This window comes from Lagenorhynchus albirostris, chromosome 2 (genome assembly GCF_949774975.1).
Source record: "Lagenorhynchus albirostris chromosome 2, mLagAlb1.1, whole genome shotgun sequence".
In the NCBI taxonomy this organism is placed as follows: domain Eukaryota; kingdom Metazoa; phylum Chordata; class Mammalia; order Artiodactyla; family Delphinidae; genus Lagenorhynchus; species Lagenorhynchus albirostris.
This window is the reverse complement of record NC_083096.1, coordinates 81,572,281-81,860,638: the sequence shown is the minus strand read 5'-3', so window position 1 is coordinate 81,860,638 and position 288,358 is coordinate 81,572,281. Positions and strand designations below refer to the sequence as shown.

Here is a 288,358-nt window from a genome sequence, read left to right as displayed (position 1 = left end):
GTTATATCACTGGATAAACACTTGTGAATATCACATTCCAAAGACATAGTCTTACTAAAACGCTGAGATTTACTTAGATGATTGTGGAACTCTCTCTGTCCCCCATACCTTACCACCACATCAGCAGGGCTCTAGGACAAAACAGTGGGTTACAGGTGAAAGAGCGGCAAAACGTACACTCCTGCTGGGAGTACTTAGAGAAGCTCAAAATGAAGAGGGGAGACAAGTACAAGGACACTAGAGGAATCTGAAGCCTATGACACCTACATCTACAGAAAACATTAAACACCCCAACTGCTAGACAGGTTACCATAAATCCTCACACTGAAGGCCTATTTACCTTAGTTCTTATTACCCAAAACAACCTGGCTAGCTTTCAATAAACATTTTACAAAGCCAGAATGCAAGAACAGTCTGATGAGACAAAGCAATCATCAGAATCAGACTTAGATATGACACAGATGTTGGAATTATCAAACAGGAAATTTAAAAATATGTTAAGGGCTCTAATGGAAAAAATAGGCAACATGCAATAACAGATGGGTAATGTTCAGCAGAGAGATGGAAACTCTAAGCAACGACATAGATGGAAATAAATAGACCATGCAAATAGTAAGCATGAGTAGGCTGGAGTCAATATCAGCTAAAAATAGACATCAAGATAAAAAGTATTGTCAGAAACATTTTATAATGATAAAAGGGTGAATTCAAGCACACAGTACTCATAAATGTGTACACAGCTAATGATAGGATTCCAAAATACATGAAAAAAATCCACAGAGTTGAAGGGAAAAGTAGACAATTTCAAAATCATAGTTAACAATATTAACACCCCCCTTTTAACAATTTATAGATTAATAGACAAATAATTAATAAAGATATAGATGATCTAAACATTACTGATCATCTTGACCTAATTGATATTTATAAAAAACAAAAACAAACAGAAAAAACCTACTCCCAACAACTGCAAAGAATATATCCTATTTAATGCACATAGTATATTCACCAAGACAGATCTTGGGCTGTGATCTAAAATGAGTTTAAATAAAAGGATTTAAATAATATAGAATATATTCTCTGGTCACAATAGTATTTAATTAGAAAGCAATTAACAATAAGATATCTAGTGAAATACCAAATAGTTGGAAATAAACAACACATTTCTAAGTAGTCTATGGGTCAAGAACGGAATCACAAGGAAAACAGAAAATAGTTCAAACTGAATAATGGAAAATATATCAAAATTTGCAGGATGTAGTTAAAACAGTGCTTAATGGGTAACTTATCTTTAAATGTTTTATTGAAAAAGAAGAAAAGTATAAATCAATGATCTAAGCTTCCATTCAGTGACCAATGATCAAGCTTCCCACTTTTTTTCTAAAAAAAGTAAAGTTAAACAAAATAAGAAAGTGGAGTAAAGAGCAGAAATCAACAGAATAGAAAACAAGTAACATGAAAATTGACAAAGACAAAATTTGATTTAACATGATCAGTAAGATTGAAACTCCCTAGCTAGACTATCAAGAAAAAAAAATTGAGAACAAACCAAACTTACCAATACGAGGACTAAAAGAGAGACTATCACTACAAATTCTATCCACATTGAGAATATAATAAGAGAATATGATCAACAACTTGTTCAAATATAATAATTTAGATAAAATGGACAGATTCCTTGAAAAATATCAACATACCAAGACTGACACAAGAAGTAGAAAATTAGAATAGCATTTTATCTATTAAAGAAAGTAAATTATCAAAAACCTTCCCACAAAGAAAACTCCAGGCCCAATTATTTCATTGGTAAATTCTACATTTAAGGAATAAATAACACCAATCTTACAAAAACTCTTTCAGAATATAGAAGAAGAAACACTCCAACTTGTTTTATAAAGCCAGCATAACCCTAATACCAAAAGTTGACAATGTTTTTACACAGTTATAAACTGCTCTAAGGAGTATAGATGTAAAAGTACTACAGTAATAGCAAATTAAATTTGGCAATATAAAAAATGATATTTACCATGAATTACCAAGTGGTATTATCCCAGAAGTGCAAGGTTTGAAAATCAATTAGTGTAATTCATATTAACAGAATTAAAAAGATATTATTTTTCAAAGGATGCAGAAAAAGCACTTGAAATAATTCAGTATCCATTCATGATTTGAAAAGCAAAACAAAAACACCTCAGCAAACTATAAACAGAAGTTAAATTCCTTACGGTAATGAAGAGTATCTTCTAAAACCTACAGCTGACATCATACTTAATGGTGAACTATGAACACTTTAACCCTAAGATTGAGAAAAAAATTTAGGACACTCAATCTCACAACTTCTATTCAACATGATACTGGAAATCCCAGCTATTGCAATAAGGTGGAAAAAAGAAAAAGAAAAAAAAAAGAAGAAAGGCATAAATATCAGAAATGAAAAAGTACAAATACTTCCATTTACAGATGACATGCTTGTTTACATAGAAAATCCTAAAGAATTTACAAAACAACTACAAGAATAAATAAGTAAATTAAGCAAGATTACAAGATATAAGATTAATTTACAAAAACCAACTGTATTTTTATATAACAGTAATAAACAATATAATGTAATAAAAATTCCATTTATAATAGCATCAAAAAATACTAAGAAATAAATTTAAAAAAAATACTAAGAAATAAATTTAACAAAAGATATATAAGATCTTTACATAGAAAACTAAGAAAACTGCTGAGAGAAATTAAAAGAAGATCTAAATAAATGGAGAGATAAATCATGTAAATAAATTGTCCATTATCCTTTAATTGATATATATATCCAATGCAATCACAATCAAAATTTGCAAAAATTTGATAAGCTGATTTTAAAATTCATATGAGAAAGCAAAGAAGCTATCCAAAATACTCTTGCCAAAGAAAAACAAGGTTAAAGGATATATGCTACCTACCTTCAAGATATGTTGTTGAAGTGATGTCAGCAAAATGACAGGTATAGCAATTTCTAGTGCTTATCCTTCCCCAGAAACATCAATTTTCCTGAGGTCCCAGGCTCCCACAAACCCAAGCTCCCAGCCCACCCTGTGCCCTGTGCAGTTCCTGGGACTGAGCTTCCTCAGTGGTGAAAAACTGAAAGCTTTTCCTATAAGATCAGAAACAAGGGAATGATGGTCACTCTTGCAACTTCTATTTAATATCCAGGAAGTCCTAGCCAGAGAGCAGTTAGGCAGGTAAAAGGAATGAAAGACATCCAAATTGAAAATAAATAAATAAAATTATCTCTACAGGCAACATGATCTTATACCTAGAGAATACTAAAGATTACACACACACACTCACTCACACACACACACACACACACACACACACACACCTGTTAGAAGTAATAAATTCAGTTGCAGGATACAAAATCCATACAGAAATCAGTCGTATTTCTACACACTAACATAAACTATCAGAAAAGGAAATAAGAAAACAATCTTATGTATGATAGCATCAAAAAGGATAAAATACTTAGGAATAAACCTAACCAAGGAGATAAAAGACTTCTGCACTGAATACTAAAAAACAAATACAAATACTAAATACAAAAAACAAAAGGGCATGGAACCTTTTGGAGGTGACAAATATGACTATTACTTTGATTGTGGTGATGGTTTGTCATTTGTATGCATATTTCCGAATTCACCAAATGGTATGCATTAAATAAGTGCAATTTCTTGTCTATCAATTATAGCTCAATGAAGATGTTTTTAAATTAATAAATAACAATATTTAGAAACTTTGATGATAAAAAGTACTTTGGAAAAAAATAAAACAAAGAAGAGGCATGTGGAATTCTTGACAGTGGAGAGAGGGATACTATTTTAAATAGGACGGTTAGGTACAGTGTCACTGAGAAATTCACACTGAGTTAAATTTTGTAGCTCCTTCTTCTGGCTTTCATAACATCTTGCTTTCTCTCCCTTATCATGGTTTCCCTAATGTCTTTCAAATTGTCCTCTCTTAGTTTCCTTTGCAAGATCCTATTCTTTTCTTTACCTTAAAAGTTAGTATTCCTCTAATTCTGCCTTTAGCTCTTTTCTTTTTTCATTCTGTATGCTCTCCCTGAATAATATCCTACATTTGTACCATTTCAAATATATATGTGTATTTCCTAAACAAGTCCACTTCCATGATCTCCTGGTCCATTATCCACTGAACTATTGGACATTTCCATTTCTGTGACTTACAGACTCTTCAAACTAAAAATAAAGGAAAATAATTTCAACAGTTTTCCATCTAAGGCTTCCCCTACTCTGTATTGACCTTCTCACAATTGCCAAATACCTAGAAATCATTCTCAATTGTCCTCTGCTTCATTTCCAAAAATGAAACTGGAGGCAGGGAGACTAGCTAACAGATTTACAACAGCACGGGTAAGAGATGATAAGAACCTGACATGGAACAGCTGTGGCGGGGATGAAGAGAAAGGGACAGATTTGAAAAATATTCTCAAGGTAGAATTGACAGGATTTGGGACAAATTGGCTTTGAGAGAATTTGGGCTTAAGAGTCTTGATGAGTAGAGAATTGAGCACAGAAGAGGACGAGCAGACTGGAAGAAGATGATAAAATTATTTTGGATGAACTATTCTTGAGATGACTGTCAGAGAAATAGCCAGGTAAAAAAGTCATGTATTGATAGTTTGCTAGGCGCCTTACTTTCGCTAAGCTCATAAATAGATTCTGAGACAAGAATTCAAAGGCAAGTAGTGTATTTTGGAAGTGGTCCTGGAAAACACCAATAGGTTAGGGGGAAAGAGAGGTAGAGAATAGAAGGAAGCCTATAAAATATGCTTTGTCCACCAGGTACAACCACTGTAGGTGAGGAAATTTAAAGTTTAACACCACTGGTAAAACTCTAGAAGTTGGTGTAAAACATACCTTAGAGTTATCACAACCTAGGGTTTAGAAGCTGGGGTTGTTATCCATTAAGTCTCCACAAGTATTCTTTGAGAACTCTTTCTGGAGTCATTAACTCTTCCAGATCTTCTTGCGTGCCACAAGCATAGGATGAACATTCTCTTGCAGTCAGAAAGTTTGCTGGAATTAGCCTTCAGCATATAGAAGATAAATGCCAAAGGGATATGAGTGAGGCAGTGATGGCATCTGCTATACTAAATATAACATGAACCTGGAGTTCAGGGAAAGCTCTGGCTTAGGGAAATAGATTTGGAAATCTTTAGCGTAGAGTTGGCCAAATTTATACCTCCAGAACCATGAATATACTGGGCTGGTCAAATAACATCTCCAAATGTCAACTGAGGAGAGAGAAAAGAAGATACGAGCCAGTTAAATCAGAGGTCTGGAGGCAAAAGCAATGTCTCTTGGAAAACTGTCTTTATGGGACAGGATCTAAAGATGATATGAAGTCTGCTTTGGAGGTAGGCAACGAGCAAAAAAGGACAGAGAATGGAAATTGCTAGAAACTAGAGGAAAAAGGGAAATCTCATTGGTGAGGCTGAGGTGTTCTGGAAGAGCTGTTTACCCTCATAACAGAGAATGTACACTGCTTGGGGCAAAGTACTGGATTCATCCATGTACTTTGGGTGGAGCTCTAAGAAAGAGAAATATACAATAGAGCTTGTATCATCAGAAATTCTAATAGGAATCCTCACAGCAGAAGAATTCCATCAGAAGGGATGATGTATGAGAGCAAGCATAAACCAATGATCTAATTGATCCCAATATATGAGAATTTATCCTCTAGTGATGGTAGTTGAGGGGAGAGATAACGTTACCTATGGTTCATTCGGCAACTGGGGAATTTACAGACACTTTGAGACATTGTGGCTTCTGTTTACTGCATATCTCATGGTTTCAGCTGATTTTTTGTTTTCCTTCAAATCAGTCTCTTTCTACAACACCATTCAATGTTTCCTGGTAGGCTATACCCATAGGGTGCATTTTTTCAGGTTTTGGAGTAGGAGCTTGAGCCAAAATACAAGACCTCAAAACATATTTGAGCCAGCCCTAAATATAGTCCAGATCCCAGATTCCATAGCTATCTTTGATGAAAATGTCTCATTAGCAAGCATTTGATCTACCTACAACTGGACCTGGGAAGCCAATGGAAAGAAAAGTGTTTAATCTTGGGTTTTGCTATGGAGTTCTCCAAGAAATCCCCGATACCACTTCACATATCCAAGTATTTCACACAAAGTTAGACATTGTCCCAACCCCAAAACAAGCTCCTGGTAATTTCAAATACTACATAAGTCCCAGAAATGTGCAAATAAGGTATATTTAAAAAGGCAGCCACTAACTATGTTAGTGAGAGTTATATGGTCAGGAAGGAAATTGATCTTTATCCCATTTAAGTTTTAAATGTCTTAAAGCTACAGTCTTTGCAACTTTTACTCCTTCCATCCAGTTCTTTAAAAAAAAAAAAAAGTCTTTCTAAGATTGGTGTCAATTGGAAAGTATTTGTATGTTCTGGCTGTTAAGATGGAAAGTGTGAATTTACAGAAACTCTAATATGTAGAGAGATGGTGGTAAGTTTAGTAGAGTGGTGGAGGGGCAGTAGATGAAAGTGGGGTGCCTATGGGACAGAGCCAAGAAAATGAGACTCACAGACTGAGAGTCAATTATGCTCACATTTCACAGTCTCCCCAACTGTGTGCCAAAGGCAACGTGTTAGATGCTGGGTGAAGTCTTAGCCAGGAAAAGAGAGCCTAGTAATGTGTTGCTGTGTTGAATAATGAAGCTGGTAAGCATTTGGCCTTTACTTAGTTTTCCTGGCATATTCAGATAACACTCTACTAAGCCTAAACATAGCTCTAGGGTTAAATAATATTGTGTTGATTTTCCCCAATCACTTTGTAGGGAGGATATCGATAGAAGAAGGCAACTAAAAATATAAACTTCTTGCCCCAGATCCCATCCTCACTCTCCCAAAATGTGAGCTATTAACCTGGGAGGAGTGAGATGAAGAAATGAAGTCAGCCTTTTGGTCTTGTCCTTAGATTGAAGTCTGGGGACAAAATTCGTAAACAAGTATTTAGTGAACTGCATTTTAAAGCTTTCTTTTCTTCCTTGTCTTGCGTTTTTTAGAAATACTATTATATCTCCTTAAGAGTTGGGAAAGAGAAGCAGTTAATTAGAGCTACAGGGAACTACTTGAGGTCAAAGCCAGCTGGCTCAAACTGACCTGTTTGTAACTGGAAAGTTAGTTTGGCTCCTTTGTGTTTTTGGTACTTTTATAGACATTATTTTGTTTTTCATTCAGCGTGATTTCATAAGCTCCAGAAAGTCAGCACTGCTGGAAGACGTTGTGTGCCTATTTACTGCTTCTACTTTTCTAGAAGTGAGCTATTCCTCCCCATGTTGGCCGCTCAACTCCAGCCACAGGCTTGAATCCACATCTCCATTGTTACCCCACACCAGCTCCAGAGACACCTGCTCACCCATTCTGTGAGCTCACCTCTGCGTTCTCACACTGAGATCTTGCCCTGAGCTTTGCCAAGTCTAGATTAATCAGAGCTGCTTTGGGGAGCTACTTCACTGGGGTCACTGCTTTTCTAAAAATCAAAGTCCATAATGAAATATGATGAGAGGTTAAGAAATAATATCCTAGAGTCCCAAAACACATACCAGTGCACTTATGAAGCCCCTTTTCAACAATCATGGGATGAAGCCAAGGCAGGAGCTGTTGGAGAGAGCAGGCTGAGAACAAATGTTGGCAGTTTTATTTAAAGCCACAAAACTATCTAAAGCAGCAACAGCTAGTTTGATCAGTGAGTATATCCCACAAAGCTACTACTCTTTTTACCCTGGTTTTAATATTAAATAATTGTATGCTCATTCTCACTCAGTCTAGCTGTAATACTACCCAATCACAATTATGATATTGATCTAAGAAGCGTTTTAGCGCGTCTGAGTAGTGGAAACATAAGAAGACAATAAGAATCCCTATAGCTTGCTGTAGGGTTACTCCTTTAATATAAAACTAACAACAAAAAAGGGGCTATCTGCAAAATAATCCATATATGGATGATTGAGGACCTTTTTAAGAAACCCATATTACGTATTACAATTGAAGTAACCAGTGTTAACCTCAGGAGAGGATCTGTGTTATCATATTTACACTGTGGTCTCCATCAGTTGTATTCTATCTCTGTCGTGAAAAATAAAGGTGCTAACATCCAGGCGTTGGTCAGCAGGGATGTTAGTAAAAGGGGGCTAGTGAGTAAGGTTTTATTCTGTGTATATGCAGCTTTGTCCAGAAAAGAAATGGCCTGGCCAATGGACCCAAATATCCATTCTCTTTGGTAGTCTTCCTATATATAGTGCATAGGGTGATGGTTCCAGCCATTAAGATCTTCCAAAGAGCTCACTTTTTAAAAAATTTTTTCATATCTTTATTGGAGTATAATTGCTTTACAATGGTGTGTTAGTTTCTGCTTTATAACAAAGTGAATCAGTTATACATATACATATGTCCCCATATCTCTTCCCTCTGCGTCTCCCTCCCTCCCACCCTCCCTATCCCACCCCTCTAGGTGTTCACAAAGCACAGAGCTGATCTCCCTGTGCTATGCGGCTGCTTCCCACTAGCTATCTATTTTACGTTTGGTAGTGTATATACGTCCATGCCACTCTCTCACTTTGTCCCAGCTTACCCTTCCCCCTCCCCGTATCCTCAAGTCCATTCTCTAGTAGGTCTGCGAAAGAGCTCACTTTTTAAATTCCATGCTTACCTAGCATCTCTTCTTGCAGGGAGGCAGGGAGAGATATGAGGTAGGCACTGAGGGGTTTCACTGTGGAGAGAATTGTTGGAAATCCTGAAAACGAGAAAAAGCCACAAGTCATATACTCAAGATCAAGCAGAGAAGCAAGGTTTATAAGCCAGAGAAGGGAGTCTAAACTAGTTTCTAAAAAATAATGGGCGGGCCACAAATAGAGACCATGTCCAATTACAGACCCAAAGACATGGAGCCCTGGGTAAGTAAGGTGTGGGGAAAAAAATGGAGCAAGTAAGTAGGAGGAAGGACATGGGAAAATAGTACTTCTGAGGCATATGGTGTTGTCTGAGCTGGCTTTTAAATATCTTTGTAGCTGGATGTGAGGGAGATACGCAGGAATGTAATCATGAAGAGCTAAGAGTGCCTAAATAAAGAAGTTTTAATTTTATTCTAAAAAGCATATGAAGAGCCACTGAAGGGTTTTAATCTCTGAAGGGGCATTATCAGATGAGTAGAATGTCAACCAGCAGAAACAAACAAAAAACACTAAACAAAAATAAAAGCTATATATCTGAATAAATACATTAAAAAGTTATTGTTATTAATTTAGTCACAAACCAAATGCAAGCAAGTAACCAATAGAAAGACACATACTCTCTAATTACTCAGCTGTGTTTTTAACTTAATTAAGGTGGAATGTAATGAGCCATCAACTGACCAGACCACCTCTGACTGTTTTGATATGAGAACAGTTCCATCTTCGAGCAGAATTTGTTGGCAAATCTGATATCAGAACTCTATCATTCATGACATATCTACTTTTTATTCTTCTCTTTTGGTCAAACCATTTATTGGATAATGAGGCCAAATCTCTTCCCTCATTGCCCTTGTTCCAATAGAATATTATGGTTCATGGTCTGTCCCTTATAATCCAGGGGGAAAAACAATGAAGAAAAATAATTCATCCAGATTGTTTCTTAAAGTTTACCATATGGAAGAGGCTTTGTCTTCATGGTGGGATTTGATGCCTAAATCCTGCCATTTCTCTTCACCTCCCAGCTTCTGGCTAATAGACTTGCACAAGGCTCAGATTACCTAGTAACTGCCAGCTCTTTCCTTACTGCTCCATGAGATGGGCAGTTGAAAACACAATGGAACCTGTTTCTAGCTTTGGAGGGATAGTAGCACCACTTACTTATAACCTGACCCAACAAATGCCAATGTCTGAACAATCAGATTTGCTATTCCTCTCCTGGTGGGGAGATCCAGTCCAGGGAGGTGGAAAGGAAGCAGAAGTCCTCATCCCTATCCTTCCCTCTGCGGGCATGGGCAATAGAGTCCTCCTTCTCTGTGAAAACGTGAAGAGGCGGAAAAACAGCTCTCCTTTCCCAACAGTGATCAACTTCAGTAAGTCACGATTTTACTTTAGCAGAGAAATAATAACTGGCAAAACTAAATACTTGTCTAGGAATATTGAGTTATGTCTATGCAGGGAGTTGTAAAATATCTAATGAACCCTGGACTATTTACAATGAACTTAAAAAAAATAACAGGAAAGACGGGATAAACTCAATTAGATTTTTAAGTGCCATGAAAATATTTTAAGTCTCTGTTCCATTCACACGTTTTCATAAATCATCAGAAAATATACTTTCTGATGAAATATTTATTTTGGAAAATGAGAAATTTGGGAAAATAATTTACAACCATTTTATCTTTTTACGATGTGGACATACTACTTTAGATTTTACTGAGTAAAAATTAGACGATCCTTGCGTATAAAAGGATAAAGAGCATATGCATGCACACATTATTATCTAAATAATTCAGGCCCCAAACTACCTTTTACATTAAAATATTTAGATAATTTAATAATCATGATTATAATTATTGAAGTTTTCCAGTTGACCTTATAAAAATGGTCCTACTGATAAATGACTTTCTCCTTGGGCAAGATTATTCATGAGTTGCCACTGAAACAACTATATCCCACCTTATAACTTACAGCACATGTTTATAAAGCTGACTAGAAAGGGGAACTCAGTCTATGGTACTAAAACAACATTTTCCTCTGCTTGAGGAAAGTTGTCCCATTAAAGGAATCAAACTGGACTGAACAAGGATCAGACCTTAGACTCATTAACACCACTTTTTTTTTTTTTTCCCAGTATGCGGGCCTCTCACTGTTGTGGCCTCTCCTGTTGCAGAGCACAGGCTCCGGTCGCGCAGGCTCAGCGGCCATGGCTCACGGGCCCAGCTGCTCCGCAGCATGCGGGATCCTCCCGGACCGGGGCACGAACCCGTGTCCCCTGCAGCAGCAGGCGGACTCTCAACCACTGCGCCACCGGGGAAGCCCCCAACACCACATTTTAACATAGTAAAATAACTGGTCTTTTAATACATATCTAAGAATTGTACCTATTTGAGAGAATTCATAAGAGAACTTTGTCAGTGATGGGACAATTTGTCCTATGTTCTACTTAATGCCTACATGGTCATGGTAAATGGAATAGATCAAATGTTCTGGTCTCATCCTGTTCAATGTACTCAAATTGATTTGGCCATAACTTAAACATGATTATTTCATGATGATAAAATCCAGTCTCATTATTTAAAACTAATGTCCATATACTGTCAACTCCCAAACATACATCTCCAGCCTCGACCTCTCTCCTGAACTCCAAACTCACGTATACAAGGACCTACTCAATATCTCTTCTTAAATGACTAATAGACATTAAAACTCAATATGTCTTCTCCCCAAACTTGTTCTACCTTTAGCCATACCCAAACTGTTGATAGAATATTACCCTCCCACTGTCTGGGACCAAATTAAGAAGTTACCTTTGTCTATTTTTTTCTTTTACATTCTACTTTGAACCAATAAAGTCCTGTTGGTTCCACCTTCATAATACATCCAGGATCTGGCCATTTCTCATCACTACCATTGCTTCCTGAGTCTAAGGTACCATAATCTGTTGCCTGAATTACTTCAGTAGCCTTTTACTTGGTCTTCCTTCGGGTCATATTTTTCCTCAACTCTGCATTAGCTCCCGATTTAATGCAGAATAAAAGCCAAAGTCCTTAAAATAGCTTGAAAGGCTTTAGACTCTCTGGCTCCTTGTTACTGTTTTGGGATACTCTCAAACTACCCTTCCTTTCATTTGTTCCACTCTAACCACTTTGGCAGCATTGCTGTTCCTCTAACACATCCAGTCATATTCCTACCTAAGGGCTTTTCCCTGGGTGGTCCCTGTGCCTGGAATAATTTTCCCTTCGATATCCTGCTTAGCCAACTCTCTCAGCTCCTTCAGGATTTTGTTCAAGTGTTACCTTTTCATGATCCTATTAAAAAGTGCAAGCCACCTCTAGCACTTGTCCCCTTTATCTGTTCTACCTTTTCTTTTCTTTTTTGATAGTCCTTATCACCTTATAAAATGTTATACCATTAGTTTGTCTGTATATATTCATTATCTGTCCCTTTCCACTTGACTGTAAGTTCCAGAAGATCAGGGATCTTTGGGTCACTGATGTGTCCCAAGCACCAAGAACAGTTCCTGGAACACAGTAAGCACTCAATAAATATTTACCAAATCAACTGCAAGGTCTGGCATTGATTATAAATATATCATTTTGTTTAATTGGAAGGTAAACTATTTCACTATTTTCCACTGAATAAAATAACTAAAATAACATCACCTTTATTTTTGGTACCTGACAAATCTCTCAATTCCCCTCAGCACTGTGTGCATTTTCACAAACTCATCATCAAAATAAAGGAAAGTTGGTGGGCAAGAAGAAAGTCTTTTTTCCTCATTCTAAGCCTCCATGAAGCATTCTGTGCATATACCTATTATTGTACTTTACAGACCAAGTTATACTTTTTGTTTGTGTATCATTCTCACTAATGTGACAGCTCCTCAAGGGGAGAGCCTATTTTCTTTACCTTTTTTATCTCCACTACCTGGCACATTATATAATAGCAATAATCAATAAAAGCTTGCTAAATAATGGATGAATTAATAAAGGGTTAAGTGGAGTCATGGTGAGAAGGAGAAAAGAGCATAACATTTGAAGTTTGAGTTCCAGTTCTACTAATGATATAAACTTGGCCAAATACATATAGATCATGCCAGGTCCTTGCTCAGGAGGAAGTACTCTAATTTGGATTTGACACCAAAAGCAAAGACAACAAAAACAAATTAAACAAGGGGACTACATCAAACTAAAAAGCTTCTGCACAGAAAACAAAAATCGGCAAAATTCAAAGAAAACCTACAGAATTGGAGAAAATATTTGCAAACCACATACCTGATAAGGCGTTAATGTCCAAAATATATAAGGAACTCATACAACTCAACAGCAAAAAATCCCCCCAAAATTCAATTTAAAAATAGGCAAAGGACCTGAATAGACATTTTTCCAAAGAAGACATACAAATGTAAACATGTACATGAAAAGGTGATTAACATCACTAATGATCGAGAAATGAAAATCAAAACCACATTGAAGTACATGTCTCTTTTTGAATTATGGTTTTCTCAGGGTATATGCCCAGTAGTGGGATTGCTGGGTCGTATGGTAATTCTATTTTTCGTTTTTTAAGGAACCTCCATACTGTTCTCCACAGTGGCTGTATCAGTTTACATTCCCACCAACAGTGCAAGAGGGTTCCCTTTTCTCCACACCCTCTCCAGCATTTATTGTTGGTAGATTTTTTGATGATGCCCATTCTGACCAGTGTGAGGTAATACCTCATTGTAGTTTTGATTTGCATTTCTCTAATGATTAGTGATGTTGAGCATCCTTTCATGTGTTTGTTGGCAGTCTGTATATCTTCTTTGGAGAAATGTCTATTTAGGTCTTCTGCCTATTTTTGGATTGGGTTGTTTGTTTTTGTGATATTGAGCTGCATGAGCTGCTTGTATATTTTGGAGATGAATCCTTTGTCAGTTGCTTCATTTGCAAATATTTTCTCCCATTCTGAGGGTTGTCTTTTTGTCTTGTTTATGGTTTCCTTTGCTGTGCAAAAGCTTTTAAGTTTCATTAGGTGCCATTTGTTTATTTTTGTTTTTATTTCCATTTCTCTAGGAGGTGGGTCAAAAAGGATCTTGCTGTGACTTATGTCTTAGAATGTTCTGCCTATGTTTTCCTCTAAGAGTTTTATAGTGTCTGGCCTCACATTTAGGTCTTTAATCCATTTTGAGCTTATTTTTGTATATGGTGTTAGGAAGTGTTCTAATTTCATTCTTTTACATATAGCCGTCCAGTTTTCCCAGCATCACTTATTGAAGAGGCTGTCTTTTCTCCATTGTCCGTTCTTGCCTCCTTTGTCAAAGATAAGGTGATCATACATGTGTGGGTTTATCTCTGGGCTTTCTATCCTGTTCCATTGATCTATATTTCTGTTTTTGTGCCAGTACCATATTGTCTTGATTACTGTAGAAGTGGATGGACCTAGACTCTGTCATACAGAGTGAAGTGGGTCAGAAAGAGAAAAACAAATATTGAATGCTATCACATATATATATGGAATCTAAAAAAAAAAATGTTCTGATGAACATAGGGGCAGGACAGGAATAAAGACACAGACATAGAGAATGGACTTGAGGACAGGGGAGGGGGAAGTATAAGATGGGATGAGGTGAGAGAGTTGCTTTGACATATATACACCACCAAATGTAAAATAGATAGCTAGTGGGAAGCAGCTGCATAGCATAGGGAGATTAGCTCAGTGCTTTGTGACCACTTAGAGGGGTGGGGTAGGGAGGGTGAGAGGGAGATGCAAGAGGGAGGGAATATGGGAACATAAGTATTCGTATAGCTGATTCACTTTGTTATACAGCAGAAACTAACACAACATTGTAAAGCAATTAACTATATTACAATAAAGATGTTTTTTAAAAAAACACATTGAGATATCACCTCACACCTGTTGGGATGTCCATTATCAAAAAGACAGGAGATAAACACTGGCAAGAATGTGCAGAAAAGGGAACCCTTGTACACTGTTGGTGGGAATGTAAGTTGTAAATTCCTATACTATGTTATAAATGAATATTTATTACACATGTAATATAAATTTCCATACTATGGAAAACAATATGGTGTTTCCTCAAGAAATTAAAAATAGAACTACCATATGATCCAGCAATCCCACTTCTGGGTATATATCCAAAGAAAACAAAGTCGTTATCTTGAATAGATATTTGTACTCCCCTTTCACTGCAACATTATTCACAATAACCAAGTTACAGAAACAACCTAAGTGTTCATCAATGGATGAATGGATAATGAAAGTGTGACATTATTATTATATATTATTCAGCCTTTTAAAAAGAAGGAAATCCTGTCATTTGTGACAGCATAGATGAACCTGGAGGGCATTATGCTAAATAAAATAAGCTGGACAGACAAAGACAAATACTGCCTGGTATCACTTATATGTGGAATCTAAGAAAGGCCAAACTCAGAAACAGAGAGTAGAAAGTGGTTGCCAGGGCTGGGGAGTAGGGGAAACAGAGAGAGGTTAGTAAAAGGGTGCAAAGTTTCAGTTATAAGATTAGTAAGGTCTTTGGGTCTAATGTCTAACATGATGACTATAGTCAATAGCCCAATTGTATAATTCAACATTTGTAAATGTTCTCACCAAGAAAAGAAAAGAGGTAAATATGTGAGGTGATGGAATTTAATTAACTCAATTGTGGGAATCTTTTCATAATGTATACATATATCAAATCATCACATTATACATCTAATATCTTATATTTTTATTTGTCAATTATATCTCAATAAAGCTGAACAAAAATCTGTTTAAGCCAAAAAGAAAAATTATAACACTGATCTATGTTTACTGACATGGAATAGTGTCTATGATGTGCATCATATAATCAAGTTCCAGAACAAATTAAAACTATTCTGTATACAGACTTTCCACATTTTTATAAAACTTTATATATATAATTCTTTCACATATTTTTGTGTTTGAAATTTTTCACAAAAATATACTATTTTGCAATTTAAAAATCTTTTTTTTTTTTTTTGCGGTACACGGGCCTCTCACTGCTGTGGCCTCTCCCGTTGCGGAGCACAGGCTCCAGATGCACAGGCTCAGCGGCCATGGCTCACAGGCCCAGCCGCTCTGCAGCATGTGGGATCTTCCCGGACCGGGTCACGAACCCGTGTCCCCTGCATCGGCAGGTGGACTCTCAACCACTGCGCCACCAGGGAAGCCCCATTGTTTTTTTAATGAAAGGAATATAACTTCTATATTTATGAGAATATATACAAATAAGATAAGCTAGATTTTCATAAATGCTTTATATGTTACCAACTAGTTTATAATCTGTGACATCAGAGATATAACTTCTACTATTTCTGTATCATATACTTATATTTCATTGTACATGGTAAATACGGTCAAAAGTGCTGTTGAGGAAAAAATAATCCAATATTCTGGTGGCAAATTGGAGATGGATGGAGTTAACTCTGGTATGTTTTGTTACCCTTTCACATGGACATAAAAGAATGAAAGATTATATACAGTGGATAATCTGGAGAATTCTGGATATGGACACACAACAAAATGTAGTCAAATTATCAGATGGAATAGAGAGAATTCTTGGGATAGGATAATCAGAAATTATTAAATTTGGTTAAAATCATTTTTCAAACCAGAGTCTTGTGAGAAATGAGCATAGATGAAATTAAAATTAGTTGATGGAGAACTTTAAACAACTGAGGAATAGGGGTCCCTTCAGGGCTGTGGGGCTGTCAAAGATTCTAGTATGAAAAACATAACTCTTATGATCACCAGAGGTTAAGAGTAAACATACATTTGGTATATAAACATCTCATATTACTCAATATAAAAAAAAAAACCCCAAACTACTCAATAAAAAAAATTGGGCAGAAGACCTAAATAGACATTTTTCCAAAGAAAATACAAAGATGGCCAACAGGCACATGAAAAGATGCTCAACATCACTAATTAGAGAAATGCAAATCAAAACAACGATGAGAAATCACTTCACACCTGTCAGAATGGCTATATCAAAAAGTCTACAAATGACAACTGTTAGAGAGAGTGTGGAAAAAAGGGAACCCTTCTACACTGTTGGTGGGAATGCAAACTGTTGAAGCCACTATGGAAAACAGTATGAAGCTTCATCAAAAAAACTGAAAATAGAATTTCCATATGATCCAGAAATTCCACGTCTGGGAATATATCTGGAAAAAACAAAAACACTGATCTGAAAAGATACATGCCTCCCAATGTTCACAGCAGCATTATTTACAGTAGCCAAGATATAGAAGCAACCCAAATGCCCATCAACTGAAGAATGGATAAAGTATATGTGGTATATATATACAATGGAATACTACTCAGTCATAAAAAGAATGAAATTCTGCCACTGGCAGCAACATGAGTGTACCTAGAGAATATTATGTTTAGTGAAATAAGTCAGACATAGAAAGACAAATACTGTATGATATCACTTACATGTAGAATTTAAAAAATAATACAAATGAATATATATGCAAAACAGAAACAGACTCACAGATATAGAAAGCAAACTAGTGGTTACCAAAGGGGAGAGGGAAGGGGGAGGGGCAAATTAGGGGTATGAGGTTAACAGATGTAAACTACTCTGTATAAAATAGATAAGCCATGGCCAGAGACTTGCTGACAAGATGGCAGAGTAGAAGGACGTGAGCTCACCCCTTCTTACAAAAATACCAAAATCACGACTAACTGTTGAACAACCATCAACAACAGCAACAATAACAACAAATGCTGGAACCTACTAAAAAAGATACCCTATATCCAAAGACAAAGAAGCCACAAGATGGTAGGAGGGGCACAATCGTGACAAAATCAAATCCCATACCTATCAGGCAGATGACCCACAAACTGGAAGATAATGATACCACAGAAGTTCTCCCACAGGAGTGAAAGTCCTGAGCTCCACATCAGGCTATCTAGCCAGGAGTTTGGACAAAAGGAGGAGGAGGCCCCAGAGAATATGACTTTGAAGGCCAGTGGGGTCTGACCACAGGAATTCCACAGGACTAGGGGAAACACACTCTACTCTTGGAGGGCACACACAAGGTCTAGTGCATACCAGGACCCAGGGTAAAAAGCAGTGAACTCATAACAGACTGGGCCAGACCTACCTGCTAGTATTGGAGGGTCTCCTATGGAGGTGGGAGACAGCTGTGGCTCAATGCAGGGACAAAGACATTGGAAGTGGCAGTTCTGGTGAGTACTCATTGGCATAAGCCTTCCTGGAGGCTGCCATTTCCTCCCCTGCCTACCCCCAACTAACAGCTTGTAGGCTCCTGTGCTGGGATGCTTCAGACCAAACAAACAACAGGGCAAGAACACAGCCCCACCCATCAGCAGAAGGCTGCTTAAAGTCTTCCTGAGCATGGCCCTGCCCACCAGAGGGACAAGAGCTAGCTCCATCCACCAGCAGGCAGGAACCAGTCCCTCCTAACCGGAAGCCTGCACAAGCCCCTTGGACAGCCTCATGCACCAGAGGGTAAACAGCAGAAGCCAGAAGAACTACAGTCCTGCAGCCTGAAGAAAGGAGACCGTAATCACAGAAAGACAAAATGAGTCAGCAGAGGAATATGTCCCAGATGAGGGAACAATATAAAACCCCAGAAGAACAACTAAGTGAAGTTGAGATAGGCAATCTACTGCAAAAAGAATTCAGAGTAATGATAGTGAAGATGATCCAAGATCTCGAAAAAAGAATGGAGGCACAGATCAAGTAGCTACAAGAAATATTTAACAAAGACCTAGAACTAAAGAACAAAAAAACAGATGAACAATACAATAACTGAAAAGAAAAATACACTAGAGGGAATCAATAGCAGAGTAACTGGGACAGAAGAAGAGAGTGAGCTGGAAGACAAAATGGTGGAAATCACTGCCATGGAACAGAATAAAGAATAAAGAAATGAAAAGAAAGAAAGACAGTCTAAGAGACCTCTGGGACAACATTAAACACACCAACGTTTATATTATAGGGGTCCCAGAAGAAGAAAGAGAGAAAAAACATGAGAAAATATTTGAAGAGATAATAGCTGAAAAATTCCCTAACATGGGAAAGGAAACAGAAACCCAAGTCCAGGAAGTGCAGAGAGTCCCATACAGGATAAACCCAAGGAGGAACACCCCAAGACACATAGTAATCAAACTGACAAAAATTAAAGACAAAGCAAAAATGCTAAAAGCAACAAAGGAAAAGCAACAAATAACATACAAGGGGACTCCCATAAGGTTATCAGCTAATTTCTCAGTAGCAACTCTGGAGGCCAGAAGGAAGTGGCATATGTTTAAAGTAATGAAAGGGAAGAACCTACAACCAAGAATACTCTACCCAGCAAAGCTCTCATTCAGATTTGAAGGAGAAATCAAAAGCTTTATACATTAGCAAAGGCTAAGAGAATTTATCACCACCATGCCAGCTTTGCAACAAATGCTAAAGGAACTTCTCTAAGTGGAAAAGAAAAGGCCACTACTAGAAACAAGAAAATTATGAATGAAAAGCTCACTGGTAAAGGCAAACATACAGTAAAGGTAGGAAACCATCTGCACAAAAATATGATATCAAAACCAGAAACTGAAAAGAGGAGAGCACAAAGAAAGGATATTGGAAATACATTTGAAATTAAAAGAACAGCAACTTAAAACAATCTTGTTTATATATAGACTGCTATATCAAAACCTCATGGTAACTGCAAACTGAAAATCTACAATAGATACACACATGCACACACACAAAAGAAAAAGGAATCCAAACACAACACTAAAGTTAGTAATCAATCACAAGAGAAGAGAATGAAAGAGGAAAGGAAGAAAAAGGACTTACAAAAAAAATCCAAAAGAATTAAGAATATGGTAATGGGAACATACATATCGATGATTACCTTAAATGTAAATGGATTAAACGCTGCAACCAAAAGACAGGCTGACAGAATGGATACAAAAACAAGACCCATATATATGCTGTCTACAAGAGACCCACTTTAGATCTAGGAACACATACGGACTGAAAGTGAGGAAATGGAAAAATGTATTCTATGCAAATGGAAATCAAAAGAAAGCTGGAATAGCAATACTCGTATCAAACAAAATAGACTTCAAAATAAAGACAGTTACAAGAGACAAGGCCACTACATAATGATCAAGTGATCAATTCAATAAGAAGACATAACAACTGTAAATATATATGCACCCAACATAGGAGCACCCCAATACATAAGGCAAATACTAACACCCGGAAAAGGAGAAATCAACGGTAACACAATAATAGTAGGGGAGTTTAAGACACCACTTTGATCAATGGACAGATTATCCAGAAAGAAGATCAATGAGGAAACACAGGCCTTAAATGACACATTAGACCAAATGTATTTAATTGATATTTATAGAGCATTCCATCGAAAAGTAGCAAAATACACATTCTTCTCAATTGCACATGGAACATTCTCCAGGATTGATCACATGCTGGGCCACAAAGTGAGTCCTGGTAAATTTAAGAAAATTGAAATCATATCAAGCATCTTTTCCAACCACAACACTATGGGATTAGAAATCAACTACAAGGAAAAAACTGTAAAAAACACACACACACACAAACACATGGAGGCTAAACAATATGCAACTAAACAGCCAAAGGATCACTGAAGAAATCAAAGAGGAAATCAGAAAATACCCAGAGACAAGTGAAAATGAAAGCATGGCAATCCAAAACCTATGGGATGCAGCAAAAGCAGTTCTAAGAGGGAAGTTTATAGCAATACAATCTTACCTCATGAAACAAGAGAAATCACAAATAAACAACCTAACCTTACACCTAAAGCAACTGGAGAAAGAAGAACAAACAAAACCCAGAGTTAGAAGAAGGAAAGAAATCATAAAGATCAGAGCAGAAATAAATGAAATAGAGATGAAGAAAACAATAGAAAAGATCAATGAAACTAAAAGCTCGTTCTTTGAAAAGATAAACAAAATTGATAAACCTTTAGCCAGATTCATCAAGAAGAAAAGGGAGTGGACTAAATTCAATAAAATTAGAAATGAAAAAGAAGTTACAACAGACACCACAGAAATATAAAAGATCATAAGAGAGTACTATATGCCAATAAAATGGACAACATGGAAGAAACAGACAAATTCTTAGAAGGGTACAATCTCCCAAGACTGAACCAGGAAGAAATAGAAAATATGAACACACCAATCACAAGTACTGAAATTGAAAGTGTGATTAAAAGATTCCCAAGAAACAAAGGTCCAGGACCTGATGCCTTCATGGGAAAATTCTTTCAAACATTTAGAGGAGAGTTAACATGTATCCTTCTGAAACTATTCAAAAAAATTGAAGAGGAAGGAATACTCCCAAACTCACTCTATGAGGCCACCATCACCCTGATACCAAAGCCAGAGAAAGATACCACACACACACACACACACACACACACACACACACAAAATTATAGGCCCGTATCACTGATAAACATGGACGCAAAAATCCTCAACAAAATACTAGCCATCGGAATCCAACAATACATTAAAAGGATCATATACCATGATCAAGTGGGATTTATCCCAGGGATGCAAGGATTCTTCAATATATGCAAAATAATCAATGTGTACACCATATTAGCAAATTAAATAATAAAAACCATATCATCATGTCAATAGATGCAGAAAAAGCTTTTGACAAAATTCAAAACCCATTAATGATTAAAAAAACTCTCCAGAAATGGGCAGAGGGAACATACCTCAATATAATAAAGGCCATATATGACAAATCTACTCATTGGTGAAAAGCTAAAAGCATTTCCTTTAAGGTCAGGAACAAGACAAGGATGTCTACTATCACCACTGTTTTTTTGTTTGTTTGTTTGTTTTCCTTTTTTTTTTTTTTGCGGTACGTGGGCCTCTCACTTTTGTGGCCTCTCCTGTTGCGGAGCACAGGGTCCGGACGCACAGGCTCAGTGGCCATGGATCACGGGCCCAGCCACTCCGTGGCATGTGGGATCTTCCCAGACCGGGGCACGAACCCGTGTCCCCTGCATCGGCAGGTGGACTCTCAACCACTGTGCCACCAGGGAAGCCCCTATCACCACTTTTATTCAACAGAGTTTTGGAAGTCCTAGTGATGGCAATCAGAGAAGAAAAAGAAATAAAAGGAGTCCAAATTGGAAAAGAAGAAAAATTGTCACTGTTTGCAGATGACATGATACTATATACATAGAGAATCCTAAAGATGCCACCAGAAAACTACCAGAGCTAATCAATGAATTTGGTAAAGTTGCAGGATACAAAATTAATACACAGAAATCTCTTGCAATTACATACACTAACAACAAAAGATCAGAAAGAGAAATTAAGGAAACATTCGCATTTACCATTCATTCAAAAAGATTAAAATACCCCTAGGTATTTTAATACCTATCAAGGAAGCAAAAGAGCTGTACTCTGAAAACTACAAGATGCTGATGAAACAAACTGAAGATGACACAAACAGATGGAAAGATATACCACGTTCCTGGATTGGAAGAATCAATATTGTCAAAATTACTATGCTACCCAAGGCAGTCTACAAATTCAATGCAATCCCTATCAAATTGCCACTGGCATTTTTCACAGAACTAGAACGAAAAAATTTAATTTGTATGGAGACACAAAAGACCACAAATAGCCAAAGTAATCTTGAGAAAGAAAAACAGACCTGGAAGAATCAGGGTCCTTGAATTCAGACTATACAATACAAAGCTACAGTCATCCAAACAATATGGTACTGGCACAAAGGAAGGCTTATAGATCAGTGGAACAGAATACAAAGCCCAGAAATAAACCCACGCACTTATGGTCAATCATTCTACAATAAAGGAGGCAAGAATATACAATGGAGAAAAGACAGTCTCTTCAATAAGTGGTGCTGGGAGAACAGGACAGCTGCATGTGAAAGAATGAAATTAGAACATTCTCTAACACTGTACACAAAAATAAACTCTAAATGGATCAAAGACCTAAATTTAAGGCCAGACTCCATAAAACTCTGAGACGAAAACATAGGCAGAACAGTCTTTGACATAAATCACATCAAAATCTTTTTGGATCCACCTCCTAGAGTAATGAAAATAAAAAACAAAAATAAACAATTGGGGCCTAGTTAAACTTAAAGGTTTTGCATAGCAAAGGAAACCATAAACAAAACAGAAAGACAACCCTCAGAATGGGAGAAAATATTTGCAAACGAAGCAATCAACAAAGGATTAACCTCCAAAATATACAAACAGCTCATACAGCTCAATGTCAAAAAAAAAAAAAAACCCAATCAAAACATGGGTGGAAGATCTAAATAGATATTTCTCCAAAGAAGACATACAGATGCTTAAAAAGCGCATGAAAAGATGCTCAACAGCACTAATTATTAGAGAAATGCAAATCAAAACTACAGTGAGGTATCACCTCACACTGGTCAGAATGGCTATCATCAAAGAAAAATCTGAAAACAATAAATGCTGGAGAGGGTGTGGAGAAAAGGAAACCCTCCTACACTGTTGGTGGGAAGGTAAACTGGTACAGCCACTATGGAGAACAGTATGGAGGTTCCTTAAAAAACTAAAAATAGAGCTACCATATGACTCAGCAATCCCACTCTTGGGCATATATCCAGAGAAAACCATAGTTCAAAAAGATACATGCACCCCAATGATTATTGCAGCACTATTTACAATAGCCAGGACATGGAAGCAACCTAAATATCCATCAACAGAGGAATGGATAAGAAGATGTGGTATATATTGGGCTGGCTAAAAAGTTCATTCGGATTTTTCCATAAGATGTAACCAAAACCCAAATAAACATGTTGGCTAACACAATATATACAATGGAATACTACACAGCTATAAAAAAGAATGAAATAATGCCATTTCTAGCAACATGGTTGGACCTAGAGATTGTCACACTGAGTGAAGTAAGTCAGACAGAGAAAGACAAATATCATATGATATCACTTATATGTGGCATCTAAAGAAAGGTTACAGGACTTCCCTGGTGGCACAGTGGTCAAGAATCCGCCTGCCAAAGCAGGGGACATGGGTTCGATCCCTGGTTCAGGAAGATCCCACATACCACGGACCAACTAAGCCTGTATGCCACAGCTACTGAGCCTGCACTCTAGAGCCCGTGAGCCACAACTACTGAAGGCTGTGTGCCTAGAGCCCATGCTCTGCAACAAGAGAAGCCACAGCAGAAGCCTGTGCACCGCAATGAAGAGTAGCCCTCACTCTCTGCAACTAGTGAAAGTCCGCATGCAACAACGAAGACTCAACGCAGCCAAAGATATATAAATAAATAAATTTTTAAAAAGATTATAAATGAACATATCTACAAAACAGAAGTAGAGTTACAGATGTAGAAAATAAACATGGTTACCAGGGTCTAAGGGGGAGAGGGATAACTAGAAGATTGGGACTGACATATACACACTACTATATATAGAATAAATAACTAATAAGGACCTACTGTATAGCACAGGGAACTCTACTCAATACTCTGTAATGGCCTATATGGGAAAAGAATCTAAAAATGAGTGGGTATATGTATATGTATAACTGATTCACTTTGCTGTACACCTGAAACTAACACAACATTCTAAATTGACTCTACTCCAATAAAATTTTTTTAAATAATAGGAGAAAAAAGACAGTCCCTTAAATAAGTGGTGCTGGGAAAACTGGACAGCTACATGTTAAAAAAATGAAATTAGAACATTTTTTGACACCATACAAAAAAATAAACTCAAAATGGATTAAACAACTAAATGTACAACTGGATGCTGTAAAACTCTTAGAGGAAAACACAGGCAGAACACTTTTTGACATAAATTGTAGCAAGATCTTTTTTGGATCTACCTCCTAGAGTAATGGAAATAAAACCAAAAATAAACAAATTGGATGAAATTAAACTTAAAAGCTTTTCCACAACAAAGGAAACCATAAATAAAACAAAAAGACAACTCACAGAATGGGAGAAAATATTTGCAAATGATGCGACTGCCAAAGGGTTAGTCTCCAAAATTTACAAACAGATCATGCGGCTCAATATCAAAAAACCAAACAACCCAATCCAAAAATGGGCAGAAGACCTAAACAGACATTTCTTCAAATAAGACATACAGATGGCCAAGAGGCACATGGAAAGATGCTCAACATCACTAATCATTAGAGAAATGCAAATCAAAACTACAATGAGATACCACCTCACACCGGTCAGAATGGCCATCATCAGAAAATCTACAAACAATAAATGCTGGAGAGGGTGTGGAGAAAAGGGAACCCTCTTGCACTGTTGGTGGGAATGTAAATTGGTACAGCCACTCTAGAGAACACTACGGATGTTCCTTAAAAAACTAAAAATAGAATTACCATATGATCAAGCAATCCCACTCCTAGGCATATATCCAGAGAAAAACATGGTTTGAAAGGATGCATGCACCCCAGTGTTCATTTCAGCACTGTATACAATAGCCAAGCCATGGAAGCAACCTAAATGTCCATCGACAGATGAATGGATAAAGAAGATGTGGTACATATATACAATGGAATATTACTCAGCCGTTAAAAAGAATGAAATAATGCCATTTGCAGCAACATGGATGGACCTGGAGATTATCATACTAAGTGAAGTCAGTCAGAAAGAGAAAGACAAATATCATATGATATTGCTTATATGCAGAATCTAAAAAAAATGATACAAATGAACTTAGTTAACAAAACAGAAACAGACTCACAGACTTAGAGAAGGAACTTATGGTTACCAGTGGGGAAGGTTGCGGGGGAGGGATAGATTAGGAGTTTGGGATTGACATGTACACACTACACTATATTTAAAATAGATAACCAACAAGGACCTAATGTATGGCACAGGGAACTCTGCTCAATATTCTGTAATATCCTAAATGGGAAAAGAATTTGAAAAAGAATAGATACATGTACATGTATAACTGAATCACTTTGCTGCAAACCTGAAACACAATATTTTTAATCAACTATGCTCCAACATAAAATTAAAATTTAAAAAAATAGATAAGTAACAAGGCTGTGTTATATAGCACAAATAATTATAGCCATTATCTTCTAATAACTTTTAGTGGAGTGTAATTTGTAAAAATACTGAATGACTATGCTGTACACCTGAAAATAATATTGTAAATCAATTATGCTTCAATTTTTAAAAAGTTAATACCCATTTGGGAATTGGCAGAACATCCCTAAGGCTCCAGTTTACATGAAACCTTTATGGGGGACCTAAACCTCTAAAGAAAGGTTGAATTGATGAATTGAAGACCAATGTGGCTTTAGAAAACTGAACCTAGCAGTACCACACACAGTCTATCACCCTAAATCCTAACCTAGATACTGCTATCTGTGGACTAACAAGGTTACTTACAAAATAAAACAATTTTTAAGAGATAACCCACAGGACCATTCATAGTCTCTAAGCTACTGAGCATGTTTTCTAAAGTTCTGATTTGCAAAGCTCTAGAAGAAAAAAGTTTCTTCCAGAAATTTCTGGCTGCAGATCTTCCAACCTTCAAAGGCAAGACACAATGAGAGTAGCAGTAAGGGAGTAAGTACAGGGATTATTTTTTTAATCACAAGAATAATGGACTGGGAGTTATAGGTATGCAGTTCCCTAACAAATCCTCAGTTGAGCTATATGTACCAATGGCTTGTTAGAACAAAACATTGTCATGTCCCAGGAGGAGCATGAAGCTAAACTCAGAGTCCAGAATTTTGCCAGGGAGACTACATTAACACTGAAACTAGAAATAGGTGACAGAAATAATGGAAAGAAAATGGACAAAAAAAAAAAAACAAAACCTAAGAGCATGAACTTGAGATGGAAATGGTATACAAATTATAAATTAAAAAAAAAGAGTATTAAGAAGTCAGAAATAGAGAAGGTAGGAAAGAACAGGGAGCTAAGAAGAAATCACAAAACTAAGCAAAGAAATATTACTTTGGTGTAAATATATCAGCAGTTATGAACTTACAAGTTATTTTACTGCAGAATGGATAAAACAGAAGATAGCCAGTTCTTACACTGATATGAATGTCACTTACTGAGGATCACCTCTGCCTTAAGTAGTAAATTAGACATAGGAAGAATAACAACAGCAAAAATTAGAAGATAGCTTCTACTTTGGCTATTTAACAATTTATGCAAATAAGAAATATAGCAAATATCAGAGACAATCATGGATGCCTAAGAACACAAAGGCTTCATAATTCTTACATAATTAGCTACAAATGAGCCCCAGTAAATATAAGTAGGGAAGTACTGAGGTACAATATAGATGTATGTATGTGCATGAATAAATGAAAAGATACATGTAAACAATATATTTGTCATGTAAAGCAGATCACCTTGAGAAGAGTAATGACCTGCATTAAAAGAGCCAGCCTAGGATGATTCCACATGGAACAAAATAGGGAATAAATACTCTGATTTGATTCTCTTTCCTCTCCCAGATCTGGGGTTCCCCACTGTCTAGTGGCAACTGGAAACCTGTGGGCAAGGAAGCCTGTGCAAGTAAACTCCAGGCTCCTGGGACACAGAGCAAAGGGGAGAAAGGTGGAAAGGGGATCAGGAGGTGTAAACAAGATAGCTAGCACACTAACTTTAATGGAAATACTTCAAAAGTTTCTTAAGGATAATATTTGCTGTCATTTGGAGTACTTTTTAAAATCAGGTTAAGAATGTTGCCTTCTAATCCTAGTTATCATCATAAATAAGCTGAATTTTTGAATCCTTTTTTCCTGCATATATTGAGATAATTATATGATTTCCTCCTTTAATCTGTTGATCTAAATTGGTATGTTTTCTAATGCGGAACCATCTTTGCATTTCCTAGATACTATGTGATATCAATGTATTATTTGTATATAAAGTGATTTATTTTGATGAAATTTTCTCTAGAAGTTTTGAATATCCATGTTTATGTCACAATGTGCTATAATTTTATTTTCTTGAGCTTTTCTTGACTATATTTTCTTTTAATTCTTAATTTTATTTACTGAAACCAGTTATATAGATAAAAATTATAAATTTCCTAAAGACTTGGTAAAATGTGCTTATAAAGTCTCTGAATATAATGCTTTATTTCAGGAAGAGTGTTTTTTTTTTTTTTTTTTTTTTTAGCGGTACACGGGACTCTCACTGTTGTGGCCTCTCCTGTTGCGGAGCACAGGCTCCGGACGCGCAGGCTCAGCGGCCATGGCTCACAGGTCCAGCCGCTCCGTGGCATGTGGGATCTTCCCGGACCGGGGCACGAACCCACGTCCCCTGCATTGGCATGTGGACTCTCAACCACTGCGCCACCAGGGAAGCCCAGGAAGAGTATTTTTATTAATTAAAACTAATTCAATTTTTCTTTAATGATTCTCCATCATTAAGGTTTTATTCTTAGTGAATTAATTTTGTTAAATTATATTTTATATAAATTGGTTTTATCTACATTTTCAAAATTATTGGCATATAGTGTTTGTAACATTATATATTTTTAAAATTGTTAGTATTACCTACTTCTTGGATGGTCATGTTACCATACTCATTCTTAATATTGCTTTTTGGTTTTGTTTGGCTGCACTGCGTGGCTTCTGGGAGTTTAGGTCCCCAACCAGGAGTTGAACCCAGGCCCTTGGCAGTGATAGCACCAAGTCTTAACCCCTGGACTGCCAGGGAATTCCCTTAATATTGTTTTTATCCTCTGAGGCTTGTGTTTTCTGTTTGTTCAAAGTATCAGCTTTTATTTTTCTGGATCACCTCTACTGTCTTTTTGTTGTCTGTCACTTTGCTATTTTCCTTTTATCCTTATCATCTCCTCCTTTGTTTTAATTCTATAATTCTTTTTCTTACCTTCATTAGTTAAGTAGTTTATTAACTTTCAGTGTTTTATTTTTTGTTTGTTTTCTAGTATGTGCTTTTCGGGCTATAAATTCCCTACCCAAATACTATTTTAAATGCATCCCACATGTTCTGGTAAGTAATGCTTTCATTGTCACTTAGCTTCCAAATATTTTTTAATTCACTATGATTTCCTACTCTTAATGTATGAATTATTTAGATGTGTGATTCTTTTAAGTTTCCCTTGTGATTTTTTAAACACACCGTTTTTGGGTATCTTTTTATTATTTATTTCTAATTTTATTGCATACTCATCAAAGAATATGTGAAACTGCAAGAAACTTCCTTTCTAGATCAGTTTGTAGAAAAGTTTTATAAATCATTAATGTAACTTTGAAAGAAATGTGTAATCACTATTCATTTGGTATGGAAGTTACATATATTCAGCTTGTAAGTTGTGTTGTTAACAGTTGATTAATCAGAAGCATATGATAATTTCCCTCTATTAATGTTACAATTTCTGTGATTTAATCAGTTCTCACTTTATGTATGTTTATGGTTTTTTAGATGCACATGTGCTCATAATAATTAATTTTAGTTGGTGGATGTTTCATTTTGTCATTGTGTAATATCCCCCTTTATCCCTGTTAGTGATTTTTGTCTCAAGTTCCTTTTCTTCTCAATTTAATATAACTACTAATGATCAGCCTTATTTTGGAAGAGAATAAATATGGAATGATTTTATCTTTTCCAGTTCCCTCATTATCTGTCTTTTAGTGACAGATAGGGCAGAACGCATAGCTTTCTAGTCAAGTTCAGCCATTAAAAATTCATTCCAGGGCTTCCCTGGTAGCGCAGTGGTTGAGAATCTGCCTGCCAATAGAGGGGACATGGGTTCAAACTCTGGTCTGGGAAGATCCCACATGTCATGGAGCAACTAGACCCATGAGCCACAACTACTGAGCCTGTGCATCTGGAGCCTGTGCTCTGCAACAACAGAGGCCATGACAGTGAGAGGCCCACACACCACGATGAAGAGTGGCCCCCACTCGCTGCTACTAGAGAAAGCCCTCACACAGAAATGAAGACCCAACACACCCCAAAATAAATAAATACATAAATAAATTAAAAGCCATGCTCATAAAATCTTTCTTAAAAAAAAATAAAAAATTCAGTCCAGTCTAGTCCAAAACTCCAGTCTCATATATAACTTAAATCTCATCTCATCCCTATCCCTTAGTTGCATACCACCTTCCCATTCTAGGTTCCTCATCCACAAGTCCAACAGTTTCTTCATTTAACCAACTTCTCATCCAAATCAGTGCTGAAATTTGTTTTAAATTAAAAAATTGAAATAAATTTAAAAATACCATATCTTTACACAGAAAGATATAACAGAATGGAATAGAGGGAAAATAAGAAAAGTTTATTAAAATTACTATCAATTCTGACTCTCAAACAACTCTGCCTTAGAATATCTAGTGCTAGGAATCCCAGAGGGAGAAGAAAGAAAGAAAGGGAAAAAGCAATATTCAAAGAAATAACAGCTGAGATTTTTTTGTTTTTAATTTATGACAGGCACTAAATCATAGATAAAGGAAGCTTAAAGAACACCAAGGAGGAGAAATACCAAGAAATCTATAACTTGGCATGTCACATTCAAGTAGCAGAAAATCAAAGACAAAGAAAACAAAAATCTTAAAAGAAACCAGAGAAAGAAAACACCTTACTTACAGAAGAATAAAAATAACAATTATATAAACATCACTTCTGAAAACATGCAAGCAAGAAAAGAGTGGAGTGAAATAGGTAAAGTGTTGAAAGAAAAAAAGAGCTGTCAAACTAGAATTTGGTATCTAGTGAAGTTGTCCTTCAGTACTGAAAGAGAAATAAAGACTTCCTCAGACAAACAAAAATTGAAGGAATTTATCACCAGCAGAATATTGTAAGAAATGTTCAAAGTTCTTCAGAGAGAAAGAACTATATGACATTCCAAAAAAGGCAAAACTATGAAGATGCTAAAAGGCCAGGTGTTTTTTGTTGTTTGTTTGTTTTGGGGTTTTTTGCCAAGGGTGCAGGTGGAGGGAGTAGGAGTGGATAGGTGGAGCACAGAGGACTTTTAGGGCAGTGAAACTATTCTGTATGATACCATAATGGTGGTAACATGACATTGTACATTTGTCAAAATGCATAGAACTATACAACACAAAGAGTGTACCCTAATGTAAACTATGGACTTTAGTCAATAATAATGTATCAATATTGGCTCATCAATTGTAGCAAATGTACCAAACCAACACATGATGTTAATAATAGGTGAAACTGTGTGCAGGGACAAGAGAGGATATAGGAACTCTGTACTTCCTGCTTAATTTTTCTATAAACGGAAAGCTCCTCTTTAAAAAAAAATTTATTAATTAAAAAAATTAACTTAAAAATGTTAAACTAAATATATATAATTATATTGTGTATTTCTCTATCTCTAGATAGATAGAGAAATATATTCTTAAGGCATGTTAGGGATAGGAGTAGAGTATTAATTATCTGGATAATATACTTAGTGTCCCACTTCAGCTTCTACCAGAAACCAATAAATTGTTAAGAAGATTTTTGAAGATGGTAGTTATTTTTCTTACTACATCTTAGCTTCATCACCTGGGTGAAGTCAGGATGTGCTGGGAACTTTACTGTGGGTCACTGGGTTCCCATACAGATGATGCAATGGAAAAACAGCACACAAGCAAGGGAAATGGTTTGACTTTGTTATTGCAAAGAGAATTTTTGGTTGACCATATAATATGCTGGAAATTAGATCTTTGTACCTCAGGATCTCATAGCTTTCCTTCTGCCATCTGATCTTCCTCTGTCAGCATGTTAGAATACCTTTGTATATAGAATACCTATAAGACTTTTTTTTTTTTTTTTTTTTTTACAGCATTCACATACGAATCCCTGTGTTTGGGAGTCCCTTGCTGTGCTGATGTGATTCAGGAGAGCAAATGCAGAACACATGATTGAACTGAAGGGCTGAGCCTCAGCAAAACCATTAGGTGCTTTTACTTTTCTGTTTCCTCACTTTGCCTCATCCTTCCACATTCTTCACGGTATTTGCATGCGTGGTCTTTGTTTTCAGAGCAATAAGAAGGTGATAAAGTGTTTTAATTGGAATGGGTGTTAGAGAGAGATCATATTTACGTTTCAATAAATCATTGTGGTGAAAAACAGGTCAGAAGGAGGCAAAACTGGATGTGGATTTACCTGTTAGATGGCACGTCTAACCTAGATGAGAGATGGTTCTTCCCTTCTAAGGATATCTGCATGTTAACAGTTGATAATCCTTTCACTCAAAGGAAGAAAGTAAAATTTCCGATATTCTTAAATTATGTAGAAAGAAGGACATTTAGAGTAGTCTCAGGGCCCCTCAAATTACTCTAATTATATCTAAATATGAATATATTTCTTGAACTTTTTAAAAAAATAATGCAGTCAAGCTTAATGTTTCTTGCTCAATTCCCCAGTGGTATTTGGGCTATAAGGCCACATTTCATACCCTGATTGCTGTAACAAATACCGACCTAATGGAGTCATTGGAAGATTTGATTTCAGCCTCAGTAAAGTTACAGGATTTCTCTATTTTCAAATAATCTTTAGATTTTGTTGGCAAATGGATGACTAAATACTGCTGGATATTATACAAAATGTATGGTTTAGTCAGTGAGTGCAATAAGGCTAAGTTACTCATGCACTGAAGTATATATTTAAATAGCTATTGAGCCCCTAACACCATGCTTGGCACTGTGGGAAATAAAAAAATTCATAAGACATGTTATGTACCCTTGAAGGAACATACAGAAGCAGTAAGACATGTATACAAATAAACATAAAACAAAGGAGAATAGACCTGTTATTAAAAGTTATCTATGAAGCTATGACAATTCAGAGGAGGAAGAGATCTAAGAAAAACTTTTAAGAAGGGGATTGCATTTGAATAACACCTTACAGAGTAGGTGAATGGAAGCAGAGGACATTCTACTTGGGGGCACAGCATGAGCAAACCGGTATTCATAGAATGGTGAGCTCTCCAATTAGGATGGAGCGTAGGGTACCTAAAAAAGGTAGGGTTTGAGACTGAAATGGAGTGTAGAGCCAGTGAACAGTCATGAGTGTCAGGTTAAGGATCCCAAGCTCATGTTTTATTAGTTTTGGAAAAGCTAAAGGAGGTTTTAAAATGAGAAACAGAGAGAAGAGAGGTATATGGAATTATAGAAATTTTTTTTTCTAAGACAATGTTTCTCAAAAATGCCCATGGTTGTACCTCACCTCCAGAGACCCTGAATTTTTTGGTCTGATCATCTGTATTTTTTAGAAATTCCCTGGTGATTCTAATGTGCTAGCCAGTGTTGGAAAAAAACCACTACATTAGAATGTATCTGCTAAGCTCATAATGACCCCCTCCAGGATCTCCTATGTAATTTGCAGGTCCCAGTGCAAAATGCAAATGCAAGGCTGGTCCTTGTTCAAAAACTATTAAGGCTTTCAAGACTGTAACAGTATTAAACCAAGGGTGGGGTCTCAATGAGCTTGAGACCCTGTGTGACTGCGCAAGTCACACTGCCCTGAAGCTAGCCCTGCCTCCCTCCTTGTTTTTCTGTGAAATAGCATCGCCCTAACCTGGGTGAGGGCTTTCAGGAGCCGTGTTTGAATTTTTTTACTCCATTCCCCCAGCCATAGCTGACTGGTGCAGCCCAAGCTATGTAGTATAATCTATTCCACAATACAATGCACTAATTGAGACTGAGGGAGGGTAGATAACTTGCCCAAGATCATACAGTTACACAGCCGCAGATCTGAGATATAAACCTGGACAGCTTGACTCTGAACCAGAAGTCTGCTGCCCAATATGCTTTGGGTCAGATAACTGTGTGTTCTCAAAGTTTATGACAAAACTGATCTAAGACTCAGTTCCTTCCAACCAATATAGTAAATGAGATTCTATTTTATTTGTAATTGTTTTAATGTGTGGTAGCTATAAAACACTTTCTTAAATGACTAAGTAACAGTTTGGTTGGTATTTAGCAACTCCCCTTCAATAATTTTTTTAAAAGAAAAAAAAAAAAAAACCAGCTTCAGGATAGTGCACGTGTAACTTAGTTGTATTTTGTTTCAAACAGCAGTTCTTTTCTTCCATTCCCACTGCCATCTTTTTAATCTAGGAATTTATTACTCATACCAAGACTATCTTAATAGCCTACCTCTAAATTCTCACTGTTCCACATTGCCCTAGCTCCTTCTCCTTAAAATACTGCTATAATTATCATGCATAACCCCCTCCCCGACCCCGCTTAAAATCCCACATACTGGTCTTCACTAGCAGGACCCCTGGATTCACCCCATCTATTGCTTCAACGAAGCTACAATTTCTCCATCAGTTTAGTTCCTAACTGAGGCAGGAAATTTACCAGCATCCCCCACGCCCACTTCTCAGTCTAGTGAGCTTTAATAGTCACCCCCTCTGATCCAAAGACCTGTCACAACTTGCAGCCTCTTCACTGAACCTGTGCTCGCAATGATGACCCAGGGGCGGGTGTGTCACATGAGTATTTTCCCTCACCCTGTGCTCTCCCCTAGCCCACATTCCTGCCCCCTTTGCTCAGGGTATAAGATAAGGACCCTGCCTTGGACATTCTTAGCTCCATCTATTTCTCTCTCTAAGTGACATATAGAGTTGAAATTCTTTCCTCTGTTAAATGCAAGCAAGATACTGTATTTGAGGGGATAACTGAGACAAAAAAGATGTGGTCCCTGCCTTCAAGACTTAAATTAATGGACAAGTTAGATTACGAATAAATAACTATAATCTAAGGCATAGTTAAATGCATACTATAGTAAAAGGATAAGCAAAGTTTAGGGAATTCAAAGGAGAAAAGCTCTTAATTCTGGCTTTGAGGGCTGGAAAAAACTAAGCAAAGGAATGGTATTTGAGCTTACTGTTGGAGGATAAGCAAGAGTTTGATGGATATAAGCCATATTATTCTCATGTTACAAAGATGAATAACCATGTCAGTAAAAATTACACTACAATTATAAATTAATAGTCAAAATTAATACCAGTCGGATTTAACAAATCTTACATTGGAAAATTTATAAATAATTTAACAGTTAGTTTAATAAAATTAAACAACTTTAGAGTCATGATCCATGCCAATTTAGCCACATTTGTGTTTAAAATCTTATGTTTTAATTTGGATCACTAGAGTGAATTTAGTATATTAATTAGCATACTTACTGAATTATACATTTCTAGTGAAATGGCATCAGTGTTGTAATTCTCTATTTATTTGTGTGTCTCCCACTTGACTGGGAATCCCTTGAAGGCACGGACTTTGTTTAATTATCAGGTATCCCTAGCACTTGACACATGGTAAGCATGCCTTAAATATTTATGAAGGGAATGAATGAATAAATGAATGAATTGTTACCTATGTGCCTTACAGCCAGAAAACTTTAATTCCAACAATCAGTAATTTCACAGATCAATCTAAAGAATAAAATACCACTCCGGTATCACCCCTTTCTTAATCAGAATTCAAGTACAGGTTTCCCAGTATCCAAAAGTAGAGCATTCCTAGGAAACTTTTTGTAAGCCAAATTGGCATAAAGCAAAGAAGCAATTACCTTAGGACACATCTTGCTAACAGATGAACAAAATAAATCAAGATAAAGCACAGATGCTCACAGATACAGTTCAAAGCTATAGCAGCTTGATGCCTGAGATGCTGAGTGTAGTTCTCTGGGCAGGAGCTTGGCAGTGCCACTCTCACTGCAAAATTCCTCTTTGGATTTCTTTCAGTTAGCCAAGACAGGTACTAATATAGGTCTTTCGTAATGTAATGTACGTATGTACATTACAATGTAATGTAATTACATTACCTTAGGTAATGATCACTAAAATGATCATTTACAAATGAAGAAAGTTAAATGAGGTCATAAACTGCTCAAGTTCACGTGGTTATGAACTGTAGAGGTAAGTTTTGAACATTAAATTATCTTAATATACTTACTGGAGTAGAACATACACTAATATTTCTGAAACATGAAGCATATCAAATTACAAATTAACCAGAAATACCCTGCTCACCAGAAACCATATTCTCAAGCAATAAAACAGTACATATTTTTTTCTGCCTGATATGTGAACCCCCTTTCTGTTTGAGGAATTTTCTAGCATATGAGTTTTGGTGGCAGTCAGAACTGCCTCTCACTTATGGAGGCTGAAAAGGCCAGATACCTGATTTCCCAGCCTCTCCTTTAGCATGGATATAGGCACTTGACCTGTATTTGGTGACCAGAAGCCTCTGTCCCAGAGTTTAGATCTGGGCGCTGATGCCACAGAGAAGCAGAGACAATGGACACCTTATAAGCAGTTCTTTGCGGCTGCCTGACATCCCTCATTCCTGTCTATTCGCTGACTCTAGTTCTCTAGCTTTCTGGGGATTTCAGTAGGTTTGCAATGTATTATTTTTCTACTTATTCAGCTGGAATGTGTTTGTTTGCTTGCATTGATGCACTTAAATGACAGATACAATGATGTCCCTCATTAATAGCTAGATGATACAGGCCCGGTTTTATCTGTCAGGAAATGTTGGGCTTTTTTCACACCAGATAGGGCTACAGTCAATTTAGAACACTGGAATTGTGGAATGAAAAAGTTTAGGGAACAATGTAGTAGATTAATTTATTCATTTATTTTTTTCATGTTCACAATATTTTGTATGTCCTTGACATTCCCCAGTAAAAACTTGCCAGTGCTCTATGCTCTGACCTGAAAATTATGCTCTCTGCTTCTCACATTTTTGTCACTTGCTAGTCTTCCATGCCAGCCCAGAGTACAGGATATTCAACATAGCTTAGTTGTTCCCAAGTGTGGGTGCACATTGCAATCCCCTGTGGGATTTTTTTAAAACGTGGAGTTCCAGGTCCTACCCCGTATCTGTTAAATTACAGTGTCCAGAAGTGGGACCAGTGCAGGTACACACACTCCTCTGATGACCCCACAGCATACCTGTGGTTAAGAACCCCTGGCTTTTTCACTAATTCTACTTGTATGTTTAACATGCTTCATTTACAGGAATCCCACTATGGTGGTCTCAATACAAATAATAAAATCTAAGGAGAAATTACTGAGTTTAATTTTACCTATCAACACCACCTTTTTCTTCTTGATTTCTTTAGGAAACTGTCTCAAATATTAATGCATTGAATCATGTAGTCTTCCTAATATTCATAGACTCTACCAAGGTTTCTCATCTATAGGATACTAAAAAACTAGATTTTCTGCAGAGATTTTGAGTAATCACGGCAATTAAAGAAATTAGAGGTTTTTTTTAAGTCAAAGTGATTAAAAGTCCTATTATATTATCATCGCCAAAGAGTAAAAATGAAAGCAGGAGGATGATATCATCAGCACTGTGTGAGGTCAGGAAATTAATCATGACTTTCACAGTTCTGTACATCATCAAGTAAACAGATTGTCCAAGACTTCAACACCTTCTACTTTCTAAATTTAAAAAATCTAGTGGGTTCTCAATGTTTTCTCATACATGCATTTAAAGAATCTTCACATTCCTTCTTTGGATTTCATCCCAGGATTCGATCAGCTTGAAGTGTATTCACTCATCCAAGACAAGGCAACTTTGTCTGTCCTGTGAGTGAACTTCATAAAGTCAAGTCTGATAGATGCCACTGCATTTCATACTAGGATTCAAACTGTCTCTCCTCAGTTTTACTTTTTTTTTCAGGTTTCATACCATCCTAAGTCTGTATTAAATCTCTCAGGGAAAGAAAGTTTCATTATAAAAGATGGAGCTGATGGTCTGGTGTTCATTTTTATGGCTTCCTCCTAAGTGTGAAGTACTCTAATCCCATGTGTCAAGTGCAGTAAAAGATAATGTGATAAATATCTTCATCTTTCTGACCCTGGTTGGACTGTGGTGTATTAAACAATTGATAAGATTTATTTTGAATGGCATATATTTTTGGTAGAATAAAAATCTATCACTTTATTTTGTAAGGTTGAGTGTAATACGAAGAGAGGAAGGATTAAGGGGGCTTCTGTGCATAGATTTCCAAGAAGATAAGAATACTTTAATTATACTCAATACATGGTATTCTACTCAAACCTTATTTAGAGCAACAGCTAAAACTGAGAGACCTACATTCAAAGAGGCTGACTGCAGCAGCAAATGAGGAGAAAGAGGGTAGAATCTGGAAAACAATATTTGAGAAAAACTCAAAAAGAAAACAGTAGAATGTGGTATCCTCTAGGAGAGGATTTTGAGAAATAAAGAATGAGAGGATAGGAGTCAAGGGAAATTTTGGAGGGAGGCGTGAACGAGTCTTGAGCTTGTTTACAAGCTAAATGGAAGAATTTGGTAGGAAGAAAGGCATTGAAGATGCAAGAGGAACAAAGGCAGGGTTCCAGAGGTAGTGAGTATGGAGGATCAAAGCACAGCAAATCGGGTGACCACCACCTCTCCAGCGCTCAACAGTGATCTCATCTCCTGCTGCACAGAGGACACCGGGGGGCCCCTCCCAAACACACTGAGAAATATAGCTTTGTCTGCCCTTCTCCCTTCCTCCTTCCTTTCCATCTGTGTAGAAGATGTGTCTTTTCTCATTAAGAAGCTCAGTCTCTATATATGGTAAATAAAACTGTGATTGACGTTTGCCACATATATAATTATACAACTTAAAGAACACAAAAAGTCCATTGTAAAGCAATTATACTCCAATAAAAATGTTAAAAAAAATTTAGGAAAGTACTCCCCCCCCAAAAAAAAGAACACGAAAAGTATGAAGTGATCTACAGTGTGTTTAAATCTATGCAATAAGCATAGATTTTATTACTGTACTAATTGAACAATTATAACATTGTAGATTTAAAATGGATCACTCTTTCATTCACATGAAATTGGAACAGTCACTAATATAAACATTGATAAGATCCTTTATTTAGGACATCATGACCAAATGCTAAACAATTGGTCTGGATTAACCATATAATCCATCTGTTCGGCTAATTATTCAAATAATCTAAGACACATTCCTTTTGCTATTACATCATATGGATACAGTCTTTAGCTTTATCGAACATAAAAAAAATGATATTGCCAAAATTCAACTGAAAGCATGAAAACAATGAGAAGAAAGAACTGTCTCATCTGTAATATTAAACACACTTTCACCGATGCCCTGAATACTTAGTAGTTAAACATTAGCTTTATGCTACTTTTGGCAAAAAAAAGTGTTACACTAAGCTTTTAGAGATAGAATTTTCCATTACCACTGCCAAAATGATGAGAATGACTACAATATAACTATCACTTAACAATCCATAATCACTTCTTCACGTATTCTGCAAATGCTTCTTTCATGCCCACTATCTGACATACACTGTGCTCAGGAGTAGGAGATACAAAATAGATAAAATACCAATTCTGCCTTTGAGGAACTTGCAATCTCATAGGAGAGACATGTTCATAATTAGTTATTTCATAAACATAGTATGTAATGCCATGAGAGAATTATGGTATAAAAAGGCTACAAATAAGTATTGAAGCTTATATCCTTTGATCAAAAATTTTACCTCTGGAAATCCATCTAAAGAGAATAATCTGAAAAATAAAAATAAAATTCAGTGCAACAGACAATCATCATATTGTAATTTACAGTGACAAGAAATATTTAGAACAATTACCAAAAATATCCATACGCATACTTGTCAGGACAGGCTAAGGTATGCCATCGTAACAAATAACCCTAAAATTTCAGTGGCTTAACAAAACAAATGGCACAATCCAATGTGAGTTAAAGGCCTCTCCTTGTCAGCTTTTCCCCAAGCAGTGACTCAGGAATCCAGACCCTTTCTATCATGAATGAACAGATGTGATTTTTGGAATGTGTGGCTTTCCAGGGAAGATAAGAGAAGGCTGAAGGATCGTGCAGGGATTCCTTAAGGATAAGGCCTAGCATAGGCTTGCATCACTTTGCCCACACTCCATTGGCTGTAACTCAGTCACATAAGCCCTCACCTAACTGTAATCTTTTGCTTGCCAGGAAGACAAAATGCAATCTTATCATATGCCAGGAAGACAAAACGGTATAGGAACACGCCGTCTCATCTCTAACGAAGAGTTAATAAATGGGGCAATAGATGCATACTTTTATCAAGAGCTTATAAAAATACAAAAAAATGTTTTTGTTACAAAGTTTAATAAAAATTTAGTATGCAGAGATTTATCATGATTGAAAAAATGGGAATATAGAAAGGACTGGCAGGAAATATACTAAAAAATTAATAGTAATGTGGATGAAAGAATGAAAATAAAATGTTTTCTATTTGAATTTCTTCACTTTCTATAAAATATGTATTATGATGGAAAAAGTTAAAGTGACTTTTTGAATTTCTTTAGGGTTGTATGATAGCAATTACCATACTATTAGGGATAACTGGAAGTCAGGTACTCTGCGGGGGTGGCAAAGAAGGGAAAAGGGAATGAGATGGGTAGCAAACTAGGAGTCAGTAGCTTTTGGAGGTAAAAGCAATATACCATGGGCATTTCAGCCTAGGAACTGCATGTGAACGTTGTACATCATTCATGTAAGGGGCCTGGGGCCCTGAGAGACACTAAAACCTGGCATTTGTGCAAGAGCGGAGGGCAGGGTGCAGTGTGGCCCTGGTGTGAGGTCCTCATAGATGAAGCTAGAAGTACATAACCCACTGTGTGAGGGAAATGTAGAGATCATTTTATTCTGTGAAGGTTGTATTGAGTAGAAGAATGGAATGTTTCTGGAAAGATGTCCAAGTCATACTATACCTCAGGAGCCACAGCAAACAGCAATGTGTACATCTGGACATTGGATTTCAGGTTTACTACACTGTGAGTTATTTGTGTCCTGTGTACCCATTAGATGAAGCATGTGTAATTTAAGTCCTGCACAGAGAACTATGGTGTCGGATGTATTCACAGGCTAAAATTATCATAAACCAGCAATGATACTGATGCAGACTTTGGGCAAATGGATGTAGAAAATTCCTTCACTGACATTTAACTACATTGAAGGTCACTGTGAATTTTTCATCCACCTATTATTCTTCTAATTTATTCCTCAGGAGTTAAACAATCTACTATTTGTTTTGTTAGGTTTAATTTCTCAGTACCAGTTGGTAGGTAGAGTGAGGCTTACACTCTTAGCTTCTCTGCTAAACTTCAACCAGGCCCAGGTCTTAGCCTCTTGCTGTCTTCCTCAGGGCCTGACACAGTGTCTAGCACCTAGTTTCTTTTTAAAATAATTATCTGTTGAATAAATGATTCCTTACAGCTCACATTCACATTTGTCACGTGTTTAACTATGTATTCTAAATCTACTTTTTACTTTGAAACAAACTTACTGAATATCCCCTCAGATGTCATTTTCCCAAAGCAAACTGCTCTGAATCTTTGCAGTACTTCTTCAAATAATGGGTCAGCTTGTGTAACTGCCCCGCAGAAGCTTGTGGTGTGCCATCTAGTGACCAATGCCACCAATATATGAACTGTACTTAGGATATTTGTTATTGCATAAATATATGCATTAAAGTTTTATTAATATTTGAGCGGAAAAGAACTTTTCCAAGTAATTATGTGCATATTAATATTACTGATGTATGACACTCAAATAGAGGAAGGCTGAAAAGAAATGCTGGCTGATGTTGACCTACTATTAAGCATTCCTACACAGTGTACAAAATGACTAACCACTATCGTGGTCGTTGTTATCACCAATGGTTATCCACCATGCACCTACAGTGTGCAAGGTACCATGAAGAATACAAAAAAGTCATTGATATGGTACCTTCTCTCCAGGCATGATGTGCACACATAGGTAGTTCGTGGCAAGTGACAAATATTTGATGTACACTACTACAAACAAGTGATAAATGGGTTATAAGAGTGGAAAAGGCAAAAAGTGAAATGAATGTCTTAGAAAACGGGAAAACAGAAGCAGTACTCATAAAGAAGTAAGATAAGGAACCTTGGAGCCATGCTAAGACATTCAGACTTTATCGTGTATCCTGTTAAGTTAAAAGAACCCCTGAAGAGCTTTAAGGAAGAGAGTAACATGATTTAAATGGCTTTTGAGCAGGCATGTAATATAGTTAGACGATAAGCACAAGTCCTCTCTTATAAGAGGAAATAGGATACAGATTAGAATTATTTAATGCTACCAACACAACAACTTGCAAAGTATAGTCTATCCAGAGGATAACTGTTATTTATTATTATATAGATGATCATGAAATAATATTGGAAATGTCATATCCTTAATTTTTTAAAATATTACAAAGACCTATTGCCCTTGCTAGATGAGCAGAGTAAAGTATGGGCTTGGTTTTCATACACTTGTGTGTGTGTGTCCGGGATGGGTCTTCTCTGTTTTCTTTCTGGGATGGGAACTCTCAGAGATCCAGGGGAGAGTTTAAGATGTTTACTGGATCTCAATCCTAATGGTGAGGCCGAAAGGTCCTGCCCGATGATTTATGGGTTCAGGTGGGGCGACCTTCACACTAGCAACAGAACTTTGGTTGCTAGATAAACACAGTCAGAGGGATCCTGCTTGGGTGATTTGCAAAAGTGAAGGATGGCAAAGGCATTTATGATTCTCCTTTCACCAAACAGGACACGTCAAAATGACTTGGCAAGATGGAGAAAAAGTATTAGATTCAAATGACAATTACCTGACACCAGCTGAGTTTCCTCTGGAAGGGTTATTACGAGACTACAAATAGCCAGCATGTCTATGACCTCATGTTTGATAATTTATTAAGAAAAGTGGGAAAAAGATGTCATCTCCTGGGTGAGCATTCAGAAGTGAAGGTTTCACCTCCTCCTAACTTATGTTACCATTCCTTTCTTTTAGCTTGTCTATAACATTGATTACACTGGGAAACACACCTGAGATTTATTTCTAATAGTTATCTTATAACACTTTATTTAATATGGGAATATTTGTTTTAAAAAAATTGTATCTGCCTAAATTCAATCATATCCACACAAAAGATAGTCAAGAGGTTTGATTGTTCTGAATCCTTAATAAGAAATTTTTCTTTTATATTTTGTCCGGGTTCATAAAAACATTGTTTCAGACTCAAAACATTGTTTCAGACTTTAAAGTCTAAATTTAAATGAATATTTAGGTTCCATTCAATGTGATCCAAAACAACTAGGAAATATTAATTGTGATAGAAATAAAAGAGGAAGCAAAAGGAATGAAGGCAGCAAAGGAGACATTTCAACAAATCTTCTGAAAGTGACAAAACAGTTGTATGTGTGTATCAAGTAGACCAAACTTCTTGCCAATTAGCATCAAGGTGTTTTCTTCTCTCTAGCTGCCTTTCAGTTCCTCTAATGTACCCTCTTCTCTAGCCCTAGGGTCTCTGCACTTGCTGTTCCCTGGCCCGGAAACCTTCCTCTCTAGCCCCTACTGCTCTCTGGATATTCTGAACACTCCCTTCAGAGCTCAGCTCCAGCATCACCTCCTTAGGACAGCCTCCCTAATTACCAACAAACTCTGTCCTCACCAGATTAAATGCCCCCTGCTATGCATGCTTCCAACACCCCAAGATTCTTCTTGATTATACTAAAGAAATAACTGTAAGTAGTTAATCTCTCACTCCTCCTGCACAGTGTGAGCTCCAAAGAAGTAGACTTTTGTCTTTCTCAGCTATGTCTTCAGGGAGGAAAAGTCAACTGAAATCTAGCACATTTCCAACCTTCCTGTGGAAGCAACACCCCAGACGCTGCCCAGAAGAGCGCCCCTCCCGCCACCCCTGCAAGACGGTGCAGTCTGCCCAGCCACCCGGCCCCAGCCACTCTAGCTCCACACACCTGGGCTCCGCCTTTCCCTACCCAGGGGTGGGTCACTTCGCAAGTCAGCAGCATGCAGAGGCTGCTACTGCCAGAGTTTTGTGACAGGTATTTTGAAGTCCTTGGATGCTTTCTGCACCTGCTTCAAGGATTTCAAGGGCAGTCTCCCGCATCACCTAAGAAGCAGCCCAACTTATAATGATCCTGGTGGCTTACCTAATAAGGATGTAGACAGCTAGACTGTTTTGAAAAAACAGCTTTTTGAATGAAGAGATTAAGGTCACAACTCGATTTTAAGAACACACTCATTCTAAAAAGTATTTGGAGCCGTGGGTAGTGATGGACAGGTAAGTACAAATACAGATTGCAATGAGTGTTGAGAGAAAGACAGATTATTACTAACTTTTTAGATACTTTATATGAGCCACTAAATGCTGTTATTTACATTGGCTGCTATGGAAATGTAGACAGAATCAAATCCAATAAATGTTGACACAAAAGAATTAAGGACTTTTCACAGCATTCCGTGACTGCAAGTAAAACACTCATTACCTAAGGCTCATGATGACTGTGCACATTTTTCTGCATATCATGCTTATGATGATTCTTTGGAAATAGCCAATAGGGACTCTGTCTGTAGGAGGAGAAATCATTTTTTAAGCAACTGCATTTGGTCATGGAGGCTGTTTTTGTTACTCCTGAAATAGGTCATTCCTTGGTATGAGGTTGGATAAGCAATACTGTACATGTAATCCAGAGGTGTTGTGATGACTATTTTAATTGGACATTCAGTGGTTCTATTTCAGTAATATACCCATGGCCAACGCTGTACAAGAACAGGAAGGTAACAAGTTGGTGGGAAAAGCAGAGGAGTGTGACTGTGGCTCAGCAAAAGCAAGTGAAAAGGATGCTTGCCGTCAGATTGTAAGAAAGCCAGATGCACTGGACTTTAGGACTTTTCCGTGAGAAGTGCAGTTTTTTCCCTGCTAAATACATTTTCAGAAGAGAGAAAAATGAATATGATCTGGAGGAGCTTTGTACAGGGATCTCAGAAGAGTACCCAATAGATGTCTATGTACAAGATGGAACCCTTGTATAATGATTCCCATTGCTAACATGGTATTTGCGATTCTTACCTTCAGTAGTACAGAAACATTTCTGATCAAGAAGCAAAGAGTGGACCAATTAAGGGTTACTATGATAAAGAAGACAGGTTTTTCACCTGGGGTATTTCAGGCATTGATTACAAAAAGGTGTTCATTGAGTGACATGTTATGGCAGTGAATACAATGTGTCAGTGCTAAAGGCTTTTCTATTATGACAGAGAACATTTCCCTAATTCAGACTGGAATGAAAAGCAAGGATGCCACATGCTGGGGAACAGGCTACCATTTAGCAATGATGCCATCAGGCTTGCATGATATTGGAGGAGTAAAAGACCACACCTCATGTGGCAAGAATGTAATATGTATTAATAGGACCTGTCAGAGTATATCAATACTTGATGTGACTGTCTTCAGGAAAAGCACAACCAACAGGGATGTGCAAAAAAAGAAATATCGGCACTGTAATGGCCCTTTCTGTGAATATCCTAGAAATGGAGGAAGCTTTAACATCAATGGCCTGGGAGCCCCACGATCTCTTTTCTCATCAGGGCGGCCACTGTGGTCACCTTTCACAAAATAACTTCTAAAAGACATGGATAAAAAGACACATGTCACATGTGTGGGATACAACTACAAAGCAAAATTTTCTGGTTTTGTTTTTTCGATTTAGCTGTAGAATCTCAATATCTAACGATCACACTTAACTGACAAACATAAAAAATAGATAATATATATATACACACACGCGTATATACCTTAAACAGAAGTTTAGACTTGCTTACAAGTTTCTTTAATGTATTTTTGCAAACGTCAGGGAAAATTAGAACCATTAATTGACTAGGAGTTAATATCATTTTCATAGACTCGGCTTCTTTAGATCAAACAATAAAATGCCGTATTAGAGCCAAGCGGAATTTGTTTTCTTTCTAATGTTGACAATGAGGAGATTTTGTCCTGTAACTCACCTAGTCATAAAAGTATGAAATAATGGATGCTAGATGATTTATGATAGCCATCTGACCAATTGCATTAAAATTACTTGTGGAGCTTCTCTAAAATATATAAATAAACACTGACAACGCCCTCAGGAAGAAACATACCCATCCATATTTTAATTTCCTGAGATAATCCTAACAAACACTGTCTGTGGTATGCAACCATCATAAAATTTCTAAATTCTACCTTTTTAATACTAGTTTGGCATATAGACAGTGAATCTCCCAATCATATTATTAGTTTTAAAGGAAAATAATAGGTGAACTTGAGTTAACATCTAACCGTGGCCATGCTAACACTGCCATCTGATCAGTTTTCACTATTTATGAGCTTTGTACTCATATAAACCTCCAATTATTTCATCGTCCTCAGCCAATCAGCCTCTTACAAAGTTTTCAGTTATCCATTAGAAACTGACTCAGAAAGTACATCAACAACATCTTGATAGAGAGACTTTGTCAAATGCATTTATCTCCTCAAATTTTGGCCAGGTAATTTTAGAAAAAGAAGCTCTGAAGGAAAGACAGCACATTACTTACCCTCCCTGAGCCTCCCTTTCTTTATCTGCAGGGTTACAGAAAGGATAAGCAATACCGTATTGTTGTTACTGGCACTAAGCATCCACTCAACAGTTGATAATTAAAATAATAGCTATTGGATGTTTCTCCAAAGAAGTCCTACAGATGGCCAACAAGTACATGAAAAAGTGCTCAACATCATTAATCATCAGGGAAATGTAGATCAAAGCCACAGTGAGATATCACCTCAGACACATTCTCGAACACATAAGAGATAACAGATGCTGGCAAGGATGTGGAGAAAAGAGAATCCTGGGACACTGTTGGCGAGACTGTAAACTGTTACAGCCACCATGAAAAACAGTGTGGAGGTTCCTCAAAAAATTAGAAGTATAACTACCACATAATCCAGTAATCCTACTTTTGGGTGTATCCAAAGGAAACGAAAACAGGATCTCAAAGAGATATGTGCACTCTTATGTTCATGCAACATTACGCACAATAACCAAGACATGGTAACATGAATAAAGAGGATGTGGTATATGTATATATAATGGAATACTATTCAGCCATTAAAAAGTAGGAAATGGTGCCATGTGACAACATGGATGGACCCTGAGGGCCATCCCTCATTTATTTACTTGAAATAAGACAGAGAAAGACAAATACTGTATGATCTCACTTTTTTGTGGAAACTGAAAGTGCTGAACTCATAAAAACAAAGAGTAGAGTGTTGATTGCCAAAGGCTAAGAGTTGGGAGAAAAGAGGAGATGTTTGTCAAATGGTACAAACTTTCCGTTATAACGTGATAAGTTCTGGGGATCTAAAGTACAGCATGGCAACTATAGTTAACAATACAGTATTGTATACTCAAAAGTTGCTATGAGAGTGGAGCTTTAATTTTCCCACCATAACAACAACAAAATAGTAATTACGTAAGGTAAAGGATGTGTTAATTAACCTTATTGTGGTAAACATTTCAAAATATATACATATTTCGAATCATCACATTGTACACCTTAAACTTACACAATATATGTCAATTAAATCTCAATAAAGCTGGAAAAAATTAAAAAGAATAAACTGAAAATCTATGATAATTATAGAAATTGGATCGGTAATATGGTAGATTGTGTTATTTGTTCAAAATACTTGCTGCACACGAACGGACCTAGAGATCATCATACTAAGTGAAGTAAGTCAGACAGAGAAAGACAAATATCATATGATATCACTTATATGTGGAATCTAAAAAATGATACAAATGAACTTATTTAACAGACTCACAGACATAGAAAACAACTTTTGGTTACCAAAGGGTAAGGGGGGGAGGGATAAATTAGGAATTTGCGATTGACATATACATATTACTATATATAAAACAGATAAACAATAAGGATCTACTGTATAGTACATGGAACTATATTCAATATTTTGTAATAACCTATATGGGAAAAGAATCTGAAAAAGAATATATATATGTATATATACACACACACACACACACATATATATATATATATATATATAACTGAATCACTTTGCTGTACACCTGAAACTAACACAACATTGTAAATCAACTATACTTCAATTAAAAAAAAAAAAGAAAAAAAAAAAAGGGGCTTCCCTGGTGACACAGTGGTTGAGAGTCCACCCGCCGATGCAGGGGACACGGGTTCGTGCCCTGGTCCGGGAAGATCCCACATGCCTTGGAGCGGCTGGGCCCGTGAGCCATGGCCACTGAGCCTGCGCATCCGGAGCCTGTGCTCTGCAACGCGAGAGGCCACAACAGTGAGAGGCCCACGTACCGCAATAAATTAAAAAATAAATAAATAAATAAATAAAAGAAAACAACTTGCTGCGTCTCTTTACCAACCTGCCTTGGGAGGGGGAGCATTTTCCCACACCACTGACCGCATGCTTTGCAAAATGACTTGTCTAGCCAATGAATATGAGCAGAAGAAACATACGCTATGTCTGAGAAGAAGCTTTCTTTCAGCTTTCCTTGTTTTCACTTTTTTTCACCCTTGATTTGTCTCATTTAAGTGGGTCCAGTGTTCATAACTGAATAAAACTCTGATTTCCTGTCCAAATATCTCTAATGAAATCCTCTTAGAGCACTTTAACATGTCTCAAATATAAATTTCTTTTCCTTAGAACACTCTAGTTTTCCTATCTCACCAGCAGCCATTGTCATAACCACTGTAATCATCATTAGATGGGTATTACCACGGTGAAAAATATCTATGTATCAAAGAGAGTCACTGACTTTCAGGCAAATGCTGAAATATTTCTCTCCTTCCCTTCCATCCTCCCCACTGATGTTACCAGCTCAAATCACTATTACTCTGCTTCTCCTCTTACAATAGTTAATTCCCCAGCAATTCACAATATAGCTTTCTTCTCGTCATTTGGGCAGCTGTGTGCCACACCCTGCCATTAATTTTTATGAGTCGTGGATGTTGGTTTTCCATTTGCTCTTACACATGGTTTTCTAATGCTGACGCTAGTTTTCTCATGCTGGTTAGTTTATTTTCCCTCTTTGTTAGAAGCAGGTTAAAAATCATTTAAGGGGAAAATAATTGAAGACTATAATTTCAGTTTGAGCCAAGTACAAGTAAAAAGAAAAGCAAGAAATCAAAGGAACACACTCCATTTTCTCCTTGAAAATTTACGTCCCATATCAAAGTCAGAACTCAAAACACTAGGATTCTGCCCATCTCTAATGAAGGAGGAAAAGTCTCCCAATGAAGCCGGAACAGAGCCAGAATGCATCTATGGTCTTGAGCAGAGAGAAACTTATGCTAGCAAGCATCTGTTGGTGCCAGGCATCTGTTATTACTGTAAAAAGGCAAGTGAAGGCTGCTGCCAAGGCCTCCGCAAGCCAGAGACCAGGCCTTCCTGGAGTCCATGAAGAACACTGTTATAAGGTCTCTGGAAATGTCCTTATGGCAGCTGTCACACCACGAACGCACAGACTGATTAAACAGCTTCTGCCGTGATTAACTTTCTGGTCAACATTTTACCTGGTCAGAGATGGAAAAACTGTATTTTTAACAATCTTACACTTTTGGTCTGGAACAGAATGGAAAATAGAATCCCTAAAACAGTTTAAAGCTGATTTCCTGGAATAGCCTTCTGCTGCAGAGAAGCTATGAAACTTGTTTTTTTCTATCACCTTCATGAAGATTTCCTTCATAGCTTTATTCTTAAGCACTTGCCTTTCCATTGCTATGAGCCAACTGGAAATACCCAGCATGCAAACACTGGCTCTATTCAGACCCCATCAGCGAAACATCTAAAACTGAAACTGTCTCACTGACTAAGGGAAGACTTGATAATTGGTATCCATAGACTTGTAAAAGTATACAAGGGTACTTAGCCATATTTAACTCACAAACTCAAACTCCAAAGTTTAGAGGAAGAAGAAGGCTTAATATCTCCTAGTCCCCTCAATTTACAAATTAGTCAAAGCTATAGTGGATATCTGTTGTGTTTGCCTGCCCTGTATTCTTTTCCGGGTTCTTCTGTAGACAGACTCCACTTTTCTAGGGATTGAACCATGGCATTCTCACCTTCACTCTGCCCTCATTGACGGATGGCTACGTTAAACAAACTAAACCAATCAAGTGCTTTCCCAGTGGAATCTAAATTGGGAGCCAAGTGCCCTCCAGGACAGTGTCCCAGAGCGACAGGTTATCAGTTCCTGCCTCAAAGATCCCTGGAGCCACTTCCCCAGGCTGGCTGCTCACTTTTTCCTTCGATTCTATGAAATCTCAACTATCTTTCCAAGAAATTCACCCTGCCTCTCCCCTAACTTTTTACAGGGACCCTGTCAAAGGTGGGGAAGAAAACTCTCAGTTGTTCACCTCTGACCACGCTGTATGCTGCACAAAGCTGGTTTCATAAGCAGGCAGAGCAGATGGCCAGCTATGAAGTGTAAATGACACCTTGGACAGGCAAAAGTTATGCTTTAACTAAGTAACCTTACCTGAAACAACACCAGTTTCAAATTAAGGTTCTCTTAAAATGAGCCTTTTGCCTTATTCATCATTCAATGACAAACTGATGGCTGACTCCAATATTCGACAAAAATAGGCTTTGCTAGGTAGAAACATGAGTGGGAAATGGGAAGAGAAGGACAGAATGGAGGGCGGACTTTATAGTGGACGGTCTGGGACAACCAGAGGTATCATGAGAAGACTTGGTGGAAGGAGGAGCCTCACCCCGTGTCCCCATGGCCCGGCAGTTACCGCCGCTTTGCGTTGAGGATCTCATCAGATCTTGCTGAGATGCTTGCAGCCCCTCCTCATGGGGCCTCCTGTCACTAGTCCCACCACCTCTCCTCCTCAAACCCACCTTCCTCACAGAAGCCCATGATCTAGTGTGAATATAAGTTTGGTCACCACTCACCTGCTTTATCAATGATTCACTGCCTCAGCTGCAGGGTAAAACCTAAATTCCTCAGCATGGCTTGGACGGCCTTTCATGATCCTACTTTTCAACTGTTTCTTGTAGCTACCCTGTGTTCACTCACATTCCACTTATCTTTTCCCACACCTGTTCCACTTGCCCTGCCTTCAAGCCTTTGTACATGCTTTTCCTCCATCAGGAATACCCTTCCCTTATATTCCACTGGACTCACACTCTTCCCAATATAAACTCGGGTGTCACCTTTACCAGAAGACTTCCGGGACCCCTTAGCTAGAATTAGGTATCTTTTTTCTGCTCTTCTAAACTATCCTGGAATTCACATTTCAACTAAAATATATGTGAGAGGCTTTAACTGTCTATTTATAGCTCTAGATTTAGAGTATCTACAGGGTTTAGGACCGTATCATTTATCTCCGCATCCTTGGCACCCAGAACACAGTGGACTCTCAATAAATGTTATTAAATGAAATTCAGTGTTCAAAACTGAATTTAATTTCCCTTTTTTGTAAAAAAAAAAAAAAGCACTCTTCACCATTATTCTTTGTAAATAATATTATCCATTCCATCAACCATGCTGAAAATTTTTATCATATTTAACTCTTCCCTTTCCCTCTCTACCTTTAAGCATTCTGCATGCTCAGTGGGCCAAACACCCTAACCAAAGAATCACAAATATTTATACCCCATAAGGAGAGACTATTCTCTTCTTCAGCGTTTCACACAAGGTTACCAGAGACCGCGAATCTGCATTACCCCAGCAATGCCCTTGTCATTAGAGCTTTCTGACTTGAACTTTGGTTTATTAAAAATAGTAGTAAGTTATTATGGTGTCCATTTGCTGAGGGAACGACATCCTCTGGGTTTAGTGATAAAAGCTTTAAATGGCACCACATATCTCAAAGACAGGAACATCCACTGCAAGAAAATTATCACCTCAGCCCAGGAGGAAGGGACAAGGCCTAAACTGGAGCTGGTGGGGATTCATGTGGGGGAAGGCAGGAGCAGCTGGTAGACATTCTACCTTGAGCACATAGTATTCGGAGTTTAAGATTAGCATGTCAGAGACCTTCCTTAAAACCACAAGCTCCTCTCAGTCTTTTCAACAGCTGAGGCTTCCAGCTGAGAGACAGAATACTTGCCTATCTTAGAATATTTCCCTGCTTGGTGATTGATATGCTCTCCACTTCTGTTGGGGTGTGGGGAAAAATCACTCGTATACATTGACAGAAGAAACGTGAATTGCTACAGTCTTTCTTGGACAGCAATCTGGCAATTTCTTTTAAAATTAGAAATACACATACACTTTGACCCAGCCATCCAATGCCTAGGAATCTCTCCCACAGAAATAAAGGAACGAGTATGTAGAAAAATAAAAGGGCCCATGTTCAGTGAGCGCATACCCGCACAATGTAGCAGCCAGCATCTGTTCTGATTGGTCTGTACCTGTGCCATACCGGTTGTTAAATATTTTTAATGCCACCTCTGAATATATAAATAAAATTTTACAGAACTGAGATTTTTTAAAATTATGAGCACTTTTTTCCGTACAAACTGTGTGTGCGCACATGCACCTTGCTTCCTTTCACCCCCCTCTGCATCCTCATCTCTCCAGGAAATCAAGGTTCTTTAGGTTTTTTTTTTTTTTTTTTTTTTTTGCTCATAACACACATCCTTATGCACATAACATTTGGGGAGGCTCATCGTATATAAAAAAGGGGACCGTATTGTAGACACTCTGCTACATCTTGCTCTGCTCTGTACATTTAGAAATCTCTCCAGTTAAACTAGAAACTCTAACTCATTGTTTTTAATTTTCACATAGTATTTATGGTCTAGATGTGTCACAGTATATTCAACCATTTTCAGACTGATAAGCGTTTTTTCTGTTTCTGTTTTGCCCTCTAGCACAAAGATTGCTGCAATATACATCCTTGTTACCAACCTAATAGAGGAGAATTTTCTACTACTGAGGCAGAACATAAGTTCATATTTTGATGAGCCCTTTGAATTTGCATTTCTCTGAATTGCTTTTTCCCATTTTCATTGTGCCTTGGTCATTTTAGTGTCGATGTGAAAGAACAGTGTGTATTTAAATATTGTTTCTCACTTTCTTATTTTCCTTTTATCTTGCATATGGTATCTTACTATAAAGACATTCTTAATTATTATGTAATATAAAATTAACTTTTCCTTTTATGGTTTTTAGGTTTTCCATCTTGGATTAAACGTTCTCACGTCAAACTTACATATTACATACACTCTCCACGATTTTCTTCTAAGAGTTTTGAATTAACTTTGATAATTACATTTGTATGAGTAAACAAGATTTGACTTTATTTTTCTTCTAAATGAGTAAGGAGAGAGATGGAAGGAGGAGGGGAGGGAGAAAGAGAAAAACTATTTCTAGGCTTCCTCTTTAGTTGCACTAATCATTTTTTTAGCTATTCTTATGCAATTATCTTTCCAGAATATCCCTTTTGTTCATTATTTTGGAGAACTTGACATTTGTATGTGTTAAATTTTTTCACCCAAGAATATGGTATGTCATTCCGTTTTTTTTTTTTAAATCAGGGGTCAGCAAACTATAGCCCATTGGCCAAATCTAACCATGCCCATTCATTTACATATTGTCTACAGCCGCTTTCGTGCTATGACTGCAGTTGAGCAGTCAGTCACAGAGTTGAATAGTTGCTGTGGAGACCATACATGCCACAAAGCTCAAAATATTATTTGGACCTTTACAGAAAAATTTTACAAATACCTGCTTTAAATCATAATTTATGTTCTTGAGTGAAAAGTTATTGTTTTACTCATCAGTAACTTTCTTGTTAAATTTATTTCTAGGTACTTTCTAATCTTGGTTATGATGGAGTTGTTACAATAGCATATTTTCCCCAACTCTATTTCTGACTGATTATTGTTATTATGTATAAAATTAGAATAACATATATTATGTTTTTATGGCCAGGTTCTGTCCTAAGCACTTTTTACATATCACAACTCATTTCATCCTCACAACAGGGCTCACTTTCAGATACAACCAACAGCCTTTCGTAGACTTCACCAGTTCCTCTCCATGGTCCTTTGTTAGACTTCCCTCCGATTCTCCATTTTCCCTCTCTTAGACTGTAACCCTCCAACTTCTCCCACAATTTTATAAGATCTTATTTCATGTCACTCAGTTGAAATGTTTTCCCAATCAAATCCTACCTGCTACACATTTGCTCTTCTGTGTTCTTCTTTCTTTGCCATCTTCATTCTTTTCCAGTTTTTTAAGTTAAATGCTTAGCACATTAGTTTCCAACCATTTTTACTCTTGGCTGCAGCACACAGCGTGTGGTATCTTAGTTCCTGAATAGGGACTGAACCCATGCCTCCTGCAGTGGAAGCACGGAGTCCTAACAACTGGACTGCCAGGGAATTCCCTCCAACCCTTTTTGTTTCCTAATAAATATTTTAAAGCTACACATTTCCCTATAAGCATTACTTTAGCTATGTCCCACAAATTTTGACATACAGTCTTTTTTTTTTTTTGCGGTACACGGGCCTCTCACTGTTGTGGCCTCTCCCATTGCAGAGCACAGGCTCCGGACGCACAGGCTCAGCGAGCATGTGGGATCTTCCCGGACCGGGGCACGAACCCGTGTCCCCTGCATCGGCAGGGGGACTCTCAACCACTGCACCACCAGGGAAGCCCGACATACAGTCTTTTAATTTTTCTTTAGTTCTAAATATTTTTCAGTTTCCTTTATGACTTTATTTTTAACCCAAGGGTTATATATTAATAGTGTAAGAACATAATCTGTATGACACTGATTACCATTTATATCTCTTTAGTATCTACTGGTTTGTTCCTGTTCTCATTTCTTCTTGTACCAATTTTGGCATTTTAATTTTTTCCAGAAATATCTTCATTTTATCCAGTTTATCAAATTTATTAGCATAATATTATTAGTATGACATAATAGTTAAGAACAGTTGCACAGCTGAGTGAACTGGACAAGTTACTTAGCTTTTGTGCACTTTAGTTTCTTCAGTTGCAAAATAATGAGGGATATATTTCATAGGTTATTCTGAGGATTCAAATTACTTAGAACTGCACTTCGCACATTCTAAGCACTTAACTGTTAGTTATGCTCATTTTATCATCATTACTAGTTCTTTGGTATATATTGAGGCTTCCTTTGTACATGGTCAAGTTTTGTAAATATCCTATGAGTGCACAAAAATGTGTATTCGGTGTTGCTGAGAGTTCTACATATAACTAACAGGTTGAGCATGTTAATTACATTGTTCAGGGCTTCTATTTCTTGGCTACTTTTTCCTAACTCATTCCACGAGGACTGTGTTAAAAGTCTAAAACTGCAACAGTTGATTCATCTATTTCTTCCCACAATGTTGCATTGTATTTTGAGGTTATATTGTAAGATAGGAATATTCGTAACTATTATATCTTCTTGTTTCATTATTCCTTTTATTGAAACCTGATTCTTCCTTCACCTTTGTAATTCTTTTTTTTTTTTTTTTGCTGACTTCTATTTCATCACATATTAGGATGGCTAACACCCCATCTTCTTTTGTTAACACTTCTGTTTTTTCTTACTCTATCTTTTTGGTTTTTCAATTTCTATATCCTTTTGTCATAATTTCTATCTTTTAGACACTGAATGATGTTTTTAGAAATTTTCAATCCAAATTAAGAGTCTCTGTCTTTTACTTGTTGCATTTAGCCCAATAAATATATTACATTCATTGCAATTAGTACTCTATTAATACCATCTCCTTTTATATTCTATTTCCCAGACTTTTGTTTTCTTTATTCCCTTCATTGCTTTCTAATGAAGAGAACAAAAATTTTTCCAATCGTCTAAACTTGATTATATTCCATTTTTATTTTTACAGAGATTGTCCTAAACCCCAGCCTCAAACATAATGTTTTTCAAGTTTTCACACTCTCTACCTTCCTCTCAATGAGACAATAACTCTAGCATGCTCTCACATTTCCCAGGTTTTTCCCACCCCTCTCCCATATGGTCAATATTATTTAGAATTTCAATTCTGAGTCACATTACAAACATCCAGGCTTGGGCCTAAAGATAATGGGCATGGCTCTTCCATGCTTCATTCCCCCTTGATACCTGCAGGAAACAATTGTATCCCAGCTGAGACTAAGTAATGATAGTGCCCTAGGAGATAGCAGAGCAACATGATGAAAGGAAATAAGGTCCCTGGTATAAATAGTATGTATAATATATATGTGTGTATATGTAATATGTGTATAATATCTAGATACATATTATGTAGGATGTATATAATAAACAGAATCAGCAGTTCCCAAAGTATGATCTTCTAAACCCTGAGGGTTCCTAAGAGATTTTCAAGGAGGCCACAGGTAAAAACTATTTTCCTAATAATACATTATTTGCATTTTTCATTGTGTTGGCATTTGTACTAATGTGCAAAAGAAAAGGTGGGTAAAATTGTTTAGCACAAGTCAAGGCAGAACACTTAACTGTACTGGTAGTCATATTCTTCACTGACACACACTTGCAATAAAGCAAAATGCTTGATTCATTTAAAATATACTGATAAATAATGAGAGAAATCAAAGATAACACAAACAAATGGAAAGATATACCATGTTTTTGTATTAGAATAATCAATATTGTCAAAATGGTGCTGAGTAAACTGGGCAGCCACATATAAAAAAATTAAATTAGAACATTCTCTAACACTATACAAAAAAATAAACTCTAAATGGATTAAAGACCTAAATGTAAGATTGGATACTATAAAACTATTAGAGGAAAATATAGGCAGAACACTCTTTGACATAAATCACAGCAAGATCTTTTTGGATCCACCTCCTAGAGTAATAAAAAGACCTATGTAAGGCCAGAAACTATCAAACTCTTAGAGGAAAACATAGAACAATCTATGACATAAATCACAGCAAGATCCTTTTTGACCCACCTCCTAGAGAAATGGAAATAAAAACAAAAATAAACAAATGGGACCTAATGAAACTTCAAAGCTTTTGCACAGCAAAGGAAACCATAAAGAAGACCAAAAGACAACCCTCAGAATGGGAGAAAATATTTGCAAATGAAGCAACTGACAAAGGATTAATCTCCAAAATTTATAAGCAGCTCATGCAGCTCAATAACAAAAAAACAAACAACCCAATCCAAAAATGGGCAGAAGACCTAAATAGACATTTCTCCAAAGAAGATATACAGACTGCCAACAAACACATGAAAGAATGCTCAACATCACTAATCATTAGAGAAATGCAAATCAAACTACAATGAGATATCATCTCACACCAGTCAGAATGGCCATCATCAAAAAATCTAGAAACAATAAATGCTGGAGAGGGTGTGGAGAAAACGGAACAGTCTTGCACTGCTGGTGGGAATGTGAATTGGTACAGCCACTATGGAGAACAGTATGGAGGTTCCTTAGAAAACTACAAATAGAACTACCATATGACCCAGCAATCCCACTACTGGGCATATACCCTGAGAAAACCATAATTCAAAAAGAGTCATGTACCAAAATGTTCATTGCAGCTCTATTTACAATAGCCCGGAGATGGAAACAACCTAAGTGTCCATCGGATGAATGGATAAAGAAGATGTGGTACATATATACAATGGAATATTACTCAGCCATAAAAAGAAATGAAATTGAGCTATTTGTAGTGAGGTGGATGGACCTAGAGTCTGTCATACAGAGTGAAGTAAGTCAGAAAGAGAAAGACAAATACTGTATGCTAACACATATATATGGAATTTAAGGAAAAAAATGTCATGAAAAACCTAGGGGTAAGACAGGAATAAAGACACAGACCTACTAGAGAATGGACTTGAGGATATGGGGAGGGGGAAGGGTAAGCTGTGACAAAGTGAGAGAGTGGCATGGACATATATACACTACCAAATGTAAAATAGATAGCTAGTGGGAAGCAGCCACATAGAACAGGGAGATCAGCTTGGTGCTTTGTGACCACCTAGAGGGATGGGATAGGGAGGGTGGGAGGGAGGGAGACACAAGAGGGAAGAGGTATGGGAACATATGTATATGTATAACTGATTCACTTTGTTATAAAGCAGAAACTAACACACCATTGTAAACCAATTATATTCCAATAAAGATGTTAAAAAAAATGAAAAACAAAAGTAAACAAATGGGGCCTAGTTAAACTTAAAAGCTTTTGCTTAGCAAAGGAAACCATAAACAAAATTAAAAGACACCCACAGAATGGGAGAAAATATTTGCAAAAATATAAAGCAACTGACAAGGGATTAATCTCCAAAATATACACACAGCACATACAGCTCAATATCCAAAACAAAACAAAACAAAACAAAAAACACCCAATCAAATAATGGGCAGAAGATCTAAATAGAGATTTCTCCAAAGTAGACATACAGATGGCCAAAAAGCACATGAAATATGCTCAACATTACTAATTATTAGAGAAATGCGAATCAAAACTACAATGAGGTATCACCTCACACCGGTCAGAATGGCCATCAACAAAAAGTCTACGAACAGTAAATGCTAGAGAGGGTGCAGAGAAAAAGGAACCCTCCTACACTGTTGGTGGGAATGTAAACTGGTACAGTCACTATGAAGAACAATATGGAGGTTCCTTAAAACACTAAAAATAGAGCTACCATACGATCCAGCAATCCCACTTCTAGGTACATATCCAGAGAAAACCGTACTTCAAAAAGATACATGCACCACAATGTTCATTGCAGCACTATTTACAATAGCCAAGACATAGAAGCAACCTAAATGTCCATCAACAGAGGAATGGATAAAGAAGATGTGGTACATATAAACAATGGAATATTAGCCATAAAAAAGAATGAAATAATGCCATATACAGCAACATGGATGGACCTAGAGTTTATGATGCTAAGTGCAGTAAATCAGATAGAGAAAGAAAAATATATGATATTGCTTTTATGTGGAATCTAAAAAAATGATACAAATGAACTTATTTACAAAACAGAAATAGACTCACAGACTTTGAAAACAAGATTATGGTTACCAAAGAGGAAAGGTGTGTGTGGGGGAGGGATAAATTAGGAGTTTGGGATTAGCATATACACACTACTATATATAAATTAGATAATCAACAAGGAACTACTGTATAGCACTGGGAACGCTACTCAATATTCTGTAATAACATATATGGGAAAAGAATCTGAAAAAGAATTCGTATATGTATATGTAAAACTGAATCAGTTTGCTGTACACCTGAAACTAATACAACATTATAAATCAACTATACTCTAATATAAAATAAAAATGAAAAAATATCCTCATAAAATTATTTTTTTGCTGCTTTATCAAAAATTAACCCTCGAGTACATCATTTTTAATATTCTGTGTAATGAAACGCAAAATGTTCAAAAAACACTTCTGCTATGTATTAAGGTGAGATGATTGTCTCAAGGAAAACCACTTGTGTGGTTGGGTTTAGAATGAAACTAGTATATATGGAGAGATATATAGATAGATATAGATAGATATATTCCACTGGAGATATATACAGTAAGTCCCCTACATAACAAATGAGATCCACTCCTAGAGTGCATTTGTAAGTCCAACAAAGTTAGCCTAGGTGCTAACACAATCAGCTATATAGTACAGTACTGTAATAGGTTTATAATACTTTTCACATGCCTCTCTCCACTCTCTCCACTATTTTCACTTTTGTTTCCATTGTTATCACTTGGTACTTCTTAGCAGTACCAGCTACCTAACCACTGCTTTTATGCTTGCTTCCAGACATCCCGGGTTTGAAAAAGAGATACTGTACTACTGTACTCTATACAGAACTTTACAGTAAAGTACACAAAAGCACAACCACCTGTAGAGGATGCAAGCACATGACAATGTACACCAGACACATGAACTAACTTATGTGATTGGACATGCAACCACACGTTCACATCTTTGAAAGTTTGCAACTTTAAGGCTCATATGTAGGGGACTTACTGTATGTATGTATTATATATATATATATCATATATACATACATATATATGATATATATATATATATATATACAGGAAAATAATTGACAGTATTTCTTTCTTTTTAAAGATAAAAAGTAGAATTTTGGAAAAACCTTGAGATTGATCCCTTCCTAATACTTAAAGAATTTTCTGATGAAATTGGTGATAAATCAATCTAGTTTTCTGATAATGTAAAACTATCTTGACATTTGGAAGATATGCAAACTCAATGAAACAATATTTTCCACATTACCAGTGCATGATGTTATAAAACCATACATGGGTAAAAGATCTCTTCAAAGTGCACAAGAAATAATGGATTTTAGTGTAACTGAGTATAAAAGTTTCATTGATATACTTTCAGATTTCACACTGCAACTAACATGTAAGAGCACACCACTTGTCAAGTTTTGGTGTAGTATTAAAAAATATCCACAATTATCTGAAAAGGCCATTAAAACATTCTTCCCTTCCCAACTACATATGAATGCTGTATGTATGAGGCTGGCTTTCTCTCACATACTTCAACTAAAAGTAACATATTATGGATTGAATGCAGAAGCAGAATATAAGAATACATTTTTCCTCTACCAAGACAGACACTGAAAAATTTGGAAAATGCAAGACATTGTCACTCTTTGCTATAATTTTGGTTTTGAAAATATAGTTGCCATAAAAATATAATTTTGTTACATGTAATAATTTACTATTGTTATTTTAAATAAATTAATGAATATTTTAGTTATTAGTTTTAATTATTAATATGGTACATATAGATATGTTATAACACACATGTTCTAATATATACCTATGTGTACACACATATGACCAGTATATTATAAGCCACGTACACAGAAGCTATTTGGGAACCACAATAATATTTTAAACTGTAAAGGAATCCTGAGACCAAAAAGATTAAGAATCACTATATATGCAGATATATATTCTCAAATCATTGGATGCAACACTATATACATATTAAATTGATATTTGTGTGTGTGTGTATAATAATGTAATTTGAGTCTTCTATGTCCTTAGTAATTTTTGACAACTGTTTCATCAGTTCTGAAATAAGATAACAGTATCTCCCACTACAAGTTTACTTTTTCAACTTTTTAAATAATAATTTGCTTTGTATATTTAGCTTCTGTACATTTTGGTGCACATAGATTTTTTTTTTTTGCTAGACATGTTCCTAAACTGCACCTCTTATCATTATGTATGTCTCTTCTTATCCTGTTTACACCTTATAACCTATCTCATCTGATATTAATAGTGTGACTTGTGTTTTCTTTTTATTTGCATGTACCTGTTATCTTTTATTTTCAAATTTGCTTTATCACTTTGTTTCTCACTTGTAAATAACTTGTAATTGGGTTTTGTTTCTTAACCTAAAGAGATCATCTCTATCTTTTAATAAAGGGATTCAGTCTGTTTCTACTTAGTATAAGAGCTAATATGCTGACTTTATGTAAGCTATTTTACTTTGTGATATTATCTTGATCAGCTGTTTTAAAGAGAATAAACACACAAGATATTCATTAAGAATAAGCTTGAGAGAAACATCTTATAGCAGTTAGGTCAAGTAAAATAATTTACCAATATTCAATTAAAAATGTGTTCTTTTGTTTTTGTGTTTATTTTTGCAGATATCATCTGTGGGAGATAATGTCTCCCAGTATGCCTTGATCTCAGAACCCTACCTGAGATGACAATATTGACAAATCATTGATCTGTGGGGTGTTAGAGACAATATTTCAATTAATCCTTACAAGCTTATGGGATAGATACTACGTTATCCTCTTTAAAACATAAGAAAACTGAAGCTCAATGAAGTGACTTGTCCATAGTCATATAATCTATAGGTTTGATTAGGAATTAAATTTCTAGTTCTAATGTTGGAGATAGATGATAAAAAAGAAAAAAAGCCTTTTCCTAGAGATCCAGACTGAGAGAATGGGGAGGATTAAATGCAAATAAGCCTTCTCACCACCACCCAGCCTCCTTGGTTACATGGAAGAAGGATGGGGAGGATGCCCAGTGGAAAATGGGTGTCAAGGGCTACAGGGACTCACACCTCCAGGTAGCTTTGGTATGTGCTGATAGAGGAGAAAGGTGGGTAAATTCTACCAACAGCCCACTAATTCTTAAAGAAACTGGGTCTGCACTTTTCCAGGCAAGAGAGAAAAACCACCACCGTCAGTTGGTCTGAACAGGTGCCACAGCAGAGAGAAAGGCTGAGTAATTTTCATTACTCAATATTCCATAATTATCTTTCAACCCAGTCTACAAAGTGCCACGTTCTAACAACTGTTCATGTCCTGGCTCTTTCCCAGCCTGTCCTTTTCCACATGTATCACTCATTCCCTCTTTGGGTCCACCATGAGAGACAGAGCCTGTGGTGTGCTGTTAACAAACAGCAATCTGGCTGGTTCATGGTATCTCCTTTGCTTTTCTACCCGACTGTAGTTCTTTTTCAATTTAAGCTACACAGCCATGCTGTAATTGAAACAGTATTCACAAAAGAATTAAAAAGTAACCCTAGATCCACAGAACTTATAATCACATACTGAGTCTACCTAAGAGATCATCAAATCCTACCACTTCATATTCTAGATGAATCCTGAGGCCCAGAGAAGAGAAGCTGGGGCAGATCCTGTTGATGCCCCACTGGAGGGATTTCATTTTGCTCACAGTTAACAGTCTGCCCTTGGGACTTTAGGGAATCACTCTTGGGCCCTAGACCCCTCACCTTTACAGAGAGTCTGAGGAGACTGACTGTTTAGGTTCCCACCACCCAGCCTCCCATCGCAGCCCAGGACACCCAAGAACTACCCAGTGTAAGAGTACAAAATCAGGGGCTCTGCCTCCAGGCAAACTCTTAGGGGAGATTTAACTCCCTAAATTCCTGGGGTTCAGGCTGAGGCAGAGGCTTCCCCTGAAATTGCATCCTCACTTGGCTTCTGCCCTTTTCCTATTCTGCTCCTCCAACTTCTTCCTGGACTTATCCAAGGAGTACTCTAGGAATAGGTCCCTTGTGTCTGAATACATGTCTAGGAGTCTGCTTCTGGGGAACAACATCTTGGACAGGAGGAGATTTACCCTGGTTATACCTCCACTCAGAGGCAGAAGCAGGATAAAAGTGGATGCTTCTTTCTCCTAGTTTGGTACATTTTTCATCTCTCTACAGGGATTCCCCATAATTCAGCTGCAAGAAGTAATGCTCAGGTTACCCAGTCACAGAATCCTATCTACCCAGACCTCCTTACTTTGATCTCTTGCAGAGTTTCTTCGACTGAAGTGAGTTAGTGTTCTGCCATTGGCCTCTCTGAGGGACACAGTAAAGAATCTTGTAACACCATTGTGTTTATGGTAGCCAGGTGACCACAAACAACGTCCACTACGCAGCCAGTATCCCCTTTGTGAAAACTTACAAGAGAAATTTTTATTAGACCTCAGTACCAGGAAACGCTTTGCTTCTCTTAAAAACTCCGTGGTCTATTTATTATATTGTCAAAAAGAATCTTGTACTTCATATTTTCTCCTTTTATTTTGGTCATTAGGAAGTTCAGAGACAAATTTGCAGTTCATATTCACTAACCGTGCTGGGCTTTATGGCCTGTCTGTTCCTGACTTTTTCTCTCCCCTCACTTAGCATTCTGCACTGTTTGTCTCTGCTTAAAATATTCATTTTTTTCATATGTTGATATATAGTTTTTCAGCTCTCCCAAAACCAAAGTGAAACAGTGTTAAAGAAATGAATAAGATGTCAACAGTCCATTCTGTAACTAGAACACAGAGTACTTTTACTGAAGGAAAACTGTTCTGCAAATACTAGTTTAAAAGTATCACATACTGTTTCTTCCTCCTATTAAAGTAAGTTTTTCACTGATTATTTTAAAATAATTTATGGTAATAACTATGTTTTTTCAAAAAGTATCTCCACAAGATTACTGTGTGTGATATGACAACACAAATATTGAGACTTTCTGTGTTTAAATCATTGCAATAATTTTCCCATGGTTTATTTTTTAAGATTGTTTCCTGCATCATTAATACAGTAAACATTTCCAACTTCTGTTACATTTACTGCAATTTGTACTCATTAAGCAGAAATTTCTAGTAATATTGGCCATAACAAGTAAAAAGGACTTTCTGTAATATTGGCCATAACAAGAAAAAAGGACTTACACTGTGAACCGCCAAGTGATTGGCACTTTCTTTAGAGAAGCATAACTAATCACAAGTCACTGGCCAGGGGCCTCCTTTCAAAGGTGAAAAGCATTTATGACCATTAAAGATATTTCCTTGACTAATACTTACCTCATACTAAGAGGTACTCCAGATGATAATACACACTAATTTGGCACCTACTATACACAACATACTGTTCTAAGCACTTTACATATATTAACTCATCTAATTTTCACAATGACCCTTTGAGATAATATACTATTATTACATCCATTTTACACATGAGGAAGCTGAGTCCCAAATAGGTTTAATAACTTGCCTCATATTTTTCCTTTTATATGGGAAGAGGGGGAAGTGGCAAGAAGTAATGACACAGAAAGCTTAAATTGGTTTTGATTGTAAAAAAATATTTTAAAGAGATTGGAATCGCCAACATGGAATTCATGATTTCTGGTTCACAAATCCAAATTTAGTACCTCTGTTTATACCCTTATGAGGTGAGCAGTACCTCTATATGTCTTCTGTGTATTTCCTGATAGATCTCACAGGAAGAAGACAGTGGCCAAAGGCAGCTTTCAGAGTTTCTAAGTCCCTTGGCCAAATATTTGCTGAATAAATTAAATTTACGAAGAGTTTACAGAAATCAGGAACCAAAGATGGTGGCCTATGATCACCGATAGTAAGCACCATAATAATAGGAGTGGATCATTCAGTCAAACAATATCATTCGCAAAACACTTTACTTATCTACTTATCCACCCATTTACCTATGATCCTGTGTTGGGAAATGTACAAAGTAAGTAAACAAACAGTCATAGTTCTTATCTTTTGGGGAGTTTACAAAATGAAAAATGCATGAACATCGGTATTACACACGAAAATTAACCAAAAAAATGAACGCAAAGAGGAAATAATTAATATGTATTATGTTTCTGTTATGCCTGCACTTTGCTTCCAGTAGAATGAAGGAGTCATTTCCCTACTCCACATTCAGATGGAAACCAGGTGGGTCATTGACATACTCTGTCAGCTCTAACACTTTGCTGCATCTCTTTAAAGTGCCCTCACTCAGGAACAGTGTCCAGCAACAGTAGCTTGTTGCCCTTTTGAATCTCACAGGTCACAATAATGAAAACATCTGGGTCTCCTCACTCTTCTCTACACTCTTGGAGGCTGACGCCATGAGGTCATATAAGCTGCTTGTCTACGGCTGACAGAGTCTCCTAGTGGAGTGTAAAGCAGGAATTCTTTGGAAGAAAAAAAATGAAAAAAAGATCAGTCCAGGCAATGAACAAAGTTAAAAGATGAAAGAGTTAAAGACAGGGTTAACATGATGAAGGGGTATTGAATAGATTTACCTAAAATTAGCTAAGAGAAAGGACGGGAGAATAGGAGATTCCAAAAAAATCAGAGGCAATCTAACATGACACCTTGAAAGAGAGCATAAAGTATTAGAGTTTGATTCACAGCATAATGGCAAGTCACCAGGGCTGGGACAATGCCCCACAAATAGTAGTCATGCAATAAATATCTGCTGTTGCGAAGACAAGTTTGGTGACGATGATGATTTTAAAGAAAAGAAAGGGGGGTGGTGTACTCTGGAGTCAGAGTAGCAGCTTCGGCAGTGTGTTTGTTGCTTTTCAATATGTTTGGGGTCCATTAAGGAAATTAACATTGAACACAGAGCTTTTTTTAAGAACCACACATTGTTCTTTAAAAATGCAAAGGGGAAATGGCTCAGGAATGGTTAGAATTTAAGTTGGACGAATAGGAGAGCTGTAAAGGTGACAATTGTGCACATATCACAGCTCAGCTTAGACATCAGATCTCTGAAGACAGCTCCTCCTGCTTTCACATTCAAGTAACTCCTGCCACACCCTCTAGCTCCCGGCATCTACTATGAAGCCTAATTCTCCTCTTCATGTTCATATGTACAGTCAGTAGCATCTAACCTCCTTCACCACGCTCATCTGGATTTCACCAGTGTAAAGTGACTGATCATTTCCTAGTGAATAAACCTCTGGATGTTTTCAGGGGATGGAGACAATGTAAATACATTTAAAAGGCTTTTTGCATACAGCACTGTTAAAAATGGAGGGAAAGGATTTGTGCAGGGAAGATAAAAATCAAGGCACTGGGTCTTTATCTGGCTGCTATGACATACAAGAAAACTTGGAACTTAAAATAATAAATAACAAAAATAATAATAATCTTATCACACCTGTGTAGTTATAACTTCAGCATCTGCAGATACTTGGGGAAATGGCAATAAGGCAGATAGCACATTCACTATCAGAAAGAAGGTGCTCTCCTGCCTCGGAGTTGTAGATTACAAAAAAAAAACACAAGAGGGCTGTTTAAATGTTAACTAGACCACTGACACAGAAGCTTCATGTATTAAAGAGGTTTATGTGGGTGCCAGGAATGGGGCTAGTTAAAGAAGAGGAGGAAAATTCAGGCTAAGGAGAAGGTCATTAGCTTGTAACACATTCAAAGAATACGGAGAGCTGTGAACCATCAGGAGAAATAACTAGCAAATGATAGGATAATTGCAAACAGATGTATCCAAAACTACTGGCAGGATTTGGACTTGTGGATTTTATCAGATGGTAATTTATCCTGGAGCAAATGTCAATCAATGAACTATCCCATTCCAAAACCAGGATTTATTTCCATGGTTTGCCAAAATATCATAGGAGAACAATTATTATTGAGACAGTAACCATTCTCTCAAATAAATGGAATATTCAGGGAATGAGTCATTCTCTTTAAAAGATACCAACTGGTAAACTGAAAATTGCTCAGAAAACCCTTGTAACTCTCATCTATATTTTGGGAAATGATTTCCTGCGATTTTCCATAGAGCACGGCGAAAATAATGGAGTTTTCCTGCTGTTGGGAAATGTGATGTCTCACTGTTTCGCACTGCCCAGGACTCCAGGTGGAAGGTATAAACAACTGGGCTGCCTGTGTTCTGGTCTCCAGTCATCCTTTGAGGGCCCCAGCATTACCCAAGCCCAGGGGACACCATTCATGCTGAAAACTGGGCTCTAAAATGCCAGTCACATCATGAATGGGATCCCCTGGAAAGACAGTACTGTCTGGGGATGTTACTGTTACTATTTTAAACAAATGCCCGATGTTTATTTCTTTCTTTTGTCATTTGCTTTTATCTCCAAAAGCAGAGAGCTGAGGACAGGCAAAAAAGGGATGGGTATGATGAATCCAGTTGTTCGGAAGCAGTGGTCCTTAACTAAGGGATATTTTGCTCCCCCAGGGGACATTTGGAAATGTCTGGAGATATTTTTGGATGTCATAACTGAGGGGGTTGGGGTGCTACTGGAATCTAGGAGGTAGAGGCGAGGGATTATGCTAAACATACTACAATGCCCAACACAAACCCCTACACAAAGAATCATGCAACCCAAAATGTCAACAGTAATGAAATTGAGAAATGCCAGTCTATAATTTTAGTATTCATTTCTGGTTTACTGTTTACTTTAAGAGGTTATCAAATGGTATGTTTATTTCACATATGAAGAGCTAACTAAAAGAAAAGGATTATTCTGGGAATTGGGTGAAAGGTAAGAGTTGAAGGGTAGGAAAGAACTATTTTTCTCCAACGTTGGAGCACATACTATATTCTGAGAGCTGTGCCTGGTACATCGCTTGTTATCACATTCTCTAATTCAAATAACTTTATGAGACAAATGTTTTTCCTGCACTTTATGAGCAGACTTTTCTCAAATAATTAAGATACACTTGAGGAATGGAAGCAACTTAAGTGTCCATTGACAGATGAATGGATAAAGAAGTTGTGGCGCATATATGCAACGAATATTATTCAACCATAAAAAGAAACGAAATTGAGTTATTTGTAATGAGGTGGATGGACATAGAGTCTGTCATACAGAGTGAAGTAAGTCAGAAAGAGAAAAAAAAATACCGTATGCTAACACATATATATGGAATCTAAAAAAAAGGTTCTGAAGAACCTAGGGGCAGGACAGGAATAAAGACACAGACATAGAGAATGGACTTGAGGACACGGGGAGGGGGAAGGGTAAGCTGGGACGAAGTGAGAGAGTGGCATGGACATATATACACTACCAAATGTAAAATAGATAGCTAGTGGGAAGCAGCTGCATAGCACAGGGAGATCAGCTGGGTGCTTTGTGGCCACCTAGAGGGGTGGGGTAGGGAGGGTGGGAGGGACACGCAAGAGGGAGGAGATATGGGGATATATGTATACGTATAGCTGATTCACTTTGTTATACAGCAGAAATTAACAGAACAATGTAAAGCAATTATACTCCAATAAAGGTGTTAAAAAAATAGATACACTTGAGGAACTTGTAAGCAGCTCTATAGAGAAAATGAATTCAAGAGGTGAGACTACATATAAGTAATAACATAGAGTGCTTGTTTTTCTCTGACTTACTTCACTCTCTTTCATGTGGAATGTAAAAAATAAAACAAACGAATGTATACAACAAAACAGAAGCCGACTCACAGTTATAGAAAACAATCTAGTGGTTACCAGCGGGGAGAGAGAAGGGAGCGTGGCAAGATAAGGGTATGGGATTAAGAGAGACAAACTACTATGTTGTTGGGCTGTACCCTGCAGGCCTACAAGCCCTGTACTTGCCCATCCTCCAGACGGAAGAAAGACCCAGGGTCAGTGACAGAGACGTCGAGGGTTTAATGGATTGAGGGGGAGCTTACATGTCTGAAGCAAGGTCCTGGAGCGACACCCCAGCATGAGTGGCAGACAGTGGGCCGGTCATGGCAGCAGCCTTCGCTCCCAGGGTGAGGGGGAGGGTACTAGTTATAGGAAGAATTGATGTCAGGTGGGCTCACCGGTTACCAGGGAAACCAGCAGATGAGCACACCCCTCACTGCCCCTTCGATAAGCTAGCCTGGTGGAGATGTTCTGATCTAAAGAAAAGAACAATCACTAGCTGGTTCCTGGGCCAGTACGTAGGAAGGTCAGTCATGTAGGTAGGGTGTAAGTGAAGCAGGCACTGGTCGAGCTGGGGAAGTACAGAGAGCAAGAGAACAGCCATCTTTGGTGGCCTGATCATACATATATATATAAAATAAATAAGCCACAAGGAAATATAACCATTATTTTGTAATAACTTGAAACGGAGTATAATCTATAAAAATGTTGAATCACTATGTTGTACACCTGAAACTAATATAATATTGTAAATACTTCAATAAAAAAAGAGGTGGGCTTCCCTGGTGGCGCAGTGGTTGAGAGTCCGCCAGCCGATGCAGGGGACGCGGGTTCGTGCTCTGGTCCGGGAGGATCCCACATGCTGCGGAGTGGCTGGGCCCGTGAGCCATGGCCGCTGGGCCTGCGCGTCCGGAGCCTGTGCTCCGCAACGGTTGAGGCCACAACAGTGAGAGGCCCGCATACCGCAAAAAGAAAACAAAAACAAAACATTGTAATAAAAAAAAAAGAGGTGAAGCTAGAGGAGTTATTTAGGTCACTGACAAAATAGTAAAAACTATCCACTCAGTTAGAATCAAAAAGCACCTAAGACATAAGCTATCACCTGTAGCCTTCAGTCTGGGGGAGTTGGCTCTTTTGCCAAGTGGGAGAAAGTACTTTTAATTGCTCAATCACAAGAACACCTGGCTCCTCAGAGTGTAGGATGCCTCTAAGCTAGTTGCACACACGTTCTGAGTCCTGTCTTGATTTCTGACTTGTGGTCTGAACCTGTGGTCTCAAGAAGACTGTTAGAGGGGAATGAAAACCATATTTGTTAATCTGCATGACATTAGCTCTGACCACTCTGCAATGGGACAGACACTGTCAGTGCCAGGCATCTGCAAACCCACAAACACCAGGATGCCGGGATGTTTTTCTGGCTAACTAAGGTGCTCTAAAGTTTTCAAATTTATATCTGTAACGTGCCTATCCTTACTGCTCATACAACTCCAACTGATCACTCAAGAGATCTAGATGAAGATGGACCTGCATACACATTTCAGCAAGGCTTCCTCACTGAAGGTCTGCTGCAAACCAGGAATTCTCTGGCTTCCGTCTTTCTATGTGGCTCTTCACCCTCATACATCATGTAGCTAGCCTACATTTCCTTTGTCTTTTTTCTTTTTCCAAATTGTAATCAATTTTTGGACAGAGCACAATAGTCCTGAAGCTTATCTTCGAGACCCACCAATATTTCATCGTGTGAGAACACTTTTGATTTGGGAGATGCAGACGCAATTTATTTAAAAACTAAAGAAGCTATCACTGGCACATCAATGAATGCATTGCCAACAGGTGGGAAAAAAACCCAAAAAAACAACTCTAGGGTTCTTGGACTTTAAAATGAAAGCTTTTTTTTTTCTTTTCAACAGCCTGCTAAATAAAAACTGTGAAAGGGAAATTAGGTGGTTTAAGCAGTTGCAAGTTTCTTTTAAATTGCATCCACGGGAAAAAAAAGTAAATGAGTAGTGAATACAGTTAATTATACCTCTGAACAAAATAGGTATGCCGACAGAAGTGTAATTTGAAGGATTCCAGAAATACACACACACCTAAAATACAAATCTCCCCCTTCTAATCTGTTAGAGTGTTTTGAATGTCATAATTAGAGGGATTTTTAAAGTAAGTATTGTCATATATAGAATACCTATTAAAATGTAAATGCCCCTGGTAAATGAATGAATTAAATGATTTCTATAATTAATAAGACTGGGGACAGGTTGTAATGCAAAGGGATGACATTGAGGAAATGAGATGTTTGGATAAGTATGAGTGAGACTGGAAGGCCGAGGTACAGCTGAAGGAAATAATGCTGGTACTGGGTAGTGTGGTTGCAAGAGGGGAGAGTATAAAGGGCCTGGGTAAATAGAAAAAAAAGGTGGAGGAATCAAGAAAGAGAAATGAGTAAAAACAGCGAGGTGAAAACACCTAATTCACAATTTTCCACAGTCTGGAAAAGTATTATTCTGCAGAGCTTTCCCCCTCTGGCATTGAGCCTCTGAGAGTTTCTAAAAAAAAAGAGCACTTTTCCTCAAACTCCTCTTAATACTCTGCTTAAACCCAGCTTAGCACAGTGCCTTTCATGTAGTAAGCGCTCAATAAATATTTGATTGATTGATCTCTCAATCTCACTCTCCTGTCAGCTTAGGTGTCCTGCAACTAGCACCACATCTCAAGAAGCTCTAAAAACTAAGGAGGAAAATGCTCATGTTGAATGTGGAAGGAGACAGACATATTCCCACAGTTAATGGCATGCCACCACACAACTGGGTGCATACAGTGGGACAGCACACCAGAACTGGCATTTATATAGCTTATTAAGATAGATGAAAAGCAAATGCAATCTTACTTCTCCTAGGAATAAATATCAAAAGAATTTCCCAGCATATGTTACTCCAGTTAGAATAACACGTTTGTTTGTTTGTTTGTTTGTTTTTGCGGTACGCGGGCCTCTCATTGTTGTGGCCTCTCCCGCTGCGGAGCACAGGCTCCGGACGCGCAGGCTCAGCGGCCATGTCTCATGGGCCCAGCCGCTCCGCGGCATGTGGGATATTCCCGAACCGGGGCACGAACCCGTGTCCCCTGCATCGGCAGGCGGACTCTCAACCACTGCGCCACCAGGGAAGCCCAGAATAACATGTTTAGTAATCCTACGTCACAGATGTAAGATACCAGCTATTACAAAATTACAGTATTCAAATGCATTCTGAGTGAACACAGTCAATGAACAACAAAGCTTGGACTCTTGAAATTATCCACCCAATCCATATCCTAGTCTCAGTGAAATGCACCAAGAGTCACTAAATCCTAGCTGGTCACATATGGAATGCTCTGAAAGGAATATTCATATGCTATAGCATTGTGCTATTTGGGAAGTTTCATACATTTTTCTCTAATGGTACAAATGAAACTGTAAGCTCCTGTTAGTGAATAAAACCAGATTGCTCTGGGCACAGAGCCACACCAATCCAGGCCTAATGTGTCAACCCGAACTGAGCTTTGTAGGTAGCCTCCAAAGAGCAAGAAAGTTATGCCAAAGAGAGGAGATGCCTACGGCTATTCTACTTAGGCAAATCAGTCTAGCTCCCGAGTTGAAAGGACAGTAAGGGGTCTAGGCCAGAAGAATAGAGATCAGTTAGGGACAGTATTGCAATAAACCAGGCAAGATATGAAAATGGCTTAAACTAAAATTGTAGCAGTGGAAGTCATAGTAAATGGTAAGAATTCTGGATAGAGTCTACTGGTAGAGCTGAGAGAATCTGCTAGTGAACTGAAAGTGTGGTGAAAGAGAGAGAACAACGATGACAGTGTTTTCGTCCTGACTAATTGGATGAATAGAGGTTTTATTTATTGCATGGAAATGCAAGGTTCAAGAAGAAAACAAGCTGAACTCGTTTTAGTTGAAAAGGCTGTTAGACATCTAAGTGGAGATGCCAAGCAGACAAATGGATTTACAGCTCTGGATTTAAGACAGGGTTAGACTGGAGATACAAATTTGGGAGTCATCAGCATATAGATTGTGTTTAGAACTATGAGGAGAGATGAGATCATTAGGAGATGAATATTGGTAGAAAAGAGAAAAGGTCCAAGGCCTGACTCTGGGACACTTCAGATGCAAATCCTGGACATACTGATGGCATTTGCCAGAGGATGGTTATAGGAGGCATTCTGGGACCATTGACCCATAAAGAACCAAGTGATCATTATTATCAGACATGACTATTTTCATATGTAGAAAATCAGGTATGTTAAAAAACTCTTATACCCTCTAAATAAACATTATATTTTTTATAGTGTATGCATGGGAAAATTGAATAAAGAATCAAATAATCTGTAAATAGTTACTAGATATTATTAATTTGTCTAAATTTAGTCAATCCACAATCCTCACAACTCCAAGTATTTTTTTTTTTATTTTACTTCTTCTTTTAAAAGAGAATTTGGGGACTGAATTGCCTTAATTCTCCACTTCATTGTGCTTGATATAAATCTAGAGCCTCCATTGCCAAAATCAAAGGGTTGATCTGTTCATTATTTGGTTAATCTGAGTTGCTCAAGTCAAGAAAACTTTTAACTGGGACACCCAATTTTGCCTTCAAGGTTAAGCATATACTATTTACCTATGTTTATAAATTCCTAGAAATCATATATCCACTTTACATGATTTAAGAATTTAGGTATTCAGAATGTACAGCTTTGGACACATAGAAAAGCATTAGTCTTTTTGAGATAACTTTGACTGGATGGATGGATGAAGAAAGAAAGGAAGAAGTAAACATACATTACACAATTCACCCCTAATGATAAATATACATAAAGATCAATGACACTGAGGTAGTTTCTAGGACCTTATCTTAATGAAAAGAACTGAACTTTCTGGTGTACACACCTAGCTGTGGCTCATCTACACAAATATACTTGTTAGTAAGTCCATAAAACTCATGTCAGATAAATATTCAGAAAGCAGCCCTTTGATTATACCAATACTTTGATCAAAAACCCCACTGAGGGCCTCCTATGGGGACACAGCCTGAGGAGCAGGGGCAGGAACTTTAGACTAGGGAGGTGTAAAAGCCATGTGGCTGACAGGGTCTTGGTTATGCGGACGGGTGTCAGGTCTGTACCTCTGAGGAGGGAGAGCCGAGTTCAGGACATTGGTCTACCACAGACATGCCGGCTCCACATAACATCAAATGGTGAAAGCTCTCCCAGAGATCTCCATCTCAACACTAAGACCCAGCTCGACTAAATGACCAGCAAGCTACAGTGCTGGACACCCTATGTCAAACAACTAGCAAGACAGGAACATAACCCCACCCATTAGCAGAGAGATTGCTTAAATTCATAATAAGGTCACAGACAGCCCAAAACACACCACTGAATGTGCTCCTGCCCACCAGAAAGAAAAGATCCAGCCTCATCCACTAGAACACAGGTGGCAGTCCCCTCCACCAGGAAGCCTACACAACCCACTGAACTAACCTTAGCCACTGGGGGAAGACACCAAAAACAATGGGAACTATGAACCTGCAGCCTGCAAAAAGGAGACCCCAAACACAGTAGGTTAAACAAAATGAGAAGACAGAGAAACACACAGCAGATGAAGGAGCAAGGTAAAAATCCACCACAACAAACAAATGAAGAGGAAATAGTTAGTCTACATGAAAAAGAATTCAGAGTAATGATAGTAAAGATGATCCAAAATCTTGGAAATAGAGTGCAGGAAACACAAGAAAACTTTAACAAGGACCTAGAAGAACTAAAGAGCAAACAAACAATGAGGATAAAACAATAAATGAAATTAAAAATTCTCTAGAAAGAATCAAGAGCAGAATAACTGAGGCAGAAGAATGGATAAGTGACCTGGAAGATAAAATAGTGGAAATAACTACCACAGAGCAGAAAAAAGAAAAAAGAATTGAGGAAAGTCTCAGAGACCTCTGGGACAACATTAAATGCACCAACATTTGAATTATAGAGGTCCCAGAAGAAGAAGAGAAAAAGAAAGGGACTGAGAAAATATCTGAAGAGATTATAGTTGAAAACTTCCCTAATATGGGAAAGGAAATAGTTAATCAAGTCCAGGAAGCACAGAGAGTCCCATACAGAATAAACCCAAGGAGAAACACACTAAGACATATATTAATCAAACTATCAAAAATTAAATACAAACAAAAAATATTAAAATCAGCAATGGAAAAACAACAAATAACATACAAGGGTATCCCCATAAGGTTAACAGGTGATCTTTCAGTGGAAACTCTGCAAGTCAGAAGGAAGTGGCAGGACATATTTAAAGTGATGAATGGGAAACACCTACAACCAAGATTACTCAACCCAACAAGGATCTCATTCAGATTCAATGGAGAAATCTAAACCTTTACAGAGAAGCAAAAGCTAAGAGAATTCAGCACCACCAAACCAGCTTTACAACAAATGCTAAAGGAACTTTCCTAGGCAGGAAACACAAGAGAAGGAAAAGACCTTCAATAATGAACCCAAAACAATTAAGAAAATGGTAATAGGAACATACATATCGATAATTACCTTAAATGTAAATGGAATAAACACTCCCACCAAAAGACATAGACTGACTGAATGGATGTTAAAACAAGATGTGTATATATGCTGTCTATAAGAGACCCAATTCAGACTTAGGGATACATACAGACTGAAAGTGAGGGGATAAAAAAAGATATTTCATGCAGATGTAAACCAAAATATAGCTGGAGTAGCAATTCTCATATCAGACAAAATAGACTTTAAAATAAAGACTATTACAAGAGACAAGAAGGATACTACATAATGAACAAGGGATCAATCCAAGAAGAAGATATAACAATGGTAAATATTTATGCCCCCAACATAGGAGCACCTCAATACATAAGGCAAATACTAACAGCCATAAAGGGGAAATCGACAGTAACACAATCATAGTAGGAGACTTTAACACCCACTTTCACCAATGGACAGATCATCCAAAATGAAAATAAATAAGGAAACACAAGGTTTAAATGATACATTCAACAAGATGGACTTAATTGATATTTACAGGACATTCCATCCAGAAACAACAGAATACACTGTCTTCTCAAGTGCTCATGGAACATTCTCCAGTATAGATCATATCTTGGGTCACAAATCAAGCCTTGGTAAATTTAAGAAAATTGAAATCATATCAAGTATCTTTTCCGACCACAATGCTATGAGACTAGATATCAATTACAGAAAAAAATCTGTAAAAATTACAAACACATGGAGGCTAAACAGTACACTACTTAATAACCAAGAGATCACTGAAGAAATAAAAGAGGAAATAAAAAAATACTTAGAAACAAATGACAACAAACACACGATGACCCCAAACCTATGGGATGCAGCAAAAGCAGTTCTAAGAGGGAAGTTTATAGCAATACAATCCTACTTCAAGAAACAAGAAACATCTCAAATAAACAACCTAACCTTACTCCTAAAGCAATTAGAGAAAGAAAAACAGAAAACCCCACAAATTTAGCAGAAGGAAAGAAATCATAAATATCAGATCAGAAATAAATGAAAAAGAAGTGAAGGAAATGATAGCAGAGATCAATAAAACTAAAAGCTGGTTCTTTGAGAAGAAAAATAAAATTGATAAGCCATTAGCCAAACTCATCAAGAAAAAGAGGGATAAGATTCAAATCAATAGGATTAGAAATGAAAAAGGAGAAGTAACAAATGACACTGCAGAAATACAAAGGATCATGAGAGTTAAAAGCAACTCTATGCCAATAAAATGGACAACCTGGAAGAAATGGACAAATTCTTAGAAAAGCACAACCTTCTGAGACTGAACCAGGAAGAGATAGAAAATATAAACAAGCGAATCACAAGCACTGAATTTGAGACTGTGATTAAAAATCTTCCAACAAACAAAAGCCCAGGACCAGATGGCTTCACAGGTGAACTCTATCAAACATTTAGAGAAGAACCAACACCTATGCTTCTCAAACTCTTCCAAAATATAGCAGAGGGAGGAACACTCCCAAACTCATTCTACAAGGCCACCATCACCCTGATACCAAAACCAGACAAAGATGTCACAAAGAAAGAGAACTACAGGCCAATATCACTGATGAACATAGATGTGAAAATCCTCAACAGAATACTAGCAAACAGAATCTAACAGCACATTAAAAGGATCATACACCATGATCAAGTGGAGTTTATCCCAGGAATGCAAGGATTCTTCAGTATATATGCAAATCAATCAATGTGATACACCATATTAACAAATTGAAGGATAAAAACCATATGATCATCTCAATAGATGCAGAAAAACTTTCCACAAAATTCAACACCGATTTATGATAAAAACCCTCCAAAAAGTAGGCATGGAGGGAAGTTACCTCAACATAATAAAGGCCATATATGACAAACCCACAGCCAACATTGTTCTCAATGGTGAAAAACTGAAACCATTTCCTCTAAGATCAGGAGAAAGACAAGGTTGCCCACTCTCACCACTGTTATTCAACATAGTTTTGGAAGTTTTAGCTAGAGCAATCAGAGAAGAAAAAGAAACAAAAGCAATTTAAATCAGAAAAGCAGATGTAAATCTGTCACTGCAGATGGCATGCATGATACTATACATAGAGAATCCTAAAGACTCTACCAGAAAACTTCTAAATCTAATCAATGAATTTGGTAAAGTAGCAGGATACAAAATTAATGCACAGAAATCTCTTGCATTCCTATACACTAATGATGAAAAATCTGAAAGAGAAATTAAGGAAACACTCCCATTCACCACTGCAACAAAAGGAAAAAAATACCTAGGAATAAACCTACCTAAGGAGACAAAAGACCTGTACGAAGTAAACTATAAGACACTGATGAAATAAATTAAAGATGATACAAATAGATGGAGAGATATACCATGTTCTTGGATTGGAAGAATCAACATTGTGAAAATGACTGTACTACCCAAAGCAATCTACAGATTCAATGCAATCCCTATCAAACTACCAATGGCATTTTTCACAGAACTAGAGCAAAAAATTTCACAAATTTTATGGAAACACAAAAGACCCCGAATAGCCAAAGCAATCTTGAGAAAGAAAAATGGAGCTGGAGGAATCAGGTTCTGGACTTCAGACGATACTACAAAGCTATAGTAATCAAGACAGTATGGTACTGACACAAAAAGAGAAATATAGATCAATGGAACAGGATAGAAAGCCCAGAGATAAACCCACGCACATATGGTCACCTTATTTTTGATAAAGGAGGTAAGAATATACAGTGGAGAAATGACAGCCTCTTCAGTAAATGGTGCTGGGAAAACTGGACAACTACATGTAAAAGAATGAAATTAGAACAGTCCATAACACCATACACAAAAATAAACTGCAAATGGATTAAAGACCTAAATATAAGGCCAGACACTATAAAACTCCTAGAGGAAAACATAGACAGAACACTCTATGACATAAATCACAGCAAGATCCTTTTTGACCCACCTCCTAGAGCAATTGAAATAAAATCAAAAATAAACAAATGGGACCTAATGAACCTTAAAAGCTTTTGCACAGCAAACGAAACCATAAACAAGATGAAAGGACAACCTTCAGAATGGGAGAAAATATTTGCAAATGAAGCAATTGGCAAAGGACTAATCTCAAAAATTTACAAGCAGCTCATGCAGCTCAAAATCAAAAATAACAAAAATCCCAATCCGAAAATGGGCAGAAGACCCAAACAGACATTTCTCCAAAGAAGATATACAGATTGCCAACAAATATATGAAAGGATGCTCAACAGCACTAATCATTATAGAAATGCAAATCAAAACTACAGTGAGGTATCTCCTCACAGCTGTCTGAATGGTCATCATCAAAAAGTCTACAAACAATAAATGCTGGAGAGGGTGTGGAGAAAAGGGAACCCTCTTGCACTGTTGGTGGGAATGTAAATTGATACAGCCACTATGGAGAATAATATGGAGGTTCCTTAAAAAACTAAAAATAGAACTACCATATGACCTAGTAATCCTACTACTGGGCATATACCCTGAGAAAACCATAGTTCAAAAAGAGTCATGTACCACAATGTTCATTGCAGCTCTATTTAAAATAACCAGGACATGGAAGCAGCCTAAGTGTCCATGAAGAGATGAATGGATAAAGAAGATATGGCACATATATATGATGAATATTACTCAGCTATAAAAGGAAACAAAATTGATTTATTTGTAGTGAGGTGGTTGGACCTAGAGTCTGTCACACAGAGTGAAGTAAGTCAGAAAGAGAAAAACAAATACTGTATGCTAACATATATATATGGAATTTAAAGACCAAAAAAAATGGTTATGAGGACCTAGGGGCAGAACAGGAATAAAGATGCAGATGTAAAGAATGGACTTGAGGACACAAGGAGGGGGAAGTGTAATGTGGGATGAAGTGAGAGAGTGGCATGTACTTATATACACTACCAAATATAAAATAGATAGCTAGTGGTAAGCAGCACATAGCACAGAGAGATCAGCTCAGTGCTTTGTGATCACCTTGACGGGTGGGGTAGGGAGGATGGGAGGGAGTCGCAAGAGGGAGGAGATATGAGGATACATGTATATGTATAACTGATTCACAATGCTATAAAGAAGAAACTAATACACCATTGTAAAGCAATTATACTCCAATAAGATGTTAAAAAAAAAAACCATTGGGAATAACATCAATAAGATGGTGAGATAGGAAGCCCTGAACTCTCCTTTTCCCCCATATTTGTTGACACAAAAATTCAATGACAAAACATGTATTAATTTTCCTTGTGAGAAAGCCAAAAGCTAGTTAAGAGGCTCATGCATCCCAGACAAGTGTGAAACCAGCCACATCAAAACTGGTAAGAACATGGGAGACACCCTCTTGTCATAATCCCCACGCCCACTACAGTACCATATGATCACGACGAAAAACCCATATCCCAACTTTTCCAAAGATTTGGGCTGCACATCTAACATCTCAACTTTTCCAGATGATGCCCAAGGGACTGGCTTCTAACTTGCCCATTTCAGAGAACAAATGGGACCCTCCATATGCTAAACCCTTGGGGGCTGCAGAGAACAAAGATGACAGTTTGAACTAGTGAGCAGACACTTGTCAGAGGAGGAGTCCTGTCTCAGTACAGAGCAAGCAGGTAGGGGAGAAAAACCCAGCTCCCAGCTTCTCCCTGGGGAAGGAATGAACTGTACCTCATATCAAACAACAAGGCTTCTGTGTTGGAGTGCTTATGGGATCTAACATATTCTAGATACCTGGGAGCCTCTGAGAAAAAAGAAGTTGCTTTGAACTAGAACACAAGAGTCCTCCAAAGCCCCTTGCCCCTCTGACCCAATGTGGGGTGATTATCATATCCATGAGAGGAATAATCTGGAGGCCATTAAAAATAAAGATGGCAGTTTAGACGAGCATGAAAATTTGAGACACCCACAGAAGCTGTGGCCAGGTTGGTTTGTGAAGGTCTTCTATACACAGCCAATGTGTAAAAACTGGGAGAGGTGGCAGTTTTTCTAATTCATAAATAACAACACAGAATCAAGGAAATTGAAGTAAGTGGGAAACACAATGCCAACAAAGGAACAAGATAAGTCTCCAGGAACTGACCCTAGTGAAACAGAAATATATGAATTACTTAAAAAAATTTTCAAAACAACCATCATAAAAATACTGAATGAACTCAGAAGAACAATGCATGAGCAAAGTGAAAATTTCAAGAGAAAGAAACATTAAAAAGTACCAAACAAAAATCATGGAGCTGAAGAATAAAATAAGTGAACTGAAAAATTCAATAGAGGAGTTCAGCAGCAGACTAGAGCACAGAAAGAAAGATTCAATGATCTTAAAGACAGGTCATTTGAAATTATCTTCCCAGACAGCCAAAATAATGAAAAAAGCTTAAGGGATTGATGGTTCACCATCAAGCAGACCAGTATACGTATTAGCAAAGCCTCAGGAGAAGAGAGAGCAAAAAGATAAGAAACCTTACTCAAAGAAATAATCGCTAAAATCTCACCAAATCTGGGGAAGGAAATGCACTTCCAGTCCCAGGAAACCCAAAATATCCCAAATAAAATGAACTCAAAGAAATCACAGAGATACATAATAATCAAATTGCCAAGAGTTAAAGACAAAACGTGAATTATGACAGGCAAGAGAAAAACAATTTGTCATGAAAAGGGAAGTCATATAACACTATTATTTGATATTTCAGCAGAAACCCTGCATGCCCGAAAGGAATGAGATAATATATTTAAATTGATGAAACAAAAGAAAAAAACTGCCAACCTGGAATATTATACCTGGCAAAACTGTCCTTAAAAATGAAGGCGAGATGAAGACTTTCTCAAGCAGAAGGAGTTTGAGAATGGAGTTCATCACTACTAGAACTGCCTCATAAGAAATGCTTAAAGGGAGTTCTTTAATTTGACAAGAAAGGGCAATAAAGGGAAACACAGTAGCATTAGAAAGTACAGTTGACCCTTGAACAATGTGGGGGTTAGAGGCACTAACCCCCTATGCAGTCAAAATACACACATAACTTTATAGTCAATCCTCCATATCTGTGGTTCAGCACCTGCAGATTCAACCAAATGTGGAGTGCAGTACTGTAGTATCTATTGAACAAAATCCACATATAAGAGGACCCACGCACTTCAGACTGATACAGGGTTGTACAGGGTTTACTGTATAAAACTTGTTGGTAAAGGTAAATACATAGACAAATATGGAATATTGTATTAGTATAATTGTGGTAGGCAAATCACTTTTAATTCTAGTGTAAAAGTTAAAAGAAAGAAGTACAAATATAACTATAACAAAAAATATGTTAATGGATACACAGAATAATACATACATATGAAATACAAAATAGATGTAAATTGTAAAGTCAATAACAAAGTTTGGGGGACATTAGTAAAGTATATAATTTTTGTATGTGATTGACATTCAGTTGATATCAGCTTCAAATAGACTGTTATAACTATAAGATATTTTATGTAAGCTCTGTGGAAACCACAAGGAAAATACCTCTAAACACACACACAAAAGAGAAAGGAATCAAAGCATACAAATCCAAAAAAATCAAAAAAAAAATGTAAATAAAGACAGCAAGATAGGAAAAGAAGGACAAAAGAAATACAAGATGAATAGAAAACAATTAATAAAATGATAATTGTATACCCTTCCTTATCAATAATTACTTTAAATGGAAATGGATTAAACTCCTCAATCAAAAGATGTAGAGTGGTTGAATGAATTTACAAAAACAAGATCCACCTACAGGATATTCATTTTAATTATATCTGAAAGACATAGATAAGGACATGCATAGGCTGAAAGTGAAGGGATGGGAAAAGATAGTCCATGCAAATGGTAACCAAAAGAGAGTAAAGGTGGCTATATTTATATCAGACAAAATAGACAAAGTCAAAAATTGTCACTAGAGACCAAAAAGGACACTATATAATAATAATAAAATGTTCAACTCCTTAAGATATAAAAATTGTAAGTATATATGTACCCAACATCAGAGCACCTAAGATATATAAAGCAAACATTGACAGGACTGAAGGGAGAAATAGTCAACAATACAATAATGGTAGGAGACTTCAATACTCCACTTTCAGTAATGGATAGAACAACTAGACAGAAAATCAACAAAGAAACAGCAGACTTAAACCACACTGTAGACTAAATGAACCTAATAGACATATGCAGAACATTTCACCCAAAAGTAGCAGAAATCACATTTTTCTCAAGTGCACATAGAAGATTCTCCAGGATAGATGATATGTACAAAATAAGTTATAACAAATATAGGAAGATTAAAATTATACCAAGTAACTTCTGACAACATGGATTGAAACTAGAAATCGACAAGTGTTGATGAGTATTTGGAGAAACGGAAACCCTTGTACACTGTTGGTGGGAATATATAATGGTGTGGTCACTAATGAAAACAGTATGGATGTTTCTCAAAAAATTAAAAATAGAACTACCATAAGATCTAGTAATCCCACTCTTGGTTTATATCCAAAGAATTTAAATCAAGATTGCAGAATGATAACTGCACTTCCAGTTCACTGCAACACTATTCACAGTGGTCAAGATGTGGAGACAACCCAAATGTCTATTGATGGATGAAGGGATACGTGAAAATGGATGAATGGATATGATGAAAGAAAACATGATACATACATATGATGTAATATTATTCAGCCTTTAAAAAGAAGGAAATCCTGCAGTATGTGTCAAAATGGACAATGTTCAATCACAAAAGGACAAATACTGCAAGATTCCATACATACAGTGTATCTAAAAGTAATCAAACAGAAGCTGAGAGTAGAATGATGGTTTTCAGGGGCTGAGGAAAGGGAAAAATGGGAAGCTGCTAATTAATGAGTATGAAGTTTTAGATATTCAAGATGAATAAGTTCTAGAAATCTGTACAACATCATGCCTATGGTTAACAGTGAGGCATTGTACATCTAAAAATTTATTGAGAGTAGATCTCATGTTACATGTTGTTATCACAATAAAATAAAAATTAATAATTAAAAAAATCCATTGACCTCTTCCTACTTCCTACTTTGACTTAAGCTCAAATGTTTTGACCTAGTGTTCAAGACTCTCTGAAGTCCACTGATATCCTTCTTCATCTTATTTGGCTCCCACTATTCCCCTGGATGACTGCTCTCCTGATGTCATTTTCTACTCATTGACTCTGTCTCACCTTGAGCTTTCCTGTATCTTGGCCTTTATTCACACCATTCTATGGTCTACTGCAATGACCTTCCTATTTATCTCCATCTATATACATTCAGCATTCCTCAAGGCCAAATATAGCCCTTTTTATCCACAAAATCTATTCTAAGCATCACAAATGGAACAACATTTCCTTATCTGAATGCTGGAAGTGCAGTAACTATGCTCGTTTCAAAACTTTTGTCACTCTCTACTTTGATCTATGTGTATTTCCTCTATTAGACACTAACCTCCTTGAAAATAAAATCCAAACCTACTTCATATTTGTATCATCTTAAGTGATAAAAAATAGTTCTTGAACATAATGGGTACTGAAAAAGAAATTTGTTTAGTGAAGAAAGCCATCCTGCAGAACCAAACATAAGGAATACATTGAACAGAACAATTACTAATAGAAAATAATTTGTGCTTGGCAAACATAGATATGTAAGCCATGTTTGTGAGCAATAAATTTTTTCCTCAGAAACTTCTTCAACCATCTTCAGTCCAAAAATATCAGGTCATCTGTGCAGCCTATTTAGCAGTTGTGATAGCCCCAAACAGTGAACAAACTATTTTAGATTCCATGTTTGCTTTCCTATAGACAAGAATCTACATGTTATAAACAAAGCAGCTCAAATTCACACTGTTGCACCCTCCTTTCAGCACCCATAACCACCACTTCATTACTACTGAGGGCTGCCTCAAACATAGCTTTGGATCACGAAAATTATTAGCCAAGTAAACAGTCAATTTTGATGTAAGGAATTATTGACCATTGTGCATTTCAACAATGTACTCAACCATCACACAAAGCCTTGGTGTAAAATATTAATAGCCACTGGTTCCACTCTTTTTCCTTCTCTCCTCCTCCACCTTTTCCCTGCCTTGCCCTAGCACGTTTTCCTGCCAAGAAGGCTTGCAGAAGGATTTCCTCTCTTCTGTTGTATTTGTTATTTTCCATCTTCTCATTCAGAACAAAGGCTTGCTATGGTCTTGTTTTAAATTTCATGTTGGACCATGGTGGTCACTGGTTGAAGAGGAACAAAGCGAAATCCAGTCTGGAAAATGATAATGTTGCTTTCTAACTAATCATCACTACGTATTCTGCCTGTCTTGGCTCCAGAAAATTCTCCAGTTATTTCCTTTTGGCAGCACCACTTTTGTGCACTTAATAAATCTGGACTTATGAGGGCATAGAGTAGCCTTCCCAACATTTTTTTTAATGTTATGGACATTGCTGTTTCCCCTAGAGAGAGCTAAGTAAAACACCTCCTGCTCTTTGTCATGCAAACTGGCTCTGCTGTCAGTTTCAGGTTTTGCTGCTGTTGGTGCTGCTTCAGGACAGGCAGAGTAAGGGTTCCTCTACCCAAAACGATTCAACAGGGTTCAAGGGAGTCCTGAGGCCCAAAATTCTTTCCCCTCCTAGAAGCCAATCAGCTTCACCCTTTGGATGTACTGGGTGATTGAAATTCCCCTATTATTATTTATCACCATAGACCATTTAACCCAAATGTCACTTTCTCCATGAAGCCTCTCATAATTTCCTTCACTCATTTCAGCCTCCCGCTTCAGATGTAATAAATCAACCCCTCATCTTGATTCTACAATTAAAACTGACCATATTCTATTGTACAATTAGTTATGTTTCTGTCTCCCCTGCTGAACAGAGAAAGTCTCAAAGGTTAGAGCCATATCTTATTTATCTTTGTTTCCCCAGCATCTGTCACATAGCAGAGGATCAATTAACGTTCCATGAATGAATATAGTGCCTGAGATTCTATCATACATCACTCCTTCGGATTCCTTTTCTACAAAGCTTCTTCTTAAGTGCATATCCTCTTGGGTAGAATGTCATGGTGTAATACTAATTCAGTAATTATTATTGGTAAACTATTAAACACTCCTCTTGACAGGGACCAGGATCAGATGAAAATATTGGGGGCTGGGGAGTGTGCCAGAGGATGATTTAAAAGACAGAGAGAAAAGGCCCACAGAGGGAGGCATCAAAGGTTATCTACTCGACGATTTCAGTTTTTAGGCCAAACCTATCCCTCAGCTCAAGGCTAATTTACTACAGAGAATTATGCATTCAAAATGTTTGCCCATAGAGGATGTAGGAGTTGACTGTCACAATTAATCTAGAGATGCATTTGTATCTGCAATATAATAGGGTACATGGAACCTTGCCTAGAGCCAATACGCCTTTAGGCTGGAACTCAATAATGATGCGCCCATAAAAAATGTTCCAGCTATTACCAAACACTCTGGCAAGCTGAGGGGCTCTTTTCATAGTCATCCCTCTGGGCTTCTCCAGTGACTCAGTGTGTCCCAGATACACCCCAGCTCATTAAGCTGCTGGGTTATACGGGCAGACATTAATTACTCAGAATTAAGTGCCTGCGTGTAAATGGTTATTTTGGATAATTCAGAGGGTTATTCTAAAGAAGTACCATTAACTTCCTAGCAATTTGGACTTGTGTTCAAAAAGCTTTACTCAGGAAGGCCATTCACTCTAGTTGGATGACAATTTAGTAAAAAGACATCACACTTGACTAAACTGGTTTGCTTTCCAGTCTCCTTCCTGGCTCTCCTCTCTGTAGGATCCTTGGCATCCAAGAAGATTGTGTCTCCAAAGATTCATTTACTTACATATATCAGCGCCCCTGAAAAAAATGTCTCAATAAATATCTGAATCACTCTCCCATTGGCTGCTGCGCTACTGGCACAACTTTTCTGAGCAGCCATGTTACGGTGCTTACAACAGAGGGATCGCTTAAAAAGCAAGATAAGGGTGAAACTCTGTCCATACACCCCCTCATCACCACAGCTACTGCTTTTGATACCAGCAGGCTTTTCAGGACCAAGGAGGTTCAGGTGTTTGAGCATAATGTTTCTAAATCACCAAATTCATTATTTTAATGTTTTGCCCAAAAGGTACAGTTTTTTTTTTTATTAATATCTGCATCAGATTTAAATTCTCCGGTTAGGGGACTTCCCCCCTGGTGGTCCAGTGGGCAAGACACCGAGCTCCCAATGCAAGTGGTCCGGGTTAGATCCCTGGTCATAACCCGCGTGTCACAACTAAAGATTCTGCATGCCGCAACCAAAAAAAAAAAAAAAAAAAGATCCCGCACACTACAATGAAGAGCCTGCATTCTGCAACTAAGACCCAAGGCAGGCAAAATAATTAATTATTTAATTAATTAAATAAATAAAATTAAAATTAAAAAATAAGTTCTCCTGTTAGGTGGTTCCCCCCCCCAACCCCTTTCCAAGATACTGACATTAAGATTAGTATCTGAGAATTAAACTGTAAAATCCACATATAATAAAGATCTAAAAAATCGCCTTGATGTGATGATAGCTTCCAAGACTAGGAGACTCTACTGTAAACCTAATAGTGGCTATATGCACCACATCATTACAATATTAGAGTTCTTGTCTTGGGAGTTCCCTGGTGATCTAGTGGTTAGGATTCGGCACTTTCACTGTCGTGGCCCGGGTTCAATCACTGGTGGGGGGAACTGAGATCCTGCAAGCCTTACGGTGTGGCCAAAAAAAAATAGTTCTTGTCTTCCTCCCTTACTTTACCTTTGACATTTTACTTTTTGTACCTCAGTTTCTGCCTCTTTAAGATGACAATAATACTATCTATCTCATAGGATTGTTTGGAGTATCAGAGAAAAGATGCACTTAACATAATGTCTGGTTCATAATAAACACTCAATAAATGTTAGGAATTATTGCCATTAACATCCACAGATAACATATGTTTAAACACCAACATGTGCCTTGTACTATGAATGAAAAGGGCATATAATCATGAACTTTCAGAATAACAGAGATAAAGAAAGGAGTCTAGTAGAGAGGGGAAATTCAGACAATGTACAAAGAATTGGAAACCAGAATGATGTCAGACTTTCTCAACAACAACCATCGAAGCTATAAAAGGATGGAAAAATGCCTTAAAAATTCTGAAAGAAAAAAGTGATTTTCAACTTGGAATTCTGTGTAGAAACAATCTAATTATCTAGGGTGATGGAAGAATGATACATTACCATCAGTATCCTCAGAGAGAAAAGATAATGCATTTGTAAAACAAAAACAGGATGCCATGAAAAGGGATGAACGTGAAAAAGGAGAAAGAAAGAGAGAGAGAAGGAACTCTTGAAAAAATTTTAAGAAGGTTAATATAATAACTCAAAAATAAGGGCTAGAAGATACAGTCAAGAAACTGTCTCAAAAAAATAGGGGAAATAACAAGTTAAAATAAAAGACAAGAAGATAAAATAAAAATAACCAAGGCAGAAAAAACTTTCAACTAATAGTAACTCCAAAGAAACAGAAGATAAAAAAGGAGGGGAATAAAATTATCAAGCAAAAATTATGCTTCCCAGAACTGAAAGACATGAGCTTCCAGATTAGAACATTCTATCCTGTGCTTTATTATGGGTGAAAAAAAAAATACTATGAATGAAGAAAGCATATAATCAGAAAAATTCAGAAGCATTGCAAGAGAAGAAACCCAAATGACATACAATTGGAAATCAGAATGACTTCAGATAACCTAATAGCAAATGTTGGAGACAGAGGAAAACAGAATAATGGAATAATGCCTTAAACATTCAGATGCACAACCGATCTATCTAGTATAAGAATAGAATAAACACATTTTCAGAACTATGGGTCAAAATCTTTACTTCTTTCACACCTTTTTAGATATACCTACTAAGGATTCGATCCAGCAAATGAATGTATGCTCCAGTAAAACGAAAATGGAATGAGATTTGGGATCCAGGAGATAGGAATTCTATTCTAATTTAACAACAAAGAAAAGTCCTATTTTGATAGTGGAGGAAACTCCAGGAAGATAGCAGTGAAGCAGGCCCGGTATTAAAGGTAAGTGGGATCAAAATGATAGATGACTTTGGGAGACTGGTATCTAAGGGGAAATGAAATTGACAGCTTATATGATTGTTTGAGCTTTTGTAACTAAAGTTAAAAGGCAGCTTACAGATCTATTGAAATATTTGGGAAAAATTAGTGATAGACACATAGAAAACCAAACAAATGAAAACTAAAACAACCTACATTTAGATCATGATTTCTAAATACCATTCCCCAATACAAGGAACCAAAACCCTTGGAGAAATGGCTGATTCTAGGGCCAAGAAAATAAATACAAGATAAGACTAGAACATCTTGTAGTGCCAGAAAGTGGGGAAGTACTCAAAAAACATAAGGATGGAAGCATATCAAAAGGATGCAGGAGTCAATCTGGAAGAGCTCCCAACAGCCAAATCTAGAAAAATTTGAGCAACAAAATAAATAACCTAATATAGGATGATAATCCAAAGTATAAAATAGAAATTCATGAACTCATACTGATACAAAGAAATGATTGAATAAATAAATGAGAGAAAAGAGACAAATCTCCTTTACAGAAGATTACCCAAATAACTTAAATAGATATATCCCTCCCTTCCAGGAGATGAAGCTTAGTTATACCTCTCCATGAGTGTGAGCCAGACTTTGTGATTCACATCCAAAAAGTAGAATATGGTGGGGGGGGGGACGGTGAAGGGGTGGTGATGGCGACAAAAACTTTACACTGGAAAATACTGGTAAACACTATCTTGGCCAGGTGGTTGAGGTTAGCACCACCAGTGATAATTCATGTTGATAGCACGTATCCACTGATATGATGATGAAAAGGACACTTCATCACTGTGTCTGTTCTTCCCAAAACTTTGTAACCCCCATGTAATTATTAGAAACATCAAACGAACCCATGTTGAGTGGCATTTTACAACACACTTGACCAGTACTCCTCAAAACTTTAACATGAAAAGCAAGGAAAAACTAAGAAACTGTAACAGACTAGATGAAACTAAGGAGATGTGGCACTAAATGCAATATGGCACCCCGGATGCAATTCTGGAACCAAAAAAAGACACAAGTGAAAAAATGAGTGAAATCCTAATAAAGTTTAGTTTACTTAATAGCAGTGTACCAACGTTGGTTTCTTTGTTCTGACGGTGTACCATGATAACGTAAGACACTATTTCATTATGAAAGGTATATAGAAATGCTCTTTACCATCTTTGCAATTTTTCTGGAAATCAAAAATTATTCCAAAATTAAAAGTTTATTTTTTAAAAAGTACCCGTTAACTCTAGGAAAGCAAACAGTTATACAAAAAGAAAATATTTTCCAGTATACTACCTGGCTCTGCAGTAAATAATACTTGTGTTGTCATGATAAAACAATTCCAAACACTGAATTAACCAAAAAATTGTAAGACATCACTATTATGGAAGAATTGAAGGAAAGAAAGTAGAGGAGGTGTGTGAAAGAGACGTCAATCCCATTTACCATAGGGAGTGGTAATGTATAATAATAAACTATGAAATAGTAGTGTAAGTATATTATTTTTAATTATGGAGGTAAATACCAGTAAAAATAGTTGAAAGAACTGAAAGTATTTAAAGACTGAAGAGTGGGAAAAGGATGGCCTTTTTTTTGGTATATAGTGTTTTTTTTTTCTTTTTTTTAATTGAAGTATAGTTAATTTACAATGTTGTATTAGTTTCAAGTGTACAGCAAAGGGATTCTCGTATATATTCTTTTAGAATCTTTTCCATTATAGGTTATTACACTGTGAAAGATAGAGTGCTCCTGTGTCCAATTACATCCCTATTTTATGCCTAGTGTTATCCTCCCACAGAGGCCCACAGATTTGTTTTTAGCCAACGTAGTGTGTGTATGAGTTATGAGGGGAGCTCCCTCTGTGTGCTGGTCACTAAACATACGTCACATCGTTTAAATTCACAAGAAAACTGCAAGGCAAATATTATTTCCACTTTACCAATTATGAAACTCATGTTTAGAGATTAAATGTTTTGCTTACTGTCACACACATAGTAAATGGCAAACATGACCTGGACCCAGCTCTGTCTGGCACTAAAGCTGTTACTTTATCACCTTCCCCACCCTCATTCCTGTAAGCTTCAAGGAAAGAACAAGTAAAGGATCAGAATGGTGAGGAGCTAGTCTCGAGAGGCTTCTTGGAGAACTCAAACATGAAATAACCAGAAGGAAACAGCAGGGTACTCATAATCCACCAAAACAAAATGCTTGAAAGCCCAAAGGTGGAAAAGAGCAAGACACACAAGAAATCATATGGTGACTGGCTAAGCCGCAGAATAAGAGTGAAAAGGCAATGGTTAATGATTCAAAAGCTTCCTAGTAACAAGCTGTGATGGCTTCATTCACGTTTAAACCATCACTCTTTCAGCATTGTGGTTAAGAATGAGACGGAAGTTCAACTACCTAGTTCAAATCCCAGCTCTGTGACCTTAGGAAAAATACTGAACCTACATGTGCCTTGGTTTCTTCATTTGTTAAATGAGGAAAGTAACTGTACATTCCTCATAGCACTGTAATGAGAATTAAATGAGATAATTCATTAAAATGCATAAAACCATGCCTGCCAGATAAAGGCCTCAATACATGCCAGCTCTCATTGGTTCTTAGTTGAATAGTTGTACAACAAAGTTGGTGCACTCCCCCAGCTTGGGTCAGTGTTCGAACATTTGTAGTGTTGCTAACCGGTTGGAAACAAGAGATGCTGACATTGTATTTTCATGGAGTCAGGCTTTTATTACTTAGCTGTCCCACAGCAAACCCTAGTTGGTCCCACAGAGCCAATCTTCCTCTTTAGCAAACTGAATGAGAACAATAGGCCATCATTGTACTGCCCCACATCGAAACACCAACTCTGCTACATTGCTTTGATTAATTTTTCATTCTTTTGTTTGGTCAAAACATTTTATTGCCATTTACCATGAGTGAGGAACTCAGCTAAGTCCTGTGACAGATATAAAGATGGAAGGTTTTGTCTCCATTACCTCTTGCTAGGGCTCTGGCAACAGCGCCATGACTTATCTCCGTGCCTCCTGTGTCTTACCTGTCTAATTCAATTCATACAGAGCTCCAGATAACTCTTTTTAAAGTGTAAAATTTGGATCACGTCATTTTCAGCTCAAATATTTTTTGTAAATGTCTTCTTTCCCAAATGAAATTCAAACTTACAAACTTGTCATTTACGGTCTTCCAGCACCTAACCTGAATCCAAAGTTCTTCTCTCTCTTTATAGTTTTACTACATAGTTCATACCATCCCTGAATTGCACTGCCTCCAAGGTCCCCACACTCCATCTGAAATCCCTCCAGCCATTCCCACCTCATGAAATACTATGTATCCTTAAAAATTAGCTCAAAAAACACTTTTCCCTCTAACCTACATTCATCTCATCTATCTATACTACCAACAGATATATATTGAGCATTTGCTGTGTTCCATGTACCACACAAACCTGCAACCTCATGACCTCATGACCACATGTACCATGTACAAAAGGTTCTTTTGTACCTTTCCTAAATGCAAAGGATACACAAATGTATGAGGTAAAGCTCCTGCCCTTAAGACGCTCACAGTCTAGTGAGGAGAGACAAAAGATAATCAAGTAAGAGTGATTTGGATAGAAATATTTACATAGTGAAATGAACCACAGAGAAATTGTCAATGTGACCTGGTGGGTTCAGGAGTAATTTCAGAGAAGATTTGGCACTTGGACTAAGTGTTGAATAAGCAAATATTTACTAGGCAAGCAAGGTGGTAAATGGTATGCAAGGTGGTGAGGACAGCATGAGTCGGAGAACAGGGCATGTACCCATATGGCAGCCTCAGAGACTGTGAGTGGATGGGTTTGGCATGGAGAGTGAGGAATAAGCAGGAGAGAAGGCAAGTTGGTCTTATGTGCAATACTAAGGACACAAGACGTTTTTCTGGGGGACATGAGAGCCATTAAAAAGCTTTCAACAAGGAGGTGTTATAATGAGATTCTGATTTTAAAACATATGCCATTCTCAGGCAGCAGGATAAAGGATAAATTAGAGAGGGGATGATGATGGAGGAAGGGAGACCTCATAGAATTCCATTCCAATTTTCCAGTGAGAGATAAGAAAGGTTGGATTAAAGCAGTGGCAGTAGGTACACAGTGCAGTGACTAAATTGAGAACTGGTGAAGGAAGGAGAATTGAGAGGGTTTGGTCAGAGCCTGGATATAAAAGAATAATGAAAGTGAGAAGTGGAGGATGACTCCCAAAACCACCCTCTCTTAGAGCCCTGTCTTCTAAGTGGAGAGGGTGGCATTTGCTACACAAGAAAAAATATAGAAAAAAAACGAGTAACAGGTGTGTATTAGTGATGAAGAAAATTTCACATATTGAGGTATGGGGAAGTCATTCTAGCTTATATATAATTTAACTTGAACTAAACTTGCCAACTAAAAGAGCCTGTTTTGTGGCCTATTAAACAAGCTTTGTACATCCGCTTTAACCCTTAAAGAAAAGACTGCATTTAAAAATCAAAATGGAGTAACTGTGGTTCAGGCATCCAAAATGGAGCTGGTTGGCCACTGTGGATGTGGTTGCAGACACATTCCTATATTACTGAGAACTTGAACTTTCTGAACTGTGTCAGACTCAAGGACACTACCAGCCATTCTCAAAACAACATCTGCTGGCAGCTGCCAGCTGCAACCTTATGACTTCAAGGTCTCCCCTTGTAACTGTGCAACAATTTAGAACCCCAACTAATCCCTGCTTAAGAAGAACCTGTAATTCTTGACAAACAACTTATGCAATTTTGAGAGTTTTGCCTTTATAAGCCTACATCGTTTTGTAGTCTGGTGGAACAAAATTCAAGTGCTTCTTTTTTTTACATCTTTATTGGAGTATAATTGCTTTATAATACTGTGTTAGCTTCCACTGTGTAACAAAGTGAATCAGCTATATGTATACATATATCGCCATATCCCCTCCCTCCCAAACTCCCTATCCCACCCTCTAGGTGGTCACAAAGCACAAAGCTGACCTCCCTGTGCTATGCACCTGCTTCCCACTAGCTATCTATTTTACATTTGGTAGTGTATATATGTCCATGCCTCTCTCTCACCTCGTCCCAGCTTACCCTGCTCCCTCCCCATGTCCTCAAGTCCATCCTCTACATCTGCATCTTTATTCCTGTCCTGTCGCAAGGTTCATCAGAACTTTTTTTTTTTAGATTCCATATATATGTGTTAGCATACGGTATTTCTTTTCTGACTTACTTCACTCTGTATGACAGTCTCTAGGTTCATCCACCTCACTACAAATAACTCAATTTCGATTCTTTTTATGGCTGAGTAATATTCCATTGTATGTATGTGCCACATCTTCTTTATCCATTCATCTGTCAATGAACACTTAGAATGCTTCCATAACCTGGCTATTGTAAATAGTGCTGCAATGAACATTGTGGTACATGTCTCTTTTGGAATTATGGTTTTCTCTGGGTATATGCCCAGTAGTGGGAGTGCTGGATCATATGGTAGTTCTATTTTTAGGTTTTGAGGAATCTCCATACTGTTCTCCATAGTGGCTCTATCAATCTACATTCCCACAAACAGTGCAAGAGGGTTCCCTTTTCTCCACACCCTCTCCAGCATTTATTGTTTCTAGATTTTTTGATGATGGCCATTCTGAGTGGTGTGAGGTGATACCTCATTGTAGTTTTGATTTGCATTTCTCTAATGATTAGTGATGCTGAGCAGCCTTTCATGTGTTTGTTGGCAATCTGTATATCTTCTTTAGGGAAATGTCTATTTATCTTCAGCTCAGTTTTGGATTGGGTTGTTTGTTTTTTTTGATATTGAGCTGCATGAGCTGATTGTATATTTTGGAGATTAATCCTTTGTCAGTTGCTTCGTTTGCAAATATTTTCTCCCATTCTGACGTTGTCTTTTCATCTTGTTTATGGTTTCCTTTGCTGTGCAAAAGCTTTTAAGTTTCATTAGGTCCCATTGGTTTATTTTTGTTTTTATTTCCATGTCTCTAGGAGGTGGATAAAAAGGATCTTGCTGTGATTTATGTCATGGACTGTTCTGCCTAGGTTTTCCTCTAAGAGTTTTAGAGTGTCCGGCCTTATATTTAGGTCTTTAATCCATTTTGAGTTTATTTTTGTGTATGTTGTTAGGAAGTGTTCTAATTTCATTCTTTTACATGTAGCTGTCCAGTATTCCCAGCACCACTTATTGAAGAGGCTGTCTTTTCTCCTTTGTACATTCTTGCCTCCTTTATCAAAGATAAGGTGACCATATGTGTGTGAGTTTATCTCTGGGCTTTCTATCCTGTTCCATGGATCTGTATTTTTGTTTTTGTGTCAGTACCATACTGTCTTGATTACTGCAGCTTTATAGTATAGTCTGAAGTCAGGGAGCCTGATACCTCCAGCTCCGTTTTTCTTTCTCAAGATTGCTTTGGCTGTTTGGGGTCTTTTGTGTTTCTACACAAATTGTGAAATTTTTTGTTCTAGTTTTGTGAAAAATGTCATTGGTAGTTTGATAGGGATTGCATTGAATCTGTAGAATGATTTGGGTAGTAGAGTCATTTTCACAATGTTGATTCTTCCAATCCAAGAACATGGTATATCTCTCCATCTGTTTGTATCATCTTTAATTTCTTTTATCATTGTCTTATAGTTTTCTGCACACAGGTCTTTTGTCTCCTTAGGTAAGTTGATTCCTAGGTATTTTATTCTTTTTGTTGCAATGGTAAATGGGAATGTTTCCTTAATTTCTCTTTCAGATTTTTCATCATTAGTGTATAGGAATGCAAGAGATTTCTCTGCATTAATTTTGTATCCTGCAACTTTACCAAATTCATTGATTACCTCTAGTAGTTTTCTGGTAGCATCTTTAGGATTCTCTATGTAGAGTATCATTTTATCTGCAAACAGTGACAATTTTACTTTTTCTTTCCTGACTTGGATTCCATTTATTTTTTTTTCTGCTCTGATTGCTGTGGCTAAAACTTCCAAAACTTGAATAATAGTGATGAGAGTGGGCACCCTTGTCTTGCTCCTCATCTTAGTGGAAATGGTTTCAGTTTTTCACCATTGAGAACAATGTCGGCTGTGGGTTTGATACATGGCCTTTATTATGTTGAGGTAGGTTCCCTCTATGGCTACTTTCTGGAGAGTTTTTATCATAAATTGGTGTTGAATTTTGTCAAAAGCTTTTTCTGCATCTATTGAGATGATCATATGGTTTTTATCCTTCAATTTGTTAATATGGTGTATCACATTGATTGATTTGCATATATTGAAGAATCCTTGCATTCCTGGGATAAGCCCCACTTGATCATGGTGTATGATCCTTTTGATGTGCTGTTGGATTCTGTTCACTAGTATTTTGTTGAGGATTTTCACATCAATGTTCATCAGTGATATTGGCCTTTAATTTTCTTTTTTTCTGACATCTTTGTCTGGTTTCAGTATCAGGGTGATGGTGGCCTCATAGAATGAGTTTGTGAGTGTTCCTCCTTCTGGTATACTTTGGAAGAGTTTGAGAAGGATAGGTGTTAGCTCTTCTCTAAATGTCTGATAGAATTTGCTTGTGAAGCCATCTGGCCCTGGGCTTTTGTTTGTTGGAAGATTTTTAATCACAGTCTCAATTTCAGTGCTTGTGATTGGTCTGTTTATATTTTCTCTTTCTTCCTGATTCAGTCTTAGAAGGTTGTGCTTTTCTAAGAATTCCCCCTTTTCTTCCAGGTTGTCCATTTTATTGACATATAGTAGTAATCTCTCATGATCCTTTGTATTTCTGCAGTGTCAGTTGTTACTTCTCTTTTTTCATTTCTAATTCTGTTGATTTGAGTCTTCTCCATTTTTTGCTTGATGAGTCTGGCTAATGATTTGTCAATTTTGTTTACCTTCTCAAAGAACAAGCTTTTAGTTTTATTGATCTTTGCTATTGTTTCCTTCATTTCTTTTTCACTTATTTCTGATCTGATCTTTATGATTTCTTTCTTTCTGCTAACTTGTGGGGTTTTTTTGGTTCTTCTTTCTCTAATTGCTTTAGGTGTAAGGTTAGGTTGTTTATTCTTGTTTCTTGAGGCAGGATTGTACTGCTATAAACTTCCCTCTTAGAACTGCTTTTGCTGCATCCCATAGGTTTTGGGTCATCGTGTTTTCATTTTCATTTGTTTCTAGGTATTTTTTGATTTCCTCTTTGATTTCTTCAGTGACCTCTTGGTTATTAAATAGTGTATTGTTTAGCTTCCATGTGTTTGTATTTTTTCAGATTTTTTCCTGTAATTGATATCTAGTCTTATAACATTGTGGTCAGAAAAGATACTTGATACGACTTCAAATTTCTTAAATTTACCAAGGCTTGATTTGTGACCCAAGATATGATCTATCCTGGAGAATGTTCCATGAGCACTTGAGAAGAAAGTGTATTCTGTTGTTTTTGGATGGAAAATCCTATAAATATCCATTAAGTCCATCTTGTTTAATGTATCATTTAAAGCTTGTGTTTCCTTATTTATTTTCATTTTGGATGATCTGTCCATTGGTGAAAGTGGGGAGTTAAAGTCCCCTTCTATTATTATGTTACTGTCGATTTCCCCTTTATGGCTGTTAGCATTTGCCTTATGTATTGAGGTGCTCCTATGTTCAATGCATAAATATTTACAATTGTTATATCTTCTTCTTGGATTGGCCTTTGATCATTATAAGTGTCTTTCTTTGTCTCTTGTAACAGTCTTTATGTTAAGGGCTATTTTGTCTGATATGAGACTTGCTACTCTAGCTTTCTTTTGATTTGTGTTTGCATGGAATATCTTTTTCCATCCTCTCATTTTCAGTCTGTATGTATCCCTAGGTCTGAATTGGGTCTCTGGTAGACAGCATATATATATGGGTCTTGTTTTCATATCCATTCAGCCAGCCTATGTCTTTTGGTTGGAGTATTTAAGCCATTTACATTTAAGGTAATTATCAATATGCATATTCCTGTTACCATTTTCTTAATTGTTTTGGGTTTGTTTTTATAGGTCTTTTTCTTCTCTTGTTTTTCCTGCCTAGAGAAGTTCCTTTAGCACTTGCTGTAAGGCTGGTTTTGTGGTGCTGAGTGCCCTTAGTTTTGCTTCTCTGTAAAGGTTTAGATTTCTCTGTCGAATCTGAATGAGACCCTTGCTGTGTATGGTAATCTTGGTTGTAGGTTTTTCCCTTTCATCACTTTAAATATGTCCTGCCACTCTCTTCTGGCTTGCAGAGTTTCTGCTGAAAGATCAGAAGTTAACCTCATGGAGATTCCCTTGTATGTTATTTGTTGTTTTCCCCTTGCTGCTTTTCATATTTTTTCTTTGTATTTAATTTTTGATAGTTTGATTAATATGTCTCTTTGTGTGTTTCTCCTTTGACTTATCCTGTATGGGACTGTCTGTGCTTCCTGGACTTGATTGACTATTTCCTTTCCCATGTTAGGGAAGTTTTCAACTATAATCTCTTCAAATATTTTCTCAGATCCTTTCTTTTTCTCTTCTTGTCCTGGGATGCCTATAATTTGAATGTTGTTGTGTTTAATGTTGTCCCAGATGTCTCTGAGACTGTCCTCAATTCTTTTCATTCTTTTTTCTTTTTTCTGCTCCACAGTAGTTATTTCCACTATTTTGTCTTCCAGATCACTTATCCATTATTCTGCCTTAGTTATTCTGCTATTGATTCCTTCTAGAGAATTTTTAATTTCATTTATTGTTTTTTTCTCATTGTTTTTTTGCTCTTTAGTTCTTCATTGTTTTTTTGCTCTTTAGTTCTTCTAGGTCCTTATTAAACATTTCTTGTATTTTCTCTATTCTATTTCCAAGATTTTGGATCACCTTTACTATCATTACTCTGAATTCTTTTTCAGGGAGACTCCCTATTTCCTCTTCATTTGTTTGTTCTGGTGGGTTTTTACCTTGCTCCTTCAACTGCTGGATATTTCTCTGTCTTCTCATTTTGTTTAACTTACTGTGTTTGGGGTCTCCTTTTCACAGGCTGCAGGTTCGTAGTTCCCATTGTTTTTGGTTTCTGCTCCCAGTTGTTGAGTTTGGTTCAGTGGCTCGTGTAGGCTTCCTGGTAGAGGGGACTGGTGCTTGTGTTCTGGTGGGTGGTGGGTGCAGCTGGATCTTTTCTTTCTGTTGGGCAGGGCCATGTCCAGTGTTGTGTTTCGGGGGGTCTGTGAACTTAATAGGATTTTAGGCAGCCTGTCTTCTAATGGGTGGGGTTGTATTCCTGTCTTGCTAGTTGTTTGGTATGGGGCATCCTGCATTGGAGCTTGCTGACCATTGTGTGGAGCTGGGTCTTAGCATTGAGATGGAGATCTCTGGGAGAGCTCTCACCAATTGATATTACATGGGGCCGGGAGGTCTCTTGTGGTCCAATGTCCTGAACCTGTCTCTCCCACCTTGGAGGCACAGACCTGACACCAGACCGGAGCCCAAGACGCTGTCAGCCACATGGCTCAGAAGAAAAGGGAGAAAAAAAGAAAGGAAAAGAAGTAATAATAATAAAAAAGTAAAAAATAAATTATTAAAGTAAAAAAAACAATAAAGAAGAGAACAACCACACCAATAAACAAATCCACCAATGCTAACAAGTGCCAAAAACTAAACTAAGATAAACATAAAAACCAGAAACAAATTAGTCACAGACAGCAAACCCCAAGTGTGCAGTTGCTCTCAAAGCCACTGCCTCAAATTTGGGAACATTCATTGTCTATTCAGGTATTCCACAGATGCAGGGTACATCAAGTTGATTGTGGGGATTTAATCTGCTTCTCCTGAGGCTGCATGGAGAAATTTCCCTTTCTCTTCTTTGTTCACACAGCTCCTGGGGTTCAACTTTGCTATTGGCCCCGCCTCTGCGTGTAGGTCACACTCAGGCATCTGTTCCCCACCCAGACAGCAGGGAGTTAAAGCAGCGGCTGATTAGGGGGCTCTTGCTCATTCACGCCAGGGAGAGGGAGGAGTACGGTAGTCATAATTGGAACGTGGGGTCATCCTGTGGTGGCAGAGGCTGGTGTGACGTTGCAGCAGCCTGGGGCATGCTCTGTGTTCTCCTGGGAAAGTTGTCCCTGGGTCACAGGACCCTGGCAGTGGTGGGCATCACAGGCTCCCGGGGAGGATGTGTGGGTAGTGACCTGTGCTCGCACACAGGATTCTTGGTGGCTGCAGCTGCAGTGTTAGCGTTTCATGTCCATCTCTGGGGTCTGGGATGACAGCCACAGCTCATGCCCTTCTCTGGAGCTTGCTTAGGTGGTGCTCTGCCTTCTCTGGGCACATGAAGCAGGCATCCCCTCTCCTCACGTAGCCTGAAACAATGCTCTCTTGCCTCTTTAGCAGCTCCAGAGATTTTCCTGGACTCCCTCCTGGCTAGCTGTGGCACACTAGCCCCCTTAGGCTGTCTTCACACAGCCAACCCCAGTCCTCTCCCTGGGGTCTGATCTCTGAAGCCCAAGACTCAGCTCCCAGCCCCCACCCACACTGGTGGGTGAGCAGACAAGCCTCTCGGGCTGGTGAGAGCTGGTCAGCACCTATCCTCTGTGTGGGAATCTCCCTGCTTTGCCCTCTGCACCCCTGTTACTGAGCTCTCCTACGTGGCTCTGAAGCTTCCACACCACCCACCCCCCGTCTCCACCAGTGAAGTGTCTTCCTAGTGTGTGGAAACTTTTCCTCCTTCACAGCTCCCTCTCAAAGGTGCAGGTTCCATCCCTATTCTTTTGTCTCTGTTTTTTCTGTTTTCTTTTGCCCTACCCAGGTACGTGGGGATTTTCTTGCCTTTTGGGAAGTCTGAGGTCTTCTGCCAGTGTTCAGTAGGTGTTCTGTAAGAGTTGTTCCACATGTAGATGTATTTTTGATGTATTTGTGGGGAGGAAGGTGATCTCCACCTCTTACTCTTCTGCCATATTGAAGGTCCCCCCCCCAAGTGCCTCTTGAATCTGTGTTTCCTGGGCTAAGTCCTCAGTTTTTGGCTCAAATAAAACTCTTTTCTATTCCTATTATAGATTGTTTATTATTTCCATTGACATTAGTGATAAATTTTTGTAATTAAGAGGAACAATTTCAGTGACTTCTTTAATCCAGAGCATCTGCTTCAAGACAATTTCTGCAGTCAGTTACACAGGAGAGGGTAAGGGGTTCAAACCTCTAAAAAGTTACTCTCCAAATATCCTGTTATTTGGATAACACATCCAAGAGAGAAATTTGGAGCACATTCAAGAGAGAAATTCCTGTATATGTGTATACTAAGATACAGGTCCAAAGCAACGTTGTGCATTATAACAAAAAGGGAAAAAATAGCTGTAAATAGCAAAATGGATAAATTGTGGCACCTTCATAAAAATGGAACACTATATACTAGTGGAAATAAATTACCCACAACATTAACATGGAGGAATCTCAAAAGCAAAATATGCATACCTTAATGGAGGAGACTGTGCCCTATTCATTTTGGATTTCTTATGTTATCTCACTAATGATTTCAACTCCAAACAAAATGGATCTGAAAATTCTGAATTAGAAGAACATCATAAAGTTTGCTATTTTCATTGTTCATTGTTCAAATGCACTGAGTAGTTAAAGACTCTTTTATTCAGTTGTAGATACCACAAGTGCCTATGCAAATGAATTTGAGACAAAGCTAAACACCAACTATTGTTTGAGCACCTATTATGTGTCAAAAATTTTCACTAACTGCAAACATAGCATCAGAGCACAACATCCCTCTAAGATAGATTTAATGGCACATAAGGTTTAAAATAAGAACTTGTCCAAGATCCAATAACAAGTAATTAATGATAGAATCTGAATCCAAACCTATTCAGGCACGAAGGCCTGTGCTCTTTTGATAGCCCACCCCATTTCTGAAGCACCAAAATCAGTGCAACAAGGAAGAGAATTCAAAGGTCCCTGCTGAACAGCATCGCAATGTAAATCAGGTGTAGGTCAGAAAACACGAGTGTTTTGATCACAGTACATTTAGGCAGAAGCAGGGTAATCACTGGTTGAGGTGTTAGATAAATACAGCTGAAAAGTAGTATCTTTTGCTGGAAAGCATTATTTGCAGCACATTAAGTAGAGGAAATATTAGTACCCAGAATATTCGAAGAACTAAAAGAAAAAGACGATTGACCCATTACAAAATGGGTAGAAGAACATGAACCAGAATTTCACAGACTAGAAAACACAAATGGCCCTTAAACATATGACAATACTCAACCTCATTAATCATCAGAAAAAGGTACAGATTAAAACACCTCAGTGATATCTAATTTTATACCCACTAGATTAACAAAAATTTGAATAATTCAAATCACAAAGAGGCAGCTAGGATGTAAAGCAATTCTCATTCATTAACACCGGGAGTATAATTTGGTGCAACAACTTTGAAAAAGTTTGACATTACCTAGTGAATCTAAACCTGCCTATACTTTGTGACTAGAAATTTGATGACATAATATGAACTTCTATAATATGAACACATCCAAGAGATAAATTCTTGTATATGTGTATACTAAGATACATGTCCAAAGCAACATTGTGCATAAAAACAAAAAAAAAATAGCTGTAAATAACAAAATGGATAAATAAATTGTGGCAGCTTCATAAAAATGGAGCACTATATACTAGTGGAAATAAATTACCCACAGCATTAACATGGATGAATCTCAAAAGCAAAAGTTTTGGAGTAAGAGAAGTCACAAATACACAGAGTATGACACAGTTCATATACAGTTTGGAAACAGGCAAAACTATAGAATCTGTCTCTTAGAGATCCATATATAGGTGATAATGTTATGTAAAAAGCAAGAAAATATTAACACAAAGTTCATAATAGTGGCTCTTTCTGGAGTGTGATCAGGGATGGCTAAAGGGGATTTTTGAATCACTGATAATGTTCTAGTGTTCAAATTGAGTGGTGAATGAAAGATGTTTGCTTTATCATTATTCTTTAAATGGTACATATATATCATAGACTTTTATATTATAACTTATTCACAGTGAAAACTTTTAAGTAATAATAAGCTTAAACAAAAGATGTGACAACTGCACATTTTCACAAAGAAAATGTACTCTTTACTAGCATGTGGTCCAGCATAAGCAGCCTTCAGGAAGCAGGCTCTCCCACAGGTGCCAGCAGGAAAGGGAGAAAGCTTTCATGGCAATTGTCCATAGTGATTAGGACCCAGTGAAGAGAGGGCTGCTTCCCAGGGCTGAAATCTCTCCATACCTGTCTGCTGGAACCCCAAATCTAGGCAGCAAGCAAGGAGCCAAAGTTTAGTACTTCAGTGACCAGTGATCAGAATCCGTGATGTGATCATGGGAGAAAATAAGCCAAAGTACTGTCCTAGAGCATCTAAGTGGAATGGCCAAAATCTGTGTCCTCCTGTTTTGCCCATCGTCTTTTCCCAACTTGTTTTTAAACCACTCAAGGGCCAAGTCTGTCATCTCCTTTCTTCTGTTCTTTTTAACTTTCCTTTCACACCCCAGGCAGTTTTCGAGTAAAGATATACTGTGTCTGTCCATCAGTGGGCTAGATTACTTGAGAAATACATAAGGTCACTCCTCAAAAAGTATGGTCAACCTTGGTACATATTCACTCCCCAGCCAGCAGCCTTGATCAACCCCCCAAATGCTGTTTTGCAAGGCATTTTGTAAAGTTCTTTTGACAAGTCTTACACACATGCAAATGTATAAAACCAGCCTCTTGACAAGAGTCACACCTCCAATTTTACTGAAACAGGATTGTTCATTTTGATCAGCACTGGGTTCACTGGCATTACACAGTAACAGTGCTTCCCAGAGAAGAATGTTTTGTTCCATTAATGTTAATTGAAGATTGTGCTTCAGTCTTCAAAATCAATTCCAAGATAGGTACATTTTCTAAAGCCCATGAACAACTGTAGGATAGTAAAAAGAGGCCCAGCATTGGAGTCAGAAGTTCTCAGGTTGAATTCAGGTCTGCCTCTTCCCAGCTGTGCTACTACCTTGAACAGGTCTCAGTTTCTGTAGATCTTACTTTCCCAAATGATTGATCTTAAAGAGTTGGCTAACTCTCTGAAATGGCTGCTGGGAGGACCAAGTAGGAATTATATGAAATTACTCTGTAAACTGTTAAATACTGTGTAAATGTTAAGAGTCTTAATTCTAAGCCTAGAAAGCATAAAGAAAGCATTAAAAAGTTTTTTAATAAGAGATCAGGCTTCGAGGTTAGAGATCTTTATATCCCCTTTCCAGACCTACTAGCTGACTTCAGACAAGTAACGTAAACTCTCTAAACTTTGGTTTCCTTAGCTGTAATGTTGGATTAGTAATAGTACGTACCTCTTTGTGCCACAGTAAAGGATTAAACAAGATAATGTATGTAAATACTTAGACCTTAGACCTATTCCTGGAAATAGTGAGTGCAAAATAAATGTGTGTTGCTGTTATGTGCAATGAAGGTCCTTTTTTTGGTTTCATCCACACAAATTAGGCATTCTCTTTTCCTAAGATCATGAGTTTACTCATGAAATCACTAAAAAATGCATTCTTCTTAGAATTGAAAAACCAATGGCCATGAACACATATACATCGCCATATCCAAACATCAGTTGTTCAACAAACAGCTACCATTTCTGAGCCTCTATATCAGCTGCCAGGCTCTGTGCTAGACATTTGACAAACATTAGCTAATTTAGTCTTCACAACAAACCTACCAGGGGGTTATTATTGCCAAGTTTTAGAAAAGAAAGCTAGCCTCAGGGAGGTTACAGAATTTGCCTGCAATCACATAGCAAGTCAGAGATAAAGTCCAAATTTCAACTTAAGTATCTTGTTCGACTGCTAGTCCCATAATAGTCTTTTCTTTTTCTTTCTTGTCTTCTATCTTCCATCCTTTCTTTCTTTTCTTTCATTATTCAAAGTTTTAGTATAACAATTAACTAATCAAATGCAAATCATTTATAGTTTCTACTGATTAATGCAAGCAAAATCAGCTTGTCCTGAATCTTTTGTGCTGTTAACTATATGTGAACCACTGAACAAAATACAGATTGAGGGTGGGGCAGTGGGAGGTACAAACTACTGGGTGTAAGACAGGCTACAAGGATGTATTGTACAACACAGGGAATATAGCCAATATTTTGTGGTAACTGTAAATGGAGTGTAACCTTTAAAAAATATATAAAACTTTATGATTGTTAGAAGATTTTTTTTAAAAAAAAGATTGAGTAGGTACAAACAAATGCTGTGCTGCCCTGACTGCTCATCCCTTGGGGACTTTTTTCCTGTTGTGATAGATATTTATTAACAAGGTGTCTGTGTGGGGGCAAAGAGTTGCCTTTACCGTGCTGTAAATTTTCATCAGATTAGTGTTAGCTAAGTCACTCCCAACTCCATGCATTGGGAAACAGAACTCTCAGAATTTACAATCATTCCCCATTCAAGTATTAATCAAATATTGACTGAACACCACTCTTGAGCAAGGGGTTGTACTAAGTACTAAAGATAAAAGTATATCATACTAAGTGAAGTAAGCCAGACAGAGAAAGACAAATATCATATGATACTGTTTATATGTGGAACCTAAAACTAATGATAAAAATGAACTTATATATAAAACAGAAATAGGCTCACAGACATAGAAAACAAACTTACGGTTACCAAAGGGGAAAGGGGAGGAGCAGGGATAAATTAGGAGTTTGGGATTAACATATACACACTACCATATTTAAAGTAGATAACAAACAAGGACCTACTGTATAGTACAGGGAACTATACTCCATATTTTGTAATAACCTATAAGGGAAAAGAATCTGAAAAAAAATAGATATATATGTATGTATAACTGAATCACTTTGCTGCACACCTGAAACTAACACGACATTGTAAATCAACTATAGTTCAACAAAATTAAATAAACTGATGATTAAAAGTTGAAAAAAAGATAAAAGTAAAGCAGTCCCTTTTTTTGGCAAGATGGCAGAGTAGGACCTGACTTCTCACATTGCACATTCTCTTGATTAGGATTTAGACTTTCCGCTGATTGAGTTGCTTTTAACGAGGAAGACATACAATAAAACATAAGTGTTATGAGGGAAATTGGATCTTTTTAGTGAAGGTTGCATGGTAAGCTCTTCTATGGACATTTACAAAAACTTTTATTCTGATGAAATCTTTACAATTTAATAGAAAAAAAATACCACAGTTATTGCACAACTGAAATAGTGTCAAGCAGAAATGGAACCAATTATGAAGATGTTTGATGGTCAAAAAATTACACAATAAATGCAGTCAACTAGAGATGGCTGGATGCTGTTTGACCACATTGGTGATGAACAGTGTTTTAAGAAGGAACATTTAGACAGGATCTCAAGTATGTAAAATTACAACATGAATATGGCAATCACTAGCAGCAGGATATCTTTACTTTTTTAAGAGTTTGTTTCAGTAATGAATAGAAATACTTTGGGCTCACTCTGAGGAAAATGGCCACTGAAATCCTAATGCAGCCATGGAAGGACTTACATGATGAAAAGAGACCACTGGTAAAAATCCTCTCATCCATCCACTCTTCTCTCATTAGCAGTGAACATGGCTCATTCACTGGTCTCTTCTTCTCTTCAGTCAGCCCAAAGGCAGTTAACAACATTATTAATCTCTTCTTTTACCAGCAACAGTATCTTAAAACAATTCAAACCATGTGTGCACATATTCTTCACAGTCAAGATGTTGGAAAATGCAGGCAGGTGATAAAAGACCTAGTTAACGTTATTGAATGAGATTGTCTCACATGTAAAGACTCTATTTCAGTTTGTTGAATGAGTTTGATGGGGCCAGAGAGAAGTGAGTAGTTGCTTATGAAGGACTTCTTCTTGATGGCTGCTCTTGAGGATTTCTTTGAAAATGCTTCTCCCTTCACATTTGAGATCTTTTGTTGCATCCATCAGCATATCAGCATTAAATGTGCTGGCAGAGAAACTGAACATGACCCCAGAAGAAGCTGAAAGGTGTATTCTGAATTTATTAGAAATGCAAGACTGATTCTAAAATAGACCCTGTAGTAATAGGCAGTCTCACTTCAGCCGCAAGTAATAGGCAGTCTCACTTCAGCCGCAACAAAGTCTCTCATTTACAAACAACATACTGGACATAAATATGGAGAAAAGGCTTAATCAGCATGATAGGCAAGATGTTCTCAGTTGGGCACCTCAGGACTCTGGCTCTGCAATGTACTGAATGTGTCCTGCAAAATTCACTTGTTGAAACACTAATTACACTGTGATGGTATTTGGGGGTGGGGCCTTTGGGGGTATTTGGGTGGAGCCCTCATGAGCCGGATTAGTGTCCTTATAAAAAGAAGCCAGAGAGTTCACTCTTTCCATCATGTAAGGATACAAAAGAAGTTGAATGTCTGTAACCTCATCAGAACCCGACCATACAGGCACCATGATCTTGGACTTCCAGCCTCTAGAATGGTGACAAATAAATTTCTGTTGTTTATAAACCCCTCAGTGTATGATGCTTTGTTATAACAGCCCAAGCTGACCAAAACAGGACCCTACTGAAGAATTATGAAAGAAATATTTAGAAATTCAATATCATAAGCCCATTATAAAAAGTGTGATATACATTTTAGAAGTAATTAAAATAGAAATACCTAATAGGTAAGATAAAACACATAAATAAATAACTATAATGCAAAATAGAAATTTAAAAATGACACAAAAGATGAGAGAGTTAGGTTCTATAGGATGTCAGAAGACGAGAAATTTCTTAAAACTAGAGAAATCAATGTGAGATTTATGAAAGAAAGAATATTTGGATGGTAGGATTTGATATATGGAGAAGGAAGGAAAGAGAAAAAAGAAAGCAAAGGTACAGAGAAGATGGCTTTTCTAGAGAAAACTAGCTCTTTGACTAGATCAGAAGGCACATAAGGAACATTAGCAGAGCATCAGTGCAAGAAGTTAAGCAGAACTAAATCACGCAGGACCTGGATGCTGGTCACAACGTGGCCGGAAGCACACCTCCTCCAGCTCCCGTTTTAGTCTTCCTGTTTCCGACAGGACTCTTTCCAGGGAGTTCCCATTTATGGCTCCCCACTCAATGCCATGGCCTTATTTAAATCAGACCTGACACCCAACACCTCTCTCCTTTCTTCCCCAAGACATTTCCCTTCCAGCCTTGACAGGATGCACGGCCACAGAGCAGACTGAGCATCAAGCTCCCACTTTTGCAGACCTTCCTGAGAGACGTGTGGTGTGGCAGTTTGCCAGGCCCTGATCACTTAGCCCGGGGAGCCCGCCGTAGGGGAGTTAATCTGACGTGCAGAATGAGCCTCGAGGCCCCCTCTCCAAAGGCACTGCTAGGGCATCAGTTCTAAATTGTACCTGACATTTAATTCCAGCTTTGGGCACTTTCGTGTGAAACTTGACTTTAGCGAGACATTGATCAGCCCGCAGTTCTTCATGAGCTGTGACACAATCAATTTTCTCCAGTGGATTGGACGATCATTAGCTGCCTCACAGAAAGGCCTGGGTCATGCACAGCTTTCTGCAGGCCTCGGAACTGCACGCCGGGAGGAAATGATGAAAAATTGCTGTTGGCAAGTGACTGCCCCCTTCCCTGCAGAGCATAAGCAACAAGTGTCTATGAAGAGAGACCCACCTTCAGTCTCCACACCTCAGAAATCTGGGTCTTTGAGAGGCTTAAGGAAATCAGTTGATTTAGGAACTGGAGACAAAGTTGGATGAGAGTCTGCTTGCTTGAGGTGTCCTTTACAGCCATGCCTTATTGTCCCAAACATCCTTGACTCACTGTCCCCATCTTTACTTAACTAGAATTGTCTGGACAAGAAACAAAAAATAAGGCTCGTAATTAGCGTGGGTCCGTATACTTATTGTGAGGTTTCAGTCAGTGGATCAACAAGCACTTATTGGGTTCTTGGAAGCACTGTGAAGGCAAAAGAGATTTTCAAGCCACCAACTCCCATCCTTATATGCAGAACTGCCCTGTAGCAAGACAATATGGGATGACTCCCTGTATTAGATGATTCATAAGATACAGAAAGCTTTGCTTCTCCAAAATCATGAACCACGTTATCAGAAACCATGTCAACATTTGCTCCCACCTCTGTGACCAGTGGTCAGCTAGTACCTTCCCTCATGGTCAGTGTTCCTTTAAAAGAAGTTGAATAAATGGATGCATAATTCAGGTGCCATATTCCTGATATTGGAGTATTTCCTGCTGTGAAAGTGTCACTAGAAGTGTTTCTAGAAAGTGCCCATAAAAAAGCACAAATACTAGCTTATTTGCACACTTGTATAAGTTAGCACAGCATAGCATGTATTCAGTAAGTATTTCCTGAGTGACTGAATCTTGTTTATTCAGTCATTTTGGAAAGTGAAGTAAGACAGGCAAATTTTAAGGTGAAGGAGCAGTCTTAGAGCACTGCTGCATCTGTGTCTCTGGAGACACAGGTACGAGCTGCAGGAAGCTGAGATTCCTGGCCGAAGCATCTCAGGGAGTATATGTACCATCCTCTTTGCCTGGTCAATTGGGAGCTTTATAATCACACAGGTAGCCCCTGCCCACTGCCCACAACTTGAAAGACTGTTAATTAGAATGTTCCCTGAGGACATCTCCTGTTCTTTCAGTCCTTTGAAGGAAGAAGATCTGAAAGAAATGGGCTTTGAATTACCTCCTCAAGGAAAGCTGGCACCATCTAAGGCAGAATCAAGACAGGCCAGGCTCAGCCCTGCCAGGCACTCCGGATTCAAGAAGGTCTGGAACATACCGGGCATTTAGTAGATAGTCAATAAAGTTTGCTGAGGGAATTAACTTCATTTCATTAGGTATTTAAAAATATATTTTATTACTTGTAGAGCAGATGTTCTCATATTATAGATCACAAAGCAGCATGTCAGAGGGGGAAAGAGCCTTAATTTTAGATTTAAAAGACACAGATTCCAATCCTGACTCTGCCCACCTTATCCTTAATGTCTCTGGCCTCAGTTTCCTCAGCTATAAAGTGGGTATGCCTTTCTTGCAGAGTTTTTATAGGGATTAAATAAGGAAACAAATATGAAATCTCTGTGGAAAACTAATTTAGTGGATAAATGAAATGTAAGCATTCATTACTGTGTAAATAATATAGTGTAACAGTACAAATAATTTGTATTTGAAGTTTAAATGGTATTGTTGTCACATTATTTTACATAGACTGATGAAAAACCCTAATTAGCCTAATAAGCATATCGCTTAAAGACAAGAGGAACAGTAGTAATTTGGACAGGATTCTGATCCCAGCTGACCTATTCTCAGTATGAGTGATCCATCCAGCCACGCATTCAGAGAAAGTGAAAAAACCATCTTCTTAAGGTCATTACTTCTGTACACACTGTTCTTGGAACTGAAGTCCCATCAGAGATGCTTGATTAATAATTAACCTTCTTACTTTTATTAATTTTCACCTCACTGATGTTTGCAATAATCCTTTAATAGGAGCTTCTCTGTGCTAAGGTCATGGATTAGAGGTTTAGTTGCCACCAAGAGCTATCAATGTCATTAGTAAGCCCTGCCCTTCTGAGTTCCTGCATGGTAGGTGTCTTTTGAATGTCCCTATCAAATACTTTGAGTGCCCCTATTAATTCTGCAAACATCAAATGGAAGTATTTTTCTTAAGACATATGCTCTGAAGCTTGCAAAGGAAGTCAGGGTGTGTTGCCTAAGTAGGCCTTTTTCCCTCCTTCAAGATTTGTTCAGTAGAAACACAAATGTTGTTCACTTAGCAACCACCCCTTCCCTTGACCCAAGAAATGAGGAACAGAGGTGATTCTGGAAAAAGAAAGAGAATGAGTTCCAACTCAGCTTTTACTGCTACTCAGAAAGATTCTAGATTCTAAGGACAGACCTAAATCCTGACCCCCCAAACAGCAGAATAGATCCTTCCCAAACTGTCACCAAAGTCAGGTCACAAAAACAATAGCTGTCACTTGGGTCCCTCACCCCCACCTCCCAGCTTCTACATGCCATCTTGGGTGATCATCAGCCACATTTTAGCCTAGACTCCAAGGTCTCCAGCACATTCTCCTGGACATTCTGTCACATCACTCCCAAGTGCATCTGTTCAGGATCACTAATGTCTCACTTTAATTCAAATCACTTTATCCCTCCTTTACTCTGAATAAAAATAAGGAAGGAGGTGGGAGGGGGTGGAGGGAGAGAGGGTGAGATTATAGAGAAAAGCAGATGTTATGTTAGGGTGTGACCGGCTCAAAAAAGGAGTAGGAAGGAAGAGGGAAGAATTAGTAATGAACTCCAGCAAGCCGATTTGCTGAATCAGTAGCCAAGGTCAGGAGTAACTCTTGGTTTTACAGAAAGTATAAAGCAAAGATGTAAATCCACCTTTTAGGACACTATTCTACTCTCTCATCCCCTGTATTAGTATTTTATTACCGTGTAAATATTACTCTAAAACTAAGAGGCTCAAAAATAACATTTGTTTTTTCACAGTTTCTTTGGATGAGAAATGTAGGCACAGCTTAGATGGGTACATCTGGCTCAAATTCTTTTATGAGGTTGCAGTTATAGGCCAGGGCTGTGGTCTCATCTGAAGGTCTGGCTGGGAGGGATCCACTTCCAAACTCACTCACAAGGTTGCTGGCAGGACATGATCTCTCACACCAGGGATACTTCTAGGTCCAGTGGCTGTGCAGACTAGGATATCAGCAAATAATACTGAACCTGTCCAACTACCCTCAAGAAGACCTGGCCTATGGTTTGGGGAGTTTGTTGTAATTGAAACAGAAAAACAATGACTAGTCCAATTATTCAGGCTTCTCTCCAATCCCAATCTGCTTTTTATATGATCTTTATATTGAGGTCTCTCCACAGGAATGCCCCATAATATGCCAGCTGGCTTTTCCCAGGGTGAGTAATCTGAAAGATGGCAAAAGAGTATTCCCAAAATAGAGGCCACAGTCTTTTTGTAACTTAATATTAGAAGGTTACAAAAGGCTATAAAAGAAGGATGTAACTTACAAGTTATATCCCAACACTTTTGCCATATTCTATTCAGTAGAAGTACATCAATTAGTCCAGGTCACATTGAAGAAGAGAGAATTACAGAAGAGCCTGAATACTAGGGATGATTAAGATCATCTTGGAGGCTGCTCCACATCCCCGATCTAAATTCATTTTAATTTAAAGGTTTTGATTTTTGCATGAATTTACAGAATGTGTTTCTTAAAGTTTTATAGATCCATTAGAGGTAAGATATAAGAAAGACTACCTCATGATGATTTAGCCAAAACCATCTGGACTGAAAGCAATATTGATGAATTAGAGTGGTTCAACAACAATTTGGTCAAAATACATCCCAGTTACTGGAGAAAAAGAAATATAAAAGCAAATAAAAGTAGAACCTTCCCAAATCCTGAAAGGCAGATGAAAATTCCTGATGATTCATAAGGAATTGCAAAAAACCTTTTCATTATATACCAAAATAAACCATATCTTGGAACTAAAGACAGGTCATTCATATTCCAACACATTATCATATTGGTCAGGTTACTTCATAAGAAATTCCATTTGACAAAATTGCTATCAGCTAAATCACCCTATCCCATTAGAAAAAAAAAGAAATGTAGCTCACTTTGGAGCAAGTTTGTTGTCAGCATTTTATATCAAGATTTCCAGTGTAGGTGACTACCACTGGGAGGCTGAGAGATGGTGCTAAGTAACAAATTATGCCAAAACCTAGGGTTTAAAACAATGAAAATAATTTATCATAGCTTACGGTTCCTGTGGGTTAAGAATCCATAAAGGGCCCAGCTAGCAGTTCTTACTTAGGGTCTCTCATGCAGCTGCAGTCAGATGGCAGCTGGGGTTTCAGTCATCTGAGGGCTTGACTGAGGCTGGAGCCACTTCCTAAGTGTCTTAATCACATGGTTGCCAGGTAGGTTTTAGTTGTTAGTGGGGACCTCAGTTTCTCTCCACATGATCATATCCATGAGCTGCTTGAATGCATCACAGTATAATAGCTAGGGTCCCCCAAGGTGAGAGATATAAGACACCAAGGTGGAACCTGCAATTCCTTTTATGACCTAGCTTCAGGAGTCACGTATTTTCACTTTTACCATATTCTATTGGTCGCCCAGAGCCAGCTCTGATTCAAGGTGGGAGGGCAGTACACATCCTAGGAGATGTGGATCATTAAGGAACTCCTTGGAGGCCAACTATCATATAAACAAAGAAGATAGGCCACACCCAGCCATTTTTCTCCAGATCCTTCTCTCTAGGACCGTTTGTATCTTTACAGAGATAAACAGTGGCCCCTTCTTGGCTTCCATGGAGCCTAAGTCAGGGTGAGTTCAAGCCTTTTGACTGCATCCAAATGGAAACTGAAGTACAGTTATGGGAAGAGTCAGCCTTAAACATAAGAGCTGCCTGGAATATCAGGAACATCAGGGAGGGTTCTTATCTAGTGAAATACTAATCTCACTGCTTGGTGAATAGGGTTAAATGCCTCTAGAAACAGGCAAAATGCTGTTACACATTTAGAGGAAAATCTAAAAGTACATACACCCCAGAGAGAAGTAACATGCTGGTCTAAATTTGCATCAAGGTGTGAATGACTGGTGACAGATCTTTTCCTGAGAAGAAACATTCACAGAGGTTGGACAACAAATAGAAAATGGAAAGACTCTACAAAAATATATGGCAGGGGCTTCCCTGATGGTGCAGTGGTTGAGAATCTGTCTGCTAATGCAGGGGACATGGGTTCGAGCCCTGGTCTGGGAGGATCCCACATGCCGCGGAGCAACTACGTCCATGAGCCACAACTACTAAGCCTGCACGTCTGGAGCCTGTGCTCCACACCAAGAGAGGCCGCGATAGTAAGAGGCCCGCGCACCGCGATGAAGAGTGGCCCACGCTTGCCACAACTAGAGAAAGTCCTCGCACAGAAACGAAGACCCAACGCAGCAAAAATAAATAAATTAATTAATAAACTCCTACCCCCAACATCTAAAAAAAAAATTAAATAAATAAAATAAATAAATAAATATATGGGAGAGGCTTCCAGGGAAGTGAAAGTCAAATCACTGACATCACCATTTTTCCAGGACCTACACTTATCCTGCAGCAATTCAAAGAGCGAATTACAGAAAGTAAGATATAGTAGCCAAAGAATAGTAATGGGTACTAAAATAGAGTGCAGTTAGGAACTAGTAATTGAAAGAAATGTAATTTTTTAGGAACTATAATTTATTTTTGCCTTTTGATAAATGGTCTTTCCATGCATGCTACTCTGCTGTGTTAGACATTTAATGGCTCTTATATAAGGTGTTAGCATTAGGGGCAGGACAGAGATAGAGGAGATGGCATGGAGTTCTTGGAGAGGCAATCATAAAACCACACTTGGACCAGAAATAAATTAGTGCTGTCACACTTCTGCTAGTCCTTCACACCACCTGGAATTGTCTCAAACGGGCAGAGAAAAGTATACCAACATTGGCCTATATTCCCGCAAATAACTAAGAGTTGGCTGCTATAAAGAGTATTTTTAGGTCAAATCCCACGACAATGAGCTTCAAAGAGTGTGGAGGGCTGTTCAAATGCTTCCAAGGTTCTGCAATTTGGTTGTACCAAATATTGCTCAAGATCACTCCCAAATACCTGAAAACCATTCCAAGGAAATAGACTCTATTTGAATTAACTATGACTCAAGATATATAGCTCACAGACTATAATTTTCAAAAATGTGGATATTGTAATACCTAACTCCTTTGCCATGTCTTCCTTTTTCCTGCCAGAACCAACTATGATACCACATTCTCTCTTTCTGCTAGAAAAAAAAAATATTTCCATCTCTTTTTTCCTTGTTAGCCATGGCCACAAGATATTATTTTTCTCATTACCAGTGAGTGCTCTCATGAACCAACTTGCCCACATATTACACCATGCAAGTAAAGGTTTCATATTTTGGCTTTAGAAGAAAATGCACTGGAACGATTAGAAATTTTTCAGAAAGAAAGAAAAGAAAGAAAGGAAGGAAGGAAGGAAGAAAGAAAGAAAGGAAGGAAGGAAGGAAGGAAGGAAGGAAGGAAGGAAGGAAGGAAGGAAGGAAGGAAGGGAGAAAGGGAGAATGAGAGAGGGAGAGGGAGGGAAAGAAAAGAAAAGTTCCTAATTGGAGTACTAGCCTAGATAAGAGTGCTTTCCTCTCAGTGGAGTCCTTCACAAAAGAGACACTATTTGTGAAATATTTGTCTCTCGCAAGAAATCATAGAATGCAGAACTCAATGAGTGAACAAAAGAATTTAAAATGATGTCCCTTTGCCTTCTTCCTTCAACTAGACTTTAAAGGACTGTCATGTGTCTTGTTCACTATTCTGTCTTGGTAAGTAATGAAGTGCCTAAGATATGGTAAATAATAAATATTTCTGAAATGAATAAATGTGGATAAATAATAAATCAGTCAATGGGTCAATGAAATGTGTTATGACTCTTCTTCTTAACTATGATCTGCTATCCCACAAATTCCATGGAAAACCTATTTTTCCAAACCCTAGAATCTAGCTCTATGCTCAAGATTTATCTGGATTCCCAGCACTCTTTCCCCCATCCTCACAAGCTGGTCCTGGTTTCCAGATACCAGGACATCTCCTTTCTCCCTTCTCAACCTCCTTCTAGTCCTTACTGTCCCCACAGATAAGTTGGACACTCTTCTATCTCCAAGTTCAGAGCAAAATTAAAACATTTTCAAGAGAAACCAGCACCCAGGAAAAATACCTACTTGCCTTGCTATGTCCCCACTCAAACCCTAATTTCAATCATTCTTGCATTCATGTAGTAGTTCATTCATTCTTGTCACAAATATTATATGTCAATTATACCTCAACTTTAAAAATATAAATAAACAAACGTATAAAATTGAAACATTGTGTGACTTCTCAGCACTCTTAGCTATACTGATTCAAAGATACATCCAGGAGTTACCATTCAGTAATCAAAATCTGGCAAAAAAGAATTTATTCCTAGTGGTGAAGTACCAAGTTACTCCTAGTGCTGAATTCCATTTCACTGATGATGATTATAGGGAAACCACCATTACTGAGTCTCTACTATGTGCCAGGCACTGTACTGGACACTTTCCATATGTCATAAAAAATCATTACTATGGATCATGGACAATGTCCTTGGATACTGTTTTATTACATTGGGTCTGTGTGTCCAAGAGATTCCTCCAGCTCCCCACACTTCCAGGGTCCCCTGGCTGCTGTGAAGCCAATAAATGAGTCACAGCTAATAGAAGCAACTGTAACTACACAGTCACAGAACTTGCTTGTGTTTTCAGAATTCTGATCCCACCAGAGTAAACATTGGTTTGGGATATTATTCTATGTTTTGAGATTAGACCTGCATTACTCCTAGGCCTGACAAGAAATCTGACTTCAAGTTAATCACAGGGGATGACTTGAGTATCTGAGAATGAACATTATGGGATAAGTCTTTGACTTTAGTAAACTTTGACCAAAGAATTATATCCATATCTCTTTTTCTTTTCTCACTAGAGCCTCTGTCTTCCTCTTCTCCCTTATCCTCAGGCCCATCTCCCCATCTCTGAATGTGAATGGTTGTTTTCATGCCTCTTGTGTTTGGGAACATTCAACAGAGCTCACCATCCAAAATGCTTCTAGGTTTGAAGACCTCCTTCTGAGCATCAGGAAAGTCGAGGTGCTTTGCCAGGTGTGTAAATTCTCAGTGTGTGCCAAGCTAATGTGCCAAATCACTTGGTGAAAGAATGTAAGATTTTCCAGTGTCCAGATGAGCCAATGAAATATGTTTTAAATTCCTGAAATATAAATTGACTACATTGTGTGAAAAGATTCTCTGTTATAACTGAAACCTGGCAGAAGGGGGAGCAACCTTAGGGGACTTTCTCCTCTCTGACTTGAAACCCCTGGGGAAATAAGGTTTCACCTTTAAGCAAGTCTGGTTGCCAGTGAATTCAGTGTGACTGGACTTCACATTTTAGATTCCATGAAATTTCCTTTAAAAATAAAACTCTTGAAACTTGACCTTTTATAGTCATAAAATTCCACACTATTTAACACATTTACCAGCACCTGAAATGATGAGTGAACATCTTGATTCAGTTTAGGATAATAAGCATCTGATAAAACAGGACCCTTAGGGGCATCTCTGAGGTTTTATAATTAGCTTGAGCTGTCACCAGTACATTATCTTTGTTATCCTCCTGATTAATTATGATTCTTACAGCCAAACCCACTGTGGGTAAAATGGTGAAAATGAAAGTATTCCTTTTGAATAGATGAACAGAACCAAAAACGACACATAAAGTCTGAACACTAAATGTAAGAGCCAGAGATGGTTTATCTTTCAATTGGAGCCCCTCTAAATTGGTACTGTTTCACAAAATCTTCTATTCCCTACCAGCCTCCCTTCCAAAAGCATAAATAAATAAATATTAATTAATTAATTAAAGTTGTATCAGAAGATTGTGTCATTATAGATGTCTATTTATACTAAATAAAATCATAAGTTCCCCATTATTTCAGAGTTTCAAAATATTTTTGTCTTGTTTTTATCCCAACCAAGCCCTGATATATAAATACTTACAAAATCATAAGGCATGCCTATTGTAGGGGATTAAAGAACTGAGAAAAATTTTTCCAGATAATTCATTGTAGAATATTATCATCAACAGTAGGTTCCATCTCCTAAACTCCTCTTTTACTAAAGATAATATTATATTTAGATGACGATGGTGACCCACACAACCCCAATCACATTCTGCTCTTTGTGCCTGGGCAGATCACAAATGCTAAGGACTTCCTTCCTTCTTTTCTTCATATGCGTATAAAACCCTACAAGAAAATTCATCCAAATATTCATAACAATTAACTAGGGATAGTGATATAAAGAGTTATTTGTTTTTAATATTTTCAAGTTTTTTGACTAGAATAATGGATCACGTTTCAAATAAGGGGGGCAGGTAGAAAAAATACAAAAAGGAGACAGATCAAAAAGAGCATGAAATGTAAAGGAAATTTCTAAGCCCCAGGGCTCCCACTTAATTGGGTTTTCTCTATCTAGATGAGACTCAGTTCCCTAGAGTTTGTCTACAATGCTTCATCGTCACACATGATGAAGGATTCCAAAGTCTTCATATTCAGAACCCTGAACTCTTCCCCCACACCTTTCATTAGTCAGCCCCTTCTAAGTACTGACTGCATGGAATCTACCTCTGAATTGCTCTGGACCCACATACTTTCTCAATGACAGTAAATGTAAGTAGCTAAAATCCCCTCTTCTCCATCCTCTACCAATGTATGCCATAAGGCCCTGAATACAAGATCTTGATCATTTGCATTTATTCAACTCCTACTGATTAGGTAATACTAGTTTAGAAGGCTCGGCAGATTCCAGTCTGGCAACAACATATTTCAACTCTGCCTCTTGAAACCATAGAGGAAATAGGATACAGAATTCTTCATTCCGTGTCTTCAAGTGCTAGGAAGCAGGGTTCAACAGCTGCCACATTCCGCCTCTAATGTAGACACATGTAGTGGAAGGTAAAATGATTCTAACAATGAGAATTTATACTTGAGCATGGTGAGAATTTTAAAGTGCTTTAAGATCTTCCAGGATGGAAATACACAGCTATTAATAGCCTCTAATTAAAAGAGATAGGCTTTGTTGGATTTGAAGCTTGAACATTCTTCTTAATGGCCATACCTACTAGCTAAATGAGGTGGAGAGAAGGAAAGTGACAGAAACAGATTCAGCAAAGCGTTGGATTGCAAAAAGACCTGTTCGGTTGACTAAAGTTTTTGTTTTTTAATCAACTTGTTTTGATAGTGACTAGACATATCTATTCTGGAAGAAAATGGAAATGTACTTTTTCTGAGGTTGACTGAAGATCCCTTAGGACTTGATGAGGTGATGTGGGGGCCACAGCTGTAAATAATAGGGGACCAATCAGTAAATAATATTTATTAAGAGAACACTTGGGAGTAAAATTATCTTCCCTTTGTTTGTATTCATGTTGGGCACCATGGAATGAATAAAACTAGGTGAGATAGCCTCTCCATAATGCCTTCCATCTTTTGACTGACACACCCAATATGATTTTTAAAATACCTCAGAACACTAACAGATCTTAGAAGTTACTATGGGACATTAATCAATAAGCCTATGAAACTAAAACCAACTTCTAAATTTAAATGTCCTAATAGGTGCTTCTTGGTCAGGCTCAAGAATTCTGACCATTAGCCTGTGGACTATAATAGGATTGTTGACCTGATGGCTATCCTGTATTGTGAGGAAAATCCCCCAAAAATATATAGTGCTGTGTTTTGTGGAGCTGAAAAATAATGCTTAGGTTTTATTAAACATCAGAAGTAAATCTCTAATTCATAATAGTAGCATCAAATATTATATTATAAAAAATGTAAACGTTACCTAAGATCAACCCTCAGTCTACCTGGAGGCCTTTCAAACAAAACTACAAGAATCATGGATCTAAGGGAAGGCATACAGAATGAAAAACCTAGAAAAAGATATCTATGCAGGACCTCACCTCGTTTGTGACCTCACATGAGTCATCTCACCTCAATCAGATTGTCGCTACATGAACACTAAGGTCTATATATTTATACACTAAGCATGAGTATTCTACCTGTAATGGGTGATTCAGAAAAAATAAATGGCCCTTTGGCCTGAAGTTACACATTTTGATTATGTAGACATCCATTGCCACATTTGAAGGGAATAACAAAATTCAACCCCCGACAGGGCATAAAAGTAGCTCTTTTATGATTGTTCAGGGTTGGAATAAATATCGACCTCTTATTTAAAAATAAATTTATCACAAAATTAAACCCCGCAGTTTCTGTCTTTTAAAAAATCTCTTCCTGATGGTTCCAATTTTAAGTAAATATTTATTAGATCATAAAGCGTGTCAACAGAAATAACTACTCTTTCCCAATAAGGAAGCTGAGGAAAGAAGAAGACCTCTCTGGAAACTAAAATTTACAGAGGCATCCACTTCTGAAAATATTATCTGAGCTCTAGAATTTTATACATAGAATTTATCCCACATATTTTTTCACTTAAAAGCCATGTCTCCATGGTAAAAAGAGAGAAGCCAGCAGTAAGAGCAATTAGGATTAATTACAATTTCAGGAGGACTTCTGGTCTACACTGAGAGATTGGCCATCAGCCTTGCTCAGTTTCCTGCACAAATCACATCGACTCCACTAGATGGATGCAAACCCCATTTAGGTGGAAAATCATTAACAGCAAGCTCCCAGCAAAACACTAACTGGATACCATTTTATTTCTGATGCCACAGCCAGGGGGACATCTGAAGGGAGTATACAAAAAGAAAAGAGTTCCTAATTATTAACACAGAATATTCTAGACAACACTTGGCCAGGCAGATATGTATACAACCTTCCCACTCCTACAGAAAATAACATTTGAATTAACAAAACATATTTCAACCATACTAGTATTACTGCAATAAATATCTTTTATTTTGATGAGATAGATTCCCAGAGTTGGCATTGCTAGGTAAAGGAGTTTATGTATCTTGATTTTAATTTCCAATAAAGTTATAATGCTTCCAACCAAAAAAAAACCTACGATTTTTCAAGCATCTCTTTCACCAAATCTTACTAGAGCTCTTTTAAAGTTTTGCCTATCTGATGGTCTAAATTTAATCTCATTATTATTTAAATTTGTATTTCTCTACTGGTGAATTTTAGCATCATTTCATCGGCTTGTTGCCATTTGGATTTACTCTTAATTATTAGAATTTTAATTGTGAAAAGTGGAAGCATACAAAAAGTAAAAAAAAAGAAAACTGTTACATAGTAATGTAATCAATGTACCCCCTCTCCAGATTTAATACATTAACATTTTGCCTGATTTGATTCAGATTTTTTTAATGAATAAAATTTGCAAATATGGTTGATGAATTTCCTCCCCCTACTACATCTCATTCCTTTCCCTTCCTTCTAGGAAGTGACCAATAACCTAGAGCTGGTATGCATTCTTCTCAGTAATTTTATACTGCTACCTATATTGATTTGAATTTGTATTTTTAATTGCTCCACTGGTCTGGATGTTAGACCTTCTATTACTATTCTTTCATTAGGTACCTTCAAATTTTAACATGTATATTTGACAAAACAAAGTCTAAAGCTAATCAATATCTCTGTCCTCCAGAAAAATGCAGGACGCTGAGTTCCTTAACCACGATACCTACCTCCCATATTCTGTGATTTTTAAAAATCTACATGTTTACTAATTCCTTGGCATTCTGTTCCTTCTTACACTTTTCCCTCCTTCTGAGTCCCTTCTTCCTGCAAAAGTCTTTCAGTGAAATATGTGAATGGTCAATACTCTTTTTTTTTTTTTTGCGGTAAGTGGGCCTCTCACTGTTGTGGCCTCTCCCGTTGCGGAGCACAGGCTCCAGACGTACAGGCTCAGCGGCCATGGCTCACGGGCCTAGCCGCTCCACGGCATGTGGGATCTTCCTGGACCGGGGCATGAACCTGTGTCCCCTGCATCGGCAGGCGGACTCTCAACCACTGTGCCACCAGGGAAGCCCTCAATACTCACTCTTGAATAAGAATTTAGAATTCTAGGCCAATGGGATTTCTGATTTTTTTTCCTTAGCTCTTTAAGGGTTTTAGTCTATTGACTTCTTTAACTAAATTTTCATTTATTTATCTATCTATCTATCTATTTATTTATCTGTGGCTGCTTTGGGTCTTTGCTGCTGCATGTGGGCTTTCTCTAGTTGCAGCGAGATGGGGCTACTCTGCATTGTGGTGCATGGGCTTCTCATTGTGGTGGTTTCTCTTTGTTGCACAGCATGGGCTCTAGCAGCTCAGGCTTCAGTAGTTGTGGCACGTGGGCTCAGTAGTTGTGGTGCACGGGCTTTGTTGCTACGTGGCACATGGGATCTTCCCGGACCAGGGCTCGAACCTGTGTCCCCTGCATTGGCAGGCGGATTCTTAACCACTGTGCCACCAAGGAAGTCCTATCTAATTTTTCTTTTAGGCAGCTTCCTTGGTCTGTGGTTACATTTAACTGTTTTTTTTTAACTCTTCGTAATACAGTTTGTTTCACTATCAATACAAAGTATGAATATATTTTTCTTAATTTTGCTCAAGTACATCTTTAAACAGATGTTCAGAATTTTTATTCTAAAAAATTATTAGCTATTATTTACCTTTTAATATTAACTGTCCTTTAGTCTCTCCATTTTCCTTCTTTGGAACTTCTACTAGATATTACATTATCCTTTTAATCCTAACCTCCATATTTCTTACTCTCTTATTCATATTTTCTATCCTTTTATATATCTATGCTACATTCTGGGCAATGTCCTCATCTCTACTCTTCCAGGGGTTTGCATTTCAGCCATTCCCTTTCATGGGTCTACAGCTATGTCTCCTAATGCCTTAAGCATATTAAAACTTCAGCTTCTAGTTTCTTGGGCCTATATCTGAGTCCAATATCCCTCTGTACTTCCAGTAAAGCCATTCATGTCAATATCTACAAGGCGGATATACTTGGATGGTGACAAGCCTCAAAATCATGTCCAGTGGAGGGTTTATTTGTCTGGAAGATATCTTTATTTTATCCTCACTCTTGAACCAATAACCCTTTTACTAGTTAAAAAATTCTAGGCTTACATTTTTCCTCCTCAGAAGCTTGAGGAGTTTGGCACGGAGAAAAGACTAAATGTGGATAATATAGATTCTTTTTAAATATCTGAAGATTTCTCCTGTGGAAGAATTATTAAACTTTCCATGTCACCTTGTGATATAGAACTAGGGCTATGATATGTCTGCTAAAAGGAAAAGACTTCTGGTTGACATAGGGAAGAATCTTCCAACATTCAGACTGCCAAAGATGGTGTGGACACTCTCCAGAGATACTAAGATCCCCATCACTGGAGAGGCCTTCATGTATAAAGAGGACAACGAAAGCAGACAAACATTTGGCAAGAATGTTGTAGAAGGGATTCAAGTATCATATGATAGTTGAAATGATTGGGCTTTTAGGTTTCTTCCAGAACTGAGAACCTCTAATTCCTTTTCATGAACTAGATACAGTTCCATAGCATTTGCTCCATATATAACAAGAGTGGTTCAATATTTATTAATTAGGTGAATATTTCTGTATTATTCAGATCCCCAAATCTCAGTGCCTTAGAACAACAAACATTTCTTTCTTTGTTCACATTACACAAGGGTTGCAGTTTGGCTGTGGTTCTGGCCAGACTATGCTGAAAACAGCTTAATTCAGGCAGCTCCATGTGTCTTCACATTCTGAGACCCAGGCTGAAGGATTAGCCACTAACTGGAGCTATTCTCAGAATGGAGGGCAGAAACTCAAAAGGGGTGGCAAGAGCAGAGCCAAACCATACAAGTACATTTAAACCTTTGCTTGGATGTGTCTTGCGTCATCTGCTTATATTCCATTGGCCAAAGCAAGTCATATGGCCAAACCCATATGGGAGAGGGAAATAAACACCTCCTACAAGAAATCTTAACAAGGACAGGAAAGAGCCAGTGGTGTGTTGGAGCCACCTTATACTAGCTTGCAACAGACAATATTTTAATTTCAGGAATTTGGCCAACTGATTGTTAAATCATCAGTATTTTGAAATCGACCATGATGGAAATATTTACACCATGGAAATTGGAAAATGCTACAAATCAGACTTCTCTCTGCCCTAAGAGCCAATTGTTAAACACTTACCAGCACACCAATAGAAGGAACCAAGAGGTGTAAACAAATAAAACTATCATTGTTTCCTTAGCAACCAGGGCCTCTAGGAGCCAGACCGTAGCAATGGATGAATTACATCTAAAAATCCTTCAAGGTGTGTCTGTTCTCTGTACCAGGAGGTCATAGTACTGGCTTTCTTAGCTCACAGGAAAGAATCAGTGACATTTAGAACCTCTTGAATCACCTTCTGGCACAGCAAGCTGAAGCAAAACCAAGAAGGTAAAAATCCATACACCTGACCCTGTCTTTAATGAGCTCAGTTTAGGGTCTTCTGTTTCCTTGGCAACATACCTGACACTAAAACTACTTCCAGTTCCCACTTCTCTCAGCTGCTTTGAGTGTTTCCAGTAAAATACTTCCATGCCATTCCACTCTTTTGGCACGCTCTATTTTTGTCACCCCACGTGAGCTCTTGGGATGGTTTCCATGCTGGGCCCCCCACTTTAGCACATAGTCCCTCCCTTAAACTGGGCTCTAATTGAGTCCAACATTTTCTTTCCTGCAGTGTGGGCTGGACAGTGCTAAGTGCTGTCACTTAAGGAACCCCAGGAGCAAAAGCTGGGCCTCCCCCACCCCACCCTGTCATCTGTCCACCTCCCACACTCACCAGTTGACCTATACTGTCAAGATTTCCTAAGCCAGTGTGTGAAGTCAGGGTATTTGTGGATTCCTCCTGGAGACTGTCCCATCCTAAGGATGATGAAAGGATTAAGGAGAAACCAACTTGAAAGGATACCAATAGGTTTTGGCAGAACTGCCTCCGGAAAACACCTAGGCTATGTTTCTGCCCCAAATCCATGGCCATTCGCCCCCACTGTCCTTCCTCTATTGCTCCCAATTTCCTTCTCTCGGCCTCCACCCCGCCCCCTCCCTCATCCCAGAGGGCTGGTTCCAATTGCAAGGCCATTCCTGCAACAATCTCTGGCAACTGGAGTGAAAGGTGCCGACAAAGAGGCCCTCTCCACAGCTCCCTTTTCACAAGAAGCATGTATCCAATTAAAGGATTTTAATTAAAATGCTTTCTGTAGCATCCTGTTTCTACTCACTGTTGTAAATTAAACTTGACATGCTCTGATTTAACAGGTGGGTGAGATTATTCTGAAAGCTGCCAGATGAGAGGAAATAGAAGCTACGCTGAAGGAAGCTGTGTGCCTCGGAGCATGAGCATGTGCGTGAGTGTGTGTTTGTGTGTGTGTGTGCTTGTGTGCAAGTGCACAATTATGTGCGCATGTGTCTGTCTTTAAATTGTTATTAAATTGTTCAATTTTAAATGGAAAAGTCGTGATACAACAAGGGGACACCAAAAGAAAGCAGAACCTCAATCGAAAAACTGGAATCTCATGCAACATCCTGAAAATCTCAGTCAGCACTACCCATTTGCACACTTCTCATGGATGACATTCTTTTCTAAGCATCAGCTTAGAAAGATCTATAGCCTCCATTTGTTGTTTTCTATAACGATGCTTTAATCCACACTACTCTATGCAAGGGGATAAGAAGGGAGGGAGTTTCAGAAGGGAGGGAGTTTCAGCCCTAACATGACAGGTATCAGCCATGACAAGTTTCGTCTCCACGGTGCTTTATAGTCAGTCCTCAAATTAAGGCTCTATGGAGTTCTTATGGATTGTTCACCATACCTTTGGATGTCAATTGGCCACTTCAAGGGTCCCCTTTGTTCCAGCCAAAGTAGTTTGCTCATTAACCTATACGTGAATGCTGTTGCCCATGTCATTCTCCCTGCCTGGACCACTTCTCTCCAAAGCCCCCTCTTCCTTCCAGATTCCGCTCCTATCTCCACTTCCCCGTGACACTCTTCTTGACCACTCTAGCCATGCTTTCTGCTTTAAATACCTATCATATTCATTCATTTACTCAACAGGACCAAGCAATGTTGTAGGTACTGAAGGTACAGCAGTGAACAATAAGAAAATAAACAAATATAAAATTTGTTCAGTGGTGGATACATGCTAGGAAGAGATACGAAGCATATTAAAGTAGACAGTGTTTTTGGTGTTTTTTTCTAACTCTGTTGTCATTATTTCAAGTTTTATATGTTTGTATCCCATTTCTCCAATTGGGTTGGAATTTCCTTGAGGATGGGAATTATGTTTAATACTTAGGCATAATATTCAAAATATTTACCAGCTAGTACAGCAGAGACACTCATCAGTGAGAGCGGACCTCAGCCATCCTAGCGTGGCGCTGCTGGACAGCAGCCCTGCTAAACTTCATGTATTCTCCAGGTTACATTATTGCTCAATATATTTTGATCCACATATTGATTTCATAATAATATTTGGTTTCTCATATTATCTAAATGGTACTCCAGTGGCCTGAAAGAGTAAATGCATTTCAGTCAAAGAGTCTAACTTATTTTTAAAGAATATGAAGGTTAGGCATTCCTCAAGCAGGGCCAGGCAGTTACCGTTAAGAAGGCTGGGTGAATTTCCTTGTCAATCTTGACAACTCATCAGATCTGCTGCTCACTTAGGAAAGATTTTTCAGGAAAAAATAAGTCTTCCAAAGTCTTATATCTGGAAAAGTCCTAAAATTGCAGCTCTACCATCTGAGCTCCTGAGGGAAAAGCGTTTATTGTATATTAGAAAGATCATGGACCTTGGATTTAAACAGATCTGGGTTCACATCCTGGCTTCACCTGATGTTTGTCACAGATACTCAGCCTGGTTAATTACTTTTTCTGAGGCTTGGTAACCTTAGTTGTAAAATGGAAAGCATAACACCAACCTTGTAGTGTTGTGGAAAACTAAATGAAATGAAGTGATAAAAGTGCATAGTACCAATCTGATACAAAATTGGTGCTTTGTGAATAATAGCTATTGTCATTATCTATTGCTATATAAAATGGTACAATCACACATGTGGTCAGATAGTAAATTGTACATATAGATTCACCTTTACATGTCAGTGGATACCTGTGTATGTCTTGTTCTCCAAAATGTTCAGCGTTCCACTTTTACTTTTCTTCCACCACCCCACATTCAGAAAAGAGCAGAGGTACCTATACCTCAAAAATACAGCATCCCCCAATACTGTAAGCTCTATGAGAACATGCAACTCAACTTGCCTCTCTTCTATATCTTTACTTCTTCCCATCTTATTTCTATGTTATTCCTGGTATAAGGCTCCACCTGCAAGACGAAACACAATTTGGAGCTGAAGAATGGGAGAAGAGTAATTGACATGATGAAGGAACTGTGGGGCAGGTGACTGGATGAGTTGTTAAGACTTTGAGCGAGGCTGAAAGGGAACAAAGTGGGGTCTACTGAATCATGTCTGTCCTGGTGAACACACTCTTTCTTAGAAGACAACTGCCTCAGCTGGAAAGAGGCAAACCTAGAGGGAATAAATAAATATGTCATTTTCCATGATAGATTCTATGATTATGGAACTTATTACTCCCAAGAAGGGATGCAAGCTGAAACTATAAGTGGCTGCAAAAATGAGTGAGAAAAACCCGTGGAAGACCCACCTATCTTGGAGTATATTTAAGGAAGTGGGAACATTTAAGGTGTAGGGGCAACAATCAACAAGGCTTTACTAAAACCAGGACTTGTGCTAAGTGCAGATGGAGAAGCAAAGACGTAAAGACAAGGTCCCAGGCCTGAAGGATATTACAAAACAGGAGAAGTGAGATATGCCCACAGATGGTGACAGGGCAAGTTAGAATCTGATCAGCAGCAATGAAATGTTATGGAAAATAAAAGGAGAGGGTGCCGTGGCTTCTAATTTGAAGACTTCAAGGAACAGATAGCATTTGAGATGCACAGTGAAGAAGGGGTGGAATCTGGGCAGTAGAAATTAGTTAGAGACAAGGCCATGGAAGGGGATATAGGCCCTGGTGGAGGGGAAAGATTGAAGTGAGATTGATACTCAGTGTAATGGGGCCCAGCCTCTTTTCTACTGCTAGGTGCATTCCTCCTCACCCACCCCACTTGGTAGGGACAGAGGAGGGGCACTTGGGGAAAAGTTAAGGCAAAGATAAGAAAAGCTAAATGACAACGAGGTTATATATCTATCAAGTAATAGGGGAAGTGTGGTTAAAGAAGATGACATCTAGAACTTCCACCAGCTCCAGAAGTGCCTTAATTTATTTTATATCTAACTCTTGCATAAAAGGAGTTAACCCCTTGCCCAACCCACCAGCCCCCAACACACTCACACAACGAACTCCCATTTCTGAAGGGCTTATTACATGGTCCCACAAACAGGAAGAAACTAAGTAACTAGTAGACTGGAGAAGTATAGACAACATTGTAAAGCACATGGGACAGGATCAGGGGCTAAATGAGGACTGAACATTAAACAGATAAATACACAAATAAACATACACTTACAATTCATGATACACACTCTATAGAAACAGATCGCAGTGCAGTGAGAGAGGGTGACTGATGGATGATGTAAGAACGGCTGGTAAGGGTTTCCAGCCCTCTTCATGGGAGAGCTCTAAATTTACCCCAAATGCCACATTTAGCTTCACAACCAATTTCCCAACACCATCTTTCAACTTGTTTTCATCCCCTTACCATTTAAACACCACCTTCACATGTATCACCTCTTGAAAGCATATATAGAAGATTATATGGAATATACAGAAGAATATTTTAGAAAACTATTGATGTAAATCCTGAAACCAAGTTTTAAAGCATAGATGTTCATGCACTAAGCGTTCACTCTTTAAGTCCCTATGGTGAAATTTATTTATGGGTCAAAACATTTCCCCCCAAAGCACCCAAGGAGATGAACTTTCCCAAGAACTCTCCCAAGATGCCCCATGTCTTTCATTCCAGGAAGAAGCCTGCTTATGAAAGAGTCCATGTCTGACCCATTAGCAAAAGATAAATTTGTTTAGGGCTTATGTATGACATCCTGTCAGTTCTTTTGACATTAAGAAGGGTATAAAATCTGCTTGTGATTCTTCATGAGGGGACTGAGTTATTACCCATAAATTTCTTGTAACTACTGGCAGCAAAGAATAGAAATCTAGGCTCAGAATACCAGGATTAAGTAGTCGAGCTCAGGCCTAGTGAGAAACGTTTACCCATCTGCTGTGAAAGAATCAGCAGTCAAAATACACAAAGGACTGTGGGAATGCCCTGAAGTTAAAACAGAAAAGGTTGGACCACACTTTTCATATAGATACACACCAAGAAACTATTTTTTTCCTTGGTAGAATAGAGAAAAGAGGGTCCCCTCAGGATAATTTATTCAGTTTTCAACTTTCCTTTACCCAAGCAGGTCCACCAACAGTGTGGTTTGTCTAAGTATAGTTTTAACAACTGGTGTTTTTCAGATTTAGAATGTCAACCTACTCTTACTCTGGGATACCTGCTGATAGCATCTCAGGAACACAGAAGAGAATAGTAATCCTTCCTTCTGATGGCCCTCTCGCTACTATACAGGAAGGGTGACTAACTGTCCCAGCCCTGGGACTGCCCCAGTTTTAGCATGGAAAATCCCACATTTGAGGAAAGCCCTCTGTCCCAAATAAGCCAGAGCTGGCCATCCTATCACAGCACACCAAATCCAGTCCTGACCCACCACTGAGCAGGTGCACCAGGACGGGGGAGTGGTATGGAAATGGTAAATGAAACAACATACTAAGCTGACTTTGCTCCATCACCATTTTTTAGGGGCTCAGGTCCTAACTGAAGAAAAGCTTTAGTCCATTTTTCGTTTGGGACTAGAAGGTATACAAATTACAAAACGGGAACAATATTCAAAACCTTTCCTTTACTCTGGAAAGGAATGTTTTAGGATGCTCCTGACAAGAAAATATAAAATGAAGGCCTCATTCTTCACTTTAGTTGTTGTCAATGGAAAACAACTAGCCCTTGTGGTGAAATACTGGGGCTATTGAAAATGTCTTTGGGATAGCCTGAATTTCTGTTTCATGAGTAGCAGCAAGTAAAAACACAATTCCTCGACTATACATTGAATTTGAATACATGGAAAGACAAAGAATAATCTGAAATAAATACAGAAATCAAAGTTACCAGTTCTTATTGAGCTTCTATCTTATAATCAAAGAGAATGGTTTGAAAACTAGGAAGAACAGAGCATGTGCCATTAAGAATGAAATTTATTCTCAGAAGGAGACAAGGTGATGAAAGAGAACTCATGTCTCTCATTCACAAATATTGCTCCATGGATTGGCTACATCAAAATCACTTGAAAACTTGTGACACAGATTTCAGTCCCCAATTCTAACAGACACTGCTTTAGGTCTGGATGGAAAAGGGAGTCTTATTTAAATAAGCTCTCTAGGTGATTCTGATAAGCGGTTAGTGCTGGAACATTGACTTAGACAATGAAAATAGTTTTTAATGGTTTAAAATGGCTTAAGTTGGCAAATTCACATGGATTATTCGCTAAGTGTATCTATCATCAAGAGGCAATGGAACTTGATGGTTATGAGCCTGGGTTCTCTTAAGATATAACAGATCCTAACAGTCTAAGATGTAATCCTGACTCTGAACTTGTTGGCTACACGAACTTAGAAAAGTAAATAGATTCTTCTGTTCCTCAATTTCCCCATCTAAAACTGGAGGTAACATTAATAACTTCCCAGAGTTATTGTCATGTTTAAATAAGTAAATAAGTAAATGCATGAGCTTAGAAAAGCTCATGCCACATAGTAAGTCCCCAATACTTGGGCATAGTTCTTATTAATGCTGAAAGAGCTGGCAGGTGAGAGCTCAGAATCAGCATCAGGGAGTCTCTATGCATTCACAGTAGAAGAAAAGTGGCAGAAACTAAAGATAACTATAACAACTAATCTTCAAAAAGAGCAAAACAATGCTTTCCAGAAACTCAAATGATTTCTAAAATTCTAGAGCTGAGGAAAAAAAACATATCACTAGAAGCCAGTGTAGGTTCATTCACAATACATCATGCATAGACTTCAAACATTTCAGTTGTCATTAACAGCTGTTCTTTTATTTGTATTTCAGTAAGCCTTTCCTAATGTCTTTATGGGCATGATGAGTTGGAGCTCAGGTATGAAGTGTCTAGCATTGAACATATTCAGAACAGAGCTCTTAATCCCCCCCTTTACCATCTAACCTAATTCCACTCCAGTCTGCCCCATCTCAGAGATGATAACCACCATCTATGCAGAAACCTGGCAATCATCTTGATCTCTCATCCCCACACAGACATGCATGCAATTCATCAAATAAGTCCCATATATCCTACCTCTAAAAAGTACCTTGAATCTATCCACCTGTCTTTATCATCACTGCTACCATCATGGTGCTTCTCACCATCCTCTCTCATCTAGAAGCTCACGACAGCCCCCTAACTGGCCTCCTTATTTCCGCTCCTGATCCCTAAAGGGCAATTCTCCATGCAGCAGCCAGAGTGGGCTTTAAAATGTACATTTCATGTCACTCCCCTGCTTAAAACTCTTCAATCCTTTCCCGTTGCACTTAGAACACTAAGTCTAAATTCCTTGCCATGATCTATGAGGCTCTGCATAACCTGCCCCCATCCCATCCTCATCCCCAAGTACTTCTCCAACAGAGTCTCCAGCCACTCACCCTTCATCATACACACTGGCCTTCTTTCAGCTCCTCAGCCTGTAAAGCTCACCCCAGAGTTTCTGGGCTTGATGGTCCCTCAATCAGATGCTCTCCCCCAGCTTTTCACATGGCTGGTCTCACCTCATTTATTGGGTCTCCGTTTAAACGTCTCTTCACAGAGAAGTCTTCTCTGACCATATTTACTATATCCAAAATGTGACCCTCCATTATTGTATATAGCTACACTCTAAGCATTAGCCTTGTACTGCCTACTGTAACTTATAATTACATTTATGTAGCTTATTTGCTTGATTATCTTCCCCAAAAGACAGCAAGCAGCGTGGGAGCAGAGACCACGTCTGTTTCACTCAGCATACATCCCAGCACTGTATTTGACTTAGATGCTCATATATATTTGATAAATAAATCCCTTAATGAAAGAGGTAAATTCATAGCTAAGTAAACAGCCATGTCCAAAGACTTGAGTAATGTTTTTATTTTTATTTATTTATTGGCCACACCACACAGCTTGTGGGATCTTAGTTCCCGACCAGGGATCAAACCCAGGCCCACAGCCGTGAAAAGCGCCGAGTCTTAACCACTGGACCATCAGGGAATTCCCTTTATTTTTTAATAATGTAATGTATGTGGAGGGCTTACTATATATCCTCATAGCACAATTTCAAGAAGTGTTAAGGGGAAGCAGCTAATGAGATGTCCCTGAAATCTTGCCATAGTTGCCTTTTACTCATCCACAGGTCAAGCTGTGAACATTATTTAATTTGACTCTTCTCTGTACTCTGACCTTGCACAATGCTTTGCCAGATCCACCAATGGAGTTAACTAAATTGGCCACCAGTGAAATGTACTGAAGTGAATAAAACAGCCATGGAGCCGGACAAGTTAATGCAGCCGATATTTAATGATTGGTGTTAGGAGTGGGTGAGGCTGAAGTGGGTAGTTCAGCTGAATAAAATTCACATCTGCTAGGGATCCATTACTTTGTCTCTAAGTTACTCCTCCCAACAAAATCTACATAAGAGTTGCTGGCAAGAAGCCAGATGGACTGATGAGAGTTCCACACCCACTCCTTCCTTCCCAGGCCCTGGTCTCTGGCCGAGGTGCTAATGAGCAGTAAAAAGGCCAGAAAGTGAGGGGAGGAGGAGGAGAGAGAGCCTGAATTATCCACGACCTGTATAATCAGTCCCTGAAGATTTGACTTAACTAGATTTTCAGAATCCCCTTTCCACCCAAGAGCATGTGAGAAATTCAGAGGAGATGGTAAAGTACCAGGCGTTGAGCTACTGCCTTGTTAAGAGTGTGCAAACATTGACACAACTTCCATAAAATGTGCTTTGTGGGGAACCCAGGATGGATACTGAGTACTTGTCAATGGGAGCTCTCTAGCTGTGGAATGTTTTATGGCTCATTCAGTCACAAAAACTAGTATGACATATTGGGGTTTCTGGCTAAGGTTTCTGGAAACTATTTCCCTTCACCACTCCCATGGCTTAATTCTATGGTCTTCCTCTTCAGAGGAGTAGTCTGGCAATGTACAACACACAGTGTGGTAAAATAAGGTCTCCCTGAAAGGGACAAAAGCATTAGTTTGTAGAATTTGCAGATAACCTCGGTGTAAATATAGGATTTCAAACTACCAATGTGGTGTCACTGAAGGCAGAGTTGGAAAGAGGTGGGCAGAATCCACAGTCGTAAACTGACATGAGCTGGCTTCATCATACCACTGATACACACATGGATTTTAGGAGTCACACAGAGTAAGCTGCAATGCCAGTTCTGCCTTTTACTGCCTATATGACCTTGGGCAAGTTACTTAACCTCTCTGAGTCTCATATCCTTCATCTTTCAAACAGGGATAATGCAAATAAAACAGTTAAAAATATAGATCTACAGAAAACAGGGTCAATCATAAGATAGGACTCATTAAATAGTAGAAGATGGAGGTATTACTGATGAGAATTTACTTCAGTTAAAAGAGCCATAATTATTGTAGTGAAACAGTGAATAACAGTGTTAGAACAAGTGAACAGCTCTTGTATTAGAAATACTCACATAACAAACTCCAACAAACTTAACTGTTTGGGCACAAGGGCCATTAGACTCCAAGGATCTTTCTTGAGAAGGAATTGAAGAAAGAAAGAAAATAATAACTCTCTACTAGAGATATAGCATGAATTTTTACAGCAAGAATTTTTCATGTTTTAAATGTATAGTTATTTTTAATTTTTAAGAAAATCTATAGAGAGAAAATTCCAGAAGCTATACTTTCAGAGTAGGAGAAATAAGCATTGAACTTTAAGATTCTCTGTAAGTTGAAAATGATAGACAACTGATTTACTGTGATTCTCTAGTATAGATCCAGATAAAATTCCTAGGAAAATCTTATTGAAAATTGTGACCTTGGACAGTGGGATACAACAAACAGGTAGTTTCAGTGGAATCCCTAGAGTGAATTTTTACAGATGAACTAGGGGGAATACACTCCAATGGAAACTGTAAAAAATAAAAATTAAAGAGTAATGATCACAAAACAAATTGAAAACAAAATTCAGTTTGAAAATTACTTAAGGTAGAAAAAGTATCAAGATAGTGCTGAGTGAAATATATTAACCTTCATAAAATCACAATTGACAGATATCCAGGCTTATATAACAATAACTCATGAAGTTTAGAAAATGATTGTAGAGTTTGTGAGGATGTCCTACAAAAGAAAGGAATCAGGTTGGTGAATTTCAGTGACAGAGCAATATGATGAGTTAACGGTTTACATTTCACAGTTTCATCAGGCCAGGGATATATGAACAGACATTTCACAGCCACTATGGAAGACAGTATGGAGGCTCCTCAAAAAAACTAAAAATAGAGTTGCCATATGATCCTGCAAACCCACTCCTGGGCATTTTTCAGAGAAAACTATAATTCGAAAAGATACATGCACCCCAATGTTCATGACAGCACTATTTACAATAGCCAAGACACAGAAGCCACCTAAATGTCCATCAACAGATGAATGGATAAAAAGATGTGGTACATATATACAATGGAATATTACTCAGTCATAAAGAAGAATGAAATTATGCCATTTGCAGCAATATGGATGGACCTAGAGATTATCATACTAAATGAAGTAAGTCAGAAAGACAAATACCATAAGATATCACTTATATATGGAATCTAAAGTAAGACACAAATGAACTTAGCTACAAAACAGAAACAGACTCACATACATAGAGAACAGACTTGTAGTTGCCAAGGGTGAGGGGGGTTTGGGAGGAATGGATTGGGAGTTTGGGATTAGCAGATGCAAACTGTTATACATAGGTTGGATAAATAACAAGGTCCTATTGTAGAGCACAGGGAGCTATATTCAATATCCTGTGGTAAACGAGAATGGAAAAGAATGTGTATATATGTATAACTGTATATATGTATATATACAGTTATATGTGTATATGTGTATATATGTATAATGGAAAAGAATGTGTATATATGTATAACTGTTTTTTTGTTTTTTTGATAATTGCAGTTACTTTACTGTACAGTAGAAAGTAACACACTGTAAATCAACTATACTTCAATAAAATAAATTCAAACAAACAAACAAACCAGACATTTCACAGTGGGGAAATCAGTTCATCTACTTACTTGTTTATGAATCACTGAAGGCTGACCTGAGGCCACAAGTCAACTTTGTGTATGTTGTGGTGCTACATGCACTCTCAAGGGTATCCTGGCATGAGTCTGAATGCCACTATTACCTAACTCCTTCATAAAATCCTGAGTTGCAGCAGCTCCCTCTGGATCAGGGCTGGAGGCAATACAACCACTATGGTGATTAGGCATTCTTTGGTTCACATCTTGGAAACAATGACATCATTTCCCAAGACGCAGTTAGCTGTGTAGTCCCCAACGCCTTGACCAGAAACCTGGACAGGAGGCCATAGCAGGGGAATCTCTTTGGACCTGGCTTAGTAAAGTACGTCAAGCTGGAGTTCAGGGACAAGGGAGGCTGCAAGGAGCAGTGGAAACCCAGACTCAACCTGATCCAGGGTGTTGAAATATACCTACATGTATATGATGGGGGCTACTTTTAGAAAAGCCAAGAAATGCAAATCTAAATTGATTTAAAAGATAAACCAGTATCCAATTATCCCTGACACAAATGGAATCTTTCTCTATAAAACTATTCAGAATGGGATTATTTTATTTAGCCCATCCTTTGCTACTGTTAAAAACATGCTTGATTCACAAAAACTAGATGTATCCACCTTTCACTGAACATAGCTTTCGCATAAAATATCGTGTAGCTGTATTTAAATGAATGTAAATAAATGAAATTTGAATTTGTTTAATATTCTGTTTGGATAATATTTTGATCTAGGGGCTCAACACTTTTTACGAAAATGAGGGTCAATTCTAGTTCAAACTGTACAATGAAAAGTGTTTATATTTCTTCAGTGTGCATATGTGTGTGTTGCGGAATTTTTTTATGAAAGTGTATTTTTTAATAGACTTTTAAAAATTAGTCTTATTGAGATATAATTCACATACCATACAATCTACCCAATTAAAGTATACAATTCAATGGTTTTTAGTGTATTCACATATCTATATAGCCATCCAATTAAAAAAAAATTTTCATCACCTCAAAAAAAAAACCTTCTATACCCTTAGCTATCATCTCCTTATCCTCCCCCAACTACCCATCACTCAGCCCTAAGCAACCACAAATCTATTTTCTCTATAGACTTCCATTCCCTGGAAATGTAATCATAAAATATGTGGTCTTTTTTTTTAACATCTTTATTGGAGTATAATTGCTTTACAATATTGTGTTAGTTTCTGCTGTATAACAAACTAAATCAGCTATATGTATACATATATCCCCATATCCCTTCCCTTTTGTGCCTCCCTCCCACCCTCTCTAACCCACCTCTCTAGGTGGTCACAAAGCACTGAGCTGAACTCCCTGTGGTATGCAGCTGCTTCCCACTAGCTATCTATTTTACATTTGGTAGTGTATATATGTTAATGCTACTCTCTCACTTCTTCCCAGCTTATCCTTCCCCCTCCCTGTATTCTCTAGTCCATTCTCTACATCTGTGTCTTTATTCCTGTCCTGCCCCTAGGTTCTTCAGAACCTTTTTTTTAGATTCCATATATATGTGTTAGCATACGGTATTTGTTTGTCTCTTTCTGACTTACTTCACTCTGTATGACAGAATCTAGGTCTATGCACCTCACTACAAATAACCCAATTTTGTTTCTTTTTATTGCTGAGTAATATTCCATTGTATGTATGTGCCACATCTTTATCCATTCATCTGTCAATGAACACTTAGGTTGCTTCCATGTCCCAGCTATTGTAAATAGTGCTGCAATAAACACTGTGGTACATGTCTCTTTCTGAATTAAGGTTTTCTCAGGGTATATATCCAGTAGTGGGATTGCTGGGTCATATAGTAGTTCTATTTTTAGTTTTTAAGGAACATCCATACTGTTCTCCATAGTGGCTGTATCAATTTATATTCGGACCAACAGTGCAAGAGGGTTCCGTTTTCTCCACACCCTCTCCAGCACTTGTTTGTAGATTTTTTGATGATGGGCATTCTGACAGGTGTGAGGTGATACCTCATTGTAGTTTTGATTTGCATTTCTCTAATAATTAGTGATGTTGATCATCCTTGCATGTGTTTGTTGGCAATCTGTATATCTTCTTTGGAGAAATCTCTATTTAGGTCTTCTGCCCATTTTTGGATTGGATTGTTTGTTTTTTTATTTTTTAATTTATTTTATTTTATTTTTTTGCAGTACGCAGGCCTCTCACTGTTGTGGCCTCTCCCGTTGTGGAGCACAGGCTCTGAATGTGCAAGCTCAGAGGCCATGGCTCACAGGCCCAGCTGCTCCATGGCATGTGGGGTCTTCCTGGACCGGGGCACAAACCCATGTCCCTGTATTGGCAGGCGGACTCTCAACCACTGCACCACCAGGGAAGCCCGGGTTGTTTGTTTTTTTGATATTGAGCTGCATGACTTGCTTGTACATTTTGGAGATTAATCCTTTGTCAGTTGCTTCATTTGCAAATATTTCCTCCCATCCTGAGGAATTTTTTTTGTCTTGTTCATGGTTTTCTTTGCTGTGCAAAAGTTTTGAAGTTTCATTAGGCCCCATTTGTTTATTTTTGTTTTTAGTTCTATTTCTCTAGGAGGTAGGTCAAAAAGGATCTTGTGTCATAGAGTGTTCTGCCTAGGTTTTCACCTAAGAGTTTTAGAGTGTCTGGCCTTACATTTAGGTCTTTAATCCATTTTGAGTTTATTTTTGTGTATGGTGTTAGGGAGTGTTCTAATTTCACTCTTTTACAAGTAGTTGTCCAGTTTACCCAGCACCACTTATTGAAGAGGTTGCCTTTTCTCCATTGTATATTCTTGCCTCCTTTATCAAAGATAAGGTGACCATGTGGGCGTGAGTTTACCTCTGGGCTTTCTATCCTGTTGCATTGATCTATATTTCAGTTTTTGTGCCAGTACCATACTGTCTTGATTACTGTAGCTTTGTAGTATAGTCTGAAGTCAGGGAGCTCGATTCCTCCAGCTCCATTTTTCTTTCTCAAGATTGCTTTGGCTCTTTGGGGTCTTTTGTGTTTCCATACAAATTGTGAAATTTTTTGTTCTAGTTCTGTGAAAAATGCTAGTGGTAGTTTAATAGGGATTGCATTGAATAGGTAGATTGCTTTGGGTAGTATAGTCATTATGACAATGTTGATTCTTCCAATCTAAGAACATGGTGTATCTCTCCATCTGTTTGTGTCGTCTTTAATTTCTTTCATCAGTGTCTTACAGTTTTCTGCATACAGGGCTTTTATCTCCTTAGGTAAATTTATTCCTAAGTATTTTATTCTTTTTGTTGCAATGGTAAATGGGAGTGTTTCCTTAATTTCTCTTTCAGACTTTTCATCGTTAGTGTATAGGAATGCAAGCGATTTCTGCACATTAAATTTGTATTCTGCTACTTTACCAAATTCATTGATTAGCTCTAGTAGTTTTCTGGTAGAGTCTTTAGGATTCTCTATGCATAGTATCATGTCATCTGCAAACAGTGACAGTTTTACTTCTTTTTTTCCCACTTGGATTCCTTTTATATTTTTTTCTTCTCTGATTGCCATGGCTAAAATTTCCAAAACTATGTTGACTAACAGTGGTGAGAGTGGCATCCTTGTCTTGTTCCTGATCTTAGAGGAAATGCTTTCAGTTTTTCACCATTGAGGATGACGTTGGCTGTGGATTTATCATATATGGCCTTTATTATGTTGAGGTAGGTTCCCTCTATGACTACTTTCTGGACAGTTTTTATCATATATCAGTGTTGAATTTTATTGAAAGCATTTTACTGCATCTATTGAGATTATCATATGGCTTTTATCCTTCATTTTGTTAATATGGTGTATCACATTGATTGATTTGTGTATATTGAAAATCCTTGCATTCCTGGGATAAACACCACTTGATCATGGTGTATGATTCTTTTATTGTGCTGTTGGATTCTGTTTGCTAGTATTTTGTTGAGGATTTTTGCATCTATGTTCATCAGTGATATTGGCCTGAACTTTTCTTTCTTTGTGACATCTTTGTCTGGTTTTGGTATCAGGGTGATGGTGGCCTCATAGAATGAGTTTGTGAGTGTTCCTCCCTCTGCTATACTTTGGAAGAGTTTGAGAAGGATAGGTGTTAGCTCTTCTCTAAATGTTTGATAGAATTCGCCTGTGAAACCATCTGGTCCTGAGCTTTTGTTTGTTGGAAGATTTTTAATCACAGTTTCAATTTCAGTGCTTGAGATTGGTCTGTTTATATTTTCTATTTCTTCCTGGTTCAGCCTCGGAAGGTTGTGCTTTTGTAAGAATTTGTCCATTTCTTCCAGGTGGTCCTTTTTATTGGTATATAGTTGCTTGTAGTAATCTCTCATGATCCTTTGTATTTCTGCAGTGTCAGTTATTACTTCTCCTTTTTCACTTCTAATTCTATTGATTTGAGTTCTCTCCCTTTTTTTCTTGATGAGTCTGGCTAATGGTTTTTCAATTTTGTATATGTTCTCAAAGAACCAGCTTTTAGTTTTATTGATCATTGCTATTGTTTCCTTCATTTCTTTTTCATTTGTTTCTGATCTGACCTTAAGATTTCTTTCCTTCTGCTAACTTTGGTTTTTTCTATTTGTTTGTTCGTCTTTCTCTAATCCTTTAGGTGTATGTTTAGGTTGTTTATTTGAGATTTTTCTTGTTTCTTGAGGTAGGATTGTATTGCTATAAACTTCCTTCTTAGAACTGCTTTTGCTGTATCCCATAGGTTTTGGACCGTCGTGTTTTCATTGTCATTTGTTTCTAGGTATTTTTTGATTTCCTCTTTGATTTCTTCAGTGATCTCTTGGTTATTTAGTAGTGTATTGTTTAGCTTCCAAGTATTTGTATGTTTTACATTTTTTCACAGTTTTTACAGGTTTTTTTTTAACAGTTTTTAATTTTTTTTATGTTTTCTTTCTCCTGTAATTGATATCTAGCCTCATAGCATTGTGGTCAGAGAAGATACTTGATATGACTTCAATTTTCTTATATTTACTGAGGCTTGATTTGTGACCCAAGATATGATCTATCCTGGAGAATGTTCCATGAGCATTTGAGAAGAAAGCGTATTCTGTTGTTTTTCAATGGAATGTCCTACAAATATCAATTAAGTCCATCTGTTCTAATGTGTCATTTAAAGCTTGTGTTTCCTTATTTATTTTCATTTTGGATGATCTGTCTGTTGGTGAAGGTGGGGTGTTAAAGTTCCCTACTATGATTGTGTTACTGCCAATTTCCCCTTTTATGGCTGTTAGCATTTGCCTTATATATTGAGGTGCTCCTATATTGGGTGCATAAATATTTACAATTGTTATATCTTCTTCTTAGATTGATCCCTTGATCATTATGTAGTATCCTTCTTTGTCTCTTGTAATAGTCTTTATTTTAAAGTCTTTTTGTCTGATATGAGAATTGCTACTCCAGCTTTCTTTGGATTTCCATTTTCATGGAATATCTTTTTCCATCTCCTCACTTTCAGGTTGTACGTGTCCCTAGGTCTGAAGTGGTCTCTTGTAGACAGCATATATATGGGTCTTGTTGTGTATCCATTCAGCCAGTCTGTGTCTCTTCGTTGGTGTATTTACATTTAAGGTAATTATCGATATGTATGTTCCTATTACCATTTTCTTAATTGTTTCGGGTTTGTTATTGTAAGTCTTTTCTTTCTCTTGTGTTTTCTACCTAGAAAAGTTCCTTTAGCATTTGTTGTAAAGCTGGTTTGGTGGTGCTGAATTCTCTTAACTTTTGTATGTTGTAAAGTTTTTAATTTCTCTGTTGAATTTGAATGAGATCCTTGCTGGGTAGAGTAATCTTGGTTGTAGGTTTTTCCCTTGCATCACTTTAAATATGTCCTGCCACTCTCTTCTGGCTTGCAGAGTTTCTGCTGAAAGATCCCCTTTTAACCTTATGGGGATTCCCTTGTTTGTCATTTGTTGCTTTTCCCTTGCTGATTTTAATATTTTTTCTTTGTATTTCATTTTTGATAGTTTGATTAATATGTGTCTTAGTGTGTTTCTCCTTGGATTTACCCTGTATGGGACTCTCTGAGCTTCCTGGACTTGATTGATTATTTCCTTTCCCATGTTAGGGAAGTTTTCAAATATAACCTCTTCAAAGATTTTCTCAGACACTGTCTTTTTCTCTTCCTCTTCTGGGGCCCCTATTACTCAAATATTAGTGTATTTAATGTTGTCCCAGAGGTCTCTGAACTGTCCTCAATTCTTTTCATTCTTTTTTCTTTATTCTGCTCAGCCATAGTTATTTCCACTATTTTATCTTTCAGGTCACTTATCCATTCTTCTGCCTCAGTGATTCTGCTATTGAGTCCTTCTAGAGAATTTTTAATTTCATTTATTGTGTTGTTCATCATTGTTTGCTCTTTAGTTCTTCTAAGTCCTTGTTAAAAGTTTTTTGTATTTTCTCCATTCTGTTTCCAAGTTTTGGATAATCTTTACTATGATTATTCTGAATTATTTTCCACATAGACTGCCTGTTTCCTCTTCATTTATTTGGTCTGGTGGGTTTTTACCTTGCTCCTTCATCTGCTGCGTATTTTTCTGTCTTCTCATTTTGTTTAACTTACTGTGTTTGAGGTCTCCTTTTCACAGGCTCAGGTTTGTAGTTCCAGTTGTTTTTGGTGTCTCCCCCCATGGATGAGGTTGGTTCAGTGGCTTGTGAAGGCTTCCTGGCAGAGGGGACTGGTGCCTGTGTTCTGGTGGGGGGGCTGGATCTTGTCTTTCTGGTGGGCAGCGCCGCATCCGGCTGTATGTTTTGGGATGTCTGTGAACTTAGTTTGACTTTAGACAGCCTGTCTGCTAATGGGTGGGGTTGTGTTCCTGTCTTGCTAGTTGTTTGTCATGAGGCATCCAGCACTGGAGCTTGCTGGCCATTGGGTGGAGCTGGGTCTTAGTGTTGAGATGGAGAGCTCTTGGAGAGCTCTTGCCAATTGATATTACATGGGGCCGGGAGGCCTCTGGTGGTCCAATGTCCTGGACTTGGCTCTCCACCTCAGAGGCTCAGGCCTGACACCTGGCTAGAGCACCAAGACCCTGCCAGCCACATGGCTCAGAAGAAAAGGAAATTAAAAACGGAAAAAAATATTTTTAAATAAAATAATTAATTAATTAAAAAAGAAAAATAAAAAAGAAGAGGGCAACCAAACCAATAAACAAATTCAGCAGTGATAAGAAGCACTAAAAACTAAACTAAGATAAACATAAAAATCAGAAAAATATCAGTTGCAGAAAGCAAACACCAAATCTACAGTTGTTCCCAAAGTCCACCACCTCAATTTTGGGAACTTCTATTGTCTATTCAGGTATTCCAGAAATTCAGTGTTCATCAAGTTGATTGTGGGGATTTAATCCACTGCTCCTGAGGACACATGGAGAAATTTCCCTTTCTCTTCTTTGTTCACACAGCTCCTGGGGTTCAGCTTTGGTTTTGGCCCCGCCTCTGTGTGTAGGTTGCCCACAGGCATCAGTTCCCCACCCAGACAGGAGTGGGTTAAAGCAGTGGCTCATTAGGGTGCTCTTGCTCACTCACACCAGGGAGAGGGAGGGGTACGGTAGTTATAATTGGAATGTGGGGTGAGCCTGCAGCAGCAGAAGCTAACATGACATTGCAATGGCCTGAGTTGGGCTGTGTGTTCTCCCGGGGAAGTTGTCCCTAGATCTTGGGACCCTGACAGTAGCATGCTGCACAGCCTCCCAGGGGGAGGGGGCAATAGTGACCTGTGCTTGCACACAGGATTCTTGGTGGCTGCGGCCACAGCATTACCATTTCATGTTCGTCTCTGGGGTCCGATCTGATAGCTGTGGCTCACGCCTGTCTCTGGAACTCACTTAGGTGGTGCTCTGCCTTCCGTGGGCTCACAGAAAAGAAATGCCCTCTCCTCACGCACCCCAAGGAAATGGTCTCTTGCCTCTTCGGCAGGTCCAGACTTTTTCCTTGACTCCCTCACTCAGCCAACCCCAGTCCCCTCTCTGGTATCTGATCTCTGAAGCCCAAACCTCAGCTCCCAGCCCCCACCCACTACAGTGGGTGAGCAGACAAGCATCTCAGGTTGGTGAGTGCTGGTCAGCACTGATCCTATGTGAGGGAATCGCTCCACTTTGCCCTCTGCACCCTGCTGCTGCACTCTCCTCCATGGCTCTGAAGCTTCCCCTCACTGCCTAGCCCCTGTCCACACAAGTGAAGGGGCTTCCTAGCGTTTGGAAACTTTTCCTCCTTCACAGCTCCCTCCCAGAGGTGCAGGTCCCATTCCTATTCTTTTGTCTCTGTTTTTTTCTTTTTTCTTTTGCCCTTACCCAGGTACATGTGGATTTTCTTGCCTTTTGCGAAGTCTGAGGTTTTCTGCTAGCGTTCAGTAGGTATTCTGTAGGAGTTGTTTCACGTGTAGATGTATTTTTGATGTATTTGTTGGGAGGAAGGTGATCTCCGTATCTTACTTCTCCACCATCTTGAAGGTTAACTTGTTGCAGTTTTTATTGTCATTATTATTGTTGGAGAGGCTTCAATTCAGTTCAAGATTCAGAAAGAGGTTCATAGATGGTTTCTGTTTGAGTTCAGTAATTCAGCCATGGGTTGCTGATTTAGTTCAGCCTGAGCCCACATATTTGTGCGTGTTGTATATATGGATGCGTAAGTGTCGAGTATGTGCATGGGCACAGATATACATAGCTTGATTTTTATTCAAGCGCATTTCACCCTGTCACTTAGCACTCAGCTGTTGTTTGTTGAGTGAGAGCTCTGCATGCACAAAAACATCTGGAGCTTCATAAAAAGAAAAGCAGTGCTCTTGCTCACTCACGCCAGGGCTGAGTGGCTGTGGCTGAGTAGGAAGGCCACCACAGGCAGGAGCATGGGATGAATGCCTCCTGGATGGCTGCCTTCTGGGACAGCTCTCACCCCACACACCACTCAGGCAGGGTCCCACTAACTGCTGCTATGGCCCCAACTTTGACCTCTTCCTGGGCTCCCATTTCTACCTGGAAGAGGAAAGACAGAGGAATCAGCTCTATAAAATTAGTCCATTCAATAGCTATCTGAGCATTTATTATGAGCCAGCCTCTATTTTAGGCTCTAACAATCAAACCCTGAACAAGACAGACACATTTCCTGGTCTCGTAGAGCTCACAGAGCTCTTCACTGAGATACCGACCTCCTGAATTCTGATTTATAAAAATTTTCACCAGTAGGGCAAGATAGGTTATCTCTATGTCATGTATATAAATATACATATATTTGATGTATATTTTTTAATTTGTGGAAGATGAAGTTTGCTAGTATTTAGGGTGCAAATCTTACTTCTCTCTAGTCAGAAGTCCATAAATGGCCACCTTACCTGACACTCACTATTAAATGAGATGATTTCAAAAGAGAAGGACCCGGAACTGCAACTGAAATGCAGATGATCCTTGGGAGGTGTTTAGGTCTATGCTACTTTTATGTCAAGTGTAAGACATGACTTCAAGAGTTATTGTATGTGGAGAGGGGATCAAGATAGCAGAGTAGGAAGACCCTGAGCTCACATCCTCCCACGGCCACACCAAAATTACAACTACTTACAGAGCAACTATCTCTGAAAATGACATGAGGACAAGCAGAAAAGATTTACCACAAATAAAGATATAAAGGAGCCATAATGAAATGGGTAGGAGTGGCAGAGACAGGGTATAGTCAGGACCCACAATCCCAGGTCAGCGACCCACAAGTGGGAGGGATATCACAACCACAGAGTCAGCCCCTGAGGAGGGAGGGGTCTAATCCCCACATTGGGCTCCCCAGCCAAGGGGTCCTGCACCAGAAGCTGAGCCCCCAAAATATCTGGCTTTGAAAATCAAGACTCTGCTCTCAAAGGACATGGGCAAAATCTCCCATGCTATGACTTCCAATGTAGAGGCAGTAGTTTGAGAGGTGCCTAGGCCACACCCAATCACTGATCTTGGAGAGCCTCTCAGAGAGGGAGGGAGCAACTGAGACTCCTCCTGGGAACTGAGACACTGGTGGCAGCCATTTTTGTGATCTCATCCTACTGTGCTGATACTTGCACTGTCAGGCACCACTAGCCTATTTGCACGAGGACCCTGCCCTGTCTTGCCCACAAACACGCCCACAGCAGTTATACCAGGGGCCTGCTCTGCTTAACAATATTCCTGCAGCAACACATGAGGCAAGGTGGGGAGGCTAGTTCCACCTACAAGCACACCCACAGTAATTCACCTTGCCACAACAGAAGAATGCATGCAGCCCACAAAGGGGACAACCTCGAAGCAGGTGGTGGCCAGAGGGGAGTGTGCGGCTCAGCCCTATAGGACATCGTCAGGGAAATGCAAATCAAAACCAAAATGAGATATCATCTCATACCTGTCAGAATGGCTATCATCAAAAAGTCAACAAATAAAAAGTTTTAGTGAGGATGTAGATAAAAGATAACTATCATGCACTGTTGGTAGGATTATAAATTATTGCAACCACTATGGAAAACAGTATTGAAGTTCCTCAAAAATTAAAAATAGAACTACCATACAAACCAACAATTCCACTTCTGGGTATTTATCCAAAGACAACAAAAACATGAATTCGAAAAGTGTATATTCACCTCTGTGTTCATTGCAGCATTATTTACAATAGTCAAGGTATGGAAGCAACCTAAGTGTTGACTGATAGAAGGATGAATAAAGAAGATGTGTTATTTGTATACAATGGAATATTACTCAGCCATAAAAAAGAATGAAATCTTGTTATTCACAACAACATGGATGGATCTAGAAGGTATTATACTACGTGAAATAAGGCAGACAGAGAAAGGCAAATACCACATGATCTCACTTATATGTGAAATCTAATGAAACAAACAAAGCAAAATGAAAACAGACTCATAGATACAGAGAACAAATGGGTGGTTGCAGGAGGGGAGAAGAGTTGAGGGTTGAGAGAAGTAGGTGAAGGGGGTTAAGAGGTACAAACTTCCAATAATAAAATAATCACTGGGATGTGATATATATCATAAGAAATATGGCCAATAATACTGTAATGACTTTGTATGCAGAGAGGTGGCTATTAGACTTATCGTGGTAATCACCTAGTAATGCAGTTAAATGCTGATCATTATGCTGTACACCTGAAAGTAATATAATATTATATATCAACTGTACTGCAAAAAAAACCAAGGGAATTAAAAGCACAAAATTAGGGATAGCAGTTACTCCTAGAGACGAGGCAAGGAAATGGAAGAGAGAAGGAAGATATAGGGTAGATACAAATAAAATAATACAAAATAAACAAGATAAGAAGTAGTGGTCAGATATTGAGATGCTTGAAATTAAGATTCTAAAGGGAATAAGATTCTTAGTAATGACAGGATCAAGTGGGTATGACCGTGAGAGTTAATGGCTGAGATAAGGTGGAATATGAGATGTTTTGGAGGAGAGGAGATGAAGGAGCTGAAAGGCCAGTGTACTGGAAGATTCAGCTATATAGATATTGAAATCACCAAGAATATAATGGGCTTAGTGATGGAGAAAGTGACTGTGAACCAGGAATGAGGGCAAGTGATGCTGGGGCGAGCAGATGGTTGCCTAAAGGAAAGTGGCAGATGACATCGTCTGAGGTTGAGTTTCAAATCTGGATGTTTTTAGGGAAGAAAGTGGGACAGTGGTTTGGGACCAGCATTAAGAAGCAAGGAGGACACCTATCCTGTCCCAGGCATCAGGGATGTGGGAGAGAAACCAGCCATCCTGAGAGAGGACCGCAGAGGGAGCAGTGTCCTTAGGGAAGAGCCAGTTAAACAAGAGGGTAAAAGGGAAATTAGGAAGAAGGGGATTTCCCATTTATACATTGAGTTCCAGAGGCACAGGGAAGAGCTTTGAAAAAAGAAATTTATTGCGTGTTAAAATCTGTTAAAAGACCCTGTGTGAGTAGATAGCACAGTAGATTTGGGGAGAAAAGTAACTTTTACTTTATTATAAAATTATTCTTTCTCATTCTGTTACTTAAAAAATATTTATTGAGGCATTACTCTAAGGCAGGCACTGGTGTCTCAGGCTTTATTACAAATGTGATTATATTTACTACCTGAAGTAGTCCCAGGAATTACCCTGTAACACAGACAAAGCAATTATTATCATTCCCATCATAGTCCTGAGTACTAAGGCCCAACAATGCATAGCTGAGGAGCAGTGCAGGATACTAGGCAGGGGTTATAAACACGGCTTCTGGAGTTTAACTACTTCGGATCAAGTCCTACCTCTGCTGTGTGGCCTCAGGCAAGTGACAACATCTCTGTGCCTCGGTTTCCTCATTGGAAAATAGAGAAAATCATAGTTCCTTCCTCATACGTTGTTGTGAGCATTAAGTCAAATATTGCAAATTAGACATTTAGAATGCTGTCTAATAGATGGTAAGTGCTTACTAAGGGTTGGCCATTATCATCAAACTCAGTCTTATGTTGTCAACACCTCTATCTGCTGTCTCTGTCCATAACTTCAATCTGATTTCACTTTTCGGTGTTTTCATGTTCTCAGATCAGAAGCATTTACATTTCAAACTCTCAAATTCCCCTGGAAATTCTGAGTAGGTTAATCGAAACCATTATGACAAAAGACTGGTGACCATGAACCAACACAGTCTACCAAGTTTTTCACTTTCCATAGGAAAAAAAGTTATATTTTCTGAGTCCATCCATCTTCTCTCATGGAAATTAAACCACTTGGGATTCTGGTAAGCATGATATTCTTTTCACTGAAGCACTAATTATTTTCTTTATATTGTAAAGGTAAAATTTGCCCCCAGAACTGTTACATGCTTTAGTATTCATATTCGCAAGGATCCCTTGAGAATTTTTTTTTTGAAAGGTTTAGTTTACTTTAGTTTGGTTGAAGAGAACTGTGATTTTTGTTTTCACACACTGACCCCTTAGCCAGCAATCAGTTCATGAGCACACATTTCCTGAACACTTATCTTATGCCAAGCTCTGTGTTAAATATTGGAGATTAAGTAAAAAATGGTTCCTGACATCATGGCCAAAGGGAAGTAGGAGAGGCAGCTGCCCTCTAAATGGGTATCCACGTGTTCCTATGAGTTACCTTGTTTGCAGAAATCTGATTTGGAGGAAGCATTTGAAAATTGCATGCTGAGCTCACTTCCTCTGGTGCTTTAAGCAAGTTGAAGGTGCCAAGAAACTGATCAATCTCATAAGTACAATGACCTCCATGGCAAGCACAGAAAATATTGGATCCGTTCTGCCTACAAAGTCACGGAAGTTGGGGAAATCCTGCAGCCTCGTGCCCAGAATGGAGAGACATTTTGGGTCAGGTGGGGAACCCCATGAGGTTGGCAGAATGTCCTGCAGTGGGGCTCTCAGTCCCAAGACTCATGTCTTCTTGGCAAAATAGCAACTTCCGGCTTCAAAGTAAGTGGGCTTTAAGGGCTTATGGAAATGGTTCTGAAAGATGCTTGGCTCTCCAAAAAGTTTTTACAAAATAACATTTCGATAAGTTAAGTGTGAAAGAGTCAGAAACAGATGGATTAAGTTTCCCACAGAATGCCCAGGGTTTAACAATTAGCAAAAAAAAAAAAAAAAAAAAGGTTTAAAAAAGGAAGGGAAAATATGTTTGGCCATTGAAGGAGGATTTGGGATATTCCGCCAAACACCTAGCTCTGTCAAGTCCTTTATTTTCTACCGCACCACAGCTATGGAGCCTTACATGAAGTTAAGTTTGTTTTCTGCTGCCACTGTCTCCAAAATATAAACTGTGAAAGATACAGTCAGAAGCCCCTTAGTTTCATAGATCTGTTTCCCAGTATGTGCTCCATGAACCACTGGCTCCATGAGACTCAAGCCTCCATACTCTTGCTAACACCATCCTCCCTGCCAAGGAGGCCCTTCACCTCTCATGGCTCTCAAGGCACACCTCCAGTGCCAACTTCTTGGGACGTTGTCTTTGACCCTCTTTCAGCCAGGTCTCCCACATGGCCTGACAACTGTGATTCCTGTCGGGTGGTTCCAGACACTTGGCACCGAAGGGAAATCCTAGTTGTCCACAAACCAGATAAAGAGCAAAGGCCAGTGAACACCTCTGAGAACTAAGTCTGTGCTTCAGTACTACCCCCGTGCACAATTCCAGGGGACACTGGTAACACTGTATTCTATGAGAATGGCACCCTCTATAGCAAAAACAATTGCATGATGTCTCCTGGGTGTGTGCAAAAAGGCAGCTCTACTATATTCATTCATGGCCCTACCTCCTTGCACTTAGCCATGCTACTCAGGACACAGAAGGGACAGAAGCTCACGTCATAGTTGGAAGTGGAAAGAAAAGTAGGACCCAGTAATTCCAATGGGAGAAACCAAGATGTGGAATGGCTTACACATTGGTCCAGATTTAATGTGGGCCAGTATTTCCTAGAGTATATTCTGTGAGATGTTTGCGGTGTTACACAAAAATAAGGTTCTTTGGTCAAATTAGTTTGGATTTTCTCCAAGATTTCTTAGAGCATGTAATATGTGATTTTTCCATCATAAATTTCCAAAGAGGAAGTGGAGAGACAATTCGGTAGTGTTTCCCAAACTCATTTTGCCAAGGAACCTATTTTTGTAAAGCATGGTTGTGGCTTTCTGAGAACCACATAAAACAAGAAAAAAAGATGTGGTTTCCTGCCTTTTTACAGTATCCCACCTCAATCTGACTGCTTCACTTCAACCCAGTAACAGTTACTCTGCACCAATTGTCCTTAATGTGAAGTCCATGGACGGGTTACAGGAGGTTTGTGAATGTCCTGAAGTTGGGTGCAAAATTGCATTTGCATATGTATTCTTAGGAAACGAATCTTCAGATATGAAGAGAAGGCCAAGACTCTAAAGTAAGGCAATTCTCTCCAAAGCCCCTCTTCAATACCTTAGTACAATGCAGGGGGCTGGGGGAAGGAGTTCCTTTCATACACAGGTAAATGAGTGTGCAGTAAAAAAAAATCAATAACATAAATGTTTATCTTGATATTATTACCCCCTGGTCTGTAACAAGGTGAGCAATGTTCCTAATTTGGCCCAGAGTCCTTTTCTAGGCAGGATGTGGAATTTCTACTCTGAAAGGCCTGGTTTGGCATTTAACCTCATGATGAGAATTCTGGTTTCCAAGACCCTCACCTCACCCTCTGCCGTTCTACTGACAGGCAGGCTGGCAAGGGCGTGGATGGCAAATCCATTGGAACGGCCCCAGATGGCTTTAGGCATCACAGAAATGGGCCTCATTGTACAGGAAAAGGATCCAAGAAAAAAGGAGGGAGTTCAAAAGATCAAGATGCATTTTCATTGATCTTGGACTTGTAAGAGCTGGACCATCAATCAAAATCATTTAAAAATTCCTATTAATGATGCAGAGTGCTAGAGCTCCCATATGGTTTGTCTTTGTAACATTTGGTTTGGGCATCTCTTTGGAATCAGCATGAGAATCTGTCAGTGTCAGATTCTGCCCTGCGCCTGCTGCCTCACTCAGAGCAGAGGTGTAAGGGAAGGAAGGAAGAACATGTGCTTAATTAGATGCTTTAGGACAAGGGATATTGAGGGCTCAAAGAAGGAGCCAGAAGACTGAGAATGCTTTGTCCCTGGGAGAAGGCAGAAAGCTGAAGCAAGATTCAGCCAGGCCAAGAAGAAGGTCCTAGGACATGTCCTGAAATGATAGTGTGGAAGCAGAATGTCTGGAAAGGAATTCTGTTCTGTCCCACGTACTGCTGGCACCAGGGTCAGGGCTGGAAGTGATGCTCCTTGTAGAGAAGCAGTGGGTATTTGAGGGGCTGTGTGTTTGGGACAAATAACAGGAATTGAGAGAACATCATGAGGCACTGTGCAAAGCACAAAGGTTTTCCTTTCTTGCTCCCTCTCCTGCCTTCGTTGAAGTAAGGAAGTGCATACAGGCTTGACACAGGGAGAGGGAAGTTCAGCCCTGCACTATCCACAATGGAAGCTGAGAGTCATGTGTGACAGGTAAAGACTTGAAATGGCTAGTTTGAAGTTGAGATGTGCTGTACATGTAAAATATACATCACAAATGACAGCCTCTTTAATAAGTGGTGCCGGGAAAACTGGACAACTACGTGTAGAAGAACGAAATGAGAACACTCCCTAACACCATACACAAAAATAAACTCAAAATGGATTAGAGACCTAAACGTAAAGCCAGACACTCTAAAACTCTTAGAGGAAAACCTAGGCAGAACACTCTGACATAAGATCCTTTTTGACCCACCTCCTAGAGTAATGAAAATAAAAACAAAAATAAACCAATGGGACCTAATGAAACTTAAAAACTTTTGCACAGCAAAGGAAACCATAAACAAGATGAAAAGACAACATCAGAATGGGAGAAAATATTCACAAATGAAGCAACTGACAAAGGATTAATCTTCAAAATGTACAAGCAAGTCATGCAGCTCAATATCAAAAAAAACAAACAGCCCAATCCAAAAATGGGCAGAAGACCTAAATAGACATTTCTCCAAAGAAGATATACAGATTGCCAATAAACACATGCAAGGATGCTCAACATCACTAATTATTAGAGAAATGTAAGTCAAAACTACAATGAGGTATCACCTCACACCAGTCAGAATGGCCATCATCAAAAAAATCTACACACAATAAATGCTGGAGATGGGGTGGAGAAAAGGGAACCCTCCTGCACTGTTGGTGGGAAGGTAAATTGATACAGCCAATATGGAAAACAGTACGGAGGTTCCTTAAAAAACTAAAAATAGAACTACCATAGGACCCAGCAATCCCACTACTGGGCATATACCCTGAGAAAACCATAATTCAAAAAGACACATGCACCCCAATGTTCATAGCAGCGCTATTTACAATAACCAGGACATGGAAGCAACCTAAATATCCATCAACAGAGGAATGGATAAAGAAGATGTGGTACATATATATAATGGAATATTACTCAGCCATAAAAAGGAACAAAATTGGGTCATTTGTAGAGACGTGGATGGACCTAGAGAGTGTCATACAGAATGAAGTAAGTCAGAAAGAGAAAAACAAATATAATATATTAATGCATATATGTGAAATCTAGAAAAATGGTATAGATGATCTTATCTACAAAGCAGAAATAGAGACATAGATGTAGAGAACAAATGTATGGGATACCAAGGCAGAAAGTGGTGGGGTGGGGGGGATTGGGAGATTGGGTTTGACACATATACACTATTGGTACTATGTATAAAATAGACGACTGGTAGGAACATACTGTATAGCACAGGGAACTCTACTTAATGCACTGTGGTGTCCCAAATGGGAGGGTAATCCAAAAGAGAGGGGATATATGTGTATGTATAGCTGATTCATTTTGCTGTGCAGTAGAAGCAAACACAACATTGTAAAGCAACTATATTCCAATAAAAAACAGTCATCTAAATCAGAAAAAAAGACTTGAGAAAAGAAGATTGTAAATATAGCATAAATAATTTTATATTGATTACATGTTTAAATGATAATTTTGTTTTCATTTTTTGGGGCCTGATCTTATTTTTTTAACATTGTATTGAGGTATAATTGATATACAAAAATTGCACGGATTTAATGTGCACAACTTGATGAGTTTGGACGCATGCATACCCCTATGTACCATCACCACAGTCAAGGTAATAAACATATTTATCACCACCAAAAGTCTCCTCATGTCCCTTCATTGTTTTGTTGTTGTTTGTTTTCTTTGTGGTAAGAACACTGAACATGAGATGTACCCTCTTAATGAAAAATGTTAAGTGCACAGTACATATTGTTAACTATAGACACAATATTGTACAGCAGATTTCTGAAACTTATTCATCTTGCATAACTGACACTTGGGTAAATAAAATACATTGCTGAAATTAATTTATCTTTTAAAAATTTTTATGAAGCTACTAAAATATTTAAATTTACATATGTGGCAGGGATAGATTGGGAGTTTGGGATTGACATATACACACTGTTATATTTAAAATAGATAATCAATAAGGACCTACTGTAAAAAAAATAAAGAAAAGAAAGGAAGAAATTACATATGTGAATCCCATTATCTTTCTATTAAACAATGATTTTTCAGAGCATAGCTATGTTAGTTTCCTAGGGCTGCATGACAGAGTATCAGAATGTGGCTTAAAACAACAGAAATGTATTTTCTCACATTTCCGGAGGCCAGAGGTCTGAAAGCAATGTGACATGAAGCTTGTTTCCTTCTGGAGGGCTCCGAGGGAGAGCCTGTTCCATGACTCTCTTAGCTTTCAGTGGTTGTCAGCACCCTTTGCATTACTTGACTTGTGAATGCATGTCTCCAATCTCTGTCTCCACCGTCAAATGGCCTTCTTCCTAGTGTGTCTCTCTGTCTGTGTCTTTTCTTCTTATAAGGACACTAGTCGTGTTTAGGACCTACCCTACCCCAGGATGGCTTTATCTTAACTTACTAATTACATTTGCAAGGGCTCTATTTCCAAACAAGGTCACATTCTAAGGTTCCGAGAAGGACATGAATTTTGGAAACTCTATTCAATCCAGTATAATGGCTAAACTCATTCTTTTAAGGAAACAGAAGCTCGTGCCTTCCCTTCATGGAGAACACACATTTTCTCATCACGGAGTAGTGAGGTATACCTGCCATGTCCATCCCCTTCTAAGCTCATGCCGTGGACCCCAAAAGAACTGCTATCTAATGAGAAGCTTGCTGAGATAAAACACACTTAGGACAGGAAATTAGGAGACCTGGGTTCTAGCCCTGGCCCTATCATTAACCATCACAGTGGTCATCAGCAGAAACGTTAAACCACTCTGAGCCTCAGAGTTTCCCCATTTCTGCAATGGAAATACAAGCCCCTACACTTCCAAATTCACAAGATAGCTGTGACGATCACATTGGAAAATTGTGAAAGTGCTTTTAAAAGTACTAATAACCTACATGCAAATGTAAGCCTTTGTTACAGGCTGCCTACTGTGGTCCCTTCTCTATAACTTTGAGAGAAATAGGAGAATCATTTTGAATGCTGGGGGATCTGGGATATCTCAGCCTCAAGCACAGCTGGAGATGGACTCCTGCAAAATCTTCCCTGCAGAATTGTCCCTTTTGATCCAGTCTTCCTGCTGCAGCTAGAGAGTTATTCATTTTAAAAAATTTTTTTATCATGTTACTTACTCCCTGCTTAAAAGCTTTTACATATATATATATATATATATATATATATATAGGCTCATTATATATATATAATGAACTTGCCTACTTCTGATGCAGAAAGAGAAGGAGTTTTGGATGGTCTTTTGCTAGTCTCTCTCCGATTGAGGCTCTAGGATTGGAGTCAGGCAAAATAAACAGAAGATCTCAGTTGATGAAAGATTTGAAAAATTGTCTGATGTAGGGAGGAGGAAATGGGCACCAAGCTACCTGGAATACACGCAGCCATTGAGACCCAGGATGACTAAGCCAACTGTAAACCAGGCCCAATCATCTGGGCAAAGAGCAGCAACTTCTGCAAGACCAGGTTCCAACGGCACATCAGAGAGAGGAGGCCCAGAGGAAGCCTGAATTAGAAACACTTGCTGTTTCTCATTAGGCCTAAGATAGTTATTTATTTTGTTTTTCCCAGACTGTTTTATTTGGCAGATACTGGGTGAAATGGCATCCTCTTTTCCCAGGGTCCTTGAAGCTGCTTGTTTGTTTTTGCAATTGGCCGTTTTACAAGTAGGGGTCACGGGCACTCACATGGAGACCCGATACCACTGGTGAGCCTGTTACGTTGCTGAAATACAGGGCTTGGGTAGGGTAGGCTGCACAGCAAAAAGGCCTGGTCCCAGGATGGCAACGCATTTCCCACCTACATTCCTGGTGGCTACTGTCTGCAGCTCTGCCAAGCAGCCTTCCAAAATCGTCCTCCCCCACCGCGCTCTGAAAATCTCTAAGTCAACTGTGAATTTGCTATTGATGCCTCCTGCATCTCCAGCAAGTCTCTATCAATACCACCCCCTTCTTAAAAATCCCAGTGCTCCAGAGCCATGCCAATCAGCCTGTTCTGTGAGAAGCTAAGCCTATGCCATCCAAGTAGGGTGACCAGATGTCCCCAGTTTACCTGGGCCAGTTCTAGTTTATACTTGTTATGCAGATATAATAGTGCCCTAGCTTTTCTGTCTCAAAACTTTCAAGAGTATGTAGGTTCCCCAAAAAACTGAAAATAGAGCTACCATATGATCCAGCAATCCCACTCCTGGGCTATATCCAGAGAAAACCATGATTCGAAAAGATACACGCACCCCAATGTTCATTGCAGCGCTACTTACAACAGCCAAGACATGGAAGCAACCTAAATGTCCATCGACAGAGGAATGGATAAAGAAGATGTGGTACATATAAACAATGGAATATTACTCAGCCATAAAAAAGAACAAAATAATGCCATTTGCAGCAACATGGATGGACCTAGAGATTATCATACTAAGTGAAGTAAGTCAGACAGAGAAAGACAAATATCATACGATATCACTCATATGTGGAATCTAATTTTTTTAATGATACAAATGAACTTATTTATAAAACAGAAACAGACTTACAGATATCTAAACAAACTTATGGTTACCAAAGAGGAAACCTGTGGGGGGTGGGGAGGGATAAAGCAGGAGCTTGGGATTAACATACACACACTGCTATATATAAGATAGATAACCAGCAAGGACCTACTGTATAGCACAGGGATCTCTACTCAATATTCTATGATAACATATATGTATAACTGAATCACTTTGCTGTACACTTGAAACTAATACAACATTGTAAATCAACTATACTCAAATAAAATTTTTTAAAATACACAAAATTTTCAAGCATATATTTAATAATTTTTTGTGGAAACAAAAATAAAGATATACCTTTAAATACTGTCAAAAAAATTCAAAATTGTCCTGGTTTGGATGAAAAGTTATAGGGACTTTCCATTTCCAATGTATATTTTCTGAAGAGTGTTCTTTTGAATGATTGTGCCAGGAGATATCTAGAGCAATAAGTTTGGGAAGCACCACATGCCTTGTCTTAGAGAGTCACAGTTTACGTTAGCAAATTAAGGGCTCTGAAAAGTCCCTGAGTAAAGATTTCTGTTTAATTTTGTTTAATCCAATGTTCCCTATACTTATTAAACCACAGCCCTGATTTTTAATAAACACCTATTAATAGTTTCTTGGAAAGCAGTTCGGAAAATGTCTTCTGAAGTGTTAGAGACTCAATGTGCTGCTCCTCTCAGGTACCAAATTTCAGAGCTCCCTCAGAGAGAATCACACAATCATCTGAAGGGTAGATGGCGTCCTTTGCAAATTATCTGTGTTGGTCATAACTATATTTTTTGCACTAAACATCAGACAATGTGATCTGACACATAGTCTAAAAATGAGACAAGAGATTTGAAATCAGCACAGACCTAAACAAACATGAGTCTTCTATATACAGGCCTCCCTCCATTCTCCCTCACAGTTGGCCTCAGGACAGATTTTCAGCTCCTCACCAGAAGCCTGCGGGGCTGGTACCACCAACAGGTCCCAGCTTACCTCTGAAATTCTCCCAGGGCAATAATGAGGCACCATTGCTCCCTCCCATAGTCTTGCCTCCTATACTTCACAGAAATGAGCCACACAGAAGCCAAGTGTGTAGGCGTATGGGATCTCACGGATTCTTGCAGAGGCTCCCACCACGGGGTCATAACAGCCTCCTCCCTGATTCATGAGATAAAGATATAAATGACCAGAGCTAGCCCACCCGCTCTGTAATTGTTGCCGTGAAAACAAACCAAATTCTACTGTACTTCTGACAAATCTGGGTGTCTAAAAGGGCTAAGCCCTTATCCCATTGTGCAGTGCCCAGTACACAGAAGGCATCTGCAAACATTACAAACTAAAGACACTTAGAGACTAGAGAAGTCAACATCTTTGTTTTTTTTTAGACATAAATTTAGGATTTTTTTCTGTCGTACTTTTTTATTTCTCTACTCAAAAGATCTAGGCTAACAAATTGTTTCTGGCTTTGAAATTTTTTTCCCATTTGTTACAAGCTTGGTCATAGTCCACAGATATCATCTGTAATGTTCCTCTGAAATCGTAAACAATACCTGGGGGGTGTGCTAGTGTCCACCTCTTATAAGATGACTTCTCCCTGACCCTCAGCAGAGAGAGAGACAAAATAGACTCTGAACAATTCTGGGTATAAGTAGTAGATGACATAAAACCTGTAATCCTGAGGTGAGCCTCTGACAATCCATAATCTATTATAATCTGCAGAATTATTTGGTGATATTGACTCTCTTTATCCTGGTTCCCAACACATAGATCCCCTCTGATCTTTGGGGGAATTTTTTCTTCTCACCCAAACTGGACACTAAATCATATACTACTCAGAAGAATTTTATAGAGCTGGACAGTCCTGGCCCTATCAAGTCATGCTGACTGCATCCTGGCCTCCTCAAAATTGAGGATTAAACTGGAAGAATGAACCCTGTTATCGGTCAGTTTCCTCTGGAAATTTCCAGGAAGAATATTGGATATAGCTGAACAGTTGAAAAATAAGGCCTGCATGACTTTATTAAAAAAGTAAGGATTGTTTCTCTGTGGAAGGTGAAGGCTCAGGATGGTCTGCACTTGGTTATATAGAAATGATGTCTACATTTCCACTGAAGCCAAAATAAGAGAAAGTTGAAGTAAGAAACAATTTGGTTCTGTGGAAGGGCTCTGGGAGAGACCCTCTGGACATAGGATGCTTCATTCATTCACTTCTTGTTCATCAATCACTTAACAAAAATTTACTGTGGTTTGGACACTGCAATCCCCAAGCTTATGGAGACCAGGAAGAACAATTCTGGTTCTTTAGATACACACCGACCAGTTGGGAAGACAGCATGCAAATGAATGATGACCATATGTGAGTTAGTACTAAGAGAGGGGAATGAAGAACCCAGAGGATGGAGCAAGTAATTAACGTTTTGAACAACATCCTAGAGGGGGTATTTCTTCTCATGGACAAAGTGGACCAGGGCATTCCTGTTAACAAGCGTTAAACAGTATAGCATTAGTTAGCACAAAGAACAATGAGGAAGGATGAGAGAGGAGGCTGGTGCTAGATTGCCCAAAGGCACAGGGGTGGATCACTGAGGTCCTCCACTATTCAGCAACTCTAAGATTCATGACTATTTTCCTCCAGGCTGTCACCAGCTTTTCTGCCATGAAATGATAGAGTAGCTCTTGTTAACCATGTCAAAAGCTCAAAGTAGAAGGTCAAACCAAAGACAGAATGAGGATAATGCTGATGGATTTCCCTGCCCAGTTTAAGAGGATCCGTATGCTCACTGGAAACTGCACCAAGGGCCAAGATCATGTGCATATATACCTCATATTGCCTTACAAAGAGGATCAGCTAGGTTTTTCCTGACGAATGGATGTTTGACCCAAGCAAAGATGCCCCCAGCCACAGGAGAAATCATATAGTGATTTGCCTGCTTTAAAGTTTCATAATCATACATTCTACACCCAGGCACCCTTAATGAGGCTGCTTGAATCTAAAGCCTCCACAGAACAATGGTGCCACCCATCTGGTTAAGCAAAGTGGGTGGGAATTTCTGCTAGCCCAAGGTTAGGATTTACCCCATACTTGAAGAGAGCAGTACTACTCTCAAGAGAGCGCGTTGCCCCCAGAATGGAGCCCAAAACTAATTGAGCACGTTTGGCTTTATAGCTCAATGGGGATGGCAGCAGCGCCTGTGATTTTCCATGAGCTAAGCCTTAGAGCAGAGGCCCCTGGGTATCTTCAGAAGAAACCTAGGCATCCAGCACCAGAAATATTGGAGCTGGGAGGGAATTGCTACAGACATCATGCCCACTGGCCCATGCTTTGTCATAACCATTATTGAATCCCTTTGGCCCAGAAGTCTCTCTTTTTGTTTCAAATATAGTGACTTCTCCTAAAGAAAGCCAGAGAGAAGTTCTATAGCATTGAGAGTCCCAGGAGCTGGAGCTTTACTTTCTACTCTACTTCTCTGAACAATTAGTTTTTGGACTTTTTCTTCTAGAAAATTTCCTACAAGCTCAATTCGATTGCCCCTGTCACCTGACAGGGTTGGCTTCATGGGTCCCACACTCAGAAGGGACCACACCTAGTTTAATGCTCTGTCGTGCCATCTTGAAATTATCAGATTTTTAACAAGGAGCCCCTCATTTTCATTTTGCACTGGACCCCGCCTATTATGTAGTGGTCTTGACTGCAACCAACAGAAATAATAATCTTTGGCTTTGGATAACACCCTTTTACATTTTCAAAGTGTCCTCACATCTCTTATCTCATTTGATCCTCATGATTAAGCAGTCAGAAAAGAAGAGAAAGGGGTAGAGAAGATGTCACCTTGAAGACAGAAGAAATCTGAGTTCAAATCTAGGCTCTGCAGTTGTCCTGGGCTAGTGATTTAATTTCTCTGATCCTCAGCTTCCTCTTCTGTAAAACAGCAGTACTACCTGCCACATTAAAGCGGATGTGATAATTATGCAAAATATATGTGACAGTGCCTGGCGCATGGTAGACACTGAATAAGTCTCTCCCCTCTTCTCTTCGAACTCTTCTTTCTGACCCCTGACTCTCCCAATTTGTAAAGTATAAAAATTAAAACTGAGAGGTTGAAATGCCCTGCCAAGTGTGTAATTCTGCATCCTCTGAAAAGTAAAGTCAAGCTGGGATTAAATGTACCATGATTTAATTAGGAGAATGCTTTTGTGAGTGAAATGGAGAAGGAGCCAGAAAAAAGATGGAAGAGCTGTCAGACCAGGAAGCAAGTCTGATTCTGAGTTAAAGGGAGAGCAAGAGAAAGTTGGGTGAAAATTTCCTAGATTCCCGTACCATTTAAGGAAGATGCGGCAAGGCCACTGGGGAGTCCTTGGGCTAGCTAGAGTCAGCTGTCAGCAGAATCCCACATCTCCCAGGAATGGTCTCACCTTAATATCCTGGCCACACCATCCTTGGCTGGAGCAGCTCATGCAAGGCACAACCTCAATACCAAACATACTGTGGATTTCAGGGTGCAGCAATTTAGACCCTTGGTCAATTATTCTACCTCTGTCTGGAGGGGTGTGAGATGCATTTTCATGGCCACCACATCAAACTTCACAATGAGTTGATGCCCAAGCCAGATCCACTCTTGACTCTAACCTGCAAGGAATTCAACTACCCCAGCATCCTCCTGGAATGTGAAGGAAATTGTTTTTGAGCCATTGCTTTCCCAAAGAGCAGGACAGCTTTCTGTTAGAATCGGCAATTCTGCCTGATCCTGGACAGAGAGGGTCTGTCTGCTGAGGATGCCTTTGTCCTGTCTCTCTGAGGAAGTGAAACATTACTACAGAACGTTTCTGTGGCCGCTCAACTCAACCATGAGTTTTTGGAGCCCAGGAGAGATTTATGCAGTCATGGAGACATAACTCCATTCAGGGTTATCCAGGGGAAATTGTTCAAAAATTATCTTTTGACTTCAATGGTCCATGAAATAATTTAAAGGAAAGGAATGGGGAAAAAAAAGAAAGAAGGAAGGAAACAGCAGTGAGGGAAAAGGAAAGCAACTCCTTTCTTACAAAGAACATTCACATACATCACAACGTTGACCCATCACTCTGAGAAGCAGGTGAAGATAGATCGAGTGATATTATTCTCATTTTAAAAATGTGGAAATTGAGATTCAGAAAGGTTAAACCACTGGCCCAAATTTCCATAGCTCATAAAAGGCAGAGCTGGAACGCCAGCCCCTGCCTTCTGCTCTCCTCCGGGAAGACTGGGTCTATACAACACCAATAAAGGCCTTCAAGTGAATCATAGAAAATGTTAGTCATTTCTAACCGTTATTCTAACTGCAAACCGTTATTCTGGCAGTTCAACACCATCCCCCAGTTCCATATACACCCTCTCAAGCTTTCTTAGGGCTCTAGAGCCCAGGACATATAGTCACTGCTATCATTTGTAGGAGGGAGAAGGGAAGATGACAAAAAGCACAGTCAAACTTAATTAATCAAGAGTAAGCAGATGGTGGGCAGAGGAGAAGAGGAAGAAAGAGAGAGTAAGTGGTCTAGGCCTAAATAGGCATGAATCCAAATAAAGGAATGTTTTCAAAGTAAATTCACTTTTGCTTTGCTGTTTTCACCTAAGTGAAGTTTTAGTAGAAATTCTTCAAACATTTGCCTTCAGGAACAAAAATTATTTATAATACATGTTTCTTGCTCACTCAACTGTCCCTAATTCAGAGTTTTTAATGCTGAGAACAGGGTCTGAAATTTAGTTTACTTCTCTAGTACACATTGAGAAAGATGATTTAAACTGATTAGTGGGGGAAAATAAGAATATGGGGATATTTTATATTAATCCATTTCAATGAAAAATAAAATTTATTTACCCATTTAGAGCACTGACTTATTTACCAAAAAAGGAAAGGCTTGTTCACTAAAAACAGACATAAAAATAGGTAAGATTTAATCAGGTTGAAAATGATAGAATAAAACCAACTTCTTTTTAGCTTGTTCACTAAAAACAAACATAAAAATAGGTAAGATTTAATCAGGTTGAAAATGATAGAATAAAACCAACTTCTTTTTAAAAATATTGTTTTATTCATTTTTGTTTGTTTGTTTGTTTGTTTGTTTTGCGGTACACGGGCCTCTCACTGTTGTGGCCTCTCCCACTGCGGAGAACAGGCTCCGGACGCGCAGGCTCAGCGGCCATGGCTCACGGGCCCAGCCGCTCTGCGGCATGTGGGATCTTCCCGGACCGGGGCACGAACCTGCGTCCCCTGCATCAGCAGGCGGACTCTCAACCACTGCGCCACCAGGGAAGCCCATGTTTTATTCATTCTTAATTCCTAATTCAGTCCAGCTTTCTTATATCCTACTTCCTCTTTACCAACACCACCACAGCTTCACACATACCCTGCTCAGTTAATCTAAATTAAAGAAATTTTGTTGTGTTTGCATGGTAAATTTGTAGAAGCCTATTTCCATCCATGATGCCAAGTGAGAAAGTGAAGGCCCATGGCGAAATCTAATACAGGCATTGTGCCTTTATTTTCCCCCGCAAAAATCATAGAACCAAAGCTTCTACCCAATTTGGGAGTCCCCATGACAATATCCTTCAAAAGTACTACTGTCTCCATAGGAACTCTCCAGGGATAAAGACTTCTTAGCAATGCCAGGAGTCATGACTTTCTCGAATGAATGACTCCAACATCTAGAAAATCATTTCTTTTACTTTAAGTCAAATCAACTCTTCAATTATTGGAAGATATTTATCCCAGCACCCATTCGTCAAGTTACACATAAACAGTTCTGTCAAACTCACATGACATCCATAAAGAGATTGGCCCCATTTCTTGAAACATGAAACTTGTCCTTATTCTTGAGTGTAATACAGAGATCTGAACTGTTACACCACTGAATCTGTCTTTCCTTTCTTTAAAATGGGGTTACTAATAGTATCTACCACATAGACGTGTGTTGAATAGGAAAAGACATGATCCAGACTGAAGTGCTTACCAGCATCTGTGTTCTGTTCATCCTCTTGGGCACACAGCTGGAATATCAGTTCCAGTTTCCCTTGCAGTTAGAGGAGGCATATAACTGAGTTCCAGGCAATGAAAGGTGAGCAGAAGCAACAAGCACCATGTTCAGATCTGTTCTGTTTCCCCCACCAAAATTTCTTGTGTGTGATTTTCCTTCTCTTTTTCCATCTGCTTGTTGAATGGAGAGGATTCCAGGAACCTAGAGGAGGATGGAACCACAAGATAGATAGAGCCTGAGTTTCTGCATGACTGCATCCCTTCACCCCCATCTCTCCCCTGACCCACAAAGGTGTGTCACATAAAGAATAAAATTCTATTATATTGTCACTGAGATTTTAGAGTTGTTTCAGCCATTAGCCTAATACTACTTCTATGTATATTAGACTAATTCATTCATGTAAAAACACAGTGCCAGGTACAGAAAAACTACTTAATAAATATGAGCTACTATTACCACTAACAGCACCTTTATCACTACTACTGCTGCAGTTACCCCTACTACAGACGTAGTCTGACTGCAATCCAATCAATGTATTATTTCACTTGGTCCAATCACTTCCGCCTGAAATCGAATCTACTAGTTCAGGAGCCACAGCAGACTTTGACTTAAACTGAAATTTCAGTCAACAGCTCTAAGAAGAAAGATCCAGATCTGTTTTCACATGTGCTTCTTTCAACATAGTTCTCACACTTTCTGTATTTTCAAGAACTGAAAATTTTCAAATTTTAAAGTAAAAATAAATAGGCACCTTCGATAGTTTTGCTGATTATCATTATCGGTCCATTCTGAAGATGGGCAATATATTTTTGAATCTTGATAATTTCATTCAGTGTATTATTTTCCCCTTTCAGTTTTTATATGTGCTCTGAGTTTTTCTGACTCATAATCTTGTTTTCATCCAAATTGCTGATAAAGAGGTCAATGAGGATAAGACCAAGTAGAGAACCCAGGACATAGCCTTACGGGTTCCCTCAAGAATCGAGAGGGGTCTACTCATCAACAGTACTATCATTCTTTCCATGTCTCACCATTTTGTGCACAAAATATCTTGAAATCCTTGTCAAATGACACATCAATAGTGTGATTAGCTAATCCACAGCATTCACCTAATCAACTAGTTTAGTGATTTGAGATAAAAGTTAAAATGGGATTGGCTTGGGATGACTTTTTCCTAACAATCTTGGGCTGACTTCTAGTAATCATTGCTGTCTTTTCTAAACACTCTCAAACCATCTGATGACTAATATATTATAGAATTTTGCCTGGGTTTGACACCACGTCTATAGTATTGAAACTCTCTTGCAACTACTCTTTCAAAATAATGACACTTGCCCTTCTCCACTTTTTCTAGGACCTCTCTCAATATTCGTGATTTCTTAACCATGACCAACAACAGTTTCCTCATCTCGTCTATAAATTCTTCTGGTACCCAGGGTACGATTCATCTTGATCTAAATAACTAAACTTACTGACACCTGAAACTCCATTCCCTTAGTCACAGAAAGCACTTGCAGCTACCAAATACTGTAACCACGACTACAAATAATCCCAGAGATAGGTCAGGAAACTCTATCTTACTTCTGGAGTACCTCCAGGATGAGAAACCCGTGTGTCTACTTAGTTATGTGCTCAGAGTCTGCTATGTGCCAGGCATTTAACACACATACTTCATTTGATCCCAACCATCAGAACTGAGGTTCAGAGAAGAAAGCTGACCAAGGTTACGCAACGAGAGTCAGGCTGAGTCAGGAGTCAAACCCAAATCTGTCCAACTCTAAAACGTATGTTTCGCCCACTGAGCCATGCCTACCTTCTCACTAGGACTCTAATTCTGTCTTCCCATCTATCTTGGCCTTCAATTTCCTTTTAATTATATCTGTTCTACACTTTACAGTTAAGATACTTCTCCTTGGTGAAGAAAATGAGGACTTGTCAGAAACTGAGGTGTTTTCTCCCTTTCACGTCTGCCATACATTCTAAGTATTCTCCAAATGACTGAGCGTGTTCTAGCAAAAGAAGCTTTATCCTTCTTTTCACAAGCTTCTTATTCTGCACATTTATGTCAACCCCAACCTCACCCCCACCCCATTTTTCACCTAAAATCCCTTTGATTGTGTTGGTGAGACTTGGTTCCTCAGGACAAGCCTTCTGCTCCTTATCAGAAGTTAAAATTTCTTATATCAGTCCTATTTTTTGAGTCCCATCCTCCCATTCCCTTCTTGCTATGCTGTCCTGATCTTTGACTGGAAAATTCATCTCAGTTTCTTCCCCACCCTCCTTCAAGTGCATACTATACCCTCATGGACTTATAAGCGAAAAACATAGCCGTCAACTAACTATCTTCTGGTATCAGCCAATGAACACTCTAAGTCTCCCTTTACCTGGAGGCATTTCAGTTTTGGAAGGGACTGATGAAGTGAGGGACAATGATTCCAGGTACAACTTCTAGAGAGAGAATGTGCCTGGGTCCAAATCCTGACTTTACCATCTACTACCTCTGTGATCTTGGCAATTTACTTAACCTCTCTGAGCCTCAGTTTATTCATATGGAGAATGGAGATAATAATTCTGCTAGGATAAATGTTAGCTCTTACTTATCATCAAGTGTATCCTAATGTTGGCATTTTTGCCCTCTAGGTAAATGAAAGAATAAATATTTGAGAGTTGGGAGCCCTGAAGTTTGCCACTAAATTCATACTGTGTGAGTGGTTAGCTCATCTGCTTAGAAATAAGTAGCAACAGAATTTCTGAGTTGTAAATGTCATCACAACCAAACCAGAGGCCTGCAGTTACAGACTCAAATGCCAGTGAAGCAGACCAGATGAAGACTGTCAAACTGGAGAGCTCATGACCCTTCTGAAGACGGCAGCCCTATCTGGCACCCACATGAAACTGTGGCCTCAGTAGTACCAAATCTTTGCTTTTTCCCCCAAAATACCAGAAGTACAGACTCTTCCGTAAAACCTTCTAATTTTTAAATGTTGGCAAATTATTTTTTAAATATTTAGCATCTTACATGTTTACTGACAACATACCAGCAGTTTGAACCTCTGGCCTAAAGCCTGAAGTTTGAAGCCCCACTCCCCTAGTTATAGAAAGCACTTGTAGCTATCACATGCTATAACCATGACTACAAATAATCCCAGAGATAGGTCAGGAAACTTTATCTTATTTATGGAGCACCTCCAGACTGGGAAACCTGCGTGTCCACTCAGCTATGTGCTAGAGTCACCCTTTTTTTGCCACAGATATTAATTTACCACAAGACTGCTCTTGTCAGATCCTCCAGAATCTCCAGGTCAAATTCCTGGCCCATCCCAAGATTCCAGGCACTCACCGGTGATCTTATCTATGGTGTCAATTTCTAATGGTGCTGAGATTAAGAACCTGGTGAAACAGTTGCCAGACAAGCTGTTGCTAAAATTGTCTATGTATGGTTAGAGGCAGGGAGAACCCCGCCCCTGTCCTGCGCATCTGTGGAAGAGAGGGGGAGGTTACTGGAGCCAGCACCTAATGTGCTCACAGTCAGGTCTGCTGAAGCCCACAAGATGACCCATTTGGGGAAACCAGGGCTGGTGGCAGCTGCTGAGTAAGCCTTGCTCATTGGAGGATTATAAGAGAGCTGGAGAAGCCTTGATAAGTCACTATGAGCCAAGTCTATCTTTGGAATATTCAACAAATTTTCCAGCAGATTCAACCCATAAAGGCTAGAGCCTAAACTTATCCAACTTTTAATGCATACAAGTGGCCAAAATGTATATTTTTAAAAGTTTATTTCAGCATTGTCTGGATTCACAAAACAAATAAATAAAATAGAAGCAACCTAAATGTCTATCTGTAGAGAACAGATAAAAATATAGTAAATCATACTACGAAGTAGTAAAAAGGCAGCTATGGGATAAATGAAATTAATTTTAAAAAGCTACCTATAGAATAATACATATGGTACTAACACTTTGGGGTTAAAAATATTAAAAAAAAATAAAGGAAGGAAATAAAAACCTATGAGAATATATGTGTAAGTGTGAGTAGATATGTGAGTATGTGGGCTGAAAAGACTTAGGAAAAGACTCTGGTAAGATACATACTAAAGAATCAACAATAGGATGCCAGGAAAAAAATATTTTTATTGAATATATGTTGGCATATTATTTTGTTAAAACAAACAAGAAGTAATTTTATAAATTAAAAAAGTGGATATGTAAAGAAAATATTTAATCCTTATCAGATCAAGTCAACTCTATTAATTTAGTACCTATTGTGACTCTAACAGCTGCTGCATATCATCAAAAATATAAAAGAAAAACTCCTATCCTCAAGTGTTATAATCCACCAGGAGAATATATATATATTTAATACTACTCAAACCCAAATAATTTAGTCCTTCTCATTTCATCAATAAAAGAAAGTTAGTAAAGCTGTCACTGTTTGCAGATGACACCCTATATATAGAGAATCCTAAAGATGCTACCAGAAAACTACTAGAGCTAATCAATGAATTTGGTAAAGTACCAGGATACAAAATTAATGCACAGAAATCTCTGGCATTCCTATACACTAATGATGAAAAATCTGAACGTGAAATCAAGAAAACACTCCCATTTACTACTGCAACAAAAAGAATAAAATATCTAGGAATAAAACTACCTAAGGAGAAAAAAGACCTGTATGCAGAAAATTATAAGACACTGATGAAAGAAATTAAAGATGATACAAATAGATGGAGAGATATACCATGTTCTTGATTTGGAAGAATCAACATTGTGAAAATGACTCTACTACCCAAAGCAATCTACAGATTCAATGCAATCCCTATCAAACTACCACTGGCATTTTTCACAGAACTAGAACAAAAAATTTCACAATTTGTATGGAAACACAAAAGACCCCGAATAGCCAAAGCAATCTTGAAAACGAAAAACGGAGCTGGAGGAATCAGGCTCCCTGACTTCAGACTACACTACAAAGCTACAGTAATCAAGACAGTATGGTACTGGCACAAAAACAGAAAGATCAATGGAACAGGATAGAAAGCCCAGAGATAAACCCATGCACATATGGTCACCTTATCTTTGATAAAGGAGGCAGGAATGTACAGTGGAGAAAGGACAGCCTCTTCAATAAGTGGTGCTGGGAAAACTGGACAGGTACATGTAAAAGTATGAGATTAGATCTCTCCCTAACACCATACACAAAAATAACCTCAAAATGGATTAAAGACCTAAATGTAAGGCCAGACACTATCAAACTCTTAGAGGAAAACATAGGCAGAACACTCTATGACATAAATCACAGCAAGATCCTTTTTGACCCACCTCCTAGAGAAATGGAAATAAAAACTAAAATAAACAAATGGGACCTAATGAAACGTCAAAGCTTTTGCACAGCAAAGGAAACCATAAACAAGACCAAAAGACAACCCTCAGAATGGGAGAAAATATTTTCAAATGAAGCAACTGACAAAGGATTAATCTCCAAAATTTATAAGCAGCTCACGCAGCTTAATAACAACAAACAAACAACCCAATCCAAAAATGGGCAGAAGACCTAAATAGACATTTCTCCAAAGAAGATATACAGACTGCCAACAAACACATGAAAGAATGCTCAACATCACTAATCATTAGGGAAATGCAAATCAAAACTACAGTGAGATATCATCTCACACCAGTCAGAATCGGCATCATCAAAAAATCTAGAAATAATAAATGCTGGAGAGGGTGTGGAGAAAAAGGAACCCTCTTGCACTGTTGGTGGGAATGTAAATTGATACAGCCACTGTGGAGAACAGTATGGAGGTTCCTTAAAAAACTACAAATAGAACTACCATATGACCCAGCAATCCCACTACTGGGCATATACCCTGAGAAAACCATAATTCAAAAAAAGTCATATACCAAAATGTTCATTGCAGCTCTATTTACAATAGCCCGGAGATGAAAACAACCTAAGTGTCCATCATCGAATGAATGGATAAAGAAGATGTGGCACATATATGCAATGGAATATTACTCAGTCATAAAAAGAAACAAAATTGAGCTATTTGTAATGAGGTGGATAGACCTAGAGTCTATCATACAGAGTGAAGTAAATCAGAAAGAGAAAGACAAATACCGTATGCTAACACATATATATGGAATCTAAGAAAAAATAAATGTCATGAAGAACCTAGGGGTAAGACAGGAATAAAGACACAGACCTACTAGAGAATGGACTTGAGGATATGGGGAGGGGGAAGGGTAAGCTGTGACAAAGCGAGAGAGAGGCATGGATATATATACACTACCAAACGCAAGGTAGATAGCTAGCGGGAAACAGCTGCATAGCACAGGGAGATCAGCTCGGTGCTTTGCAACCGCCTGGAGGGGTGGGATAGGGAGGGTGGGAGAGAGGGAGACGCAAGAGGGAAGAGATATGGGAACATATGTATATATATAACTGATTCATTTTGTTGTAAAGCAGAAACTAACACACCATTGTAAAGCAATTATAAGAAAAAAAAAAAGCAAACAAACTACCACTGGCATTTTTCACAGAACTAGAACAAAAAATTTCACAATTTGTATGGAAACACAAAAGACCCCGAATAGCCAAAGCAATCTTGAAAACGAAAAACGAAGCTGGAGGAATCAGGCTCCCTGACTTCAGACTACACTACAAAGCTACAGTAATTAATACAGTATGGTACTGGCACAAAAACAGAAATATAGATCACTGGAACAGGATAGAAAGCCCAGAGATATACCCATGCACATACGGTCACCTTACCTTTGATAAAGGAGGCAGGAATGTACAGAAAGGACAGTCTCTTCAATAAGTGGTGCTGGGAAAACTGGACAGGTACATGTAAAAGTATGAGATTAGATCTCTCCCTAACACCATACACAAAAATAACCTCAAAATGGATTAAAGACCTAAATGTAAGGCCAGAAACTATCAAACTCTTAGAGGAAAACATAGGCAGAACACTCTATGACATAAATAACAGTGAGTTCCTTTTTGACCCACCTCCTAGAGAAATGGAAATAAAAACTAAAATAAACAAATAGGACCTAATGAAACTTCAAAGCTTTTGCACAGCAAAGGAAACCATAAACAAGACCAAAAGACAACCCTCAGAATGGGAGAAAATATTTTCAAATGAAGCAACTGACAAAGGATTAATCTCCAAAATTTACAAGCAGCTCATGCAGCTCAATTAGAAAAAAACAAACAACCCAATTCAAAAATGGGCAGAAGACCTAAATAGACATTTCTCCAAAGAAGACATACAGACTGCCAACAAACACATGAAGGAATGCTCAACATCATTAATCATTAGAGAAATGCAAATCAATACTACAATGAGATATCTCACACCAGTCAGAATGGGCATCATCAAAAAATCTAGAAACAATAAATGCTAGAGAGGGTGTGGAGAAAATGCAACATCTTGCACTGCTGGTGGGAGTGTGAATTGGTACAGTCAGTATGGAGAACAGTATGGAGGTTCCTTAAAAAACTACAAATAGAACTACCATATGACCCAGCAATCCCACTACTTGGCATATACCCTGAGAAAACCATAATTCAAAAAGAGTCATGTACCAAAATGTTCATTGCAGCTCTATTTACAATAGCCAGGAGATGGAAACAACCTAAGTGTTCATCATCGGATGAATGGATAAAGAAGATGTGGCACATATATACAATGGAATATTACTCAGCCATAAAAAGAAACGAAATTGAGTTATTTGTAGTGAGGTGGATGGACCTAGAGTCTGTCATACAGAGTGAAGTCAGTCAGAAAGAGAAAGACAAATACCGTATGCTAACACATATATATGGAATCTAAGAAAAAAAATGTCATCAAGAACCTAGGGGTAAGACAGGAATAAAGACACAGACCTACTAGAGAATGGACTTGAGGATATGGGGAGGGGGAAGGGTATGCTGTGATAAAGTGAGAGAGTGGCATGGACATATATACACTACCAAACGTAAAATAGATAGCTAGTGGGAAGCAGCCGCGTAGCACAGGGAGATCAGCTCCGTGCTTTGTGACCACCTAGAGGGGTAGGATAGGGAGGGTGGGTGGGAGGGAGATGCAAGAGGGAAGAGATATGGGAACATATGTATATGTATAACTGATTCACTTTGTTATAAAGCAGAAACTAACACATCATTTTAAAGCAATTATACTCCAATAAAGATGTAAAAATAATAATAAAAAATAAAAGGAAGTTATCATTATTTCTATTTTATAGATGAAGGAAACTGAGGTTCAGAGAAGCTGAATGACAGCAAGTGAAGTAACTGGGTTCTGGTTCTAAACCCAGGCATCTTCACTACTGAATGTTTAAAGGTGAATGTCTTTGGGGTTTCCTATTTCTTGGAGTGTCGTGACTGTGAAGAAGAAAGGACATTGCAACAAATACTAATTAAGTAACATTTAGAAGGTGCTTGGGCAGAGATGAGATATCCAAGTTTTCCTTTCTGCACAAGTGAGATTTTTCAGCTTATTGTTGATCTTTCTTTTCACTTATTTCCTTAAGTAGAATCTATTCCAAAGATTGACCAAAACATCATGGATGAGATCCAGCTATCTTCCATGGAGCAACAAAGATGGCAGACACCTTAGAAATCACCTCTGTGACATCTCTATTTTAAGGACAGGATACTAAGGCCCAGAAAGGCCTGAGGACTGTAATACAGCTAACTGGAGGCAGGCACGAACCTACTACCATTTTAGCCCATTCACTTCATGCTAGTCCCCGTGAATATCCCAGCTAGTAAGATATCAATTGGTGGGAGCACCTGCCTGGTAAACTGGGGTACCGAGGGATGCTACTTTGATGTCTCACTAGCTGGCAAGGTTCTCGCTGGTTCAAAGTAACCCAGATCAACTTTAATGGAACAGGCAGTCATGCCATTCTAATCATGTCTTTTTTGAAACAGTTTTTGCTAACACGTTATTTTCTATCAGAAAGACAGATGCACAAACACCAGTACAACTAGCATTTATCAAGTGCCTATGTTATGACCCTCACTGTGAGTAGGACTTTGTTTTGTTTTTGTTTTTGTTTTTAGCTGTACGCGGGCCTCTCACTGTTGTGGCCTCTCCCGTTGTGGAGCACAGGCTCCGGATGCACAGGCTCAGCGGCCATGGCTCACGGGCCCAGCCCCTCCGTGGCATGTGGGATCTTCCCGGACCAGGGCACGAACTCCTGTCCCCTGCATCGGCAGGCGGACTCTCAACCACTGCGCCACCAGGGAAGCCCATGAGTAGGACTTTTGATTGCACTGTCTTTTAATAATCTCAGAGGTAGATGATTATTTCCATTTTACAGAACCGAAGGCTCAAATCCAGGCCTTTTAAAAATACATCTAGGGCACGTTTCCTGTGTGATGCCTTCCCTGGTGTAGCAGCAAAAGCACTGGATATGGCCCAAAGACTGTAGCTTCTCTAGAAGCAAAAGTGCTAATAAAAATCTCTGCTTCCAGGGGGGAGCCAATTGAAATCAAATAAGGGTAAATTTCATTCTGTCATCTCCTGACCTATAAAAGTGAGTTAGAAGAACAGACTCCTGGAGAGTTGCTGCCTCCGGACTCTACAAGAGTCTCTACTCATTTCCTATTGTTCCAGATTTCTGGATCTTGTCTTCTGGCCAGCTTCCTGCTCTCCTGTAATCACAGCAGCACTCCATTCTGTGCTTGGACAGTTTGTAAAATCTGTACTCCCTGGGAACAGATGATAGGTCTCACGCTTCAAAATTCAATAAATCTCATCCTGTGAGTTTCTGGAAGTGAGCATTCAGGAGAGCGGAAGCCAAAAATAGATGCTCTTCATTTAAGTCTAGGGGTTACTCTATCATCCTCCCACTTCCTTCTTAATGTTTCCTGGTTCTGATCAGGTCTACTGCTTAACTCAGTGGAAGAAGAAAGATGGTCTGGGTGTAGCAGGATGTCCCACTGGAGCTTGTGCTCCTGGAGTACAACTCTGCAAAGCAGCATTTTCCCTGAGATAATGAGCTGGAGTGAATTTACCCCCTACTACTGGTTCTTCTTTAATTATTTCTTGAAACAGAAAGGACAATGTCATTCAAAGTATAAAATGCACCTAAAAAAATATTCTTCAGTGAAGCCCAGTGGAATTAAGGTGTGACATCCCCAAGTCACAAAAGAGCTAGTCATGCTAAAGGCCAAGTTAAATAACTCATAATTTTGGATCTCTGGGTCCTGCTAGCACTCGAGTGTGGGCTTAGGAAATGCCTGAACTGAACTGGCAAGACGGCCCCTGTTGAATCTTGCTTGCCTTGGCCTTTGCATGGGTAACTCTTCCGTGATTTGGCTTTCCCCACACATCTCACACCTTCTCACAAGTGACATTTTCACCCAGTGCTTGGCTTTTCTGTGGTGGGTTAAGTGTCTGCATACATTTACGTCATCAATTTCCCAGTGTGAGGATGACGTGGCCATACATGCTGTTGCTCTCCAGACATGTGAGAGGAGTTGAAGTGCTGCTAGGGTTCCTGCAATCTTTCCTGGGATAAATATGGATGAAAAGGATATGGCGTAATGATGTATGCCTTATGTGTCTCTATGATGCTGCTTCCTGTAGCGCCTTCTGATGGCCAGCACTTTTTTTTTTAATCAAACTGAGTTTCCACGTGGTTCCAATGGCACCTGGTTCCTTGGAACTAAATCTTCGACCAAGTGTTGTTATTTCCTAATATTCCAGATTCACATCTGCTGATATGAGATTTCCCTGAATTCCACAGGTATACTGCATCGTGTAGCAGTGGGCTTCTGAACTTCTTTGGAGCATCAATACAGCCACCCTGATTACAATCACTGGTCCTCAGCTTATCCCATGTATGTGTGAAGCAGTCTTGCTTTAATCATCTATCATCACCTCCAGGAAGTCTTCTCTGAACTCTGGATTGAACCAACTACTTCTCTTCTGTGCTCCTGCAGCATCCACGTTTGTCTCTACCATAGCATTTCTACAATACACTACATTAATTGTTTCTGTTTATGGTCTGTCTCCATACTAGAACGTGAACTCCTAAATTGTAAGGACTACATATTACTGACATCTAGCACCATGTCCTGCACAAAATAGATTTTCAGTACATGTTGATGAGCCATTGTTGAAGGTTTAGTTGAATGAGTTTGGGTGAATATTATTTCCAGGCCTGTGAATGAATTCTACTCCAGAAATTCTTTTTTGCCAGTATCACTTTGTCAGGAAATGTTATATATGGCTTGTGTTGACACTCAAATAGAAGGACACACATCCAGCTAAAGTTGTTACCACAGAAAGACTAAGTAGTTTTAACACTCAAAGGGTAACTGTATTTAGCAGGTCTTGTGGAGGCCATGTGGAGGCAGATGACTGACTACCCCCCATGCTTTCACCTTGTTAAGAGACAAGGAATTAGCAGCCACTTTGGATTGGCCTTTAGTTTGGTCTATAATTCAGTATCTTCTGACCGCATCTTCCTTAAATCCTCCCAAAAGACTCTCCTGGGATTCATACACATTATGAAATCCAACTGTCTGATATGACATATGGATGCCTCACCCTCTATATCAGATTTCCATCCACACACCCCACAAGTGTGTTCGTGTTCCTATATTAGATACAGACTGGGAACCCCAGAGATGATCTTCTTTCCCAATTTCAACAACTTCAGCTTGCTTGAGGGATAGTTCTGTTCAGCTACATAATAGAGAATGTCCTTGAGTGATTAAGTCTGGAGGAGTCTTGCATCCTGGTGGTTTGAGGGGAAAAAAAAAAAAAGTCTTTCCAACTCTGGATCCTCTGGTTTTTGCCCTGATATTTTACTAGGGCCTCAATATTCTCTAATTCTGAGTGGTTAAGGAAGACCTTTCCAGGCCATGTTTCAGAAGAATTAACCCATGTTAGAGTGAGGCTTGGAGAGCTTTAAGGAAAAGATGTACGTAAGCCCATGTTACAAAGAAACAAAATCAGCATTTAGGAAAAAGGCTCTACTGATGAAGCATGAAACCCTGCTCAGGCCAACAGACTCTGCAAGTGGGAAATGGATCTTGTGGCAGTTTGCCTACATGTTTCTGGGAACCATTTCTGATGAAGGGATTGTTGAACCAGTTCTCCTTGGAAAAGAAGACTAATTGGACCAAGATGGTGGTTGGCTTGTTCTACTGGGTGCCTCACTCTCTGAGCTTCCTCTCTGAGGCTCATCACCAGCAACACTCTGAGCCCAAAAGCCTGGGTGTTGTCTCAGGGTCAGGCAGAGCCTAGTTCCAGAAACCCAGCTTGGGAGTCACGGAGAAAGATTTTACTGGGTCTTTGGCTATTGCACAGAACGTTACATGACAAGGCTCTCTGTGCTCCTACTTAGGGGTAGGAAGGGTCATTCCCCAGGCCTGCAGAATTACAGGCTGCAGAGAAAGTGATCCTGATACTCTAGAGCTGGCTTCCATATCTGTGTCTGTTTTGAGATGGTCTCAGCCTATGAATAGTGATGTTACTGGCTAAGAATGCCTGGGGGCGCTCACCTGGGCCCTACTACTGTGACTAACCCCCACAGACTTTTCCCCAGCCAGAACCAATGTTGTGACTGGACCAGCCCTTGTGGTTCTTATTATGATTGCAAGATGCACCTCAGCAACAACCATCAGGAAACTTTGAAAAAAAAATGAGTTTTCTTCACAGGTCCTGAAAGGTACATGGCAAGCCCAGGGCCACACAGCCAGGTCATGGAGAGAAAGAGAGAAAGAGAGAGCGTGGACCTGGGGTTCTGCCTTTGCTGGAATTGAGGGTGGGGTGCCTAGTGTTTTGTGGATTCACTAGTTACTGGTGAATTTAAAACATAAGAGCAGGAATTAAGGTACTGGAAGCGAGAAGCACAGTCAGTCAAGCCCTCAGTTATCTAGGTGACTGAGGACTTTCTAAAAGGAGAAATTTATGGATGGGGTGGCCTTTATCTGGTTGTGTAGGTGACAATACGTTTATTGAAGATGGATGTCTTTGAAGTGGATCCCTTGGGAATCAAAAGCTTAATATCAGGCACTTACATTATAATCAAAAAAGCTAATCCTTAGGTACTTACACTACAATGTCCTATGTGGCATCTTTCTGGGTGAAACCAAATAAGAGTCTAATCCTAGGTATCCCATGCTCTTGAATTGGAAGAATTAATATTGTTAAAATGGCCATACTGCCCAAAGCAATCTACAGATTTACTGTTATCCCTATCAAATTACCCATGACATTTTTCACAGAACTAGAACAAGTAATCCTAAAATTTATATGAAACTGTAAAAGACCCAGAATCGCCAAAGAACTCCTGAGAAGAAAAAGCAAAGTTGGAGTCATAACGCCCCCACAAGACTTCAGACAATACTACAAAGCTACAGTAATCAAAACATCATGGTATTGGCACAAAAACAGACATATGGATTAACAGAACAGGACAGAGAGTCCAGAAATAAACCACACACCTATAGTCAATTAATATTCAACAAAGTAGGTAAGAATACACAATGGGAAAAAGACAGTCTCTTCAGCAAGTGGTGTTGGGAAAGCTGGACAGCTGCATGTAAACCAATGAAGTTAGAACACTCCCTCACACTATACACAAAAATAAACTCAAAATGGCTTAAAGACTTAAATATAAAACATGACACCATAAAATTCCCAGAAGAGAACATAGGCAAAACATTCTCTGACATAAATCATAGAAATGTTTTCTTAGGTCAGTCTCCCAAGGCGAAAGAAAATAAAAAATAAACAAATGGGACCTACTCAAACTTAAAAGCTTTTGCACAGCAAAGGAAACCATAAACAAGATGAAAAGACAACTTACAGAATGGGAGAAAATATTTGCAAATGATGCAACCAACAAGCACTTAATTTCCAAAATACATGAAAATCTCATACAACTCAATAACTAAAAAACCAAAACCCAATCAAAAAATGGTCAGAAGACCTAAATAGACTCTACTTCTCCAAAGAAAACATACAGATGGCCAATAGGCACATGAAAAGATTCTCAACATTGTTAATTATTAGAGAAATTCAAGTAAAAACTATAGTGAGGTATCTCTTAACACCAGTCAGAATGGCCATCACCAAAAAGTCTACAAATAATAAATACTGGAGAGGGTGTGGAGAAAAGGGAACCCTCCTGCACTGTTGGTGGGAATGTAAATTGGTGCAGCCATTATGGAGGACAGTAGGGAGGTTCCTTAAACTAAAAAGAGATCTACCATCTACCATATGATCCAGCAATCCCACTTCTGGACATGTATCCAGAAAAGATGAAAACTCTAATTCAAAAAGATATACGCACCCCAATGTTCATAGCAGACTATTTACAGTAGCCAAGACATGGAAGCAACCTAAATGAACGTCCTTCAACAGATGAATGGATAAAGATGTGGGGGGTGTGTGTGTGTGTGTGTGTATATATATATATATATATATACACACACACACAACACAAAGATATATGTATATGTATATATATGATGGAATATTATTCAGCCATAAAATGAATGAAATTCTGCCATTTGCAGCAACATGGATGGACCTAGAGATTACCATATTAAGTGAAGTAAGTCAGAAAGAGTGACAAATATCATACGATATCACTTACATGTGGAATCTAAAATATGACACAAATGACCTTATTTACAAAATAGAAACAGACTCGCGGACATAGAAAACAAACTTATGGTTACCAAAAGGGAAAGGTGGTGTTGGGGGGAATAAATGAGGAGTTTGGTATTAGTAGATACAAACTACTAATATGAAATAGATAAACAACAAGGTCCTACTGTATAGCACAGGGAACTGTATTCAATATCTTATAACAAACTATAATAGAAAAGAATCTGAAAAAGAATATATATATACATATATATATATATACACACACACACACATATATATATGACTGAATCACTTTGCTGTACACCAGAAAATACATTGTAAATCATACTTCAATTAAAAAAGAAAAAAGAGGCTATTCCTTCTATACTATAAGCTCTCTAGGGCAGAGAACATGACTTATCTATAGCATTCTCAGCATTTTGCCCAAGTAAATAAATATAAAAACAAAGAAATGAAAAAGCCTGCTGTAATTAAGTAACATATTAATTAATAGTGCAGGTTCTGAATGGGACAGCTTGAGCGTGCCCTTGGGCAAGATTCTTAGCTTCTCTGTATATTTTCTCTTACCTACAATATGGGAATAATAATAATAGTATCTATCATGTAAGATTATTGTTCAGAATTAAATAAGATGATGTAGGTAAAGCACTTAGCTGGCATGTAATAAGCACTTGATAAATATTTCTTGCTTTATAGTTATTACCACTTGAGAAAATCTCATTCTGCATTTTGTAAATCCTCAAGATGTTTTAGGAGAATGGGAAGGAACTCCTATTGAAAGATATATCTTAATGATGAACTGAACCCTAATGGGGTAAAGTCAACTTCTCCGGGTTGTTTTGCAAAACATTTGAGTAGCTGGGACCAGAAGCTAGCCCTCCCTTTATCTGCTGGGTTTATAGGAAAAGTAGATCTTAGAAAATAAGCCTAGACTGGCTCAGGGGCTTGCAGAGACTCCTAAGTCATACCTAACAAATCTGTTTCCCTTCCTTCCTAGGTACTCAACTAGACTATATTTCCCAGGTTCTCCTGCAGTTAGGCGTGGTTAGAGTTCTAACCAAAAAATGGAGAGGAAGTCATGTAACCAATTCTAAGCCAGGCATATAAATATTTCCCATGTTCAAGTTTCCATTCTTCCTCCATCTGCTACCTGAATGGAAAGGTATCAAGATATGTGTTGAAGATAGTGGAATTTGGAAGGAGCCTGGTTCTCAGAATCACTGCTTGGAGAAGAGCCACCTAACCAGGAAGCCCATGCAGATTGTGAGATGAGTGAGAAATAAACATTAACTTGTTAATATTTGGGGGTTTATCTGTTACATCATCTAGAGACAGCTTAAGGGGGATTTTACCTGCCCATGGGTGAAAGAGGAATGTACAGTGTGGCAAGACAGGGAGAGCTCCAAGATTCCTCTTCATGGCCAGGAACTTCTCCTAGAACGAGAATTGCAGGAGGGTTGCCTTTGCCATCCTTTGGCAGCTCACTTTATCTGTTTTGGCTTTATTGAATAAAAGTACTAAAAAGGACTCAAAATCTCTTTGGTTTTCTGTGCCTATACTGGGCCTGCATTAAAGTTTAATAAAAGCAAAAAGTATGAGTAGGAAGCATCTGAAGTAGGAAATGCCGTTAGGTTGACCCATAAAACATGAGTGCTAGGAGCAGTTGTAGGGATGGAAAATTTTCTCTTACCTTCTGGGTTCTTTAGCTGATTTAATAATTAAATTGACACAAGACAGATTAACAGAAGCAAAACAAATTTAATTCTGTCTGTACAGAAGCCCCCAGAGATATGAGACTAAAGGGCAAGTAGGGCAATTGAGGCTTACATGACTTCCTGAGCTAAAGAATGTACTAGGAGCCTGGAGCTTCAAAGGGGAGCAGGGTAAGAACAGCTGATGTCTGGTAGTTAGAAGTTTGCCCTGCCACGCAGGTAATCAGCTAAAACAAGATGTCTCTGATAATGTTTTTGTTTTTTTTTCTTTCTGGTACAGGCCCCCTATTTAACTCATTTAGGTAATTAAGGGAGAGGTAAAAGTTTTTCCCAATCTGCTGGGTCTTGCTTGCCTTCAGCTGAAAATAATCCACATGCCAAAGTGGCATGTTTTGGGTTGGCATATTCTGCTCCCCTTCACAGTAGAATGAGCTAAGAAGGAAAACATGATCTATGTTTTCTCAGCCTTAAGCAGCAAGTTTCACCTCTCTCCATCTCATGTGGTACTGCTTTGCCTGGCCGAAGACAGCAAAGGGCTCTGTGCAGAGCTGTATACAAGGAGCATGGCACCTGAACCTAACCCTGGGGACCTGGTGGGGTGGGGAGTGTTGGGGGGATGTAACTTGACTCCTCGATCACCCCCTAGTCCCCACTGGTCCTTTCCAGAGTGAAGGTTCCCACTGAGACACTGGATGGAATCCTGAACTGCCCAAGTTAGAGCGTTGGGCTGCACCCCACAGGCTTACAAGGCTTGCCCATCCTTAAGACCGAAGAAAGGGCCCGGAGTCAGCGACAGAGACATCAATGGTTTAACGGATGGGAGAGCTTACCTGTCTGAAGCAAGGTCCTGGCTTGACTGTGTGCGGTAGAGGGTCTGGCAAGTCATGGCGGCAGGCTTCGCTCCCCGGAGGAGGGGAGGGGTACTAGTTATAGGAGGAATTGATGTCAGGTGGGCTCATCGGTTACCAGGGAAACCAGCGGAGGAGCTCGCCCCTTAACAACCCTTTGATAAGCATAGTGGAGGGTTCTGATCTAAAGCTAGAACAGTCCTTAGCTGGGGCCTGGGGCGAGTATGTAGGAGGTGAAGCAGGTACTGGTGAGGGGGTGGGGGAGGAGGAGGATGTCCAGAGAGCAAGAGAACAGCCATCTTGAGTGGCCTGACCACACACAGAGCTAGGACATCTCCTATCAGAAAAGGGAGTCCAGGAGCTTCCCTGGTGGCGCAGTGGTTGAGAGTTCGCCTGCCGATGCAGGGGACACGGATTCGTGCCCCGGTCCGGGAAGATCCCACATGCCGCGGAGCGGCTGGGCCCGTGAGCCATGGCCACCGAGCCTGCGTGTCTGGAGCCTGTGCTGCGCAATGGGAGCGGCCACAACAGTGAGAGGCCCGCGTACGGCCAAAAAAAAAAAAAAAGGGGAATCCAGAGTCATCGTACTAGGAGCAGCAGGGAGAACATACGACTTAAGATTTTTGAGATTTGACTTAAGAGAGCGAACATCCTCTCCCCCAATCCCACTACCATAACTCATTGTCCCATACAGAGAACACCTGTCTTTGCCATGCTACTTCCCACCCTCGCATCTGGACGCCCTCCTTTCTCCTCAATTTATGCGGTTTCCATGAATTCTGAAAGGACAATTCAAATTCAACCTTCTCCATGAACACCTCTCTTTATTATTGACCTTATAAATCTCATTTTGGGAAAAACACAGTAGTGGAAAGGCGTTGGTTGCAGCTCTTTGTTGCATACAAGCTGTGTTAATTTTGTGCACCTTACTAAACCTCTGTAAGTTTCAGTTTCCCTATCTATAAAATAGGGAATGAAATACAAATCCTAGAGGGTAGTTGCAAGGATTATAGGATAACCTTGCATAATATGGAACATGTAATAAAGACTCAATGAAAATTTGCTTCGTTCTAAAGTTCTGCCCCATATATGGTCTCTACCGCCAATTTAATGCTTTTATTATTCACCGTTTCATACACATATATCTTGACTCCTCGACCAGGCTGAAATCTTTGTGAAGGTAGAAATTTTTGCTATCTATTACACAGAATAGTTCTGAGAAAACTGTAGAATACTAAGCCGTATTTAGTATTTTCTTATTATTATGAATATGATTATTAATTGGTTGCTGGATCACTTGTTGTAACCTTTTAATGAAGTCAGAGAGAAGGGATGACTCTCATCCTCTACCAAGTCATGAAAATAGAACTTCATCGGGACCATGTAGAAGACAGATTCAGATCTGAAGAGCCCCTAAATGGCCCTGGTCCCAGAAAGTCAGCAGCAGGGCTTTAGTAAATAAGTATCAGTGCTACAAAGCCTTCGGAAAGACAAAAATGCCTGGCTTCAGCTAATGCAAAACTAGCAGAGCATGTCTTCTAGTGAGGATATGGCTGCCCTTGTCATAAGCTGGAGTAAGCAAATTCTAAGATAAGGTCTTCCTTTGCACTAACTCAAATGTCACCCACTTAGAGTAGCCCTCTTAGAAAACCCTGTCTAGATGAGCCTCATTCCCCAATCACTATCATCCTATTATTTTTAATTTCCTCAAAATGATTTTTGCAGTCTGAAATTATATTCTTCATTTGTTTGCTATGTCACTCACAGCAGACCATGAGCTCTTTGAAAGCAGGAGCGAGTTTAATTGTTTATTTCTATGTCTTCATGTCAAGGGAGGGCAGTGACTGATAGGCATTAAATAAGTATTTATTGAATTGAATGAATGAAGCTGGTCACAGTCATGGCCCTCTCAGGAAATCAAATCTCCAGTTGACAATCATAAGCAGAAAAGCTTTGTGAAAATGTGTCTTTGTGACTGGTTTTCCTTGAGAGGACAACTCTCCTTTAGCTTATTGAATGCAAATTGGTACAGCAGAGCTTCTCTGAAATCCTAAGTACCTACCAATGAATCAAATATGTGTCATCAGCCAAAGAGCTCTGCCCTTCCATCTCAGCCCTCAAAACTTCCACTAATGATACAATATTTCATAGAAAAGGGTATTAGTCTGTAGGCTGCAAGAAGCTTCCGAATACCTCCAATTTTATTAAATTGCCAGGTTTCAATTGAGATGCTATCATTTTCCCTCCAAAACTTATTTATTGTATTGACTTTTAAAATGTTATTTCATTCTTAACCCGTCATTCCTAACTTCCATAAAAATTCTGAGCATCCTTCAAATCTCAGTCAAGTTCTACCTCCCCAGTGAAAACACTCCCAACTTCACCTTCTTACACTGAATAACTTCTTTGAATTTTCAGAGCGTTTTATATCATTTGCCTCACATGCGCATGACTGCCTAAAAAGTGAACTCTTTTAAGGACAAAACTATGACATGTATTTTTAAAAACCCCCTATTATGTGTAATGGATGCTGCCAAGCTAGTTTCTAAAGTAAATTTTCATTAATCTGTCACAGAATGCTATGTGAAGAACAATAAATCTTTGATAATGTGGGTCCCATTAATTTGGACTGAATTCGGCCACGTAACCATTTTGCACTATCCTTGAAAAGTGGGTTTGGCCAACAAATTCAACAGTAAGAATGACTATGTATTAGGATTCATATTGGGGCCTTGAGGATCAAAGGGGAACAAGACAGCCTTTCCTCAAAAACATGAGCATCTTAACTCAAAGAAGAATAATCTTTCAATAGCCCTTCGTATGCGATCATTGTGCCAATTGAAATAAAATTTCACCATTTCATTAAAGATAATTGGGTAGAGTATATTCTTGACAATTCTTTATCCAGTTTGTGTTAAAATAAATATTTTTATTACTTTCTCAGTTGCAGGTAGAAATGTATGCTACAATTCAAATGTAACCAACTTAGATTGTTCTAATTCATCCAAATTATAGAAATTACCTATACTTAAAACTCTTAAATGATTATTGCTCTTTAATAGGAAATAATAAATAAAATAAGAAATTATTATTCTTACTGTTAAATGAAAATATGGAGGTTCTGTGTTGAGTTTGCTGCTCAACGTATCATGCTTATCTATTACCTAAAACCTCAAACACTGGTAGACCAGTGAACAATATCTGGTATGCTGCTAAGTCAGTAAGAATAACAATAAGCTTCATATGTAGTTGGTCTCGGTCTACCGTTATGAAGCGAAGTGTTGACTGCAAGTTGGTCTCAGTCTACCGTCATGAAGCGAAGTGTTGACTGCAAGGTTTTCAAAGAGCAGTGTCGTTTTAAGTTTTGAGATGTCGCCCAGAGAGTTTACAATCCATGAAGATACTCGATCAGCTACTGTCCCGGCTATTTTAGCAACAATCTGATGGCTAATGGAATTAACTGGCATGCCGCTCTTTGAAGTTATTCATAAAACCAAAGCAATGAGTAATTAAAGTTTTTGCTTTCCCAACCCAAGTATGGTGGTCCAGCAGCCTCACCCTCCCCAAATCAAGCCCTGGTGAAATGGGTCAGTGGGCTTCCAGTGTAACTGTCCACTGGGAAACAGTCTGAGGCAGGTGTAAGAGCAGGAGATTTTAAGTCCTGGCTCTGCTGCTTCCCAGCCACATTTATGTATAGACAGGCCCCAGGTTTTATAACCCTAGTCTCCCATTTGCAAAACAATATGTCCTGCCTAACCACTGTGAAAATGCTTACAAATGGAATAGCCCTGGGCACTTTATTAGTCTCTTATATAAATCGTCATTTGATGCATGACAACTCAAAATCACTCCTCCTGCGCTGGGTGGCACATTCAAGGGGGAGAGTATATGTTTATGATTAAACATCCTAATCTGAGGTCCTAACCCAGCCTCAGAGACACTTTTGTCCCAATCCCTTAGAATTCTTTCTTGATGGTCCGCGGGCGCCCTGAGACTGCTGGGGTTCCAGCAGAAAGGCATAATGTCAAATTAGCAGCTCAATCACTTGCTACCTGAGGGCCTTGGTCCATTACTTACCTTTTTAAAGTTGGTTTCCAAATCTATAAAAAATAAAAATAATACCTACCGCAGAATTGTGGGAGGATTCACGTAAGACACATGGTATGATATCTGGCACTTAGCGACGATGATTGCTATTAGACTCACAGGTTTTTGCAGCTAACATGAAAGTGGGTATCCCACTAGAGTCACACCTGGTTTCAAGTCCTAGTTCCCTCTCTGACTGGCTGTGTGGACCTGGATAATTCACTCAGTCCCTCTGGAGCTTAGTAACTAATCATAACATGAGGACGATAATATATACTTCATGTGTTCTGAATAAAGATCATGTTACATAGTAGAGATGAGAGTGCTGTGCTTATTGTAAAGCACAATGTAAAGGCATCGGCTGCTGCTTGCTTTTTCCATATGAACGAACACACAGAAAACAACTGCAAAGATTTTATTTAGCGGCTTTCTGTGCTTGGCACTTAGAAACAGAGTTCCGTGCATAAGGGCAAATTTTTATACACCTTTTCTTCATACATATTTTACATACCCTTTTTATTGCCCCCTTTTTTAATATTCATAATACTGGATTCCCCACTAGGCACATAAATACATTTATCTACAACACCTCAAAACCAAAACTCTTAATAATATCTGTATTCTTTTACTTGGTATTATTTGCATTTCCACACCACTTAAAAAGTTTAGCTTGTACCAAACTTCACTTGTTTTCTTATCATTAAAGGATTTGAAGGGGAAGGGAAAGATGAAGGAAAAAAATCCAAAACTTCAAAATTGCAATGAACTATTTGATTAAAAAAAAATGGCGATCTAAGGGCAGGTCGAAGGATGCAGAAGACCCATCTGCAATTCTCTGGAACATGACAGGACTCCTCCTGCCACAGGGGTGATGGGCAGGTGATCCAGGTCAGGCATCTGGACCTGGCATTCGGAAGGCCAGACCTCCATTTGTCACCTCTGTTCCTGGTATCATCTGTCGGGATTATAAAACCCTTCCTTCCTCACACTCCTTCTACTTCCTTTCCCCTGCCAGGCTGCATGCGCTGGAATCAGCACTTCCTGTGTGGCGCCCCTCTCTTCTGGATCACAATGGTCAGAACTGTGGCATGAAGACGCATTCCTTGTCCCGGTGCTTCTCACCAGTGCTCTGACCATGCAGTGTCCCAGAGAGGTTTACTCCTCAATGACTTCATGGTTCCTTCCATAACCTGTGGGGGAGAGGGGGAGAAACAAACCCAAACCACATTTCCTCGGTGAATTAAAACTCTCATCGTTGCTCTCACTTCATCATTCAGTCTTGCTCTCCACCTCTCTCTTGGTCTCTGTTCGTTCTTCTTTCTCTCTCTCTCTCTCTCTTTCATCTGCTCTTACTCCCCTTTTCACAGGCACCACTGGGAACATCAATGACCGCACACCAATTGAAGAGAGCCAATGTTCAAAAGCAATCTTTCTCAGGAAGCCCGGTCCAGTTGTAGTACTGATGTCTTTCCACCCTCACTGACCGGAAGGGGTTCCAGGATACACGGTTCATTCCAGAAACAGGGTAAGCTGCAGAGGAGCAACTCTGGCAGCTACTGCTGGCCCAGTCCATCTACTGTTGTACCTAGACACATTTTTGGTGAAAGCACCCATGCTGGGCTTCCCTCCACAGAGTTCACCCAGTTCCGAGTCCGTGTGCATGTATGTTTGTGTATGGATGAGTTTGTGTATGAATATATATGTATGTGTGTATGCATGCATGCACATATGATGTGTGTATGTATGTATGTATAGACCTGTATTCGTGTGTGGGTAATTTTCATGACTGCTACATGCTAGCATCTCCCTTAACATTATTATAAAATGATTATTCAGTTTCTTCAAAGGCCACTCTGGGGAGATGATGCTTTATAAAACTAAGATTTGGGAAGGCAAGAGAATGGCCACTGAGTCAGAGATGATTCCACCACAAGTATCCTTCAGTGGCTTAAATGTCTCTTGTTCTTGGGTATGTGCTTTCCTCCTCCAGTAAAAAAAATAATAATAATAATAATACACAGTTCCTGTTTTTCAAAGGCGTTGGGCTCCCAAAGAGGAGGATCTGCCCATGGAGACTCTGGGGCCTTGGCTGCTGTAGGCTCGGTGGTGCTAGGACTGGCCACTAAACCATGTGAACGGACATCTGGGAGGAGGAGCCTGGGACGGCCCCATACTGCCGGCCATCACAGGTGTTAGTCGCCTGCTGATTATTGGCTGAGGGGCTAATCATGTGCATGCCATGCTCCATCCCTGTAGGCAGGTACTGCCTCTCTCCAAAGGCCCCATTGGAAGGAGAAGAACAGAGTAAAGTGCTTTGAGAGGTGCTCAGTTTTTCTGGGCTTGCAGCTAGCCTTGGGGAAGTGGGGAAATTGTATCCATATAGATTATAAGGGTTGTGGAGAGAGAAGGCATTGTAGGAGCTCTGCTGCATGTGGCTGCCCCCAAACATGTGTGGTGATGAGGAGCTGGACGCTGCATTGCCTGCCTGCATGACATACTGAAACTGGGAAGTGGGGAAGGACCCCAGCTGGCCACCGTAGGCTTCCATCTTGCTGTTGCTAGGCAACGAGGAAGGAGTAGGTATTCCTGAGATCAGGGATGGAGTCCTCTGGGGCATGAAGGTTTCGGAGGGCTGAGGGGCTGAAGCAGTGCCACTCTGGAGCCTGTTGTAGCCACTGTCACTCAGCCCTGGGTAGCTCTGCAAGGCGGCCATGTTGCTTCGGGCACATGGTGGGTAATCAGAGAGGTTTAGGTTACACAGCTGGCTCTCTCGGCAGCCCACGTTGAAAGTGTTGGGGGCCAGATGAAATGTTGGAGGAGAACAGGATGGAGATAAAAGATGAGAAGAAGCTGAAGGGGATGGTGTCCCAGTGCTGGAGGTGGTTGGGGAAGTGCCTGTGCTGCCTCCTGAAAAATAAACCATAAAGACCGTTGAGACATGAGAATCACCTGAAGGGCTTGTTAAAACACAGATCGCTGATTCTACCCCAGAGTTTCGAATTCTGTAGGTCTGGGACAGGGCCCGAGAATCTGCAACAAGTTCTCAGATGATACTGAGGCTGCTGGTCCAAGGACCACTCTTTGGCTAGAGGATGTCCAGGTCCCTTTTATCTCCTAAAATGCCTGAATTTGTATTTGAGAGCGTTGTTCTAATAACCTGGGGATATTAAAACTGGGTTGGTGGCCGATGCACCAACAGACAAAGGGCCAGTTTAACCCAGTCTACTTCAAATGTGTTCTCAGGTAACTTAAGAAGGTCAAAAATGACCTTCCCAAGCCTCCCCTTTACTGGGCTGGGGAGCAGCAGTGCTGCACCCACTTCCTGTCTCATCTACTGGAAGTTGAAGGCAGTGGTGAGTGTCAGGGTTACTGGACCTTTCCTGTGAATTCCAGAATGGGCAGCTACTTCCATAGGGAATCTCCCATGATGGAATTTCTCTATCAGGGCAAGGTTGGGACTTTCCCAGAATTGACGAGCGCTGTGATTCTCAAGGAGCATCTTGTCCTTTAGGTCACCCACAACTCATGCAGGGGGTCCTAGAACATGAGCTGCTATACAAGGGGAAAGGAACTTTTAAGTAGAAGGGAGCAGGAATAAGGTTTTTAACAGTGAGAAAAAAATGTGAATAAAATCATCAGGATTCCAGAAATATAGGGATACAAAGAAACCATCCACAGTGTACCAGGGAGGAAGGTCCAGGTGTGCAAGCTGAGAGGCAGATACCTCAAAGAGAAACCCAAAGCTAATTTTTAGCACAGGAAAAAAAAACAAAAAGCCTTAGCCTACCTCCACAGATATTGTAGCAGTTTTGGCTGTAGAAATACAAATTTAGCTCTTGTTAATGGTTTTTTTCAGAGTTAAAGTTTTCACAAAGCCCAACCAATATCATCTCTTGCTTGGTCAAAAGAATTTCCCCAATGAACTTCCAAGGTAGAACTGGATTTAGATATAAACAGCTCCTGATTTCAGAATCATTTCAGGAAATTCTCCTTCTCTGTTTCTTGTTTATATCTTAAATTCCCTTAAGAGAAGTAAAAAGATTTTTATTCCACAAATTGAGATATGGCCAACATTGTAAATACCATTGGAGAAGTAAGCCAGCACTGACCATGGAAGGAAGGGCATCAAGCCTGATTCTAGGTTCTCTGGCCTCCAGCCAGCTCCTGACCACAGGCAAGGCAGGCTACGTCTTAAATCTCCTCATCTGTGAAACAAGGGCTCCAACTGATAGGATTCAGTTTCTGTCCTTCTCAGAGTTTATGTCTGAGGATTAATTTCCGCTAAAGTGTGAATGGCCAGTAACAAGTACTTTCCGAGGAATCATTTAAGCACGAGGAAGTTCTTGAAGGGGAAAGCTAAGAAGGATGATGGAAAACACACTTCTTGTTTTTGTACCACTGAACAGCCTAGCCTACGGTGACTTAACGCAAAGCTCAGGGGTTCATTTTCTGCCAGCGTGGGGCTCCTCTCTGAGGCGTCCTACACATTTTCTCCCTCTTCCACCCTAAATGCCAGGCACTTCAGTGAAATAAGTGCTACGGCACAAATAGAGAAACTCAACTCCAGCTGTAAAGAGATTTGTGTTTTATGGGATGTGTATCTAGTCTCCTCTCTTTGAAAGTCCGTCCTTGCCCTCCCAGATCTGGTGTTTATGTGGTCCTGGAGGAGACCCCCTGTTCAGCACACTGTACTGTCCCGTGATAGGTATGCTCCATCAGGCCCGAGCCCTAGCCCTGCAGCAGGAAGTGCAAGATGGAGCAGATGACTTTTTACAACCCTAAATGGTTTTCTCGGATGGCCCAAGATGGAACGAATGGTACTGATTTAAGGCCTCAATTGGTTTCACTAGAAAAAAATAAGACGGGAACTATTAACAAGTTACAGGGATTTCTGCTGAGCAGATGAGAGGCACATGTTAAAAAGTTTGTAGTCAGCTTGCTTTGGCTTTCAAATGACACTCACTGGAAATGAGACTTGGTAGCCTGCTGAGCTTCAGGGGGAGAGAGTGCCCATACGAGCTAGTGTTTGAAGAGGGAGAGCAAGCCTGCCCAGGAGAAGGTCACGTGGCTTCCATTCCCTTTGAAGAAGTGCTCTTGTGCACGTAAAATACTCAGTACAGATAACAGCCGTTTTTCAAAGTCCACACAGAGAGAGAAACTATGGCACTCGTTTATGCAGAGAAGCAAACCGAGATACTGAGAAGTCTTTACTCTCTTACGATCTAACAGCTTGTCAGCTGTTAAACAAGATTGGGCGTGCCGGCCAAGTGCTAAATAAGCAGAAGGAGGCAGGCTGCCCTCCCTGTGCATTTCAACACAGCTGCGTAGAGGCCTCTCGTCCTAGAAGAGCCAGGGCCGAGCGGGAGGCCAGGCCACTCTGATACAGAGGGGTCAGAGCTGCCTCTCAAAGGAAAGCAGGCCTCCCTTTCCTGCGTGGCCTTCTCTTCTTTCCCTTATTCCCCTCTGTGCTCACTGGGTCCGGAAGGCTCTACGAGTCTTGACTTAAACTTCATTAAATGGATGAGTGTGGACTACAGAGTCAGACAAGTCCAGTACTGATCCCAGCTGTCTTACTGATAAGGGAACCTTAGCAAGTGAGCCTCTCCAAATAAATGGAATTTTGAATATTGACCTTGTAAGTATGTATTGAGAATCAGATGAAATAATACAGATTACAAAGTGCACACGGGCATAAAAATGTGTTTCCTTTTCTTTTCTCTTCTATCAGTGAAGAAGAAGTGAAGGAAGGGGAAAGGCATCTTAGGGCATTTGGGTCCTAATGGGGATGGCTGTGGCGTGTTGGCCTCTGTCCATGGAGATGAGCATCTCAGCCTCTCCACACTCTGGGCAGCATCATGTCACAGCCAACTGCCTGGATGTAACAGTCTACAGGAGCCTTCAGAACTGTGAATGATGGAGAAGTGGACACCCACCGGGCCCATATCCCCAAGGCTAATCCAACTCTGTTTCCTCTCCAAACTATCGGCCCCTGCCCCCTCACTCCCCACCTGGGATGGAAATCAGATGCCCCATGTCTCCATCTCTTCTCAGATCAGATCAAGCAAAGTGGAATTGAACACAAACAGGTAGGTTGGTGTCTTCCCCACTCTCCTCAGAGGTCTTAATCCACATCTGAGAGGTGACTAAAATGTAATGCTCTAAGTAGCTGAAAACTCTCCAGCCTCTCAGGACCCATCCCCCACCACCACACTTCCCTGCATCCTATTTTACCCACGGCCCGAAGTGAGAAGGTACCCGAAATTCGTACTCAACATTAACTTGCTCCAATATCCAAAGCTAACAGTCAAAATGACCAAAAAGAATACGTGTTTAGCAGCGATTCCATACAAGGGCAATAACCTAGAATAGACTTGTGTACCATGAAGACAAATTAAATGTGACCATGAAAATCCTGAATACCAAACCTGCTGACTTTTGCATCTTTAGATTGATCACTTCCAGACTGTAACATGGAGGCTTTCACGTACAGTTCCCTTTTGGGTTTATGTTGTTGTGCTTTCCGCCCCCTCACCAAAAAAAAAAAAAAAAATCGAAACACAGTGAAACACAACCCCATCTGGGCTAGCGAAGAATAAATCTCCGTGTAATTGCTCGGTGCCACGAACCACACTCTTCTGTCATAGAACTTGATGGCATCTGTTCCTGAGGAGTGCTGATTCACTGTGTGTCCTTGAGTAGCCTTCTTCAAGGCTTTCAAACAGGTAAGAGGTAATACGTCAGCACCCTATGGACCGATCCCAGGGAATAAACCCAGAGGCCATAAAGTTTCATGATCAGAACCCAGTTCATCCCAACTAAGGAATTCCCCTTCGTTGAAATAAGTGCCCTTCTCAAAATGCAAATCTGAAACATTATAGTGCTAATGGGAATTGCGTGCTTTCAATCCTAGAAAGATTCCTGGTGCATCCTTCTCCGTAAAATTTAAAGATATGCATAGATCCAAACCTCTTCCCTTTAGAATAGCTTTTAATATATTCACCCGTTCTCATTTTTCACATGGGTTCTCTGGGTTCTGAGTCTCTCTGCTTTTTCAATGGCCCTATTTCACACCTATCACATTCCCTAGGTGGAATACCCCCCACTTTTTCACTTTCCATTAACTTGCTTGTTTTCTCTGCTACTTGTTTTACTGCCTTTCCTGCTGCGGTTTACATCTGTTGTTATTGTCATTTAGAACTAATCTGCCTCTCTCCTGGCAACAGTACCATTTTCCCACTGAGAGACACCCCCTTTCCCACTCTTACCCCTTCACCTGTACCTCCAGGGAAGGCATGTGACGCACGCCTGGACAATCTAAGCATCCCCACACCCTGCCACAGTAATTAATTCAATGCTATCCCAATTAGAGTCAGTGAGACTCAGTGAGATTGTGCTGGAAATCTTGAGAGAGAGGCACATGACCCTTGCCGTCCGATTTAAGCCTAAAAAGATGCAGGTGCCAGGGATGCTGGTAGCTATGTCACCACCCTGGGGAGCCCGAGAATGAAGTCAGGTGAGAGATGATAATGGCTTGGGGTGGGGTGGTAGCAAGGGAGACTAGAGACGTGGGCAGAATCAAGAACCTGGTAAAGGTTGGATATGGTGGGTAAGGTGGGAGGCAACCGTCTAAGGTGAGTAATGGATAGTGGCGTCCTTCCCCCAGGAGAGGGCGCCAAGTCTGTGAGGTAAATCATGGACTCCATTTTGGATGCACTGAGCATAAGGGACTTCGGGCCCAAATAGAATATGTAACCAATAACCATTTGCTTTAATAGACTGAATTGAGATACTCTCCCCTCCTTGTCAAGACCTCCTCACAGGCATTATTACTTGTCTCAGGGATAAATGAGATCAGCATAAGTTGGCTACCTTTGAAACATTATAATGATCACACAGTAGTTCAAAGACTCCATTCCCAATCTTTTCACTACTATGAATTTGCTCAGTATTTGCTATCTTTCACTGACCAGCCTCTAATTAACACAAATCAAACTGACGAAAATCCCAACACCAACAGAGACCTTCAGGATCCTAATTTTTAACTGCCTGACAAACATTAAAAGACGCAAAGGTGTTGAAATCTAGTGACGTCTACCACCAGTTGAGAAGGGAGGCCTTCTGTAAATGGCAGGTCTCCTTCTATCCACAGATGGAGACGTATGATCCGCTTTGGTGTTCTGGTCCAGGATGGTTCCTTTTCTCACAACAGTTGTCAGATCACTTGGAGATGCCACCCACAAAAACTCTCTCAGTTTTGGTTATGCAAATAGCTCCATTGTATGTGTGTATATATATATATCATCAGAACAACCTCACAGCAACATCAGGATATCATCAGAACAACAGAATTGAACTTGGCTCTTATTTCTTTTTACGTCTTCGTCTGTGTCACCTCACTCCACTTCTGCCAACATAACTTACTTGTTTAGTTCATTTTGTCCTGCCACAAGGAGTGTTCAGGAAAAAGCCATTCCTGAAATATAATTCCTATCTCCAGACTCTCCGACAGTATAAACTCCTTGCTGATTCTAAATGAAGATGTCTGAAAATAAAACCATACCCTTGACTTCATAAAAATGAAATATGGACCTACTATTTAGAGTTCACAGTCAAGTTGCTGACACTAAGCCATCAATTGGATGAGTGAGCTAATTGTGTGTGTGTGTGTGTGTGTGTGTGTGTGTGTGTTAAGTAAAAAGGAAGAAGGTGTGGTGGAAAGGAAAGTGCCCAGTAAGGCAGGAGATCCACTTTGGAGTTCTCAACTTAGTTCTGTCACCACTTAACTGCAGACATGTTACTAGGCTGCTCTACGCCTCAGTTTACTTTTGTGTTAAAGGCAGAGGATAATGAATCCCACGCATTCTTCTCCATCAGAGGAAACAACTTTAGAGAGCATCCATTCAATATGTTTTTGAAAATAGAAGGATTTGGACTTTTTTAAAACCATGGCTAATTCACCTAAGCACATTCCTTGAAATTTTATCAACAGATGGGTCTCAATGAAAGAGAAATTACAATGACAGCAAAGGCAAGAGGGGAAAAGCACCCTGAACTTCACTCAAGCAGAATGGCTGATCCAGTGTCCAGTAGCAGTAACAGCACAAAACTGTCCCAAGGCCACGTGTTTGACATCCAGATATTCATGTGCTTGAAGCAATGAGGTAATGTGGACACCTGGGTGGGTTGGTCACTTTGGATCTTCGGTTTGGTGCCAACACTGCCAATACTCTCTTCACCAAAAGGGAGTTACTACAAAATCAGTCTGCCACTGAAGCTTCCACTAGACGCTCACCACTCTTTACGTCTTCTAAGACACAAAACAGTTCGACACAGATGGCTGTGTCTCTTTTCTTCATTTTATGACTGATACTGTCCAGAGGTACTGGAACGCTCAGTTTTTAAAGGAAGAGGGAATGGGTATTGTTACTTTTACATCCTTTGCTAACGTCAAGAAACCAAACCACATATTTTTTAATAATGAGAATCTGGATCAAGTTCAGTGTATAGTTCAAAAATGTATTCCAATTAAACTATTTAATAGAGTCTTGGCTTTTCCTCTAGCCCCATTTCACCACCATATGTATCCAATAATTCCACACTCCTTTCCCCCCATCAGCATAAAAAGGGACTCAGTGAATAAGAGTGACATTTTGGTCTGAAAGTTCAGTGTCTCTTAAACCATTGTTTCCCACATGTCAATAATAAGTCTTCAGATCAATAAATTTTCAATAGAAGCACCATGAAACCTGCTATGATGTACCCCTTAGCAACGCAGGCTCCCCTGCAGCTTCCCCAGGCATGCACCTGCCCAGTGGGTCCACATGCTGGTGAAATGCAGGTAACCATCCACAACTATCACTCCACATCTGTATCCATGCACATTTCAGGTGGCTGTGCTCCAAGATTTAATCAGATAGTGACCCTGCCTACCTGAGCCACAGTGCCACCAAGTGACCTCATTCATTGTTCATTAAGTACTTCCTGGGTTCCGGGCCCTGGAGTAGATTTTGGGGACACAGCAGTGAACACAATGTCGCCACCAATGCTTGCTCTCAGGAACTGGCAATATCCCTGCCCACCGTCTCGTACCAGCCTCTGTGATACAAACTCCTGCTTAGCTAGAGCTTGGAAAGTCAACACATAAAGCAAAGGCAGATGAGCAAGAAGCCACCTCAGAAATAAATAGGGTCAAGTAAGTGTCTTTGCATGACACGTTTTCATTTATAAAGCATGTTTATATATTAAATATATTAAATGCATTTACAAATGCATATATTGGGGCTTCCCTGGTGACGCAGTGGTTGAGAGTCCGCCTGCCGATGCAGGAGACACGGGTTTGTGCCCCGGTCCGGGAGGATCCCACATGCCACGGAGCGGCTGGGCCCGTGAGCCTTGGCCGCTGAGCCTGTGCGTCCGGAGCCTGAGCTCCGCAGTGGGAGAGGCCACAACAGTGAGAAGCCCGCGTACCGCAAAAAAAAATAATAATAATAAATGCATATATTAAATAAAGCATGTTATATATTAAATTCTTCACAAAAAAGAATTATCCCTCTTTGGGGTGAGGAAATGGACTCAAGAGTAGAAGTAACTCGCCAAGGGTATATAGAGGGTTAGTGGCCATCAAAGACGAAGGCCCAGATTTCCTGACTTCCATAAACCTCTGCCATCTTAAGGGTCACGAGGGCATCAAAGCCACAGTGACACCCTGAATACATATGGACCCTGCTTCTATGACAGCCTTATGAGGAGCAAGTCGCTTCATACGAAGGGCTTCCATTTCTCCTCCACTTATTAAAAAAAGAGATGGAAATTCTGGATCACTTGCCTCCCCGGATCCCTGTGAAGATGTATGGTCTAATCATGTTTTGAATAATTATTCATCAGAACAGCAATATTTCCTGTCCCTGGTGCATTTTCTTCTCAGTTACATGAGGGGAATGAAGACAGTGATGATGTTGATGATGACAATGACAGTTAGCATGTACTGAGGGCTTACTGTGTTTTTAAATGCATTATCTCATTTAATCCTCACAAGAATTTTATTATATCCTCCCACTATACAGATGAGAAAACTAAATGTCAGAAAGGATGAGGGACCTGGCCAAGGTCACCAAGCTAGGCAAGAACAGTGATAAGAGCCTAACCCAAGTTGCCTCACTCCAGAGCCACGGCTTTTAATCACCATCTCCATCTTAAAACCTGAGGGAGTTCAGTAATTTAGGTTACAAAATCTAATTTAGTGTGCAAACTGCTAGAACCTCCCTGAGAAGGGAATATACTATAATGTGTTATCAAGTCCCAGAAGGGGCTCCTACACCACAAAGCCCCAAATTCAAAAACTAGGACTCTATTAATGGCAATCATTTGACAGAACAGAAGGAGCTCCATCTGTAATTTTGATCCCTGTCACTTTGGGGCAAGAGGAGGGTGGAGAGGAAAACTCACAAAGTGTCTGACATTTTGGGAAGCTTTCACCTGGGTACCCAGGTGCATGGGTGCTGCGCCTTGGGAGAGCCAGTGGTTAGACTGAGAAAAGGAGTTGAAATCCGCCCATGAGCCATCTGTACACACGGCCACAGGCTTCCCAACCTGAGCTGCAAGAGAAGGGAGATTAGAAACTGGATGAAAAGCACAAAGCGATGGAAGGAAAAAGTCCACTTCGCCCATGCCCTTGAGATGGGTGTGGCTCCACGTCAGCAAAAAAGGAGAGAGCACAAGTTACAAGATTCAGAGGGGCTTGCGGCAGCTCCCTCCCCACTGTCAGACCTGAGCGACTTATCCCCATTGTTGGGAGCTACGTTGTTTCTCATCTACAAACTAGAATAAGAAAACCGATGAGGCTGCCATGAGTAATAAATGAAATTATTATGAAGATCTCCAAATCCCAAGGGCTACATGAACGCTTAGTGACAGAAATAATCATTGCACCACCATTACGTAACCTTGCTTTTGGGAAGGGAGAGAGAATCTGGGGTGCCAGGTGAAACACTGCCTCTGAAACCTGCTTATTTGCACAAGTGGTGATGCCTTGGTTATTTACGGAGCTACCTAGTTCTCTTCATTCCAGGAGAGTCGGTGTAACTCGTGGCTTGGCTTGGGGCCAGATGTGCTATATTCAGGTCGGCTCCCATTCCCTCCCCAGCGCTGCCTCTAAGCAGAGGGCTTGCCCAGGGCTTTACCTTGCTGCTTCTGCATGGTGGTGAAATCTTCAAAGGTGAGCGTGCGCACAGGGGGCCTCCAGAATGCATAAGTCTCCATGATGGCTTCCAGTCCGGTTCTACACAGAGAAAAGCCAGCAAAGGAAGTTGTAAATAATCCCAAGAAATGCATGGACTTTTAAAAAAAAAATCCTGAAGTGGTTTGTCTGAGAAGCGGTATATGCACAGGCACTGAGAGATACCACCACCAGGGTAAATCAGTCTGGAAGAGCACAGGTACAGATGCCGCTGGATTGCAAGAGAAAGAAGAAATTAACCCAATTCAGATTATCTGCAAGCAAGTCAGAGCTATGACGGAATTTCACTCCAACCTTTCTTCAGAGAAGGTTTGGTCGGCTTGAAAAAAAATGTTAAGTGTGTTAAAGGTCAAGGTCACTGGTAGCATGAATAGAGTTGAGCAGAGGGTAGCACTGACCATTTCTCTAGCACAGGATGATGTGATCGTCATTACCACAACACATTGACACAGCCCGTCCCGGAGTCAACTCCACCACCGGGTATGTGGAGTCCATGAAACTGTCATATTGCTGCGCCTTGAAAGGCTTCTTAAATCCTCTTAAACAGAGACAAGCACCGTAATAGGAATAGGAGAGGTAAGCACTCAAATATACTTGAGTTTCTGCTGCAACAAGAAATACCCACCTGAGGGCACAAAGAGGGTTTGGTCCCAGAAACTAGACCTCAAACAAAAAGACCAATACATTTCTGCAAATGTTTATCTGTATTTCGTAATATAATAACCAAACTGGTCTTCGAGAGTCATGTACTTGGGACTTTAGGAAACATCCCGTATTTTACCCATGTATTACTTTAAGGCTTCTGTTTCATTGACACTAGAAATCCCATTAATTGAACTATGTGCACACTGCCTAATTTATCCTTCAATAAATTCTCTCTATCATATATATGTATATATATGAGATGTTGACGAACATTGTTTTAACATAATTATCCAGGCTATCTGGATTATCTTAGACATATTCTTGCTGATACTCGGTATCCTCAAAACAGAATATTGGCTGGTGCCTTGTTTGAAGCTTTGAACACAGCTTCTGATTATTGCCTCCTCTTTAAAACTAACTGCTTCACTTCTAGCTAAGTGGAAAGAGGGGAAGTTAGGGTAGAGGAAGGTAGGAGAAGGAGGGTGGAGAAGAGTAGGTGGCATAAGTCCTTTCATTGCAAAGTTGCTGGAAAGTAACATGGTGTCCCTTCCTGGAAAAGACAAGCTTTCCCTCTTGAGATGAAACTTATGCTGCCTGTTCTTCTCCCTAGGTAATACATTTCCAGCATTCTCCTCAGTCTGGCACAGCAAGAATAAAGTGAGAAGCTTTACTTTAAGTGAGAACAAATAGCCCTTCCTTATAAATGACTATAAGGTCCCCTGAGGTTCTTCTGTGATGAGCTGCTGATACACTGATTGGCTCTTTGTGTTGGAAAATTTCCTCTCTGAACTGGCCTTACTTGCACAGTTAACTTTCTAAAGTCTCCCCTGGAATCTTGGAGGCTTTAAATACACCAATGTTGGCAAATTAAACTCTGTATTTTTAGAAGAGGTTGAGAGGAGAGGGTGTTGCATGGTGTTTATTAGCTGTTAATCTGTTAAAAGTAGGAATAGAAGACATTTCCACATAGTCACCCTGCATTAACGCTGAATGCAGTACATGAAACTACTTGTGGGAAGAAAGAGTCCAGGCAATTAGGGAGCTCAGAATAATAAGGGGATAGGCAGATAAAGCCATGCTGAGCCTTGATGGATATAAAAAATAGATAGGCCAGGCTTAGCTCTTACTGCCCTGTTTTGGAATGTTGGGGGCTCACCAGAACATCTTAGGATTCCCTTTAATGGCACAGGAGGCTCACTGCAAATGGCAAGGTCTCTATTGTTCCACCTCCTATTCCATTCTTTCCAGCAACATGTACCAAGGATGAGGACAGAATATTAGCTCAAGGACAAAGAACAGTCCTTTCTCATTTCATAATAAAGTGATAGAAGACTGTGAGGTAGCTATAATACACCGATATACTTCCAATGTTATATTTATTAAGGGAATAAAAAATCAACGTTGATTTTATTTTCATAACAGGCAAAAAGACTATGGCAAAGGTATTAATAATTTTATTTAAGTAGTCAATGCTGTATAGGATAGCGACCGTTTCTCCAAATCTAATGATACCATCTTAGATGGAGAGTTATCCAGCCTCTGTTTGAGTATTTCCCAAGGAAAATATTTCGTTTGGGGACAGATCTGTTAGAAAGTTTTCTTTGACCTTGTGCTGAAGTATCTGAGGTAACTATTTCCCTCTGGTTCCATTACCAATGGGTAAATGGTAAGAGTGCCAAACACTTTCCACATCCTCATCAGGAAGACCTTCCTTAACTGTTAAGAACACAATGTGTGACACACCACATATGGACACACCCATGGTCCATCCAGTCCAGGTGTCTTCACAAGAAGGGTCTTTTTGGTGACGAAGTTGGGTGAGGGAGATGACTACCAAAATCTAATGGCTAAGTCCACACATTCCTTACCACACTTTACTAATCTGTTGTGGATCTGTCTGTCATAGATTCAGCCTGGACCTTACTGAATCTATGTATATATTCAGGGTGGATCTCTTTTTTAGGGAATTAATCCTATTTGTTTACTATATGCCACATCTTATTTGTCCTCAAACTCCATTAAGCTTCCTTGGATAGATCTAATTGTTCAGTAGTACTAATTCTATTTATCAGGATTTGGTGAAGTGACACAGCAAGACAAGTATTAGCTAATTCACTCTCCACCAGGTTTTCCACCTCCCAGTACTTAGCACAATGCCTATTACCTGACAAGGCTTCAATTGATAGGCATTAAATTAATAAGTCAAGGAATTATTTGTATTACTAGTTTTATTTATTTAATATTTATTACTATTTTTATTACTGAGTCACAATTTCCTGAACTTTAACCAGCAATCATTTTTTCTAAGCCTAAATCTTAGGAAAACAACTTGATATCAAATCAAGAATCTGAAGACAGAGAGAGTCCTCTAGAACTGGTGACTTGGGAATTGCTTCTACGTATAGCTGTTTGTGCCTTTCTTGACTCAGGTCCCAGAGAGGTTTCAGTTTTCCTTTGGTTTCTTCTTTTCTGGTCATGGAATTTCTGACCTTCAACAGAGTCTGAGTTCCCTAGCAGAGGACAGTCATTTATACTCTCATCTTCTCTTATAAGAATCCTTGCCAACCACCTGTTGACATCTTCAGCCACTTGGATGTCTATTCAAAGTTTATACTGAGCAACACGTTGTTTACTTATTCATCATCACTGTATCCCAGTTTTATAAAACTTTATTTCAAGGTTCTTAAAAGTGAATTCATTGTCTAACAGATAAAAAAAAGTGGTGTTAGGTAACCACATGTCATTAACATATTCCACATGGTGGGCCTCTCCGGGTCTGCTGAACACCAGAGACCTGATGTCATCTCTTAAGCTTCCAATCAAAGATGATCAAATTGGCAAGTGTCCCCCTCTTGCTTACTTTTCCCTGTTTGCTCCAGTGACAACAGAGACCATATCCAAACCCCCTTTGTTAAGTCATTTGGCTGTAATCACCTCTCTGATTTCCAGGTCTCTTCTCTTTAGACTTTTCAGTCTGCTCACTGGCCAAACCAACAGAATGTACTGAAGAGGAGAGAGAAAAGGAAGGAGAGGAAGCAAGCCAAAGAGGTCTTTTGCAAATTGATGATGCCTCGAGATCAACTGATTTGGAAAAATAGCCAAAGTGCAAAGAAATATTCTTCCAACCTTCTCATTCAAAAAAAAAAAAAAAAAAAAAAAAAGCTGGGACCATCCTTTTGAAGTTCAGCAAACATACGATAATTATAACAGTTACAACTACATTCATGAACCTGTTAGGTAACACACCAATGCATAGTTTCTGCTTTTTATTTCTCTTGAGATAGAAAATTATTTTTTATGTTTCTTTCATTTATTTTCTTTGTAATTCTGACATCTGACTCTCTTTGCTGGTGATACCGTTAACAACAGGAACCTACGCTAGGGATTGGTAAGATCACTGGTTATCTCTCAATAGAAGACAGTCAAGGACTAAGGGAAGTCTACTGAGATGGGGTCTTGAAGTCAAAAAGGGGTTATCCAATCAGGAAAACAATTATGTGCTAGGTTCAAGAGATATAAAGGCAAAAAAGACACAGGGTGTTTACCCTTAAGGAGAATCCTGCTCAACAAAAAGATAACAACATGTAAACGACTAATTTCTGAACTGTGTGATAGATGCTACACTGGAGATGTGTAGACAATGCCATGAGGCACTGAGCAAGATGTACTGAATATACCTGGAAAACTCAAGGGGGATTCCATAAAAGGCCAGTTGTTTAAGGTTAATGTTACAGGGCACTCAGTAGTTTTCCACACAGACAAGAGGCAGAAAGAGCTTTCTTAGTAGAGTTAATAGTATATGCAAAGACGTGGAGGTATGGAAGAGAAGGCATGTTCTAGGAACTGAAAATAGTTCAGGGTGACTGGAGCTCCAGGTGTGAGATGGGGGCCGAGGGTGGGGGGAGGCAGGCGGACACCATGGGTATTTATTCCATGTGAGGCGCTTGGATTTTATCCCATGGGCGATACTATGCCCCTGAACTCCTATTCTTTCTCCTCCTGTTCCAACATTTGAAAAGACACAAAACCAGAATATACTGTTCTTTCAAATCTAATCACCATGTGTCAACTTTCTAATCCTTTTCCTTAGACTGTCGTTGGTCCACTGAGGTTAGGTCAAACCTTCCACACATCCCTCTCCTTCACTGGATCTGGAATTCGCTCCTATCTTTAGATTCCTCAGGGTTTTTACTGTCCAGAGATATTCTTAAAGACCTCCCAGTGGAGGTCTGCAAACTGGCAAAAGAGCCATCAATTCAAAACTTGGCTTTAGATGTACAATAAATCTATCTACCTGATGAACTGGATGTCACTATGTGCTTTACAATGGTTTGGACGAACACGTGTCCAATGGACAGATGACTGGAGTTGAGTTAAAATTGTTCCCTGCCCAGTGATTCCCAACTTGGGAACCCTGTCCCCACTTGGAGTCTGAATAGGTAGCGATGGTGGTCCATAAGGAGTTTTCGCTGCCTCAAGAAGGACGATAAAAATCCTTGATAACACAAAGCAGGCTGCCTAAAACATTAAGTTTCTTTGCATTTGACTGGCATGGTCTCACTTTAACTCAGTAATACTAAATCACACAAGGGGCAGATTAGCATAGTGGTTAAGAGCACAAGGTCAGGAGCCAGACTGCCTGGGTTCCAACTGCAACCCTGCCGCTTACTAGTGCAGTGTTGCCTAGTTGTATAACCCTTTCACGCCTAAAGTCTCCCTACCTGTAAAATGGGGATAATGATATTATCCCCTCCTAATTGTAACTTAATAAATACATATTGATTAAAGACAAAATATTTCAAAGCAAGAGAGAAAATACAATGAAAGCGTGAGGACCATTGGTCTAACTCAAGTAAAAGAAATCCCGCCATCTGCTCAGATTGTGATCTGTAACACGAGAAAACACTTTTCCTTCACTGGGATTCAAAGCTGTGTCAGCCCCCTGGCTCTGGATTGAATGTGGAAGGACCTCTACGTTACCTAATTTCATTTCTCATTCTCTCCTCTAAAAACAAAAAAAACGTGTCCCTCAAGCCTCTTTAGGCCTCATTATCTTGCAGATATTTCAGATTCCAATATGTTAGCCATTAAACAGACGTCTATCTGTTAGATGACACCATCCCTGGGCAAGAGCCATAGATAATAAAACAACTGCCAACTTTCTCTGGCAAACCCACATGGCCAAGAGGACAATGGTGGAAAAGATTCATGACAGAGGAGGGAGAACAAATAACAAGGCAGAGAAAAATGTTAAATACTGGTTGAAAGACCGTAAGCCAGGGGACATGAAAAACAACTAATGCCTGGATGAATAGGAGGAGTCTGGCAGGATGCTGCTGCCGGAGTCCAGTATGGAGCCAGCTACCTTGAACTGCAGATGCGGCAAGGCCTGCAGGGGAGTCCAGCACTGATTACTTCCATAGATCTGCCGAATAGCACCCATGCCAGGGATAACAAGAGTATACACAGTCTACAGGGGCTAGTGAGACTGCCAGGAATGAGCAGGATGAGATTGGCTGGAAAAATACAGCCAATGGCTCTAGGGAGAACAAATGAAAATATAGAAATTGAAAGTGAGAGAGATAGTTGGAAAGTTGTGCTGGTTGAAGGAAAGCGAGTGGTCAGCTCCTTGGCTCTAAGCTTGCCTTCAGGAGTGAGTGGGAAATGGAGGTGGACAAGGGCAAGCTATGCCTATCAGAGGAGTGAGACCTCATTCTCTGGATGTTGTCACTGGCTGGCTTTGCAAATTCTAAAAGGTAATACCTCACTGTACTCAGTCTTACCGTCAGTAAATGGGAAACGCTTTACCGATACCGATCAACTCAGAGGTAAAAATAGAAAACTTGGACCACAGATACTAAATGACATGATTCTTACTATTATTTGTATACATATGATTTGATGCCTAGAAATAAATTTACAAGGTTGAACTATATGAAATTGCTAATATCTTCCTATTTTTGACCTACAACTAAGGAAATTTTGTATGTTCAGCTTAATAGCTAGATAAGGGTGTAGACAAGATTTGAGACACTTAGTTATACTAGAGAAATCTACCAACAGATTTATACTAGAGACCCACCCTGTACCTTGACTCCCAGAGAAAAGTTGTTTCTTTTGGATCTAAGCAAGGATGATCTGGCCCTGGGGCTAATCTTTTTTCCTCTTCCCTCCTGTTAACTTTCAGCACTCTAATTCCTCATCTCACAGTCCTCTTTCTGTCTGCATACTTGTCTTTGTTGGGTGTTGTGAGGAGGGGCTGGACCTTGACAGGAGTTCCCATCGTGCCAAGGAGGTGGCTCTTCACTCTGTGAACATGGCCTTGGGACAGCAGCTGCTTAAGAGGAGGCATCACAAACAAATCTTTACTCCCAAATACTTTCCCCACAACCAGTAGAGAGTCCTTCCTTTGGGTTAAGTCTTAGTCTCGTTAAGCATCCTCTTCCAGCAAGTAAATACATCCATTCCTGTGATGCACGAATGGCTCCATTTTTAGATCACCATCCCCCGACACATGTAAGGGACACTAGGCACTGGAAAGACTGTCACCAGCCACATTCCCAGCAAACAGCAGTGCTTGCTGGAAACACTCTGAGAATTAGCTCAGACTCAGTGCCTCCTACACTTCAAGCTGCAGGCTCTATTGTTTTTTTAGTGAGGGGCAACCTATTAAAACTACTTTCCCATGTAAACCAACCTCCCCATAATACAGGGCCTGCCACTGGCCCTTTCTGACAGTCCCTGCCTTGTGGAACTTGAGTGTCCTTGTTCAAGCCTCCAGGGGAGAACTCCACAGAGACAAAGACACCCTCCAAAAAAGCTGCAGCAACTCCCTGGACTACAGAAGGGCCACTCCAAGGGGGAACTGTCATGCAGCCACAGCAGTGGCTCCTGGAGCACCAGGCCAGTAAGGAGCATCTGGAGGAAACCATGTCACCTGGGACAATCCCCCTTGCAGTTGTTTTAGATACTATGGAAGCTGGAAGTACAGGTAAATCCCAAGGTCAAGACAGGATGAAGGTTGCTGACAGAGGAGAACCCGGGGTCACAGAGTCCACGGCACCTCTAAAACAAGTTCATAGAACCTTCACTCCACTTGACAGGTCATAACTTGAATCCTCCCCTCGTTATGTATGTGTTTGCTTCGGAGGAAGCCGCTGGGAATTATATAAAAGTTCCCAAGCTTACTCGGGCTTTCGGTAAAATCTTGGCAGCCGCTCCTCACAGGGACAAAGTTTTCACTTTAGATGTGGGCTGAGACCCACAGAGTCTTCTTTCCTTATGCTCCTCTGTCTATCCCCTTTCAAGTGCAAGGTCTCTGCAGTGGCAATTCTCCCTCTAGCTGAGCACAGTGGGCTCCCCGGGCACGTGGACAAATAGACATCCCAAGGCTGCTTCTCAACGATGAGACTCAGTGCAGAGACGACTGCTTCTCTTCAGCCTCACGCCCTTCGTCTTCTCTTTGTAAAGAACTGAACCATTGGGGTGGCCATCACCAAAGATGTAATTTGACCTCTCAGTTTGCTACTGAGTGACCTTTCTCAACCAAACCTCACTCTGCTTGGGCTCATCCTCTGCGAGCCCTTCTTTCCTGAGGCTCATGCCTCTGGAACTTGCTGGGTGTCTTCCTTCTCCAGGGAGCCAGGCAGCACAGACATGCACCCACTGTGCAGAGCCAGCTGAGATGGCCCGAAGGGTGTGCATGTCTAATCTACAGTTAAGCTAAATCAGTGTCTTCCAGCAGCAGTCCATCTCAGATTTGAATCAAAATTGCCCTTAATCTTTCGAACAAAGACTATTTATAGATTCACTCTTTCTTCCTTTCTCAGTTAGTATCTAAAACTAGCTCCCCACTCTTTCTCTACCTGACTCACCCTTAGTTGGGGTAAGGCTTTCTCACTCCCGAGGTCCTGGTTTTTAACTTCTCTGCCACTTGTCAACTCTGTTCAATGTTTTGTAACTAAATGAATGATTATTATTTTACTTTATATACCTGGCACTACAGGAAAAGAAATCTAAGAACAGGAAGCTGAAAAAGGTAGAGTTCTTTCTTCAAAGGTCTTCATTCTAGCAGGGGCCAGACAGAACCCAGGAACACAGACCACAAGACAAAACTTATTGTCAGGCCGAGGGAATCTATTTTCCCCCAGGAACAAGAAGGTGTTACTGTCTCCTCCTTATAGGAGGAATCTCCCACAGGTAATGCTGGATATCGCACCATGGGGCTAGGCCTGTTAAAGGTAAATATATATTGACCCTTTCACCCAAAACTATATTTGGGCCACATAATTTCTGAGAAGTCTAGAAGGAAGAACAATTTAGACATAAACAATTTCCCTCCCATTGCAGAGACAATGCCTGGAAGCAAAATCTGTCAGTGTTTCCACTCCAAAAGAACCATATGTCTACTACTCTTCTCCATAACATGAACACACACACACACACACACACACACACACACACACACTTTGGTGGAGACTTCTAATGAGGGACACAATTACATGGGAATGAAAAGTAACAGCTCCATAAGTAAAGGCTGAAGGGTGGTGAACTTCTCACACTGCAGCGTGAGAATGACATTTCTTAAAGAATCAGGAGGAACTATGATGGGCTCCGATGACGGTGATATCACAGAGCTGACACAGTGAACTCACTAGGACTCCTGTTGGGGTTCTGCATGGCCCAATGGATATCATCCCTTGTCCTCATTTGAACTCAGAATAAAGTTCCAAGAAAGACCTAGGAGACTGATGTAGTAGAGACCAAAATACCAGTTTTATTATTGATAAAAAGTGTCACACCTATAACATAGGTGTGAAGGCTGAAGGAGTGAGCTAGAACTCCCTGAAATAAGCTGACTTCCCAGAGCTGCAGGCCTCCTCTGCTGGGCTTACCACACAGTGGGAAGAGCCCAGATGGTACACTTTCTGCAGACAAGCGGGTCCTAAAGAGTTCCAGACTCAGCAGTCACATCAGTCACCTTGGTTCCCACTGAGGGGAAGGAGAAAGTGACGGGGCTAGAAGCCAGGAATACTTCTCATGGATATCTCTTTTCATTCAAATAAGAATGGGGACTAAGTGTCCTGGCCACAGCTGCCTCAAGTTCTTCTCGACACTCAGAGGGCACTGTTGTGAACCCAGCCAGCTTCTGATTGCCCTGCAGTGAGAGGCTTGCAGGATGAGAGAGACTCATGAGAGGCATTTCAAGAGAGTGCCGTGGGCGGCTGTGTCCTCCCCAGCTTTCCTCTCACACTCCCTTCTGGGGCCTCGGGATCGCACTGGCATGGATTGAGATCGACAAACCTGAACGTGTTTTGGTTTGAGGTTTGGCAATTTCTGTAACTCCAAAGTATTCCACAAATGTTTTGTGTTCTACAAAACCAAAAAATATTGGCCAAGCACTTTCCCCCCTAATTTTTAAGCTCATGTGTTTTTCAAGGAAATGTAATCCGTATGTTTGGGGTACATTTCTATGCAACTCATCAAACCATGCTCGTCTGTACGAGTCATTTGATGTCTAAAATGCATGGGGAAAATCACAGATTGATGAGAAGCACTGTGTTAGCACAAGCAGGGCCAGCGATGGGGCACTGGTGGGCACTGCTGGGAAGGCGGTGAACTAACTGGATTCTGGTTTTGGCACAGGCCACCTGTTCCCAAAGATTTATAAATAATCCCCTATATCCTCAGCCATCAATTTTCGCATCTGCAAACTGGCATTAATAATTCTTGCCCTCATCCTTCAGGCAGCTAGTGAGAGTTAAAGTGTGATTATCAGGTAATTTGGAGCTTTTTAAAGAGAAAATGTAAGGGCTTCAATACTTGTCCCAACAAGTTGATTTTAGTCTAGCTTCCCAGAGTGCTGGAGGATGAAAATGGCTTCTACCTTCCCTAATTCATCCTTGTTCCTTCATGACACAGGTGACTTCAGTCTCCTCATATCACAGTTTCACCTGCTAGGGACGTTCAGCCTGACTTCCTGTCCTTGACTATGGAACCCTTTTTTGGGATATAGGAAGTAAATGACACAGTCATGGGGAAGAGTCTACACAGACAGAGAATATAGGTTGATTTACATGGAAAAGAGAAGGTCCTGGCTACTTGAGTAGGATCTTTAAGTGGATGAAGGGGGGTTAGAGAAAGAGCTCTATTCTCGATATCTGTTGAACATAAAATAAGTCAAGTTTAAACTGTTAGCATGATAAAGCACAAAGTGCACAGACTCTGACATCAGATGGACTTGGGTTTTCATCCCTTCTTCAATTTACTGTGTGACACTAGGAAAGCTGCTTAAACTCTCGGAGCCTGTTTCCTCATTTGTAAAATGCAGATTGCTTTAAAGATTAGAAAGAATGTAAGTAAGAGGTCTGGAACACAGTAAGTGTTCAATCACAAATAACTTCTATAATTACTGATATTACTTAAAACAGCCTGCAGATTTAATAGGACATAATGAAGAATTTCCATGCGATCAGAAATAAATAAATAAGGCACTGACATGGGCTAATGAAGATGCATAGTTTTGCTTTCCTGGAGTTCTTACAAAGAAGAGCAGCCCACCAGGCAGGACAGGCAAGTAACTGTCTGTCCTGAGCAGTAAGATATTCACCAGCCTTAAGGCAGACACAGGCCAGGGCCAAATGATGTGTCAAGGTCCTTTCTAGCCCAGTGAGAGGACAGAAGAACCTTGGGACTTTAACCGAGCTGTCATCACAATTTCCTAACCAGAGACAAATGCTTCAAGACACAAGGTCTTAATCTCAAGATTAAAGCGTGGCTCCAATTCCCAGCGCAAGCTCTAATGCTGGTCAATACAGCCACTCTATTCCAATTTTCTGTTCTAAGTCATGCCTCTGAAAAACAAGGAATCCAATGGGATGACAAAGCAAAGAAAAAAGAGACAAAAAGAAAGCAGTCTTTGGAGTGCCAAGAATAAAATAAACAAATACTAAATGCCACTGGAGATGCAGAAGGAAAGAAAAAGAAAGTAGTTGGATAACTAAAGTCAGTAGGGTTGGTCTCTGGAGACAGATGGTGATGTCTAGAGTGGAAATTCTTAACTTTTGGTCATAGACATTTTTGAAAATTTGAAGAAAGCTGTAAACCTCTCCCCAGAAAAATGCACACGGCTCATCCACACACACGTTTCCTTTCAATATCTGGGAACTCACAGAACTCCTGAAATGCATGCGTGGACCCCAAGCTAAAGATCTTAAACACCCTAGAGGCTTCTTTATGAAAGGCCAGCTTCTATTTGAGCTCCTTATCACTAACAAGTTCCTCGATAAGCCCAGAAGGCAGAGCCCTGAAAAGGAGGCAACAGGAAATGGCTCACAGGCATGTTTTGTGACCTGGACATGGAATAGAAACTAATTGGGAGGAAGAGGACTGTCTATCTGAAATGGAAGGAATAAGTATTGGCTTCTTCATTGGCTAAATTTTGAAAACAAAGGCCTCTTATTTTAAACAAAGAGTCATTAACTGGAAAGCATTCAGCCTGGAGTCCATATGCCTGAGGCTATACAACTAACCAGTTGCTTGACCTAGAAAATATTACTCAATTTTGTCATCTTCAAACCAGAAGTTCAAGTGAATTTTACTTAATAGATGTGACCTTAAAAAATTCTGAGGAAAATAAAATTTTAAAGAAATCTAAGTGTATTTTAAATATGATAAAAGTTTCATAAAAAGTGCTTTCATAATTCATTTTGTAAAGAAAATGATCACTACACACATCTGATTTTTAGCATAAACTAGGTTCTAATATAATGTGCTACACAGTTCACGAGGTGATTCTAAATATAATATTAGATAGTTTATCTGAAAACTCTTGAAGAGAAAATAGCAAAGATAAATCCTGACAAACTGTGTCATTCAGATGTAAAAAAAAGGCCCCCAAATTAGGAAAATGTCTGAACATTAAAGTAAATAGTTATTGCAAGGTCTACACACTTACAGGACACATGTGTCATATTTGCTGTTTCAGTATAGTTCATATAAAATGAAATTTTCTGATTGAATAATCTTCGATGTATCTGCTTTCCCTGCCAATTTCAGCTCTCTCCTAACTCTCTGTGAATAACAGATTTTAATTTTATATATGAAGAATGAGACAGGAAGGATTTAGACAGAAGCAGAGTTAACCAGAAAAATACCACACTCCCTAAGGCTATTTACAACAGGCACAGATAGTCCTACAAACGTCACCAATTCCTAAGAGTTCCACAGTATAACAACCTAATCATAATGATGATGCTGGGTCATCAAGAAAGAGCGTTCTATAAACTCTCTTTACTAAAGCAGAAAACATCTAGTAGAGTTTGGAAATATTTCCTAGGAGAAAAATGGTCAATTTTTAAACGAAGTTTTAGCTCTTACAGGGAATACTTTTCTGAAAAATTTTATTTGTCCACAATTCCTTTTTTCCTGATAATGAAAAATAAAGGCGATATTACTATAGTTGCTGTAGCCACCTATAGACACTTATCAGAAAAAGTTGCAATCTTTTAATGACAATAAATCACTGTCAAATTTGTTTTAAGTGACTAAATTACCAAGTACGATGCAGGGAGAAAAACACCATGAGGGATTCAATCTGATGATTTACAGTGTGTTAACAAAGAATTTGGAGAGTTCGACCTTTGGGGGGCAGCTTTTTGATTCTTGGATCAACTACCCATTTCTCTTTGCCTGCGGCAGCACAGTTGCCTAGCATGCAAACGTTCTCCAAAAAACCAGAGCCAGAAGCCACCAATGGGGCTTGGAAAAAAAGAATGTCATATAGAAAAGAAAGGTCAGTGAGTCTCTTGCCCACTTTGCTCACCTGTTTCTTCCAGAATCTCTGAATCCTTTAGCAAAAGGGTTTCTGTCAATTTTTAATCTGGTGATCTGAAAACAAACAAAAAAAGCATGAATTGTATTTATATTAACGGACTTCTTTTTTGGTTGCTCCTAGAACGTTAATAAAAATCACTCTGTTAACAACAGCTGTTGTTTTTATTTAGTTTCCTCTTAGTGTGAGATTTAGATTGAAGTTGATACAGGACTTGGTCCTGGCACACAGACGTCTGACCCATCTGACCCACATCTCCCTAAAAACCAAGGTTTTCCCAGTGTGCGACTCTGTAAGCTCTCTTCTGCTCACCATCCTTGCCCCAAAATGGTGATTAAATCACTTGCCCAGACAAACAAAGGTATCAAAATGGAAAATGGGACAGTGGTCAGATCCATAGTGCATGACACACAGGAGACAGTTGAAACATGCTTGTTGAATGAATGAGTAAATGAATGAGTGAGCAAGTGAGTGAAGAACGAATGAATGGGTTCAGTCAATCCAATCAGGTGCGATCAGGTCACCAGACAACATGCCTCAGCCTGAAAGAACCAAATAGTTGACTGCGTTTCCCATTTCACTTAAGTTGTGCCTTTCTTGCCGCTAGGGGTTGTTCATTTGATGACCTAAAATGGTCTCGTAAAAGACACAAAAAAGTAGCTGGACATTTGTCAAGGTTGCATCCAAAGAAAAATCTACAACTGTGGGACGGGATGGGGCAGGACACAGTGCAACTCACCCAGTCTCCAAGTCCCACAAGCCAATCAGAAGAAACAAAGAAGCAGCTTCATAAGGCTAAGCAAATCCAGTGCAAACAGTTGTATGACCTGGGTTGGATGGGTCCTTAGTAGACATCTGGTTCGACCTCCACTCAGTGCAAGAGTCCCTCTCTATTGCGTCCTATCTTAGTCCCCTCCCACTCTGCAACCGTATATATTACCCTCTCGCCTCCAGACTAGAATGGCCTGACCAACGAATTCCATCTGCGCTCTTGTGTTTCCGCCTTTAGCCTTTGTCATGGAAGGCATTTGGATACCTTCTGTCTGAACCTGATGTTAATGACTCGCTACATTCAAGCGATAGAGACTTAGAGGTGGGGGTTAAGGAGCTCAGGAAAGGAGGAAAGTCCCTCTCAGTAGAAGGTAATTCTGAAAAGAAGGGGATCTCATTTTCAAGACCATCTTCCCATTTCTGATCACTGTAGAATTTATCACTAGGATGGCTGAAGTTGTTTCTTGGGTTGCAAATCTTTCCAAGTCCCTCTTCTGTCTCACTTCGTCAGAGTGGAATTTCCTAAAGCCACATTCTAAAGGTCTTTAAAACGCAATGTGAGATTCTGACAGAGTCTGACTTGAAAGTACCAAAGTTTTTTTTCCCCCTAAACGTCCTTTGCCTCTAGAGTGGCACACTAATAATGCAGTACTCATAATGAAGCAAAAGCAATTTTACATCTATTTTATAGACCAGAGCAGGAGCCTGAAGCGTTGGCTTTCTAAGGTCTAGCGTCTGCCCTGTGAATATTGTATTGAGTTTAAAGATTGTCACTGCTTTTCTGTTGTTGACTTAAAATCAGTTCTTTCTTCCTCCATAACCCCCAGCAATAAACCACACACCATATTTTCTTTTCAAGTTGGGGTTATAATATTTTATTTTCTCCTTCAAGTTGGCTTATCCTGTCTGACTCCTTTATGATAGGGGTTTCTGATATATGATTGTGCTGCTATGTTTTGGGGGCACAGACCCCTGTAAATATAACGACCTTCTATTTCACGGTCCTGGGAGAAATTGTTGAAAACCAGTTCCCCAGAGCTCCCTGTATCACAGGCCAAGGAGTCTGCATGGAGATTTAATAGACAAATGACACCAAATGTTAGGAAACACAACACCTCTCTACTTGTTTCAAAGCTTTTATTGTGGGATTTGGACCGCTTTATGAAGAGTGTGATCGTGCTACTCATTATTCATTTATTATCAAGTGCCTTTTGTGTGCAAAGCAATGTGACAGGTAGCACAGGTGACAGCGTGGCAGACAGTCAGTATACGGCTGTGTATCATCCCCCCCAAGAAATTTATAATTGAGGAGAAAAAAGAAGACATACATATTAATAATTACAATGTAAAACAGAAAGTGATAAGGTTTGAAATAAAGGTAAAGTGCCCCAAGAGCTTAGAGGAAGCAGTAATTGCTCCGAGCTGAAAGGCTCTGAGGTTTCACTTTAGTGGAAGCACGTGAGCCAAGCTGGGAAGGATGCGTAGGATTCTCATAAAAACTGCAAAAAGGGGAGAAAGGAACAAGGGAAGCATTTCAGAAAAAAGGTCCTATGTAAGCCATAGAATTGAAGTGGGAAGGAATGAAGCATTTTTGAGAAACACTGAAGATTCCAATTTGACCAGAGCACAGGGTACAGGAAGAGAAGCAGTGAGAAAGAAAGCTGAGATGCTGGCCTGAGGCCACATCATGAAAAGCCTTTACTACCCTGCAGACATTTAGATACTTTATAGGTAGAAGAGAGCAATTCTAGCTATCCAAACCAAATTCTGATCCCAGTTAATGCTTGTGCTGACAACTTAGGCTATATCTACAAATAGCAAGGGTAACAATGAGAGTATTTTGGAGGAATACATCAATGTATTCACAACCTCAATAATCCTTAGTTTCTAATAGTCCCATGGTTTCCATATCAAGAAACTCCTGGTAGACTCAGTATAGAAAGGGATGCAAATGACAGCTTGCTGTCCTACAGGAGACAAGGATGTTGCATAAGGTGAATTCTCATCAGGTAGAAAAAGAAGTAAAAATCCTCCCCTTCCACTCCAGTGGAACATGAGAAGAGAGGAGAGAGACAGAAGAGAAGCAATCAGTTAGACTTACATGTGCCTTAGCTTTCTACTCAAACCAAAATCCAAGGGCGGTGGGGGAGACTCAGAGGAACACGGGCAGGGTCACCTCCATACACACATGGGGGTGGCTGCACCAGTATAAGTGCTGTAGGAAGAGGCCTGAGTTAGGATCCCCAAGCCTTCCATGGCCCTTCGGCAGTGGGTCAGGGACTCAGAGGTCCTCACATGCCATGACAGGGAAGGCAGGGTGACCCCGACATAGAGGTGCTACAGTCCAGACAGGAGTCAAACAGAGGCCCTGGATGAGAACTGAGGTGAGGCTGAGTCATTCAGGGAGGCCCAGGAGGTCCAACTGAGGCAAGAACACAAAAGCACAAGGTCAGCAGTCTCCTGCCAGTAAAACAAATCAACACAAGGAACCCCAGGACCAGCCCAGACCTGACCCCACCCCAGCAGAGGCCAGTGAGGCCCAGAGAACAGCACAGGGGTCCACAAGCAACCACAGTGAGGGCTCAGAAACCTCACTGCCTCCACCCCTGCCCATGCACCGTACATCTAGAGGCCGTCTGGAGGAGGAGGTGAGGCCCATTTGAATAGTTAATTTTCAACCCTCCCCTCAATTATATTTATCAACTAGGCTCAAATATGGCGGTCGATCTCCACCTCATCACCTTAGACCAGGTCAGTGTCATATTTTGACTAAACTACTCTAAATACTCTTCAAACTGATCTCCCTTCTTCCACTCTTTTCCCTGCCCAATCTCTTCATTCAGCAACCAAAGCGATCTTGGTTAACGCACCATAGTTGGACGACGTCATTCCTTCAGTGTCTACCACTATGCTCAGAATTCAATCCAAACTCCTTGCCTGGCCTTGCGGGGCCAGCATGCCCTGACCCCTGCCTATCTCTCCATCCCCACCCACCCTCCCCTGACTCTGGTCCCCAGGCTCCAGGCAACCTGAGCTGCTCTCAGTGCTGGCATGTGCCAAGCTCTTTTCCTGCTCAGATTCCTCACGTGCACTCTACCTCCAGACTGAAATGCTCTCTTCTGTACTCTTCATATAGCTGACTCCTCATTCTAAGTCTGAATCTAAATGTTATCTCCTGAGAGGCATCTTCCTTGATCCATCCCTCCAAAATAGGATATTTCTGCCACTCTCTTTAACTACACCCTCTCTAATTCCATCTTTACTCTTAACCCAGTTGGTAATTATACATTTATTTTGTTGTTTACATATTTACTATGTGTCTCTCCCCCTAGACTACAACTAGGAACCCTGTCTATTTGATATACCATTTTATGAAACAGAACCGAATATGACATGCTATTCATGCTCAATGAATATTTGTTCAGTGAATGCATGGAGTGAGGGAGTAAATGAATGAATGAGGATGCGGGAAACAGAAATCACCAGTCCCAAAGCCATCACAAGCCTTAGAGGATACAAATCAAACAACTCCCCCAATCCCATTTGCTTTCACTGTAGGCATTACAGACAAAAGTCTTGAATGTCTTTCCAGTCAGAACAAGGTCTGTTAGTAACTTCCATCGTAGCTAAAGCTATGCCACAGCAGTCATGCTCAAACTTGGTCTGATGATAATGAGGCAACATGGAAAATACAGAGGCTGTGGAAGCATTTTTCTTCCCTGATTTTCTTTCCATAACCTTATACTGATGTGTATAGTTTGAGTTATTGAAGACTATGGGATATAAGGGGGTAATTACTGACTTGCCACCATTCATTTTAATCATTTTCCCTCACTATTTTGCCTAGTAACATAGAGGCAGTTAATAAATGAGGTATACCTCACCATGCACAGTGCAGACAGAAACAGCACAACCTACAAAGAAAATGAAACCTGAATATTCTCAGTATAATTTTACAGGACCAAGGCTCAAAGAGACTTCCCTTATTAACACTCTTATTCTTATTTTTTTTTTACCATATTGCTTGAAAAGCATTCCATCAGGATAAAAAAAATTTTAAGCCAACATAAAAAAAAATTCTGCACTAATTTGATTGGAAAGTTAAAGCAAAACTGGCTCAATAGTTCAGGATCTAATGAGTGGCTCAGAAATCCTATTGAATTTGCTTATACAACCCTGGCTGTGGTTTCAGACTTCCTATGTAGTTCATGTAGCCAATTCTCATCAAGAAATAAGACTGTATTACCTGAGGAGAACATGGCTGTGTCATTTTGAAATCTAGTTTCCTGTTTGGAAAAAAGAAAAACAAATCAAGGTTCAGCAGTCTTTTTCCCTTAGAAAAGACAAAGACTCTGCAATGGAAATTTCCTGCTAATTCCATGAGGACATATTGGGCGTCAGCTTCTTCCAAGGAAAAGCATTAAGTGTAGGATCACCTTTATTCCCACTTCTACCACCTCGTTCTCCATGATGAGAGTCTGGGCATGGTGTACTTTCCTCTCTGCGATAAGCCTGCCAAGTTGGCACTCCAAGAGCAAATAGTAGTAATAATAACTTCAGTATGCTAGCGGCCCTGGGAGTCTATGCATCAGTCAGCAAGGGTGAGAAGGAATGGGAAAGGGGGAAAGAAAAGCATAAACTATTTCATGAAAATAGAAACTCTTTCTTCACACTTCACTCCTACTTATATCCAAGGAAGCAGAACCACGGATACATAAGGAAACTGGTAGTAGAGGTATGCTGGCTAATTATTCAGTCATTTTCCAAGCATGTAGTCAGTACTATGCATAGACTATAAATATCTTAGAATTATGGAAATGGAAGGGTCCTTCCTCCTCATTAGTGGTTTGTGGGCTTCAAAATGTCATAGGCCAATTCTAATCCCCTCCCCTTCCAACATGTGAAGGATCAACAATGGCATTACAATTTTTTATTCTACCAGATAAAGAGAATTAACAGCTCTCTATTATCTCCTGCCATCATTATTCCATAAAATAAATGAGATTTTAGTAACAAACTGAAGCCCAGAAAGAGAAAATAGCTTGCTCAGAGTGACACAGGTAGCTAGTGGAGAATTTAGGACCAAAACCCAGGTCTCCAAATGCCTAACCCATTGCTATCTGTGGAACAGGACACTGCCTTTCCTTAGGAAGGCTAGGCAACAGTTCATTTCAGTTCCGTTCCCTCCATTGTCCTTCCTGACTTGTGCTCCTCCAAACAAGTTCCTGAGAGCAGTGAGGATCTATCACTGACTCTTCTCTCTTTCCTTTCTCATAGCTTTCCTAACCCTTCCCTTTAAAAAAAAAAAATGAAGTAAACAACTTTGCTTTAAAATAGTATTTGTTCTCAATCTAGAAGGTTGAAGGAAATAAAAACACAGTAATCACTGAATATAGCTCACAAAAGAGAACAGTTTATGCTACCCAGCATCTTCATGACAAGTCTGAAAATTATTGTTGGGTAACAGATCTGACTTACAGGATGCAGACCTCAAGATTCCTGGGGGAGAGACCTGAGGTTAGCTTGCTTTATTAGAAGGCACTGTATCCTATTAAATCATATCTACGCAGCTAAAGGGAATGTTAAACAATCACACTTGATTTACCCAGGGACTGGAGGCTTGTTAAACAGGCAAAAGCTGTTATCTAGATTTTAAAATGGGCAGAATTGAGAATGACTCATCTATTTTGAATGTCAGCACATCATGAATTCACTAACGTGACATGAGAACAGAGAGATCAAGGTAGTTACCTATTGAATATAATACCTTCGAGAGCCCACGTAGCTCCTCCAATTCCCAAGAATCTACTTTCTTCTTAATAAGCAATTTATTCTTTAAAATTGCCTCTATTCCCCACTAGCCTTCATGCCTGTGCAGGTGCAGGTATTTAGCAATGTAGGCTGACTACTGACAATTTGATGCCAGGTTTGTGTCAGTGACTTAATGCAGGTTCCCTTGTCTAGTCCTTATAATTCTATGAGGCCAGGACATTTTCAGACCAGGAAACACAAGTTGAAAGGGGTTAAGAAACTTGCTCAAGGTCACACAATTCACCAGTGAAAAGGCCAGAAACCAAACTAGATATGCCTACTACCAAGTCCCATGATCTTAGTCATGGCATCCTACCCCCACCAAACCACCACTGCCCCACTCAAGTCCAAATATAGACAAAATATTTATATGAATAGAATGTACTCAGGTGCAGGAACACTGTGAAATAATGCAGAGGAAGTGAAAGGGATTTCAGGTACCCATGTTTGGTCTTCACAGTGAGCTGTAGGTTTTTAGTTTTAGCTTGGGTTATACTGACCCTTCTTGGCCTCCAGAACCGATCTCAGTGAGGCAGTAGAATGGTCATTTATCAGTGTTCTAGTTTGCTCTACCAACTACGTTCTAGAGTCATATTTATTGCCACATCTGTCTGTCTTCATGAGAAAGTAATGATAAAAATGGCGGCTGGGGTAGTCTTGGAAAAAATCCAAAGAACTTAGACTTTTATTCCCCCTTTTCTGTAACACAGTTAATCCCAGAGTTCCAGTGGCTCAAAAGCCATGTCTATATTGCTGCTCTGTCTAGCATCAGAGCTTAAAACATCTTGATTATTAAAGTTTTCTGTAAGGACTCTCCATGGTCTCTGCAATTTTACTATCTGAAGAGTTCGAGAGAGCTTAATAATTTTAAAATAGCGTCCATGGCAAACTAAAGCTCTTCTTCTACTTTAGATCAAATGCGGCATCTAAAAGGAAAGTCCAAAGTTGGGAACACTTTACAGCTGCTGAGAAAGCCCAGCAACCGTAGAGCACTTAACATTTATTGGACTAAAGCGTTGTTGTATATCAAATTCCCCTGAAGGTAAAAAGCATCTAAGGAATTTTATCAGGACGTGCCATGAAAGATAGAAAAATTCTTTCTACTGTATATGAACTAAAGATTGTATCACTCACCTTCATCTGCCTGTTACATACTAAGCCCTTGATAAATATTTAGTAAATCAATGTTTTTCCTCATTGCTTTCTTTGTCAGAGCACAGTATCCATTATAAAAGGTATTAAGTACGAGAGTATACGTCCACTTTGCTCCAAGCAGGCCCAAAATAAAAGTAAGCAGACTTTCAAACTAAATAAACAAGCAAAAACTGTTTTAGAAAAGAATTCACTGCAGGATCCTACGAATTAGACAATTTACCAAAATAGGAAATACAATCTAACTTACAAAAATGAGATTCACATACAACTTTCAGAGAACTGCATAAAGTGAGATCACTTGTGAATCCAACCAGTCACCCTCCTCAGAAAAAGAACATTGTTTAGAAATGCCCACAGTAATTCCAGACTTGGCCTCTCTCTTCCCCTCACCCACTCACTGTCTAAGTAGTGTCTCAATGTCAGAAAAAGCATCAGTTCTTCCACAAAAACTTCCCTCATTCCCCAAACCAAAACAAAAAAACAAACAAAAAACTGTGTCCACATCTCTGTTGTTAAGTTATTCCACTGTATTATCATTATGTATTTATGTGTCTTTCACTCAACTAAAACTCTTCTTTTCTTAGGGAGAAATGCCTTAATCTGCTAAGCTTAGAATATCGTAAATTCTCAATAAACATTAATGGAATGAATGAATATATTACTAACATAAAAACATACACATCTTAGGGTGTGGCTGGTGAGCACATGGAGGCCAATTTAGTCTGAAAGTGTAAATGGAAGCAGTGGGTCTGACAGAGTTTGAGAGGCTTGATGACTTTGATGTAGCCTGATGGACGGCTCCACGGAGAGGATAAGAGGGAAGGAATGAATCAAACCTCAGGAATTTCAAGTGATGAGGAACATTTGCCAGGATGTAGTAGAGATCATGAAACACGGGTACAAGTACAGAGAGACATGAAAATGACTTAGGAGGTTTGGTCCTCCTGGTCAAAGATCTTGCCTCTGATCTAAATCTAGACTCTGACAGCTGCTACTAGGCATTACCCCCTTGTCATCACCAGTGCCGCGTGTGCGCCGCCAGCCTGGTGTCTCTCATTCCAGCATTTCAGTGCCATGCAGAAGGACTAAGCACTTCTTACAAAAGGATGAGTAAACTCCTTTAAAAGCGGCTGCAGCAGGAGACTCTCCAAGGCAGCCTCTTACCTGCTGGTTCTGATAGGCTGTGACTGTGGTAAACACGGTCTCAGGAAAGTTGAATGTTTTCACTCCATCCCCAACAGGAACGGCTTTGGTGGGTGAAAGGTCGCTGCTGAAATCCTTGCGAATCACATGAACCCGAGGCTGGTATTTGTGCATAGAGTGAAGAATGATCTGAAATGAGAAGGGGAAACATTACTCCAGCGTTGTCTCTAAGGTCCCTACATCTTTTCTAGCTCTCATGCAAACAAAATTACAGGATAAAAGCGTTACAGGAAGAGCACAGTTTAGAGGTGGGATGTATGGGAAACTGGAAATCAGTGTACTTTCCCATGGCTGGAAGGACTAAGTGATCAGATAGCATCACATCACATGAAACCATGTAGCAAATATCCCAATCGTAGGTGGTGAGTGCAATATGTTTGCTTTAATTGGATAAATACTGAATGAATTGGTTCCAGTACCAGCAGACATCACTCCACTAAAAGGTCTCAGAACCTCTGCCATGTGACAGTTGTTCCCTCCTGCTTCAAATTTTCAGCACGAGTTCATCTGTATTTAAATTCTACAAGCTATTATTTGCACTTTGTTATTGATTTTACGGACATTCTCTTATGTCATGTCAGAGTTAAGGGTATATGCGTCTTCTCTCTTCCTTGGAAAATTATCATTTCCCTAAAGATAGGAGCCATGGTTTTAGCTTCTTTCATCTCCCCATATCATCCAGTATGAATCCCGGCATTCAGTGAAAATTCAGTATGTGTTTTACTGCCAAAAATAAATTAATAACATCAGTTGCACCAAATATACCTGGCAAGCCTTACAACCTATTCTTCTCTTATAAATTCATAAATTTCTTGACCAATCAGCCAGAACTGTCCCCCAACAGTTTCCCTGAGTTTACTGCCCTGTGAGTTATTCTATTAAATACTGTGATTTATTCACCATTTTAAAATGTGTCCTCTGTTTCTGTCGCTGAATTCTCCTGACTTGACTGTGAGTTCCTGGAGCACAAGAGCTCTGTCTGATAAACACAACCTGACTTACGGCAGATGTTTCCTAAATGTTAGATTTGTAATAAACGTAATTTCACAAAAGGAAAAAAAAACTTTTATGCTTACTTACTTAAAATGACTCAAAGATTCATTTGAGATTCTCAAAATCTCAAATGAATTTAAGAATCTCAAAAATATTCTTATTTTACATGTTTGAAAAAAGCCTGGGGCTAGTCATTTCTAGAGCAAAAGAGGGGGAAGAGGGAGGAAGAGGAAGATGGGATTATTTGACTCACATGTCCTTGATCATCCAATTCATTGTTGGTCAGCTTGAGTTTGTCGAAACTGACCACCTGTCTCATCCAAGTATCTCCAGAAGCTAGAGAATCAGGGTGTATATAAACTCTTGGGGGCACAGGGGAATCAGCATTGCCAGCCACCATCCACTTGGAGCTGTGATACACATATCTGAGACAGAGAGGGAGAGAGGAGAACTCAGACACAGATGCAGAGAGGGAATAGAGGCCCAGGAAACAATTAGGGACAGGAGGGAGGAGACACAAAGAGATGAGAAGAATGGAGTAGGATGGATTAAACAGAGAATACAGAGGAGAAAGAGAGAAGGGTGGATAATCAGGGAATATGAAATAGAGATGGAAATGGAAAACAAGATGGGTGGGGGAGGGCAGGAAAGTGGTGTAGTTAATGATCAAAGCTGCAGCTCTCACAAGGAAAACATTCTCACAGTCCTTTTTCTTTCTTCTTCCTCTCCTTGCCTTGCACCCCTGTGTGCACACAGGCATCCTGAACCCACGTGTTTAGCTATGGAAAAGGTATTTTACTGCAACCTTTCACCTTTCAAATGCAAACCATATAATCCATTGGCCACTTGTTCAGGATTTGGTTCCTTATTAAAAACATCTTCCATATTGTCCTATAAAACACAGCCATGTGCAGAGACCCTCCAAGCCTCTCACTTGTTAACCATTTCCTAGCTAAGAGTCTGAATTTAGAAGCATTTGAATGAAAACCTAGTTTTGAACATCATCATCTTCCACATTACTTTCCCACAAAGTCACTGGAAATGAGACTAGGTTAATCAAAGTCTTCCCACTAAGTGGGAAGACTTAGCAGTGTTTCTGGGAATGGCTGCACTAAGGCAGAGACCTCCATTTTCATTGAAATGGAGGATGTTTTTAAAGAAAAGAGCATCTCCCCTCCTAAGTCCTACATCAAGACCACTTCTTTCTTAGCCAGCTCACCCTCTAAGATACAAGTAATGGTCTTCTCTATTCACCTCTCACCTCCAAATTCATGGGCTCAGGGCCAAGTTCTGAAATATCTCAAAAATGAGCCATGACTCACTGATTTGACTGAGAGCTCAGGAGATCAATTAAGCCACAACTTGTTTCAGACAAGAACTATGTGTAAGGCACATGGAGACTATGTTGGCTTTTAATGGCTTTGAAGGAAAGTTATTTAACAAACTTGTTCACAACCCATTTTAATGAACAAAAATTCCCCTTAACTAGATGTTCTTCTTGAGGTCTCACCCAGTTCTCCCATTCTTCCCCTCCATCATCCACAGGATAATCCCTCAGATATATGATTGAAGGTACTGTACTAATCCACTTCTCCTCCCATTTTCCAAAATAAATCATCTCAACTCACTTAGTATTTCATAAACCAAATCATTCAATATGTTAATCACTTTCAGTGTTAAGTGAGTTCGTTTTAGACTTAAGATCCATTTGACTTTTGCTGCTCTGGCAGACCTTATACAATCCCACTCTTTAGAGAGATGTAAGGAGGATTCCAAACCAAACCATTACTGGTCTAACTTCCTACCTCTAGTGACTACTTCCTGTCTGGTGTTCTGTCACAGGCCATTGGCATGTCCCCCATCCTTGTTCCTTATCCAGTACATTGTACAGTGCACTGTTAAAATGCTTCATCTAATGAGTTTATAGAACCATCCTGGGATACTGGTGATGCCCACAGTTCCACATCTCAGAGTCATCCTTACCTGTATCTTTTATTGTCCACAGGTACAATGTCCATTGCTATGTAGTACTGCTGGTGTGGATCCAGGCCAGTGATCTTCACTCTCATGGCAGGAAACATCCTCCTGTGGATGGGAATAATGTAGGAAGCTCAGCAGTCAGAGGGGGAGAAGTAGCAAGAGTAAAAGCTTGATGAGTCTCTTAATAGGAATGCTAAGCACACAAAGTCCCATATCCTCTAATTCTCAAAGTTGGCTGTTTTTTTTCACTTTGGAAATTATCACTGTCAAATATGCTGAGGATTTACATTGCTGAAATAGCACCTCTTCTTAACTTAAATTGAACTGTTTGATTATTCATACACTCAAAGACCTCATACCATAACTTGGTTTATAGTATTAGTTAATCTTTAATGTGAGATAGATGGATAGACAAGAGAGAGATACATAAATAGATAGAATGTGTGTATATACATTTCCTATTAGACTATAACATTCTTAAATATACTTATACTCTTATACTTAATATACTTGAATAACTTATATTCTTCTTATTCCCCAAGTAGCTTGTCACAGTTGATTGTAGTAATCATGAAATATTTTCTGATTGAGTCTATTTGAAAATAACCACTCTAAAAATAATATCTCAAGAAAAGAAGAAAAAAAGGAATGTGCTACCAGTTCCCAAATGAAGGACCACCAAAGTCTTTTTATTTTTATGCATAAAACTGTAGAAAAATTTCTGTAAGTTCTCAGGCTGTCAACGTGTCTGTCAGAGGAAGGACACCGCAGAAAAGGGAGCAAATACCAAATGAATTCTAGTGGCCTCTGGGCAATACCTTGTTTCTACCACAATGGCTTGTTAAACTTGCCAAAGCAAGCGAGGTCAGGATATGACACTTTACAACTACTCTCATAATTGAAGAGGAGAAGAGGGAGCAGCCCCACAGAGGTATTGAGTTTCAAGGAGACTAAAACAAAATTCACCATTCTTCTTTAACCGTAAGAAAGAAGAAAAACATCAAACTCTTTTGCATGTCGTGAATTTAGGAACCAGACATAAGAAGTGCTTGGTTCAAAAATTTGGATTGCCCTGAATGTGCTCTAGAGTACTTGTACACAAAATGCTGCATTAAGCTTAACCATCTGGGGCCAGTTAGTTGAGCTGGGCAGAGCACGGTGCTAATGAGGTCAAGGTCACAGGCTTGATTCACATATGGCCTAATTGGCTTTGCTCCATTTCACGGCCATAGACCATACCCTGACCCCAGACAGCCATCTTGCAAGTGTGCACTGGTTGTTTACATGACAGGCTTTCTGTGCTAGTCACACACTCTACTATTCAACAGAAACAACTCAAAAAGCAAATATCCTCTGGCAATAGGTTGGTGACATCATAATCATATTTGGGGGGAAAGCACAGAGGGACCACAGACCTTCAACAGGGATGATGGCTAATTCTTAAATATTTGCAAAGAATAATATATTACCAATTCTTTCCCACTTTATAACTTTTCAGAAGCTTCTATTGGTATATCATTGTAGATTTTCTTTCTCTACCCTCACAAGCTTAATTAGAAAGCCTTATATTTTATTTTACTTTAAATGTATTTATTTATTTATTTTTGGCTGCATTGGGTCTTTGTTGCTGGGCATGGGCTTTCTCTAGTTGGTGCGAGTGGGGGCTACGCCTCATTTGCGGTGCTCAAGCTTCTCATGGCAGTGTCTTCTCTTGCTGCAGTTGCAGAGCATGGGCTCTAGGGCATGCAGGCTTCAGTAGTTGCAGCACATGGGCTCAGTAGCTGTGGCTCGCCGGCTCCAGAGCACAGCCTCAGTAGTTGTGGCGCACGGGCTTAGTTGCTCTGCCGCATGTGGGATCTTCCTGGACCAGGGATTGAACCTGTGTCCCCTGCATTGGCAGGTGGATTCTTAACCACTGTGCCACCAGGGAAGTCCCAAAAGCCTTATATTTTAGTCTTATGGTTGGTAATGAAATTTGATGGTGGGTTGCTCATAATGACTAAATCTAACATTCACTATAGGTGAGGCACTTTGACTCACATTAACTCTTTCCAAAAATTTGGGAACCTTGGTCTATACATGTATATATAGATCATTAATTCCCGACTTAATAACAATGATTTATGATTGCCCTGTATATATAAATATTTGGAGAGCATCTTGCCCGGGATGGAAAGTCCTCTCCCTTGCTATCTGAGATACGAAAATGTGGTTCCTCTCAGCCATCTAAAGAGGCTGCATTACATTGAAAGAGATAAATTTATTTTCTTGATGACTTTAAAAAAAGGGGTTAAGATGTTTTTAAAGTCAATACCTGTTTTGTCTGAAACACTTATATGACCTTGAGTAGAGAAGCTACCTGTCTCTTTTCAGAACTCAGGTTCTAAAATGAATGAGCTGTGTGGCTCTGGATAAGCCATTTAACCTCACCATCTATAAAACAGAGGAAAGGAACTAACTAATCCTTAAGGTGACCTTTTGCTTTAACATTCTCTGACAATTCTTAAAATCTGACCAAAGTTGCTCTTTTTTTTTGTCAGTATTTTAGCACAGAATATCAGGTAATGTCATAACATCCTAGAGAAAAATTAATCTTTCATATTCATAAAAAGAGATGTGTTTGGTTTTAATTTTATGCCTAAGTTTAGGCCAATTCTTTTGACTTCCAAGCCCGTTTATCCCTACAAACACCTCTGTCCATGGTGCTGATCACGCAGGTTTTGTTGGTGCATTCAAAGATTGAGGGCTCTGTAGACTACAGTAGTTCTGAATCAACGGGATTATACTTTGGGATGTGAGAAGAAGTAGGTGGTGACTAATATCTTCTGAGAGGGAAAAAGAACAGAGAGTCATACATAACTAACAGTAACTAAGAAACTGGAAATTGGGGCTTCCCTGGTGGCGCAGTGGTTGAGAGTCCGCCTGCCGATGCAGGGGACACGGGTTCGTGCCCCGGTCCGGGAAGATCCCACATGCCGCGGAGCGGCTGGGCCCATGAGACATGGCTGCTGAGCCTGCGCGTCTGGAGCCTGTGCTCCACAACAGGAGAGGCCACAACAGTGAGAGGCAGGCCCGCGTACCACAAAAAAAAAAGAAAGAAAGAAAGAAAATGGAAATTGGAGTTAAAACTGAAAAAGACACTACATAGGAAGAAAAATGAAGTGAAAAGGAAAGAAGCAACTTGGAGGATGGGGAGGGAATGAAAAAAATTCACAGAAGAGGAAGACTTCTTTGCATGTTTCTGAGTGGTTCTGGAATTACTTGAGCAGAGTTACTGGTAGCAACAGCAACAGCTGAGGCACTCCAATATGGAAGCAATGAATGTAGTTTCTAAACCTAAATAAAGGGATATGATTAAAGAACAAACTGTATGTCTGTGCTGGGAATCTCTGGATATATTCAGGTATCAACATGAATTTGTGAAGGCAGAGATATGGAAAAGTAAACATTGCAGAAAATCATGAAATGAGGTCACAGGAGAATTGTCAAGGAGGTGCTCAGGTAAACTGAATTCACTGAAGTGCAGGGAACAAGGGAATGATATCAGGAACAAAAGTGACTAAAATACACAGACATAATAGTAGTAAGTAAAGACCCAAAATAAAAACTGGAAAATCTTACAGACAAAAAAAGTAATATTTCCCCTCTCACCAAACCAATGCCCTTGCCAAAAACTAAGAAAAAGAGTAAACACTTTTTCCTTGAATTGCTGTTTCTTTCCAAGTCATATCTCAAAATGTAGACTCAAGATGTAGACTGAAACACAAGCAACAAAAAAGAGATGGTTTTTGAAAGTGATTCTGGATAAACAACAAGGTCCTACTGTATAGCACAGGGAACTATACTCACTATCCTGTGATAAACCATAATGAAAAAGAATATAAAAAATAATGTGTATATGTGTGTGTGTGTGTGTATAACTGAATTACTTTGCTGTGCAGCAGAAATTAACACAACATTGTAAATCAACTATACTTCAATTTTAAAAACAAGAAATTCCGAAAAGTAATTTTGAAAGTAATTCTCCTTCAAAATTGCTCCTCCTAAGAAGCTTTTTAATGGTTTTATTCTCTACTAAAACTTAAAGAAGGAAGAGGGTTTACCGAGGAGGATGAAAATGAATAAGACTTCAGGTTCATTTTAAGCTCACCTTTTTGTGATATATTATTGTATTGAGAGGTTTCTCTATATGCATTCAAGTGAACTAGACCCAACCAAACTATGCTTTTACTTTAAACGTCTATGTGCATGGAGACAGCTTATGATCAATGAGGTGAGTCTTTTTGGTCTCTGTGATGTGAGACAGTGGGTTGACTTTGTAAATATGAAAGCACTATAATTATTTTAATTTCAGTGAACTATTCCTATATAAACTAATAAACTAATAAACTCAGTCCAAATTTATTTTGATTTAAATCATTTTCATTTTAAATCCAAGGGGCGAAAGCTATAACCATTTCTTAACAGTGCAGACTTACAAACAGTTGAGACAATTGTTTTGGAGCCAAACAGATTTGCGTAGAATTCTGGAGCTGCCCTTTACTACCTGTGTGGCCTTAGTCAAGTTAATTAACCTCTTCCAGCTTTTGCATCCTCATCCATATACGGAATTATCACATCCTACCTCACAGGATTGCTGTGAAGTTTAAATAATGAAATACATGTTGAATATCCAGCACAAAACAGATACCTAACCATGAAAAATTTAAAGATACCAATAAAGGAGTAGCTTAATTAACAGTGTTTATTTCAAGAGACGCTGTGTTTTTAAAACTTTTATCATCCTACATAAATCATTTTGCAAGAGTTTCCACCAGGTCCCATTAAAGTAATCACATTTCAAGCCAACTATAAAACACAATGGATCAATCCGCAGGGCTCCAAAAATGCACCAAGCCCAAATTTTACCAAAAACAAAATTCTTACAAAAATACCTGGCTGATTTAAATGCCTTAGAAGATGCAAGCTTTTTCTCTGGAAAACATTGGTTGGTGAAGTAACACTTGCTTTGGAAATCTATTGTTTGACTGTTATGCACCATGGATCTCCAGTATTAGCTGGAATACATTTGCAGGCAGAAAATGTTTGTGAGGGTAGAGGCGATTTAGGTTTGAGTGGTCCTTGGAGGACAATAGCAAAATCACAGTAAACACAAGAAAAGCACTATATCAAGACATCCAGATGCTGAAAAGTGAGTGTGAGTTGCTTTGGCTGCACCAATGTTACTACCACAAATAAGTGAAAACAAAAATGTAACAGCTCCTACATTTGTTTTCCTGTTCTTCGAATGTGGCTCTGCAAAGGAACTTGTCCTTACCTGCCTGCTTTGGTGATGATCATCTCGGTTCCAATGTCATGGAACCTCTTCCAGAGGTCAGCACACTGCAGCTCCACCTGAATCTCCTCCATGGAAGACATGGCAGCAGGCACAGGGCCTGCAGCACCAGGGCCCAGGTCAGCGTGAGTGTCAAAGGAGCAGGAAGACCGCTCAGTGATCACCTCAGAGTCTGAACCAGTGCTCTGCTCGGAATCTGCAAAATAAACAGTCAAGACTTAGGTGAGAAACTGCTGAGCTCCCACCACACCCCTGGCCCTAAAAGATGGAGGCAGGTTAGGGAGCACGATGGGGTGGGGAGAGGGGTGAACAAAAGGAGACTTAAAGCTGGGAAGCTCCGGAGCACAGCACTCAGCGTATTTTATTATTTTTTCTTTATGGTTTGTTTTTGTGATTTATGACCTTCTTTCAGGTTTCGTGTTTCCAACATGACATCTGGCATTTTAGTAAGTTTTAGCAACAGCTGAAGAAAATTGGTCCACAATAGGCAACATAAAGAGTACTAATGTCACCATGTTGAAGGGAATGAAGCCTAACTGGAGCAACAAAATAGACAAATGCCAAATTTTAAAAATAATAATCATCACAGACTATAGCTGCAAATCTAGATTAGACCATTTAACTTGGGGTAAAAGATTCAATGCTAACAACAATGTGTTCTTTAATTCCATACCACTCAGCATCACTGTCCTTCAGTCAGTTATTTTTAAACACAGTGAGTTTTCCTCCATTTATATATCCTGGTCATCAAAAGTAATGAAAAGTTATTTGGGATCTTTAGAAACACTTTGTTGTATACTTGAGTAAATGGCTTTTCCTAAGTTTAATCAGGCCATTTTGGATGAAAAAAAAAAAAGTCTGTTGTGAGGCAAGGACGTAAGCATATGGAAAAAGTTACCCAAGAAGGTGGTTGAAACAAAGGGAATAAATGAGTTTAGGAGACACCTTGATTGGTTTCTGAAGTATGGGCAGAGGGGAGGGTTGATCCAAACAGGAAGGTAGGATTGAGAGCAACCAAATAAAAAGCTGGCATGCTGGGCCAGATGGTCCTTTCCTCTTTCGTCTTCTGTTCTCATGAAGAGGGGGCTGGTGGGGGGGGAGAGGCAGGGGGGATGTAGACCGATGGAGAAACCTAGAGTCAGATCTACTAGAGAATTTTCTGTAATTTTTCAGATTTTTTACCTTTAGAGGCCCTATGCCAAGAACTTTACCTCCTAATATTTTCCAAACTTGGATTAGCTAGTACAGTTTCCTTATGTCACACGATACTGCAAGCCAAGTCTAAGAACCTATTTCTCTAACTCACCCTTCATATCTAGGATTCCGATTGCTTCCCCCATAATTAAATACATACATAAAGAAAGGTTGAAAACAATGATGTCTTACTCTGACAACTGGCTTTTCAATGCTGTCAAAGGTCAGGACCTCTTGGGTACCAGTCCTTGACACTAGCAGGATGGAAGGAGGCTGGGACAGAAAGCCATATCATCTTGCTGCCATCCTCACTAACTGGAGCAGGTTTCTAGGCCTGTGAACAACCCCTCTCATGACACCTTTAATTTTCTTTTATTCTAGTCCTAGTGTGCTCCTCTCTCAAACCCGGGCAGCATCACTGCTGAAGACATTCAGTACACTGCAGAAGTGAACCAAGCTCCTAAATAACACGGAAGTCTCTGCCCCAAATCTTTAGTTGATCCACGATCACTGGTCCAGTCACCATCTTCATCAAAAACATTAAAAAGATATATGACTAGATACTACATGTCTAAGCATATCATTTTATATCTTGGACTAAACTGGAGCTAATATTTGTCTCCTTCAAGTACAGAAAAGTGGAGCTGCTTTTCTAAGGTGAGAGTTGTTGAGTGACAATCAGGCTCTATCCCAGCCTGATGTGATCTGCTTTTCGGTAGCAGAGCCATGATATCCTCACACATTCTCCAAACACAGTAATCTGATCCCTTGAGACATGGATTCCCAAATCCCATTTTGTTTCTGCGATATGCCAAGAGCTCCTCACTTATCACTAAAATTGTGAATTTTTCAAGAACTTCTTGAAGCAAGATTTTTAAAAAATAGTCTTGTCCTACCTTTGGAAGCAAAGTGTTATGAAATCTCCTTACCATAAATTGCTACGGTTATGAAACAGTTGTAAATAGGCAGGGCCCAGCAAAAATTCTGGACATATAATTTCTCCAATGTGTGTTTAGGAAGGGGGAAAGGAAAGATATCACTGCACTAAGTGATAATATTTTTAAGGTAGACAACTTGAGGTTAGGATTAGAATGGGAACTGTGGCTGGAGATTTAGGAAGTAAGAGACTGCTCTTAACACTCTATGTCATCTGGAATAAAACAGGCACTCAGGGCTTCCCTGGTGGCGCTGTGGTTGAGAGTCCGCCTGCCGATTTTGCCGGGTTTGTGCCCCGGTCCGGGAAGATCCCACATGCCGCGGAGCGGCTGGGCCCGTGAGCCATGGCCGCTGAGGCCTGCGCGTCCGGAGCCTGTGCTCCGCAGCGGGAGAGGCAACAACAAACAAACAAACAAACAGGTACTCAAAATGTAACATTAAATGGATTGATGAATAACTTTGGACAAGTCACTTAGCCACAATGGACCTATTTCTTCATAGTACAATTAAAAGGATTGAACTGAAATCTCTTATAATCTCTTCCACCTCCAATGGCTTAAAGAATGTAAGACTCCTTCCTAATGCAATTTTCAGTGATAACCCAGGTGACCTCAATCAGAAGCATCAAAATTTTTTTTCTTCTACTTAAAAACTTTTATTTAGGAAAAAGTCCAAAATACATGTAAATAAGTCAAAAGAGATAATCCTTTTCAAAGATCATTATACAAATTGCTTAATTGGGACTTTAGTTCTACGTAACTCAATGGCCAATCATGTGTAATATAGATTGTTAGTTGTTCATGGTTTTTTTTAGGTAAAACACCAAAACCATGATTTGTGAAAGAAGAAATTGATAAGTTGGAGTTTAAAAAACTGTAGAAGCATCAAACTTAAAACTGTCTGGGAAAGACAAGTTAAATGAGAAAAAAGACTGAGAGCTCAAATTCACATTATCATAGGAGTTAAAGAATTGAGTTAGTATTCTGTTTATAGTTTCAATCAAACCCATCAATAAGCACCTATCAGCATGTGGCCCTACATGAGATACCATTCAGATAATTTGAAGCAGAATCCAGACCTTGGGAAATTTCCCAGTTAGTGTTGATTAACTATGCATCTACTGAGCGCTTACTATGTGCCCAGCACTGTGCTAGATTCTGGGAAATATCAAAGCACACAGTGGGGCTCCTCTTAAAGGTATCTACAGTACAAGTGGAAACTGGGAGCATTCACAAATAATCAGAGACCAAGACAAACACTACCATGCAGTTTTCCACACCATGACATACTTTCCTGTATGTCTCATAGGAATTCAGAAAACAGAGGGATCTGAGAGGGCTGGAACATTCCTGGGGAACCCATGGTTACTAATAAAGAAACAGACAAGATGTGGAGGCATAGGCAGTATTTTCCCATGAAGAGGATTTTCAGAGACAGTGATTTGTGTCCCTGGAAATACTCTGTGCTCCTCTACTCTCACTCCCTCACAAAATAGAGTCCAAGTGACTTTTAGATACAGAATGCAGGCACCAGCCCTCATTTTCAGTCACATGAATGTATCATGTAATTTTCCATTCTTGATTGTTTCTTAACTTCCATAGGTTGGAAACAAAATTAGTATTATATTTTATATAGTTTGTTTTGAACCCCGAGAGTAATGAGGGTTACCTGTGATATAAACTACTCTACCATACCCTTCAAATAGTAATCTCAGAGTCCACGTCAACAGCCTAGGTAAAAATAAAGTTTAATTCTTTGTAAAATGTATTTCTAAATCATAGTTATATAAAATATTTCGGCTAACCAGATCAATTATTTCAGCTATTAATCAGAATGTATAATCAAGTTACCTAAGTCATAAATGTAAGAAATGCATACAGAGCGGGTGGGTTATTTCAATCAGATCAGGTCATCCATTCAGAAATATAATCAGTCTTTTGAAGATCAGAAAACACCTCTGTGTTTTCAAGGTTTTTTCATTCTTGGCAATTTGTGACTTCCTGCCTTCAAAAAATAACCACTAGGAACTCATTTGAATGATCTGGAAAGATTTCTTGGCCATCAGACGTCTCTTGTGAGTAGTATTTTAACAAGGGAAGTTTTAGTAAGTCAGAACATAAATGATAAAGTTATACATAACTAAGGAAGTTAAAGAAGAAAACTTCGGGAACCTGCGCTAAGCCAGTTACAAGTCACTGGAGAATATCATGTGACTGACTCATAGGGTCAAACTAACATATCTATTACCATCCAAAAAAAAATCTCTAAGAAAGAGAATCTAACCATCCATTCGTTGTGTCACTCATTTTCTATCTCTGACCTATTTCATATTGAGAAAATGGATACGGTTAACGCTAAGTTCCCAGAGAAAGTTGAGTTTAGCTTAGAGAGAATTTCAGTTCTCAACGCATACAAAATAGTAGCAATAATAAAATAGTTTCTTAATTTATATTTTACGTATTATCTAATATATACTTCCATTGGATGAGCTAGACATGGCCTATATTTTTATGTCCATTTTGTGGATGAGGAAACTGAGACTAAGAAAAATTGAAAACCACATGGCCTACAAAGTAGGTCTTCTGCCTCCTGAATCAACAATCAGGGCTCCCCAAGATCCTACTACATTCATCCCTGGCCAAAGCAGTCAGCAATTCTGTAAGACCCTTCAACTGTTTGGGCCATCCTTACAACTGAAATAACTTAACATGTTTGATCTTAGCCAAGTCACATAACTATTCTGGTCCCTATTTTCCTTGATCTTTATAGCACGGCACACGCACATTTAATTAGGGCCGCTATAAAGTCTCTTTTAGGTTTAATGTTTAATGGATGGATTCAGAGTACAGCTTAAAGACCACCAAGTCTAACAGCAGGAACCCAACCACGATAAGCTGATTTGGTTGACATGTATAGAAAAAGCCTGAGTTATGTGTTCTCTGACTTCATTTCCACATTAGGGGACTTCCCTGGTGGTCCAGTGGGTAGAACTCCACGCTCCCAATGCAGGGGGCCTGGGTTCGGTCCCTATTCAGGGAACTAGATCCCCCATGCATGCCTCACCTAAGAGTCCGCATGCTACAACTAAAAGATCCCACATGCCGCCACTAAAGGATCCTGCCTGCTGCAACTAAGACCCGGCGCACCAAAATAAATAATTGTTTTTTAAATTAGACGTTATTAGAACATATTTCACAGTCTGCCAGGTGATTTTCATCTCCACTTAACTAATAATTTTAAGGAATCATTTTTTACTACAGGTAACAAGGCACATTTACTTTTAGGGCTCTGCTACCCACCAAGAGTGGGGTCTTGGAAAGTCACCTCATTTCACCAAGCCTCAGTTTCCTTATCTTTAGTATTTCCTTATTTTACTATTAGGGTCAAGGAAAAGATACCTTCCTTCTCAAAAATTACATTTATATCTGTATGATAAAGACAGAATCTAATGGTTCTGCTGATAACAATGTTAGTGACTTTGGACAGTGAGACGACTATAAGCTCACAACAACTATCCCAACCAAACAGTTAAGTGCTCACCTATTGAGCACTTACTGGCACTCTGCTAAGACCTTACATACATACCATCAGTTAATAGAACAACTCTAAGAGTTACTATTATTATCTCCATTTCAAATATTATTTACAGCCAAATCCTAATTGCATTGGTTCTACCTCCTAAGGATTGCAGGCATATGAAATTATATTTAATTCCTTTTTCTTAAGAAGATGTTGGGGGTAGGAGTTTATTAATTAATTAATTTATCTTTGCTGTGTTAGGTCTTCGTTTCTGTGCGAGGGCTTTCTCCAGTTGCGGCGAGCGGGGGCCACTCTTCATCGCGGTGCATGGGCCTCTCACTATTGCGGCCTCCCTTGTTGCGGAGCACAGGCTCCAGACGTGCAGGCTCAGCAGTTGTGACTCACAGGCCCAGTTGCTCCGCGGCATGTGGGATCCTCCCAGACCAGGGCTCAAACCCATGTCCCCTGCATTAGCAGGCAGATTCTCAAGCACTGCGCCACCAGGGAAGCCCCCCTTTAATTCCATTTTTATTCCACCAAACATTTCTGCTTTGTATAGACCAGGTTGTGTATTCATGTAGGAAGACAGACAAAACAGGTTCTTGCTCTGAAGGAGCTCACAATCTGGTAGGAAGGATACAGAAACTGTTAAAGAAGATGGACTGTGATAGGTGCTCCGGCAGATGTATAGGAGCAAAGCGCTACCAGGAGCTTTGAAGAGCAAACAAGCCAATGCACAAGAGGATCGAGAAGACGTCATGAGGTGACATTTGAGAGTGGGCTTGAAATCTATATGCGCTTTATATGAGTTTAATATGAGCAAGCAAAGAAACTATGGGGACAGAATCTCAGGTACTGGGAATAGCATAAGTAAGAACTTGTCATTTTTAGAAAATTACAAGCACACAGATATGGCCAGAGCTTAAAATACATAAGGGAAGAGGGGAGGGGAAATAAGAGATAAGTTGGAAAATCAGGTTCAACGCAATTATACAACAACTTATTTAACATTTAGTATGTGCCACTTTTCTAGATTCTTGAGACATCATCAGGGAAAAAACAAAAATCCCTGGCCACGTGGAGTTTATATTTTAGGAGAAATGTGTTTGTCATAATATGGAGTTTAGACTTTATTTTCTTTATACCAAAGTTTTCTTTTAAATGTAGGTGATGATGGTTCGGTCTTCCCTTCTAGACTATGAATTCCATAAACTGAGTTTCATGCTTTGCCACATCTCCTGAACGAATGATACACGATAGCCTGCTTTCAATGTGGAAGATGGGTGGTAGAAGATTACTGCAGAGTCAGATAAGAGACGTTGAATTTTCTGAGATTAGATGCACAAGCCACTTCCATGAGACTGGACCTCAGCTGTCATATTTTACCCAAGGGAGAAGATAGCTTGAAACAATTAAAAGAGAAAGACCCAAACCAGGTGATAATCAAACAATCGTTCTTGTTTTTGTTTCTGCCAATAACTGGGACATGACTACATTGAGTGGTGCCCCCTAACTGATACTAGCAGGGCAACCACTCCTTGGCCTACTTCTTAAGTCCCAAAGTCTCTAAAACCAAGACCCACCCACAGTCATCTCAGGGCTCCCATTCACACCATAGGAGACATCAGAAGCTATAACCCAGGTAGCACTCTCTGTACCAGGCTCAAGTAAATTCTTATTCCCAGAGGACCTCTGCAGTGGAAATTGGTTCTGGGACATCAGATTTTATCAGATAGCTTAGCAAAATCTGGTGATGAAACTTTTCATAGAGTAATTCTAAATACAGCAGAAGCAGAGCATTTGGCACTGACCTGAGTACGCACTGAGCCCACATTTGATACCCAGTCCAGAGCTTCAAGGGAACGAACTATAACCCAGGTTGGATTAAACTAAAATTATGATGATAGCAAACACTCAAATGAGCCTGTTAGATGACTTTAGTAATGGAATGAAGTCTCTGAGCCCTCCATGCCCTCCAAGTTCTATTTGGGAAAAAGGGGGGTGGTAACCTGAAGCCTGCAATTCCCATGCCAATAATCCAATTAGGGAGACTGAGAGCACATATCCTTCAGCTGCCTAAAGCACTCTCCACCTGACAACCAGCACCTCTCTCACTGACATACAGACCACAGGCAAGGACCCAACGTCATCCCTGAGATCTAAGCCTTTTAAAGGGGCTTTGCAAAGAAGTGGCGGCAGTCATTTCTACATCTATTTCTTGTTGATCAAACCGAGGCTCAATGTCATTAAAGGTTCAGCCTCTAGTGCTCCAGCTTGCTTTGAAGGTGGAAGCAAACAAAAGAAGAGAAATAACAGGCACTACGCTAAATAGTCTGTATACATTTATATTTAAGCCTCATGCAATTTTCACAGAAAACCCTATGAAGTAGGCATTATTGCTGCCGCTTTATAAGTGAGAAAGCTGAGGTCTGGCAGATGCAAAAGCTTTTCTCACATTATATAACTAGGAGGTGTCAGAGTGGGATTTGACTTAGTCTGACACTAGAGGTGATGCTCTTTCCACCATCAACTGTTGCCCAGCTTTTAGAACTAGACCTGCACAGTTCTGTGCTTCCCACTCTGAACTTGGAAATGCAGAGCTCACGTTCAGGCTGCTCGGTCAGAAGATAGCTCTATGGAAACTAAAACATTATCAGTTATTTGGGGAAAACAGAAAATTCAAAGCCAGGTCAGATGGGAATTTACCTTTCGCAGTAGCAGAGCAGTTATGTTCAGGAATATTTTAGGTCTCTTCACTAACTTAACATTATTTAACGAGTAAGAACAAATGTAAAAGGCCCTCTTTTGTTGTATTTCACTTCCTGTTCCCAGCACCCCCCCATGTAAAAGATACAAATGTGACAGAGAGATCACTGAACATCACTGTCAGCGTCAAATCACTCTTTTGCTTTAGCCTAGAGCATAAGAAAAATAATGTTAGAAAGTACTTGGAAGATGTCTGGACTTTGAGAAGTGTGTAATGACAGCATTGAGAGACAACAAAAGGCAGCTGAAGTAGTTCCTACTTGTACATAATTTGGTTTACACAGGCTTAAGTCAGAGTTCAGGGCACAGAAATGTTTGATAGTATTAAATATATATCTGTACTTGAGGAGAAATCAACTGATAATTATACATATGAAAGCACTTTATAAACAGTAAAGTGCTAAATTAGCAGATAAGATTATATGCCAATGATCAAGGTAGTCGGGAAGGCCAAGAAAAAATAAGGACAAATATGGGTCTTGGATTTTCTAGAACAATCCTAATTTCAAATATTATATTTCATCCTCCCCATAAAATTAAAAGTTTTGAGACCAACTTTTGGTTCAGAAAACATTCTTGATGAAAGCACAGAAAATGCATAAATGGAATAGTCAAAAATTGGTCAGAAGCCACGTGGCAATATTCAAATCTAAATACCTCTTGCCCCAGAGGTCCTCCAAAAGTTGATCCTGATGGACTGGGTGGTCTTCAAGATTTACCAGGCAATTTTAGGCCAGTAGCTGTCAACACAAGCCCCTTCACAAGGCTCCTGGCATTTTTTCTGAGTGAATTGACACATTAGCTCATTCCTGAGCCAGTGCTTATTTGCTCTTTGCAACCACAGCTACTCCCAACCTCCCACCCCCACCCCCATTATCACAGCAGCTACTACCATTAACACCGTCAGATGTTTGCCACAGTGGTCTTTTAATTTCCATGATGTGAAAAGGAGGCCTTCCCCCAAAGGCCCTGGAAGAACTTGCCTTATATCATGTTAGGATATTCTCACTGAGCACCGATAAATAAATAAACCCATGCTAATATGCTAAAGGGGAAGAACTAAGTAGCCAGTTTCCAAGCAACAAGTGTAATTTAACTATGACTTCAGGAGACAGTGCCCTTGGAGGTGGCAATGTCAAACATGTAAGTAGGATAGACATTCGAGTACAGCCAGGAACATGCAATACCCTTCAAATTATGCTCAGGATACCACCAGCTACACTGAGTTTAAAATCTCCCCAACCACTTTGTTATAAAGCAGAAATTAACACACCATTGTCAAGCAATTATACTCCAATAAAAACGTTAAAAATAAATAAATAAAATAAAATCTCCCCTACCTATCAAGCCAAACATAAAGAACCATCTGTTTGATGAATAAAAGAGCTAAATGGCTGGCAAATATAACAACTTCTCCAGTAATTTTCTGAATTCATCCATTCAATCAATTATTTATTTTTTCAACAAATACTAGTTGATTATCTAGCCTGAGCCTGGCAATGTGTTAGGTAATGTGAGGGGCACAAAATTAAATAAGATACGTTCCTACATCCTCAGGAACTTACAAAATCACTTAGGAGACAGGACAGGTTAATAAATAATCTAATAAAAGTAGAAGAGTCAAAATCCAGCATGGCATAGAGCATGCTGAGGGACTGTAATTCAAAAGACCAAGTTCTAAAGTTCATCTCTTCTTTTTCCAACTGTCTAATCTTGAACAAGTCATTTAATCTCTTTGAGCCTTAGTTTTATCATTTGCAAAATGAGGATATCATTAGTACCTACTTTGTGAAATGTTTATGAATCACTAACAAAGTGTGTGTCTGTGTGTTTACGTAAATACTTTATCAGTAGTAAAAGGGATATATGAGTGCTAATTTTCATGTATTATCTAAAAGGAGTATCAACAAAATGCTATGGGTGGTTAGAGGTGAGAAGAACTTCTTCCCGCCCGGTGGTCTTTTCTGGACCTAATGGAGAGATGCGTGCAAGATGAAAAGGAAGAGATGGGGAAGGAGGAGAAAGATCTTCCAGGAAAAGGGAATTTTATGGCAGAGGCACAGGAGTAAAGTCTACCAAGCAGGTCTAGAGAACAGCAAGTAACTGAGACCACATCTGTGTGATTCCTCTTGTATTCTCAGCACCTGGGACAGTGTCTGGCACCTATCACGCACTCAATAAAATGTTGGTTTTGCTGAATCAATGAATGAATGAATGAATAAAACGCTGTATGTTTAGCAAAGCAAGAGAAGACACGTGGCCAGAGAAGAAGGCTGGAGTCACATCAAGAATCTTGAATGCTATTCTTCTGATCCTCTTCAGGAGACCACTATATCCCTAGTAATGAGGTGTTCTAATTGAACGCCATGTTCCCAACAAAATCCCAACAGGGTCACCTCTACACATAACCTAAGCTATTGGAATCCCACTAGCTTTTCCTTCCATGACCGTGAGTTGGCAAGGTCTAACCCGAAATCTTTCAGGGGCATCAAATGAATTCAGTGACTTCGGTCACTTCTGTGAGTAGCAGTCACAGTCTATCATCTAGAAAATTCTCAATACTAACTCTCCTTCACGTGAACCTAAGAAGAAAAGGTGCCTGTGATCACAAGGGTAAAATGAGGAAAGGAGCAAGCCCTTCTACAAGTGCTGGAGCTGGTGATGCTTTTGTGTGTGTGTGTGCGTGTGCGTGTGCGTGTGCGTGTGCGTGTGTGTGTGTGTGTGACCTGGCAGAGGATGGGGTGCAGAGATGCCTTCTCCTTCAGGAACAGGATGACTCCTGCACACAGAGCTTCTGCACCCTCTAGACCCCCACACAGCAAGCGTCCCTGCTATCTGCAATGAAGTGGGGTTTCCAGAGGAGCTGCCAGGAGGGGGAAAGAGCACGGTCCTTCTTTAGAATCATACAGACCCAGCTTTATGACTTTGGGCAAGTGATTTAACCTGCCTGAGCCAATTTCCTCAATAAAACAGATATGCCCATGGCTCTCAGTAAAGCCCCCGGCACACAGTAGGAGTATATTAAATGTTAGTTCTGTCCATAATTTGGAAAGGGAGGTGGCCACAGGGTTAGATCTTTTCCCAATCACTTGCCAATCCACATTTGAGAGGGAGAAAGAAGGTTTGTGTTCTTTCAAAAGGAGAAAAGCAGGGCTTCCCTGGTGGCGCAGTGGTTGAGAGTCCGCCTGCCGATGCAGGGGACACGGGTTCGTGCCCCGGTCCGGGAAGATCCCACATGCCGTGGAGCGGCCGGGCCCGTGAGCCGTGGCTGCTGAGCCTGTGCGTCTGGAGCCTGTGCTCCACAACGGGAGAGGCCACAACAGTGAGAGGCCCACGTACTGCAAAAAAAAAAAAAAAAAAAAAAAGGAGAAAAGCAAATCCTAACAAAGAAAATTTTAAATGTAGAATGGGAAAATATCACATAATGAAGAAAATAATTCAGGGCCTGAAGCAAAATTATCAGAATTGAATATGTTAGAAGGAGAAATTGTGGAAAGGCAGAAGGAGGGAAAAGCAAAGGAGTAGTAAAAATGCCAGCTAAGAAAGCCTGTTTTTGTGTAGGTCTACTCCAGGTTCATGATGGCTGCCATACTAGTTGAGAAGGAAAATGACTAGAATCTGAAAGAAGAGAAAACAGGTTAGACCACTGAGAAAAGATGTAGGCTGGATCTTCAGTTAGGAAATGGGGCCCCGAGAGCAAATTCTAGCCTTCAACAGAGAAGCAGAGAGATCAACCTTGGCTGAAGAAGCAGCCCAAGGGCATTGCTCCACAAGAGGTGGGAAAGACAGAAAAGAGCTGGGGGGCTGCAGGGTCCCCTGACTCCAAATTGACAACCTTGTCAAGAGCTCTCACCCTCTGGCTCAGGCTAAGGAAAATATACACTGAGGAGACAGAAAAGATCTAGTGCCTAAGGGAGTCTCCCAAGAGCCTCAAGGTGAGACCTGAGAGTTGTGCATTATAACCTATTTGACAGGTGAGATTACTGAGACTTAGTCAAGGTAACATGCCCAGTGCCACTCACCCAGAAGCATCAGAGAGAAAAGGATCCAGGTCTTTCTTACCCCAAAGCTTGAATTAACCACCATCCACTCCACCTTCAGAAACCCTAAAATAAAATGCTTTAACAACAGAAATGAATCTACTTTTGGGGCAGGGGGCAAGCATTAAGAGTTAAACAAACACTCTGGATTAATTGTATTCATAGCAGTGTCTGTGTACTTACAATACACCATCCCCTGCTTAAGATGCTTGCCAACCTCAGAAACTTACCCTCATATCCCAAGTCCCCAGACTCCTCCAGGAAAAGTCCACCTGCCAGGTGTCTCTCCTGCCTTCTTTTTTTCCTACAAAGCCCTCCCCGGAGGAGACTGAGTTGTCAAAGGAGTCTCACCTGATGGGAATTTTGGTGATAGCCAAGAGAGTGGAGCAGGGTAAAACATAGCCTAACACTGTCTTCTATGTAAAAGCCGATTTGGGAATCCCGGAGTCAATATCCTACCTCCATTCCTGACTCCTCGAACCGTCTTGACCAGGTCACTTAATTCCATTCATTCCTCAGCCAACACCTTGGCCATAGCATGCCTCTGTTTCTCCCCAGGCCTACCTACCTTGAACAGTCCCAATGACCTTTGAAGAAAGAGTGTCCTCCAAGTGTGCTAGCAATTCAGAAATGGACAGCTTCTAAAATAGCTGGTATGTTGTTGGGTGTTGGTTGCCTTCTGAAGGAGTGGTGGTGTCGCAGAGGCAGCAGGATTTCCTTGCCAACGTTGCTCCCACCCTGCTCCCCATGAGGCTCTGCACTGCCTCTCCCAATCCCAGCCCATGAAGAGTTCAAGCCCAGGGGCCGCAGCATTTAAGCACTGTCAGAGTTCCCACTCCAGTCCTCATACTGGTGCCAGTTCAGCATCTGTCATGATGACCCAGCCTGAACCGTATTTAGAAGTTCTGGACACGGCACCATGTCCTGGCCCATCTCAGAGTGACAGGAGATTTCCTGAGCACCTGGGCCTGTGATTCAAGGGCTCCTCCTCCCAGGGAATGGGGGTCAGAAGGACTTTCCTAACGGTCTGTTTCCTCCTCGGGAGGGGACCCATCTGTTGGAGAGTCGATCTCCATCAATATTATTATACAATGTTATTTTTTAAAAAATACATACTTTTTATAAAGCCTGTAAGACATGGCAGAGGAAAAAGAGAAAAGCAGTCAGAAAATGGGTTTAGTGCTCTGTTCACGGACTACTCTTACAAAGATAAATTTCCCTGGAATTACATCCTGGGAGTGCTCAGAATCTAGCAGATACTGCCAGTGAATAGAAAGGGCTAGCCTAGGACTCGGCCTCTAGGGACAGTGCGTAATAATTCACATCATCTTCTTGACAGGCTCTATGCCAGTCCTGAAAGTAGCCTACTGGAGTCCAAAAAAATTTATAAGTGATCCCTGGTTAGCGGTTAACAAAATAAAATTTAATTTATTTACAGTTTAACATAATCTCCGCCAGGCAGGAAGACTGATAATTAAATAACACTAATCGGGTGGGCTTTGAGGGTTACTACACACAGAGTGGGTGTGGGTCCTCAACTCTGCTAGACCACAGGAGAGAGAAAGGCTTTTTCCCAATTGACCCTCAACTCTCTGCCCCAGTGTCCCTGACCAGAGTCCCATGGAGATACCCTGTCATTTAAAAGGCATCAGTGTTTGTGGCCTCTCCTCATTTCTGGGCAAGGACCCAACATTCAGAGAATGTGGTTTTAGGATCAGGGCATCTAATCCATTCAAGGATTATTTTTCCCCCCTACTGCTCAAATGGGTGTGTTAATCATCACCTCCCTTTGTTCTGTAATAAATTCAGCCCTGGCTAATTCCAAGCCTCTATGCATCACTAAAGTTTAAAGATGGCGTTTTGACAGGTCAGATATTTAGAATCAATAGACCACCAACCAGTCAAAAATCTTAAGTAGTTTTAGGAACATGTGGAAGTAATTTTTTCCAAGAATTCACAAGTTTGGAGGATGAGATCTTATTGATGGTGTGTGGGCTGTTGTAGATATTAAAGTATTACTTTATATACCATATTCTACGTGTAATCAAAATTGATTTACAGTGAAGGCAGATTTTCCTTATTATACCAAATATTACACATTATCAGATATAAATTACAATGGAATGCACGCTATATAGCATCTTTAAAAGAAACCAATAAAAGACTGAGATAAAATTATAAGTGAATGTGCAATGATCACACATGTAAAATACAAATGTCACAGGCTAGGGAATTTCATAGAAATCAGAATATTTTGTGTGACACTGGCTATAGACCTACATTTTAATTACAATCATCTCAATTGCATGCAGTGAATCTGTTTGTAAAGGAAAAATTATTTCATAAAGTGTTAATTTCTAATTTTTTTACTTTTTAAGAGAAATATTGATTTTAATTCAACATAAGGTAAGTTCTAGTCATCTGTCATCTTTCAGCCTAAAAATTAGCAAAATTGTTGAAACAAGGCACAATTTTCCCCGTACTTGCTACATGGCTCCAGTTATGAAATATATATATATATATATGAACATTTTAAAACAAAAATAGAAGTCTGAGGGTTTTTTTAAGTGTATAAAACTCCCACAAAACCTATCAGCACTGTTTCTTATTCTACAAAGTAGCACCAGTAAGAAGAGTAAAGGGTGTTAAAAACCGTTATGACAGCATTTCTGAAATTAGGGATACATTTCTAATTTTTTAAATGAAGAGGTTATTAACCTGAAGTCAATGGATGGGTTTTGGGGGTTTATAGGTGACCTAAAATTATAAGTTAAATTTGTAGAAGCTTTCATTTTTCTGGGAAGAGGATGTATGGTATTCATGGAATTCTCAAAGGAATCTATGACTTTAAAAGGACAAGGACCACTGGTTTAATAGGATTCCTTCAAGTGGGAAAATTGTCTATGTTCCAAGCTCTCTTCTGCTGTAATGTAAAGCATTTCCCGTTAGCTGGATATTTCCAATGGGAGAAATATTCAAAAGAATATGACACGGAATACTAGTGGCGCATCCTAATAGAAATATATTCTTTGTCTCCCTTACGAAGACAAAGCGGTTTCATTTTCTGGGACTGTTAAATGGTCATATGGGACCGCCCCAACTTTCTCTGTATGGGCCCTTATTTCCTATCTGTCTTTATTTTAGCCACATATACATGCATGTGTAATTTTTTTACTGTAATTCCTAACACATCATTTTGGGAAGTAGGGAGATTAGAAATTATCTTTAAGTGAACGAAAATGGGGCTTTTCCTTTAGCCTGGCTACTTCTATTCTTTCGTACTCTCTCAGTGTCCTTCTCCCTGCCCCTCAGAAAAACCTCAGTGGCGCAAGAATCCTGGGGTCCCTAGGCTGTTTCTCCTGCTGTGTGCCAAAACCAAGCAAGCTTGCTGCTGTGGGACACACGGTCCAGTCCCCACACCAGGGGTGTGCTCTCAATCCGTGGTCTCCAAACCTAAGAAGAAATCTTCCTCTCCCTCCACATCCCCCACCCCTGCCCTGTGTCCTGTAGGGCAGCACCTGCTTCTGGCCCTGGAGCCAAGAGGCAGCTCCTCAGGGAAAGCTGGACGAGGTGAGTAGCTGACGCTGTCCTCAGCAGGACTGCCAAGGCTTTCCTAAAGGCCACGGCAACCAAGCCTGCCTGCGAGAACATTTTGATGAGCTCAGTTTGTTTGCTACCGCGAACCTCCTTGCCCTCACAGTCTATTTTTACCATGTTGTGACGCTGAAGACTCTGCTGTCATTAAAGCGAATGATAAATAGAGTAAACTGTCCATTATCTATTGTTCTATGGTGAAAGAAACCCCGGATTCAGAATCAGAAGGCAGGAGCTTGAGTCCTGGTTCTGACCTCGACGTGGCCTTGAGGACGCCCCTGAACCCTGCTGAGTCTCAGTTGAAGCATCCGTGGAAAGTGGTTACGGAATCCTACGGCTTACCCAACTCTGTGAGTCCTCAGCAGGATAAAATAATGCAGATGAAAGCACTTTGTAAACTACAAAGTGACTTAGAAATGGAAGTGATCAGTACTACATTTAATCAATCAACTCATTCACAGAGATTTCTCCCTGTGCGCTAAACACATGCTCAATCCTCACTTATCTTATAGAGCCCATTAAAGACAGGAAACTGAGACTCAGAAGCAGAGCAGTGACATGAGAAGACCTGGATTCCCTCCTCTCATCCGTCTACACCTCCCCCGTGTTGCGCCCTTAATGTACTCTTACTGAGCAACTACTGCCTTGTCTTTAACATGTAGATGATAATCCCTAGCTCCTGTGAGGCAAAGATGTAGACAAAATGACCTCCCAGCATCTCATTCCATGACCTATGATTCCGCTAGATGTGACCAAAGTCAAAGGGTGCCTAGTGGTAGAGTGGGAACGAGCACCCAGGTCTGCTGACCTATGGACCCCATCATATCCTTGCTGCCATGTCCTCTGAACCATAGCACCTGCTCATCTCCCAAGTGATGACCCTGCAATATGACAAGATCCCGAATTATCAACGAGAAATCACAGTACAGTTAGATGCTAAGTACATCTTACTATAGTCTGATCCCCTGTTAATCAAAGTATGTTGCATCTTTTCACCGATCAAGCAAAATAGCCCACCCTCTAGTGAGGCAAGCAGATTCCTTCTTTAAATGATCATTTATACTCCATTCCAGGAGATCAGCTCTATCACGTACCCCTTTATATGGAGGTCACGAGGCTGTAGGATAGTTATTATAGCCATACTGCTTTAATCATTACCAGTGACAGGAGGTTTTGTTCAATCCAATGGCGAAATGTCTTGTCCATAGGCCCATGGAATTCCCAGACCTGCATCAAAGCTGGCCTTCTGCTCCCTTCGTGTGAAATGAAGGCCAGTCCCAATGAAACCTCAGGTTTTCCATAAAGTTACTCTGCTTCTCCAGGGTCCATCATTCCTGTCTCTTTGCTCTCCAAGCCTCAGAGTAGCTCTTCTCTCAAAGCCTGCCTCACTTCTTTGCCCCACAGAGTCACTGTTGTGGCAGGACTCAACAATGTCTACAACCTTCTTTAAGCTCTGCAAGGAAATGCTTAATGAAGGATCCTGCCTTGATTCTCATTTCTTTTTTTTTTTTTGCGGTATGCGGGCCTCTCACTGTTGTGGCCTCTCCCGTTGCGGAGCACAGGCTCTGGACCCGCAGGCTCAGCGGCCATGGCTCATGGGCCCAGCCACTCCGCAACATGTGGGATCTTCCCGGACCAGGGCACGAACCCGTGTCCCCTGCATCGGCAGGCAGACTTTCAACCACTGCGCCACCAGGGAAGCCCGATTCTCATTTCTTAAAAGGACCTTGTTCAGAGGAACTGACTTCCTTCCCCTCCAGAAAGATCCTACTGTGGTTTGGGTTAGGATTGCACATCTGGATTCAGTTCGCACAAAACTGTTTATCTCTAGCGTTAGATGTTCTGCTAACTTAGTCTTTAGAAGAAAGAATATGACATGTTTTTTGTCAGCACCTAAACTAAACTACCTGTGAAAGACTTCCTTCTTGTCATTATTTACAATTTAATGATGAGCCAAGATGGTCCATGATAAAATACATCCCCCTAGACAAAGCGGACAAATGAGTTTTAACTAACCTATGTCAACTCTGGTCATTTGATGGGAGATCACAAAATTGAGGAGTATGAGGCCCAATCCAAGCTTAGAAGAAGAGATTGATTAGTGATGTCTGCCATGGGCACAGAAGTAGGGAATAGCAGCCCACATGTTACATATTCACGATCATATTCTTTCCAAGGTTTCTACTGAAATGCTGCCATGCATGAATTGCAATGCTGTCCCTCTTATCTGTTTTAAGGGAATAAAGGCTATTGTATCATTGTTCGTATTTTGTGTCATTCTTTCCAAGTGGACCAGGTTTTCCAGAGGCAGCAGATAGGCCACTAATCTTTCTCCTTTACCAACAAGGTCATCATGTTAGCAAACGTCCTCTGTTCTGACACAGTTTTGGTTTTAATGGCGAACTAATGTCTTCATCAGTATCTGTGCTATTTCACACTTCATTTCTGTCCCTAACTCTTGGATGCAAACCATCCAGTCCTGGTGATTTACTTTGCGAGAGTTTCTTTCAAGTTAGTTTCCTTCTCTAGGGATGCCACGCAAGCATTTTCAGGGCTCCAGCTGGGGAGCACCCAGCCTTGAAACATCAGCATGTGATCAAGTCATTCAAGAAAGCCAAAGGCCTTGGCAGGGATCTGACAGTGAGGCCCTTAGCTGAGGCCTTCGAGTCTGAGGGTAACAGAAGCAGCTGCTAGTTGTTCTGCTTCTCAGTCAGCACAGTGGCTCAAGGTGGTCCAGATCATCAGAACCAGAGAACTGTGAGCAGATGGAAAGAACACAGATGCTTTGAAATTGTGATCCACAATTCAAGCTGTTTCCAGAGCTCTCAATGCGTTTCACAAAATCGCCAAACACTCTCAAGGTAAGAATGGTCTTAAACTTCTTTTCTATGTCCTATAGTTGCTGCAATCATCCAACCCAGACTTCTCTAAAATAGTCCTAATTTCAGATAGTTCATTCTGTGGTCCTTGAAAAACATTTGCATTTAAAATGTAAAGATAGGAGATAATATCCTAATATCTTGCTTGAAAAACCATCCCTTAGCATAAGTACACAATAAATACTTTACCTTTGATTTAGTACATTCTGGCCACAAGGCACAGCTGGGAGGACTGAATAGGGAGGGTGAAGAAAGAAGTGTCCCGATTTCAAAAAGTCTGTAAAGGATGGCTCTTATGGAACAGAAACAGAAAGTATCCCTCTACGGTAAGAGTCACACAGCCCTGGGGGCTGTGCACACGTGGCTTGTGGAGAAGAGGTTTCTCTGCTGAGGTCTGAAGCTTCATCGGGGCAGGGCCATGTCTGACTTTTCTCTACAGGGAGGGAACACGAGGGGCTGAGGATGAAAGACCCAGGATGAAGCTGGCTAATGCCAAGACCCAGTGGCATAAAGAGGACCTCTCTCTTCAAGCGTCCTTGGGGCAGAAGCCCTCATGATGTGGTCTCATTTGGGGCCATAAAGATAGATTAAATGAGGACCACCGAAGTACCTGTCAGTAGCAGCAGAAGTAAATATATAAGCACCTTCCTTCAGAGCACACTCCAAATAGAAGGCAGAGCTGAGGCCTTCCAGACAAGCCTGAGCTGCGTGACCTCTGATGTGGCTTTGCTGTTACTGTTTTGCTTTTGTAAATGAATATCCAACACTTATACCTTGATAACTGTGAGACTACCCCTCACCATTCTACCAAAGGTAAGCTTTAATCAGAGCACCCGACAGAGCTCAAACAGCATTACCAAGAAAAATAAGAAAAGACAGCTTCAGTTTCTCAAAGCTTGCTGGTATGAAAGCACAATGTGCTTCATGTTTCTCATTGGAGGAGCAGGTGGGTCAGTCTCAACATCAGCCTGTGACCTTGGTTCTTTGCCAAATGAGGCAGTGAAGACGGACAGGAAGGCTGCGCGTGTCGCTCTGAATAGGTGCCGCTGTTTATGACCCCAGAAAGCAGCACACACGAGCAATTTTGATATGCAACAAATTTAAACTTTTAAGAACAGATAGACTCATGAATTCAGATGTCATCCAGCTATATGCAGTAAGGGCAGATTACTCCAGAAAACAAATGACTAGAAGTAAATTTCGTCAGTAATGTCACAAAACATTGGAATAAATTTCCTTGACAGCAAAGGTTCTCCTTAACCAGAGACTAACAATGTCCAAGTTGCAGCTGTCAGATAACAAAATAATGAGGAAAAAGTTCATCTCCCAGCAGTAGGAGATACTGGCCCCAGTTGGCTTGGTATCCTAAGTTCTTAGCAGAATCCCGCATTGAGTTCTGTGGAGTTCCACACACAGGCTACTGCTAATGTGAAATTCCCCAGAATAAGAAGCAGGACGTCTCTCTGCTAAGGAATAGGAGTAGCCTGTGTCCTCCTACTTCTCCCAGCTGGAGAAGGGCCACTGGAGGAGTTTTGGGGTAACTGTAACAACAGTCATTGGCCCTGAGCCTGGGGAAGCAGATCTGTGGAATCCCAGGCCCTGGTCCTCCCCTTCTGGCTGGCAGGGTCTCCAAATGGCTCTTGAGCTCTCCTTGGCAGTCATTACAGTTCACCTGCTGCAACCGCAGGTGCCATTTTCTGCTCGGCCTCATGGACGTTGTTGCAACACCCCATTGTCCCTGATCCCGTGTGCTGAAAACTGAAGGTCACCACTGACCTGAGCCAAAATTGCTTCCTGCTCCCACCCCTGCCAATCTGTACCACACACTCCAAAGGTCACCAGCCCGATGTCAGTGCCCCCTGTCCCAACATGGGCCTTGCTGCTTCTCCAGACTTACAGCCCCTACAAGGTCCTCTCTCTTCCCTGTGCCACCCCTGCTGCTGCAAGTGTGAGAAGGCCCTGTCCTCGCCAGTGTTAGAAATCTGAATGTGACTCTTCAGCAATGCATTCAGCTGGCAGGAACGTAGGGCTGGGGTGTAAGATGATACAAGTCTAAACAAGGAGTGCAATTTTTTCTAAGTGATATTACATGCTTAAAACCAACCATGCCTTCAAAACAAAACAAAAACAAAAACAAAAAACAAACAAAGGGGGTTTTCCTGGTGGTTCAGTTGTTGAGAGTCCCCCTGCCGATGCAGGGGACACAGGTTCGTGCCCCGGTCCGGGAAGATCCCACAAGCCGCGGAGTGGCTGGGCCTGTGAGCCATGGCTGCTGAGCCTGCACGTCCAGAGCCTGTGCTCCGCAATGGGACAGGCCATAGCAGTGAGAGGCCCACGTACCGCAAAAAACAAAAACAAAAACAAAAACAAAAACTAACCATGCCTTCACAGATTGAAACTAAAACTCAATTCTCAATTATTTTATGTGCAAGTTCCACTCTCACCCAGGGCTCTGAGAGGCAACAGTCTTAGGCCCACTGTTTTTAAGACCTTTTACAACCCTGGAGCCAACCATCAGTTCCAGGTGTTTAATCCCTCTGTCTCCTGGTAAGCCTGCCCTAACATAGGCTTAAACACCCACAAATGCCCAGACTGGGCACCCACATGAAGTATGGGTGTAAGTATTTTGCAAGTAGACTAGCCCTAGGAAGCTCAGCAAATAGAATCACAGCTACACTTTGGCTCCCGGAAAGCTGACAAGGACTTTTTCCTTGGCTAAGAACCTGCACTAGAGCCCACAAAAGACAGAAATTGAGTACTTCTTTTACTTGAAATTCTGTCTCAGAAAACCAAGAGCAGGAAACCACCAGGAAAAGGCTGTTAGCACTTGAAGCAACGGTACATCTCATATTTAGATCTACCCTCAGCTCAGGCCTCTGAGCAGTATGAAATAGAGAAAGCAGCCACAAAAGAAGGCTGGAGAAAAGGGGGGCATTTCATTTAAAAAAAATATAGACCCAATACTGACATTTTTTCCATATTACAAAGGACTGGGTTCTGGCCTGTGGACAGCTGAGATAATACTCTTTAAAAGTGGATTTTATAAAAAAAAAATGAATTAAAGCCACTGATTCTAATTATAAAACACATTTTAAAATTCAGTTTCATTATTTCACAGTTCACACCAGAAGATTTCAGATGGGAATGGATGACACACGAGAAATGCCGAGTGCTTATAATATGTATGATGTTACACATATGGGAATTATCTGAAACCAATGTCTTCCTAACCCAGCACTAATGTTTTACACACAGGGTTGTTTCAGTTTTCTTTTCCTCCCTCCCTTCCTCTCTCCCTCCCTCCCTTCCTCCCTTCCTTTTTAAGTTTACTGACCTTCACACTCAAGAAAGTCAACAATTCTCCTCTTTCCTAAATGAAAACTTTTAATGAATTTTGGTGAATACTTTCTTGCCCCATACAAAGGTAGACATTATTTCAGCAGATCTGAATTTATTCTAAATAAACACTCTAAAATTAACCGGGCCAAGCAGTTATCCTTATCTGCAGTGGGAGTGGACTTAACATGAATATTGTAAGCTGTCCATAGTGACCCTTGCCTACCTTTCTAGGTTCTCATAACCAGGAAGACCAAATAAAGCCCGATGTCCTATTCCTCAAGAATTTTCCCATGACAGCCAGGTGATGGCTGGGAGGAATACTAATCCTCACATGGACTCTTGGAAAAGCTACTTTCCAGTAGACTGTCAAAGCTTTTTGTTCTCCAACCAGCAATCAAATCAATCTGTAATCTGAAGACTAAATGTCACAAATTCTCAAAGTCAGATGAATTTTGGGGGACCAAGGAAAGCTAAGGAGTTCCCCTACTTGGCTTGCCAAAGCAAGGATCAAAGGAAGCTTGGAGTGGGTGCAATATCACAGCCCTGGAACGGAGGTCAGGTATTTGGCCTTTCCCCGGCTTCCAATGATATTGAATACAACAGATAAATTAAGATCAAGGCACACGGCAGTTCTAAAAGCACCAGCCTGTCCCCAGGAGATCCCAAGGGAGAGTCGTCATCTACCACAGGCCAGGTCTTTTCCTCACTTGGAAGAATGCCTGTTAACATGGGGATGCATTACATACAATAACGTGTAATCCAAAGCCCTACAACATGATCACAGAAGGGGGCAAACTCAACAAGAGCGTTCCCTTGACCAAGGAAGAGATTCTAATGCAGCACAGGACACAACCAACAAAATTCACTCTGCTCCGACTCCTGATGAAGCATATGTGTGTGGAGAGGTGACTACCCGAAATAGCAAGGGAGCTCAAGTGCTTACAGGAAAATCTGACCCTTTAACTCAAGGCAAGCATAGCCTACCACCAAATCTCAAAGACAGGAAATATTTCTGGGCTTAATAACTCAAGCCGATATTCATTTCAAGTTGGGGGATTTCCTTAATCCAACTGTTGGTTTCCACAATTGATATACGCAGACATCCTAGCTGGGAGCGCTGCATGATTTAATAGGTTCTTACTGAGCACAGCCTTCAGGTTCCACCAGACCTACCCATACCAGTAAGACAGAAGAATCCTAAGCACCTCCTAGGTTGGAGGAATTACAGGATACCAAGCTTCAGGCTTCATCAGGCTCAAGAGTAAGGCCCAAGGAGGGAGTATGAAGAATGTACGCCATCTTTCCAGAAGCCATCTTCACAGGCAATGTAGAAGTCACCTACATTTTAGGGTTGCCAGGAAGGCCTCTCTTGCTCTAAGTTTGCCTATAGCTCAATACTGGAGATCATCTAGGCCATGGTTTTATTTTTATTTAAAAGAAATTTTTCAGTATATAGGAGCTTCCTTCTTTTAAAAGGCCAGCTGCATTTTAAATAAGGAAGAATATGTTAAAATATATATATGTATGTATATAAAAATATATATATACACATATATCTATATATAGATATAGGTGTGTGTGTGTGTGTGTGTATATATATATATATATATATATATATATATATATATATACACACACACACACATATATATACATATATTTTTTCCTTAGGAAAAGTGAGGTCTGGAACTGCTATGGTAATTTTGCTTCTGCAAGGGAAAATTTAGAGCCACTCCAGGGCCACAATGTTAAGCTAACACAGCAAAGGCTTTATATTTACAAGAGTCAACAAATTTCATCTCCTATCACACATATCCCAAAGCAATCAGGGTTTTTCAGAAAACCAATCAATCAATGAATAATTCATGCAATGGGGGCACAGGCAATGGGGGATGCCAAAAAGTATAATGCAGGGCCCTGCCCCCAAAGCACTTACAACCAGAATGTAGACAGTATAGAAATATAAAATTGTTGGGTCAGAAAAAAAATCCTGTCATGCTTTTCTGCTAGGTAATATTCTTTCTGCGAGCGTCTGGAAACACAGCTCACAGAACAAATTCACAGAAAGGAAGAGCTTCCTGCTCTAGGACAATCATGGAGTGATAAAAAGGCAGAGAATCACATAGGTCATGCTCTCCTGCTTCAACTCCATGATCCTGTTCTAGGCTCCAAGGAATGCTTGTGTATGGAAATTTAGTGAGCCCCGAGGCTTAGTGACAGCAGCCCACTCTTCCCCATGTATGTCCTATTGAGATTTATAACCCCTGTGTAAAAGGTCACCTATAAAAGATCTCATCTTTCCAGGCAAGGTCAATGTGCAGAGTCCATCCTAGGTCTGTAAAGACCTCCTGTCCTGATGGCTGTGAGCTGTAGAATCTTGTCTGCCTTCTCCATCCTCATCCATAACCTCCTCTCAGAATTGGTACAGACTTACTGTTGGTACCCGTATAACACAGTGATGATTTATATACCTTAATGCAGTACTGGCCATGGCTTAGTATATGCTCTTCTTGTCCACCCTTTAAGAATATAAACTTCTTGGGAGGAGGAACCATGTTTTATGCTCTACAGAATCTATAAGGACTAGCAAAGAACCAACCACCACTAGACAAAAGCATATTAGTTAACTGAGGGGTTTATTGCAGTTCTCAACAAATATTCAAATAAATCAATTACCTAAACAAAAATTATACATCAATGCACCTGTGTGAATCACACCCAGGCTTGAAATGGTGAACCAAAGCAGATTCAAAGAAGACTAACTGATGACACCTTCTCACAGGAAATACTGATGATGTCACATAAAGAATATGCTGCATAGCACAGTGAACACAACAAATAACATCAAGTTGACTTTCCACATGGAATCAAAACTCCATCCTCAGTTAGAATAATCTCCTCAAAAATGAAAATAGTTAATGAACTAAAATTCAATCATATTATTCTAGGGCTTGGGCAGAAAACGTACAAGTCAAGCCCAGAACATCTTGTTTCATCAGAAAGTAAGAAAGTGCTCAAAGAATACTGGGAACATGTCAAAGCACACAGGAGCTAATTGGAAAGGACTTCCTCTGGCCAAGTCAGGAGTGATTGGAGTATCAAAGTGAATAATAATAACAGATTATAATCCATTAAATAAAATAGGAACTAAAGAGCCCAGAAGTTCATTTAAATCAAGTTAATTAATTAACCAACTAACTAATATAAAAGAAAAGCTCTTCCTTAGAGTAAAAGGTCAACTAATAAATATAGAAGGAATGATGGAGACAAAAACGTCATTATCAATAGACTTCCAGTTCCCATGCCAGCATGTAAGGAGCTTAGAAGTCATCACTCCACTTTAACAACAAGTAAAAACCTGAACAAACTGAAAAATCAACTACTCTTCTTAGATATGTCAGAGAAATGAGGTCACAAGGCAAGTCCCTCTCCCAAATCAAAGAGACAGAGAGGGGGATACTTAGAATCACAACTTACCATAGCAGAAACCCATGAGCACAAACCTCTGCAGGAACTGGTGCCAGGGTAGGAAAACCTAAACCGTAATTGACCAACTGCTGGAGGCAACTCCAGGGAGACCCAGTTATAGGGGGAATCCCACACTTTTGTGAGTTTTACCTCTAGGAGATCTTTTTAGTGAATATCAGAGAAAAATACCTTCATACTTCCATCATGGAGAGGGAAAAGGGAACCATTTTGAAATACACCAGAGCATTCTCTTCTCAACAAGACCTCCCCTAAGAAACTATTTGCCAGAGCATAACATACCTGGGGGAAGGAAATTACCCAACTTCAGCACCCCTCTATCCATCCTGTACCACTCAAGGGGAAGGAAGGAGGAAACTGAGAATCACTGGTGAAGTTTACAGTCCAGGACACAGGCTCACCTGTGCACTAATTATAGAACTATAGAACACTTTCTCTCCCTTCCACACCTTACCACCACACCACTAAAAGCCTATTTACTACAGTTCCTTTCACACAGTACAACATGTCCAGATTTCAACCAAAAATTACAAGGCATACTAAAAGGCAAAAAATACAGATTGAAGAGACTGAACAGCAGCAGAATCAGAGTCAGATGGCAGGGATGTTGGAATTATCAGACCAGGAATTTAAAACAACTATGATTACTAATGGAATTTAAAACAACTATGATTAGCAATGGCTCTAATGGAAAAAGTAGACAACATGCAATAATAGATGGATAATGTAAGCAGAGAGATGGAAATTCTAAGAAAGAGTCAAAAAGAAATGCTACAGATTAAAAATACTATAACAAAAATGGAAAATGGTTGTAATGAGCTCATTGGTATACTGGAGAAGGGTGGGGAAAGAATCTCTGAGATTGGAGATATAGAAATAGTAACTTCCAAAACTAAAAATTAAAGAGAAAAAGACTGAAAAAAAACCAGAACAGAATATCCAAGAACTCTGGGACAACTATAAAAGGTGTAACATACACATAATGAGAATACCAAAAAAAAAAAAAAAAAAAGGGTGATAGGAATGGAAGCAATATATGAAGCAATAATAACTCAGAATTTCCCCAAATTAATGTCAGACACCAAGCTACAGATCCAGGAAGCTGAGAAAACACCAAAGAAGATAAATATAAGAACAAAACAAACAAACAAAAAACTACCTGGGCACATCATATTCCAACTTCAGAAAATCAAAGATAAAGAAAAAAATCTTGAAAGAAGCCAGAGGGAAAAAAAACACATTGCCTAAAGAGGAACAAAAATAAGAATTACTTCTGACCTTTTCTCAGAAACCATGCAAGAAAGTGGAGAGTGGAGTGAAATATTTAAAGAGTTGAGAGAAAAAAACAACCAACCCAGAAGTTTGAACCATCCAAAATTCTCCTTCAAAAGTGAAGGAAAGATAAAGACTTTCTCAGGTAAAAGTTGAGGAAACTTACTGCCAGTAGACCTGCCTTGTAAGAAATGTTGAAAAAAGTTCTTCACAGAGAAGAAAAATGATACAGGTCAGAAACCCGAGTCTACATAAAGGAAGGAAGAGCATCAAAGAATAAGTGAAGGTAAAATAAAAACTTTTTTTTTCTTATTAGTTGATATAACAGAATAATGCTTATATATTTCTTTATGCTTATGTGTGTATATACATATTTGCATGTATATGCTTATTTATGTATGCTTATGTGTATATACATATGTGCAAAAGCATATATATATATATATGCAGACATACAAATAATATACTTATGTATAAGTGAAATGAATGACAGCAATGATTCAAGAATGGGAGGGAATAACCTATATGGGAAAAGAATCTGAAAAAGAATATATATATTCATATATATATTCATATATATTCATATATATATTCATATATATATATATATGAATCACTGTGCTGTACACCTGAAACATGACATTGTAAATCAATAGTACTTCAATTAAAAAATGAAGAATGGAAGGGAAGAATTAGGAATATTTGGTTATTATAGGAAATTATAAGGGAATTCCCTGGTGGTCCAGTGGTTAGGAATCAGCACTTTCACTGCAGGGGCCCAGGTTCAATCCCTGGCTGGGGAACTAAGATCCCACATGCCACGCAGTGTGGTCAAATTTAAAAAAAAAAAAAAGAAAGAAATTATTACTCACACTACCCATGAAAATACACTTGGATTAGTTGTAAATGTATATTACAAACTCTAGAGCAACCACTAAAAAAAGTATTAAAAAAAAGAGTATAATTGATATTCTAAGAAAAGAGTGAAAGTGGAATCATATAAAATGCTCAATTAAAACCACAAAAGGCAGAAAAGTCAAAAGAAAGCAGAAGTAGCTATTAAGTTCAAACACAGCAGATTTCAGAGCAGGAAAATTATCAGCGATAAAGAGGGTAATTACATAATAATAAAGGGGTCAATACTCCAAGAAATCATAACACTATTTCATGTGCATGTGCCTAACAACAGAGCATCAAACGACATGAGACAAAAACTGACAGAACTACAAGGAGAAATAGGTGAATCTACTATTATGGTTGGAGACTTCAAATACCACTCTGTCAGAAACAGACAGATCCAGCAGGTAGAAAAATCAGTAAGGACATAGTTGAACTCAATGACACCATCAATCAACTTGATATAATTGACATCTATAGACTACTTCAGCTAACAACAGTAGAATACACATTTTTCTCAAGTTCACATGGAACAGTCACCAAGATAGACCGCATTCTGGGCCATAAAACACACCTTGATGAGTTTAAAAGAACAGAAATAATACAATGTCTGCTTTCAGACCACAGTGGAACTAAACTAGAAATCAGTAACAGAATGATAGCTAGAACATCCCATAATACTTGGAGATTAAGCAACACACTTATAAATAATGCATAGGTCAAAGAAGAAATATCAAGAGAAATTTTAAAATATTTTGAACAAAATAAAATGGAACAAAATCATCAATGTATGCTAAAACAAATGGGTGAAAGTTTGATTAGGAACAAGATACATAGTCTCAAAATATCTCTTCATAAATTATTTATTGATTTCAAAGTAGAACAAACTAACTTTACAGTGGAGAGAAATGGTTGACACCATCTTAACCAAGTGATCAGAGTTAACATCACCAAAATGGACTTATTGTGGTAATCATTTCACATTAAACGCATATATCAAATCATCAGATTGTACACCTTAAACTTATACAATGTTATACATTGATTATATCTTAATAATACTGGTCACAAAAAGACTGGGGGGAAATGCAGTTAGGTGATATCTTCTTTAAAAAAAAATTAACATCACTAAAATTGGGAGAAACCAATATCATGTGCTCTTGATATGGTGGTGTACTTAGGACACACGTCTGTGGTATTCCTGCCAAAAAAATGTATAACCTGAATCTAAACATGAGGAAACATCAGACAAGCCCAAAATAGCTGGCCTATAAAATAACTGGGCTGTGCATTTCAAAAAATAACAAGGTCGAGAAAGATGGAGAAAGGCTGAGGAAACTGTGCTGCAGATTAAATGAGATTAAAGGAATTGGACAGTCAAATGCAATGCATGATCTTGGATTAGATCTTGAGTTGGCAAAAAAGAATATCTGTAATGAACATTAGGACAAATAACGAAAATTAAAAGACTTGATTATATAACAGATTGTATCAGTGAACGAGGTCTCCAATTTATTAACAAATGGTTCAGAAAACAATTATATAAATGTGTGTGTATGTATACACACACAGACAGAAGCAAATGAAACAAAATATACAATTAGTGAAACTGAATAAAAAGTATACAGACAGAAGTTCCTTGCACAGTTCCTATAACTTTTCTGTAAATTTAATATTATATCAAAACAAAAAGTTTAAAAAATGCTTAATTTTAGGAAAATTTCAAAAATTTTTTGAAAAAAGTCACCTTAATATCAGATAGCTGAAGAGACATTTGTAGTCTTTAAAATTAGCTTAAATCTGCTGACACACCAAAATTGCAGAAGTCACCACAAAAGTTTGCCTAACAAAGCTGAACATTCAGAATGGGTTCTCTGGTTCCTGCCTACCTCCATTTATAGGAGAAATGTAAAAATTAGACTTGATTGTGGAATACTATATTTAATTAATTGCAGTGTTGGATGAAATGCAAAGTACTGTGAAACAATGAAAATAATTAAATGTTGAAAATGCAACCATACACTTGACAATAATCAAGGAAGAAATAGGAAATGAAGAATTTGGTCAGCACTGGACAATCCAATGAGTGATCAGACCCTGACCCTTTGGCTCAGGGTGATGCCTTGGCCCAATGCCCCCACCCCAGAACCAAGAGTAGGGGTTTCCCTAAGGCAGGGCCAGGACTGAAAATTTTAAGGAAGCACCAAAAAATTCAGCTATCAAGATAAACGATATTTTAATGCAATTTTTTTATGGGGACCATTTTTGAAGTCTTTATTGAATTTGTTACAATATTGTAACAAATATCTTTTATGTTTTGGTTTTTTGGCCACAAGGCATACGGGATCTTAGCTCCCCAACCAGGGATTGAACCTGTACCCCCTGCATTGGAAGGCCAAGTCTTAACCACTGGAAAACCAGGGAATGAACAAAATATCAAAATATTAAATAGAGACAGTGGTATGAACTGAATGTTTGTGTCCCTGCCAAAATTTGTATGTTAAAGCTCTAACCCCAATGTGATGGTATTTGGAAACGAGGTCTTTGGGAGGTAATTAGGGTTACATGAGGTCATGAGAATGGGGCCCTCATAATGGGATTAGTGCCCTTATAAGAAGAGACACTAGACCACTCTCACTCTCTCTCTCTCTCTCTCTCTCTCTCTCTCTCTCTTCCACATGAAAACACAGTGAGAAGGCAGTCATCTGTAAGCCAGGAAAAGAGCCCTCACCAGAAACCAACCCTGCTGGACCTTGATCTGGCACTTCTCAGCCTCCAGAACTGTGAGAAATAAATTTCTGTCATTTAAGCCAGCAGTCCCCAACCTTTTAGCACCAGGGACTGGTTTTGTGGAAGACAATTTTTCCATGGACGGGGCGGGGGTGGTGGAGTGGTGGTGGGAGTTCAGGCGGTAATGCGAGCGATGGGGAGCGGCAGATGAAGCTTTGCTCACTCGCCCGCCACTCACCTCCTGCTGTGGGGCCTGGTTCCTAACAGGCAGTGGACCAGTACTGGTCTGCAGCCTGGGGTTTGGGGACCCCTGATTTAACCACCCAGTCTATGATATTTTGTTATAGCAGCCCAAGCAAACTAATGCAAATAAGATCAGTACTACCAACTTTTCCTTTTGCCTCAGGCTCCAATATCACTCTAATATTTTGATATTTAGTTCACTATGGATTTTTTTCACCTTAACTTTGATTTTTTAAATATTGCACTAAAGTATTATCTTGATTAGTGTAGTAAGCTTTTTCTCTCCCTAGTCCTAGCCCCACAATAGGAAACACAGTCTAGGACTTAACTCTGCTCCCACAATATCCCCATATATCGCCACCAGCCCACCCTCCCACAGCAAAGTAGCCAAATACCCATGGTTCCAGCCCATATTTTACCAATATCTTGCCTTCTTAGGCAATGTTGAGGTGCTCATCAGTTCCCTAACAACTCTACTTGGCCAGCCCTGCCTCTTCTGTTTTCCAATGACCTAGCTCCAAACAAGGAAAATATTAAACAGATGTCTCACCCTAGGAAAGGCAAAGACAGAGATTAGGACAGTAAGTGAGATGTCAAAGGATCAGTAGAAGACCATGTTTAGTGTTCCAGTATTATAAATACTATTTAACAGAGAATCAAACTCAGAGAAAAGAAGCGTTACCAATCGTCAAAGAGTATAACATCTTTCATTATGTGTATACATATAATGAGAAATTAAATGCAAGTTCTGGTAACTTTCCTTGAGGGAGAAGGTAGGAAGAAAGCAGAAAAGGGAGGTGGAATAGAGGAAGGAACGTCAACAATTAAGTGCCTAGAGAAAGGCGAATACCATATAATATCACTTACATGTGGAATCTAAAATATGACACAAATGAACATATCTATGAAACAGAAACAGACGCAGGGACATAGAGAACAGACTTGTGGTTGCCAAAGGGGTTTGGGGTGGGGGAGTGAAGTATTGGAAGTTTGCGATTAGCAGGTGCAAACTATTACATATTGGGTGGATAAACAATAAGGTCCTACTGTAGGCACAGGGAACTATATTCAATATCCTGTGATAAACCATAATGGAAAAGAATATGAAAAAGAATATATATATGTATAAATGAGTCACTCTGCTGTACAGCAGAAATTAACACAACATTGTAAATCAACTATACTTTAATAAAATAAAATTTAAAAACCATTAAGTGCCTGATCTGCACTAGGGTCTGTGCTAGGTGCTTCCCGATTACCTCACTGAATCCTCCCAATTCTGAATGCTGGGCTGTGAGGGATACACTCTGCCCCTATGCCAGAAAGCTTTCAGGCAAGTAAGAGTATGTATTTATAGACATCTGCGAAAGAGACCATCGTCTCTCCCTGCTGGAAGGCAGAAAGCTGTGGTCTGCCAGGTGTGCAAGGCTTCTGTATCTGAATGTTAAATGTATGAGGTGTCTCGGGCTGGTGCCTGAGCCATGATGGTCCTGGTTATTGCCAGTACCTGACCTCTGTCAGCACTGCAGGGGCTCCAGTCTGTGAAGCACAGTCTGCCAAGCTGTGCTGAGCCCTCCCTGGAGTTACCGCTGCTACAGCACCTGTTTCATTACTATTATCTTTTACCCATCTCCCCAAATCACCTTAACACTCTGAGCAGTAGCAAAATATAGAGATTTGTTCTTCAGTGCCAGTCCTACTTCAGTCTCCTAATTCATTACTACCAAATAGAGAGCTACCCACAGACCAAATGAGAAAGAGATGAAATCTGACTTCCAAACCAGAGTACGCATAAATACCTGCCATAAATTCAACACATCCAAAAACACTCTGATGAAAACTTGAGTTAGGGGCTTCCCTGGTGGCGCAGTGGACGCGGGGACGTGCCCCGGTCCAGGATGCAGGGGACACGGGTTCGTGCCCCGGTCCGGGAAGATCCCACATGCCGCGGAGCGGCTGGGCCCGTGAGCCATGGCCGCTGAGCCTGCGCGTCCGGAGCCTGTGCTCCGCAACGGGAGAGGCCACAACAGTGAGAGGCCCGCGTACCACACACACACACACACAAAACCTTGAGTTAGGAGTCAATTTCTCCTCCTTGTTCAGACACCTGGAATATATTGCCTTTGGCTAAGCAGAGAGGCATGTTTCCTATGGCTTCCCAGAGAGGAAGCCCTTGGGGAAGACCAGATTCTCTGCATCCCTCCTGCACACCAAGAAAAGACCCAGCAACTCAGAGACTGGCAAGACAACCATAGTCCTGTAGGCTAGCTGAAGAGACCCTGAAGCAAGTCAAAACTTGAAGAGACAAAGAAAAACCAAGAAGAAGGCAAAGCAAGGGAGAGGAATGTCTGGCAGGAGCTGGTGGGTTTGAATGAGGCAAGATGGGGACCCCTGAGCTATTTTTGCCTCTGCTTTTGGCGGCTTCTCCTGCTTGCTGTGTTTATGGGCCTGACGTGACTTTCCACCCAAGCACACTTGCTAGGCTTGCATTGGAAAACTTGCCACCTTCCACACAGCTCAGGTTTCATCTGATTCATACCAGCAAGCTCTAGTTTCAAAAGCCCGATGCGTGTTTTTGCAACTGGATGGAAACAGTGATGCAAATCAGACCCAGAGAACACCTGCAGCTCTTCACCACACTGGTAACTTCGTCCTTGCCACCAGCTCCCCCATCTTCGGGGTAACTGACTCGGTGGCCCGATTCAATGCCCAACCTTCTCAAGGCATTGGTGTCCACAGCTGCCAACTTCCCAGGACCCCAGAAGAAGGAGCCGGTCCCCCTAAGCACCAGAGTTTACACAGCAAGGTAGGGTGACCAGGAGGCCAGACTGGAGGTTGAAAGGAAGGGCTGCTGGCCTACGTGCCAGGGCAGGAGGCACAGGGCTGTAATTTATAGGACATGACACAGCCTCCCGAGCAGACTAGTGTGTGAACCGGCAGAGTTTCCCTCAGGATCAGGCCTTCGTGTTCCAAAGCTGAGCCGGTGTGAGGAAGTAGGGACAAGGGGCCACTCTGACTCAGTCATACCAAATTTTAGCTACTCATTGCTTGGAAGGGAGGAGGGAAGGCAGAAACCAAGACCTGGTCAACACAGAAGTGGCTGAGGTGCAATTTAATCATCCTGGGCTTGGCCCAACCCATCCTCTTGGGGTGAGGGAGGAAAGATTTGTTACTGCTGCTGTCATGGACACTGGGCAGCCACAGCCAGAGACCCGCAGGAAGCAGTAGGAGGAGAGGCTGAGAACAGACGAAGGGGAGCGGCTGTGGTACTGGACTATGGGTTCAGCAGGAGAGGGGTGACCGCACAGGAACTGGGAATTCATGCAAGGTCTTCCTTCATCCAGGCCCTGCTTCTGGGAAACCTGGTGGGAACCAGGAAACTAAAAATTGCTTCCTGGCTCCTTCCCAACCCAGGCTAGGTCAGGCATCCCTGCTCGGTGCTCTGTACCCAGCACATAGCCTGTCAGAGCGCTCATCACCCTGCATTACATTTGTCTGTTTACATATCTGTCTCTTGGGAGCAGGGACGGTATGTATCCATCTTTCTGCCTTCCAGCACCTAGTAGCCTATCTGCCTAGGTTAATGCTTGGTGAACGAGTGAATGAACTACTGCCGTGATTAAAGTGTGACTCGTTCCCTGTACTGAAACGGCGGGAGTGCTGCTGTGTTGCAGAGCCGTCTCTACGTGTCCAGGGCATTAGCTGGGATAAGGCAGCCGTCTCGGCCAGGGCAAAGGAGCATCACTTGGGGCTTTCTCGTCACTGTCACGTCCTGACTAAATCACCTATCCTGACTAAATTCTGACCTCCCCATTCTTATCTCTCCCCATTCCACACTTTATCATCTCATTTCCTACTATCACACAGCTCTTCCTAAGGCATAGCCCTGATGACAAAACATCTGCTGACATTAACTGATCACTAACTATGGATGCCTTTATGTAATTCTTATAACAGCCCTAAACAGATAAGGAAATTGAAGTCAAGAGGAATTAAGCAAGCTTGACTTGAGCAGTCAAGTTTTCAGAGCCAGTAAGGGACAAAACTCACAGTTCAAACCCACCTGAAACTTATAACCGCTCTCCTCAAAATCTTGCAGGGGCTCTAAATAACTTACTCATTTATCCTTTTTGTCTAGATTTTAAAGTCCTTAGGGCAGAGACTATTCCTCACTCATCAACATGCTGTAAGTGTTCAATAAATAGTTGTTGAATTTAATTGAATGCACCATTTGTCTTAGGCCTCTTGTAAAAACAACCTGAAGAGCTTGTGCATGGGTCAAAGACGCAGAAGCACTGGGACTGAACAAGCAGCATGGATCATAACGGCTCACAGCCATTCTTTGGAGAAAGATGGGAACAGTCATGTAGGAAGCATCCTCTGGGTCCCCCTCCAGGCTTTTGCAGTGGTTCCAACTCTTTCTACTACAGGAAGAGATAAACACCCTTCATGTATTTCCTCTCACCCCCAACTGCAAGGAAAACAGTAACACTAATTAGTTGTAACAGGGTGTTCATTTCACACAGTTCTCAGCAGGTTGCCCTGCTGTTCTTTGAAATGGTCTGGAAACAGCCTTGATTTTAAACATCTGAAGATAATTGAACCAAAGTTGCACCCAGAAACCCTGAGTGACAGGCCTTTTATTCTCTCCCTCACTAACAAGAAATGTTTGCTGCCGTTTCTTATTGACTCAACACCTTGAAAGCCTCCGGCACTGATGGCTTGCACCCCAGGATCCTAAAAGAATAAGTTAAAGTAACGATTGGTAATAAATGGAGGAGCAGGGACGCCTGAGCGATTAAACAAAACCCTATGCCTATTTAAAGGGAAGAAGGAATTGCCCTACAGCCCCATAAACTTAAGGTCTGTACCTTGAAAAAATAGGGAAGTTGCGGGGAGAGCTGAAAAGAATTTATGACAAGATCAATTTGCAAACATTTTTCAAAGACAAGGATATTAGTTAGCAAATATGGAAACATTTTCTAATACATTGTTGGCAAGTGGGTGGGAAAATAGGCTGTCATGTCTTGTGGGTGGAAGTGTAAATTGCACAAACTTTTTTGGAACATCCATCAAAATTTTAAATGACATAACTTCAACTATGCAACTCTACTTCTAGAATTTATTCTATAAATGCTATCACAAGAGTGCCCCAAAAGTAATCAAGGAGCTTTATTTATAGAAGCAAAAAACTGAAAACAACCTAAAGGTCCATTAAAATAGTTTGGATAAAAATTATGATAGATCCACACAATGGAATACTATGGGACTTTTAAAACAGTGGGAAGGGGGGGGGAACCTGTAAGTATGTCTATTTAACAATCTCCAGTAAAACAGTTTGAAACTAACTTCATAAAGTCCAAAGTACTGTGTGTATTATGCCACATTCTATGTTTTAATGTTAAAGGTTTGTATATATACACAATTAAATATGTACATACAATGATTCATAGACATCACACCTATATGATGTAAAACAAAGTAGTAACAGTGACTGATCCTGGAATGATAACCTAGGAGACTAGGGATGGGAGATTCATTTTCACTTTATGCTTTTCAGTGATTACTTTCTATCCTATCTGAATTTTTTAATATGTGTACAAATTATTTGGGTTTTTTAAATTTGTAAGCAAAAGAGAAGAATAAGTAACAACTGTCACAGCCTATTAAGGAACAGAATCTTGCAGGACAAGTATGATCATCTAAGACACAGAGGTGGGCCTGGTACTTTAAGAGGAAAAGTACAAAACCTACCTTGTGATTTTGAGGCCTTGATTCAGTCTGTCAAGGAAAACCTACAAACGTACTTGCCAAGCAGACATTGATTGAACAGGTATACAGGTAACCAGAGGCCCATCCCCAGAAGGAGGTACCTAATGATCACTGTCACTCAGCAGGAATTTAACAAATAGTACAGAGCAGGTGCTCCTGGGCCTACTGGGCAGCAGCTGAGGAAACGTACAGGTAGACATTCTGGGCCCAGAAACCCTGGCTCCTCAAGAAGAGTGAAGGAAACCGTCTTCATCGCTACCACGTGCCTACAAGCCCAGCCCACGGACAGACCCCCGTAGAACCAGAGGAAAACCCACTGCACATTCAAAGGCCCTCAGACAGTAAAACAGTATTCTACCTGCCTCCAGCTCATCTTCCAACCCCCCACCCCATTTCCCAGGGTAAGGGAAGTGGGAGTACTGAGTCTGAGGGGAGGCTGTTAATGGGAAACCAACGGCTCCGTCCCAGGGCTCTGCTCATACCTGGCTGTGATCTTGGGCAATTTGTCTTCATTCGTTTCCTCACCTCCAAAATAAGATGACTAGTAGCTCCCTTTTGTGTGGTTTTGAGAGAATCAAATGAGATTATCATGATTTTCCTGCTCTGAGAAAACAAACTACCATACAACTATAAAATATTAGCAATATTACCCTGGTGATCGGTTGTGTGAGAAGCCAGCAACTTGACTGAATTGTCTAGCCATTTGGTTTAGTCAAAACAGTCAATCAGACAAACAAAACCCAAAGTTAAGATCAGTTCATTAATTGCCACGCAGATATATTATTTTATTATTATTATATCATTATGTATTAGAGCAAGGCAGGGGTGGTGTGAGGACTGGAGACACAGAGATAAAGACAGATTCCTGACGTACAGGAAAGGCCAGGTCTAGTCAGGGGATATGTGAACAAATAACTGTACTCCAATATTGTCACTACCCTATTCTGTTAGAGGTACAGGAGAGGTGCCACTGGAGAAAAACAAAAGGATTGACCCTGTGATACTTACAGAATCAACCTCCAAATACTGACTCACCAAATACCAAGGTATACAGACCAGTAACAATTGCTCACCAAATTACACATTTATTTGTGAAGGAATCTGCAAGTGATTCGGAGTAATCTTTGGTATCAGAATGTTAACCAACATATTTGTTTAATATTGTTTGGATTTAGTCAAGCCTCTCATTGAATAATTTCAAAACTAAAGGACAAAAAAAAAATGACCCCATAATTGGTAGCCATTTCAGATTTCACAGTGGTAGGAACACTGAGTAAAAATTAAAGAAATGACCTGTAAGTAGCAGCACTATTAGGCAATATTTCAATCAAGATAACTTCAAATAATATCTTTACCACCATCGCGCTCAGGGCTATGTTCTCCAGATGCCTGACAGACATAGCTGTATTCCATCAAAACAGCAGTTCACCCACCAATTCAGTGGATCCCGTCCATCAGTTAAGTGAAGGAGAGGGACAAGTAGAAGATAAAATAGACAAAGCAGTTGTTTAAAGTCGTGTAGACAAAAGAAACGGTTAACCAAATGTTTCACTTTCCAACATGTGTTATATTCAACTGGATGTTTCATTCAGGTCTAAATATCATTCTAAGAGTTGCAACTGTTAGGCAGAGCTCCCTGAATTAACCTGCATAAAATTAAATTTAATTCTAATTTAATTCACTTCCAGAATGGTATTCTGTTGCCAATGTTAAAACCCTGAAGGAGTCTCCTTTTCCATGACCTCTATAAAATAACAAGTCGTAGTTGCCACAACCAGAAAAACATCCTGAGCCTCATTTGCCTAGGGAGCCTGTAATCAGATCTTACTTACTGCCCCACGTTATTTCAAGAGCCACAAGTCATTCCTATTAAAACAAAAAGTAATTTTCTGTCCTTGCTACAGTAATGAATGTTCTCGGTTATGACATTTATTTGGGTGCCGGCAGAACTAGTACAATTGCTTTTAAAATACAAGGTCCAGAGCACTCATTTAAGATGTCAAACATGCACTAACAAGTCCCTTGTCTCCTAGGCATTACCAATGAAAAGATAGTGGCAGAGAACACTAGTTTCCATACCTGTTGCCCATCAAAATCATCTGAGGACTTTTCTAAAACACAGACTTCACCCCCACATCCCCATCCAGATCTTCTGAAAGGAGTATTTGGATTGGGGCCCTAGAATCTATCCCAGTAAAGTACCCTTCAGATACATTGGACAGTCAGCCCTAGTGCAGAACCTTGTTTAGTGTGTGGTGTCATGAAAAGAACCAAGTAGGCGGGCTTCCCTGGTGGCGCAGTGGTTGAGAGTCTGCCTGCCGATGCAGGGGACACGGGTTCGTGCCCCGGTCCGGAAGGATCCCACATGCCGTGGAGCGGCTGGGCCCGTGAGCCATGGCTGCTGAGCCTGCGCGTCCGGAGCCTGTGCTCCGCAACGGGAGAGGCCACAACAGTGAGAGGCCCACGTACCGCAAAAAAAAAAGAAAGAAATTCCCTGAAAAGAGACACTTTTATTTTCAGTTAGAAATACATTGGGGCTTCCCTGGTGGCACAGTGGTTAAGAATCTACCTCCCAGTGCAGGGGACGTGGGTTCGATCCCTGATCAGGGAACTGGACCCCACATGCATGCCGCAACTAGGAGTTTGCATACCACAACTAAGGAGTCTGCCAGCTGCAACTAAGGAGCACACGTGCTGCAACTAAGGAGCCAGTGAGCCACAACTAAGGAGCTCGCCTGCCGCAACTAAGACTCAGCACAACCAAAAATAAATAAATAAAATTTTAAAAAATAAGAAAGCAGTACTGCATGTTTAAAAAAAAATCATGAAAAAAAACCAAAAAGAAATACACTGAATCTGTGAGCTTTGCAATGCAGAAGGTAAAATCCAAGTCATCAAGTATACAAAATGGCTCTATTTTCTTTTTTTTTTTTTTGCGGTACATGGGCCTCTCACTGCTGTGGCCTGTCCCGTTGCGGAGCACAGGCTCCGGACGCGCAGGCTCAGCAGTCATGGCTCACGGGCCCAGCCGCTCCACGGCATGTGGGATCCTCCCGGACCGGGGCACGAACCCGTGTCCCCTGCATCGGCAGGCGGACTCTCTCAACCACTGCGCCACCAGGGAAGCCCTGGGTCTATTTTCAAGGCCAAACAAAAAGTACAGAATCTGTTACAGGAAGATATGACTTACTTTTAGCAAATTTGGAATATGAAAATCTGGCATTACCAAAGTGATAGGAATTTGTCTTCATTTTATCAATGGATTTTTTTTTTGCCTTCATAGCATTTCACTCTCTATCACCAAAAATAACAAACACTCTTTGCACATTGAAAAGCAAGTTTATCATCCAAAGATTCTATGTACACATTTGGTGAAAAGTGAGGTATAGCAGGACGTAGCAATAAGTCCCACTGGGTAAAATTAAACATAAATTTATTTACAGAGACTATTCAGATATTAGAAAAGTTGGTGCTGATAATATTTTGCACTTCAGCGTCTGAAGACCCCAGCTGTCCTTCAGAGACAGGATACTTCATGACCGACAACTAGATCTTGGTGAGCTGTCATGTGCACCCCTCCTAAGTTTGAGTTCCTGGATCACATTCTCTTTCTAAAGAGGATTCAGAATAAGCCTTAAGTTGGAACGGTGGACTCCCAAAAGACACCAGGACATTCAACACGTCCTATAATCTGTTGGCTATTAACATTTAGGGACCCACAAGCTCATCTTGAAGTATCCTCACAATTCAGGATCAAAGATATTCAATGAGAGAAAGACAGACTCAGAGTCATCCTGCTGTTTACATATAAACTGTGGAGAAGCTCTCTTTTCCCACAACTTGGAACTCAAGGCATCAACTCATCCCAGGTCTGTCAGCCTTCATGTAATTTTGTCTCCCTTCTGCTGTGTTTAGAATTGAGTGATGGCTTGAAAGCCACCAGTCCTGTGGAACCCACAGTGATACTGGGCTGGTCCCAGCAGTCAGCCACCAACGTGGGCATGGTAACCAAGAGCCCAAACAAAGACAAGCTTGAAGAGCCTTTTCCTCTAAAGTAAGTTCCAGCTACACACAGCAGTAAGGCAGAGCATAAGGAACGAAAGGAAATAGCAAAGTAAGGCTGTTTTTCTTCTTGACAATCTGAATCAGACCACAGATTTTATATGTAATTTGACAGGTACCAAAAAGTACCTGGCACTTTGTATCTCAGTCCCTGACTCTTCTTTTATGACTGTGCTGGTTCTGAAAAGCATTCTCAGAGCTGCCACACATTCCTCAGCCCTCTATCTTCCTCAAAGATTACCTTGTGTTTCAGAGGGTTTTCTCTTTTTTCCTCCTGACAGCTCACCTTCTTTCACATCATGGGGCTGAGCCCTGAGCTGGGACCTCCTGCCAGTTCACTCACATATTCCTACGGCTCATAGGAAGAAACAGCCAGAAGAATTTCTATCATTCTGCTTCAGCTTAACACAACTCTACTTTCTCAGGCAAACTTGTGCAATCTGTCTTTCATTTGGAGATATTTTTGTACTTCTGTTTGACACTGGGGATTTTCAGATTGCCTTTTATTCTCTTTCATTTTCTCCCTTGCTGGGCAGAAAACAGAGGCTGCCATGGACATAAGGCCTGAAACAAACAGGGTAAGATGAGGCAGAGTTATTCCCACAAACTAATTGTGCTTCCAAATGCTAGTGTCTGGTCAGGAGAGAGCTCTGAAATAGACTCCATGCAGACAGCATTCGGCAAATCCCAGCTACAAAAACTTCTTGTTAATGGGGCAATTAGAGATTCTTTCCTTCTTAAAATCCAGTGGTCTTATCTCCATTACAGATAGAGACTTCAGAGTATAGAGATATCAACTCACACGTGCAAGATCACATCTAGAGGCAACTGGCAAACACCTCATGCTGGGCCTCCAGGACCATCTGGAAGCCAAATCATTTGTAAAGTGGCTGTAGTGGTTACCATACCCCTCACTAAAGTTGGACAACTACCGATTCAGTTTAGCAAATGTTCATGAAGAGTTAACAGGGATTCGAAGAGGAGAGAGTCACAGTGCTCTGCCAGTCTTACAAAACAAATATGCCCTCCAAAAAGCTAACACTCAAGGCAAAATGTGTTAAGTGTCATAAGAAAGGTACAAAGGATTGACTTTTACAGGCTTCTACTTTGTTCCTTCTTCTGTGACCAATTTTAAAGCATAGAGAAGATCGATCAAAAGCACTGTGAGAGCGTACGTGTGTGCACGTGCACAGAGATGGCCACAGAACCAAGAGAGACAGCCAAAGTCACTGCCTCCTTGGCTACAGACATCAATTGCCCGAGAGTCTACAGGTTAATCCAGTCTAATAGGACAACAAGAGGATAACACGTGTATATGCTGCCAAGAAAAGAAAGAACGAAATGCAAATTACTCTCCTGCTGGCAATGCAAAGTCTGTAGGGATTCTATGAAGCCAGAGGCAGGGCAGGAACCTTGCTCATAAATGGTCTAATCAGATTACTCAGTGAAGACCTCCCCTTCTCAAGAGGAGCTTTATGGTGATGATGGCCAGTGGGGAACCTCTGTATTCTTACCATCTTGGCTTCACATTTGATAGTTGCAGTTCACCTAGCTGAGACTCCCTGATTACTATAAAGGCACAGATGCACACTGGCACCATTTTGAGAGGAAATTACAGAGAGGCCCCTAAAAGGGAGTTCCCAAGTGGGAAGCAGCCGCATAGCACAGAGAGATCAGCTCGGTGCTTTGTGACCATCTAGAGGGATGGGATAGGGAGGGTGGGAGGGAGACGCAAGAGGGAGGAGATATGGGGATATATGTATATGTATAGCTGATTCACTTTATTATAAAGCAGAAAGTAACATACCACTGTAAAGCAATTATACTCCAATGAAGATGTTAAAAAAATAAAATAACATGAACACAGAACCCAAGAAAAAGAGGAGTTCCCTATAGCGGACTCCAAGTGAAGAAAATGTTGGTGACGTCTGAGAACTTTCTTCCCTAAGGCAATATCCAAATTGGACTTGAGCTCTGCATGGATATATGTGGTTTTCTTCTGAGGTCATCCTATGTTTGAATGTGTACATCATGCCAATGACCGTTTATATCAAATTATTCTTTTTCATCTTGGAATAATTCTCTTATATTAGGTGCTTAAGATGAGTCTTGAAAGTAGGATAAACTTTCTTCAAAAGAAATTTTAGGGAAGGAGAAGGAGAAAAGTACTCGAGACAGGAAGAGCAGGAGCAACTGCATGGAGGACAATAAAAGTTAGCCTCTGGGGGCTTCCCTGGTGGCGCAGTGATTGAGAGTCCGCCTGCCGATGCAGGGGACATGGGTTCGTGCCCCGGTCTGGGAAGATCCCACAAGCCGCGGAGCGGCTGGGCCCGTGAGCCATGGCCGCGGAGCCTGTGCTCCGCAACGGGAGAGGCCACAACAGTGAGAGGCCCGCGTACCGCAAAAAAAAAAAAAAAAAAAAAAAAAAGTTAGCCTCTGTACAAAGGAAATGCAGTATCCCAAAAAGAGATCTGCACTCCATGTTTGTTGCAGTATTATTCACAACAGCTAAGATATAAACACACTACGTGCACAGGGAACTATATTCAATATCCTGTGATAAACCATAATGGAAAAGAACATGAAAAAGAATGTACATATATGTATAATTAAATCACTTTGCTGTATAGTAGAAATTAACACAACATTGTAAATCAACTATACTTCAATAAAATAAATTATAAAATAAAAAATAAAATAAAGTGACCATCCATGGGTGGATAAAGAAATGGATATATAAATATAAATATATATACATACATATATGTGTATATATATAAGTGTGTGTATGTGTGTGTGTGAATATTATTCAGCCAGGGGAAAGAAAGAAATCCTACCATTTGCCACAATGTGAACGGACCTTGCGGGCATTATGCTGAGAGAAATAAGTCAGAGAAAGACAAATACTGTATAATCTTACCTATATGTTGTATTTCTAAAAGTTGAACTCATAGGACAGAGTAGAATGGTAGTTACTAGGGTGTGGGGGAATTAAAGAGATGTTAGTCAAAGGGTACAAACTTGCAGTTAGAAGATAATTGAGTTCTGGAGATCTAAAGCACAGCACTGTGATTATAGTCAACAAACTGTACTATATACCTTCAAGTTGCTGAGACCACAAAAGGTGGTAATCATATTTCTGTATATTAATGTATCAAATCAACACACTGTATACCTTAAACTTACACAATATGTATGTCAATTTTTTTTTTAAGTCAGCCTGTGTAAAGGGAATTGGACAAGCAGTGGAGATAAGCTAAGAAGGGTAGGTTGGGACAACCCTATCTGACACTCACCAAAAGGTTTCTCATAAGAACACCTGAAGTGTTTCTGAGTTCCAAAATTTACCAAAAATATCATTATGAGCATGGTAATACGGAGCACCTTCCATGGGCCTGGCACTGTGTCAAGCACTTTGCATTTGTTATCTCACTTAATTCTCACAACAACTCTGCAGCAGGTATTCTTACCCTCATTTTACATGGACGCACCGGAGGCACAGAAGTCAGTCACTTGCCCAAGGTCACACAGCCAGAACCATGTGCAGGGGTCTGGTCTCCCCGACCCGCCCTCCATGCTCTTCACTGTTGCGCAAGGCTGCCTCTTTGGCCTCCACCTGTTGTCTTAGTTTCCCACACCAGCCAGTTTCTTCTGCTTCTAGGATATGAAGGACCGTCTGCTTTCTTTAGAATTTCATACTCATTCCCCAACAGAGGCCATCCAAGGCAACACAGGGTTGGTACCCAGCTGGCAAGATGATGGACCAAAAATTATCCTCAAAATTTAGGAAAGACGCTGGATGAGAACGCCTCAAAATCTACCTATACACATGCCCCCAAATTGCCCTTGCGTTAAAGCCAGATCTGTCATTCTCAACACTCACCAGCGATGAGCCACGCAGCTGTGGAGGCCTAACAGACAGGCAGGAAAACAGGCAAAGAAAGAGAAGAATGTAGTCAAGCCCCAAAGAAAAAATGTTAACATCCGGAACAAACTCACCCACACAGGCTGGGGAACCGTTACACTGAGCTCTCCGTAACATCCCCCAGGCACCATCCCGCCCAGCCCTCCCTACACACACGCGCGCACTCACACACGGATACACACACACTCTCCAGGGCTTGGTTTACTATTTGCTCACCCGCACAGCAGTCAGGTTGTCCTGTGTCTGTAGGAGGTGCCTTCTGCCGTACCTACCACCCAGTCAGGATATCACAGAGATGCCTTAAATCTCTGTGATGTCACAGTCTAATCTGGGTAACGCACAGTTGCAGCAGATGGGATCTAATGTTCCCAGGACTAATGCTGGTCATACAACCAGTGCTCTGAACACTAAAGGAACATTGAACTGGCCAAGGCCTGGCTGGTTTCATATCTTGCAGCGGTTCTAAATAGACAGATCTCATGGATGAGATCCAGTAAATCACCTAAGACTGCAGCATTCATCTCATCCTCTGTCACACTCTACACTTCAAGGGTTTGGCTCCACATGGGTTCCTCGAGCAAGGAAACGGGCCCAGAGATTCAAATGCTTCTGTTGCTGCAAGAACATATCAAATCCCATCAGTCGCTGCCTGCCCCGAGGGAGGTGGGCAATAGGAGAAAGTAAAGCTTTAAAACAGAGATTGACTTTACATCTTTCTCTTTTTAGCTTCTAAAAGCCATTTTTCTATCACTGTGTACAACAGACAAGAATATGATAGACCTTACAGTTAAACAGCAAAGAAATACAGTAATACTAAAGTCCACACACTGAAAGCGGGGGTCGAGGTGGGGGTAGCTTTTCTACAAATCCCTGTTGGAGGCATGAGACTTCCTAAGTGGGAAAGGTTACTCAGAGTAGAGGAGAGGGTGGGAAATGATGGAAAGACAGTGAACAGGTCCACCAAAAACTTGAAACCCATTGTTAATTTCCCTGAAACTCACTGCTGAGATCACAACCACTTAAAGCGGGTCAGAGGAGTAAAGGAGCTCAGAGTGTAAGTGTTTATCGGAATGCGAGATTTCTGCAAATCACTGATCCCATACGGAACTAGGCTGCTCTAATAGAGCTGTTACAAAATAAATGAATCAGAGCAGTCACTCAGAGGTTAAAGTTAAAGCCATGACTCTGAGAGTGAGTGTACTTGCTGTGGGTCCTCAAGGCAGTTTCCTAATCCTTAGGCATTAGAAAGAAGCCACTGTGGAAATCAGAATCTCCTCCTTTGTAAATTCAATCCACGGCAAAGGGATTTCAGCTGAGATTGCTGAGTTCGAAAAAATCAGCAGTACTTAGAAATGCACGAATTGCTGTCACTGCAACTGATACGTTCCTAAGCCGTTCCATTTTGAATCAATTACCAGTGAGATGCCATCCATCCCGTTGTGAATGGAGAAGGGAATGGGTGAAACAGAGCAGTTAACGTTTCCCCTTTATTTCACTGCATGAGGGGATTCAGGATGAGGAGGCTTTAGATCGAAATCAATATTTCAGACACTAAGATTTCTGTGCATGAAACTCAAAGGAAAGCAAGTCACATTGGGAAGGCTGCACTCGCCCCGTTCCAAAAACCAGGGTGTAGAAACTCCACCCTGTGATCACTGTCACAGCGGCTTCTACCAGCAGGTATGAAGAAGGCACCTTAGGGCTACAGGGACTAACAACCATAGGAAAGAAAGAGACCCAGAAACTATAAATGAGCTCTCTCTCATTGATGATTTAAGAATTGGTTTGGGGGGACAGCATGGAGAGCAAGCATAAATTTCCGTCTACGAAAGTTCAAAGTTCTCTCCATAGCACTGAAGGGTCATCCGCAGCGGGGAGCAGTACAGTCTAGTGGTTAAGACATTGACTGGAGCCCCATGGAGCTGGGTTTAAATTCTGGCCACACCAGCTAAAGTGAACTGGAGTTGTGTGTCTGTGGGCAAGTTATTTGAGTCTCAATATCCTCATGTGTAAATGGGGAAACAATTACCTCCCTTGAAGGACTATTGGGTGCATACAATGAAAGAATGTACGACCATCAGCACAGTGCCTGGTACCCTCTAGCCATGAAAGCTCTTACGGTTAGCAGCTGTGGGGACACTGAGATAATATGATGCTTGTAAGATTGGAAGTATGGAAACATCTGATAAAATGTGGAGCAGAGAGTCTATTTTGAAGACTGAGACCTGCCTTCCAGCCAGGACAAAGCAGCTCCCTCCTCTGAATGGCCAGGCAGGACCTGAGTGCTACTGGTGAAGGGCCCTGGGCTCCTTGAAGGAGGGAGGGCTTGGGAGAGATCCTTTCTCTGTTCCTCTTCCCTGGGAATGCACCTTCTCCCTCTGTGGTGGAGAATCAATATAAACAAAGTCTGGGGTGTGACTATTTAAAAAAAAAAAAAAGTGATCAAATCCAGCCTTCCGTTTTCTGGAAGGAAGAAAACGGTGCAAAACTGTGCAGCCAGATGTGCGTTCTAACAGAATGGCTGGAGCTTCTGCTGTTTCCCTGGAAAAAGACTTCCCAGTGTCTTCTTCCTGAACAGTCAGCTTGGTTATAGGTTTTCCTTTCATTTAGTCCCTTCCCCTCCACCTCCATTTCTTTGAACTTAACCAAGGGCACCTAAAACTCCTTCACTGCAGCCTCAGCTAATCGGTGCAACTGGCTCATTTTGCCCAGAATCCTGGGGCGGGGGGGTCCATCAGAATACAGGCTTTACAAACAAAGCCTTAGGAAAATGAATGTTCTTTATTTCCTATACGATAAAACCTGAATTTGGGGGGATTTCTAGGCTCCAAAAACTAACCAAAGAGAAACACGCTCATGTTATTCCACTTTCCTGCATCCAGAAAGGCCCCTCTGTCTGCTGCCAGAGCTGAGCTCCTGAAGAGCCGGTAAAGCTGAGGCTCCGTAGCTCCACCCTCTGCCCACCCCCCCTTCCTACCGTACGCCAGGGGGCTGACCCCCACCCTTGGAAGCCCTCTCCCCCTCCCGTCAGTGCTCACTCAGGTGCTGGCTTTTTGCCTCAGTGGGACCCTAAATAGCAATGGCTCTCAAAGTTTAATTTGATTTGATTAAGCCATGCCTGCTTCAAAGCCTGTACTCTGTTTCCAGCCACACGCTATACACCAAGTACGGATCCCACTCCAAGTCCCAAACATCCCATTTAAAGCAAAAAACTGGGGGAGAGGGGCGGTGGCTACAATAGATTACGATTTGCAACAATTTCTTATGTAAACTGGTCACTGAGGTAAGCAATCACTGTCAATTCAATTGATAGGAATAACAGGCACCGTGCTAAATCCTTTGTTCCTTCAACACGCGCTATCTCATTTAATCCTCACAAACACCTGTTGATGAATACATTTATTATTACCAATGCAGAAACTGGGGTTGACAGAGATTAAGTAACTTGCCCAAGGTCATACAACTAGCAAGTGTTGGAAGTAGGGCTCAGACACAAGCTGTTTAACCCCAGAAACCTGAGTTTTTAACCATTCTACAATCCATTCATTGTAACAAATAGTAATGATAATAGGAGTAATTATCTCATTAGAGTGTTCTGGGAAATCATACATATATATACAATTGTTATATATTATTATTTGGAATATATATATAATTGTTACATATTACATTTGGAATTTATGTATATATATAAAACTTAGCACAGTGGCTGGTACATAGTGTTCAATAAATTTGTTTTCACTGTTCTTGTTGTGTTATCATTATCATTATACTTTTATCATTTACTAAGTATTTCCTCTGTGTCAGCCACTTGTGTCAGGCTCTAAAGATACAAAAGCAATGAAGACAACATCCCTGCCCCACAGCAGTTTATAGGGCAGTAGTGAGAGAGGATGACCAGTAAATCTACAAGCTCCATGATGACAGAGGTCTGCACAGGGGCTGGGGCTGCAGAGAATGGTGCATCAACTGAGGGTGGGGAACTGTCACCGGGCTTTGAAGCCCAGCTGTACCAGTCTGTAAGGAAATAAGGTCCCACAAGACAGAAACATGAGAAACCCTCTTAGGTGTGTCCTGGGCCCAGTTTTTTGTCTGACCCTGCCCTCAAGTTCAGCAGCTATGAATAGAGAGGTCTTGAACGCTAAGCTGTCTTCTGATCTATCTTGTTGACAAGCGTTTTGCCTGTTACTAAGTCATCCTTTTAGCATTCTCACAACTCTGCCAGATGAAGATCTCGGCTTAGCAGACTGGACATGGAAAATAGTTACTAGTGCTTTCCATTAGGCTCAAATAGAAATGAGGGGCAACTGATTTTGGGCGGATGGAGGCAGGTGGGAAGGGTGGTCCACCAATTCAGTTTACCAGTGATGAAGTTTTTCTCATTCTTCATTTTTCAAATCCATAGAGTTTTTCCAGCTATTTCTGAGAATGGCACAAAAAAGTGTTCAAAGCATAAATAACTTATATTTCCCTTAAATTCACTAATGCCATAGAACTCTTTTAGTAGGAGGGTCCTGGGCATTCACACAAACAATAGATTACATCAGACACAAAAGACTAGAAATCACTGATCCAGGACTTCTGAACATGTGATATTAATCTAAAAACTTTTCAAGAGCTTTATGGAAGCTCTTAATTCTAGCTGTAAAAATCTTTTTTTTTTTTTTGGCCTTGTGTTGCTGTTACTGTTACTTTCTACAACTGCAGTAAAACTTCCCTCATTCAAACAAAGTAAGGGATGAGTCAAGTGATAGCCACAGTGCATCAGGAGAAAAAAATTTTTTTTTTTTTACGATAACAAGATCACAGAATCTTATAGCTAATGGGCTTCAGGTGTTATTTAAGCCTCTCTTGCATCTCACAAGCCAGGAACTATGGCCTCATCAGTTACTATAAAACAACTTTAAAACATTTTTTTCAACATTTATATGTCCTCCTTTAAAACAAATATCCCTGGTTCCAACATTAATGACAAAACTAGCACTACATTCTAGGTCTAATTTAAGCGAGTATAGCCCTCTTCCTACTTTAATACATGGATATAATCTAGAATACGAGGGCCTGTGTTGAAAGCTCTGTAGTATAGTGAAGACTCATAGATATCCACATAAGCAATTAAGGCTTCTGAAACGTTTTACAATTCAGTATTCCTCTGCAAGCTTGCATATACGATTAATTTTCTAAGCCCTTTTTTTCCTATATAGCACATAGGTATATAGATATATATACACCTAGCCCCTCCCCAGCTTTGCTGCAAACAAATAAAGAAATCAAAGTATTAGACTTCTGAATTAAGGAAGATTTTTCACATCCAGGGAAAGCATTGCTGCGTTCACAATCATTTATTGGCCCAAATGCTTGCCTCTCCCCACTGTGAAAAGCAAGTATTTATTTTTCGGAAGCAAAAACATAAGGCCTGAACCACCCAAGTCACCTAACCCCTAGGTTAAAATTCTGGGCCCTTGGGGCCTGGTGTGATTGATGCTTTGGAGCCAGGATGCCTCGAGGCGGGACTTCCCTCTCAGCTAACGCTGAGCTCTTGAAGGGAAGCCGTCTGGCCGGCTTCTTACAGAATACAGTCATTTCTCAATCTGCTTGGTAAAGATGGGTGGTTTCTTTGTTTTTTTTTAAGAAAAGAATTACTTCATTGTTTTAAATCTCCAAGAACAATGCAAAGAACAATTGCCTGCTGTCCCTTTGTCTCGGTGGGCAATGCCGGGTTTCTGGGAGGGGGACATCTCTGCGGTTATGAGCCCTACACCCTCGGGGATCATGTGTGTCTCGAACCGACAAAATGACCTTCCTTTTTAATGGACTGCCTGTGATATTGACTGACCCTAGAATTGCCCATTTGGAAATGGTTAGAGATTAAAAATCCTACAAGCCGAGGGATTCTTGGTTTCTAATTGCTAATGTTTGAAGTGAGTTTGATTCCTCAAAAATTTGTTCAGTCTGATAAAAGCAAAAGCTCAAACTCCCCTCAGGGCGCGAAGTGTAAGATCCTTGGGTGCTGTCTGATTTGAGGTTGGTTTGGGGTTTTTTTCCCCTGATTTTTTTTGTGGGAGGGGGGACGGCAATCTTTCACCAAAGCCTTCCTAATTAGCCCCATAGTCCCCACATTTCTCCAAGATGTAAACAGAGCTGAGAAAAGCACCCACCATCCCTCAGGATGCCGGCACTGGTTTCAAAGGCCCCGCGCTAACCCTGGACCCACGCACGCGGCCCTGCGGATCGGCCAGGCGGAGCCCCGAGCGCCGGAGCAGGAACGCGGGCCGCGCTCCCCGAGGCCCGGCCGCCGCTCCCGCCCGGCGAGGCGGCCGAGACCCGAGCGAGGGACGGAAAGCGGGCAGCCCCAGCCGCGGCCCAATTCGCCGACTCGTGAAGGTCACCCGAGCGGCCCTGGTTTCCCAGGGATGGTTTCACGAAAAGAGATGCAATCCCAATGCCTTCCTCGGTGAAACGTCATCTGAAAATTTTTTAAGGGGGTGAAAAAATGAGCTACCAACGTGTGTGTAGGAGATTGGAGGAGGGGACCAGGTCGGGGTGAGGGGAAGTGAGGAGGGAGGGGAAATACAGGGGGGCGAACTGCATTCCGAGCCCTTGTCTGGGGCTTTGACATCACGTTCTGGGCTGCGGGACAGTAAAGAAAGGCAGGGAGTGTTCGGGGTCAGAATTTCGGTTCACCCGGTGGAGAACTAGGCGTTAAAACTCTAAGGATCCGTCTAGGTGTGTAATGACCTCCAGTGTTCCTTGTAAAGGGAACTCTACTGTTATCTGTAGCATTTTGGTTTTTAAACGAAGGCTATATTAGGAGATTAGTTCTGCAATCCACAATTAGGGGTTGGTGTTTTGTTTGCTGTAATCCTCTAAAGTGTGTGGCAATTTGGAAACAGCTAATTTGAACCTCAGCAACTATATTGTAGAAAATATAAGAGGACAAATAGGGACAAGATGTTGAATATATTTCCTATCTTCTTAAATTATTTCCCCCAAATCACACTGTTTCTCTCACTCTTTCTATTAACCATTATTATTATCCAGATTCCTCTTAGTTGTTCCGTTAGCTCTCTTCATGGAAGAACATGAAATTACTCTTCAGAATACAAGGCAGCTTCTGTCCATCCAAAATGAAGATGGCATTATTCACAAAATTAAAAGCCAAATTTAGAAAAATTTCCACTCTCCTCGTTCTTTTAAATTGCATCTGCACAGTCTCATTTTCTGCTGTTTTCTCTTAGGCTTTAGTCAAAATCATCAATTTGAGAGTTAAATAAAAACACCAATAGCTAGAAGTTTCAGGTCTGGGGATACTCTTGAATTGTCAAGTGATACCTAGAGATGACAAAGTTTCTTGCCCCCCAGATTTTAGGTGTTCCCAATTTGTTAAACTGGCTCCACACACACACACCAAAAAAAGCAGTTTATTTTCTCTGCAACTTCATCTATGTCTCATTCAGAACTTAAAGTTCACACATAAATTTGTGTATAAAACACATACACTTGTGTAAATACTTTTTAAATATCCTGTATATACTTATGAATAAAAGGCAAAACTAGATATTGGCTGAGTTAAAAAGTACAGAATAAAAAGTAGTGATTACAAGGCCTATTTTCACCTCCGGTATCAAAAGCTCATCATCAGTTTGTAGTGAGCAAAAAACGTCCTGCCCTGCCTCAAAGTGAAGCCATTAATGGCAGGGAATAAATGTTGATTTGTCATCACCAGTTGCTTTAATTCCCCACCTCTTCCCATTTCACCTCCGGTCCTCCCTACTGAGTCTCATTTTCCACCCTGACACTTAGAGTGAGGGCCTCACTTAAATTAACTAATAATTATCCTTGCCCAAAGAAGTGTAAACAGACCTTAATTTCAAAATTTGCTAATTGCTGTTCCCAGTACAGACCCCTGAGTATCTCTGTCATGCACATATAAAATTCAAAGCTCACTAGAAACCAGAAAAGGCAAAGCAAAAATAAACCATAGGGATGAGAGAAAGAAGGGGGAAAGATTCCATGTTCCACCAGCTCCCTACTTTCCACTGTGGAAAAATATCCCAAAAGGTTAAAACTAGAAAACCACTTAAATATTCTCCCCATGCTTAACTACTTTATCTTTTGGGAGTAAGAAAGCAATAACCAGCTACACCCCTGGAATAATCATTGGACAGATTTCTGCATTTCCAAAAAGGAAAGTGAAATGTCAATCTGCTTTTTATCCCTGTGGAATTTGCACAGTTCAGCCTGGCTTTTTTTTTTTTTTTAATCTACAGTCACCTAGAGAAGAAACTCCCAGATTTAAGAAGTAATCATTTTTCTCCCAGGTGTGAGAAATAAACTTCTACTAGAGTCCATAATAAGAATCTCAAAAATAAAAGTGCTCTCATCTTATTAATATTATAATTTTGGCAATAGAGAAAAGGATTGTCACAGACCTGGAATATTTCACTCCTTAATACTAGCAATGCCCTTGGAGAGGCTTAGACGAACAAAATAGTTGTCTTCTGAGCCAAAATGTATTTGTCCCTCCCTCTTTGTGGCCCAATTGAAGGATTAATGATGAGAGACTTGCTTCCATTAAACTCTCATCCACACAAGGAAATTATACAAATAAACGGGGGAACACAAACCACCAATACCCAATCATTTTAGTACTGGCTCCCAGGTCAGGCATTTCCTACCATTCTTCACTTACTCCTCACGTGCCGAGTATATGAACTAAATATGTTAAACAAATTTTCTTTAATAATTAAAAGATGTTCATGATACTATTTGAAGTAATGGGGTGGAGGTGCACAGGAAAACGGCAGCGGGTATGCGTCAATATAATTTCAATCCGAGCCCCACCATAAGAAATTTAATTCCCCCTTCCCCCTGCATGAACGTCACCTCGTAAACTTTTCTTTCTGGAAGTTTTATCTATAAAATCAGGAAACCTAAAGTGGCTAGCTCTGAAACCAAATAAAGTATTCAATAAGAAAGAGCGTTGGGTGGGCCGTAGAAGACGCGAATTCAGAATCGCTGCGCACCAAGGCTGGAAGCTGATCTGTCCAGGAAAGCCTTCGCCGCCCTTTAGGCTTGTGCTCTTCGGAACGGTCTCCGAGGGGTAGGGGTGGCTGTGAAGCCAGCCGGGCAAAGGGGCAGCCCTGCACCGAGTAGCGAAGGAACGAGAGCAACCCGTCCCACCCGCGCGCACGCCTTCCACACGCTTCACGTGGGTTTCTGAACCCCCCGGGGGAGGTGGAGGGGGGTATGGGGGCGACCTGCAGAGGTGCAAACCACAGCCCACTCCATTTCTTCCAACACAGTCCAAACTCTGGGCACCAGGGTTTTCCGCATTCCCTGTCCTCCCCACTGCCCTCGAGCAGTTTGCTCCATCTATGGGACAGAATGGGTTGGAATTATCTCCTTTTTCCGAGTGGCTTCTATCGTGCCACCACTCCAGGACCGGAGCTTTACGCAGAACGTCTCCATAACCCTCCCCACCGCGCGGGGGACATTGTGGCGCGCTCTCCCAGCCCCGTACATCCAGAAGGCACTAATTTAGCCACTGTCGGAGCAGAGCGCGAAAAAGGCATTTGGCAGTCATGCCCCAGCAAACCACCATCCTTAACCGGCCTACAACGAATTCAGATCTTGCCTACCCCTTCACTCCCTTTCAGAATCGTGACACAAGGTCACTGACCAAAGAGGCAGCCACCGCGGAAGGCCGTTTTGACCTGGCAGCCGGGAGGTTTGGGCACGGTCATCAAGTCCTACACTTGGCTTATTCGCAGGGCGCAGACCCGGCACTTCGAGGCCTGCATCGGTGCCGGGACGCACGCACCGCCGAGGAGCCGGAGTTCTACCCGAGAAAGACCCTTGGCGTCTTGCCCAGAGCGCCGCATACCCATACACTGCGGTCCACGCCCCTGCCTTGGCCCTGGCTGGTGCTTGCCTCGCACAAGTACGTTCTCCCCACTGGCTTCAAACTCATCGCCTTTTCTCCATTACTTAAACATCAGTGAAGAGTCACTTCTTCCGTTTTGACCCTAACGTTCCCGTATTGGGGGGTTGGGAGTGGGTAGAGGGGTGATGTCAGGATTAAAATCTTGGAGTTCTACTCTGAGCAAACAAGCCGTAAACCGGCAGATTAATTCCTGTGACCGGTTGGTCTCGCTAACTCGAAGGAAGCAAGTGCCTGGGGCACTGCGAGGAATTTTCTTGTCTCATTTCACTAGGGGTTGCGCAGCCGGGTGCCCGGGAGAAGGCGAGCGCCTGACGTGTGTGCACGTGTGCGCGGAGTGCGTATCTCCCTCGCGTTATTGTGTGTGCCTGCTTTGTGTGCCCACCCGCGTGCGTCGCCACCTCCTTAGGCCGCCGACCGCCTTGGCTGCGAAGCTCAGGCCCGCGGGCTCCGGAGGGGGAAAATCCCATCGCAGAAGGTTTAAATCATTTTTCTCCGCGGGGGATCGGGCCTCGGCCGCACTCGGCTGTGGGTTTGGGCGGGAAAGACCCAAACCCGAGCTGGGGAAGCCGGGTGGAGCCGGGGCTGCGGTCCGAGCGCAGATGGCGCCGCCGCGTGCCTGAAATATACTTCCAAGGCCGCAGCCGGAGCAGCTGTTCCCGGCGATCCTGGCTCGAAAGTTTCCTCCGTTGCTGCTGTGTGAGAGGCGGGGGCAAGCCGACCCGAGAGCCAGGCTTTTCAGAGACCGGTTTTGAGACCCTCCGCAGCCCGCAGAGGCTGAGTGCTGGCGGCTTCTCCAAAAGGCTGGAGCGCTGGCCCGGGTGTAAAAATGACGGTACCTTACAGGCTCTTCTCAGGGCCTTCTCCAAGGCCCGGAGGGCCTCAGGGTTTTTTGGGCCCACCAAGCTCGGTGGAAATCTTTGAAATACATACTGTGTGTCCTCTGATGTGTGAGGGCCTACAGCGAGCAGGCCAGGCTGGTCCCCCCGCTTATGCGGGTTGGTGCCCCAGGCTGCGGGCGCTCGGCGCCAACTAAAGCCAGCTCTGTCCGGACGTCGAAAGGAAAACGGGCTGTGAAAAAGCAAAAAGCCACGTCTTTGAAAAAACTTAAAGCTTTAAAATCGGACCCTTCTGTCTGAGGATCCCGGAATTTTGAGGGAGGGCTGAAAACGATGGTACCAGTCAGAGAGGGTATGGTGAGAATGATAAATACGGCTGCTCTAAGGCGGGTGGACTGTGTATGTGTGTGTTTGTTTAATCCTTCCCCAGCCCCTTGGCAATATTCTTTTTGTCGCTGTGGGTTTTTTTCTGTTCCTGACTTCTTTTCGGCCTAGGGCCGGTGAGCCACGCAGTGGGTCCAGCCCCCTCTTCTCCTAATCGGGAGAGGAAAGTTTAATGATAATTGTGAGGGCCAGCCGGCTAGAGACTCAGCCCTGGGCATAATGGAGTCGCCCGCGCCCCCTTTCCTGCCTCTAACACCATGCACACACCATTAAATGTGGCTCTGCCTTTGTATTTGTTAGGGCGCTGTATTAAAGACAAAAAGAGAGGCCTATAGGGAACTCCAAGCCCTGGCGTGCCTTCTACTACCCCGCTCAAAGCCCAAAGCACTGTCTGCTCCACTCTCCTGACTGCCAAGTCTCCACATCAGAGCACGCTTTTTCTGAAAGATATTTTTTCATCCTACATCCTGTTCGTCCTGTTCAAAAGAAAGTCTTGGCCACTACGGGAACTCCAACTTGGAGATCCCCTCGGCCCACAACGGGACCGGCCCAGCTGCACGCAGCCTGGCTCCGCAGAGGGCCCGCGAGTGCTTTTGACTTCCGGCTTCTTCCTCCTACCAGACCTTTGCCCCACAAACATATTTCGTTTTCTCTAACCCAAACGCCCATCTTTTTCTTTAAAAAAAAAAAAAGTGACAAAGGTAATGAGAACTGGTCAACTGACCTCTCTATTATGTAAAGTTCTATGTTAGGTCCTCACCCCCTACCCCCATCCCGCGGGAGCCAGGAAAGAGCATTCTGGATGCCAGGTTCTCGTGTTCACATCCCTGGACTGGTCTCTCCTTGTCCCCAATCCTCGTTTTTTTCTCCCCATTATTTTCTGAGAAGGACGGCGGAAAGAAAACTGCCAGTTGAGTCTCATTATGATCCCACATGTTGGTCCTTTTGAACATAAGACCCTACACGGGCTCCCTACGACCTGTACCCCCCTCCCAGAGAAAAGTACCCGTGGACAGGACAGGGCGTCTGCCATACTCAGTTAGATAACTTCTGCCTTTTCCACCATCGGGAAAATAAAATAAACTACATCGCCAATCGTGAGTTGTCATAAGGCCTGAGAAAACTTCCACTAAACTGTGTGAAGGCCCAAACAAGATTCTGACAACAAATAAGTACGGTGAGGAAATAGGGTCTGGCCAGAGATGGGAAACACACATTAGCCATGCGTTCCTTTCTGGATTGCCCACACAGGGGTCTGCGTGGACAGGCACCCGCATCCAAATACAACGAAAGGCTTGAGCAGACGAAATAAATCTCCTTTTAATTTTCTTTTCATCGACTAATAAAAATAATTCCCCAGCACGAAACCCAAATACCGTAACCGGCCGCAAGAACACGGAGAATTCATCAAACTCTGTCTCTGCAGGTCACCCGCTAATCGCGTTATTATTAGCCTCAGGAGCATGGAAATTGAACTGTCACTGCCGAAAGAGAAAATGTAAGCGACAGCTGTCTCTCCTTGGGTCGGCCAGCTTTCCAGCCCCCAAGCTCCTGGGCCCCAAGCTGGGTCCCCAAGCTCCTGGGCCTGCGGCCAGCCGCATCCCTTTGCGGGCAGCCCTTCCCTTCCGACTTGCCGGCGCTCTGACCCAAATCTACTCTCCAGCCCTAGCTGGTCAGCAGGAGCACCTCCAGAAAAGTTTTAGAAATCCTGTACGGAAACTTTCTGAAGCGCTAAACCAAGCCGCTGCGAGCGTTGAGTGTGTGCGCGCTCGCGCTCGCGCGCGCGCGCGGGCAAAATTCTTCCGACAACAGCTGTTCCCCCTGTGTTTTGCACAGTTGAAATCTTGGCACTTAATACAAAACGTTGTTTTCCCCCCTTCCTAGGGTTCTGTTAAAGTACTGATGTAGACACCCGCCCGCTGTTTTACGTGTTGTGTGTATATAACGTGCATAGAAGGCGCACAGATCCGAGACACGTTGCTGCACTGATCCCCACAAATACGCAGAGATGTGGGCCCTGAAGAGTGGCCCAGGGCGCAGGGTAAGCGGGCTAAAATCCATTCCTCTTTCCACAAATGCCAACTAAGTAGAAATATAATTATGCTCCCTCGTCACGGGCATTAGGAGAAACACAACTTGAGTCCCAGAAAAGTTGGTGTGGAAAGGGAAAGGACCGAGGTTGAAGGCTAAATGGGACAAACTGGGCAATTCCCACAGGGGTGTCGGACCGAGAACTCCGTGCCAGTCCTCGGACCTCTCAGAAGTGAGTCCCAGCTCCTCTCCGCTCCCGCCACTGCCTTGCATCGGCGCCCCTCTTAACCCCAGGGGCCTGCAGCCCCAGCAGCTGCGGGCACCGTGAACACTGCATTCTGCTCCCAGAAGGAGAAGGGGATGCGAGCAAGAAGGCCTCCCGGCTTGAGGTTGGCGACGAAACTGCAAGGCTCAGGCCAGTTTCCCCAAATTGGTTCCGGCGAATTTGGGGAAGGCTCAAGGCATTTGCGCAAAGAAAAAGAAACCCGGGTTGGAGCAAGACGTCGTCACCGCCAGGGCCTTCCTCTTCGCCACTCTCCTCGCCCGCTGGCCGCCCGGCGTCCCTTCTCCGCCCGCCTCCCGTGTTCTGGCCCTACGCACTCACCCGGGTGAGGCTCCAGGCCGTGCGCGGCCGCGTCCTCCGTGTCTCCGAGTGGGCCCGCGGGGCTCAGCGCCTCCATGGACAGGTCCAGCCCCTTCTCCTCCCAGTCTCGCAGCTTCCGCTTTTTATTTGAGCCGATCAAGGCTTCAACGGAGAAGGCATGTGCTCGCGAGCTCAGGGCGACTGCAGATCTTCTCCTTTCACTCATCTTAGCCGCCCGCACCCCGGCCCCCGCTCGCCCCCGCTACAGAGGGAGCAGCCCGAGCCCTCACGCTCCGAGCGCCCGCCGGGCCGGGCCTGGGAGAGGCGGCGGCGAGGCGGCCGAGACTGAGGCGGCGGCTTTGCGGGTCCTCGGCACCCTCCCCTGCGCCCTCCGCCGCCGGCTCGGACCGACGTCCCTGGCTGCCCCAGCCCCTAGGAAAGAGCGCCCCGAGCGCTACCCGCTCGCTGCATGAGCGCCCGAGTCCTGCTTCCCACCCACCCGGGCAGGCGCTCACAGGCTGTGCAGACTGGACTTCATCTTTTTTTTATTCTCTCTCCCTCCTCCCTCTCCCTTTCTCTCCTCCCTCTCCCTCTTCCTCCCGTGGTCTTCCCGTCCTTCCTCTGATCCAAACTTCTGGGAAACCTTTTTTTCTAAATTCCTCCCTTCTCGAGGAGCTGGGGGCAGGCGGTGCGCTCCTGTCCGAGGGGCGAGGGAGAGGGAGGGGGGAGGAAGAGAAAGACTGAGGGGAAAAAAAAAAGCCCCCGACCAATGGCGAAGAGGGAACAGGAGAAACCCTGAGAGCGCCGGCCAATGAGAGGAGGGGAGAGACTGAGGCTCGGGCCAAGGCTCCGCGCGGATTGTCCCCGGGATGTTCCTGGGCCGACTTTAACTCCTGGCTTCCCAGTCCCCCACGGTTCCTCGTGGGGCGGGGGGGTGGGGGGGGAAGGGAGGGGAGCTGAAAGTCGAGGTCTGATCTGTGCCGTTACAAACTCCTGCAAGTCCCACATCCATACCTTTTCCTCCCAAATCTGCTAGGTCTCACAGACGCTGCAAGCGCAGAGTCATTTAAATTACGGATCTGGAATTGGGAGGCTCTGACAAAAGGTCAACCTGTCCAAATACGCCAGAAAAAGATTCTGACAATCTCGCGCTTGCCCCCCAGATGCTATTAGATCTGCTAGTTCCGCCGGGGTTTCGCTACACAGGTTCTTATTTTCCTGTTGAACTATTTCTAAGCGACTCTGGTTAAGGCAAAACGAAAGAAACAACAAGAAAGCCTCGTTACTATCCGAGGTCTTGTAATTGAAAATACAAAAATCGCTTCGTCCTTCCAGCTCTACCTGGTCGAGAAGGAGACTAGGCGCCCTCAAAGCGAGAGGGCTGCGGTGGGACACCCGGCTTACCGCGCGCTCCTCAGGCGGATCCCGACTGGGCCCGCACGCAGCAAATGCTCTCCTGCTGTTCGGCGTGGATGCTAAGCCGGGCTTCGCCTGCTTGGGGCGCTTGCTCTGGAGAACCCGCCGAGAGGGGCTGGGAGAGGGCAGCCAGGAACTTTGACAGTGGAGAAGGAGCTTTTTCAAAATTCCCTTTAAATCCGATCACCTCGGGAGCCCGGCTCTCCCCGCCCCACTGATCCTCCCTCCACCCTTCAAAAAAAAAAAAAATCTTTCAGGACAGTGTGGTCGTCAGGGATTTCTAAGGAACTTAAACCCAACACTTCTGGCCATTCTGATTCCCCACAGCCGCTACCGGTTTCGGGCCGCTGGAGACCCCGAGCTTAGCCCAGCACAGAGCAAGTTCAGAGGGGCCAACAAGTTGATCCTGCCAAGCTGGAAAAAGGTCTCGGATTTCGCGGACGACGGGCCGAGCCACAGCCCTATCGCCCCAACGCCCTGGTCCAGACGCTTCTATCCCAGCGCGAAGAGGCAGGAAAGAGCCAGCTCCCAGATGCCAACGACAGACCGACAGGCCCCTGCAGACAAGCCTTGCCGACACCCAGGCTCTGAGCAGGGTCTAAACCCGAAAGCCTAGGGCAGAGGAGCACACGGTGTGTCACAGACCCCCCCAAGAACGAACACCCATTGGTCCTTCCACCTTGGGGTGAGAAGGGAGGGCCTGTTGGACCTCTGAAAGGCCACATTCCCCGCCTGACCACCGAGAAATCCATCATAGTTCTTGCTATTACGGTTGGATGTGCTCTGGTGCTGGAGACAACTGCAGGGTGTCCTGAATGTACCTTGGGCCTCTTAGGAGGAGAGCAAGAAAGGCCAGTGTGGGAGCCCCCTCAGATGGGCCTCCAGCCTGGAGGAGAGGAAGCTATCCGCGCAGCAAATGCAGAAAGAATAACGAAAAGCCGCCGGATGAGTATGATTCAGCCAGGCTTGGCCTCCCAGGCCTTCCAGGAGCCTGAGTCTCAGGCTTGGGGGTCCCCCAGCAGCACCCCAAGAACCCTGGGATCCGGCACTGAGCTCTTCAGCCTCTCCCACCGTGCTGCCGGGCAAAAGCCTGGGTGGCAAGGTGCAGGGTCTCCCACCTCAGTCACCACTCAGGGTTGCTTTCAGGCGACCTTGCTGAAAGTGATGGCGCATTCACCACTGCCATGCTTCAGCAAAGGAGCTGGAGACAAGGCAGGTCAGGAAGGTGCAGTTACCTTCCCCCCTGGCTCAGACCTCTCTTTCGGCTCCCAATTCTGATATTACCACCCTTGGCCGGAGCCTGCCAGGACCAGGCCCGATGGAGTAACAATGGGGCAGGCCTCTATCCTTTCCCAGCATTTCCCTCCTCCCCCAGCACCTGTATGTCCCATCTCCCTCTGGTAGACTCTTGCCTTCCTTTCTCTCACAGACCTTCCTGGGTTTGAGAAGTAGATGCATCGTAGGCCACACACCCTCCCTGAGGTCATGAAAGTTTCTCAGAAAGAAGACATTTTGGTTACCCACCACCTAGATGCAGGTCCTGAAGGCCTGCCTGATGTAAGTGTCACTACCCAGGTGTCCACGAGTCATACGTAGAAAAATCCTGAGCAGTGCCTTCAACATCCTGCATCTGCTCCTCACCCCAAAACCTATGCTCTGCACAGAGTTCTCAGAGGAGCTCCTACGCCCTTCCTTCAGGTTGCACATAGGTTGCCGCCACCCCCATCCCACGTACACATACATCCTAGAATTGTGGGTTAGTCCATTAAAACAAACCAGATGATAACGAAGCCAGACTGGTTTAGAACAGTCATGAAAATAGGAGTTTTCCTCTAGGTAAATGGAGGGGCAGGGAAGTTTTCTTTCTGTCACTATAGGGATCAATTTAAGTTTTTCGGTGTGTGACCTTGTGCTGACAGAGAAGAAGGTCTGGAGAAAGATTCATCAGGATGGTTTAACGTCCGTGACTTAGATACATAATTTTATGCAACTGGAGAGAAGAAGAAAAAGAGGGTTCGGGGGATTAAATGTGATTATCTGGGAGTACGGTATGCATTTTCCTTCTCCTCATTGCATCAAGGGGCTTTCAAAATTTCCTCTCATTACCACAGTTTCTCTCTCCTTTAACCTTCAGGAATGAGAGTGGGGTCTCCAATGTCTGAGGCCAATTCCTGAGGCAATCCCCAGGTTTCCCCGCCGTAGGCTCCACCCTTGGGTCCTGGGTGGAATCTACAGGTGGTAAGTCCAGTTCAGGTCTATTTCAGGCTTGAAGATGACTGACAAGGACCAAGCTGGAAACCCTACTCTACACCCTGCAGGGCCCCCAAAAGTATGAAAAGGTTGTTAAGCACCTGAGATGTCAGAGCGGTGGGGGAGGGGGAAGGAGCACTCACTAACCCCCTCAGTAAGGGAAGTGGATGTCCAGGCCTAGCCTTGACCAGAGGAAAGCCAAGAAGAGAAGGGCAGCATAGTGACTGCTCACCTAAAGCTGACTGTGTCCAGATAATTTGATTTTCCAAAGGAACATCAGAGTTCTGCAGGATAGGGACAAGAATCCTAGAAATGGAGCCCTGCATCCTCCACATAGCTGTCCTTTCCTCTTGTTTCTCCACACTAAAT

General features: G+C 40.2%; 1 protein-coding gene across 4 annotated transcripts; it reads right to left on the bottom strand.

The window, feature by feature from the left end:
- Positions 1-183,327: 183,327 nt before the first annotated feature.
- TBX15 (T-box transcription factor 15) lies at positions 183,328-285,852 on the bottom strand. 4 transcript variants are annotated; one of them, XM_060139218.1, is made up of 8 exons: positions 285,728-285,852; positions 225,872-226,085; positions 220,558-220,659; positions 218,828-218,999; positions 217,543-217,710; positions 208,633-208,697; positions 195,109-195,206; positions 183,328-185,836 (listed from the first exon to the last, which is right to left on the bottom strand). In XM_060139218.1, the coding sequence occupies exons 2-8, from the start codon at positions 225,970-225,972 to the stop codon at positions 185,052-185,054; spliced, it is 1,491 nt and encodes a 496-aa protein (XP_059995201.1). In that variant the 5' UTR covers positions 225,973-226,085; positions 285,728-285,852; the 3' UTR covers positions 183,328-185,051. The 4 variants fall into 4 exon arrangements, with proteins under 4 accessions (XP_059995201.1, XP_059995199.1, XP_059995202.1 ...); XM_060139216.1 differs by lacking the exon at positions 285,728-285,852 and adding an exon at positions 284,345-285,053; XM_060139219.1 differs by lacking the exon at positions 285,728-285,852 and adding an exon at positions 270,760-270,880.
- Between the last annotated feature and the right edge of the window lie 2,506 nt (positions 285,853-288,358).

What these genes read in the sequence shown, in the direction of transcription:
- TBX15 (XM_060139216.1), bottom strand. Translation starts at nt 284,549, where the DNA reads ATGAGTGAAAGGAGAAGATCTGCAGTCGCCCTGAGCTCGCGAGCACAT. An exon ending in CGGCCTGGAGCCTCACCCGG is followed by an intron (nt 226,086 to 284,344) that starts GTGAGTGCGTAG and finishes TTTATTTTGCAG; the next exon opens with ATTCCGAGCAGAGCACTGGT. An exon ending in CAGCCTATCAGAACCAGCAG is followed by an intron (nt 208,698 to 217,542) that starts GTAAGAGGCTGC and finishes GTTTGTTTTCAG; the next exon opens with ATCACCAGATTAAAAATTGA.